General features: G+C 40.2%; 1 protein-coding gene across 1 annotated transcript; it reads right to left on the minus strand.

Moving 5' to 3' along the window:
• Positions 1-10,633: 10,633 nt before the first annotated feature.
• Positions 10,634-223,901, minus strand: RTN1 (reticulon 1). Its single transcript, XM_019800002.2, is given in 10 exon segments — positions 10,634-11,430; positions 15,098-15,156; positions 15,242-15,288; positions 15,799-15,868; positions 17,311-17,449; positions 20,136-20,343; positions 97,980-98,203; positions 98,205-98,730; positions 107,334-108,107; positions 223,508-223,901. Coding segments are annotated over 10 exon segments (2,331 nt in total). The 5' UTR covers positions 223,749-223,901; the 3' UTR covers positions 10,634-11,387.
• Positions 223,902-248,975: the final 25,074 nt, after the last annotated feature.

Genomic DNA, 248,975 nt, shown 5'->3' on the forward strand with positions numbered 1-248,975 from the left:
ACCTTGGTCTTCTCTTCATGCTCTCTAAATTCCTCCCTCGACAGAATTGAATCTATGTGAATAATTCTGCGTGTTTCTCTTGCCCCACCTCTCCTCTAAGTATTAATTAGTTTTGTAGTCTAAACATTCTCATCCAGCTGTGCTGCAGCGGGTCCAATCCAACCTGTTCAGAATCAAAGTCTGCATTGCAGGTGGTTTCTCTGCCTCCTGAAATCACACTAATGTTGCCAGCGCAGCTCAAAGGCGGTCTCATCCATAAGTTCTTCCTTGATCCCAATAATCTCAGAGTCTCCAAAGCACTTTGTTCAAACTTTTCATGGGTGGCAATTATCCTACGGTCTTACAGTTTTCTGTGTAATATCTTATTACTCAACAGCTTTGTAACCTTTCTGCCTCAATGTTCTCAACCATAAAATCGGGCCTTCGTCGTAAGGTACTCATTGGAATTAAATAAATTAATATAAAGTGTTTAAAACAATGCCTGGAACACTCCATAAACTTAGTTGTTATTATCTCTATACTACAAACTCCTTAAAAGTGGGGACTGTGTTTTACTCATTTTTGAATCTCTTTTAGCACCCAGCACAGCAACTTGCACATAACAGATGCTTAAGATGTTGTTGAAATGGATAATAGGAAAGATTCATGTGTTCAGAATTTTTAACAATATAGAATTCGAAATCTTCTGCCGTTCAGGATTTATTAGAAAAAAAATGCTAGAGGAAAAAGGCAACTTCCTGAGGGTCTCACACCACTTTTATATATAGGCCCCTGCGCCAAGAACTGACATTCATGTTGGCCTTAACAATCATTCCTATTGCAAGACCTTGAAGGCCATTTTTTTTTTTTAAAGATTTTATTTATTTATTCGACAAAGGTAGAGACAGCCAGCGAGAGAGGGAACACAAGCAGGGGGAGTGGGAGAGGAAGAAGCAGGCTCATAGTGGAGGAGCCTGATGTGGGGCTCGATCCCATAACGCCAGGATCACGCCCTGAGCCGAAGGCAGGCGCTTAACCGCTGTGCCACCCAGGCGCCCCCTTGAAGGCCATTTTGAATCACAGATTAAATTGTGCATAGTTAAAAGTTTGGTTCTAAGCGAATTTTATTATACCAGAAATTATCATTTAAGAAGTGGTAACTCTTACTTAATCATGATTTCAAAGTTAATGAGAACTCTGAATTCTCAGTTCTGCCAGATGAATGAGCTTCCTTAGTTGAAGAATTAATTGTCACCATGGCCCCAACTGTAACGATTTCTTTTTCTGTTGCAATGTGGATGCGAGTTCTGGTTCAGGACGAATGTGTATGTAAAATTAAGCCATGGTAGAGAGCTCTTTAAGATTTGTGCACTTTCTTTTTTGCTTCTATTGATGGCAGGGTTGTTAGGTAATGCCTTAATTTAAGTACTTCCATCTTCAACCACCAAGATCAAAGCTGCAAAATTGTGTGTTTGGGAAAATACTCCATCCTCTGCAGTTAAGCCCTTAGACTTCCTATGTTCTTCCAATAAAAGCCTACTTATGGTTCATACACTTCAGTGCTTTTTTACGTTACTAGCAGCCAAACAGTCTTGCTGAGGCAGCACCGTTCCTGGGCTAGAGATTGTAGGGAGGGGCAGAGAAACACAGGAAAAGCAGTAGCACTCAGTGGTAAGAGCCCAGGCCTTAAAATCAGACAAAAATGTTCTGGGGCGCCTGGGTGGCTCAGTCAGTTAGGTGTCTGCCTTCTGCTCAAGTCATGGTCCCAGGGTCCTGGGATCAAGTTCTGCATCAGGCTCCCTCCTCAGCAGGGAGCCTGCTTCTTCCTCTGCCACTCTCCCCACTTGTGCTCTCTCTCTCTCTGTCAAATAAATAAATAAAATCTTAAAAAAAAAGGGTTCCAAATCCTTGCTTTATCACTTACCAGTTGTGTAAACTTGTGCCGGTTATTTAAACATCTTTAGTTTCAGTTTCTTCATTTGGACAATAAGTATAAAAATATTAATCACGTAGGATTTTCAAATTCTAAGGATTAGAAATAATGTTTGTAAAGAGTCCAGCATAGGGTCTGGCTCAAAGATGTTATATTATTGCTAAAAGGTTTCATTTTAATAGCCTTAAAATAATTGGCTTAAAATAATCTATTAACTAATAAATCAGATAACTAAATGATATATATTAGTCAATTAGCTAAATACATTTAATATAAACCAATTTAGAAATTAAAGAAAATTAAAAATAAGGAAAATGTTTGTAAAAATGAAAAAAAGTAAACGCACTTTACCTAGTAAGAAACCCTGTAAGACCAGGAGGAAATGCTCTTAGTTCAGCACTGTTCTTCCCAGTGAAGGTTAAAGATCCTACCATTATCTAGTCACACACATGGGTTCACACAGATAACCTAACAGAATATACTAGAGTCCCTGAAGAAAGATCCATTTATTCTGTTGGGAATATATTCTGTGGTAGCCAGCATCTGGGTGTTCTCTTCCACTTAGGGGAAACAAAAAGCCATGGCTACATTCTATTAAGCAAAAAGGAAAGCAGGATCAATTTGCCACCAAGAGATTATAGTGGGGTAGATTCCCTTGTAATCAGAGCACTTTCAAAAAATGTATTAAGCTGAGCAAGTACTGCAGGATTTCTGGATAGTTTGATGGATGCCATATGAAAAATCATAATATTGCCTATTTCAATTTATAGTTATCTCAGACTAGATGCATCATACTCCTTGGACAATTTGTCCATTTAAGAATTTATACAACAAAGAGCTATTTTGCACTGAACCATTAATATGTGAGTATCAGAAAGAAAATACAGGTAACTAAAAGTTAATGACAAGTGTACAAGCCCTGGCGTGTGTGTGTGTGTGTGTGTGTGTGTGTGTGTGTGTGTTGGGGAAAGCCTCATCAAACTCACTGGAAACATTTAATTTTTAATTTTCAAAGTCACCTTTTGAATATAGAGTCTAGAATAATTTTCTGTGGTAGTTAAAAGAACAGCAAAAAGGTACTTCATTACCTGGGCTTTCTCCCTGACAGTCTTGGAGGGTTGGCTGCCTCCTTCCTCTGAAAGCCTCGGTCTTGTCAGAAGGCCCTCTCCACATGATGCTACTTCCTCTGTTCCAGTGACAATGGAGAGGGGACCGAGAAGGCCTGGACTGGGCTCTTTCTCTCTGTCAGCCTGGCCCGCCTCTCAGACTCACACCTGTTCTGCTTCCCCGTGTTGAGAGCTCTGCCCATGGCAGGAGTAAGGTGAGCTCGCCATTCAAACATTTTTTTCCCCAGTCCATACGCTGCCCTTTCATTTTGTGGATCATTTTCTTTGCTGTGCAGAAACTTTTTAGTTTGATGTAGTCCCACTTGTTTATTTTTGCTTTTGTTGCCTGAGCTTTAAGTGTCATATCCAAAAAATCATTGCCAAGGCCAATGTCAAGGAGCTTTCCCCCTATGTTTTCTTTTATGAGTTTTATGGTTTCAGGTCTTATGTTTAAGTCTTTAGTCCATTTTGAATTGAATAGTCTATTTTTGTATATGGTGTAAGGTAAGGGTCTGATTTCATTGTTTTCCGTGTGGATATCATTTCACAGCACCATTTATTAAAGAGACTCTCCTTTCCGTATTCTTGGTGCATTTGTCGATAATTAGTTAACCATATGCTTGGGTTTACTTCTGAGCTTTCTATTCTGTTCCATTGGTCTATGTGTCTGTTTTTACGCCAGTACTATCCAATTTGGATTACCATAGCTTTGTTGGTATCAGGAAGTATAATTCCTTCAGCTCTGTTCCTTCTTTCTCAAGATTGCTTTGGCTGATCAGGATCCTTTGTGGTTCCATGAATTTTAGAATTACTTTTTCTATTTCTGTGAAAAATGCCATTGGCACTTTCACGGGGATTGCAATGAATTTGTAGATCATTTTGGGTAGTATGGACATTTAAGAATATTAATTCTTCCAATCCATGAACATAGGATATCTTTCTATTTGTGTCTTCTTCAATTTCTTTCATCAATGTCTTACAGTTTTCAGTGTATAGATCTATTACCTCCTTGGTTAAATTTATTTTAGGTATTTTATTTCTTTCAATGCCATTATAAGTGGGATTTTTTTTCTTGATTTCTTTTTTGGGTAGATGAATATTGGTGTAAAGAAATGCAACTGATTTTTGTATGTTGGTTTTGTGTCCTGTGACTTTACTGTTCTAACAGTTTTTTAATGTGTGTGGAGTCTTTAGAGTTTTCTACATGTAGGATCATGTCATCTGCAAATAGAGACACTTTTACTTCTTCCTTTCTGATTTGGTTGCCTTGCATATCTTTTTCTTGTCTGAGTGCTCTTGCTAGTACTTCCAGTATTATGTGGAGTAGAAGTGGTTAGAAAGTGCATCCTTTCCTTGTATCATATCTTAGAGGAAAAGCTCTCAGTTTTCCCCATTGATGATAATGTTAGCTGTGGGCTTTTCATAAGTGGCCTTTATTAAAATGAGAAAATTTCCTTTTATACCTATTTTTTGAGCATATTTATCATGAACGGGTGTTGATCTTTATCAAATGTTTTTCTGCCTCTAAGAAGATCAGATGATTTTTTACGTTTCATTCTGTTAATATAGTATATATCACATTGATTGATTTGTGTATGTTAAACCAAACTTGTATCCCAGGAATAAATCCCACTTGGCCATGAATATGATCTTTTTTTTTTTAAAAAAAGATTTATTTATTTGAGAGACAGTGGGGTGGGGAGGAGCAGAGGGAGAAAGAGAATCTTAAGCAGACTCTGTGCAGAGCACAGAGCCCAATGCAGGACTCAATCTCACAACCCTCAGGTCAGGGCCTGAGCTGAAACCAAGAGTATGATGCGTAACCAACTGAGCCACTCAGACACCCCAGAATATAATCTTTTTTTTTTTTTAAAGATTTTATTTATTTATTCGACAGAGATAGAGACAGCCAGCGAGCGAGGGAACACAAGCAGGGAGTGGGAGAGGAAGAGGGCAGGCTCATAGCAGAGGAGCCTGATGTGGGGCTCGATCCCGTAACACCGGGATCACGCCCTGAGCCGAAGGCAGAAGCTTAACTGATGTGCCACCCAGGCACCCCAGAATATAATCTTTTTGATGCTGTTGTTGAATTCAGTTTGCTAGTATTTTAAATTAAGGATTTTTACCTCTATGTTCATCAGAGACTTTGGCCTATAGTTTTCTTGTGGTGTCTGTCTGGCTGTGGTATCAGGAAACTGCTGGCCTCATAAAATGAATTTGGAAGTATTCTCCTCATTTCTTGGAAGAATTTCAGAATTGGTATTTATTCTTTGAATGTTTGGTAGAATTCACTGTAAAGCCACATGGTCCTGGGCTTTTCTTTGTTAGGAGGTTTTGGTTACTATATTGGTCTCCTTATTTGTTATTGATCTGTTCAGGCTTTTTATTTCTTCTTGATTCAGTGTTGGTAGGTTGCATGTTTCTAGGCATTTATCCATTTTTTCTAGGTTATCCAATTTGTTTGCTTATAATCATCCATAATAGTCCTTTATGATCCTGGGGCACCTGGGTGGCTCAGTCAGTTAAGAGACTCTTGATTTTGGCTCAGGTCATGATCTCATGGTCCTGGGATCCAGCCCAGTGTTGGGCTCCGTGCTCAGTGGGGAGTCTGCTTGAGGATTCTCTCTCCCTCTCCCTTTGCCTCTCCCCCTGCTCATGCTCTCTTTCTCTCTCTCTCAAATAAATAAATAAATCTTAAAAAGAATAGTCCTTTATGATCCTTTTTATTTCTGGAGCATCTGTTATAATGTATCTTTGTTCATTTCTGATTTTTATTTGAGTTTTCTTTTCCTCTTAGTCTAGGTAAAGGTTTGTCAATTTTGTGTGTTTTTTTCAAATAACAAACTCATAGTTTTGTTGTTTTTTTCTATTGCTTTTCTATTTTCTATTTGATTTATTTCTGCCCTGATCTTTATTGTTTCCTTCCCTCTGGAACTTTGGGTTTAGTTTAATTATTCTTTTGTAGTTCTTAAAGGTACGATGTTCGGTTGCTTATTTGAGATCTTTCTTCTTTTTTAACGTAGGCATCTATCTCTATAAACTTCCCTTAATACTGCTTTTGCTGTATTTGGTAATTTGTGTGTGTGTGTGTGTTTAAAGATTTTATTTATTTATGCGACAGAGATAGAGACAGCCAGCGAGAGAGGGAACACAAGCAGGGGGAGTGGGAGAGGAAGAAGCAGGCTCATAGCGGAGGAGCCTGATATGGGGCTCGATCCCACAACGCTGGGATCACGCCCTGAGCCGAAGGCAGACGCCCAACCACTGTGCCACCCAGGCGCCCCTGGTAATTTGTGTTTTTGTTTTCACTTGTCTCAAATATCTTTAAACTCCCCTTTGATTTCCTCTTTGACTTAGTGATTGTTCAAGAGTGTATTATTTAGTTTCCACATATTTGTGAATTTTCCCATTTTCTTGCTTTTAGTGATTTCTAGTTTCATTCCACTATGGTCAGAAATGATACATGGTATAACTTTTATCTTCTTAAATTTGTTAAGACTTGTTTTGTCAGCTAACGTGATCTATCATGGAGAATGTTCTGTGTGCACTTGAGAAGATTGTGTATTCTTCTGCTGTTGGATGAAAAGTTCTGAGTAAGTCTGTTAGGTCTGTTTGGTCTATAGTGTTGCTCAAGTCCCTTGTTTCTTTCGATCTTTCTGTCTGGATGTTCTGTCCATTGTTGACTGTGGGGTGTTAAAGTCTACAATTACTGTTTGCTGTCAATTTCCACTTTCAGATCTGTCAATATTTGTCTTACATACTTAGGTATGCTGATGTTGGATGCATATATTTTTACAACTGATATATGTCCCTGTTGAATTGACCCTTTCATCATTATATAATGACCTTCTTTGTCTTTAAATACAGTTAATTGACTTTGACTTAAAATCCACTTTACCAACGAGTTTCATACTTTAGCCTCTTGTGTTGCTGTGTACTGTCCTTTAATTTCTACTTGAAAAACCCTGGTTAACAACCAGGAAGAGCTAATTCCGGCAGAATTCCTTTAGAAGGAATCGTGTGGCCCAGGATATAAAAGAATTCACTTCAATTTATTTGTAAAGAAAAAGTGGCCAGCCAAACTAATTCTGTAATATTGAATATATTGAACTAAAGAAAAATCAAAAAGAAAAAAAATCATTTCTAGGAGCTTGAAGATGGTCCCAATATAAAACAGTAGAGAGGCAGGCTGGAGTCTGAAGGCAAATGGCCTTTCCGCCTGGTTTAGCAGAGCACTAAGCCAACCACTAGACTGGCCAACACCAACACACCGATGGTGGCTCTTTTCTGTCCCCCACCTGCTTCTCTATACTCTGATGAGAGTGCTAAAGTTTGGGTGTCGGGAGCTGCTCCATTCGAGGACAGTGTGGTGACTGCTGGAACCCCATAGTAGTGAAGTGAGGCCCAGTACTCGGCCATACTCAAGCACCTCTGAGTAAGGGATGAGCCATTCCACTTCTTCTCAGCAGTAATTCCCGAGTGGGAAACAGATGGAGAAACAGGCCCAGGCTCTGCCCAGGAGGAAAAGTCTACACAATGGCATAAAGGCTTGTATGGGGCCTGGGGTGGTGGTATGGGTTGAATTGTGTCTTGCCAAAAAGATATGCTGAAGTCCCAAACCCCGGTATATCAGAATGTGACCTTATTTGGAAATCGGGTCTTTTATAAAGATCATCAAATTAAGTGAGGTCATGAGGTTGGGCCCTAATCCAATATGACTGCTATCCTTGTAAAAAGAGGAAATCTGGATACAGAGGGAAGGCCATGTGAAGACACACAGGGAGGAGATGGCCCTGTGCCTGGAGTGAGGCGGCATCTACTAGGCAAGGAGCACCAAGCATTGCTGGCAACCACCAGAAGCTAGAAGAGGTAAGGAAGCGTTCTCTCCCATGGCCTTGCCAACACCTTCATTTCAGACTTCTAGGCTCTAGAACTGGGAGCGAGTAAATTTTTGGTGTGTTAAGTCATCCAGTTTTTGGCATTTTGCTAGGGCAACCCCAGGAAACTAACAGAGGTGGGGAAAGAGCCAAGGCTGTATCAACTATTCTACTTATTTATTCCTGAAATGATCCAGAAAGCACACCACAGCTTCTGTACCTACCTACCCTCTGATGGGTTAGCTTGTCCATAGGCTGTAGGAATTTCGTACAGCTCACAGCTCTCAGGATAACCTCACTCACTCTGGGTCCCTGGGAGGTTCTGTTCTTGGTCCTCTTCTTACCTGTTCATTGAGTCCTCACGTTGTATCCATCACCTCGAATATTATCTTGACTGATACTCTGTGCCCCATGTTCCACTTGGTAAAATTCTATGTCCACACCTATCATTTTGTAAAGGCAGGCGTCTCCTCAGGAAACGTTCTCCACCACTGCCAGCAAATGGAATTCCTCCTAATGAGCAGCTGCTTTTGAAAGGAATTCTGGGCCAAGAGGAGGGAGGAACCTGCTGCAAATGCAGATAAGGAGGAAGGTTAGTTCTACACAATGAAGCCATTTACAGGAAGTGTGATCACAAAGGTTGGAGACTGGAAAGCACACATGGAATAAAGGACGCTCTTCTGTACCTAGTAACCATAAAAAATGGCAGGTGCACCCAACCCAGCTTATTATCTTCCTTCCCCACACCAGGTCTTCTGGGCTCGCTCTCCCGAAAAATGGTGCTGCAATCTCCTGAACAGCTAGTCTGGGGCTAGGGCGAGGCGAGCCAGCTGCCAGGGTGTGAAAATTGAGGAGGCACCAACTCAGGGTCAGCTTTGGTCTTGAAACCCCACATCTAGTCAATCACCAACTCCGGTCCCCTCTCCCTCCATAGCATCTCCTAGTGGCTCCTCTGGGCACAGGGGGTCTCGGCATGTTGGGCTGAGAGAAAGGATGAAGGACAGGTGAATGTCCCCTTATATTCTCACTGTAGCCGCTTTAGCAGAGGCCTACTCATTTGTCACCCGTGTGGTGTTAGTTATGCTACAATCCTCTTCTACTCTCTCCAGCATCCGGCACCCTCAGTGTGTTCACGTGACGCTCTGAGTTCTAAAAAACAAAGCTAAAACCCCTTAGCATTCAAGTTTCTTCCTAGGTGTCTCGACCCAGCTTTCAGCCTCACATGGCACTACTACAACCCCAAGCACCTCACACCCCAATTCAGCTTGTTACGCACTGTTCCCTGCATATGCCATGCACTTCCGTGCCTCAGCATCTTAGGTCACGTTCTTTCTCCATACTGGGATGAACCACCTTCTCCGTCTGGAAAAAACCATACCAGGACCCAGCCGCAAAGTTCACCTCCTCTGGAGAATCCTTCTCTGTTGCTCTGATCTTGGAAGACAGCTCTTCTCTCATGCTGCTTTTATTTAGTTCGCATTTCCCCATAGCCGCCTCCCACCTCCCTCCATCTTGGCTGTTGGCACAGCAACCAGTTGCCCCTGTGGTCGTCACACCACTTTGTGCAGAAGGGAACCTCCATGAGTGCTTACTGAGCCCAAGTGTGAAACGGGTCAAAGGAAGCTTTCTGTAAGTTACTGTTCCTTTTTTCTCCTGCTACTTTTATTCCTCCCACTGTTACTATTTTCATCCACTTCATCTTTGACTTTTGACCCTAACAGTGAAATGGAATAGGCAATTGGATTTTTATGAAAAGCAGCAAGCAATCCTTAGAAGATCTGTCTTGGTGATGGGAGGAAGTGTCCTCTCTCTTATTCCCAGCCCTATTCTCAGTGCTTGGCACACAGTAGGTGCTCAAGAAATAATTACCAAAAGATTGACTTCATAGCATATAAATTGTTGCATATTATTGTAAGAAGTTTATAGCAGCAATGCCCACAATAGCCAAACTATGGAAAGAGCCCAGATGTCCATCAACAGATAAATGGATAAAGAAGATGTGGTTTACATACACAGTGGAATATTACACAGCCATCAAAAATGAAATCTTGCCATTTGCAATGATGTGGATGGAACTAGAGGGTATTACGCTAAAAGAAATAAGTCCATCAGAGAAAGACAATTATCATATGATCTCACTGATATGTGGAATTTGAGAAACAAGGCAGAGGATCAAAGCGGAAGAGAGGAAAAAATGAAACAAGGTGAAATCAGAGAGGGAGACAAAGCATAAGAGACTCTTAATCTTAGGAAACAAACTGAGGGTTGCTGGGGGGTGGACGAGGTGGCTGGGTGATGGACATTGGGGAGGGTATGTGTTGTGGTGAGCACTGGGTGTTGTGTAAGACTGATGAATCACAGACCTGTACCCCTGAAACAAATAATACATTATATGTTAACTTAAAAAATAATTAAAAAATAAATAAAATATTTAGAAAATTAAAAAAGAAGTTTATAGAAGGATTTATATCACTTGCAAGTTTTTAAAAAATGACTTAAAATATCTGCATCAACCCCGCAGAGTACAACATGAAGCATGCTTCCCAGTTTTACTCCTTTTCCATGACTTCCATCAATAACCTAAGGGAGCATATACCAAGTTGGGGTTGGACCCTATGGTCCTAGAGACAGGAGCAAAGTGAGCTTTTGGTCTCAGTCTTCCCAGACTGCCCTCGGAAGACTCTGTCTCTTAGAAATTCTGCATTTTCTGGTCATAGCACAAGAAGAGAGGGAGAAGGTTTTACATTTAGTAACATTTATTTATGCATTCAGTATCAAGTACATAAGTGCAAATATCCAGAGTCCATAATTAGGTCCATTAGGAACTACAGAGAAAGTAATACAAATTGTAATAAAGTTAACATGCTGGTACTTTTTACCATACATGTAAATCAGCCTGTCAGTCCCACACAACAAAAGTACTGCATGTTTTTTTTTGGGGGGGGGGTTATTCATTTATTTAATTATTTTAAGTTATACAAAACTGATTACCAGAAGTATGGTCGACTGTTTTTATTTTTATGTTGTGTGTTGGAAAACACTAAAACATCAGTCTACAATTCTATATATTGTTATTAAAGATGAATCCAACCAGCAACCCAAGGACATATAAGCGGTTTCCACTACTGCATCGGGGCACTTGGCGGGAAAGGCCTAGCCACAGGGGACATTAGAAGCTACAGAAGCATTGCAGAGAGGAGGAGAACACCGAAGAAGAAAAATAAGTTGGGCTCTCACCATCATGCACTTTTTTTTTTAGCAACACAAAATTAAAACCACATCTAATACACTTTTCTCTATACTTTAGTGCTTGACACAAGTGACTCAAATATCCTAAGAGTACAGGAACAGCGTGAAAACAGCTGTTGAAAGTTTGTCTCTAAGATGATGGTATTGGGGGGAGAAACAATCAATTTGCAGTAACATGTAAGAACAGAGCTGTTACCACTCCAGACATTCTGGTTCGTGTCCAGTCCCCAGTGGGAAATCGATTTACTCAGCATGCCTTTTAGCGCCTGGGATTTTAGCCTGAATCCTAAAAAGACAATATCAAAAAATGGTCAGTCATAAGTGTCATTAATGAAATCATTCTGTGACTTCATTACGTGTTCTTGCTTAAACTAGCTAGCTGACCAAATAGCTTAATATTCCAAAAGATAAGATAGCAAAGTATGAGTGTCTGAGAACATATTTCTATGCAGAAGTAGAGACACGTTTCTGTGCATCAAACTGAGACCCAGAAGTGACCGGGACAGGTTCCATCCATGTCCTCTGCTTAGAGAAGGTAGTGGCACTGAGGTCTTCCTGACCTGGTCTGGGACCTCCACACTCCTCTTCATCCGATCTCTAGGCAGTAATAGCACGATGATGAGGCTGAGGATGATGGTGTCTACTATTTATTGTGTCTTCTGTCCAAGTCAGAGTACTTTACAGACATTATCTCATTTAATCCCCAACAACCTTAAGAGTTAGGTATTAACATTCCCAGTATGCAGATAAGGACACAGGTTCACAGATGAACTCGTATAGCTGAGAATGCCAGAAATGGACTCAAACTAGCCTGATTCTGAAGATCCTGTTCTTAAGTGTTTCACTAAAATGATGTGAGTTCCTGTGCTGGGACTTATTCTAATGTGGAGTCAGAATTTCAGAGGTGAAGGAGCCTTAGAGGTAAGAGCCCACCAAGAAATTTCCTTCAAAATTTAGTGTCAGGCAAAACAGGTTCTCTTGAAGAACTTCTGTTCCCTCCTTTCTGATAACAAGAGCTATGTAACTTGCCTAGTTTCTCTTTTTGCTCTAGCTACCAAGAAGTTCAGAGCCAAGTCTGAATAAAGCTCAAATACAGAAACCATGGTAGTTCTCATGGGTAATGTTTTCCTTCTTTTCCTTTTCACAGCCCTGATTGCCAATTTTAACAATTGGATTATACATGTATGTTCATACACTGTATGTTCTCTGTCTTCTCTCCTTTCTCTCCATTTTAACAGGCCTAGACCCCTATCACTTTCTGTGAATTGTGATCACTTCTTAGCCAATCTGATCACCACATCTCCACTCTCCGGTGCAACTCTCCTCCCACTAGATTGTCATCGTGATCTGTGCAAAACCCAGCTCTGATTACATCACCCCGGCATAAAAACAGCAGGGGCTGGCCATTTCCCGTTGGGGTAGAGTCACTCCTTAGAGCATTCAACACTTGACCTCAGCATCTCTTTCTAGACTCTTTCAGTTGATCTTCCTTCTCATTTAAGCTTTAGACACACTGGTTGACTCATTGTTTCCTAAATGACCTACGTTTCCACGCATCTGCCTCTACTTACATTATTTCTTTTTCCTGCAATGTCTTTCCCCTTACCACCCACCTGGCGAGTGTTCCCCCATCCTTCAGGGATGCTACAGGTGGAATGTTTGTGTCCTCCCATCCCAAATTCATATGTTGAAACTTAGCCCCCAATGCGTTGGTATTAGGTGAGGCCTTTCGGAGGTGATTAGGTCATGAGAGTGGAGCCTTCATGAATAGGATTAATGTCCCTAACAGAGACCCCAGAGAGCGCCCTTCCACTTCTACCATGTGAGGACACAGCGAGAAGTCTGTAAGCTGGACGAAGGCCCTGACCAGAGCCTGACCATGCGGGCACTCTGATCTTCGACCTCCGGCCTCCAGAACTGGGAGAAATAAATTGGTGTTGCTTGTAAGCCACCCAGTCTGTGGTACTGTGTTACAGTGGCCTGAGCTAAGACAAAGGCCTTCATTTTTGTGAGGATTTAGTGTCATTTCCATTATCTCTCCAGGTAGGAACAGTTATTTCCTTATCTCTCTGTCCTTCACATTTTATATAATTTCATTGCGGTTCTTACACTGTCTTATACTTATTTCTTTACAGTTTTGTCTGCACCGAGAGCCTGAGAGCTGCACTAGGGTGGGGACCATCTCTTTCATCTTTATACCCTCCGTGCCCGTTGCATGCAGTACCTGGGAAATCACAGGTATGGCTCTTTTTGGAACCAACCGACCAATCAATGAAATAAAAAATTAATAGATGTGATTTGTGCAAGATCCCCAAACTAAGTATTGGACAACTTAGGACTAGAACTTCTATCTTCTAGTTTCTAAGCTCCTGTTCTGGTGTTGCTATAGTTCCCCAAAACACAGCTCTAATTGCCAAAAAGTCACCTGGGGAGTTCATTAAAGTATAGATTCTAGGTTCCCAACCCTAGCAATTCTAATTCTATAGGTCTGTTTTAAGAATCTGGGAACTGGGGTCTTTACCAGCTTCCCCAGGTTCTGGCACCACCAACAGTCATACTATACCAAGCTGCCATTTCTTAATACAAAACAATGACTACTTTGGCTTCAATCTATTGATTTTCATCAGATATTAGTTGCATTTGGGTCCCAGGTGATAATTTCAGGCATTCTGAAATGTGCTGTAGATCTGATCCAGATCCAAGCTCACCATGAATTTAAGAGGAAGAATATGAAGAGTACACAGTAAAAACCAAAAATCTTCATATACTGTAGGAAAGAACCTAACGGATGATATGCAAATCAAATAGCAGAAGAACTTTAAAGTGGTTGTTTTGTTTGTTTTGTTTTATATATCTTTGGCTGTCTAAAATATTTCCCTTTAATTCTGATCACCACCTACGTCCAGCCATGTGATTCTAAGATTATGAGAGGGAGTTTGTGTCAACAAAGTCTAGCCCTTTTATGGCATGTATTTCCAGTGGGAGCCTAGGTCAGCTTTTGATGAAAACAAAATCGTTAATAAAATGACAACATATGGGGCGCCTGAGTGGCTCAGTCCGTTAAGCACCAGCCTTTGCTTTCGGCTCAGGTCATGATCCCACGGTCCTGAGATCAAGCCCCGCATTGGGCTCCCTGCTCAGTGGGGTACCACGCTGCTTCTCCCTCTCCCTCTGTCCCCCAGCTTGTGCTCTCTCTCTCTCACTCTCTATCTCAAATAAATAAATAAAATCTTTAAAAAAAAAAAAAAGGAAAGTTAAAAAAAAATAAAATGACAACACAAAAACTATCATTTTAGATGGAGGTATATTTACAAACACTAATTTAAGAGTTATGGAAAACTAAGATTAATGTCCATTTAGCTGTGGCTACTTACAACTGAATACTATACAAGACTCAGGTTTAAAAAGCAATGGTGTTAATTAAATAAGCAAATAAACACACACACTTGTTGAGTCAAAATGATGTACTAGAAAACATAACACCTGTTACAGATTTTTAAAATTCCTCAAGTTTTATAAACAATTTCAGTGGCTTATAAAATTAGTGGTATTTATTGCTGAAAATGTTTGTTAACTTGATTGTTTTTACTTCAGTTAAAATGTTATAAATTAATTTTAGTTTTCTGAATCAAGCTTCCTTCTTTCCTCCAACCCATCTTGTTCTTGGACATAAGCCAGTCCCCAGATAGAGCTTAATGTCATTCACTCATTAAAACTCATTCATCATGATACCTGAAGTAAACCACTGGAAGCTTTATTTAATTGAGAGTTTTAAAATGTATACTTATTTTCTGAAGTAATATGATTGGGAAAGGTGTGAATACATGACATGAATGAGTGAGTGATCATAAATCAACTTACTATTTTACTATCCCTTTATCACTCCTCTCTAATCCCCACAAAGCCTGCCTAAGGCAGTCTCTCCTTCTTCGGAATTGCACAATGTGACTTACTTTGCCACAACAGCGTTTATGTGAGTCCTCACAAGTCCCAGATATTGGTCAACCTGTGCCTACGAAGAGGAAGAAATCATGAGCACACCCAAAGGTCACAAGGTCAAAATTTAAGGTGAATATTTGACATCACACAGGACTTACCTGGTGCTTAACATACACTACAGGTACAGTAAACACTGAAACCACGGCTGGGGTGAAAAACAAATACGGTATTAAAATTCTGAGGGTTATCAGCAGGAGAAGCTTTTACATACATTTGTATATAATTATGTGATGTTAGAGCATTATTTTATAGCAGCTAGCATTTTAGCTAAAAGACGGCAGGGCAGTCCATAAGGAAAATAAAGGGGCACCAAGCCTTCTATAAATATTAAGCCATTATTCCTGGAATGAGGATGGACCGTAGCCTCCCACGATGAAAATGAATTTCTGTCCATAACCGCCTGTTGCAAACAGGTATTGACTGGGAACCAAACGAAACTAGCCGTGCTTGAAGAGAAAAAAAACACTTCAGTCTAAGAAATTCAGTGTTAATAAATATTATACCCCCTAACTGAATGATGATGGTCAGGAAACGCCCTGCACCACGTGGCGTTTGTTCCTAGGAATCTATGACAACCAGCTCACAGCTAACGGCCTAGGAAGTCTATGCTCACGGAGCGGGTGAAGTAAGACATGACATGCTCTTCTGTCCTTACCCATGAGCAGCAGGGTCAGCCCGTTGAAGAGAGCGCCGACGTAAGTCAGGAGCCACATCAGGACCGCAAACTGAAGAACAAAAAGATTATCAGAGCTCTTAAAACCATTTGTGACAGATGAGAGTTTTATTTCAGTGACTTTTTTGGATTAAAACTGGGGAAAATCCACCATGGTTTCAATAGGAAATGTAAGCATTTAAAGCTCATCACAGAATTACTGAAAGGGGATCTAGTCTTCACTTCTCTCAGAACCCTTTGTTATAAGATTCGAAGGACTCAATGAAATAATAAGACAAGGGTCAGCAAACTATGGCTCTTGGCCTGTTTTTTATGGGCCCGTGAGTTAAGAATGAATTTTATATTTTTAAATGGTTGAATAAAATCAAAGCAAGAATAACATTTTGTGATATGTAAAAATGATATGAAATGCAATTTTCAGTGTTCATAAATAAAGTTTTATTGGCTCACAGCCACAGTCATTCCTTTATGCATTGGGTTAGGCTGCTTTCCTGCTGTGATGGCAAAGCTGAGTAGCTGGGACAGAGATTTAGGCATGCGAAGCCTGAAGTACTTACTATACGGCCCTTAACAAATAAGGATTGCTGACCTCTGTTCTGGCCCATTATTTTTACATCACACATACAAATAGAAACATCACTGAAAAGCGCTAGGGTAAGTAATTACAATCTCCCCCGGTATCTCTCTCTACTCATTACTTGGAAGGATGTTATTCCAGGAAAGTGTCTTGAGGGTCCAGGGCACGTTACTCACTTTTCCTTCTGCCTTTCCTCCAACAGCTGCTGGGCAGCCCCTGCTATAAGACCCCTGCCCCGCATGCACAAAGCGCTCTGGGAGCATGGGGAACCCATAACAACCTCGCTCAGGCCCTGCTGCAGCCTGACTCACTGACTTCTGGTTTATACATACACTGCAGGGTGGGAAAAGCAGTGTGTTCAAAGCACCCTGGTAAGTTCAGTGAGAGTGCCAGGAGGAACGCCCAGGTGCCTGAGGTCCACTGCCTCAGAGGCTCTGTCTCACAGCCCCCACTACATAAGGACACTTGCACGTCTCACCATTAGCAGAGTCCAGGGTTTCTTTCAGTGAAAAAAGCATAGACGTTTTTCACATTCCCCAAATGAGATTTTTTAAAACATTAATTTTAGGAAATCGGCTGAGGAATTGAAAGTGGTAAGGACGGACAACCTGGTGTATTGTAAAAAGTTCAGAATTAGAAGCTGTGTGACCCTCCGTTGGATGCCGGCTCTGCCAGTGACTCACTGGGCAACCTCGGGCAAGTGTCTTAGCCTCTCTGGGCCGTAGTTTTGGCATGTGTAAGATGAGGGGGAGGGGCTGGGGCTGGCTGAGCTCCACGGGACTGCACAGCTGCAGGTTTTCTCGCTCTAGAGTGTAATCAGCGCTTGCTTCTTACTCTTTAGTTTGTGGTGGTTTACAGGATGCCCTTAGGGAAAACGACACTCGAGATTGTCGAGTGCACGGCGTAAGCAATCGTACTTTTAGGGAGTCCACCAGGTCCTGGACGAGGAAGAGCCGCCTCAGCTCCTTGAGCGTGTTGTTCACGTAGAACTGCAGGCAGTCCGTGTACTTCTGCATCTGCTCCTGAGAGAGGGTGATCTCGAGCTCCAGGTAGGTCCTGTCAACACACCATCCCCACACACAGCTCCCTCAGACGCAAGCTCGGAACAGCTCTGAGGACAGCCGGCTCCCCTCTGGGGGCTGCAGGGCACCGCACACACCCACCGCCACTGCCCGGGGAACCTGGGAATCGCGGCTGTTAGCGGTGCACTGTGACTATTTCTGCATCCCCGAGACCGCGGGACAGTGGGCGCTGACAGTTCAGAGCAACTGGAGGGAAGCCGAGGGAAGTCAGCCCCAAATGCGCTCATTCTCCAGACATCCCTGGCCCACTAGGTAGCTATGAAAGTCCTCGTTTCCCCTTGGCAGCAGGGAGAGGGATCGCCTTTTTAAATAACTGAGGTATCTGAAAATCCTAGCTGCCAATTATTGTTCATTATCAAAACTTTAATATTTCATAATTAAATTTTGGACAATACTTCCAGGTTTTATGCAGAGAGTTCTGAACACTCAAGGGAGCTGGGCTGTATTCAAAAGCTCGCTGTTTCTACTAAGAGCAATATTTTTAGTGACTACAATTTTCAGTTTTTCAAATGATGACATGTGATTATGGGTGGATAAACCAGGCTCCTCAAAAAGTCCATCGTCCTGTTTGGCGAAGCTCCCCACAGAGGGCCCATCCTCCCTTCCTCCTTCTCTCTCTCTATTCTAAGACAGAACCATGTTGTCTACCTAGAGGATATTTCTAGAGTTCTTATAGGGCTTACCTAACTCTGTGAATTGAGATGAAAAAAAGGAAAGTAGCATTTGGTTTGAATTTTAGAGAGTTTACACTAAAACCTTATGGCTTTCCTACTCTTTAGAAAAAAATAGAAAAATGATGATTTGTCCAGATAGTAAGGTTTTTTGTTGTTGTTGTTGTTGTTTTTAAAAGATTTTATTTATTTATTTGACAGAGACAGCCAGAGAGAGAGGGAACACAGGCAGGGGGAGTGGGAGAGGAAGAAGCAGGCTCCCAGCAGAAGAGCCTGATGTGGGGCTCGATCCCAGAATGCTGGGATCACATCCTGAGCCGAAGGCAGACGCTTAACGACTGCGTCACCCAGGCACCCCCAGATAGTAAGTTTTGATCCAAAATGTACTCTGAGTCAGATATTCCTTTTACTGATTAAAAACAACTCAACCAAAGGAAGTTTTTTATTTTAAATTTGTCTCCTAAAGGAAGGAAAAGTAGTTGAGCTAATTGAACGTGACAGTTTTAGGGGTCAAGAATGTGAAAGAAACTAGCCTTCCTTGGATGGCTGGGGGCAGAGGCTGGGGCAGAGCAGGACTGAAGACAGGCACCCTGGTCACAGGCTGGGGCCACTGAAGGAGGCATGATATAACTCTGGTATGAAGACACTCCACTTCTCTCCGCTTCTCACACCTTCGGGGTGGGAACTTGGACAGCCAAGTTATAGCCCAGAAGACCCATGAACTGCATTAGGAGAAGGCCAAATACATCCCATGGGCAAGAATGCTTGGAGTGTAACTGTTTAACATTGAGGTCAGGAGCCAGAGGCTGGGAAGGGAGGTCTGATACGCAGCCTTTTCCCCTTCTGTCAATAAGTCCCCACGACACAGGCATCTTTTCCGCTTTTGAGAGCATAGTGCCCTAAGGCCTTCATTCAGCTGACTGGTGAGGGTGAGCCAGGAAGGCATCCTGGTCCAGCAGCCATCCGCCGCAGCGTCTACAAGGCTCACCTAGGACTCAGAACTGTCCCTCTGCTGCAGGGGCCGAGGCCACCTGGACTGAAGCCTCACTCTGGGGCCACTCCGGGGAGAGGGTGACTCTGAGAGTCAGCGCTGAAAGGCCCCGGGCTCACGAGCCAGAGTCAGGAGATAATCTGGGGCAGAGCGGATCGGCATGCAGCTGCCGGGGGAGCTATGACCTCCCTCTGCCCCGTTTCATTCGTCCTCTTACTATATTGCCTGAAAAACAGTTCCTCCTCGCAACTGATGAATCACTAAACTCTACCTCTGAAACTGACAATATACTATATGTTAGTTGAATTTAAATAAAATTTAAAAAAAGAAACAAAACAAAACAAAAAATCCTTCCTCCTCAATGTTCATTCTAGTCAGACTTCCCCAGTACAAAAATGCAGAGAAGGGTACATTATAAGACTGTTCATAACCTTGCACCCCTCAGAAAGTTGGCCCTTTGGTAGTAAGCTTCCAGAGACCATAGAAATAAAAATCCAAACACCCTAGTCCTGACTCTATGCTAGTCACTGGCCATGTGACTTTGGGCAAGTCACTTAACTTCTTAGACTTTGTTTTCCCACCTGTAAATAGAGATTGCACTGCCCTGCCTTCTTCACAGGGCTGGGAGGATTCATTGTTGACCACTCCTTAAATGATAAAACACTGTACACATATGATGGATTATGATTACTATTAGTAATAATTAAATATAAACTATTAATATTATATGTAAATTTATGTTAAATACACATATTAATTCATTTGTGATAATGAAAATATAAAAAGTCAATACAGCAATAAGTGTTACAATAGGGATAACGGAGTTTTAGAAATTAATTAGAAATATTAGCTATTAAAAGTCAGGGCATTCAAAAGACTCTGCGAGGTCTGTCCGTTCCCTGAGATGCATCACCCAAATGCCCGGGGGCTGAAGCAGAGTCAGAGAGCAGGGGGTCCAGGAGGGGCTGGGCAAGGGCTGGCCTGGCTGGGACACTCACTTGAAAGGGTGGCCCTCGTCGGTTTTCTGCACAGCTTGTAAAACAGACTTGTAGATGCGGAAGCTGATGGTGGCCGAGAGCGCGGCCAGGGCCAGGTAGGCCACGACGCTCACCACGCTGAACTGGGTCAGGGAGAAGAGCAGCAGCAGGAAACTCCCGAACACAATGCTGGTCTGCTTGATGTCCCGCCAGTACAGCAGGTCAATAGCTGCGGAGGAGACAAAACCCACACACACACACACTTAACACTGGCGGTACTGTTGGGGGGCTGCCGCGGGGCTCAACCGCAAAGCTGTGGTCGCTGCACGTCCTCACCTGGCCTTTGCGTTCTCAAGCACGAGTGAGTAGACCTAGGGCTTTGGCCAGGGCACTGACTGTCACTGTATTTTGCTTTGAAGGGCTCGTTTCCATCCCTGAGGATGGTTCATAAATTCACAGAGAAGAGCAGGCCATTGCATCTCCTGCCACCCACACCTCTATGACTGTCTCACTGGGCTGCACCATCAGTGCCTTGGAAACAGAACGGAAAGTACAGAGGGCTCGGGGTACCTGTCCTGTTCCTCTGGATGGCACTGACTGAGTGCATCCTGATGCCCTACTGACAAATGTCATGCCTCAGTGGTGGCCTAGAGGTAGACTGGAGTTATATCATGCCTCCTCCTCATACACATGTCCCTGCTGCTGAGAAGGGGCAGCAACGATGGAAACAGAGGTTCTGGAGAAGTGGTACCTTCAGAAACATGGCAGTGGGGCCAGAGACCCAGCCAATGTCAGAGGTTTCTGAATAAAGACATAGCCCGCCTCCCAAACAAGCAGAACTGAAAAGTTTGTAGCTGTCTCATGAGCCCCTGGAGCTGACATTTGGATTAAACCATTCTGTACAGCATAATCTTTTTGCTCACCTTTTGTGAGTTAAAAATCTGGAATACAGCTTTAAAATCGACAGCACATTTCTCATTTAGTTATTTCCCTCTTTCACTTAGAAACAAAAAATTAAGTTCAAAAGAACAAAGCCATGGTGCTTCAAATTTGATACAAAATGTAAGTATTTTCAAAATTCCTGCCACCAGATTATGAAACAGGCGTAGAAGCCTTGCTAAAGAATGTATGCAAATTTATTCTCTAATTAGGCAAGTCACAAATTTTTTAAAAAATTATGATATAATTGACATCTAACATGGTATAAGTTTAAGGTGTATGACATGTTGATTGGATATATTCATATATTGTAATATGATTGCCATCAGAGCATTAAACTAACACCTCTGTCATAGCACATAATTATCATTTCTTTCCTGGTGAGAACATTTAGGATCAAGTCTCTTAGCAGCTTTGAAGTTTATAATACAGTATTGTTGGCCATAATCATGACGCTGTGCATTAGGTCTCCAGAATTTATTCGCCTTCTAGTCACAAATTTATAACCTTTGACCAATATCTCCCCAGTTCCCCCACCCTCTAATGCCGGCTACCACCATTCTCGTAGGCGCCTGGGTGGCTTAGTTGGTTAAGCGTCTGCCTTCAGCTCAGGTAATGATCCCAAGATCCTGGGATTGAGTCTTGCATCGGGCTCCCTGCTCAGTGGGAAGTCTGCTTCTCCCTCTGCTCCTCTCTCCCTACGCCCAACTTGTTCTTCTTCTCTCACAAAAATAAATAAAATCTTAAAAAAAACCCCACCATTCTCCTGTTTCTGCGAGTTTGGCTCTTTTAGATTCCACCGATTAACGTGATCATACCTTGTCTTTCTCTAACTTTTTTCACTTAGCGTAATGGCCTCAAGATCCATCCATGTTGTTGCAACAAATGGTCTTTATAGAATGTTATGTCAATAAATCTTCAGAAAGAAAAGGCACAAAATTCCCATCTCACAACCGAATGAAAATGGCAGTTGCTTACACTGCCAGCTTCATGTACAGTGTACCTGGAGGCACCTGGTTTATAGAATTAGATCCAGTCATTTGCTCAGAGGAAAACAAAGGTGACCAGGTTGAAGAGAGCGGGGGGGGCTGCTCCCATCATACACAGGAACAGTATTGAAAAGGCCACAAAGCCCGTGACAGCCCTCTGATGCTGTGGAGGGAGTACAAGGAGTGCTGCAGAGCAAAGTATTAACCCTCGGCAGCAGTCTTGCCTCAGGCTGGCTGGAGAGTAAATCAGGGACTGAAGGGGTGGGCTTCTTTTAAAAACTGGCTGAGGATATCTCAACAATCTGAAGCTGGAGAGGGAATTTACTTTTGAGCTGATCTGTCATCCATCCCCACCTACACCTCACCTACCTGGTCCACCACTGACATTAACGCACAAGCTCGCAGTAGTCTGCCGTTTTGTTGGCAAAAATTTGTTCTTTTTCTCTTACGACACTTTTGCGTAGGAAGTAGAGGACAGAATCACAAGCATGTTTTGGTGTGAAATGAAGATTTTTTTTTTTTGTCTTTTGAGTGGGGCTGGTTCTACAAGTAGGTTTCCAGGGGCAAAGGAAAAGCACTCTTGCTCTAAAGCCTCTCTCTTCTCCCCACCCCAATCACCAGTCACACTGACTGACATTCTACTATTAGAAATTCAGTCCTTTAGATTAATCCTTTTTATCTTTATATTTATCCTTTTTATCATTTTTTTTTTTTGCAAAGATCCCAGAAGGGGATAATGCACTAAAGATTAGCTTGTCAGTAACAACAAAATACAAATGAGTTCACCAAATGATTTTTGTTTTAGAAGAGTTTGTTGAGAACAGAGCACCAAGGTAATAATCCTTTTCAGGGGGAGAAGAGGGATCTTTTAGAAGACATGACACAAGAAACCCCTGGGCCTCTGAGGGTAGGTGATAGAAGTGGGAGGAGAAAGGTTCTCCACAGAAGCTTAGTGCTCCCTGTGGTTGAGTGGGTTTGGAGCACCGAATTGAAGTAAGCCCAGGCTTATGTCCAGACCAGCAGGGCTAGAGGTCCCTGGGGAACTGGAGCCTCCTAGCATTTATTCTGTTTTATGTGGGGGAGCGGGGGTGGAGAATAAAAAGACTAAAACATCACCATTATCTGCAATGTTGCCTCCCCCCCATTTTGTTCATGTAGTCAGTGTTTTTTGAGCAAGAACTTTTTTTAAGTGCCAGGCTTTGTGCTAGGTGCCAAGGATATCAAAATCAATGAATTGTTTTAAAAAAAACTCTACACACAATTAAGTTGTAATCTGTTTTATGATACCCACAGATTCACATGGCAGATGCATTTAGAAACAAATACATTATAGGGGCACCTGGGTGGCACAGTGGTTAAGCATCTGCCTTTGGCTCAGGGCATGATCCTGGCGTTATGGGATCGAGCCCCACATCAGGCTCTTCCACTATGAGCCTGCTTCTTCCTCTCCCACTCCCCCTGCTTGTGTTCCCTCTCTCCCTGGCTGTCTCTATCTCTGTCAAACAAATAAATAAAATCTTTTTTAAAAAAAGAAACAAATACATTATAAGACAGCATGATTTGTGCTAAAGGGGACACTCGTTAATGCTAAGGTAGGCTTATCCACCTCTGAGATGATGTGAAGGACATGGGAGATCCTACAGGAAATTTTCAGGCATAGAAAACATAAAATCTGCTACTACCAAGTGAACCCCCACTTAAACTGCTTAACACTTGTTAAAAATGGTGTACCCATCTAGAAAAGCCTTCTGAATCTCTGGATACCTGTTCAAACAGCCTGAGAATGGCGGGACTTTATGAATAGAAACTATGGGCAGAGAGTGTGGACCATTAGCTAAACAACTGTAGTTCGGTGTAGTCATTACACAACAGGTGTTTCGATCCACGTTAAGATTGCTGGAGGTTTCTGATGAGGAGGTTAACAGAAGATTCATCTTACAACATCAATAAGACATTTATTCTGGGTACTGTGACATGGTAATCTATTTACATAGATTCTGACATGTTCAAAGCACTTTCAGACATTACCTCATTTAAACTTCACAATCAACTCAACTGGATAGGTATATAACAGGTGAAGAAGCTAAAGTTAAGAAATCTGTCTACTTACTAGTTAACGGGAGAAGCAAGATCAAACCCTAAGTTTGATGCTTCTTCTAAAAAAATATAAGTTGCCTCTCTCACATTACGCGGTTATAGTTTGAATGGTCCCTGAAGCATGTAAAATTAATTTGGGTAACCTGCTTTTATTTAAATCTGCTTCCAGAGCTCGATATTTATAGTGAAAGTTTGTACGTGAAAATGAGCCATTATCAACAGTAAACAGTCATTGGTCATCTATTCATCTAGTAAAACCAGGAATGAAGAGATCATGAAATTCTGTGTCCTGCTTCTAAGGCACTTAAGATCTAGCTGGGAGGACTGACATTCATTTTACAAATACTGAATGATTGCTAATATATTTTGTGTCATTGGAGGTGGCAAAGTTGAGTTCAAGGAAGGGATAGTGCTGGAATTGATGAAAGAGGACGTGGGATGGTTTGTGAATGTAGAGAACAATTTGCTAAGGAAATGGAGTGGATAAAGGGAAATATTATGAAGGATTAGTCAACAAGAATGGTGACTAATTAGCCGTGGGAGAAAAGAGGAAGAGCTAATTAAGGGTGAAGGCAACATTTCAAAGCTGGGTGACTGAGTGATCAGTATCATTGACAAAAACAGGAAATCGGAGGGGTTGCTGGTTGGGGATAGAGTGAACACTTGTTTTTAAACCTCCAGGTTCTAACATGATGACATCAAAGCAGGTCATTTTAACACAGTCTAGTGCAGAGATGGGATAGGGATTACCAGTGAGATGAAGCTGACAATGACAATGCTTCCTAAAAGCTTAGAAATCAAATTATTTGTTTTTTTAGGCTTTGTCATAGTAGCCCTGAGTTAAATGGCCAGTAATATCATAGTCCAATGATATTGAGATGAATATGTACAGTAGGAAACTGGAAGTGCAAGACTGAGATTTAGGAAAGAGGGCTGAATATTTACATTTGGGTATATTCTGAGTAGAAAGGATGATTGAGGCCATGAGAGTGGAGGAAACCTCCAAGACAGGAGAGACTAAGAAATGCAACTGAGGATGAAACCATAGTTCAACATTCAAAGGATTAAGTGGAGCTTATCAAAAGAGTCCCATCTGAGTGTCAGCATGGGGACCCCAACAGTGTAGGTTACAACAGTCAAGAAGAAGGAAATCTTCCAGGGCAAAGAGGTAGATTACAGCGAGGGATGCTGAAGACATAACAAGGGAAATGATAACTGAGAAAGGACTCTGGATTTGGAGACTGGAAGGTCACTCATAACTCAGCAGAGAGTATTACCAGTAGTGAGGGTGGAAGCCATATTGTAAATGGCTGGGTAAACGGCGGAATGTTCAAAGTTATAAGAAAGATGGCAAATACAATGATAGTCTGGGCAAGTAGCAGCAAAACAAACCCTTAGATTGAGCAAAGCCTGGGAATATTAATGGAAAGGGAGGAGTGAGGATTCAGGAAAGAGAGAGATTTGATTGAGCTAAGTCTCAGAGAAGGGGAGAAAGGATAGGATTCATCATTGCTCTTTCTTTTCAAGGGGAGAAGGATGAAAAGAATGGGTAAAGAGGGAGAGACAGTTTGGGAACATAGGGGTGTGACTGCAGATATGTGTTTCCGAGGTAGAAAAGGAACAACGTAAAGTGGCTGAAAGTGGCTTGAGGTAGATTTACTCAAATCCTGGAAAACGAGTTAGGAGGCCTTCCTGAGACTGAGGACGATAAGGGTAGGACTTGAAGAGATTAGGAAGGGCCCACACCTACCTTGTTCAGTATAGTAGTGATGAGCCACGTGTGGCTACTGAGCACTGGTCCCAAATGAGACATGCTGTAGTGTAAGCGACCTAGTCCAAAAAAAGGATGTAGAGTACCTCATTAATACTTTTTTATATTGATATTTGTTGTTGAAAGGTTAATGATCTGCGCGTGTTGGATTAAATGTATTATCAAAATTAATTTTACCAGTTTCTTTTTACTTTTAATGAGGAAGCTACTAAAAATTTTAAAATTTCTAATTAGTGGCTCACATTTTATTTCTATGGACAGTGCTGATCTAGGAAAATACAGTATGTCAAAAAGGAATCAATAAAAGAACTGCCAGAAAGTAAAGAGGGTTTGGTTAAAGTCAGGGATCGCTAGTGGATCCAGTCAACAGCGTTAGAGGCTGGGTGTTCCAAGCAGTAGATGGCGGAGCTGAGTGAGCCAGGGCTGTGAACTTGCATAAGCAGCATGTTTAGGGGAGTCGAAAATCCAAGAGGACAGAATTGAAATGAACCACTCGGGCTAGGAATGACAGTCAGCCAAGACTACTGGGGACTCATGGGCTGGGAGAATGGCAATGGCTGCGTGTGGTCAAAGTGACAGTAAATGGCCTGTGATGATTCAGTGGGAAGGGTAGGAAGTGATGATGTGTGATCAGAGAAGAGATTTTCTGTGTTCCAATCTGCTGTGTAAATGATGACTTTTCACATTTTAATTTTGCTTAGAGTGATGTAAACTTGTGTAGGAAGCTTTATAGTCGCTGATCCAGAAAAATGGATATTTGGATAAAATTTCCTTAAAACCCAAGTAGAAAAAAAAAAAAAGTAACTCTGTAACTGTGACAAATTACCCCCAGGAGTCTTTGGGTACAACAAAGTACAGATAGCTTACTTTTCCTTTAATAATCCCCCTAATGCAGAAAGGTCATACGAGAGTTTAAACACCTGAGCCACATTCATTAAGCGTACTCACGAAGGCAGGTAAATAAAAGGCCAAGTGAGAAAATTCTGTTTATAAGACCAGCATTTCATCAACCCGATTGTTAAAAAATGATATGCTATTGACTCTAATTTGCTTTTCAGCAAGCTTCCTATAATCGACTACAATACTTGACTACCTTCTGAAAAGAATTAAAGGCTTGAAAACCTCAGTTCATTACAACCCAGTGTCCAAAGCAGTGATAGCCAGTTTCTCTGATTTTCATGAGGCCAACAAAATATCACCACAAAAAGTTAAGAGGAAACAGTAGTAACTTTCCCTACTTTAACTTTCCGTCATTTTGCCATCGAACTGGAGAAACGTAATGGAAATCGATGTAATAAAAAAGCTTGAAACATGCACAGAGACCTTCAAAGATGACATCTACTCAATGACTCTATGAGCTTCCTTGCCATGAAACAGTCTCATACATATGTTTAAACTTTAAATGGTAATCCAGGGACCCTGAACTTGGGGCCAGGGGGAGAGGAGGGTGGCGGTGGGGAACTGCTGGGAGGGACTTTAAGACATCTGCAGTGATTCCATTTTCCAGGCCCTTCCTTCTCACTGCTTAAATGCAACCAGTATGACTGTCAAGAGAAAAATGCCAGCACTCTTATTTCTAGATGTTTAAATAATTCTGCGGATATTTTGAAAGAGGAGATACATGACAGCTGGCATTCTGTGTGGACAGTAAAAGAGCACAGCATTTATTCCACATGCTGGTTCTAACCCCAGGGACCACATTTCTCCCTGTGCTATGAAATTAACGCAATGATGCTTAGACCCGTCGTCACCTTTATGGGGTGGAGCTGGCCAGGGAATGAAACAGCAGGGCCCAGTATTTAAGACAGTGTGGCCAGCTCCTCCTGCTAATTCTTTTAGCAAATGGGCTCATTTGGAAGGGTCTACACAGGGCAACTGGCATCAAAGGAAGAGATGGCCATATGGAGAGAGAGATAGGCTTTGGGCACATGGTAACTGAGGGAAGCACACAGAAAGATCTGCGAGGTATTAAATAATGGATGTCCTTGTGTGATTTTTCTTTTTTAAGCTTCCTGACTTGATCAATAAAACTGCCACACCTTAAAATCCATCATTGTATTGGAATAGAAAAGAACCATGGAGATAGACAGCTATTACTTATTTGTAAAGACTGAATATATTGAAAATTTTTGACCAAGACCATAATGGCAAAATGTTTCTTGAACTAAAGGATAAGGAAAAGGAACAATCTCTCATTGTACCTCTGTTCCATTCAATAAATTATTATGTCCTTCTTGATCCTTATTACCACTATATTGGATCTGCAGTTTGGTAAAATGTTTCTGAAAGCAACGCATACTCATTGTTTATTGGATAGAACTGCAATAAATTCTAAAAATTAAAACCTGTTACATTTATGCTTTTCATCTGTTCAAAATCAACATCAGTTTCAGCAAAGAGCTTCTAAGTAATGCTTGAATTACAAGACAACTTTACTCAGATTTAACTTAAAAATATATTTGGAGGACATAGACCTCTATACTTCAAAGTTCTAAAACTTCTAACAAATTTCTTTTAATTTTATAAAGATTTTATTTATTTGTTTTAGAGAGAGAGGGAAAGAGGGAGCCTGGACGAGCAGGGGGAGGGGCAGAGGGTGAGAGAAAATCGCAAGCAGACTCCACACCAAGTGTGGAGCCCTACACAGGGCTAAATCTCATCACCCTGAGATCATGACCTGAGCTGAAATCAAGAGTCAGATGGTCAGTTGACTGAGCCACCCAGATGTCCCACAAATTTTTTATCTTATTTGAAATATATGCTACAAATTTGGAATACATTTACAATGACCAGGGTTTTAATGTAATTATTATTATTAATTGTCATCTAGGCAGAAGATGGATTTTAAAGAATTATTAATGTCAAATTCTTCGCTTTCAAACTGTGAGCTTAATTATAAGGCAATCATGTTTCTTTGAATGGTTCTGTGTACTTTCGTAAGAACTGGAAAGGTGACAATATGTAAATATTAATACATGGCCAAATGTAAATATTAATACACGACCACAACTTAGGAGATCAGGTTGAGAAGGATGGGAAATTTTGTGGTGATGTACATTTAATTATTTCCAAAAAGAGAGGTGATATTCTGGAAGTTATCCACCCACATTAGCTTTTATTTGCTGGATTTAGTGAATTTTAACATTTAATTCTACTATAAGGTAATTTAAAATATATCAATTACTTCACAGATTCTGTTCCCAAATGTATTAACTAAAGATTAAAGAGAACTGAATAAAGAATATAATTTCAAATATAAGGAGGAAATGGGAGAGAAGGAGACAGGGAGAGGGAAGGAAATAGAGCAAAAGGGGAGGAGAGTGAAGAGGGGGAGAAGGAGAAAGGGGGAGGAGAAAGAGGGAGAGAGAGAAACCTTTTCAAAATACTGACGAAGGAGGGGCCTGCTCATTCGGATGGAATAGGGATCTGCAATCATAATCCTAATGCTTTAGAAATACACTATCAGGTATAGATTGGGCTTTTAAATGAAATAAAAATTAATGCATGGAAATCTGAGAGAAATCATAGATTTGAAGATGTGGATTTAGATCAGCATTTTTTCAACCTTTCTCACCCATGATGGATCTTCCTTTACAAAAAAAAAAAGTTAGACCCCGCAGAGAGTCCATTTGTACATCTAAAACCAAAACATGAAAGTAAAAAATTATTCTATTTATCATAGACTTTTTCTTAACTTTAGGAAGAATAGCTCATACAGTAAAGAAACATATATCTTAAGTTCAGCAATTCTCTCAGTTTCATGTCAGTTTCTTCCATTAAATTACTTCAAATACTTTTTGAGACAAATATAATCTTGTTTTATAAAAGCTGTTTTTGTTGCCAAACGAGTCTCTAGCTTCATCTTACACGGTATGGAGATACTGGACAATATTCAGCAAATATTAATGCTGATTAATTCTAGGTGGTAGAGCTTTGGGCGATTTATGGATTTCATTTGAACCTCTCTTTAAAGAACTGGAAAATTTCATAATGTGTATGTATCACTTTTAGAAAAAGAATAAAGCCATTATTCTCTCCCCAAACTTTGGAATATTTCCTTTTAAAGATTCTCATGAAAATAATCATACACTGTGAAAAAGCAGAGTTTTGTTTTTTAATGGAGTAATAACTACCCATATTTGGTATATTATCTGTATAATGAGAGTTTTTTTCATTAAAAAAAAAAATCCCCAGGGGCACCTCGGTGGCTCAGTTGGTTAAATGCCCGACTTTTGATTTTAGCTCAGGTCATGATTTCAGGGTCCTGGGATGGAGCCCCACCTCAGGCTCTGTGCTCAGCATGGAGCCTGCTTACGATTCTCTCTCTCTCCTCTCCTTCTGTCCCTCCCCGCCCCCCACACCTCTCCTCTCCACTCATATTCACACATTCATGCTCTCTCTCTCTCCTCAGAAAAAAAAAAAAATCCCCAGATACTCTGCTAAGCAACTTTCCCCATTGGATCTCATTAAATCTGCAGAAAGGGAGTTTGCAAGTGTAATACTTATGTTGTAATATTTGTACAGCATTCTAATGAGATTGAGTCCAAATAAAAGGTGTTTGATAAAAGGTTGTATTGGTCTGCCTTTTTGTAAGTATTATCTTGACCAAATGCCATCTTCAAAATACAAGCATTTCTTTCAATTTCTGTCGTTAAAACACATTTTTTTTTCTGTGTATTCTGGGATGCTTGGCTGTTTTCAACTAGTACCTTTCAGAATGGACCACCATGAACAGTTTTTCCACAGAGCACTGTAGACCAGCGTAAAATATTTTATTTTGTAAAAAACCAGAAATACTTTTAAGTTATATTCTCTGGAAAGTGTTTCACCCTTCATTAATATTTTATACGCTGGGAAAGCTTTAAGTACAGAATGCTGCCACAGAGTCAAGTGGGAGTTGACCAGTAGCCCCAAACAGGTGACAAGTAACAACCCAGTGTATTACCAAGCATACCGCCAGGTAAATTTGTCGAGCACAGTGGTATCTGGAAAAACCACCTCTGAGCACAAATAGAATAATATGGATGAATGATTTTGCTCAAACTTTATTCCTCTGCCATAGTACTATTTGGATTTAGGCAGTATGATTGAGTCATTAAAAGCAAAGGTTTCAGAATCAGCCTGCCTTATGTTTGGGACCCAGTTAAGTCCTAGGGTAAATTCCTGGCCCTCTCTGCCTCAAACCCTTCAGTTTCCTCCTCTGTAAAATGGGAGTAGGATAATCATCATCTCAGGAAGGCTTAATTAAAGACATGTAGCAAGAGTTTAGGATAGCTACCAGGACATAGCGAATATTTACAGAGAATTTGGGATAATGAATTGATGATGGTGGTGAGGATGACAACAATGGCATAAATTGATTGAGGTCACTGACTTGCTGATAAATTTTGTGGTCTGTAAGGGGAGAAACTATGTGAGAAATATCTTGGCAGAGGTGAGGGGAAGTTCACTCTGTAACTCAGCATGAGTAAAGGAAATGGAGTGCTATCGTGGGAAGAGCTCTGGATTTGAAGCAGGCACCTTCCCACTACTCCACCACTTATCAAAAAACCTTGGATAAGTCACTTAACCTCTTTGAGCCTCATGATGTCCAAGAGTAAACTGAAAAGCTCCAATGAGAAGACATTTGGCAAAATGAAAACTATGTAAATGTGAGGGATTATTAGGCCCACACAATCACCATTATCTACATAATTCGTATTCTTAGAAACACCATTGAGGGAAAAGTTATCTGCCACTGAGGCAGAGGGCAGAGCAGTGAGAAGTGAGAGGTTCTGTGGTCAGACAGCCTAGGCTTGAATCTAGCCTCTTCTGGCATTACTAGCCACGTGCCTTGGTGGAGGCCTCAGCTTATCACTTTTAAAATAAGGTAATAATAAAATTTACACAGTACAGGATTTGTGATGCAATGATGCAAGTAAAGCATTCAGCAAAAGTGCCCCCAACAAATTAGTATTATTGTGATCTATAACACCTAACATATATAGGTGTTTTATTAGGTTACCGTTTTATTCTGCTTTCACTTTCACGGAGTTGGGTGGGCTTTGGTTTATTAACCAATATTGGTAGTGGTACCTTTTTTTTATATTGGAAGCAGAATCTTTGTAATGTATACATTGATGTATTAATATACTGTAATGTAATGTATTACAGAATCTTTGTACTAGTATAATGTGGATTTTAGACTCTCTTTAAATGCTCCTGTCTCTGGCTGAAATCTTATATGTTAATAAAGTAAATATAAGGTCCCTTTTGCGTGGGTACTACAGTTCTTATGACAATTATATTAGTTCCAGTAGAGTCTTCATGAAATAGTCAATGGGCTACAATTTCTCCATGGAATGTTTAATAATATGGAGAAAACCTAAGCTCGCTTTCTTTATTCTCTTTTACAAACAAAACTTTCACCTGTCATACTTCTGGAGGACATTCTCAACGATGTTACACTGCATCCTGCAACCACATTCACAGCTGCTCCTAGATCACACCCATTTCATCATTTGTACACCCGACCCTGCTCTCCTGGGCTATGGACTGGGCTAAGAATCATCACACACCACTGGTGGCTTCAACCCCAATTATGTATTAAACTCACTTGAGGATCTTTTAAAAAAATATTGATACTTGACCCAATTGAATCAGAACCTCTAGGGGTGGGGCCCAGGCATCCTTTGTGTTCGTAAAAGCTCCCCAGGTAATACTAATGTGTAGCCAGGGTTAAGAACAGCTGTTTTTGATAATGAGGGAACTAAAGTGAAGAAGATACATTGAAAATGCTAAACAAAAATCTTATTATGATTTAAATGAAAAGTTCTCTTAGTGGAAAGAAAAAGGAATTATGTACTTCTTATTATTTCTCTTTCATGCCTATAAACCCACCCACCCAGTTATTAGTCAATTTTCAAGATGATGGTTTTGTTCTATCTGACAAAAGGAAATCAATGGTACTGAAGACGACCAAAGGTCACAGAGTGTAAAAGACCTTCAACGATCTTGCATTAATCTTCACAAGTAGTTGTATATTGAAAATGAAAATGATTGTTTTCAATAGACAAATGATGACATTTGTGTTATTTTCTGATTACGAACAGCCATGCACTTTTTTAAGCCCTGCAGTGAGAAGGCTGCTTGAGGCAAAACACATAGGAATATAACGAAATAGTGTCTTACATCTTACACAAATAAAACAGAAAATCTGCCATGTTTTGGCATCTACTCTGGGTAAAAATAGAAGAAACCCATAATCATAGTCTAAAAACCAACTTTTTTTTAATGTCTTTGCGTCCAACTAAACTTGATATTATATCAAGCCATAGCTGTCTGTTAAGTGTGTATATCAAAATAAACTGGATGAGTCTAATACATAAGAATAAAACGCCACCAAGCATTTCCCCAGCTGCCTTCTATAAAATATGCGATTTCACGTCACTGTCATCATTCTCTAAAATTATGTCCCCGAATTGCCATAGATTACCTATTGCCTAGCTCTTAAATGTATTAGGGCAATTTATTTACTTTTGACAGTTGTATTTCCAATAGACCCACATAATTTGAACTCAACTGTTCTATTTTATGGCATCACCACCCAAACCAACGAGTAAGAGACAGAGAGAATGTGCTCTTAATTCTGAGGTTCATGTTCACTTTTTCTTTGCTTAAAAAATTTACTGAAGAAAAATCCTACAGGGGCATTAAAGAGGAAAAGCTGTTCTATTCTTTCTGTGATATAAAAGGACAAGGGGAAGATGCCAGATTAAAAAAAAAAAAATCAGCTTCGGCTCCAGAGTATTTTTGGTCCCCTGAGGAACACTGCAACCCTTCAGGTTAAGTCAAATGCGCCTTCTTCAGAACCTTATTTGTTAAATATTAAAAGACACTTCATCTTACAAAAACCCAAGTTCACCACACATAATTCATTCTTCCAAATTCTCTCCGTCTCCTCATCATTTCAAACTGAGCAAGGTGAAGGAGAGAATCTTAATGTAACAAAGGAGAGATGGATGTGTGAAGTATGAGGCTGAATAAAAATGGCTGAAAAGCCATCCAAGCGAGGCTGGAGGGTGGCCACACCCAGTGCTAATACGGACTGTTTTAAAATAAATCTGTTATACCAGAGGGCACTTCACACTGCTTTTTATTTCCCCTGTATTTGTTCCACAGATGCCCATTATTAACAAATAGTAGTTACAGGTTACCCCAATGACAGACAAAAACCCTGAAATATTTCAAAGTGAACCATCCTAATATGTGGCTACGCCATCATATTTTCAGGATTTCGAGAGCTAGTCTGCATTTCCAGGCTCCTTTGTGTGACCACAAATAACAACCCTGAAATGGGTGTGTCCCTCTTAAAAGGATGCACTATAGAGCGCTCTCACTTAATGGTTCCACCAGGAGATTTCAACCTTTCGGCGGAAATTAAATGGCCTGGGATGCATGGAACAATAAGAAAGCATTTTAACTCCAAGGATGAGAAGAGATTAAACAAGTACTGAACAATCAACGGATCCCAAAAGAGCTCCCGGAGAAGGCAATTGATGCATTATTTAAATTTCTAGCATTACAACAAGAAAACAAAGGGGTGGGGGTGGGGGGTTAAAAAAAAAAAAAAGGAAAAGAATCCAAACACCATCCATTTTGATTTTTGACATGACAAGTTTACTCCCCCCAACAGAAAGCTCTTGGGTATGAAGCATGCATAGGTCCCACAGGTGAAATGATGCACAATGGCCGAGTCCGGGTCCCGGGGTTCCCGTGCACCGCAGGCATGCACTACCGAAATAAAGAGAATACCCTGACTTTTCCAGTTGCTCCATACACAGTCCATCTTGGTGGAATCGGCAGTGGCCTGCATCGTGCGGGCTTTGGGGGCTCGCCGCTTCTCTCCTCGGGGGCGCGGAGCTGGCACTCAGGGTCGGCGCCCCGGCTGCAGCGGCAGGGCTCGCGGTGGCCGCGCGGCTGCAGACTGACTGAGGCTGCACCAGCCGGCGCGGCGAGGGGCGGGCGCGTCGCGGGCGCCGCAGTCTCCGCGGGCAGCGAATCAGCGCGGCGCGGCCCCGGGGTTGCCAGCGCGCACCGGGATGCGGCCGCCGCTCGACGCGAGAGCGCTGGCTCGGCCGTCAGTCCTGGGGGGCTGCCCTGGAGACCGCTGAGCGGGTTCTGACCGCGGAGGCACAAAAATGGGCAAGGTGTGTGTGTGGGGGGAGTGTGGGAGGAGTGTGGGAGAAAAGGAGGGGCGTGGGAGAAAAGGAGGGGCCAAGGGCCAAGGGTGGGGATCAGAGTGCGGCAATTGGACTGCTCCTGGGAGTTCTTGACACAGGGTGCATATTCTAGAAATTTCTTGGACACCTAAGAAACCTGTTGGGTAGGACACAGGTGACGGCAGTACAGCTGTCCGGCTTTCAGCAGAATGCCCCCCATAATTGTCCCCATTGCTCACTCGCCTCTCTCTTCCTCATTTCTTTACATTCTGGCCACGATTTATTTTAATTGCCTGGCATCTTCCAAGCAATTGCCAGATCTCTTCCTCTTTCTGGAATGTTCTATGGCTATCCAAGACCTTTGGTGGCAAGCCAAAATCACTGTATAAAGAAATCCTGCTGCTCAGTAGGTCTTGTGTGTTTCTCCTGAGGCCCCTCTTCTCCAGTTCAGTTTGTGGTTTGAATGAATAAATACCTATCAGAATGTGATGCTTGTAGGCTCTGGTTCAAAGCCCCTGGACTCTCGCACGCAGAGTTATTGGTCACTGCACTGACACTCCAGGAGGTCAGTTGTGGGGACATCCAAACAGAACTCAGGGAAGCAAAGGATATTCTGCCTCGACATCATCATCTTTGGGATTGAATGCTGGGGGCAGATGGAGGTGGGGCTGTGTGTATCATTTGGGAGCTATAAAGTAGGTTTCCAAACCCAGTGAGTCAAGAGATTCAAGTCCCCAGTTACAATGCAGATGTCAATGGGAGGAGGAGAACAGTGGGTGGTGACCTACTATTTAAATCTCACCATGAAATACTTTATCAGTTTATACACCAAGAACTTGAGAGAATGGACGGGGGATAGGTACATTTTGATGAGGAAAAGGCAGAGATAGCACAGAGAAAGGACTCGAATTTGGGCATTGTCTGGGGAAGGCAGTTCTGGCGACAGGAACCCTTGGGGAAACAAAATATAACATGGGGCCAGAGGATACCTTTGGAACTACAGAGGCATGCAGAAGGAAGAGTTCCCATTTTACTTGTTGTGGCAGGACATCATCTTTTACACAGTATTTCTCTCTCTCCCTCAAAGAGAAATGGAGCCTTCATGATTCTTCCACAGTTCACAGAGAGGTTCCTTGCCAGACCCAAATCGACATTTGCACATCCTGCACTGGCAAGGACTTAAAGACAGTAGTCTCAAGGTTATACTTGTAGCTATGATTTATCTTTCATTTTATGAAGAGTATACACATTAAAGTGTGATCTTTGGGATCATGCATATATTTTTTTTTAGGATGTGAGCTTCCAGAGAACCCGAGCTTCTCTCTGTAGCTCTGCAACCTAACTGAAATTACTAAGGAAGCTTAATAAGAATGAGAAAGCAGGAGGATGATTTGGCACTTCCGGGCAGCTGACTTCTCCTACAAGAGGAAGGGGTGTCAGAGCTACCATGGGGCTGACGGGAAGGAAAAGAGTTATTACAAAGCACTTTTCAAACTGACTTGCTCCAGTGATTGCAGTGACCTTTTTATACTTCTATTTCCAACCCCACTCCAATTTTTTTTTCATCATCATGGTCATGTTTGGGAATTCAGTCACAAAATACCGAAAAGACAGGTACTTGATGATCTGACCAGTACTGAATTCTCACTGCATGAAATATGGCTGGACAAACTAAAAACAGGTGGGACAAGGCTCAGAAGGAAGGGGTTGCCAAGTGGGCTGCCTATACTGGCTCCTTGTCAATGGAAAACCTTTGGAGCCTTGGCCACTAGGAGGCACTGCCAGTCCAATGATAGCCCCAGTCATCAGCCAGAAGTCCAGCCGGTGCCCCCCAGTTACCTTTAGTGGTGAGTATGAAGTGTTCACCATGTTACCAGAACCACCGTTCATGGCTAATCTGATGGGCAGTCCTGTGCAGCAAGCTGAGGGCAGCACATCCCTGGGTGGGGAGAGCAGGCAGAGGCTAACTCTCCCTCAAGTGGAGGAGAGCTGTGTCAGACTTCCTGGGCCACACATTTTCATGGGCCACCAAGTTGACCTTGGAATGTCAGCTCAGCTGAAAGACCACATTCTGTTTAGTCATGCTGAATCTGAAGACAGAGCTTGATGACGCCCCAGAAGTCAAGATAGCAATTTGATAGTCGAAGGTTGAGGTAAGGCACCTGATGCCACAGAGATACACACCAGTGATATAAGAATTGAGGGGCTTTAGGTTAAGGCGTAGGTTTTAGGAGAAACATAAATGAATTTATTTAAGAAAAATCAGGCAGACAGAATGGCAAAGATAGACAAGGCAAGAAACAACAATTGTTGGAGAGGATGTGGAGAAAGGGGATCCCTCCTACATTTGGTGGGAATGCAAGTTGGTACAGCCACTCTGGAAAACAGTGTGGAGGTCCCTTAAAAAGTTAAAAATTGAACTACCCTATGACCCAGCCATTGCACTACTGGGTGTTTACCCCAAAGATACAGACGTAGTAAAGAGAAGGGCCATATGCACCCCAATGTTCATAGCTGCATTGTCCACAATAGCCAAATCATGGAAGGAGCCGAGATGCCCTTCAACAGATGACTGGATTAAGAAGCTGTGGTCCATATATACAATGGAATATTACTCAGCTATCAGAAAGAACGAATTCTCAACATTTGCTGCAACATGGACGGCACTGGAGGAGATAATGCTAAGTGAAATAAGTCAAGCAGAGAAAGACAATTATCATATGATTTCTCTCATCTATGGAACATAAGAACTAGGATGATCGGTAGGGGAAGAAAGGGATAAAGAAAAGGGGGGTAATCAGAAGGGGGAATGAAACATGAGAGACTATGGACTATGAGAAACAAACTGAAGACTTCAGAGGGGAGGGGGTGGGGGAATGGGATAGACTGGTGATGGGTAGTAAGGAGGGCACGTATTGCATGGTGCACTGGGTGTTATACGCAACTAATGAAGCATCAAACTTTACATCGGAATCTGGGGATGTACTGTATGGTGATTAACATAATATAATAAAATAAAAAAAAGAAAAGAAAAATCAGGCAGAAAAGTGTGAAGAACTTGACTGAGAATTGGGGGGTGTGGGCGTGAGACCCACTTAGGTGGCAGAAGTTAGTTATGTGGCCTTCAGCAAGGATTTATCACCTTTGGACCTTTCTCTCGTAATGAGAAATGAATTATACAAATGAATTACAGCTTTAGATGTTTGTTTCTATGAAATAATAAGAACTTATTTCTTGTAGACATTTTAAGTGGGTACTTTCTTTGCACAAGTGCCCACACAGTATTAATTGAAAGCTCTTGCCAAGACCAAGATGATAAAATGGGTAGAAAAGATATGTAAATTGTCCTTGAGTGGTGAAAGAAAACAGAAAGCAAAATAAAGCTTGCTAAAAGCGGGCAGGAACTGCCACTGTCTTTAAACCAGGAGAGAACAGACGGGCTTTGTACACAGCCAGCTCAGAACTTGGTTTAGGTGCCTGCCAGGAGAGGAAGTGATGTCTTTAGTTTTCAGGATGAAATCATGCTGTAGGCATTCGGTTCAAGGAAAAACAAAATTGTTAAGTTTTGAAATCTCATCCCAGATCAAGACAAATGTTGAAGACTACCATGCCCAGAGTGGCTGTATGGCGTCTGTGCTTTTGTAGCCCCAGGATTTTACTTATGAGAACCAGTGGCACCTATATTGATACATTTATTCAATACATATTTACTGAGTACCTACTGTTTCTAGATACTGCTCTAGGATAAAGCAAAATTGCTACTTTTAAGAAGTTTACATGCTAGTAGGATGGGCAGATAATAATAAAAGACATAAATGCATATTTCACTTATGGACGGGTGTACAGGGGGAAATAAAGCAGGTAAAGGGGATAGAGAATGGGAGTGGGGTGGAAGTTTTCTATTTTATGAGAAGGGTCAGCAAAGGCCTATCTAAAGAATAAGGTAAAATTAAAGCAGACACCAAACGAAAGAGGAGGAGAAAGCCATTAAGTTACATGGGGAAGAGTATTTACAAATGCACTGAGTTTCAGGACAGAATGTAATAGCTGGTAAACTATATCCAGCTCATAGAACTCCATGTTTGGCGTGTGTGTGTGTGTACTGCTCTGAGAAGTATAGCAATTGGAAGAAAAGGCACAAAACCAAAAAAGTACTTCATTATGATCAAAGAACACTCAGAACTTTGCTTTATGCCATATGGAATAAGGAAATTTAAAGTAACAACCAATTTGGCACATAAGCCACTGCACCAAAATAATGCATGAATTGCCTTTAATTCAAACGACAGATTAGCACTTGTTACTTGCCAGGTGCTTTTTCATATGGTATATATTTAGTTGTTACATATCCGTATGAGGTAGATAGTGCTTACCTTCATTTTCTTGATTCATTCATCCACTCAATCTGCAAACATTTATAGAGCCCAAACTAAGTGCCTGATTCTGTAAATACAAAAGGAGCTGTCCACTGGAAACTTGAGTTTAGTGGGGGAGAGTTACACACAAGTAGATAAATGCAATCAACTGTTAGGTGTATGAGCAGAAGAGTGGATACACAGTGATTAAGGGGAAGAAGAGGTTTCAGGAAAGGCTTCGGAAAATAGATGATTACGAAGCTGAGTTACAAACAAAAAAATGGGCTCGCCAGTTTGAGTGATGGGGCTTTCCTGGCATATGGACATGGAAACTTAATCACAGACAGGTGCAGGGGACAGTGAGACAGATCCAAGTAATAATACTATCAGTAAATGAAGGAAACCCTGCGAAGTTTCAAGGGGAGGAATAACATCTTGAGAAGTAGAATAATTTATCCAGATTTGGCTTGGGATTTTCCAGAATTGTTAAAAGAAATACATTATAGCCCTGAGCAAGACAAGAGGAAATCAATACCTTGACCCACATCATAGTGAACCTACAGGGCATCAAAGACAAGAGGAAATCTTAAAAGTAAGCATAAGTGAATGACACATTGCCTCAGAGAAACTGTTGGACCAGCCAGAGTCTTTTCATTAACCGAAGCCAGAAGACAATGGAATAATGTCCTCAAAGTAGTAAGGGAAAATAACTGTCATTTAGAATTCTGTATCCAGCGAGACTAATATAGATATTTTCAAATGTAAGAAATGAGAAAACTTCTTAACTACAAACCCTACAGAAAAAGCAACCAAGGTTGGTACATCTGGAAGAAGAAAACTGAATTTGGAAGAAGGGAAATGCATGAAAGAGTGCTAAGTGTAAAAATTGGTAATGGCTAATTTGGGGGGTTGCAAAAGAAAGGTGAGATTAAAGAAGTAGACAAAAATAGAATATAAAGTAGGAAGGAGTGATAAAAGTAAGAGCATCCTAATGTCCTAGTACTATTCAGGAGAAGAGTAGAGATCTTTATTTCATTTTTTTGAGATCTTAATTTTATTTATTTTTTAATAATACTTTTTATTATGATATGTTAGTCACCATACAGTACATCCCTAGTTTTTGATGTAAAGTTCCATGATTCATTACTTGCGTATAACACCCTGTGCACCATGCAATACATGCCCTCCTTAATACCCATCACCAGTCTATCCCATTCCCCCACCCCCCTCCCCTCTGAAGCACTCAGTTTGTTTCCCAGAGTCCATAGTTTCTCATGGTTCATTCCCCTTCTGAGATCTTAATTTTAGACAATGAAAAGTCAAATATGTGTGTTAAACATTTAAGGGGCACCACTAGAAATAACTAGAACATATATCTTCTAAATGAATAAAATGTAAAAACAAGGTAATTAATAAATTAAATTGGAATCAGGAAAGAAAAAAATGAGAAGCAAAGAACTAGTAAATAGAAAGCATAAAATAAAGCATTCAGAAAACATCAAAATATATCCAAATAATGCCAACCAGAAAGGTGGAAACTCTCTGACTGGATGAAAAAAATTTAGCTAAAGGATGTTATAAAAGAAAATCCTAAAGCATACTGACACAGTAAAGTTAAAAGTAAAGATGTAAAAAACTATACCAGGTTGAGATTTTTGGATAGTGATCTTGCTAATAAACTTACTTCTTAATTCTAGCTGTGGATTCTTTCGAATTTTCTATGTACACAATCATATATTCTCTGAATAAATATGGTGTTATTTCTTCCTTTCCAATCTTTATACTTTTATTTCTTTACTTTGACTTAACTGCACTGGCTAGTACTGTTATATAATATTGAGTTTCAGAAGTGGTAAAGGGTGTGTATTCTTTGTCTTACTCTTGAATTTAGGGGAAAACTGTGCTCAAAATTTTACCATTAAATATGATGTTGGCTGTGAATGTTAGTGGTCTTTTATCAGATTAAGGCAAGTTCCTTCTATCCCTAGTTTTTTGAGAGTTTTTGTCATGAACAGGTATTGAATTCTATCAAATGCTTCTACTGAAGCTATTGAAATGATCACAGGGATTTTATCCTTAATTCAGGTAATACATAAATTACATGGATTGAATTTTTAATGTTAAAGCAACCTTGCACATTCCTCGGATATACCCCATATGGCCCTAATGTGATATTCTTTTTATATATGAGCACTCAATTTCAAGTCATTTTGCTAATAATTTGTGTAAACTTTTTCTATTTTTATGCAGGAGATCTGTCCCTTCCTTTCTTTTCTTGTAATATCTTAAGTTTTTGTATCAGGGTTATGCTGGCCTCACAAAACAGGCAGAAGAGTGTTACTCCCTCCTATCTTTTCTGAAAGAGTTTATATAAGGTGGTATTCTTTCTTTTTGGAATGTTTGGAAGAATTCACCAGCGAACCCATCTAGACCTAGTTTTCTTGTGAGATGTTTTTTAATTATAGATTTCTTTAACAGATATAGGATTATTCTGATTTTTAACTTCTGCTTATGTCAATTTTAGCAAGTCTTATTTTCCTCAAATTCATTCATTTTAAATGTTGTCAAATTTATTGGTATAAATTATTCATAACATCATAATTTTATGTTTTTAATAATCTGAAGGAGCTGTAGCCATGTCTACTTTTTCATTTGTGATATTGGTAAGTTTTATTTTTCTCTCTTCATTTCTTGATCATCTGATTAATATTATGAATTAATTTCAAAGAATAAAATTTTTCTTTTTTTTCTCTTTTGTGTATCTTTTTATATGCTCTCTATTTCATTCCATTACTATTATTTTCTTCTTTTATTTTCGTTTTTCTTTCATTAGCTCCACAAAATAGAGGCTTAGATTATTTTCAGCCTTTCTTCTTTTCTAACATATTCATATTCATTTAAAAGTATAATATTTCCTCTAAGCACTGGTTTAGTGGCAACCTACAAGTTTTGTTACATTACGTTCATGTTATTGTCCAGTTCAAAATATTTTCTAATAGTCATTGTGATTTTTTTCCTTTGGTCCATTGATTATATAGAATTATAAACTTCTGAGGCATGTTCTAACGATCCTATTGTTTATTTTCAGTTTAATTCACCTGTAGTTAGACAACAAACTCTGTACAATTTTAATCCATTGAAGCTTGTCAAGCCTTGCTTTAGAGTCTGGAATATGATCTGTTTCTTTTTAAAAGATTTATTTATTAATTTGAGAGAAAGTAAGCAGGGGGAGGGGCAGGGAGAGAGGGAGAGAAGTGGACTCAGCACTGATCGTGGAGCCCAACATGGGGCTTGATCTCACAGCCCTGAGAGATCCTGATCTGAGCTGAAATCAAGAATCAGAGGCTTAACTGGCTGAGCCACCCAGGTGTCTCAAATATGACCTATTTTGATACATGTGTCAATTGGTCATGAAAGTATATTCTAAAGTTTTAAGGGTGTTCTATAAATGTCAATTAGGTCACAGTGGTTGGTAGCATTATTGAAATAATCTATTTCCCTACTAATTCTTTGTCTGTATGTCTGCCAGATATTGAAATGAGTATACAACATCTAACTTTCATGTTGATTAATCCATTTTCCTTTCAATTCTGTCAACTTATAAAACTTTACGTATATTGGGCTCTTACAAATTTAGAATTATCATGTCTTACTGTTGAGTTAACCCATTTATCTTTATGAAATGTTCCTCCCTATCTCTAGTAACACTCCTTGACATAAAGTTTAGTTTGGCTGATGTGGATATATACACAACAGCTTTCTTTTGGTTGGTGTTTGAATGATATGTCTTTCTCCATCCTTTACTTTCAAACTATCTGTATCTTTTTTTGTTCTTAAAAACAGTATTTTCTTGGGTCTTGTTTTTAATTCAGGCTAGTAATCTTTGTTTTTTTAAGGTTGAGTGTTAAAGTCAATTTACATTTAATGTAATCACTGATATAGTTGGATTTAAGTGCATCATCCTGCTAGTTATTTCTTACTCATCACATCTCTTCTTTGCTCATTTGTTCCACATTTCTTGACTTCTTTCAAAATAATCAAGCATTTTTTTAAATTAATCCATTTATTTCCCACAACAATTTTCTAGTTACACCATTTTAAATATTCTGGTAATTACCTTTCAATGATAATGTTCATCCTTAACTTACTGGAGTCTATCTTATATAGTACTTTTACAATTTCCTATTAAAGAATCAAAGAATCTTACAACTGTAAACTCCACTTACTGCCTGCCACTTTTAAGCTACGTTTGTTATGTTATAAACACCAAACAATATAATAATTTTTGTTTTAAAAGGTTGATAGTATTTTACATCTTTTCACATATATACTTTTTCCAATGTTCTTCATCTCATCCTGGATTACCATATTTCCATCTGGGATCATTTTCTTTCAACCCAAAGAATTTTCTTTACTATTTCTTTCAGTTCTGGTCATGGCAACCAATTCTCTCAGTTTTCGTTTGTCTTAAAATACCTTTATTTCACTTTCTTTTCTGAATGATAGTTTCACTGGGCAAAGAGCTCTAATTTAGCAGGTTTTTTTCTTTCAGCAATTTAAGCGTTTTTTCCCATTGACTACTGATCATCCTAGTTTTGGTTGAAAAGTCAGCAGTTGACCTCGTTTCTTTGAAAGTAATGTTTCTTATTTTTATGGCTGTTTTTAAGATTTTCCTCTTTTGCTTTGGTTTTATGCAGTTTGATTACAATAAGGTTATATGTCCTTTGGTGTCTATTGAGCTTCTCAAATTTGTATATTGACTGATGCCTTTTATCAATTTTGAAAAAAAATCTCAGCCATATTTCTTCAAATATTCCTCTGACCCATTTTCTCTCTCCTTTCCCATAAATCCAATTATTCATAGGTTCAGGCTTCTGACAACTTTTTTATACTCTGTTCTTTTCATATTTTTATTTAGTTTTTTCACCACTTTGGATATTTCTTATTGAGGTATCTCTGAATTCACTAATTTTATCTTCTTCTGTGTCCAAAGAGCTATTACATGTAGCTAAGTAAATTTTAATTTCAGAAATTTTATTTTTCAGTTCTAGAAAATTCACTTGATTTTCTTTTCATAAATACCCTTTCTCTGCTAAAATTCTCAATCTTTTTATCCATCTTCTTTCAAATATTTATAATAGTTATTTAAAAGACTTCATCTAACTTCAATATCCAGCTTATCTATGGGTCAGCTTCTATTGTCTCTTTCTGAATTCTAGCATAGTTAACATACAATGTTATATTAGTTTCAGGTGTACAATTAGTGATTTAGCAATTCTATGTTACTCAGTGCTCATCATGATTAAGTGTATTCTTAATCTCCTTAACCTTTATCATCCATCCCCCTGCCTATCTCCCCTCTGGTCCCATCAGTTTGTTCTCTATAGTCAAGAGTCTGTTTTTAGGTCTGTCTCTTTTTTTGTTTTGTTTTGTTTTTTATATTGCACATAAGAGTGAAATCACATGGTATTTGTCTTTCTCTGATGGACTTATTTCACATAGCGTTATACCCTCTAGATCCATCCCTATTGTCATTTTTTGTTGTTGTTTATCAGTCACATGTTCTTGCCTCTCTTACATGCCCAGTAATGTTTTATAGTATGATAGATATTGTGTATTCAAGAACCATACAGATAGGCAGTTGATGCTATTTTCCCACAGAAAGGGTTCACCTCTTCCTCTGTTAAGCAGATATGGTAAGGGGTTGATCACATCCCTTCAATTATATGATAGATTACAAAACAAGACTCAATACATTTTAACAGTATGGAAATCATACAAAATGTGTTCTCCAACCGCTTGGAATAAAATTAGAAATTGATAACGAGGAAATTTGTAAATTCACTAATATGTGAAACTTAATCAATACCCTTCTAAACAAGCAATGGGTCAAAGAAGAAATCACAAGGGAAATTTTAAAATATTTCAAAATGAATGAAAATGAAACAAATGTTCAGAAGGTACAGCCAAAGTAATACTTGGAGGGAAATGTATAGCTGTAAACACTCATGATAGAAAAAAAGAAATCAACAAACTAAACTTCTGCCTTAAGAGACTAGAAAAGGAGCACAACTTAAACCCAAAGCAAGCAGATGGAAGAAGTAATAGAGATTAGAGTGGAAATTAATGAAATAGGAAAAACGATACAGAAAATCAATGAAACCAAAAGTTGGTTCTTTAAAAGGATCAATAAAGTTGACAAACCTTTAGCTAGAATGACTGAGAAGGAACAGATAAAGACTCAAATTACTTAAAGTCAGTGATGAAAGAGAGGGACATTGCTACCAACCTTACAGAATTAAAAGGATTATAGGGAAATACTATGAACAACTACAGAGAGACAAATTCGATAACGTAGATGAAAATGAACAAATCTTTAGAAAGACATAAACTACCAAAACTGACTCAAGGGGAGATAGAAAATAAGAATAGACTGAGATGAATAGACACTAAATTAGTAATTTTAAAACTTCGCACTAAGATAAGCCCAGGTCCAGATGGTTTCACTGGTGAATTCTACCAAACATTTAAAGAATACTTAACACCAATCCTTCACAACTCTTCCAAAAAGAAGGAGTGGGAAAACTTTCCATCACACTCTATAAGGTCGCCATCACCCTGATAAAAACCCCTGATAAAAACCAGACAATGGCGAGAATTACAGATCAATATTTCTTATGACTATAGATGCAAAACTTCTCAACAAAATACTGCCAAACTGAATCCAGCAACATATAAATAGGATACATCATGACTAAGTGGGATTTATGCCAGTGATAAAATAGCCAATGTAATATACCATCTTAAAGAATAAAGGACAAGACCCACATAATCATCTCAATGCAGGAAAAAGCCATTTGAGAAATTGATCACCCTTTCACAATAAAAAATGCTCAACAAACTAGGAATAGAAGGAAACTTCCTTACCCTGATAAAAAGGAATCTCAAAAAAAAAAAAAAAATCTCACAGCTAACACGAAACTTAATGGCAAGAGATTGAAAGCTTTCCCCATAAGATCTGGAGCAAGACAACGATGTTTGCTCTGGCAATTTCTATTCAGTATCGCACTGGAGATTCTAGCCAGGGCAATGTAACAAGAAAAAGAAATAAAACTGATCCAGATTGGAAACGAAAAAGTAAAACTATCTCAGACAAAATGAGCTTGTATACAGAAAATCATAAGGAATCAAAAAAATATTTAGAGGCAATAAAATAAGTCCAGCAGTTTGCAGGATGTAAGATCAGTGTACAAAAACCAACTGTATTTCTACACACAAGCAGTGAACAATCCAAAAATGAAGTTAATAAAACAGTTTCATTCATAATAACATAAAGAAGAATAAAACAGGGGCACCTGGGTGACTCAGTCAGTTAAGCATTTGCCTTCAGCTCAGGCCATGATCCCGGGGTCCTGGGATTGAGCCCCACATCAGGCTCCCTGCTCAGCAGGGAGTCTGCTTCTCCCTCTCCCTCCCCTGCTTGTGCTCTCACTCTCTCTTTCTCTCTCTCTCAAAAAAAATAAATAAATTTTAAAAAAAGAATAAAATACTTAGGGAGTAAATCTAACAGAGAAAGTGTAAAGCTTATACTTTGAAAACTATAAAATGATGAATGAAATTAAGACTTAATTAAATGGAAAGACATTTTTGTTCATAGATCAAAAGACTTAATATTGTTAAGATGGCAATATTCCCCAAATTAATCTACAGATTCAACACAATCCCTGTCAAAATCCAAGCTGTTTTTTTTTCTTTCAAGAATCAAATGATTAATCCTAAAATTCATATGGAAATGCAAGGGACCCATAACAGACAAGATGATCTTGAAACAGAACAAAGTTGTAGGTCTCACACTTCCTGATTTCAAAACCTACTATAAATCTACACTAATCAAGACAGTGTGGTACTGGGATAAGGCTAAACACAAAGGTCAATAGAATAAAATTGAAAGTCCCGAAATAAACCCTAATATATATGGTCAACTGATTATCAACAATGGTGCCAAGACCATTCAATGGGGATAAGAACAATATTTTCAACAATGGTGCTGGGACAACTTGCTATACAAAAGAACAAAGTTGGATCCCTACCTTACACCAAATACAGAAATTAACTCCTAATAGATCAAAGACTTAATGTAAGAGATAAAACTAGAAATCTCTTAGAAGAAAACAGGCATAAATCATCATGACCTTGGATTAGGCAGAGGCTTCTTAGATAAGAGACCAAAAGCACACAGAATGAAAGAAAACACAGGCAAATTGGACTTCAATTTTGATCTTTTTTTGACTTCCAAAAGAAACCAAACCACTTTTGTACATCAAAGGATACTATCAAGAAAGTGAAAAAATGGAGACAATACCTCATACCTGTCAGAATAGTTAATATCAAAAACATAAGAAACCGGAGAACCTGGCTGCCTTAGTCAGAAGAGCATGTGACTCTTGATCTCAGGGTTGTGAGTCTGAGCCCCACATTGAGTGTAGAGATTATTTAAAAATAAATAAATAAAACAAAACCACACAAGAAACAAGTGCTGGCAAGGGTATGGAGAAAAAGTCATACAGTGCTGGTGGGAATACAAACTCTTAACAGCCACTGTGGAAACAGTATGGAGGTTCCTCAAAAAATTAAAAATAGAATTTCCATTTGATCTAGTAATTCCAGTACTGGGTATTTACCCAAAGAATATGAAAACAGTAATTCAAAAAGATATATGCACCCCTATATTTACGCAGTATTATTTACAATAGCCAAGATATGGAAGAAACCCAAGTGTCTGCTGATAGATGAATGGATAGAGAAGATGTGGTGTATATACATAACGGAATATTACTCAGCCATAAAAAAGAATGAAAGCTTGCCATTTGCAATGACATGGATGGATCTAGAGAGTATAATGCTAAGTGAAATAAGTCAGTCAGAGAAGGACAAACACCATATGATTTCATCCATTTGTGGAATTTAAGAAACAAAACAAATGAGTAAAGAGAAAAGAGACAAACCAAAAAATAGAATCTTAACTATAGAGAACAAACTGGTAGTGTGACCAGAGGGGAGGTGAATGGGGGGATGGGTGAAATAGATGATGGGGATTAAGAGTACCATTATCATAATGAGCACTGCATAATGTATAGAATTGTTGAATCACTATATTGTACACCAGAAACTAATATAACACTGTATGTTAAACATACTAGAGTAAAAAAAAAAAAAAGATTACATGCAGTTAAAAAAAAAAGGTTCCTCCTCCAGATGGCTGCAATGCTGCATCTCGGCATGAGGCTTGGTAAACGGAGTGGGAGCTGGAATGAAGCCTCATTTGTTATGTTGGCCAGGCAATCTTACAAAGGGCACAACCTGGCAACTTTGCATTGGCAGCTTGGATTGCTACTTAGCCCACCCTCCAAGCCAGCCTTGTTCTCTGTCTCAGCCTCTACTGACAGCACAACTCTGGCTCCAGCCAAAATTGCTCTCCAGAGCTCCTTGACAACCTGAGTTTATTGCTGTCCCTTTCCTGGTCCTCCCTTCCCATCACATTTCTCAGAATTTCTATTGCTGGATGTAATTTGAATTGGTTTCTGCATCTGCACATTTCCACTAGACCAGGGGCATGACTCTATTTGCAGACTTTTTTCCTTATTAGGGATTCAGTTCTTCAGACTTGCTTTTCATATATCCCTGCCCTCTCACTTATGGGTGGCTCCAGCTTTCTGTTTCTTTTGTTACTACCTGTTGATCAGTGGCTAATTGTATATATAATAATGTTCTCTCTCTCTCTCTCTCTCTCTCTCACACACACATACACACACACACACACACACACACACAAGCTCTTCCAGAATGCCTTGCACGTAGTAGTGGCAATAAGGCCAGGTTTTAGCCAATAACATACAAAGGAAAGTCTGCTGGAGGGCTTCTGGGAAAGATTGTTTTCCTGGTTAAAAAGCAGGGAGAGCTCGTTTCTCACCCTTACTGCCCCCAGCTTTCTTTGAGGACATGATGCTTGGAACTGCTGCAGCCACCCTGTCATCATGGGGAGAAGGCCATGATAACTGTGAAGAGTACAGCGCCCTAATACTGTGGCTGTGTTGAGCCATCAGTGTCTCTGGTATCTCCTACTTCTAATTTTTTTTTTAAGATTTTATTTATTTGAGAGAGAGAGAGTGAGAGAGAGAGAGCACGAATGGGGGGAGGGGCAGAGGGATAGGGAGAAGCAGGCTCCCTGCTGAGCAGGGAGCCCCACTCGGGGCTTGATCCCAGGACCCTGGGATCATGACCTAAGCTGAAGGCAGACGTTTAACCAACTGAACCACCCAGGTGCCCCTCTCCTTCTTCTAAACTTATTTTTTTTAAGATTTTATTTATTTATTTGACAGAGAGAGACAGCCAGTGAGAGAGGGAACACAAGCAGGGGGAGTGGGAGAGGAAGAAGCAGGCTTCCAGCGGAGGAGCCTGATGTGGGGCTCGATCCCAGAACGCTGGGATCACGCCCTGAGCCCAAGGCCGACGCTTAACGACTGTGCCACCCAGGCGCCCCCCTACTTCTAAACTTCTTATTAAGTGCATACTCAATGTCCTTTTGGTTCACACTGATACTAGTTTGGATTTTTCTGTCACTTGCAGCCAGAAGCATTCCTACTGACAAGTCACAGACTGAGGTTCTATACATAGCAGGCTTAACACTGGTGTATTTTTTCTGATCCCTCGTTTATTATATAGACTCCTTGTTCCAGTGAAAAGCAACAACACCTTCTGACTCCATTGCCTGCACATGCCTCTCACTGTGAATGAGTTAGACATTTTCTTTCCTTTTTTTTTTTTTTTAAGATTTTATTTATTTATTTGACAAAGAGAGATAGCAAGAGAGAGAGCACAAGCATGGGGAGTGGCAGGCAGAGGGAGAGGGAGAAGCAGGCTCCCTGCTGAGCAAGAAGCCAGACACAGGGCTCAATCCCAGGACCCTGGGATCACAACCTGAGCTGAAGGCAGACGCTTAAACTACTGAGCCACCCAGGCGTCCCGAGTTAGACATTTTCAACCATTTTCTTTGAAGAGTCATCACTGACCACTTTGACAGAAAGTTATAGCAATCAGAATAGCTAAAGAAATGGGTTGTTATTGCAAAAATTTGCCTTGTACATCAATGCAAAAGAAACATTTTCAATAAATCATACAACATATAAGGGAGATACTGATGATTTCGCAGTAGTGCCTTACTAGTACAAAGTCAACACACACACACACACAATTTTCCTCTGCTGAACATGCACTAATGAACAAGGACCAGGAACTGGATTAAAAATAATGATCTCATGGAACATTTACAGTGCAGCAGTAAATTTTGCAAACAGTTACAATTTTGCAAACTACCCCTAACAGATCTATAAGGAAATTTTTTTAAAAATGCTAATGTGAGAGGCCAGGAAGCCATTGAAGCAGCACAGAAATGTTTTCTCAACAAGAGAATCTGAATACATGAAACCAGAGTCTCACTATTTAAGGTCTGGAATTTCAGAGGAGGGCTTTGTGTTAGGGAAAAAAATAAAGTAAACAGACAAAGGACAAGAATAGTCAATTATTGTGGGTAATAGGTACTAGAAAAACCTCCTGCAAACACAGCCATACTGGAATAAAGGAAGAAAAGAAGAAAAACACAAAGGAATAAAAACAAGGAATAAAACACTAAGATTGAATCAATATGCTTCCTAAACTATGAACATCTATCTCTTCACCCTTAGCTAACCTAACAATCATGGAACCTCTCTCTCTCTCTTCTTTTTTTAATGTGTTGGGTGGTATCTGTTGTAGTGAGTCTAAAAGTTTTAGGGACCAGAGAGGTATTCTTTCTTTCAGAGTAATGGCCACAGTCAATCCCAGGCAAAAACACTCATGTGAGGTGAATTTTAAAAGATGCTTATAATGCCTCTGTTCTTGTCCAGTGACCTTGCAGGAATGCTTTTGAAGTCGCTAACTGAAGATCTACACAGATGAGTCTTCTCATCGGGCTACTGATCTCAGAAATACACTTAGGGCCACTTCTTGCCTCAGCTACAGTGTTTTTAGCATAGATTTACTCTTGCGGTATAAAATATAGAGCTGTGCTCCAATTCTATTCTTATTTTTCCTTTAATCTAAGTGATGATGGCTTTTAAGAGCCTTGAAAGTTAGAGACACTGACGTAAAAGTAATTTAGCAAAACTGACATCTGACGTTATACTTGAAGTTAAAAGAGATCATGCGTGTTTTGACCATTCTCCTTCAACCACGTGTTTCAGCAGCTTCACGGGCATACAGCAGTCTCTCAGCCCATTCATGTGCTTGAAAATGAAACCTATGTGCTGGTATAAGCTGAATAAGTGTGTGTATACTAAATCACTATGCTCAAAGAAGGTAAATGACATCCAATTATCATAACGTCTAGTATATTTTTGCAATGTACTTTGGGCCATGTTGGAAGGCGTTTACTATAATCAAGAAGTAGTCTCCTTGGAATGCTCCTAAATATCAATATGGTTATTAATCAAGTCTTCTTTAAAAAACAAACATTTAATTAATTAATTTGAGAGAGAGAGAGAGCAAGTGTGGGGGCCGGAGAGTGGGAGAAGGAGAGAGAGAATGCCAAGTAGGCTCCATGCCCAGTGCAGAGCCCAACATGGGGCTACATCTCACAACCCTGAGATCATGATCTGAGTTGAAATCTAGAGTCAGACGCTTAACTGACTGAGCCACCCAGGCGCCCCAACCAAGTCTTCTTAAGTAATTCCCATTAAAATACAAGCCAACTGGGCAGTTATGTTTGCGCAATCTTCTTTGAGGACTTTGCCACCTAAGCCACCACACAGTCAACCGCAGTGCTGTCACAGTGAGTGCCCACCCCTCCATCCTACCATGCTCTAAGCAGTGGATTCTGCAGCAATACATCCTGGCTCAGTCTGTGTTGGGTATATACGAAGTGTGCATGGGGAGGAGAAAAGGCTGTGATTTTAAGTTTTCAAAGAGATGTTTTTCTTGCAAAGATACATGTCAAAGAGTTAGTTTTGTGAAAGAGGAAAATGTCCAGTGTTGAAGTTGTCCGTCTTTGAACACCCTTCTTTATATAGTCTAACCAGATGTGTAGAAGATTCTCACTTCCTATTTTTAACCTGCGTTAAAGACAAACCATCAGGAGTTTGTAGGGAAAAAAAGCCCTTCTTATTCCTCCTTTTCCAACTGTCAGATAACATGGAATGAAGATTATATATAACGCATACATAAATCAAAGAGCAGAGAAAAACATTCCACTCTCAAAAGAATAAGAGTGATACCAATAATAGCACACATTCATTAATATTTACCAAGTGACAAACACTGGTCTAAGTATTTCACGTGGATTCTCTCCTTTACTACAATGAGATGATAAGAGAGGGCTGTTAATACTCCCATTTTACGGGGCTGGGGGGCTGCAGAGGGAGGAGAACTTGAGGCTCAGATTAGATAACTTGATCCCACCCCCAAATCCCCTTAGTGGCAGAGTCAGGTTCAGACCCAGGTTTCCTAGGCTTCAGAACTCCGGCTATGATCCAGGATACTTTACTGCCTCCTGACATTTCCTAACAACCACCCTCTGTCTGTACCAGAGAAGCCAGGGGCTGCGTAAACAAAGGGTCTAAAGCTTCTGAACCTGAAAAGGCCAATCCCGAGGTAGCGGACAGCTTCAAGCCTCTATGGAGCTGGACTTGGGCTCAGAATTCAATGAAGGGAGAGGATATGGTGTGTTCAGTGTTTTGTTTTGTTTAGTCACTGGCTAACGCCCACAAAATGAAAACAAGACAGCTCAGATATTACATTTCTGACTTCTAGTTCCTGCCTTTTTCTTTCTCGAAATGGACACCATACGACTTGATGCCACAGTGATTAGGAAGTGATCGGCTGGACACACAAATGCTGGGAGTCTCTGAAGTCAGCCTTGCTTTGTCTCTGCTTAAGCTGCAGCAATGGCAGAAGAAAGAGTTCTGGCTCAGCCATGCTGGTCTCATCCTTCATGTAGTTTGACTTCCCTGCGTTCGGGTTCATCAGCAGGAGAAAGAAGATGATGCTGGCCACACACAGGTACATAGGCCAGGTGTTCAGTATATAGCAGCGTGCTGCCAGTTCAGAAGAGGGTAAGATCAGCACACCTCAACATAAAACGCCATTCCACAGTAGTGAGTAAAGCACTATTAAGTAACCTCAGGACCCTGAAGGATGTTACTTTAAAACACTGTTACATTCCGAGGAGAATCACTATTTTTCTACCATGGTGTTTCGAGTTGCATATGATCCACACAAAAGATCCACCATGTGGCAAATTATTTTCCAAATTAATATCAAAGGAGGTAGTACCTTTATAAAATTAATTATGTTTTATTAGAAAATGAGAATTATTTAACAAATAACTTGGTGTTGAATAAATGAATGAATACAAAGCATTATTTTTTTTAACCTTGACTTTTTTTGTTCAACCAGGAAGCTCAAAGTCAAATGTAATATAAAATCAGAGAAATCACATTAACATTTATCATTGCACATTTACTTCACTCATTTTTCATTATGGACTTGGTTTCCTATTTCTTTTTTTACTTTCATTTAAAAATTTTTAAAATATTTATTTATTTATTTATTTATTTATTTATTTATTTATCTATTTATCTATTTATTTTTAAGTAAGCTCTACACCCAATGTGGGACTTGAACTCACAACCTGAGATCAAGAGTTGTGTGCTCTACGGACTGATCCAGCCAGGAGCCCCAACTTTCATTTTTTTTAAATTGAAAGTTTTAACAACACACTTGCAGATTCATTTGCAGAGAAATAATACATAGATATCCTTGTACACCTCGTGTAGTGTCTTCCAATGGTAACATTTGCAAAACTGTAATACAGTAGCATAATCAGGGTGTGGCCATTGATTCAACCTCCCACCGTTCTTTAGACTTCTCCTCCTGCTTGTACTGGTGTGTGTGTGTGTGTGTGTGTGTGTATTTAGCTCCCTACAGTGTTATCATTTGCTCAGGTTTGTTTTGTCTATCATCACACTAAAGACACGGAACAGTTCCAACACCACAAAACTCTCTCCTGTTGCCCTCTTTTAACCACACTCCCCTCGCAGAATCCTCCCACATTTAATTCTATTTTTAACAGGCCTATTTCCTACATGTCTTGAAAGTCCACAGGAGATAAGCAGGAATGAATAAATATTTTAAAAACAAGGTTAAGCCTCATCACAGCCTTGTTGGTGATGTTGGCTAACCTGGCCAGAAAGCAAGGTGATGATGTCTCTGCATGTTACCAGTATGGCATCTTTCCTGGCAGTGAGGAAACACACTTGTCACAGGCACTTTGCCACATTTTAATTCAACAAGTATTTGTTGAGTGCCCAGTGTTTCAGGCATGTCCTAGGTGCTGAAGAAATAAAGATGAATGAAGTATAAGTGTAACTTAACTGGGAGGCAGAAATGTAAAGCAGTAATTGCAATGCTGGTGATATTACAATTTCTTTCAAATAGCTGGTTTCCAGTACAGCTTAAGGAGCAGAAAGTTGGAGAAATAGAGCTATTTTAATGATAGCTAAAAATTACCAATTACTAAAAATGTTTTGAACAATGACTTTACTTAAAGCTAGGGGGGTTACTTCCAAAGGGAATTATTTAACAAATGTCATTCCAAAAAAGCCCCAACAAAAAGACTGTGTGTGTGTGTAGTATTCAACATACTGAAAGATCTTCATCTTTTATACTGAAAGTTCTTTTCATACTGAGAGTAGTTCAGACCTTCATACTTGAAAAGGAAGCAACTGAACAGGAATAATTCTAAATTGCAGGATGCAAACAGCAGAGCACACTTGGGCAAGGAGGAGGCAGCAGCAAAAGAGGTAAATAAGTACTTTAAAAATTGCAAGTGGCAAAGAGTGAAAAGACAAGTGATTTGTAAAAATATTACAGTAAGAAGCCAAATAAGGCTATTGAATATGAACTAAATACCTTCTTCACCTAAAATTAGGGGGAAAGTGATACATTTATTCATTCATCCATTCAAAAATACTTATTGTAAGCCTATTAAAGCCCAGGCTTCCTTCTAGGTGCTGGACATAAAAAGGAGAGCAGGTCACAAAGAGGCCCCACACATGGGGGGGTGGTATGCAGACAAGCACACACAATTGTCGTACAGCGTGAGAGGCGCCGTTAAGGGCAAGGACGGTGCGTTACAGTGCTCGTGAGAGGGGTGGCTAACCACGACGTGGTGAAGAGGGTCAGGAAGGGTTTCCAGGAGGTTGTGGTGTCTAAGCAGAGTCTTGAATGAGGAGTAAACTAAGTACACAAGGAATGTGTGCATATGGGGCAAGAGGTGGGGTAGAGAGGAAAGAGAAAAATGCGAGTGCACATGCAAAGTCCTTGAGGCCAGGGAATCTGGAGGCAAAAGTCGGAGTGCTCAGGAGGCAGCCAGCATGTTAATTTGGGGGTCAAGAGACTAATTAAAGTACAAAATGTAATTGCTTGAGAATGACAGCAGTTGGGGAGAGAAAAACATTAAAATTTATTGAGCATTTACTACGTTCCAGACACTGCCCTGGGTGCTTTTCATGTGTCACCTCATATTAATTCTCACAACAACCCTTTGATTTAGGGATGGTTAATTTTGCTTTACAGATGAGGAGCCCAAGATTTAGAAAGACTAAGTAACTTGTCCAAAGTCACACCATGTATAAGTGATAGAGCTTGGATTTAAACTCAGAGGGGTCCAATTCCAACCAAGGGTCCTCAGTTAACTGGGTTATTTTCTATTATCTCTTCTCTCTTGCAATTTCATAATTAATATAAAAATTACAAGAAAATAGATTCTGGAATTTTGTTTTAAATGAAACCAATCATCAAGGACATGATCTGGGTCAACATATTCAGTCCCCTATCAGACCTCTATTCCTACTTAACTTTCAGTCTTTCAAGACACCTCCCTGACAGTCCCACCCCCTCTAATACTGGCTCAGGTGCCACCGTGTATGTGTTCATAGTTCCCCTTGGCTTCTTGTCTGCTCCCCAAACAGACCGTAGGCTTTTATGAGGGTAGGCTCATCCCTGTGTCATTGGCACCTAGTACAGTGCCTGACATATGGCAGTTAGTTTCAAACACCCAGTAGACAAATTTTCTAAATCAAGATTAATAGGAAAAAGTTAACACTGGAACGGACGCTTACGACCAACTGTCTTCAGTTGGCAAGTGGAAAAAGTGATGTGAGCTAGTTTTTGCACAGAGACTGTACAGGTTAATGAGTCAATGTCTTCTGTGCACAGGTTTCTCTCTCTGTCTCAAAGCTTGCTTTATGCCACTTTGCTTTTATGAAAGACCTACGCTAGTACCTGTTTTTGTTAACCGAAAGAAATCCAAAGAGAATTTTCACGTTTATGAAATAGTAATTGCTTCTTCACTTTGTGCCACATCAGCTCTCGGAAGGTTTCATAAGAACGCGCTACTTTCAGACGGTGGGAGACACCTATATACCTCAGGTCCTCAAAAGGTTCTGTGTATATAGCAAATGCTGTTTGTTTTCTGTAGTATATAAATGACCTTGAGAATATCATCATCATTTGTAACTGCAGTGGCAGCAATTTGGGAACAGGTCCAATTAATTACCAGGAGTTTTATGGCCTGAGAGAGAAGTCAGAGGTTGATGCAAAGAAAAAAATGAAGGAAATTCTGTGAGAGGTCCAAGAGATAGGCTAAAGCTTCAGTGGGTACCTAGCTGAACTGATGACTGGAAAAGACTTCTGAGGGCAAAGCGCACATACACAAACATGGTGTGTGTTGGAAGAATGCCAAAAAGGAGGCAGGACAGCATGAAAGATGGAGGAAAAAGGAAGCAAAGAGTCAGGCAGTGTTCTGTTAACTATCAGCTTTAAAAATCACCTGGTATATTCATTAAAAATGAATCGATTTCTCTATCCATCCTTGATTAACCAAATCAGAACCACTGGGGATGAAGCCCTAGAACTTGCATTTTAATAGGTTTTTTTGTTTTATTTCGTTTTTTTGCTTATTATTAAGAACTGAAAAAACAGCGACCCATTTGTTCTTAAATCCATGAAATATGACAAATAACAAAAGCAGAGAGAGCGATGAGGTTCAGAAATGCTTATTCCCTAAAAGGTAAGACGCACAGCCTAGAGAGATTTTTTGGAAAGGCATTACGAACTCAGCTGATGAGAACAGATTCATCATATGCACCACACCCTACCTAAGAAGCGGACCTCACCACAAATCCACTTGTGCGCCTGCTCCATGGCCTCTGTCCACGTTTCCCCAAGTGAGAGGCTCTGGGTGTCACCTCAAAGTTGTCTGCAGACCCTGCTCCTTCTTCCTTCTGATGTGCCTTCTGAATCCCTTCCTTCAGAATCCCAGTCTTTGAGTCCTTCTATAAGGAGCATACCCGTAGGTGTTGGTTTTAAGCTAGGCTGATTTGATGTATTCATGCATTCTGAATTTAAAAAGCAACACCCATTCGATTTTTCTCAGATTTTGAGCTTCTAACTGGCAAGGGNTTTTTTTTTTTTTTTTAAAGATTTTATTTATTTATTCGACAGAGATAGATAGCCAGCGAGAGAGGGAACACAAGCAGGGGGAGTGGGAGAGGAAGAAGCAGGCTCATAGNAACTGGCAAGGGCTCTCTTCATTTGATTTTCATCATAGGTTATTCAGGATATCTTTTTCCAGGGATGATGGGACCTCACTGCTCCGGTCAATGAGGAAACAGTGATAAAAGTAATACATAAAGACACAAGAAAAGTCCTTCTTTTTTTAGGAGGCATAAGGAGAGATTTACAATTTGATATGTAGCTCAAAAGGTCAAATACTGCATTAAGTGGNGAGCTTCTAACTGGCAAGGGCTCTCTCCATTTGATTTTCATCATAGGTTATTCAGGATATCTTTTTCCAGGGATGATGGGACCTCACTGCTCCGGTCAATGAGGAAACAGTGATAAAAGTAATACATAAAGACACAAGAAAAGTCCTTCTTTTTTTAGGAGGCATAAGGAGAGATTTACAATTTGATATGTAGCTCAAAAGGTCAAATACTGCATTAAGTGGGTAGAATATGATGTATAAGGAAATGAAACGAGATTGATATTAATACTGGAGATATTTATTTTATTATCTCAGGGGGGCAGGGGGAGGGGCAAAGGGAGAGGGAGAATCCTAAGCAGGCTCCATGTGCAGTGAGGAGACTGATGCAGGGCTTAATCTCACAACACTGAGATCATGACCTGAGCTGAAATCAAGAGTCAGACACTTAGCCAGCTGAGCCACCCAGATGCCCCAATACTGGATATTTTTACTCACCTAAACAAAAGTATAGAACAAAACAAAATCTGGCCCTGGGGAGGGAGATGATACAGGTGGTCATAATTGCTTGGCCAAAGGAAGATAAGGGCCTGGCTTCCACAGGTAGATGGAAATCAATGAAGACTATGTTGGCTTTCTCTTAAGTCAATTCAAAGCACTTGACCATACTCGTGCATTCTTCTAGCTTTGAGAGGTGACCACAACTCAGGAATCGTGACCTCATTTAAGAGAAAGTGGGGAAGTGACTAGCTACCCCACTCATTGTAAGGCAGTAACATGGGTTTTAGTTTTGCAAGTAAATTTCTTAACAAACCATTTGGCCCATTTCTGTCTTTTAATGTTAGAACAATCCCCTAAAATAGTATTTCTTACAAAAATAACATTCTTTTCCCACTCCAAGTATCTTGGCATCTAAATGCTATTCTAAGCATTTCAGAAAGATAAATTAGTCAAAGCTATTTACAACAATGACTACCACGGCTGTGGCCAGATAGAGAGAGAGAGCTTCACTTTGATTGCCAAGAAGGGAACAAGGGCATCATATAAGCCTGGAAAACAAGCCAAGGGGACAAGTCCTGCTCGGGGCTCTGAGAGGTTTGGAAGGCTGACAAAGCTTAGGCAGTTGGGGGGGGGGTTGTGGGGAATGAGAAAAGGGCCTTTCTCCAAAGTTCTGTCTAAGGATTGCATGGTAACACTTAAGTGGCCCGGCTCAATTATTGTAGCTATTCCGGCTAGCCCTTCCTATCGGCAAGTTTGAAGCCAGCAGCAAGTCACAAAACCTTCCATTTCTCTAAAAGCTGGGGCCTGGTCTTTGTTTCATGTATGTTCTGGCTTCCACTATCTGGGAGGAAAAAATTGACTTAAACACTTAAGTAATTGCTGATGACTCTCACTGAGTCAGATTACAGATCACTGCATTCCTGTTTCTGTTTTACCTTGTGCCTCTTTCTCTGTAAATACTGAAGGCTTGTTGTTTTTTCACACACACACAGATCCGGTCTGGATCACACCACATGCTGGGACCTCAGGGCAGAAGGCTCCTTGCTGGGTTCCCAGGCGCAGAGGCACAAGCCTCCCTTCTCACTAGCACCACCTCCCCAAACTCCCCACTATCCCCATTAAGCTTAGGACCACGGGCATGGATGAGGCTCTAACAGACTGAGAAGCCACTTCTCAGTGTTTGAAAGTAAGACCCACAGACCACTTGCTTCAGAAGCATCACAAGAGCTTGTAAAAATGCAGCTTCCTGGACCCACCGCAGGCCTCCTGAGTCAAAATGGGGAGGAGGAATCTGCATTTTTAACATGTTCTCCAGGTAATTCTTTTGTTTGTTTGTTTGTTTGTTTGTTTTAGAGAGGGAGAGGGGGTAGGTACAGAAGGAGAGGGAGAGGGAGAGACCCCCAAGCAGGCTCTACGCCCAGTGCAGAGCCTGAAGCAGGGCTTGATCTCACAACCCCACAATCATGACCTGAGCCAAAATCAGTGTTGGGTGCTTAACTGACTGAGCATCCCCAGGTAATTCTAAGCCTAGATCCGTTTAAGAATCATGACGAAAGGTGCAAAGTCTTAGTCTCTAATCTGCTTGGTTCTTGAGTTCAACAGTGAATTCAAAAGCGAGGGACAGTATCAGTGTCTTGCTTGTTCCTGGGATTTGGAAAGTAAGAGATTGGATCACAAGGGATAATGGTATTGGGGAAGAACTGGGTACAGGTAGGAATCAAGTAAAAAAGATCAGCGTAATCCCTGACTTACCGCATATCATGTGTTAGTTGTAACTGTCAGTGTGGCTTGGGTATGAATTGGGGAATATTCTGCATTTCCCTCTTCAGTGTTGAGAGTCACAGAGATGCTCACAAATGAATCAATTTAGCAATTTAGCATTATCTGCTAAACTGCATTATCTATTCATCAGAGCCACATCCTCTGACTTAGGTTTCATTTCTGCCATTGTATCAATATTCATAAAATAAGGCTGGGACTCAGGGCTCTCATCTTTATCAATTCAAACTCCAGCCATCTCAGCTGAGACCGTGAGGTCTTTATTTCTTCTCTATATCTTAATTTCCCCCATTATGGGATGGCCATGCTTCTCGTACGAGTCATATGCACCTTTTTAGGGTTGTTAAAGAGGGCTGACAAGTGAAAAAAGCAAGGCACAAAATAGGTATTAATACCAGTAACCATTGCTAATAATTTCACATTGTCACTATAAAAATTAACAATGAGGAGAAGCTGAACTGCTTAGCTGAAGTCTGGGATTATTTATGGATTTCAATTATTTACATTGTGCCTATCACCATCTGCAAGAGACACTTCAAAGTTCACAGTTCTTTGGAATACCGTATAATTTCCTGCAGCTTCCACACAGATCTGTTTATTCTCTTAAAAGATGGCTGTGAGCCTTGCAAATTGCTTTCATTTCATTTTAGGTCTCATAGGTTAAATTTGTTTTTGTTAATTTTTTTTTAAAGAAGCTTTCTTTTTAATCTAGGTCAGACCTATCAAGAGAATCTAAATAAGCTTTGGTATGTTGTACAACCTCTACAATACAGCAATAATAAAATGTTTGCAGCAATTGCTGCCCTCATGCTGAAAAGCACTTACAATACATCTGACAAAGTGTGTCTATTTCCATGGTTCCTATCACCATGGTAGCTGAGCAGCACTCCTGGAACAATCAGGAATATAGCCCTTCCCTACTGCCTCCTAAAAGCTTTGTTCTTGAATAAATAAATGGGACACTGTCTGTCTGTCTGTTTTTAAGAAGCCATAAAACCCCTCCAAAATTGTTGCTAAATACTGCTTAATTTTACTAAAAACAACAAACCCTCTTCCCCTGGATACCAGTTAGAGAAACATTTCTTCTTTCTTTCATTTAGAGAAACATTTCCAAGCTTCTTGACCATACAAAATGTATAGAATGTATTGTGCTTTGAACTACATTTTTAAGACTGTTTTGGATGAAGGTTGGCAAAGAAAAGAGACAGTAGTAATTGTTTAAAATAAATTGTTAAATAAATTGTTAAAATAAATTGTTAAAAACCTTTACATTAATTTGAACTGATCAGTGTATTCGTGATTAAATCAATAAAGTACAAGGATAGTGCCAATTCCCAATTTCCCAATGCCGAAATACAGGCTGCATAGTATGCTTCGTGGCATTGCCATATAAAACTGACAGAAGTGTAAACTGGAACTATCTTTTTAAAAAGCTATTTGGCACTAGGAACCTGAAAATGTTCATATCTTGTAGCTTAGTCCTTTTGGGCCACTGTTACAAAATATCACAGCCTGGGTAGCTCATAAACAACAGACATTTATTTCTCACAGTCTGGAGGCTGGGAATCCAAGATCAAGGCACCAGCGTGGTCATGTTCTGGTGAGGGCCCTCTTCCTGGTTCACGCCTGAGCCTTCTTGCTGTGTCCTCACATGGTGAAAGGGGTGAAGATCTCTATGCGCTCTCTTTAATGAGAACATTAAGCCCATTCACGAGGGCTCTACCCTTGAGACTAAGCACCTCTCAAGGTCTGCCTTCATAATAACACATCCAGCAAGAGGATTTCAATATATGAAGTGGGGGGGGAACGGAACACAAAAATTCAGACCATAACACCTGTTAATATAGTAATCCTGTTTTGAGGAACTTATGCAAAGAAAATTGTTTTAAATAGACACAGTGCTTTATAACAAAGATGCTCATTGGAGTATTTAAAATAGAAAAAACAAAAACCTAATTGTTGAACAATAAAGAACATGTAAGAAAATAATTACAAGGTGACGGGCATCTTATGCTGTCACTAAAAATCATGCTTAAGAAAAGTTCTTGATAATTTAGGAAAATGATTGTAAGTTAAAAAAAGAAGCACACAAAATTATATAGAGAGCATGATATATATAAAGTATGTAAAATATGTAAAAAAAATACTGGAAAATGTTGAAATTGGTGATAGTTGCCCTATGTGGTTGCATTGTGGATGAGGATTATTTTTGTTCTCTGTATATTTCTGAGCTAATAATATTGGTGTGTCTATCACTATCTTCCTCATTCTTCTTTTCTTTGCCTCTTTCCTTTCATTCTAAGTGTCCGTAAAATAAAACTAAAATTATTTTATTATCTACAAATTTACTGTATACAATTTAGAATTCTATATGCACCCATCCATCAAATACCTATGAAGCATTATTATAGGAACAATTATTAATTTGGACATATACACAGATATTTTCTCTAACAAAAAATCAGTTACTTTGTTTTTAAATGACTTGGTTCTCAATTGATTTTTCCCCTACAATTTACTATCCTTCAATAGAAAGAACTCTAAACCTTAAAAAATGGTAATTTGATAATACCAAAATTTTCACCATCCTACTTGTTTCCAAACCCTTTTTCTAGCTCCAGTGATGATTATAGACAATGAGAGTCAGAGCAATTCCATCTCTCAATGCTGAACATACAGTGCAGTGGGCACTGGGAAATAATGAATCCGGGTTATTCATTCTGTATTTTCCCCCTGGACTATCTCAGTCATGTTCATGGTTACCACCAGACACAGGTACCATGTCTGTAACTCTAGCCTGGATCTTACTCCTGAGTTCCAGACTCAGGTCACTAACTGCTCACTAAACAGATCTCCCTAAATGTCTCACCAGCATCTATGAACTCATCCCACCTGCACTGCCTTCTCCTTAGACTGTGATCTGGTAACTAGCACTCCTGTTCACAGTCAGTCAAACAGAACACAAGTCATCAAATATTTTGTGTCATTAGACTTTTAAAATATTAATCAAGAACCAACATGTAAAACCTACTGAATGCGAGATTTTTGCAAATAACATATCTGATGAAGGGTTAGTATCCAAAATATATAAAGAACTGATACAACTCAACACCAAAAAACCCAAATGATCCAATTTAAAAATAGGCAGAAGACGTGAACAGCTATTTCTCCAAAGAAGACATAAAGATGGCCAACAGACACTTGAAAAGATGCTCAACATCACTCCTTGGAAGGGAAATACAAATCAAAGCCATAATGAGATATCACCTCACAATTATCAGAATGGTTAGAATCAAAAAGACAAGAAATAACCAGTACTGGTGACGATGTGGGAAAAAAGGAGCCCTCGTGCACTGTTGGTGGGAATGCAAACTGGTACAGTCACTGTGGAAAACAGTATGGAGTTTCCTCAAAAAGTTAAAAATAGAACTACCCTAAATTTCAGTAATTGACTACTGAGTATTTACCCCAAAAACACTAATTCAAAAGGATACATGGACCCCTGTGTTTATAGCAGCATTATTTATAATAGCCAAAGTATGGAAGCAGCCCAAGTGTCAGTTGATAGATGAATGAATAAAGAAGTGGTATATACATATATATGTATATATATATATATATATATGAATATTATTCAGCTATAAAAAAGAATTAAATCTTACTATTTGCAACAACATGGATGGAGCTACAGAATGTAATGCTAAGTGAAATAAGTCAGTCAGAAAAAGATAAATACCATACGACTTCACTCACATGTGGAATTTAAGAAACAAAATAAATGAACAAAGGGGAAAAAAAGAGACAAACCAAGAAACAGACTCAACTATAGAGAACAAACTGATGGTTACCAGAGGGGAGGTGGTGGTGGGGGGCTGGGTGAAATAGGTGATGGGGATTAAAGAGTACACTTATTATGACGAGCATTGAGTAATATTTAAAGAAATAAATGTAACTCAGTGGAACACCCCCCCCAACAAAAATGTACAAAGGTGCTATTAATTTCCAGGGATTAACACCACGACTTATTTATCTAAATATTTCCAAATCATCCTAGGATCAGGGAAGAGAAAACTGCACATTTCCAATATGGTTGAGATGGAAAATATATTTTGCATATTTAAAATGATATGCATTCAATATTAATCTTTATCAACTTACTAAGCATTTAAAGACTAGGATTTTTTCTTTTTTTCTTTTTTAATTTTCTTTTAGAAAATTAAAAGAATCTTGGTTAGAATATGTCTTTGGTCCCAGGACACCTTATCGCACTTTCCTAAGATCCATTCATCGTAGAATTGAATGTCACAAATGATAGGTTTTGCCACAACTTCTGAAAACTTTCTTTGTTCCTCAAACCAGGTGAGCCAAGTTACAAATCTGTTTATTCATTCTATTTCCTGAAAGATTAGATACTCTAGCTCAATAGCAGGTCCCTTGAAGGGCTCCTTTCTTTTGCTTTAGAATTACTCTTTATTTCCTCTTTGGTTTCAGGTAGTTGACCTTATTAGTCAGGAAAGTGTTTTTGGCTTTTGTCTGCCATGAAAAAAACTGATGATCCATCTAATTTGCTCTCCTTTGGTTTTGTTCTTGTCAAAGCCAACTCCTTTCACTATGAATAGTACCCTAGTGTTTTGATAGTCTTTGTGTCATTCTTATCATGTATTATGCTTTGAGTCAGTTTCTTAAAAGTAATTTTAGTGATTGACTTTCATAGGCCCAGAAAGCTTCTGCATTTAGAATTTTGTAATGAATCAAGCAAACTATATAGAGTGCATATTTAGTTTGCAATGGTGTAATAATATAACTGCGAAAGGCTCTGTGAATTTTAATTAGAATAGGCTTTTTTTTGAAGTCTTCCTCACTCCACCCCATTCTTCTTACTTAGTTTCTGTTTTTTATGTATGATAGTTACTATGATTTATTTAAATGAATCTATTTTGCAACCATTTCTTGATATACTGATTTTAGGCAGTATCTGTTTTATAAAAATTAAAAAAAAACTTAGTACACTTTCAATTATTCACTTCCTTTCCTATTACTGATTTTTCACTTTTAGTGCCAAGATTTATAAAATTTACATTTAAAAAAAAGACTTAATTTGTTTATTTAAGAGAGAAAGAGAGAGAGCATGAGTGAGGGGAGGGGCAAAGGGAGAAGCAGACTCCCCACTGAACAGGGAGCCCAATGAGGGGCACAAGCCCAGGACCCTGCAGTCACGAGCTGAGCCAAAGGCAGGTGCTTAACCAACTGAACTACGCAGGCGCCCCTAAATTTTACATTCTTTTAAGAAGCTGTAATTAGGACTTCTCTGCCTTGTCCACGGAGGTGATTCTAAAATTTATGGTATGTATAGTTACAGCACTACAACTACTTAAATATTATTTACTACAAAAATAGGTAGTGAGTTTTGAATCAAAAAAAGGGGAAATAATAATCTACCACTAAGGCTGCCACTGCTCAAAAGAAAAAAGCCTTAAACATCAAGATCCAAAACAGGGCCTACCTGGGTGGCTCAGTCTGTTAAGCATCTGACTCTTCGTTTGGGCTCAAGTCATGATCTCAGAGTCATGAGGAGGGACTCTGTGCTCAGTGGGACGTCTGCTTGAGGGCCTTTCACAGTTATATTATTGTTATTCTCCTTTCATTCTCCCCATGTTTTTTCACTAGGTGCCCTCCCCGGGAGGAAAGACGGCTGTCTTTGGAAAGGGTTCCCTACCTTTAGCTGGGGGGCTCAAGTCCCATTGTCAGCCATAGTAAAGGAGGGGAGCGAACCCTGTTGTGTCATCTATTCAAACGCACACACAGAGGTCCCCTAGCCTGCCTGGCCATGGTATTTGTTAAGCTGGGAGCTTCTCTGGTTCTCTTGAGATGAACTGTACCAGGAGCTGATGTCTGGACTACGATTTCCTCTGCAACTCCTCTCCAATCCAACCCTATCTGCTTTCTGTTTTTTTCAGAAAAATCTTCAAAACTTCTTGCCCACTGATTTCATTAGTTCATATTTTCTAGTGCCTATATATAAATCTACTATTTTAAGGATATTTTCTGTCATTTCAATGGGAAAGTGGGAGGGAGGAGTGGTGGGTGCAATTGCTTGATTTGTCATCTTGAACTGCAAGCCCCTCGAGCCATCCTGGATATCTTCTAAAGACTGGTAAAAGTTTAACTCTGTTGACAAATTTTGCTCTGAATATGTAATCATTATTTTATTAATACACACCTGTTCCTGACTTTGCTATAAGCCAATTGTAATTATTGGGCAAGTCACTGAACATCCTGGTGTCAGTTTCCCTCATTTTTAAAGTGAAGAAGGCTAATAAGGACATATTCTGGAGGCTGAGAATGGAATAACAAGCTAGAAATAGCCACAGAAAAGTCAGAAAGGAGAGAATGAGGGGCAAAGAGAATGGCTAGTGCAAATGCCCTGAGGCAGAAACGAACTACAGAAGAAGCTACAGAAACATGAAGAGGGTCAGTGCATGAGAAGAAAGTGGTAGAATGTTAAGGTCAGAGAGTGAGGCAGGAATCAGATTTTGCAGGGCCTTTTAAATCACATTAAGGAGCTCAGATTTCATTCTAAGAACATAGGGAAGACAATCAATGGTTTTTAACTAGTAGTTGACATCCTCTGATTCAAGCTTCTGGCATTGCCAAGTGGAGAATAGCCAGTGGGGTGTGGGGGGCAGAGTGGAAGCAGAGGACCAATAAGAAATAATGGGTGAACTTGAAGATCAATTTTTTTGCACAATTCATCTTTTGTAGCATTTACTAGAATATTAATGAACATCTGTATGTTCATCTCATTGAACATGGCTCCTGGTTTTGACTCTTTGTACAGTTTGGTTTAACTCTAGTAGTCCAAATCAATACGGATACTGCTGTTCAAAGTTGTTTTTCTCTTTGAGCCTTATTTTTCCTATAATGCACTCAGACATGCACATGCAATAAATGAGACCCAGAGGACCCACACAAAGGCTGGTCTATACCACAACAGGTATGAGAGTTCAGCCAAAAAAGGAAGTGGGCTTGCTCCATGGCAACACGTCTAAAGATGATTTCTGCCAGACTCAACATGCTCAGAACCAGACTGACTTTTTCAGCTCCCTTCACCTTCATCCATATGTCAATTTGGTTTAATGGAGATGCATCTCAAAGCAAATGGCCCATTTGGGTTCTGAAATCTTACTTTAATTCTAAATAGCACCTTTCAGCATAGGGTCTTCGTTGTGTTTCCCTTCCTCAGTCAGGTGTTTTGTTATCCAGCTCTTATTCCTCAGTTGCAGTCACCATTTTGTTTTTTAAATCAGGATTTTTTAACTCCAATAAAATATCGATCACAGTCAATTCTCAATAAAAGTAATGCCAGCATGACAATTAATTGCAGCAGATTATCTATCTAGAAACAAGGAGAGCCACAGTTTAGGACAGGGGGGAGAGAGGGAGGGGAAAATCACTCCCAATGGGCAGAAATGATTGACAAACGCTGCAAGAATGGAAGGAAGAAATAGCATATGTGAATGTGTGCGCACTCTTCTTTTGAGAGTCAGAATCTCATCAAAATATATTTCATTTGACAAGGATAATTAAATATCTTTTTAAAGAAATGTTAATTACAAGTTTCTGAAAATAATTCTGAAAATTTGCACAGTGCAAAAACATCAAACTACATCAATTACAAAAATGAGAAAATGCCATATGGTGTCTTAGAACCTCAAAGATTCAGGTTGAAAAGGGAATTTCTGTTGTATTCTTATACCTAATAGGATATTCAAAATTCATTGCCAACCTCCCAACATTATGGATCAATTTATAGTTAGAATATGCAAATTACTGGTCACAACACAAAGTAGCCTGGAAAGATTGTGAAGGTACACTAGCTGCTTCTTCCTTCCCCCAGCCTAACCCTGGAGATGCCACAGAAAGGAAAATGAGGCTGACACATCTCAGAAACTCATATATAAACAGGAAAACTCTCAGGGGAGAGTAGTGGTTGGGTTCCAGTGTGGACGGGAGACAGCATCCAGAGTGGGAGAAGGTGGGCCTTCACAGAGATAAGACTGGAGCTTCTTAGGTTTTTTTCCCTTTTATTACTCTGGCATAGGTCACTGGAGGCAGAAAAACAGCAATACCAGCTTCTCAGAGTGGCAGAGCATTCCCTCCTCCTCCCAGGGGAAGATACAGATAGGTTCCAGAGAGATAAGGTCTCTTGGTGGTGTTACAGGTGAGTGATGTGGTGGGGGTGGTAAGTAGTGAGGAGGCAGGCCAGGAGGCAGAGCCAAACCAAGATTGTAACAGAAGAGGCTTTCTACTCTGAAGACCATTCCCTTTGCCACTCCTTAAGCTTATCATGAAGGGCTCAGCTAGAATCTCAAAATATATGAAGCATAATTGATCAAACTATGGGGTGAAATAGATTCATCACAAATTGAAATTGGAAAGTTTAACAAACCCTGCATAGAAACTCACAGATCAAGAACACAGAAATTAGCAAAGACACATACGATTTACATATCATAATTAATAAACTCAAATTAATAAAGATCTTTACATTCAACAGAAAATATATATTTTGCTTTCTTTATGAATATAAGAAATATTCACAAAAATCAACTACTTGCTAGGGAATGATCAAAACCTTAGTAAATCTAGAAAATCAACATTAGACATTCAAAACTAACCAAAATGTAATAAAATTAAAAATCATAGGGGAAATTACAAAAACTTGATTGGAATGGCAGTGAAAACTCATGTCAAAATTTATGAGTTTTAAATATATTAGTCAGAAAGTAAGAAGATAAAAGCAAACAAGCTATATTTTTGTCTCAAGTGTTAGAAGAACAACAAACTAAATCCAAAGACACAAGAAAGAAGGAATTACATCAGTATGAAAAGAAATCAATGAAATAGACACAAAAACAACAAAAATGGAGATTAAAAAGAAAAAGCTGCTCCTTTGAAAAGCTTAATGATGGACAAGACTGACCAAGAAAAGGAGAAAGAAGCTGCAAATGAAATACAACTTGATCAAGAAGAAATAGCTAACGACACAATAAAGATCACAAAATAATATTGTGCGTAACTATATATCAATAATCTGAAAACTGGAATAAAACAGATATGTTTCAGGAAAATTTTGTGCAAATTAGTACAAAGAAGCATAGACATCTCACACTAAACAATATTCAGAGAAACGGAAATGGTCATCAAAGACTTCCTCCCCACCCATAGATTCCAGATGATTCTACATTTCAATTCCACCACACTTTCAAAGACTCGATGATGCCTATTTTCTACAAGATGCCCTAGAAAGAAACAAAGAGGGAAAGCTATCCACATAATTTTATGTTGCAAGTATAATCTTGACTCCAGAGTGGGATGAGGGCAGTAAGAGCAACAGTGCGTTACAAGCTCCATCCATTGATGAGAGGCGGTAAAGCACAGCACAGAGGAACACGGAAGCCAGAGCCAGGCTCTCTGAGTCGAAATGGCAGCCCCACCACTGACTAGCTGTGTGATCTTGGCAGTGTTACTTCTTCGTGCCTCAGTTTCCTCATCAGTAAAATGAGAATGGTAAATATCAGTAGATATGTCATAGACTGTTGGGAGGACTAAATGAGTTAATATATGTAGAGTCCTGGGCCCGTGTCTGGTATGGAGTGAATGTTCTGTAAGTGTTAGTAATTATTAATACTGATATGAACATCAAAGTTCTAAATAAATATTAGCTAACCAACAGATATTAAAATGCTACATAAAACAGCAGCTAATCAAACCAGAGTTTATTCTAGGAACATAAGACTGTCTAGCTTTAGAAAATCTATCAGTTTAATTCGCTACATTAATTGACCAAAAGAGAAAAATCGCATGATTATCATAATAGATACAGATAAAGTATTTAAAGTTAAATTCCTATTTTGTGACTGAAAAATATTAGAGAATTAGAAATCTAAGGAAGCTTCCTTCACAAAGGTTATATGTTAAAATCAAATTACAGACATCATACGTAGTGCATTCCTTTATGATCAGGCATAAGACAAGTATGTTCATCTATATAGAAACCCCAAAAGGTTCAGCAGACAGTGATACGGAACTAATATACAAGCTTGGCAAACTTGTCAGATATAGAATATATACGTATATATGTGTACACCCACACACAGAGTACTTTTCTATATCAGTAACAACTAAAATATGTTGCCTTTACAATAGCAGCAGAAGCTATTGGAATTAACCTAAAAAGGTAGAAGACCTTCATGTAGAGAAAATTTAAATTCTACTGAATCATCACACAAATAAATAAATAACTGACTCCAGTATATATTGCTTGCATGAACGAAAAGGTTAACATTATAAAAATGCTAATTTTCTCCTAGTTAAATATACAAATGCAATTCAAATTTCAGTATGATTTTTTTGAGACTTCGAAAAATGTTTTCTAAAACTTATATGGAATAAGGAACCAGACAAAATAAGTCAATTTTGGGGGAAAAAAAAGACAGAGAGAGAGAGAGAGTAGATTCACTGTAGCAAATACGAAGAAAAACAAAGTATGATGGATGTGGAGAAAGGAGAACCCTCTTACACTGTTGATGGGAATGCAAGCTGGTACAGCCACTCTGGAAAACAGTATGGAGGCTCCTCAAGATGTTAAGAATAGAGTTACCCTATGACCCAGCAACTGCACTACTAGGTATTTACCCCAAAGATACAGATGTAGTGAAAAGAAGGGGCATGTGCACCCCAATGTTCATAGCAGCGAGGTTCATAATAGCCAAGCTGTGGAAGGAGTCAAGATGCCCTTCAACAGAAGAATGGATAAAGAAGATGTGGTCCATACATACAATGGAATATTATTCAGCCATCAGAAAGGATGAATACCCACCATTTGCATCGACATGGATGGAAGTGGAGGGGTTTATGCTAAGTGAAATAAGTGAAGCAGAGAAAGACAATTATCATATGGTTTCACTTACATGTGGAACATAAGGAATAGCATGGAGGACATTAAAAGAAGGAAGGGAAAAATGAAGGGGGGCGGGGAATCAGAGGGAGAGACAGACCATGAGAGACTACGGACTCCTCCGGGAAACAAACTAAGGGTTTCAGAGGGGAGCAGGACGGAGGGATGGGTTAGCCCAGCGATGGGTATTAAGGAGGGCACGTACTGCATGAAGCACTGGGTGCTATACACAAACAATGAATCACGGAACAACACATCAAAAACTAATGATGTACTGTATGGTGACTAACATAATATAATAAAAACAAATGTGGCTCTGACCCAGGAACACACATCTCCCCAATGTACATTGAACGAAAAGGTTTTTATTTTCAGTTAGGTCATTCTCAATATGGAACATCACTTTTTATGGCAACGTAGCTGGATGCCAGAAAGTTCAGGGGCACCTGGGTGGCACAGCGGTTGAGTGTCTGCCTTCGGCTCAGGACGTGATCTGGCGTTATGGGATCGAGCCCCACATCAGGCTCCTCCGCTATGAGCCTGCTTCTTCCTCTCCCACTCCCCCTGCTTGTGTTCCCTCTCTCGCTGGCTGTCTCTATCTCTGTAGAATAAATAAATAAAAATCTTTAAAAAAATAAATAAAAGAAAGTTCAAGAAGACTACAGTTCTGATGCTGATGCTATGCTGTGTAATTATTTGTTTACATGACTTTTCCCCTCCTTTCTTTTAACTTGCTTACCCATCCATTGACGTTGGGCTTGGCTCTGTGGCACACTTCAGCTAATGGGGTGTGAGGGAACACGACACTTCCCACATCTGAGTAGAAACTTAAGTGACTGTGCGGCTTGGTTGGTGCCGTCCTGCTCCATTGTTGCACCAGGAGAACAACACGTCCTAGATAGGGGCTGCTCCTTCAGCCCAGCTTCCAAAATGAACAAAACAAAACAAAACAAAACACCATATGGAGAAGAGCCCAAAAGAGTTTAGCAGAGTCAAACCCTGAGGTAAGGTGTGGAAGAAAAACGATTTCTTGTTGCAAGCCACGGAGATCTGGGGCTTCTTTGTTGTAAACTAGAAAAAGCTGAGGAACTCACTGACTTACAGGGTGACAGAGGATTTACCATCCGTTTTAGCCATACGAATTAAAGATATTCTTCATTTTTCCCTCTGAGGAATATTATCTAACTTTGACTATTGATCCCTAAGAATACCTTTGATTATTTCAGCACTATTTTGATACATCCTGATGTTATCTATCTCAGAAAAATGCTAGCACCTTGCTGAGTCTATAGAAAAATATTCAAATGCTATGTTTACTTGGCCCCAAATCTTACAGTATATATACTGACCATGTATTAGAATGATGGGGGGGATGGTAATCTTAAGCAGGCTTTTATGCAGAAGAGCCAAAGGCAGCAAACTAGCGGGACAGCAGCTCCTACAAGTACCTGTAGGCATATGTCATCACGTACACCTCCTTCAAGCAAATCCTCCCAGTCACCCTGGTCAACCTGCTACTGTGATATCCACCGATACACTATCCCTCCAGCCTTGTAGGGAACCACCAGAGGGAAATGCTGGTATGATTTTCATATTTTCATTTATTCTTTATTTCCACGTGGTGTTTAATATAGGGCTTGTAGATAATGGGCAGATAGTAATGTTTACTGACTGAGTGAAAGAATATATGTATACACGGTGGACTTCCCTATCGATGGTTTAAATGACAGGCAAAAAAGAGGTTGAGAGAAAATACATGTGAGTTACATTCACTATTTCTCATCCCAGATACATGTTTCTAAGTGCTGTTTCCACTTTTGCTTTTGACCAGAGTAAAGAGATTGGCAAGGAAGATCCTTCCCTGGTACTCACTTTTCCTTAAGAACCTTCACCAGTGGAACTATTCTCTAGAAACGTTCAGCTCTAGGCTGATATGTACAAAACCATGAAGAAGTCAGGCTGTGGTCTCAAGCGGCAGAGGGAGGAGCAACTAGTAATTGTCACTTTTCTTCCACTGAACTCTGAGTTGCTTCACACCAAAAAAGATACTGTGTCAGGCAGTCAGCATTTAAACAATGACAAATAAAACACAGCGTGCCCTCCTAGAACTTACGCTCTAGTGGGAATACAATCATTAATGAAAGAATACAGGGATAGATCTGCAACTAAAACCCATTATAAAAGCTACAAAAAATAGCAAACTATCAGAGGTTTAACATAGTTTTTAAAATTTTACTTTTTAGGGCCCTCATATTATTCTTGGCTTCCCTGGAGATTTAGACAGATTAAGCAGGTGACTTTGTTGAAGTCAGAGCAACTATTTAGCTATGTTTCCAACAATCCAGCTAAGTTTTAAACTTCTCCACTTACCTACTGTCAACAGCAATTTAATACCTGTATTTACCTGCCTGGAAGAGGATGAGGTCATGCGCCTTTACGCTGAGGCAGCAGCTAGAATGACTTTGCTTTTAAAAGCTGCAAGATCTTTGCTAAATGGCATGGGCAGTTCTGACTTTGCTAAATAGCATGGGCAGTTCTGACTAAATGAATGACTTGGCCCGCAGCAGAATTACTTTGGTCTTGAGACGGCTTTCTGCCCAAGTCACTCATCATTCCCAGGGCCAAGACATCACTTAAAAGGTCAGCAGCATAACTTAATAAAATGACAAGTACTTTTATATTACGGGTCTTGTGAAAGGAGAGAGGCAGTTTTAATTTTGTTTCAGTTTTTAAAGGAGAAAATCTCTTGCCAAATTGATTGTCCTTGTAGAGATACTAAATGGAAAATGCTATTCACTACAGCTACACAAGCCGGTCCTGGCTTCAGGGCTGGCAGGGCTGGTGAGTAATCCATTTATTGTCAGCAACAAATTTCTGAATTTCTGTGAAGGTGTGGAGTCCACTGTGAGTCTAAGGGGTCCCAAACACTGATCGAAGAGGCTGGAAGATACTATAACCTAGCTGGTGGAGGATCTAATCTGGGTTAAGAGTTGTTCCTCCAAGACGGAGGAGTCTGTCACAAAGGTGAGTTTTGGGTCAATAAAGATAAGCCATCAAGAAACAGTTTTTCAGGATTTCTTATTCTTGGCTCCTAGAACCTAAATCTAAGGAACATTAGTAAGAGTTTCCTAACCACCCTCAAGAGGCAAAAAACAGGAAAACACATGATCTAGAAAATTTTAAAATGGAATCTTCCATTCTGAAAGCATGTGATTGCTGTTATCATTGTGCAGTAACCACAGGATACTCTGGAGTTTAGGTTAGGTTGGCGAACATTATCTATAATGATAGAGTCTCAACTTTTTGATCTACTTGCTCCTCGAGGGAAGAACTCTCAGGAAAATAACACTTTGTTTTCCTATGAATAAATGCTGATTAATGAATGACAATCAGACTTTCTTTTCCTCTCACAAATACATCCTCCTCTTTCAAGACTTGGCTCAAATATCACCTTGTCTTTGTACACATCATTAACCACCCCAGGTAATTACTGACCTCTCCTCTGTGTTCCTTGTTCACATTTTTGTTATTGTACTCCTCATTGTATACTCTGTTTATTTGTTTGGATGTTTTCCTCTCTATATAGACTAGTGATTTACTTGAGACTACCATCTTATCTTGTTTGTCACTGAATTCCCAACTCTTACCAAGTACGTGCTGAATAAATGTTTATGGAATTAAATGTAAATATGGAGAGAAGTTTCTAATAGCCAATCACAGGATCTAGGCTCTCAAACCTTTCATCAGTGATATGTAAAAGGCAAGTGATCATGCCTATAAATGATGCAAAAGTTGGCAGAGTTAGCAAATGTATTGAGTGACAGGATTCTCTTAAATCTTGGCAAGACTAGGAAAATGGAGTTAACCTAACAAGATTAAGTTTAGCAGATATAAAATGTAAGGTCTAGTACTTCCTTCCACAGTGCCAACCATAATAATGTGAGCTATAAGAAATATAGCTTATTGCTAAGCACATATAAATAAAATCTTAAGGATATTAGGTGATGTAAACTCAACACAAGTCAACGATGTGATGCAGCTGACAAACAGGTAATATGCCCATAGGCTGGACTGGCAGAAATTGGGTGTCCACAGTGAGGGAAGCCAGGGTCTTGCTGTGGAATGCACTAACCAGCTCACACACTACTCAGAAAGATGTTCTTCTTGGGGCATAACACTCAGAAAAGGAATTTGGAGGGACTAGAGGGCATACAAAAGAGGACAAATGGTACATGGATTTGAAACCAATCTGTGTTGGTTGATAGCAAGGGAAATTTAGACTCTGGAAAAGCAAAAATGCAAGGTTAGTATGACAGTTATCTTTTTATTTTATGGCCCTACATGATACAATAGGATTAGTGGGTAAGTAGCACCAATATCTGAAATAAATTTCAGAAGTAGTCAAGAATGGAAAGCCAATTTGAAAGGCAATGGGTTCCCCATCACTGCGAATGTTCATAAGATCTTTTGTAATGGTTCCTTCCAACCCAGAAATTATCTGATTCTGAGCTCTTTGATCAGTCAGGTTTAAAAAAATAATTATCTCAACATTTGATCATTTCTAATATTATGTCCCACTGGGAAGAATGAGTAGTCATAACAGTCTGCTTTTTATCAACAGATTAAACAGCTAACTTTTCATAAGGCATTATCAAGCTAAAAAAAATATTGTGACTGAGTAAGACCTCGTCTTTCTCTGGGAAGGTTTGCTTCCCAGATAACTGTAGGATTATACTTCTGAATTCTTATGAAACTTTTAGTTGTGACTAGTAGTCTGAATTTTATGTGTACAACTTGAGTTGTTGAGTAATATTTTAATCTGTTTTGGTACAGTCAACATTCTTCTGGAGCAGGTTCAAAAAAAGGAGTTAGTGGAAACCCATTTGAACCTGTTCCAGCTGGAAGTCTGTTGTCATCTATACCAACAAAATAGATACTTCAGGAGATGTGCTTTTGGTGGCTGAAACTGCTACATTTTCCATTTCATTACATCTATATGTTTATGAGCCAAACCAGACACCATTACTAAAAAATGGAGGTAACATCTTTTCCTTAAGGGGACAGCTACACAAAACAAAACTTGCTTCAATATCACCTAATACTGAGTAACCAACATATTTTTCTGCACTTAAATTTTTATAAATAAATAATTAATAAAGGCACAACTAGGGGGCTGATATTAAGAATTTAGTGTGGGAAGTAGGGAAGGAGCAACTTTTAAATTATATCTCTCAGTCAGAGATTTAACTTCTAAGTCATGGTCATGGAAATGAAGATGGACAAAAAGGTAGAAGTTCTGGAATTCTGGGCCAACTTCTTGACGTTGGCTCTTGCATATGACATTAACAAATCACTTTCTTCCCTCATAAGAAAAGGATACTAAAATTTCAAGGAAGAGAAACAGAATATCAGAGAGATCAAATAGAAAATGTGAGGCCCAGGATTTGAACCCAGATCTCACTAACTCCAAAACTCATCCTCTGCAATATTATTTGTATTTCTCACCATCAAATAAAATTATTCTGATTCCTCTTCCATCTTACCACACAGAATCTCTGATGGAGGAAAAGAAAAGAATCAGTATTTTCTGAGAACAAAGTATGGTGATTAGCAAATGTTTTCTGTGAAGGGCCAGATAGTCAATATTTTAGGCTTTGTGGACCATAGAGTCTCAGTTGTAACTACTCAACTCTGCCCTTGCAGCACAAAAGCCAAAGACAATATATAACAATCAGTGTGGCTGTGTTCCAATAAAATTGTATTTTAAAAAATAGGTGGTGGTATGATAGCATCAAAAAGAAAAAGGTAATTAGGAATAAATTTAATAGAAGTGCAAGACTTGTACAATGAGAACTACAAAACATTGTTGAAATAAATTAAATATGACCTAAATAAGTGGAAAAATATGCCATGCTCATGGATTGGAAAACTTAATATTGTTAAGACAGCAATATTCCACAAACCATAGATTCACTGCAATCCTTAACAATGGATCTCTATCAAAGCTTAAGCAATCCCTATCAATTTCTGTCTTTCAGAAATTAATAAGTTGATTCTAAAATTCATATGGAAGTACAAGGGACCCAGAATAGCCAAAACAATATTGAAAAAGAAGAACAAGTTTGGAGGACTTATACTTCTAGATTTCACTTACTCCAGAGTTGCACTAATCAAAACAATGTGTCATTAGCATAAGGCTAGACATACAGATTAATGGAATAGGACTGAGAGTCTAGAAAATCCTTACATTTAGTCAATTGTTTTTTGAGCAGGATGACAAGATGCTTTGATGGGAAATAAACAATCTTTTTAACAAATGATTCCAGGGCATGCTTGAGTGGCTCAGTTGGTTAAGTGTCCCACTCTTGGTTTTGGCTCAGGTCATGATTGCAGGGTCATGAGATTGAGCCCTGTCAAGGCTCCACGCTGATAGTGGAGACTGCTTAAGATTTTCTCTCTCTCGGGCACATATTGCATGGAGCACTGGGTGTTATATGCAAATAATGAATCATGGAACACTACATCAAAAACTAAGGATGTACTGTATGGTGACTAACATAACATAATTAAAAATTATTATTAAAAAAAAAGATTTCTCTCTCTCCCTCTACCCACCCTCCCCCTGCCCTCCACGTGCACATACTCTCTCAAAAAAAAGAAAAAGAAAAAATTCCAGAACAACTAGACACCCACGTACATATTAAAGAATGAAGTTGAACTCCTATCTCACACTAAGTATAAATTAACTCAAAATGGACCAAAGACCTAAGTATAAGAGCTAAAACCATAAAACTCTTAGAAAAAAACATAGGAGTGAATCACTGTGACCTTGGACTAGGCAATGTTTTTTAAAGCATGTTCTAAAGACCCCACCTTTTAATACCAACATCTTTGGGGAGTAGGATTTCAACATATGAACTTAGGGGACACAAATAGTCAGACCAGAGTAGGGGTCCAACATAAGAATCCCTGAATTCTAATCCCTTTAGGAAGGCCCTCAACATAGTCAAATCCCTGTCAGCTTCAAAGATCTACTTAGAAGATTATTTAGCGTTGCTCAGAAATCCCATCCAATATTTAACAATGTTCCCTCTCAGCAAACTACTCCTTATGTCTCTGTGAGGATGGAATGAAAGAGCAGTGAGTACAATATGGTCTGCCATCGGGAAAAGGAGAAACAGAAATAGGCAGAGCTTTGAAAATCTGCTGGTACCTAAAGAGTCAGCTTTCAGAGTTCCAAAGGCAGAGAGGGAGTCACTGGAGTCTGCACACTAGTCCTTGTTTGCATTGACGGGGTGTCCCTGCCATAGAGTGAAGTGATGGCTAGCTTGCTCTTTTTTGAATTCAGCATTGTCCTGTGTAGAGAGTACAGAAGTGAAGGAATTTGGAGAAATCATCAAACTGCCAGCTACTGAGAGAGAGGAGAGAAGATAATAGAAATGTCAGTCAAAGTGTCGGGGGTGGGTGGGTTGGGGAGCCTTTCTTGGTCCTGGAGTTTGACTTGCTGCCACCGCCACCACCGATCTTCCCCAACACTGTGATCAGGAGGGAAATCCACCTCTTGTAAAGGCTGCGCCAGAGAGCAGAGAAACAGCATCTCGATGCCACCCAAGCATACTGGACTGGGGGAAAAGAGGAGAAGTGGGTAATCAGAGCGCTGGATCATCAATATAAACACGCAGCACAAAGCCGTATTTACAGCTTTAGTTAGCCCAACAGATATTTTCCTGGCTTTGAAAAGTGGTACTCAACTGGATAGGAATTTTATATACAGTAAGGGTAATATGGTGGACTTAAATCTCTCCTTTATGCCCAGAAAAGCCACATTAAAAGCACACCAGAGTGTAGGAAATAAATAAGACATTTAACAGTCTCCTCCTATTCCCAAACTCAATTCTACTCTTGCTTCTGTGCAGCTATCCCAGGCTCCCGGGCACAGGGCAGGGGAAGACTGCATACCCAGGAGGGAGGATGGCACCCCCCCGCCCCCCCCGCCCCCCCAGTCTGCAGCTGCCCTGCAATCAGCCTCTACCGAGGTGAGCACTGACATTTAACAGTACAGAGGGCTAATGAGTCTCTAAAGTTATCCAATAATTCCATGTATATTGTATAAACAGGAAAACAGGGAAGTAATACATTCTTACCATTTGTTTCTCTCCCACTGGGGTGCTATCACCAGCATCTGATAATGCTACTCCAGCTATTAAAACAAGGATTCTCTTTATGTGGCTTATTTCCCGTAAGCCAAAACTAATATTCTCACCACTTTGGGACAATCCAACCTTCCTTCAAGAAAGGGATAGGAATCATTATTCTGCTAACACTTCTCTCTGCCCCAGATTTTTTTAAGAAATGGGAAAATAGGCACAGAAAGGTCGGAACACTCATACAGCATCTCAGCCAATGCAGCATAAATCAATAACACAGACAGGGCTGGGACAAATATAGCTTCATTGCTCCTCTAACACTTTATTGCACTAATTTGTCTATATTCTTGTCCTTACAAATGCCTGTGGGCATTATTCATCCTAGTTTCCTCAGCCACAGCCCAGTCACTGACATGCAATAGGTGCCTGAGACTTGATTCTTGAATGAACGAATGAATGAATGGATGGATGAGCATGTACTCAAGTGAGTGCAAGCACATACAGAGAAATCAAAATGGGTTGCTCATAACGCTAATTTCCTCAGAATCTCCTTAGTTTCTCATTACAGAAATATTAGTAGTTTCCATGGGGCTCAATGTTCAGCTCAAACTGACATTTCAAGAGGGTAGGTAGAGAGAAATGCACTGGACATTTCTACACTTCTCCCTTCTCTGAAATCCAACATGACTGCACTTAAGATTGGTAGCATTTTTATGAGAGTTAATTGCAACAGTACCTGGTATTTTTACATAAATGTCCCATATACATTTATTCTATATGGGTTGAGGGTTGGTGAAGTATTCTGTGAAAAGCAACTCCTGGAAAGGGTTGAGGGTTGGTGAAGTATTCTGTGAAAAGCAACTCCTGGAAAGCAGGTTTTGACTTAAAATCCTCTGGTGCTCCCCCATGGGACCCAGCAAAGAACTAGACACACACAGAAGTTATAACCAGGTGCTGAATTAAAGAACTGTCAAACCAAGTCAAGTCCAAGGTCTACCCAGTTCCACAGCAATACCAGAAACTGACAGCTTCAAAGAACAGACTTGTTTTTTTTATCTGTGTAGTGTTGCTGGTTAATGTTGAAAGATAACTTACAATGAGTATCTGTATTGAACAAGAGCTTCAAGGCACAGGGTTGAAGGACACGTCTGTTCTCCTTGCTGGCGATTTTAATACATGAGAGATGTTCATTGCAATATTTTAATCCCATCATCCATCTTTAACCATCCTATTGAAAATAGCTTTGCCTGCTTTAGTTTTTAATTCACAGTGCTTCCCACCACATGTGTGTTTACTTGTGTCCTGTCAGTCTCCCCTGTAACGGAACTCCATGGAAGCGGGGTGTTTGCTTTATTCTCCACTCTCCCCACCGCCCACCATGCCTAGGAAAGAGCCTGGCATGTAACAGCTTTTCCATAATTATTTATTTAGTGATGCTGCTGAATTTACAAATGTTCACTCACGAAGAGTCAGGCTTTCATTGCAGATAAAGCAGAGAGGTCTAGGAATGTGTTAACTGCTCGACAAGTACCACACGCACGCATGCGCACATCCACTAAGCTGAAGCTGGAGTCTTCAGGAAATGGACACCTAGAGCCAGGGGAATGTATTTTTCTGACAAAAGCCTCATCCAGTGACCAGGAGGAAGAAACAGGGCCAATCAGTATAAAAGATTTGGAAAGAGACTGGCTGCGTTCTACTAAGGCTAAAAAAGAAAGGGGCGGTGGGGGGTGGGGGGNCCAGATGGCACTAAAATATTAAACTAACATTTCCTTATGCTCCAAGCTGAGCTCTATGTTAATGCTGATTAGGAGAGTTGGTCTATTTTAAAACATTCAAATGAAAAACGAATCCTGTACTGTTAAATCACTCTGCTAAAAACAACTCCAAGCATTAGCATCTAATGTGCTTTCACACAAGTGATATGTTAATATTATTCAGGCAAGGTTACGTCTAACAAAACCACCCAGAATGGGAGAGGGAGAAAAAAAGCCCACAGTCTCATGAATCTGTTCAAAAACAAGCACAGTGTGGTAAAGCCATGAAAATCTGCTTCTCTGATCTCCATAGCAACAGCAGCAACCCTCAGACGGACACTTTAGAAACCAGATGTGTTTTTCTCTTTTCCAAGTACCGTTGCATGATATTTTTGGATAATGTTGAAATACGACTGACATTGCATAAGGTGTAAACACACTGCCTGTTCCAAATGCTTCGGTATTAGGGTAGCTTCTCATTTCTCACTTAACCCACAGTGTGATGCCACCGTCACAGTGCGGCACCTGGTTCTCCAGGGATACCCCACAGAAATGCTGTCAACTGAACGTCAGGCTTAATAATGTTTGTAGGCTGGCATGAGCTATACAGTTGGAGAAGAAGATACTCTCAAGATTTATAAACTATGCAAAGTAATAAGCACACTATCTATCTGCTTTGCAAATATTTTAGGCTTCCACCTAAAAAGAAGCCATAGAACATTCATTTTCTCACTGAATCTGAGGTATGGAGACCATCCAATCCCAGCCAGCTCAGCAAGTCAGAGAAATAATTAAAAATAGAACCATATAAACAGGGGTGCACTGAAGAACTCTTTCAACTATTCTGTATGGTTTGAAAATTTTTATAACAAAATATTGGGAAAAAAGGGAAACACATCTGATCATCATATAATACAAAAATCAAAGGAACTTTCCATTGTTCCATGTTCTTATTACAGTCAATGTAGTGGAAAAACAAAAGCTGAAAGATATTTGCTCACTGGCTAATTAAAAGTGACCAACTGAAGGGATGTCTGGATGGTTCAGTTGGTAGAGTGTGAGAATCTTGATCTTGGAATGGTGGATGTGAGCCCCACACTGGAGGTAGAGATTAAAAATATTAAAATATAAAATATAAAAAAGTGACCAACTGAAAAAAACTGGAGGGTTCTTGAGAGAATTTGAATATGAACTGGGCAATAGATGATGGGAAATATTTGTTTTATTAGACATAATAATGGTCCCACAGTCACATAAGTAAATATTTTTAGAGATGTACACTTAAGCATTTAGGGGTAAAATATCTTGATGGCTATGACTTAATTTTGAAATGCTCCCCTCAAAAGTAAATGAAACAAATCTGGAAAAAATGGTAATTACTGAAATTTTTTGATCTATATGTGGGAGTTCATAATAGTATTTTCTCCAATCTATAGTTTCTTTTGAAAAAGAACCATAAGTATTCATTTTCAAATCATAGATAAGAGTTCAGTGTTTGAAGAGCTGACCATAACCTTGTTTTTGTCAGTATCTATGAAATATCCTGTATGGATTTTTGGAGTTCATTGATGCATAATTATTTTTAAAAGAACGAAAATGGTGGAGGGGCGCCTGGGCGGCTCAGTTGGTTGACCGTCTAACTCTCGGTTTTGGCTCAGGTCATGAACTCAGGGTTGTGGGATCGAGACCTTCATCAGGCTCTGTGCTCAATGTGGAGTCTGCTTCAGATTCTCTCTCCCTCTTCCCATTCCACTCCCCCGCCCCCGCTCACGTGTGCGCATGCTCTCTCCCTCTAAAATAAACTAATAAATCTTTTAAAAAACGGAAAAAGGAAGATGAAGCAAAATGCACTAAGTGAACAAGATATTCCAAGAAACCACAGAAAGAAAGACATCGTCAAAACTATCTTATCTTCCATCTTACTCTCTTAAGGCTTATTTATCTTGCCTAAAATTCATTTTCTCTCTCCTAAGTGGCCTTTGACCCTCTACTCTCCCTGTTAAGATGGTATTCCACCGGACAGTCACATCCTTTCTGTGATGCCCCGTGAAGGTAAAATTAAATATTAATAAATTTGTCAAAAAAAAAAAGAAAGAAAGAAAAGAAACCTCCATAGATGGAGATAGAAATTCTGCATAAATCCTGCCCCCTGCCTGCCAGTCTGCCTGCTTGTAAGGGACCACACGACGAGACTTCCCTGAACTGGAAGCACACGAAAGCTGACTTCCCACTTGGGATTACTGAACACATATAACAAAAGTGGAAGAGCTTTTTGAGAGAAATGGCAGTCACCTGACACATTTGATGTAAGAAACAAATCCTCAAGGACATGTTTATCCATTTTAAAGAGGTTATTCCACGTGTATCATTGGGAGAATGTAGCTAAATCTTTTCCCCAAACATTATTTCAAATATTCCTAAAGAATCTGATTGTTCAGAAGGTAGCTTTCCATAAAAATAAATCATAGGGCTGAACTTTCTTTGTGTGTTGAGTGACGCTTTGGGAAATGGGAAAGAAGAATGTGCAATTCTAAGCTTGCCGTGAATTCAGTCCCTTTTACAGGAAAGTAGCCTTAATGGGTCTGCTAAAGCTGTTGGTCATTCTTCTGTGTTGGGAGAAAACCATCCTGCTTGCCTGAGACCAGCATTGGGGGCTTGAGCTAAATGTTGGTGAGGGGCAATAATGTCCCTGAGATGGGCTGTGACAGGTGAGCATCGATGGTAATGAAGCAGCCCACTCAGATCCTCCCCATCCCGGGGAGCAGTAACGCTCAGTGCACAGAAGGAAGATGGGCTGCTGATGGAGCTCAGGCGCGTGGCTGGGCTGCTGCCGCGGTGCCACACACACCTGCCATTCTGCCAGCCTCCGAGGCCAGGGGGCTGATCCACTGAGGAGAGCCCACCCCTGCTGCCTCACATTTTCTCGTAGCCTTGGCAACTGCCATTACTGACTATAATCTGGGTGTATGCCTGATGTAGTACAGGAAACACGATCCAACCATACCTGGTAATAACTGCTGCCATTTACACTGTGCCAGGTCTTCTACTAACCTAAGCCCCTTAAGACATTATTTAATGAATTCAGTTTAAATCTCATTACAATGCTGAGGAATAGGAATTATTATTTTACAGATGAGGCTTACGGACATTTTAGGCCAGCAACTGGTGGACTGGGGTTCAAACCCGTATCTGTCTATTCCAGAGCTCATGCCTTCATCACTACGTACTACTGCCTGTCTCCATATCAACCTTAATAACAAGCCTTGTTTTAAATTGGGTTCTACTGTGTTCAAAATAACAAGAAGCATTCACTGCAGAAAGTTTTTCCATCTTATAGGGGTCATACAGTTTCAATAGACTGGAGTTGTACAAATTCCATAGGCTCAGCAAAGAAAGGCTGAACACAGGCCTACAGTGATGTCATCTTCTGCTTTGTCAACTCAAGTCCATTATTGGCTATGTCAGCTGAACCTCAGAAAAGCACCTTTCTCTGCTGACTGCATTGGCCCTTTCCTGGGATGCTCACTCCAGGAGTGTACAGTCAAGAGGTAAATGCTCTTCATGAATAACAGTAGGGGATCCACACACAATATGCTCTTCTTAATTGGCCTATTATTCTTTAAACTTCCACTGGACGCAGTAACATTTAAATGAACTCTTGGGAAAGAGCACAGCTATAAAGCACTCTGACATACAACAGAATCCCATAATACACTTCAGTGTCTTCACCTACGTGTCTGGAGTCACTATTATTCACTTATTCATCAAATGTTCATTGTGTCCTTACTACTTACCAGGCCCCACTGTAGGCCCTGGAGACACAGCAGCAAATCAAGGTGTGGGATGTTAAAGACGTTTGAATCTACGTGGTAGGACAAGCAACACACGAATAAACAAACGCACATATAATAGAGTGGGTCATGATAAGTGCTACGAAATTCTAAAACAAGACAGAATTGTGCAAGAGGTCTGTGATAAGGACTTAATCCTCACCGAATATCTAGTGCCCCATGCGCCAGCGGAGTCATGTTACTAATTCTGGCCAATGGGCCATAAGCAAAATGGCATGTGTCATTTCTAGGAGGCGGCTTTGAAGAACTAGCGAGCCCCTCCAGCTTTCTCTTCTCCTGGCAAGACAACCTGGGGAACCATATGTCGATGTTCAGTGGCAGAGGCGAGAAGGAGCTTGGATGCCTTTGCAACTGCACAAAAAAGAGCCCCCACCAACTACCATCAGATTTTGTATGAGCCAGAAATAAATATTTGTTGAGTCAAGCCATTGAGATTTGGGGGTTTGTTACTCCAGCATGGGCTAAGAGAGTCACAAAACTACAAAATGCCAGAGCCTGGGGAGAAACAACAAATGGGATGAAAGATTTAGGGAACTGTATACCACAGTTGGGGGTAACTCAGTGGCTGCAAACCTTGCACAGACATTTTAGATCACCCCAGAGGATTCTAAAAAATTCTGATGTAGGGACATTACACCCAAAGATTATACTCTGGGATATTTAGGGTGGAGCCTAAGCATATATATTTTGGATAAAAAACCAATACTCAATGGAAGAAGATAAATTGGGCCAGCTGGCTTTAGGAGGCCTTCCCAGAAGCAACCTGTCCCACGATATGTTTGGGCAGGAGCTTATTAGTGAGATCAAGTCAACCTCCTATAAATCACTGGAAAGCAGCCAATCAAACTATGACATATGAGGGAAACCTATAAACTTACTAATTGAAATTTTATGAAAGATGTTGCAGAAAGAATTCTTGCATTAAATCAGTAACTGGGCTAGATTGTTCCAAAGTCCCTTCTCGTTGTATAATTATTATTAACATAAATATTTAAATAGTAATAAAATGAGAGGGTAATTACTTAACCTAAATGATCTCAATTAATCCTCATAAGAACCCCGTATGCAGGTACTATTCTCCCCTTTGAACAGATGAAAAAATTGAAGCGCAGACAGGTTAACTTGCCCAAAATTACACGGCTAGTAGTAAGTGGTAGAACTAGGACCCAAACCCAGCTGGCACCTGAGTCCTTGTCCCAGTGAAGAGAAGGATATACAATCAACATCATATAGAATCCAGAGAAGGGGAATCTACACAAGGGGCCGCTAGAGAGGGAAGGACCTCAGGCATGACTCAGGGATTCTGCTCTGAATCTAGCTGAGGATCCCAGTCCTTAGAGGACAGTTCACAGGTTGTGAGAGTGAGATGGAAATTTCCAGTGAAGCCATCCACTCTTCTTGCTCTAATTCTGTACCAGGCAACAATGAACTGATCTCCACACTAGAATGGCATTCCCCTGGTACATGTCCAGTGTAAGCTTAGAAAGGGCACTCCGGTTTAAACCAGATTCTAATATGTTTGTGTTTCAGAACACATACTGCTGAGAATGGAGTCTTGGACTCAGGAAACTACTCCCTAAAACTGTGGACTCGTCTTACTCTAAGGTGGCTCATTCTGAAGATCTGTTGCAATGGAGGAATCACACACTAGCTCACTAACACATGGAAAAGAATTGGTTTATCAAATTGTGCCTGTACGGTACACCCTAAGAAACGGGAAGCATGAAGGACTCCAAGGATCCAGGATACAGGGAATGCATGTTTCGAAAGGGAAGCCAGGAGAGTTCAGGAGCATTGGGAGCCTCAAGTAGCTGAGGGACAGTGTTGAGGCGAGGGATACAAGGGTGGTGGGAGGGAGGGAACCCCAAGATACTGTGCCTATTTCCCAATTTTGCCTGGGGCTAGCCCTAGACAGAGGGATGTCTCTAGTTCTCTCAGCAGTTTATCACACAAAAACTCCATATGCTTCTGCCCTGGTGAACCCGATGGTCACCACAAGGGCTACTTCTTACTTTGCACAACTCCAGAAGGCACCAGCTACTCACCTTGTGGTTATTAAAGATCTGTTCGGTTTTGATGACAATATTTCGCTAAGTAGCAATACAATGTCTTGAGGACAGGATTGTCTTTTTCTAATAGGTTCAGAATTATGCCACAGTAATTCTGGCAGTAGGACTGATTAGCATCAGCAAAGGAGAGTACAAAGTAAAAAGGTATAGAGGAGAAGCAAGACATAAAATCATGCAACTATGGGACATATGTTCCAACATACATAACAACAGGTCTTTCTCGACCTCATGTTACATCATGGGTTAGCATATTAATCAGGATGAGGCTAGCTATAGTAACACACCCAAAATTTCAGTGGCTTTAACATGGGAGAAATTTATTTTAAGCTAACTTAATAGATCAACGTGGTGTTCATTAGCAAGGAGCTTTTGATAAGAATTAGGCTCCTAGCTTCACCTAGATACAAGGAGGTCTGTGAAATGCAGTGCTGACCTGAACAGCTACTTTCCAGAAATGACTCTATACTATGGAAGTGAAACTATCAACTTGGTGGAAAGTTACCTATCTTTACCTGTTACAAAATAGGCATCAGATAAATTATAAGGACAAACATTATATACAGGTGGAGAGATAAAACTTATACTTCAAGTAAATGATCTGTATCTCATCCTAGAGGCTTATCAGTTCAGATATGACAGATGAACAGTAGGTCTGAATTCCGAAAAGTGTCTCTTCACTAGGACTTTGCCCTCAGCCTTTAGGGCTTGGGCCAGGGACTTCTCAAGCAAGGAGTCCTCTAGTGTTTTTAGCCACACTAATGGGATCTGAGGGAAAGGTATGGTATTCACAGGAATGAGAATGGAAACCATGAGAGGCTTTAGAAATCAAAGTCCGAGCCAAGATTTTTGGCTTTGGAATTACAGCACATCTTCGCAGAATATATAAAATCTACCCCAGATTTCAAGATTCTGTTCAGAGAAATAAAAGAGGGCTTAAAAATGTGGACCCTAACAAAGGGAAGAGAAAGAAAATAAAAGGGACAAATTGACAACGAGGCCATTTTAGTTGGATCAAAATTATGTGGAATCAAATTACTTGTGACTTTTTTAATTTATTGCCAACACTGGAGAAAACTATGACTTTATGTAAAATTGATTCACCATCAGTTGACTAATCTAAAATTAAAGAAAAATTAAATCCTCTCAGGGTAGCTGGAAAATTTCCAGCTGACAATCGCTAACACTTGACCCAGCTGCACGTTGTGCTTGCTATTGTGAAAGTCCTATTTATGTCAATATACACTAACGATAGTAAATCTTACATTTTCAAATTCTAAAGTAACTTGACATAGAAAACTTTCAGATTTTCTTATAAATAAGTCAACTATTTGGAAATCAATTTAGTTGGAAAAGGGTTCTGGATGAGAGTCAGATCTTATATTTCAGATCCTGGTTTTTCTAACCCTGAAATATCACCTGGAACAACTGCCTATACAACAATCTTTGACTTTCATTTAAAATAGGGCACTGATCCGAAAACCCCAATTAGTAGGAAACTATGGTTCGCAAATTCTACATGGATTATATTTCATGGTTTGGTACAGGCCAAATGGTATATAGCTTAAAATTAATTCTGGTAAAAACTAAGTTACCCATTGGGGAATATTTTTTGAATCTCTGTCCACGTGCTTGTTCCAAGGAAAATATGGATGACAGCTTAACTGATCAACCACCACATAAATGGTCCAGCCATTTAGTCATTTGGTGGACACTGTAAAATCATTCAAAGACATATTTTCTTACATCATAACCCAAGAGATCTGTAAATGTCAAATCTGGTGGTTTGAGATGAGGTTAAAAAGTAACAGTTGGATATTTTCATCACAACCACTGGATGGCAACAGACATTACCACTGAGTTGAGATAATCAATACGAAAACCACTCTTCTGCTTTACTTGATTTCCTCTGCACTTTAAGATGTAGAGTCAAATCTCCTTGAGCTACTGGGGGAGACATAAAAAAAAAAAAGTGAGTTTGGAAGTAAAAGAATTAGTTTGGGGACACATCATCTGCTTTTGCAAGTGATTTGTGTGTAGAAAAATCCCCCATGATTTCAGTGCTCAGCCAAGAGTTGTAAGAAAATGAGGTAACTGCCAGAAGGGAAGATGTAAGCCAGAATGCTGTATTTACCATAATGTGCAGCTTTCAACTGAATTATTTATCAGTGGCGTGAAATCTTTTATCGTGTGTAAGATCAAGCTTGTAACTCCTCTCTTGTGCCTGGTACAACCTGTGCCTGGGGCTCAACCCCACCCTCAGGCCCTTTCTTCTGAGAATTTTCCAAGCTATAAACAGAGGCCATCTGGAGGACTCTTCTGACTCAGGGAGCCCTAACCTACTGGGAATGTGTGTGCTTAGCTATCTGTGTTCCCACCATGTCCTTCTGGGGTCTTTGTTCTGGAGGCTTTGTGAGGAGCATCCTCCAGAGTGGCCTGGCAAGACTCCCACAACCTCCGCTCTATGTCTCCCACGAGGAGGTGGAAGTCTCAGAGTTAACAGTATAAATTTCATTCTAAACCCCTCACATGAACCATTTTAACTAATATCTAAGCCCAAACAGAAAATCCAACGGAATGGAACAGAAAAAAGGAAAGGAAAGGAAAAGGAAAAGGGAAAGGAATGGAATTCTGGTTTTCAGGATTCTGGTTCAGGCCTGGAAGAAGCTGGGGCACTACAGGAAAAAATTGCCAAAGATTACTCTGAGTATTCTGAAAATTCAGCCTCAAACAATAATTCTCAAATTCTCAAATTCTGTTGTGCCTAGAAATCACTCAAAATTCAGCCTCAACACAGCCCCTCAAACAATAATTCTCAAATTCTGTTGTGTCTAGGAATCACTTGGACCTACTTAATGAAGCAGTTTCCTTGGTCCCTCCCTAGGAGATTGTGAGGTGAGTCTAGGAATTTGTATTCTAACAAACAGCTTCTGATATAAATGGTCCAACAACACCACTTTGAGGAACACTGTCAAGAAAAACCAAACAGTTCCACCGAGCACCTAATCCTCTCTCCCTACCAATTGACCCAAATCTCCACAGGAGAGAGAAAATTCCTGGATTAACACTTCACCTGGCAGAAGAGGCCTACTGCCTCAGCCTAGGTCATTTCAAACCCAAAAGGAGCATGACAGAAATAGTGTTGACTCAGAAAGTCCTGAGCAATCACAGATAAAGACCATGGTCAGCTGTAGCCTTGAGATGAAGTAACCAGGCCCAGTGGTGTGCTTGTCTCTACTTCAGACCCCAGTTTGAGTGTTTGCCTTAAAGCCACCTTTTTCTCTCATTTTAACCTCTGCTCTCTGGCAGGCTGCTATTTTGTCTTCACCGGTTAGTATAATTTTTCCATATTTGAGACTGTACTTTAGGCTTTCTGAAGTTTTTATAAGTTCCTGGCCCTAGCCAAACTTGTACCTAATTCTATTTATATAATCGACTTGCTTGTCCACAATCCCTGCCCACCTTACTACATGCCTTATTTAATCTCCACAAGTACCATATTTGACCCTCATTCCGGCTCCAGTCTCAGCCACCCATACATCACGGTCATCTAAACACATTGATGACCATTAGACCCCCAGCAGCTTGGCCATGGAAATATACTAGATACACAGGTCAAACTGTGAGAGAGTATTTCAGTGATGTCATCACTCAAGTGGATGGTTTTCTAACAGCAGACACAAAAAATGGGTTCAATGACTCATGCACTAAGTTTAGGGTTATTTTTTCTGATTGTAAATGTTTTTGCATCTACTTGTAATCATTATGGTGACCAAAAACTAAAGCATAACTTGAGAGATGTTGGGAATAAAATCACCCCAACCACCCATCCAATGCCTCAATAAGTCCTATGATGTCATTCTGCAAATTCTACCACAAATCCATCCATTCCTCTCTATGTGCATGGCTACCACCCTGTCTGAGTCACCATCATCCCATGCCCACACTACAGTCATAGCTTCCTCATCAGTTTTCCCACTTCCACACTCATCCTCCTCCGACCCCTTTCCTCGACAGCAGCCAATGTGACCTTAAAAAAATGGAGAGCAGGTCATGTTACTTCCTAGTTTAAAACTCTTTTGGTGGCTTCTTGCAATGGTTGGATAAAGACCAAACTCTGCACCCTGGGCTGGGTAAGAAAGGGCACTGCCAACCTTCCAATCTCATTTCTTGCCATTGTCAACTTTGCCTACCATACTCCAGCTATGCAGCCCCCCCTTTTTTTTTTTAATTTTTCAGTTTCTAGAATGACCCCAGAACTTTCCTGCCTCTGATCTTAGTATTTTCTATTGTTTGGAATTTTCTTTAATCATCTCTTGCCATAGTTGGCCACGCAGTTTCCTCCTTCCCTGAGCTTCCTACCTAAGTGTCCCTACCACCAGATACTCTCTCATTCTCTCATACATCACTTTATTGATTTCCTTTTTAATGAAAACCTCCCCATCTTCACCAATGTAAGCCTAACGAGGGGTGGATTCATGGCTGCCTTGGTCACCATTATGCTGATAGCATCAGGCATGTAGTATAGCTTATTGGTTGAATCAAAAGAAGGATGAATGAATCAGTAAGGTCTTGCTTTTGCAAGGCTGGCATAACATTAGTTAAAATTTATTTCATTCTGTATTAGACTATTTTGTGGGATTGCAAAGATAGAATCCGGAAGTACAGAGACTGTACCTGTGAGTATCCCACCAAGGCTGCAGTGGAAGGTCAGGTTAGCATTTAAAAGGGATGGAGAATCCTCTGGAGTCAGTCTTGGCTCTGAGAATTAGAAGTACATGAATTATATCCTCCAAGCTGCATGATTACATCAGCAAGAAAGGATGATTTATGTGAGGGGTAAAGGGGCTGGATAGTGAATCAGGATCACCATCTATTAGGGTCATTATTTCTCAGAGGCACCATAATGTTTACCATCTGTGAACTCTCTCTCTACAGGCAAGTTCAAGGTTGACTTGAATCCATCTTAGGAGCTAATCTATGCCCCATTCTGTGTCCAGGCAAAATTTACTAGGGAGTTGGGATTTACCATGTCCCAAAAAATGACAATGAAGTATTACAGAGGTATAATAACCACTTCAGATCTATATACACACCCTGTGGAAATACCAAGAATATCTGTCCCTCGAAACAAGCAGCTCTGGGGCCACCAAGATCTGGAGCAACTCTATCCAAGTCTGGGAAGAAAATCTCCCCAGTGTTTTAAAGTCACCAGTTAAAAAACATAGATCAATACACAATCTGGGACAACGCTAACCTTGTGACTACTTCAGAAGGAAAAACCAGGGAGGTGAGCTGCTTACCGGCAGCTCATTTGGGGTGCCTAGGCCAGGACAGAGCCTTCTATCAATGGGCTAAGTCTCACAAAAGCAGCTTAATTGTTTTGAATAGTCTAAGATGGAAGGCTCAATGTCTCCATCAAAGTAGCACATTGCGTATGTCCTCATAGAAACCAAGCTTTATCCAGCAGTTACTGGTCCATCTTGCTGAAAGCTGGCTCAGGGGGAAGAAGGGGTAGCAGCTGCAATGGAAGGGGCCTAAGTCCTCAGGCTGATTCTGAAATCTGCACTGTGAAGGAGACTTTCCAAGAATCTTTACAGCCTGATTTATGAATTCAGTCTTGTGAAAGCATATAAATATGGGACTAGAAGTTGATGACTTGTTTTTAGAATTATAGGAAAAAAGTAAATGGGTCACACTTATTTTGGTTCCTTCAAATATTTTAGGACAGGAGCAATATCTGGCATAATAATGAGAAACAATGATAAACATCATAAATGTTAAGTCTATTTAGAAGACCTCCATCTGGTAGCCTCCCAGCAAATTACTCCCCCATGGAGGAGATGAGATTTTCCTGCCATGAGGGGCTGAGCCCTGCAAGCTCAGGCTGCTGCAGCTGGTGTCCACAAAGGGAAGCTACAGAGGGCTGCTTCCCAGGGCACCGGAAGGGATGGAAACAGCTGAGTGCCCTCTCAGTCTATCTAATTAAAAACCAACATATGCCTCAGGCATGCTCACCAAGGTGGTTTTTACTACACGTCTGGGCTGCCCAGCTCATCTGCTTACAACCCAAATTCTCTTCAGCATGCTTATTAAAAGTACAGGTTTGGGCCCTGATGCATTCTGACTCTGCAGGCCTGGTGCAGGAGAAGAGTGGGAACCTGCATTTTTCATCAGTACTCCGGAGGTTCTGAGGAACCTGGTGCTCAGGCAATATTTTGGGGACCACTGGCTTAAACCAACATTTCTCAAAATGGTGTCACTGGATGCATTCTTGAGAGCACTGCAAGGAGAATTTTCTCATTTTGTCTTTTTATTTTAATAATCTTTCTAATGTTAAGAACATTCTGGGCCTTGCTGGCTCAGTCAGCTAAGCGTCTCAGCTCAGGTCATGATCCTGGGGTCCTAGGATGGAGCCCAGCATGGGGTTCTCTGTTCAGTGGGGAGTCTGCTTCTCCCTCTCCCTCTGCCTGCCCCCACCTTGCTTGTGCTCTCTCTTTCTCAAATAAATAAAATCTTAAAAAAAAAAAAAGAACATTCTGGATCATTTGGATGATAATTTTATAACCAAACACTGCCACAAGACTTCCACTGAGTGTTTACATTTGTGTTGTGCTTTTAACCATGTCTCAGACTAGTGAATTTTTATTTAGATCCAGACCTGATTTGAATGTTCAAGCCAAAGCGAAGCCCAGATGATATCCAGACATTAGCTCAGGAAGGGCACGGAGGAAGGAAAGGAGCTGATTTTGACAAATAACATCAACAAATTGCGTTTGGAGGGTCTACAGTATGTCCAAACATACTGGGGAAATAGGCTTGCAGCTCAGGAGAAGAATTCTCCAAAGTCAGAGATCTGGGATGTGTTACCCATAAGGCAGTGGCTGAAAACCTGTGTGGGTGACAGCAAGGAAATGAGGGACAAAGAAAGACAGGGACAGAACTCAGAGGCAAGACAGAGGAACTGGAAGAAAGGTTGCAAAAAAGATAGGCAAAGAGGTCAGAGAGTAAGGGGTGGAGCAGGAAGGGGAAACACCAGGGAGATAAGGGAGGAAAAAGTTCTAAGGAGAGAACAGTGTTCATGTGAGTGGGTACTGTCCCTGATTTTACTGTCACAGGGAGCAAGTTATGAAACAGTCTGTCCAGTATGATATCACTTGTGCAGTCACAACTTATATATGCCTGAATACTTGAAGAAAATTTCTGAAAGGCACCAGAACAACAAAACCAAAACAAAAGCCTGCGAGTATCTCCAAGAATTAGATCAGGAGGGGGAGCAGGGGAACTGTAACTTCTATTTGGCTCCATTTTGTTCAGTTTATATTTATTATTATGAATGTACACTACTTTCTCCCTAATGTTTTAAGGACCGGCCAGCACTATGATCTTAAATTACCAGACAGGATAAGAAAGATGAGACTCAAAAGAGGGCATTTTAGGGGCAAAAATGTGTCACTGGTGATGGTTATCAGGATGGTTACAGGTAGGAATGTGAAAGCTGACTGCCATAGTCTAAAACACTGCTCCTCAGGCTTCGCCAGGCATGCGAATGACGAGGGGATCTTGTTAGAATGCAGATTCTGACTTCATAGGTCTGGGATGGAGTGAGATTTCTAATAGGCTCCCACATATGACCCACATAACCGTACTTTTGAGTTGCAAGGTAAAGAAATCAGGATGTAGGGAGTGGATGTGAGTATGAAGAGACCACTATTTCCCAAAAAGTGTTCCCTAGAGGAGGAACTCCAAGGAACACGCCAATAAAAAAAATTCTGCAATTAAACAGGTTTGGTGAATTCCACACAGCCATCCTGATGGGTCACACTGGGTGTCAGTGCTTTATTGAGAATCCCTTGCTTGGCTTTTCACTCGGATGTCCCTGACAGTCAGGGTCAACCTTGCAGCAAGGGGAACTTCTCTACGCTCTCAGAGTCTGATGCTCCTAACAGGCCTTCCCAGAAGGTGTGCAGGAGCAGGATGACAGGGTAGTGAGAGTTCAGGAGCACGCAGAGGAGGGCAACTGGAACATGACAAACTGCATTTTGTCTCCAGTCCAATAACACCAGAGGCCTCTGAAAGCGAAAAAGCTCCAAAAATAGACTTGATGTGGCCATATGCACCAGGATACCCTGAAGCTCCTTGACAGTCCATACTATGATGCCATCAGATATTTCCACTCCTTATTCCAAATATTTCTGGACCTTTCCGCAACTCAGCCTCAGCCACATGGCTCCAAACCCAGGGAGATAAGCATACTGTGAAAACTTGAACTTGAATGCATTTACACTGCCAGAGGCTTCAGTGGGCAAGAGCAGGCGACCACAGAAGCCAACCTGACTTCACTGCTGACAGCCCTGCTTGACCGGAGCACAATCCTACTGTCCACTGACAGTGATTAAGAGCAGCCTGGGGGAGGCTGGGCAGCACTGATCCTCTCACCTGCTGAGACAGAGCAGGTGAGACCAGGAGGAACCTCGGAGCTCAAAATACCATGCTGGCAGCGCTGAGTCATCCTCCCAAGACCTCTGGTGCTTGGCTGCTCCAGAACAGTCGTTCAGACTCTCTTTATAGATAATGCAGCTGAGCAGTCAGTTCTGGCGGGAGAATGGAATTCAAAGGACCCCTCAGTGCAGAGAGCAGAGGTTATTCACCCTGGCATGCCTGAATTTGAAAAGACTGCCACTCTCTCCTCTCTCATGTCTAAACTTGGCAGCAGAGGGTCCAAGCCATATGGACAACTCACACAGAGATTAGAATGGACCAGAATTGGCCGGAAAAGATGCTCTGAAGACTTTGCGTTCACAGCTGCGGTTTTCCTTCGCCTTAGCCCTTCACCAGACGTCTGGTCACTCTGTCAGTCCCAGCTGTCGCACCTGTCTCTCAGATTTACTGTGGAGAGAAATGGGCCTGCACAATTCTGTTTTCTCCTTATTAGCCTTCCGACGTATTTGCTTCCGAGAATAAACATATTTGAAAAGCACTGCACACACGGTGACTCTTTCAGGGACATTATTTAGGGGATAAAATGGAAACACATGTCCATTCAAGTACAGTGATATGAACTTGTGCTCAGCAAGACACACACTCCACTGCTTCAGGACCAAAAGGGATGGAAGATTGTTCATGCTTATGCCATTTCCCGCAGCTCCCTGCAAGTTGCAGGGTCCTTCCCCATCACAGTCAGAGTAGAAGGAAAAGAATCCAAAATTGGTTTTAACCTTCACCTAACAAACACACATTCCCACTGTTAAATCTGTAATCAAATATCCCCACTATTGCACTCACTAAATACACTTTAAACTCTCAGGGAAGAGTTATTTGGGAAATCAAGGGTCAAGTCTACAGGATGCTACATGTCACGTGTCTAAGCCACCAAGCAACCATGCAGCAGGATTATCTTTTTATCACATCCCTCTTGGTTCCCGTTTTCCATGTGTTAAAGAATTTAGAAGCTAGCTTCTAATCTACAATGGGAAAGATCTGCATTCCATTTTTATGTGAAACACTTTAATTGCTACCAATATCACTGAAGTTATTAGCATATACAAAAGAAGGAGGGTGAAATCATTTATCTCCCAAAGGCAAAATACTTTGAAAGAAGCAGCAAGCAGAGGAGATGGGTGGGAGGGGACTTTGAATAAAGTTGTGCTTTGGGGGTTTGTTTTAAAGTTCTACCTGGGTGTTCTCCACCCAGGAGCTGGAGAGACATTCCCTTCCTTCTCTCAATGTAGCCTGTGACGAGACTGCACGGGGCCTAATTTATTCACTGACTCTGCTTCCTTTCCTGAAGTCCATAATACAGTTGCAGTCAGGCTTGGGAAAGAAGAATGCTACCTATTCTTCACATAAAATGTCTGTAAGATAAAATAACACCTTCCATTTCTTGTGCATTTGAAGACTTCGACTCAAGATTTTTGTAGGAAAAATATAATGGCCAAATTAAAATTCTTAAATTATACAAGACTTTAAAAATTAACTTACGTCTTGCTGAAGAACAAGAAAAATTCTGGAATTAACTTTGGTCCCTGTCTTTCCTGACTGGCCAGGACACAAAAAAATTTGGACCTTTTTTCACCCTTGTTCCTTGGGTAGGAGAAGAAGGTGCTGAGATCCCCGACGCCCAGGTAAGTACCAGCTTGGCTGGTGAAATGGATGTGCTGACTAAGGTGAGTTCCAGCCCCTACAGGGATGGAGCCACGCCCCATCGCTGAGGGGTGGGAAGACGGAAATGAGCAACCATCCCTTCCCAGGTGAGGAAATCCAACCCAGGAGGAAAGGAAGGCCGCGTTCACCCCATACAGGAGATCTCTGCGTGTACACAGAAGTGCTCATTATTGGGGACACAGGGACTCTGCCAGCCCAGCACTGCCGCTTGGAGCACGAGGCTCTGCTGCCGAAGTCCCAGCTGCGAATCTGACTGTCCCCATCATCTCCTCCCCATCCTCCCCTGGTTGTTCTCTGGTCAACTGTTGGACCAGCCAGGACAGGGCAACAGGGCTGGGCCCGAACCGCCCCTCTGCGCAACACTCGAGAGCGCCCAGGGAAAGAACTCTACTAAGCAGACAAGTTCCTTCCATGAGGTAAGCTGTCACTTTACCTTGTTGCTTACTGAGGAACAGCGGAGGGGGCGCGACGCCGGGACCTCGCGGCTCCGGGCCCTGCGTGGCCGCTGGGCTTTGGCTGGAACTCGCCGCTTCCGCAGGTTTCTGCTGGGCGGTGGGCCCCTCGGGCGGCGCCAGGGCTCTGTCCCCAGAGGGCAGCTCGGGGCCGGTGTCGGGGGCGGCCGCGGGGAAGGTGAGGAAGGGGCCCGGGTCGGCCAGGGCGGCGGCTGGCTGCGCCCTCCTCGGCCCGGGCGCCCGGCTCCTCCCGGATGGCGTCCAGGGCGCCCGGCTTCATCGGAGGCGAGTCCTGCTCCCGCTTGGGGCTCTCCTCCGAGGCGGAGGACGCGTCGCACGACTCGATGATGAGCTCGCTGTCCAGCTCGGCCTCGCGCTCCTCCCTCAGGATGCTGTACTGGATGGACGGCGAGGCGGGCGACGGCGGCGGGGCGCCCCCGTGGCTGAACGTCACGTAGCCCGAGGGCAGCGCGTCCTCGGCGGCCAGCGGGTCCTCGGACACCAGCTCGATCTCCGAGTCCCCCGACTCCGCGCTGCTGGCCTCGTGGTCCAGGGGGCTGGGGATGGTCGGCAGCCCGGACCTAGCCTTGGCCTCGGGCCTGTTGGCCACGTGGCCCGCCGGCCGCGGGCTCTCCGTTGTTTCATAGGATAACCCCTTTGCTTCTTTAATGGCAGTGATCAGCTCATCCTCGGAGATGCTGCACTTCCCCTGGGATTCTGCAGCAGATGGTTCTGTCGTCCCACAAAGCGAAAAAGAGCCAGAGAGGCACACACACAGACAGACAGATGGACACAGAGAGAAGAAATAAAACAAAATTCCATTAGGGGAGATGTTTTCTTGTTGCTTGAGAAACACGTATTTCATTAGCACAAAAATAGTCTGTTTCCAGGGCTATGCTGAAAAGGCAGGCCACCTGAAGGAAAGGGCTAATTACTATTATGGCCCAATTAATCAGTGTTTTACATACCTATCTATCTTCATCTAGCTACTTTAAAAAATGACAAAGCAATTTCTTAGCAACAGTCCCTCGGTTGGTTTTCCTATTTCAATGTGGCGAAGATTCTAGAAGTCATGGTTTTAATTTCTGAATCATTCTCTCAGGGAAGTTTTCCAGGTTCACAGATTTCATCAGGTAATCTGATGTATAGAACTCTATTTTGGCCCGCAAATAACAAATCTGAAAAATCATTCATTACTCCTTACCCATTGCTTTTCACATCCCCTCCTTCAGTAGGACAAAGAAAGCTTAGTCTGGATCCTTATATACAATTTGACTTCTGAGCTTAACATTTCCCATAAAAATCAATACCTTTACTACTCTTTTTTAGTGAAAAGTGTAACGAAGTAGGGGCGCCTGGGTGGCACAGCGGTTAAGCGTCTGCCTTCAGCTCACGGCGTGATCCCAGTGTTCTGGGTTCGAATCCCACATCAGGCTTCTCCACTAAGATCCTGCTTCTTCCTCTCCCACTCCCCCTGCTTGTGTTCCCTCTCTCACTGGCTGTATCTCTCTGTCAAATAAATAAATAAAATCTTTTTAAAAAAAAAGTGTAACAAAGTAGAACAATATAAGAGAAAGATTTTGCCAGTTCTACTGAGGAGGCTGTGAAGATGGCCATAATGCACAATGCCCCTGGGCTTCTAACAATGGAGCCCACTATCGTTCATTTTCCTCTGTTCCCCTCCTCTAGAGAAGAACAAAACCGAGAGTCCCCTGGGTGAATGCCTGCCTTCTGCCTGATGTTTATCCAGATGGCCAGAAAACTTCACCAGCAATTTTGCTGATAGTTCTCTCCCTTAGATGAGACTACCTGGGATCCCCATGACAACAGTTTTTGGGAGCTTGGTTTTTCCCTTGCCATACAGCAGGGCCTTATTTCAGAATATCCCAGACAGTGGTTTCTGGCCCTTTTATAAGCAAGGAATAGTTGTCATCTCTCCAAAGCTTTGAGGTCACTGATTTGAGGGGGTGAGGGGAGCAAACTATAACTAGGTAATCTGTTGCTTTAGAATTGTGGGAGAACACCGATGGACAAAACATTTCAAATTTGTCTAATTCTTTATAAAGTAGAACTGATTTTATCCTTTATCCATACAGCATTCATTCATCTATTATTTATTGAGAACCTACTATGTGTTAGGCTTTCTTCTAGGCATTTGGGACATATTAGTGAATGAAATAGGTAACAAAATCTCTGCTTATATTCTAGTGGGAGGAGAACACAATATATAATTATATATAGTAAATGAGTAAATAGTAATCTGTTGCTTTAGAATTGGTAAATCTGTTTAGAATTGTGGGAGAACACCGATGGACAAAACATTTCAAATTTGTCTAATTCTTTATAAAGTAGAACTGATTTTATCCTTTATCCATACAGCATTCATTCATCTATTATTTATTGAGAACCTACTATGTGTTAGGCTTTCTTCTAGGCATTTGGGACATATTAGTGAATGAAATAGGTAACAAAATCTCTGCTTATATTCTAGTGGGAGGAGAACACAATATATAATTATATATAGTAAATGAGTAAATAGTAATCTGTTGCTTTAGAATTGGTAAATCTGTTTAGAATTGTGGGAGAACACCGATGGACAAAACATTTCAAATTTGTCTAATTCTTTATAAAGTAGAACTGATTTTATCCTTTATCCATACAGCATTCATTCATCTATTATTTATTGAGAACCTACTATGTGTTAGGCTTTCTTCTAGGCATTTGGGACATTATTAGTGAATGAAATAGGTAACAAAATCTCTGCTTATATTCTAGTGGGAGGAGAACACAATATATAATTATATATAGTAAATGAGTAAATAGTAGGTTAGATGTTAAGTGCTGTGAAAAAAAGTAGAGTAGGGTGAAGGGATCAGGAGAGCTGGGAGAAGGTGGGGATGAATCTGTAATTTAATTTTTTTTAAAGATTTTATTTATTTATTTTAGAGAGAGAGCGAGAGGACAAGCAGGGGGAGCAGCAGGCAGAGGGAGAGGGAGAAGCAGACTCCCCACCAAGCAGGGAACCTGACCCAGGGCTTGATCCCAGGAGCCTGGGATCAAGACCTGAGCTGAAGGCAGATGCTTAACTGACTGAGCCACCCAGGAGTCCCTGAATCTGTAATTTTAAATAGGGTAGCCAAGATAGACCTCACTGAGAATGTAACCTATATTCAACACTTGGGTAGTCAAGAGAGTGACTCATGATGATAATCAGAGGAAAAAGCATGCCAAACAAAGGGAACCCATAGTGCAAAGGCCTGGAGGTGGGAGCCACATTGATTCCTAGGTATCACAAACATGCCCAATGGGTCTGACCGAAGTCCTGCCTGTACAACATTCCTAGAAGACCAGGAAGCAGGGAGGCAGGACCTGGGGCTCAGAGGGCTACAGTTGACCCCACAAGGCAGCCTGCCCTGTGTGCAAGCTGGCCTAGTGCTATGTGGACCAGGAGGCTGGCTGGTGTCCACTCATGTTCTACAAGTAGGAGCCCTGAGAGGCTTTGTATCTGTTTATGTGATGATATGATTAACATCTGTCTCTTCATCCTTCCCCACTTTCTCTGACCCCACACTGGAAGCCCCAGGAGGGCAAAGGGCAGCCAGCATCATTTTGTTCAGTGTCATATCTCCAGCATTTAGTGCAGGGTCTGGCTGAGTGAAGACTAGCTCAAATCTTTAGAACAGTGGTTCTTAATCATGTGTATGGCTCATAACTACCCTCAGAAATTCTGCCTTCATTGAAGTAAGTCTGAAGGGGCCTAGCCATCTGTATTTTGTAACTCCAAGGGTAATTCTTTTTTTTTTTTTTTTTAAGATTTTATTCATTTATTTGAGAGAGAAAGAGAGAAAGAGTGAGCAGAAGCAGGGGGAATGGCAGGCAGAGGGAGAGGGAGAAGCAGGCTCCCCATGGAGCAGGGAGCTGGTTGAGGGGCTCAACTCCAGGACCCTGGGATCATGACCTGAGCCAAAGGCAGATGCTTAACCAACTGAACCACCTAGGCACTCCTCCAAGGGTAATTCCAATAGTCACCTGTAGTTAGGGTTGGCAGACTTGGCAAATAAAAATAGAGGACATCCAGTTACCTTTGAATCTCTGCTAAACTATGAATTTTTTTAAGTGTAAGTATGTCCCATGAAACACTAGTATTTTGGCAACACTACCTCCAGTTGAAAACCACTGAGGTAGAGCACTCAGAAAAGGCTCCAAGATCTTGCTTCATTTACTTAAGAATAAGGATGGTGTCAGACAGCTGTGGGAAGTGGGATGGAAGGGCCTGATGTATTTTCTCTTGGGCAGGTGAACGTAGTACCCTGAAAAAAATCCATCCGTATTATGAGTTAAAAGCTTCTCAGTAGAAATTAATAGATGTTGTCCTTCGTTCTTAATGGGAACCAAAAGTTTAACAAAGTGCTAAGAGGAATTGGGGAAAAACCTGGAACAAAACAGAAGTTTTTGTACACTCAGTTTTAAAATTTATGGGCCTCTGATTAAGATTTTGGTTTTTCTGTGTCATGACTGACACAGCAAAGCTAGAAACAGTCAACAAAAATACTTGAACAGATTATAAAAACTGAGAAGGTTAGAACTGCCCTGCCTGGGGAGATGTGTTTGCTGCTGCTACTAATTAGAATGATAAAAAGAAAGGCCAACATGGGCCAGTTTGCCAAGTCCCAGATGCCACCGTCCAGCTGTGAATGATGCTGCCATTCAGGTCTCCCACTCATCATCCAGATGGATCATTTTTTTTTTTTAAAGATTTTATTTGTTCATTTGACAGAGATAGAGACAGCCAGCGAGAGAGGGAACACAAGCAGGGGGAGTGGGAGAGGAAGAGGCAGGCTCCCAGCAGAGGAGCCTGATGTGGGGCTCCATCCCAGAACGCCGGGATCACACCCTGAGCCGAAGGCAGACGCTTAATGACTGAGCCACCCAGGCGCCCCCAGAGGGATCATTTTAAAACACACATCTGATCTTGCCATGCTTCCCTTCTTTCTCCCCACTCTGGCCACATTGGCCTTGCAGCTGCTCCTAAACACCCAGGACATTCCCAGCTCTGGGCCTCTGCACTGACTGTCCCCCAGAATGCCCCTCTTCCTTGGGTATCTACATGGCTTGCTGCTTCCCCTTCTCCCCCGTGCAGGTCTCTGCTCAGAGCCCTCACCAGGGAAAACCTTTCCTCACAACCACCCGAATCACTCTCTTACACTGTGTCTTGCTTTATTTTTCTTCATTACCATTATAGATACCTGATATTATATTATATATTCATTTATTTGTATGTAAGTCTTCCCAATAAGAATGCAAGCTCCATGCAGATAGAAATCTTGTTAGGTTTCAGCAATGTATCCCCTGTGGTGATGGGACAACACCTGACATGGAGAAAATGGTCAACACATACTTGTTAAGTGAAGGGATGAATGAATGAATGTCAATTCCCAGATTAAAACCCTCCAGTGGTTTCCTGTTGCATGTGGAACAAAATCCAAATTCTTCATCCTAGTATGCGAATCCCTGAACAACCTGGGTCCTGCCTACCTCTGCAACTCTGTTCTATGCCATATTTATCCTTTGCTCCTATAAAAATTAATAAAGGGAAACCTCACTAATGTAGAGTCAGGAGGCTAAAAGGGGGCACTATACCACTCAATGCCAATTACTGGAAGGCCAATTATAGACCCCATCAGAAGAATCATCAACAGGGAAGAATGATCATTTACAGGCCCAACAGAAAAAGATATACATGAACCTTCTAGGAGAAACTGATTACCTCTGCAACTCAGCCAATGAGGAACCATCATTAGCCTGAACTATTACTTTTCTCCAATGGACTTCCATCCAAAACAACCCCTCCCAACTTCCTTGGTCTTATCCATAAAACAATGTTCCTCTCCTTTGTTGGACTTGCCTATGGTTTTACCATGGACAGCATGTCCTGAATTGTAATGCTCTGCTATTCCTGAATAAACCAATGTTTGTTGGCAAAATAACTATTTTTAAACTTAACACTTCGTTGCACCATCTTTCAGTTCCCAGATAACACGGCTTGGGGCCTGTGCACATGCTTTCGTCTGTACCCGGGGGTCCTCTTTTTATCCCTTCCTTTGAATTGTGAGCTCCTTCTCCTCATTCAGGTCTCAGATCACCTGTCACCTCCTCGGAGAGGCCATCCTTGACCCCTTCACACCCAACACTCTATCACTCCTTATAACAATCTGAATGTGAAATTTTAGATGTGATGAAATTGATTTACTTCTTACTGCTTATTTCTTACTAAGGGAAGCTGGAGTGGTTTAATAATGACCTCTCTGAGGCTACCACCTTGAAGAACATCCATGACCACCATAACATAGTCCTAGGCGCTGTGTCAGAAACAACATGGTGCCAATGGTCTGGCACGTGTCAAGAGACTGAGCATGTGTTCCTAGTGCTTCACTTGTATTCATGACTGATCTTTGCTGAGAAGAAACTTCCAATATGTAAGCTGTAAGAATTTTTGCCTCTGTACCTCAGATATATTAATTAACATCATGAAAATAGTTCACTACTTTAGAGAAAATCACAAAATGGAATAATCTATTGGAATTGAAGGAAATACATTAGACTCCTTGCTTAAGCTTCAGGGTCTGTGGCTAAAATTGTTCTAAATGAGAATTTCTCCTGATTCATAATTCACGTAATTAGAATTACTAGAATTAGATAGATAATTAGAATCATTATTATTATTACTATTATCAGAGTGTCACATGCCCAGAGTGCCAGGGGCTCACAAGATGGGGAGGGAGCTAGGGTAACCTCTTTGGATAGAAAGAACAAGGAGAAAGGCCTCAGTGACAACCTAATTCCCCCATCTTTCCTGTTAATTTTATTCTTATCTGTTGTCATTTGACTCAGGTGTTATGATGTGAGGTGTGTGTGGAGAGAGGAGCTAAACATGGGAGAGAACTATGTACTGGGTCTGGGGACTTTCTCTTTCTTGAATAAACTTTACTTAGCATGTTATTTGGACCAACTGCAGGAAAAAAAACATTGCCCTAATCCAATGCTGTCAAGTGCACAACCCAAGGTCATAAAACCCCAAGATCATGTCAGCCAGATTTGTCTTTGTATTATCTTGAAGCTGCTCCAAAACCCTAATGGGCTATGGCTACTGAAAAAAAGGGAAATTTCTTAATAATTCCTAAGCCCTATATCATATCAAGTCTTTCTCATCAGGTCTACAAACTAATTTTTACATGAGGCATGTGCCATATAAATGGACCTATATGTGCTGGGGCATTTCACTCTTCCTGAAGACTGCCTGAAGTTCTTCTAAACTGACCACCAGACAACCCCGTAGCTTGAGAAAACACAGCTGATAATATAGCTTACATCTTCAGAGCACCAATATCTTTAGGTTGTTGAATAACAGAAGGGTTTTACGATGCATTATCACAAAGACCACAAGGAGGCTTCGAGACTCAGATATGTTGCTACAACATGTTGTAATGTGGGACAAGTCACATCTAATTCACTTGGAGCCTCAGTTTCCTTATTTGTTGTCACTACCCAAATCTCAATTTACATCTCATGGAAATTCACTGTGGCCTCACACCTCCATGTCCTTGAACCTCCTCGGACTAGAAGGCCACCCTCCCCTTCACCTGGTTACCCTCTCTTGCTCCATTCACCTGGGAGCGGCTGGACTATACTCTCCAGCACCTATGTTTCCCTCTCAGAACACAAATCACACCGGAGTGTGACTATTTCCTTGGTCATCTGTTCCACTGGAAGACAGAAACTGTTTTTGTTTGTTTTTTTCAGTTCCAGACTCACCAGTACCTAGTAGAGCGCCTGACCAAAAGAATGTATGTAGAACGTGTTTGTTGAGCAAATGAATGAATTTGAAAATCAGGGATATGGTGCAGTGGCTCTTTAAGACCCTTGGATCCTTATAGTTGAATAAGTCTGAGATCAGGTTGGGAAGGGGAGGAGTTGATACTAAAATCTTTAGGGAAACAGGACGGGAGGCACATTAAGTTCTCTCCAACACCTGGATTTACTTCATTGTCAGGATTGAAAGCAATCACTCATAATAGGCTTTGGATCTGTTTTAAGACTTCAGTAAAAGGGGGCATCTGAGTGGCTCAGTCTTTAAGCGTCTGCCTTTAGCTCAGGGCATGATCCCAACATTCTGGGATCAAGCCCTGCATCAGGCTCCCTGCTCTGCTGGGAATCTGCTTCTTCCTTTCCCACTCCCCCTGCTCGTGTTCCCTCCCTTGCTGGCTGTCTCTCTCTCTGTCAAATAAATAAATAAAATCTTAAAAAAAAAAAAAAAAGACTTCAGTAAAAGCTCTTGCACCTGACTTCTGAAAATCATTTTTTTTTTTAATCAGAAAGGTTTGTAAATCACTTTTGGGTAGGATAAGAATGCCAGCCACTGGAGGCAGGGGAAGATCCAAGGACCTCTCATTGTCCTCTCCATCCTGATGCCTCGTGAACACTGAAGAGAGGTTGACATGCAAAGGTCTCACTTTTGCCACCTGGAGTGGAGTGGTACAAAAGGGGTGGGGACACTCCTGCTACCATTCAGGCCCTTCACCTGGATACAGGAGACCCCTTTGAGTTTAAGAGGATATACTGAGTGTGGTTTAACACTCTGCTTTGGGTCACAGTAGGAGAATATTCAAGTTGACAAAGATCAGAGCTTAGTGAATTCTGAACTTTTTAATTCTAATCAAATAAATCCTCTAAGTTTAAAAAATAAAACTTCAACAAAATAAAAAGACAAAAATGACCCTGCTGAGGTTGATGAAGAGGAAGATTATCCTTTTTTTAGGTTTCCTCTCATTGCCCATGTCCCCCTAAAGACCCTGAAGTGCACCCTGGCCCCCCTTCCTTGTACAGACTTGGAGCTGGGACGAGGAATGTGCAGTTTCCTGTCCCCGATGGCCCAGCTGGTCTGGAACCGGCATGGTGCTCTCTCTGTGATGCGTCCAGGAGACCCAGAAGTCCGTGTGGGAAGCTAACTAGAAGCAGACTGCATCTCCCTCTCTTCTCTGAATGATGGAGCCACGTGAGGATTTTCCTGCTCCAGTGTATCGTCCTTACCTCCTCCCTCAAATGAAAAAAGAAACACTTTACGAGACAAATCTGATAGGACTTCCACGGAAATCCCAGATCTCAACATTTGTACCATGGGCACAGGACTGAAAAAGTTGTATGTTAATTAAATCCAGTTAAACTGAAACTTAAAGGGACCCTATAGTAAAATATTTTGAATACAGATTCACATTCTTTTAATATTCAGATCTCTACACCCTGCATTTTCCCAAGGCAGGGAATACCAGTTCCCTTACCTGTCCCGGAAGACGGGGGCGTGACGGATCCCGGGCTGTCATCTTCAGGCTCTGAGACGGTGACGGTGGGGACTGTGTCGGGACTTGGTTTCAGACAGATATCTTGCTTCTCAGGGGTCTTCTCTTGGGTCGCAGTTTCAACAGAAGGTTCGATTTCAGTCAGGGTGATTTTGACAGGGGCCGTGATCAGAGGAGCACTGTGCTGTTCTTCAGAGAGATCATCTATGTAAGGTGCAAACGTTGATTCTTCAAATAAATGGTCCTTGAGGATTTTTCCCTCCACAGGAACTGGTTTCTCTGGTTCACGGGCCTCTTCAGGTTTTGTTGAGATATCAGTGTCCTTATTCTTAAAGTCCAAGCCTTTCTCTTCCATCATGGGGTGACACTGCTCCCGACATTTCACTTCCTCTGGCCTGGTTATGTCAATGTATTTATAGGCTTCCGCTTTCATCTGGTCCAGGGGGTCTGCTAAGATCTTGTTCACTTCCGTGGACTCTGCAGGAGTCATCTCAATTCCAGAATCAGAGCTAAATAAGCCACGAGGCTCCGTCCCAGGCACATCTGGGAAGGAGGGCCCGGGGGTACTCAACTCCTCAGGGCTCTCGGAAGTGGTGACTTGGCCGTTTTCCTTCTGAAGAATTCCCGTGAAATATGTAGAATCCTCCCGAGGTGGGGAGCAGATGTTGGAAATCAGAGACGTGTAACACGATCCTTCCCCATCTTTTGATGCTGTTGAAAAGGTATGATCCATGGCCCTGGAGACATCTGCCGCACCTATAAATCAAAACAGCAGCAGACAGTGAGGGGGCGTCTGGCTTCAGTTCTCTCTCCTGCCTAACCCCCCACCCACCCCGTCCTATGGAGACACGGCGGCCTTTCCCCTGACGCCCTCGGAGTTCCCTCGGAGCACACTCATGTTTTGCTTGTCTCCCTCCCGGCCCACAGCACTGGTGTCTTCCTGGTGGCAGAGCACACACGTCCACATGAGCTGCCACACCATAGAAGTTGGGGACAGATCCCAGAGGAGTGGAAAGCTGATGTTTCAAAATCTACTATCTTGACATAGAGTGACTTGGTCCTTCTTGGAATTGATCAGCAGACGCCCTCTTTATATCTCAAGTATTAATGACTCTTTAAATACAGCTGGAAATGTAGGCTACTTCGGGTTTGTAGATGCAGCAGTGGGGGAGAGGGGCTGCGAGACTCAGAGCTGGGAGAGGCCTCAAGAGACCCTCTTGCCTGGCCCTTTCAGTCAGGGACACCTGCTTCACCTGGACGGATGCTGTTCCTTCTCTTTTTAAAGGTCCTCAGAGAGGGGCACCTGGGTGGCACAGCGGTTAAGCGTCTGCCTTCGGCTCAGGGCGTGATCCCGGCGTTATGGGATCGAGCCCCACATTAGGCTCCTCTGCTGGGAGCCTGCTTCTTCCTCTCCCACTCCCCCTGCTTGTGTTCCCTCTCTCACTGGCTGTCTCTATCTTTGTTGAATAAATAAATAAAATCTTTAAAAAAAAAAAACTAAAGAATTTCTTTATAAAAAAAAAAAAGGTCCTCAGAGAAAGGGACTCCTAGTTTTCCAATGGCCTAATCCCAAAATGGTACCACCTTAATAAGTACTTCCCTATTTCTTCAGTTTTCTCCTTATTTTGTTTCCCTCCTCACTCACCCACCTACTGCCCATTTTCTACCTTCCAGTCATGTTCAAAATGATCCAATGGGAATTTCTTGGTTCCACCGGTGGTGCTAAGGGCAAAACAAGTTTATAAATTTTGAGTCTATGCAGTGTTTTCACCTGGCCTTTATTCTACTCATAAACCAGCCAAAAAATTCACAAATAGCAAGCAGAAGAGGGGGACCCTCTGTAATTCTTCTTTGCTATAAAATGCTGCCAGAGGGGAAGAAAACTAACATTTATTGAGGCCTTATCATGTGTTAAGCAGTGGGATTTTACCTAATTCTCATAACTCTTTTTTTTTTATTTATTCGACAGAGATAGAGACAGCCAGCGAGAGAGGGAACACAAGCAGGGGGAATGGGAGGAAGAAGCAGGCTCACAGCAGAAGAGCCTGGATGTGGGGCTCAATCCCACAACGCCGGGACCACGCCCTGAGCCGAAGGCAGACGCTTAACCGCTGTGCCACCCAGGTGCCCCCATAACTCTTTTATAAACTAAGCCCCATGCTCTCAACACGTCATACACATACACGAACACAAACACACACAAAGCCCTTAGGACACACTCAAAGAATATTCCAGGGCATTAATCCATACAAGCAAAAAAAAAAAAAAAGTAGTAGCAGTAATCTAATAATATTAATAGCTAATATCTGCATGTTTGCCATGCATCAGAGATAGTTCTGAGCTTTTAATTAATATTGACTCATTTAATCATCAAAGCAATCCTAGAAGATGGAATGGGTACTATCATTAGCCACATTTTACAGACAAGGAAATCCCAGCCAGGATTCAAACCCAAGACGTCTCAAAGTCAGGAAACATTCCCTAACACCCTCTGTAGCTCCTTAAATCAGTTTGTGAAGTCTTCTTTAAAGTAATTTTGAGTCAGTTTTATTACAAATAAACTTGGCTTTTGTCTTCACCAAGCCCTTCATAATCTCACACTCACTTGGCCAGCTTTTCTAGACCTGCCTTCCACGTGCCAATTCAAACTCTCTTTTTGGTGGCTCAAGCCACTGGTCATCTACAGGGAATGGAAAAGCACACGGCCTCTAGCCCCTCCCACCCTGGCACCTGCTGTTTTCCTTCCTTGGAGCTCTCTTCCCCCAGATACGTGCCTACCTCACCCCTTCACCACCAAGTCTGCTCAAATGTCACCTTTTAAAGAAGATGACCCTGACCACTCTCTCTCCAATTGCAACCAGCCCTCCCCTCCCTATTCCCTGGCAATCCTGTGTCCTCCTACCCTTCTCTCTACCTTTTCTTTTCCCCAAAAACACTTGTCTCCTTCTAAAATACCACTTAATTAACCTATTTATTTATTACCTATTTATTGGTTATTGAGGTTATGTTCTATGAGGGCAGGAATCTTTGAACATTTTGTTCACTAAGTCAGCCCAACACCTAGAACGGGACCTGGCACATAGTAAGTGTTCAAATACTTGCCAAATGGAAGAAGGTATTTTCGAGTTTAGAACCAAACACAGATAATTGGATTGTGTAGGAAGACAGATGGGAAGTATTTTAAAGCTTCTTTCAAGCTATAGGCTCAGTCCACATGTAGACCTCACTGCAGGCAGGGGAATCAATCCTGAGGTGTTTTACTACAGTCATCTGGCCCTGGGGATTCTCTAGCACAATTCTCTGGAAGCACTTGCGTGTGTTAGTAAGTATTCGCCATAAAGTAAGGAGGGTCCTGCCCATGGCTATGAACGGCCTGAGGTGTGGGGGTGGGGAAGAGGACGCTCTCCTGGAGACCATACAGTAGGTAGTTTCAGGCCTGTGGCAGAGCCATTATCATTCAGCTCCCACTTGACGCTTCCACTGCAGGGGCCACCTCAGGGCTCCTGGCCCGTACCACCTCTACCTGGCACATCGCCGGCAGTCTCCTGCCATTAGTTATCATACTACACACAACTGTCCACTACTCAGCCACTGGCCATAGGGCTCTGCCTTGTCTCACCAGAAAATCCTTCAATTCTGCAGCCTAGCATTTGAGACGATGTGAAGGCCACACGGCCTCACTCACAGCCCCGTCTCTGCTGCTCCTCTCACTAACCCTCCACTCCAGGCACTCGAAGCCCTTCATAATCTCACACTCACTCGGCTGGCTCTTCTAGACCTGCCTTCCACGTGCCAATTCAAACTCTCAGCTCTGGTTAATATAAACTACCCATTGCATCTCCAACACTTTATTCTTCCAATCTTCACATCTAAATATCTTGGGCATTCAGATAGAGAGGGGCCCAGCATTGGTCTAGGCAGGAACAAGCATTGGGTAGGAGATTGGCTGAGACAACTGCAGAGGTCCCTTTCAAATTTCTGTGATTTTGACACTGACTGGCTGCCCCCACAGTCAGACAAAACCTCCTTTACTTTTTGACACTGACTGGCTGCCCCCACAGTCAGACAAAACCTGTAAAAGAGAATCAATATCATTTTCCCTGAGGTGATGCCACAAAGAATAGGGGCTTCCCAGATGAATAGGGATAACTAAGGGAATAAAATCTAGGGTACATTTACATTATTTGTGAATCTATAAATAGAATCAATAGTTAGGAAGAACTCCCACTCCTGAAATTCTTATCCTACCAGCTCTGATCTTGCTCAAAGAGCCCAGTACAAAATTAGAAGGACCCTTTTGCCATACTCTACAAATACCACCAACTAGAGGAAGAAGAACAAAGTCGTGGGACACCTGGGTGGCTCAGTTGGTTATGAGTCTTTTGATTTTGGCTCAGGTCATGATCTCAGGGTCGTGAGATCAAGCCCCGCGACTGGCTCTGTGCACTCTGTACGGAGTCTGCTTGAGATTCTCTCTCTCTCTTCCCCCCACCCCATGCTCATGCTTACTCTTTAAATAAATTAACTCTTAAAAAGAAGAAAAAGGAGGAGAAGGAGGAGGACCAGAAGGAGAAGGAGAAGGAGAGGAGGAGGAGGAAAAGGTCATTTGTATAAACCACACATTTTAGACGGGAGCATGTCATGACTCTTGTAAAAGCAACAAATAATGTCCCATTTTCTTAAACTGAGCTAAATATCCTGAAAGTTTCTCTAGGTTCTAGCTTACTGAAATGTGTATACATTATATAGTGCCTATGGGATAGAACTTGTGGAAACAGAAAGTCCTTCTAGACAGTAAATTATGTGAGAGCAGAGTCCTGTGGGACTGTAAGAACAGAGAAACCAAGCTGAGCCTCAAGGCTCAGAAAGGCCAATTAATTCTTGTCAGTGCTTCCTGCAGGCTGGCAGATGTGAGAACTGAGGCAGGGAGCAAAAGCCAGTTGGCCCAGGTTGGAACCAATATTGTTACACTGTTAAATACAAATCCACCAAATATAAGCGCTTTCCTTGTCTGGGCTAGAAATGACTACTTTCTTTATATAACCAAAGATTCCTTGGAACGTCTGACTTCCTCATTCTCTCTGGCTATTTCCTTGGTCATCTAAAGTCCGACTGGTACGGAGGCAGACGTACACCAAGAGTCAATGTGTGGACCCACAGATGCTCTCTCTGGGGGCCGCTGGACCAGAGGGCACAGCAAATTCAGTTACCTGGATGCATTTAAAATGGGATTGGACTTTAAATTTTCAATTTGCAACTAACTTTTCAGGAATGTACTTATAATAAAATACTGAAGGATTCACAGGCATCTATTTCTAGCCAAAAGCTAAACGGAAGAAGAATGAAACCAAGCTAAAATTATTGTCATTGGAGCACATGTGTGGATAAAATCAGGCTTTTGTATCCACCCATGTCCTAGGTCAGAAATACTAACCATGAGCTAGACAAATTCAGTAATTTCATGAAGGGTGGGTGTTTTGTTTAATTTTATTTTATATCTTTGATTCTCTGGCAGTACCAAGGAATGAGATGGTAAAGATAACTTGCAGAAGACGGTCTTACATTCCCCAAGGAAAGTTTCAATCCTCAAATCCTTTAGCTCTTAAACTCTGACTCACCCTCACAGAATTGAGTTCCTTGGATTGGTGGCCTAGAGCTTAGTTTTGTATTCTGGCTGTACCACTATCAGTTGGGAGATGTGGACGCCTCTCTGTGCATCAGTTTATTCATTTTGAAAATGGGGGCAGGAATGTCTCCTCTCGTATTGGGCTGTTATGAGGATTAAATGACAATATGCACTTAGCTCTTCACCTGGCCCATAGTACACCCTCAATAAATGAGAGCTGTACATTTTATTATTACCTCTATTTTCCAAAGAAGATACTAGCCATTGGCAACACATTTGCACCTGTCTATTAGTTTGGTATTTTATCTTTAATGAGGTGTGATCGAGGTCTTTTGGGCCAAGGTTAAATCTAGCCAAACCACACATGTGTTGCACTGTGGGGTCTGACTTAGATGTTAAAGTCCTCAGAGTCCAAGGCCATGGCTGTCTGCACAGCATCATGAGCAGGTGGTCGTTACTTAAGTACTTTCTAGTGAGGCAACGGACATAGATCCTGTCATGCACGTGGTGATGATGACTGGAATGTTTAAAGCTGAAACTTACCAAGACAATAGACAGAAAAGGAACAGAAGTATTTGGTGTCCATGGATGAGCTTTCCCCCTTGTGGACAGAGCTCATTCTGACCTCTCAGGGTGAGAAGAGGTCTAGGGTTTAAGATGATATTTATAACTCAATAAAGCCCCTCTTCCTGCTTTGAAATGGAAACAGAGAATGCCAGAAACAAAGACTGATTATACCAAAAGGCTTTCTCAGCACAGAGGTAGATATGTTCCATTAGAGAAATCTGGTTTACCTTTCTCCCTGGATTAAAAAAACAAAACAGAAAACACCAATTATTGTTTGAATAGAGCCAATACTTACAGATATAAGGGACATTAGTCCCATTGAATTGAGAAATATATTTTTAAAAGGGGGCTGTAATTTAAAAAAAAACTGGACTGACAGTAGGGGTGGGGAGAGAGATACACATTAAAATTCAAGAATTAGAGGCTAGAAGCAGTGACCCGGAATGAATCTGCATTCATGTTCCCCACAATCGTTTGCCCTTAGACTGCCCGCGTGATGGATGGCTGTAGCCTGCACAGAGTTTAGTCTGTAAGGCTTTTTCCCTGAAACTCCCACTCATCGTTTCTGAGTGCTGAGATATCAGCAGGCCCACAGTATGGAGGCTGTGACACATTTGACAACAGAGCCATTTATGAGGGATGAATATACCAGGAAGGCTCCAGGAGCCTCGATGTCACCTAGAAAACATTCTCCTTTTGAAATTAAGTGGTCTGTGATTTAACATGAAAAATGGGTGTTGAAAAATCCAGGTATACCCATTCTTTAAAATTTTATCTATGTGATTAGTCAATAAAGTTAAAAAAAGAAAGAAAAAGAAAGAAAAATGAGCCTGTGTTCTCCAGAAAAAGACTTTAAGCCAAAACTGATGGCAAGTTTGGGGGTTTAAGAATATGAGTAACTACTCTTTCTTTCCCCAGTTTCCTGCCTTATTTAAAGCTTGCCTGTCAGGATAATAGATTTAGCTGTTGAGATTGCAAAATTAATGTCTAATGAAAAATGATTCAGCAAGTTTTTGTTTTTTTGTGTGGGCGTTCTTCCCCCATATGAAAAGCTAGGACTTCCACTGCCTGTGGAGTTTTCACTTTAGAAGAAAATTCTGTAGAGGAAAAAACCTGGCCTGGCAGACAAACCACTGTCTAAGTTTCTCTGACAGTTCTCAGCAGTGCCTTGGAAAGCACAAAGCCGCAGAGCACCGAGATGGAATGGGAGTGGAAATTCTGATGAGCTTGGAAGAGTGGGATATAGTTTGACTTCTGTCCAAAGGTGAAAATGTGATTCTATGACCTTCTTTGGGGGACAATCATTTTTGGGAGGACAGAGGAGGTAAATATTTGTAATTTACTTATATCTTAAGAAAAAGTCCTAAAAACCCTATATAGACTTCCTGTTGTCTTTTTAAACAGCTTTATTGATTTATAATTCATAAAATTCGCTAGTAAAGTGTAGAGTTCACCAGTTTTTGTATATTCACAGTTATACAGCCATCATCATTATCTAATCTACCACCTAATTCAGATGCATTCTATCTGATGCTTCCAATACACAGAAAGCTCTCAGTTACCCCTGACACACAGAGAATTGCCTTTGGGACATAAACAAGAGCAATCCCATCCTAGTTATCATTTGTTGATAGAATATTGCTCTCTGATTTCCAAAGAGGAAAATAATTGGTTTTGGTCACATGACTTCAATGCTATGTATACACGGAGAGTAGAAAAAAAGGTATATTATAAATTTGTTTGTTCATTAATGGTCCGTTTCCTCCCTTCCCCCTCATAGAATCATCTAGCTAATCCCCATAGTTCCTACATGATCTTTCTCCCTTACTTCCCATTTCATGGTTACCTCCTCAGCTGACTCTCACCGCCTTCCCCTTGAATGACTGATAGGTTCCTAAGCGTCTGGCTTCCGGCCTTACCTCTTCTTCTGTGTGCCACTCTGCACACAGCTACCGTATTCCTCTCCCTAAAACACTACTTTCACATATCACTTTACTACTCCAAAGTCTTTGGTGGCTGTCTCTGCCCATCCTTTTGCTTAGAATTCAGGATCCTCTTCAACGAGGTCCCAGTCTGCCTTTATGGTTTTATTTTTGAGCCTGCTCAGGAAACACACTTGATCAAGCCCACAAACATGAGATTTTCACCTTCTATAGCCTTTACTCAAGCTTTCCCTTCAACTGAAAGGCTGTTTTACTCTTCCCCAAATCCAAATAAAGTCATGGATGATGTCTCATCTCCTCTAGGAGGTCTCCCCCTACCTCCCTAACCCTCAGTGCTTTCTCCCTCATCCCTGTTCCAAGGGCCATGACCATTTATTTAGGGCTCATTGGCTTTTCTGCCTCTGTTGTCAGCTATCTTTTTCTGCATACTTGTGGAAAACCATGTCTATACTTTTCCATATCCCTGAGTTCCTAGCACTGTGCTTTGCACAGAGTACACACTCAGTAATTACTGACTGGATGACTACCTCCATATTACCATCTGATTGAGTCACGTTCAAGAGCTTTTAGAATGAGCTTTACCATCAATCATGTATTAATCCAATTTAAAAAATCTACTCAATACTTAACCTTGGTGAAGCACCAAAATGAAGGACATTCCTATGCTTATGTAGGTTTAGTAACCTGCTGAGTCACAAACATTTACCATGAAGCCATTGTTTGTAAATAGAAGTTCGGGTCCCCCTGGCTGCTTATGGCAGTGATGCCGGGGGATCATTACTGGAGCAAGGAGGTCCCATATGGGGCCAGGACATTTAATACAACCTGATTGATCCTTCTGGTCAGACATGGTGTTATCAGAAAAAAATAAAGAAGGATCAAAATGGTTCTTTGAGGGGGCCTGGGTGGTTCAGTCAATTAAGCAACTGACTCCTGATTTCAGCTCAGGTCTTGATTTCGGGGTCACGAGATCAAGTGACACCCCCCCCACCTTTGGGCTCCACGCTCAGCAGGGAGTCTGCTTAAGAGTCTCTCTCCCCTTCTCCCTCTGCCCCTCCCCACCTCGAGAGTGCGCTCTCTCTAAAAAAAAAAAAAAAAGCGGGGGCTTCTTTAAAGTCCTCTAATCCCAGGATCTCATCCACAAGATTAAGACCATTTCCCAACTTTAGTTTGTTATCTGCATTGACGGCATCTCACTGCTTGTTACGCAAACCAAATTACTAGTAAGTGTTGTAGTTAAGAGCCTATGCCCCGGGTGAAGTGCAGGACTTTGAATACTGACTCCACCATTTATTGGCTGTGTGAACAGGGGCAGCTTTCCTAATGCCTTTGTGCTTCAGTTTCGTCTATTAATAATAATTACCACCTCCTAGGATTTTTGCAAAGACCAAACGAGATATTGGAATCAAAGCATAAGTATCATGCTGATACATATGAAGGACTCATTATTGTTTTTAAAATGTAACTTAAATATACCTCCCTATTGCTTTCAGCCTTTAGTCCCAGGTTTGTCTTCATATTCTATTAGTGGAAATAGACACCTCAAATAATTAGTAAACAATATGGCATATAAAGAGCTAATCCCCCCAAAATATAGTGAGTTCCAAGGAACCAAGAAGAAAAAGCCCTCAGTCCATTTACTTAATAATAGACAAAGGACAAGAATAAACACTTTGCATGGAAAAGTCAATATAAATGACTCCAGAACATAAAAATGCAAGTTAAAACAACCCTTAAAATGACATTTCTCCATTTTCAGAGTGGGTAAGACTCAAAAAATGTTTGGCTATCCACTCTTCGGTGCCTAGGGGGAAACAGGCACCGTCATACTAAAGCGCAGGCTGGTAGGATTGGAATATGATATACCCCAAGGGAGGGCAATTTGGCAGTGTCTATCCACATTATAAATTCATCTACTCTTTGAACCAGTACTCTTACAGGAATTATTCTATAGACATACTTGTACATGTTTAAAAGTGAATATGAACAAAGCCATTTATCACAGCATAGTTTGAAAAAACAAAAACCAGAATCAACTCAAATATCCACAATCAGGGCCTGGTCAAACTATGTACTTGTACACAAAGAATACTGTGTGGTTGTATGAAGGAATGGAGACAACATCCATGTATTGATACGGAAAGATTTCCAGGTAAATATTGTTAAGTGAAAAGTAAGACGCAGAAAATATTTTCTGGATATAAATACAGATATACAGAATGCAAACTTTCTTGTAAGAAAAGGGGAAAATAAGAATATATTTGTATTTGTTTATATCTGCATAAAGAAACACTGGAAGAACACATGAGAAATTATTTATTAACCATGGGGGTGCGAGAGGATAGAGAGTAACAGAAGTAGAAAGGAGACCTTTCATTGTGTCCTTTTTAAAAACGATTTTCCTTTTTCAACAAAAAGAATGCATACTACTTAAAATTTTAATTTCATTTTGAAAAAAAAAAAGAAAACAATGTAGGAGGATAGTAATAGTGTTGCACAAGCTCTGATGGGAACCCCCCAACCCAGCTTCCTTCTTCCACATGACAGACACTCAAAGATGTGAAGACAGAGGTCCTCTCTTTGGTTCTGGTGGCTCAGGCTAAAACCTTCATTCTCTCTTTCACATGTGGTGTTCTCTTCACACCCAGTTCTGAGGGGACGCAGACAACATCTTGCACTCACTGCTCCCCTCATGTTATTCACACTTGCTGGCAAATAGATTTTGTTTGGTAAATACGTATGGAATGAATAAATACGTTTCCAGGCTCATCATACCGCTTTCTATTGAGGGATAGATACACTGTAGTTTGTCCTCTTCCCTCTAAAATCTGAGCTGGATCTGACTACAAGCCAATGAGTACAGTGGGACAGTGAGACAGTGAGACAATTTCTCCTGCCAGTTTTGATTCCCTTGACTTAAATTTCCTAATTTTATTTACAAACTTTTTAATTTAACTTAATTTAATTTAAATTCCAGTATCATTAACATACAGTGTTATATTAGTCTCAGGTCTATAATATAGTGATTCAGCACTTCCTTACATCACCTGTTGCTCATCAGGACAAGTGCACTCCTTAACCCCATGCCCCCCCACCTCCCCTCTGGTCACCATCAGTTTGTTCTCTAGAGTTAAGAGTCTGTTTCTTGATTCAGAAACTTTTATACCTGCCACCCTGCACTATTAGCTCATGTTGCATTTGTAGCTAACCAAAACGTGGGTACATAAGTTGTTTTTTTCCCTCTAAATGACTGCAAAATTTCAAAATGTACTTTTAGCCATAGTACTGGATATTTTTCATAAGCTTGAAAGACATTAAAGTCAGAGGCAAAGAATATTCATGATAACTGCCTATGACCTGCATCTATCACTTAGAACACATTGAAGAAGACCCTAGAAAGGGGATTTACCTCAGTTTAGAATAATCCACAGAATCAAGCTAATGCTGATGCTGGAGTTAGTGTCTTCTCATTAGAATGTGTCTTATAAAGGGAAATGTATGGCCACAAAGCCTGGGGCCAACCTTGTAGGGCTGCCACCAGTCCACACTGTGCCTTGACCAAAAAAAAAGAAAAAAATTCTTCTTCAGGTGGACACAGACCTGTGCCACAGGCTTGCATCCTCTGCTGAAGGTCTTGGATTTTGTGCCAGTACTGGGAATTGAACATAGGTCACAAAGGTCACTGGGATCTAAAACAATGTCATGTAAAGCTGTGAGAGGTACATAGGAAGGACAAACGAGGATGACAACCGAGGGATAATACTGTTAGAAAGATAACATGGCGCGTGATGGGGCGTGGTGTGTGGTGCGGTGCCATGTGCTCTGCCGTGGTGGTGCGACACCACATGGCGCATGGTGTGCTGTGCTTCCGGCTATGGCATTTTGGGACAGAAAAATCACAGGTGTGAAGAGGACTTGGAGTTCCATCTCCAACAAGTTACTGACCTTTAATGTCATTAAATTCTTAGGAAAAGAGAAAGATAACAACAATAGCTAACATTTAAGTTATATGCTTACTATGCTCCAAACAAGATAATTACATGGATTGTCTCATTTTAAGTTTCAACGGCTTATGAAACTTTTTTTTTAACCACACTCATGCTATTGATGAAGATACTGAAGCTTCGAGAGGTCAAGGAATTTGCTTTGAGGAACACAACCATAAATGACAGGACCAGAACTTGGATTTAGGGCAATCGGACTGCAAGCAGATGCTATTAGCACCATTCTCAGAATTGCTGGGGGATTAAAGGAAACTAAATGGTTTGTGGCTGGCTTCTTAAGCAAGGCAAGGCAGATCTGATTTGGAGTCACGTCATAGCTAACAATGCAGTCAAGGAGCAAGAAACTGGCTCCGCACGATCTCTGCACAACGCAGACCCAATGGCTGATCGATGATCACTTCTTACACAAATCATTAAGTGGTTGGGGCAAGAAAGCGTGTGTTCCAGGACTTATGATTTAACTGAGAGTATATCAAAGTAGATTTTAAAAACTCTTACACTGACCGCCTTTTTGAGGTACGGTGGTAGAAGAGAAGGCTTTGATTTTGAAATGCAATTATCATTAGCTACTATTTTTCCTTTATACAGCATTTCTTCTTCCTCAAGTTTTCAAAATCTAACTCCTATGTTTTCCTACTCCTGGAATATCTGAAATTTAATTTGGGGCTTTCAGCATTCCTAATTTCAAACATTATCTCCTATGGGAACATATAAAACAGAAATAGGTGAATGACATCCTGGGACAAATTAGCTTAAACCTGGAATTTGGGGCATACCAGTTGGCAGATACTTGACTTTCACACACACACACACACACTCACACACACATACATACACGGAGTCAAGATCAAAATAATATGTAGAAAATTTATTCTACTAGGTATATAGAAAATAGCCTCAGAGGTAGCCATACTAACCAAGGAAAGTGACAAAAAAGATTAATGTCCTTTATCAACAGAGCATTCACTTTGTTCCTGTGAGCTCTCTGATCTATGGGTTGAGGTAAACTGTGTGCTTCAAGCAAGACAATAACTCAGCCATTGAAGTGCCAGAGTTTGGGAGTATTGATCCAAGTGGCTCTCAGTGCTAAGTCAGGAAACTATAGCAAGATTTTTCTTCCCACTTTCTTTCCTTTTATCCCCAGGCAGAAAAAGGACAATAAACAACAAGCAATAAATTCAAAACATACACAATTTCTGAAATTCAAGCAAAATTTCAATCACCGGCACATTCGAAGGGGGTAACTGAAACATTTCATTTTTCTAGTGTAACCTACCTAAGTGATCAATAAAAATACATTGTAGGGTTTTCCTTTAAATTTTTTTAAGTAGCCTCCATGATGGGCTTGAACTCACGACCCTGAAAGCAAGACCTGAGCTGAGATCCAGAGTCATACGCTTAACCGACTAAGCCACCCAGGCGCCCCTACATTGTGTTTTTAGGAATCTGGAGAAGGGCTGCTATTGAGAGAATAGTGAGACTTGCCTGGGGGCTTTGAAAATAGGTATGATTTCAGAGAGGCAAAGGGAAGTAGTTGGAAGTTACTTTAGGGGCAGAAATAACAGCAAAGTCAAGGGCAAAATAATGAGTAAGAAAGAATTCCAACTCCAACAAGAGAGTTTGGGAAGCAGAGGAAACTCAGGCCAGAAGGAGTGTCTGGGATTATGGAGCCAGCATGGGGGCTTTATAAAGGTGGTGGGACATAAGGATCCAGTGATTGTTTTAGAGCGATTAGACCAAAAATAGCTCCAACAATGGTAGCATATAGGTTTGGGGGTCATGTCAAATAAATTTGTGATTTTTAAAAAAATTATAAAAGTAATAATACATGATCACTATAATTTTTTTAAAAAAAAATATAGATATACACAAGTTAAAAAGTTACAGTTCCTATCCCTACTTTCAGGTCTCTGAGAGAGAGAAAGAGATGTACTTTATATTTGAGAAGTCAGTATTCCATAGAATGAATGCTCTAAAATTCGTTTAAGCATTCCCCTTCTGTTGGACATTTATGATGTCACCATTCTTTTGCTGTTATAATTATGGCAATGAATGTCCTTTGAGTACATGACTTTTTGATAGGACCACTGAGGCTCAAGAATGTAAATATTTTTAAAAATTTTAAGATAGTAAAACATTCTTCTTTGTGTCAAAATGGAAGAATTAGAAGAAAACAGAGCAAAGAAGGAGCAGGATTCAACAGTACGGGAGCTAAGAAAAAGAGGGGTTCCAGCAGATGCTATAAAAAACCAGAAAACATACACCAGGACTTGCACTGAAGTATAGCCTGGAATTCCAGACCCCAGACCCAATAGCTCTCGAAGAGACTGGAGAAGGCGGGTTCAGAAGAAAGACTTTACTCTTAGAGCAGTGCTGATTAGGAAAGTGTCACAGAATTGAAGGGGTTGAAGCCCAGCTTTGAAGAATGTGGAGAATTCATAGAGGCTAAAAAACAGGTAAAGAACTTCTAAGGACGGAAGTGTTGATGCTTTGATGTTCAGTCAAACACATTCACAAAGTTATGTGAATTTCTAGATATTCCATCTGAAGTTTGGCCACTGTCTCACAGTCATCTTTTTTGAATAGTCTGAAATGAATCTGTCATGTTTGAGGTGAAAAAGTTGACTCCCTAAACAAGCTAGTATGTGAACAGTTAAAATTGTCTGAGTAACACCACAAATAGATAAGAGCTTGCAGAGGTTACTGCATTTCTTTGTTCTGTAAGATCTCATAAAATGAGAGCAGAAGCCTCCACCAAATGTGTCCTGGAAGAGGAACCAGCAACCAATTACTATGTCAATAATTCAATACAAGCATTAAATTTTCATGGTTTTTAAAAACTCTTTAAGATAATCTGCAGGGCATCATCTCCTGCATCTGGTGTTTGGAGCCCTCAAATCATGACTCCTACGAATTGTACTTTGTTCCAGTTAAGGACTGAATTAACAGATTGAGCCACAAACAAAAGTCAATTCTATTTAAGTGTATGTTTTTTAAAAATTGGTTAACAATTAGCTGGAATTTTAATCTGTCCCTCAACAAAAAGTAGTTTTTCAAAATGCTTCTTGAAGAGAGCAGTTGGAAAGAAAACAGAGAATCAAGTTCCTCTTTCCTGAAGTGTGTAGAAACACGCCAGAGTCGATGTATACCTTCTGTTCTACCTCTGTTTTGTTATCTTTGCTCCAAACTCATGTGTATTATTCAAACCTATTACAGCTGAAGCTTGAACAAAGTGAGGGTTAGGGGCACTGACTCCCTGCACAGTCAAAAATCCACATATCACTTTTGAGTCCCCCAAAACTTAACTACTAATAGCCCACTGTTGACTAGAAGCCTCACCAGTAACATAAACAATTAACACATATTTTGTATGCTATATGGGTTATATTCTGTATTCTTATGACTAAGTAAGCTAGAGAAAAGAAAATAGTAAGTTAAGAAAATCGTAAGAGAAAATACATTTACAGTACTGTACTACATTTATCCAAAAATTCTCATATAAGTGGACCCTTGAAGTTCAAACCTAGGTTGTTCAAGGGTCAACTTAATTTTTTATTCACCTGGAAGTTTGTAAGGCAGACGCTCTTATATTTTGAAAAGAAACTGCAGGTTAAAACAGCTATACAATCACCTGTTAGCTGCTGCTAATTTGTCAGAAGATCTCAGAGAGACCCTTGAAAATGATACTCATTAAGGGAATTCTTTTTTTTCTTCTAAGATTTTTTTTTTTTTAATTTCAGAAAGAGAGAGAGAATGCTCATGATAACCAGGGAGGGGCAGGGAGAGGGACAAGCAGACTCCGTCCTGAGCTCAGAGCCTGGGGCGGCTGATTCTCCGGACCCTGAGACCATGACCTGAACTGAAATCAAGAGTCTGTCCCTTAACTGACTGAGCCACCCAGGCGCCCCTAAGGGAATTTTTAATTCAATTCTTTAATACTTAGATTTCTTCTGTGAATTGCAAAATTAACAGTTTCAATATTATTTCTTAATCTATCTTTATATCCTATACATAAATCTTTTCTTCTTGACTGAAGGAAATGGAAGGAAATTTACCATTTGTTGATTACTTGCTATATGCCTGCCAGTCACCCTGCTAATGCTTAGTTTCCATCATATCAGTAAATATTCTAAAGTCAAAACTAATAATGATACAACAAACCTGATTTTTATTCAAAAATCAGTGTTTATTTTTCATTGTTTTTAAGCTTCATTCATGCAATATATACTGAGTGCCTACTACGTGCTTGGCACTTCTCCCAGTTTCTGGGGGAAGAACAGTGAATGAGATAGTCCCTGGCCCCACAGAAGACAGAAAAAACCACAAACAAACAAAAACACAACTATGTAGGCATGGCAGGGACTGCTAATTGTCCCCCAGTGTCTATTCTGTCCTTCTCTCCTTTAGCAATAGACAACTTCCACCCCCCACGAATTTACCATATGGTCACCCAGCGAAAAACTCCACTCCTCAACCTCCCTTTAGTATGGCCACATGACAGGGATGTGAAAGAAAGCCATGGGTGTTGCTTCTGGATCCCATCTTTAAAGAAGAAGCTGGTTACCCTCCACCCTTTCTTTGCCCTTTCCATGGGCTAGCCCACCAACAGGGTCCCACTGAGCCAGCTTTAGCAATACAGATGGAGACGACATTCGAGGGGGTGATGGACAACAAGACAGAAGGGATCAAGTCCTGGATGACCTCCTGAGACAGACCCTCACCCACTTCTGGCCTGTTACATAAGAGAGAAGTAAAATCCTAGCTCGTTTGAGCCACTCTATTTTTGTATCTCTTTGTTATAGCAGCTTAGGTTGTCCTCTAATAATACGGCAGATGAATCAAGTAACTTATAGTTATAAGTGCTTTGAAGGAAATGGATGAGAAAAAATAAAAGGCTATCAGTGGGGAGGGGTGGATTACTTTAGAGGAGAGCGCAGGCCACTCTGAGGAGATGACATTTGAGCTGAGACCAAAGGATGAGAAGAGGCAATCAGGAGCTTTTAAATTTCTCTATGGTGCCTTCAGTTCTTTGTCCTTCCCTGCATTTTGACCGCATTGTTTCTCTTACTCCTGCCCACATGTCAAGGTGCAATTCCTATACACCTTTGTAAAGTCCTGGGGTACGCCTGTTACGGGAGTTCCTGATCTCTTTGCGTGTGCCGCTGTTACCACCTTTATGTGAAAGGTCACATACATCAGTTAACCAGCCAGTTACAGACTGTATGAATGGTTGTCTGCCTTGTCTTATAGTCACACTAGACTGGGAGATGCTTGAGGGCAAGCACGGTCCTATCATCTCTGTATCCCTAGCACAGTACTTAGCACTTAATATAAGTTCAATGAGTTTTATTGAATGACTAAGTTTACAAAGTAGCATTCACCAAACGTTTGAGAAATTCCCTCTTCTTTGACAACAAAAAGATCAGATTTCAAAATGGCTCTACCTTTTAAGACAGCTTTTCCAAAGGTCTGGTTAATGGTCCAATGATTAAAATCAGGATTTAGATCATCTGTGCTGCCCTCAGTTGGGCTGGATAACCAGACGTAACTGAGGGGTGGCCGTACCTCAGCATGGTGGTTGCATCATGGCTCTTGATCTGGTCTGCTTTGAGCATTTTTGCCCACATGCCACATGGCTCTGGGCTATGCTTACAGGACTGAACACGTCCTGCCCACTCACTCCTCCATTCTGGTCTCTACTATCAATGACACAAGGATGGGGGAGAGGAGCCTTAGCCATGAAATGACTATTCTGGGGGCCTTGAGCTTCGTCACTGACATGTTCATCTAGTCCTGCTTCCCTCTTTTCATTTAATTCCATGTGGTTCTCCATTAAACAAAATTATACTGACTAATAATGACAACAGCCCATTTATTTAACTTCTCTATGTGCTAGCACTGTGCTGACAGCCATCAACACATTAACTCATTTAAACTCTATAACAACCCTGAGGCAGGTGACATTATTGCCCCCATTTTATAGATGAAGAAACTGAGAATTAGAGAAAGTAAGTGACTTGAACAAGGCACCACACTATTCTAAGGTGAGCAGTCATCTTGGTTTGCTCAGGACCAAGGGATTTTCCAGGTCATAGGACTTTCAGTGTTAAAAGAGGGAGTGTCTTGGACAAACCGAGACAAGTGGGTTACCTTGTAGGTAGCTGAAGACTCTGACCCTGGGTAGTTGCATTCTAAAGCAATTGCTTTTTTTTTTTTTTTTTTTTAAAGATTTTATTTATATTCGACAGAGATAGAGACAGCCAGCGAGAGAGGGAACACAAGCAGGGGCAGTGGGAGAGGAAGAAGCAGGCTCACAGCAGAAGAGCCCTGATGTGGGGCTCGATCCCATAACGCCGGGATCACACCCTGAGCCGAAGGCAGACGCCCAACCGCTGTGCCACCCAGGCACCCCTAAAGCAATTGCTTTTAACTACAATGTCAAACTGCTTGATTTTTTGTGTGTGTTCATTACTGTTATAGACTGAATGGCTCCATCTCATGACCCTGAGATCATGACCTGAGCCGAAATCAAGAGTCAGTTGCTTAACCAACTGAGCCACCCAGGCACCCCTAAGAAGGACACTTTTTGAATTGGCACCTGAATAAAGTCAGTATCAATACACAACAAGCATTTCTTAGGCTATATATTGTGAACATGACTATGAAGATTCACTATTAAACCTCACTAAAAATGAAAGACATTTTTTGGAACACTTTCCCCAGCAATGAGTTGTTTTGCCTCTAGAATTCCAGAATAGCTGACGAGAACTGTGTTGGGAAGCCTGAGGAGCAAGGCCTGCTCCTCGCAGAAGCCATCCCATGGGGCAAGAGGCTGAGAAGGCAGAGGCGGAAATGCAGTCTCCTAAGATGGGCCATGCAGATCTTGTTTTGTATTAAGAGTATACTTAAACAGAAGTAAGATAAAAGGAGTTACTTCTCTTTGCCTTTATCACACAATAGTCTTATGCAATCCCTGTAAACATCAAAGGCCTAGGCACCTCTTGGCTGGTTCAGGGGGAAAGAATCCACCTTGATTGATCATGTGGTCACTGGGAGCCCATCTGGGAAAGACACGCATCGCATCGACAAGCACTTCTCATGATACCAAGGGCAGAGGTAGTCTGCTGCCCTCCAGGAGCTCATGGTACATTGGCTACAGCTGGGATGAAAGATAATGACCAGAAGATACAGGAAGGGGGCACCTGAGTGGCTCAGTCAGTTAAGTGTCTGCCTTCAGCTCAGGTCATGATCCTGGGGTCCTGGGATGGAGCCCTGCATCAGGCTCCCTGCTCAGTGGGGAATCTTCTCCTTCTTCTACCCCGGTTCCCGCTCATGCTCTCTCTCTCCCAAATAAATAAAGTCTTAAAAAAAAATTGTGCAATGACATGAGCTCTTCTTCTTCTATCAAAGTCACCAACCATCAGCAGACTCTGTATTTTGAATTATTTCTCTAAAAACTGTGATGGACTCATGATGACCCTTTTACATTCTCATTCCCCCACTGATATTTTGGTCCCATATTTGAAAAATGGCAGAGTAGGAGCAGGGAGCCACCCGTAGCCATAGAATCCATCAAAGTCAGAATAACCAAGAGTTGCTGATAGACCCGTCAGTCTGAACTACACTCAAGGGGTGCAGGCTCTGCTCTTTAAGGTGCCAAGTTGGCTCCAGTTTAACTTTTACAAAATTAAAACCCAAATGCATCTGTGAGCACCATGGAGGTGTGTGAATCATAAGCACTCATAAAATGTCATGCCTAAATTAAGTCTTATCATCAAATACTATTTATTAAACACCCACATACCGCATAGGCATGGCAGTGTTCGAGGCACATTAGCAAAAGAATGCTGTATCTTCAGCCATGAAAATACTTCATAATAAAATGCCAAACTGCTGCTGGAGGCCATAAAGATTATTCTTTTACTGTGCCTATTCTCACCATAAATTTCAAATAAACAGTGGAATGGGGTAGCTTCTCCCATATGGTGTAATCTTCACTGGAGCGCTTCATGCTCAATTATCCTTATCAGTAAATAAAGGGCTTATATGCAAGTCCAATTATGTTTCTTGTGGATATGAGAGGACATTCTCAGCAGAATTACTCATGTATGGATTCACGTCATTTTGCACTGTGCTTTTTAAAATTATGAGAACACAAAAAATGCAGTGAGAAGGAATGTCTACATTTAAATTGTCAAAGAACCATTTTATTTTAGACTTGAGTATACTATTCATTATTTATTGTTATTGCCTTTTATAATCACCTCTGAGAATACAAAGATGAAAAAATTTCATAAAGCTGAACAAATAGAACATCTGAAGACAACAGCACTGAAATTACTTTTTATATCTGGAGGCTTAGAACACACATAATTACTGGGAAAATAAAATTTTTAGTCAGTCAACTGATGCTTCATCTACAGAACATTAAAAAAGATCTGTTCTTACATCATGTAATTGTTTTTTAAAAAACAAACTGTATTAATCAACGTGTTGTTTCCACATTTTTAGAACAATCCTGAGGTAGTTTTAAATTGGAATGAGTTATGTTAACCCTCAGGGATTTCTTTTTCTTTTCTTTTCTTTTTTTTTTTTTTACTCCTTAGTTACTTTCATTTACAAATGTGTTCACTACAAGTCATTTCCATTGTTCAACTTATCAACAATTACCTTTAACTGTCTTCAATGTGTTCAGCATTCTATTTGGAAATTTAGGTGCCAAAGAAGAAAAAGAAGGTCAAAATAATAGCTTACGCCTTTCCAAATTAAGTTCCATGACAGCCTAATTCCTTCCTCTCCTTCCACAAGATTTCAGGAAAAAAAAAAAAAAAGGTGCAATAAGAGGAAATCTTCGCTTCTAGCTGATTCCTTTGCTAACATGATGCTAAATCAGGCAACTATGACTAGGCATCTTTTAGGTTCTTGCCTTTCTGTTCAAGGAAGCTCGTAGGCTGTGAAAAACACTCATCCCCTAAGTGAATGAGACTGAGACACAGCTCTTGTCCTTCATTATTTAATATCTCAGGTTCTCAAAAATGTAGGAAACCCACTAATAAAATCCTTATTGGTCAATAAGGGACTCTTTTTGCCATTTTAAGATATGGCGAAATTTAGAGCTTAGAAAAAAATTAAAAGATGTGTTATTTATGAAACCCTGCGGTCATGTCTCTGGGGTCCCTGTGACTGAACTCCAGGTAAATGGTGATGGAGCTCTTTGGTACACCAGTCATTGCGCTCCTTTGGATGAGGGTCAAGTCATGCCCACTTCACACTGCATTCTGTCTCTAATGAATACTGACTGGTGCAGAAAAATTCCAGAGCAATGAATTTCAGATGGCTTGCTATAAATTAGTATGATAGTAAATTTGTTAGTTAAGGGATATAGTTCCTTACCTTAACATAGTTCATAAATTAGGTCTTAACCGCATTATCCTTTCCTGAAATATTTGAAGTGGCTTCACAGGTAAAAAAGAGCCCGAAGACAGTTAAGTTCAAAGCTGTGAGATATATTTCAAGGGCATTCTATCTCATTAGCTATAAAATGATTACCATGCCTAGTTAGTTATATTAAAAAAAAATCCTCCCCATTTATTTCTTGTTAAAACAATACCATATTAGGGGCGCCTGGGTGGCACAGTGGTTTAAGCGTCTGCCTTCGGTTCAGGGCGTGATCCCGGCATTATGGGATCGAGCCCCACATCAGGCTCCTCCGCTATGAGCCTGCTTCTTCCTCTCCCACCCCCCCTGCTTGTGTTCCCTCTCTTGCTGGCTGTCTCTATCTCTGTCAAATAAATAAATAAAATCTTAAAAAAAAAATACCATATTAAACCTGACTAAGAAAAAAAAAAAACTAAAGAGGGTATTAAGTCCTGTAATTTACTGCTGTGGTTCCAAGAGTAAATGAGGAAGGATTCTATACCTATTATGTATATCCTGATGCCAAAAGCTAATTCCTGAAAAATAACCCAGCACAGAAAAGAGAACTCACTTCAAAGGAATAACAATATTCATTGACAGGGGATAAATATTCTCATTTTGGATTAAACCTTTAAAGGCTTAATTAAAGCTAAATGTTCCATAATTGAGTATCGAAAATAGTTTTCTATCACGTGAAGAGTCTTCTGAAGACACCACCGTGTCCCCACCTGAGCTACCGACTCATCCATCTATGTCTAAGAATCAATAGGGACAAGGGCATGGCAAGGGCTCCCACAAGTAGGTGGGAGAATTGTCATCTCTCAGGTATGCAGGGGATGATTTATCTTGGCTTTTCAATTATTGTCTTTCTTCTCCTTTCTACCCTGCTTTTTGACAATCTCATTAATTTTCAGACATTTCAGAGAAGATGAAAGAAAAGGACAAAACAAGATAAGAAAAGAATATTCAGCTCACCCTCTGGCACTTCATTTTTGGCATATTGAGAAAGTGATATCATAATAGGATGATGGAATATAGTGACTGAAATAAGGATTTTAGATGATCTGAAGGGTCTTTTTTTTTTTTTTAAGATTTTATTTATTTGAGAGAGAGAGAGCACGAGCAGGGGGAGCGGCAGGCAGAGGGAGAAGAAGTCCGCTCCCCGCCGAGCAGGGAGCCTGACGTGGGACTCGATCCCAAGACCCTGGGATCATGACTTGAGCTGGAGGCAGACACTGAACTGATTGAGCTACCCAGGTACCCCGGATTAGAAGGTTTTATCCACCTCCACCTTTCTTTCTTTTGTGCTAATAACGGAGAGTTACTGTTATTTTTCCATTGTTGTAAGATTGGGATAAACCTGCATACATGTTTGCTACCTAGAATGTCAGGTTTACAAATCTTGGGCTAGTATCCACACTATGGTAAAAGAATATCTATAGGGAACTGCTAGTATCACTTGAATGAAAGGAGAACTTTAAATGCCTTGAGTAGCAGAATTAAAACATAATGCGACTGCTGAGTTAATGACAGCATTATTCCTTACTGTTCTATGACAAAAAAATGTGTATGGCTTACTAAATTGATTTTAAAAGTTGCTGAATTCCCCCCCAAAGCATTCTGCATCCCACCAGGTAGAACGTGGCATCAACTCTGAGTACAAAAGTGACGTATAATCTATACAGCGCTATAGAGATTATTGTAATTTGGCTCCAAGGGGCTGGTTTCTTTCCACCTCTGCAGTTTTAGCTGTGTCTCCTGCTGTGTTAGCTGTGTCGACATGGGCAAAATTGAGAGCTGAAGTAATTAGGCAAATAATTCAGGCCAAATATGACTGAGAAATAAACTATTTGGCAGTCTCTCTCTACACTGATAAATTCAGTTCGTAATAGTCTGATTCTCTACTTTTTTCTCCCAAAAAAGCCTCATATAAAAACATGTGAAGTCAATGAAATTCAAGTAATTTTCACTCAGAATCCAATATTTACATATGTATTCTTTAAAAAAAAAGATTTATTTATTTGTTTGTTTTGTGAAAGAGAGCACAAGCGGGAGAGGCAGAGGGAGAAGAAGAGAGAACCCCAGGTGGACTCCACACTGAGCATAGAGTCAGACCCAGGACTCCATCTCATGACCCTGGGATCATGACCTAAGTGAAAACTAAGAGCCGGACGCTTAACCGACTGCACCACCCAGGTGCCCCTACATATGTGTTCTTAATGTTCCCTTCTGAACAAACCATGAACCATGTGGATAAATCTGGTCACAGTATTTCACTACTACCAAAGTTGAGCTTTGAGGAGTGGTATGGTAAAACCAGCCAACAGCCAACTCACAAAACATCCACAAATATCCCCAAAGGGAGGTAGCATGAGTGGAAGTCACTCCTCTAAAAAATCTTCCTGGTAATTAAAATATCATCTTTTTCTCATTAATCAAGGGGGCAAAGATGGCAAAGTAACCACTTCAATATTGCTTTACTGAATTAACATTTCAGGGGGAAACTGTTGCAATAATAAATAGACATAGGCTGTAATCTTTGACATTGGTCTTAGCAACATTTTTCTAGATATGTCCTCTCAAGCAATGGAAACAAAACTGAAAATAAACTATAGGGACTATACTGAAATAAGAAGCTTTTGCACAGGAAAGGAAACCATCAACAAAACACAAAGGCAACCTACTGAATGGGAGAAGATATTTGCAAATGAAGAATACACAACTCAACACCAAAAATCAATTATTCAATTAAGAAATGGGCAGAGGACCTGAATAGACATTTTTCCAAAGAAGACATACAGATGGCCAACAGACACATGAAAAGATGCTTAACATCACTTATCAGGGAAATGCAAATCAAAACCACAGTGAGATATCACATTACATCTGTCAGAAATGGCTAAAATAAAAAACACAAGAAACAGCAAATATTGGTGAGAATGTGGAGAAAGAGGGACCCTGGTGCACTGTTGGTGGGAATGTAAGTTGGTGCAGCCACTGTGGAAAACAGTATGGAGTTTCCTCAAAAAAATTAAAAATAGAAATACCATACAATTTAGTATTTCCACTACTGAGTATTTATCCCCGAAAATGAAAACACAAATTTGGAAAGATTATGTACCCCTACATTTATTTACAATATTAAAGAATTTTTTACAAAAATAAAACATTATTTACAATAGCCAAGATATGAAAGTAACCTAAGAGTCCATCAATAGATGAATGGATAAAGAAGATGTGGAATATTATTCAGCCATAAAAAAGAATGAGATCTTGTCATTTGTGACAATGTGGAGGGACCTAGAGGGCATTATGTTACACGCAATAAGACAAAGAGAAAAACGCAAATATTGTATGATTTCACTTATATGTGGAATCTAACAAACAAAACACAGGAATAAACAAAAAATGCAGAGAACAAACTGATGGTGGCCAGTGGGGAGTGGGATGGGTAAGATGGGTGAAGGGGAGGGGGAGGTACAGGTTTCCGGTTAGGGAAGAGCATAGGGAATACAGTCAATGGTATCATATGATGACAGATGATACTTGTGGTATCATATGGTGACAGATGCTACACTTGTGGTGAGCAAAGCATAAATTACAGAGCTGCCAAATCACTCTGTTGTACACCTGAGACTAATGTAACTTTGTGTGTCAACTATACTTTGATAAAAATAATAAACAGAAACCCCCTTCAACAGTATGGCAAAGACAGCCGCCTAGGTGAAACCATGGGACTAGTTCTTGCCAATAGGATGTCAGCAGAAGTCATGTGTGTCACCCCTGAGCTGAGGTGGTTAAAAAGGGAGTATCTCAGCTCCTCTTTTCTGTCTACTGGCTGAATGTCTCTGTCCCACATAACCTTATATTAAAGAGGGTAGAACCAAGATATGGAAGAAGCCTGGGTCCTTGAATCATCATTTGAGGGCCATCTGCATGCTACTTAGGAACACACATCTTAGAGTTTATGTGAGTGAGAAATAAACCTCTATTGTGTTCGAGCAATTAAACATTGTTTAAAAAAAAATAGCAACTAGCATTACTGTGACTTAGAGGAAGCCTATCACAGCATTTTGAACATGATGCAGCTTGATGATGATGATGATATCTAACACTTCTGAATTGTTAACTGTGTGTCACACACATTCTAAATCCTCTACAGGTATCAACTGGATCCTTACAACAGCTTCACGAGGTATGTCCTATTCATTATTCCTATTTTACAGATGAGAAAACTGAGGCACAGTGCAGTTAAGAATACACAGTAACAGAAATTGAACGGAAATGCCAGATGAAGCATCTTCAGAACAAAAGTAGGACATTTTGTACTCTATATTGTATATGACAAATACCAAAGTCCTCTGTTTTAATATATATTGTAAAACACCTCTAAATAGGCAATACAAATTGTGGACTTGTAGCCTGGTTTATTAAAAAGACCATTTAGGGATGCCCAGGTGGCTCAGCTGATTAAGCGTCTGACTCTTGGTTTCATCTCAGGTCATGATCTCAGGGTCATGAGATCAAGCCCGGTGTTGGTCTCCATGCTCAGCCTGGAGTCTGCTTGAGATTCTCTCTCCCTCTCCCTCTGCCCCCCCCCCGCTTGCTCACTCTCTCTCTCTTTCTCTCTAAATAAATAAAATCTCCAAAAATTAAAAAAAAACACCATTCATTCATTCATGGAACAGCAAGTTGTCTCTAATAACTGAAATAAACAGGGAAAAGCCATTTGAAGGCTGAACTGTTACTCTTATAATCAGGAATAAAAAGTTTTAAATTAAGGGTAGCAGAAATCAGTTAATATACATAATATCCAATAATAAAAATTAAAGAAAATGTGATTCAATAAGATGCCGTATTATAATTGAGTTTAGCCCCTTTCTATCGCTTTCCTTTTTATTCTGCAGTCAAAAGCCTATGGTATCTTGGAGAATAAATACTTAGTGCCAACACTTGTGAGAAAAACACCAGCTCCCAGCCATTGTTCTTCTTTCTCCTGGTTTCTGACAAAGGTCCATAAAGTAGGAATTTCCTTTGTCTTGGAAGTGTTGGGGGGGGGCGGAGAAACTATTCAGTCCTGCTCTCTGCCTCATTTGCACCTGCCCAAAAGAAGAGGCTGGGCTTCCCTCTGCTGGGTGGAGCTAAAGAGCTTCAATCTGTCTCCCCAAGCCTGCCTCTCACCCTCTCTGACTCTCCTTTGGAGCTGCACACCCCTCCTTTCTGTTATCAGTAGGAGTCTCTGTTGGGGACCCAATGGGAAATTCATTTCAGGAGGAGTAAGAAGTCCATTTCACCACCACAGCTCCAAGCTGTGCCCTCCAACCCAGGTTTACCAGAAAGAAAGCAATCATGTAAGGCTTGACTCCAACTGGATTGGTTCAGAACTCAGAGGGGAAGGTGTGAGATTGATTGACACCGAACCTCCCACTGATATCTAAATTATTTATTGAGTTATAGCTCCCAAACTAAAAATAATTCACCTGCCATCACTGACAGGCAACAATGTGTGACTGTTCATCGGGGGGCCACAAGCCTCTCACCTAAGAAGACTAAATGTGTCAGCACGAACAACCATGGTCCCTGGCCGTGGGAACCTCGGTATGGGGATTCTGCCCACATCGCAGAAGAGCGTGCAGCCCCTCCAGTTTGCGTTCTCCTTTGTCCGATGTCATATTACTGGAAGAGAGCAAATGCTACCCATCATTGTCGTGGGCAGGATGGACCATCCATCGTCCCTTGGTGTAGAGGCATACCCTAAAATCCTGGGGAGTCTGCTTTTTCTGTTTGTCTTTCATCATGGCCCAGAGACTTTTCACCTCAACACTTCCTTTTCTCGCTTAATAGTTACTGGTCAGTTGGAAGCAGAGCACATTATACTTGGTGAAGCTGCAGGAATGAGACCACATCCCATCTTAGCAATATCTCCTTTTAAACTTAAACCAGTGACTTCGTTGTCTAAATGCCCTTCTATTATGACTGGTACCTACTGCTGGCTCTTTCTTCGCTTTGGTCATTAACTTGGGGAGCACTTCTTCCCAATAATCTCTTTGTGGAGTAAAATGGAAGTCAGTGATGGCTTCTTTGGCTCAGCTAAGGACGTTTCAATGCTGGACTCTGAATCCCAACCCTTTTGACCCTTTTCAGGACCACTCTTAGGACCAAAGCGTTGTCCTAGGTTTTCTGGGGAACAAGTACGTGTCTAATGAGATTGATGCTACATTTTCAGCAAAACAGAATGATATTTTTTCCTAAGTCTTTAGAACTCAAGGATGAGGAAAACTCAAGGCAGGGAAAACTACATGTCTTTCCTCTGCCAAGTCAAGGGACAAAGCACAATGTAGCCTCCAGCTGCCTCTGTTTCTCGTTCCATGTTCACCCCTTGCCCTCTGCATCTCAGGGACATAGATTTTCTCTCAGTCCCTTGGATGTGCTGTGCTCTGATATCTCCTGCTTGGAAAATACTTTTCTCCCTCTTTATTTAACAGCTCCTCCTCATCCCTCATATCTCTGCTCACCCAATTCCTCCAGAAAGGCTTCCCTGACTTCTCTGATTAGGTCAGTACTTCTGACATAGACTCTGCAGGTCCCATGTGGTTCTGTCTTGCAGTACTGGTTACAGTTGTAATTTTACATTTATTTTTGTGACTATTTTATTTCTCTAACAAGACTGCACGCTCCATGGCAATAGGGCCCAGGTATGCTTTTGTTCATCATGGCATTTTAAGCCATGTTTTGAATTAATGAATAAGTGGCTTTAATAAATTCCTAGAAAATCCTGTGCTATAGATACTTTAAATTCAATTTTTTAAGATAAAGGAGCACTGTTTTCTAGACTAAATGATTTGTCCAAGTCACTGTAAGTGATGGAGCCTGAGACCATATTTATTCATGCATTCATCCAATATTTATTGAGTGCTCACTGCTTGCTTTGCTCTATGCCAGAGAGTGGAATAAAACAACAAATAAGCCACAATTCTTTAAGGAGGTCCTAGTCTTTTTAGTGAGAGAGGTTTGCAAACCAGTAAGTCTAATAAAATATTATACAGGTTAAGATGTTTGCCTAGCTAGCATACAGCAGGCATACACAGGAGAAGGTGACTGGTCTACCAGAAGAGCAATGAATCCTGAAATATAAGCAAGTGCTTACCAAACAGACAATAATAAGGGCTTTAGGATGGAGGGAGCCCTAGAAGCAAAGGCATGGAAGACTATGACAGCAAGGCCCCCTGAGACTGAGCAACAATTGGAGGTGTCAGAACACATGTTATAAGACTAGAATGAGTGGGCAGGATCAGGTCAGGAAGGGCTTCATATGCCATATAAAGACCTTGGGCATTATGCTATAGCTATGGGAAGTCACTGAAGGGCCTTAAGCAAGGAGTTCTAACCAGATTTCAGAAAAGTCACTCTGGAAGTGGGGAGGGTAGACAGATTAGGGGAAGGTGAGTTTGGAAACTGTAAGATCAGAATAGAGGATCAAGCAATGGTCCGGGACAGCAGTAATGACGATCAGAACTAGGGCAGTTGCAGTAGAGATGGATACAGGAGATGCTAGAAGAAGAGACAAGATGGTAATTTAACTTTCCCACACGTGAAGGGCAGAGAGAGGTTTGGGAAGACAGAAAACAAATTCTATTTGGGTTCCCTGGAGTTTAAACTTGAGAAACATGTGAGTGAGCTGCCTCTGGGCTAAAGAGAAGATTAACACAAAGATGATAAACGATTTAGCAAGGATTACATCGCTAGTCAATAATTAGGCAAGAGATGAAACCCAGAATCATCCAGTTTCTCTTCCTACACTTAAGTTCTACCAGGACTAGGAAGAAAAATCCATAAATAACCCACTACTTGGCATTTCCTGCACCTTCTGACCTCAGTCCTTCATTCACCACTCTTGTGCCAGGCATCATGATCCTTGTCCTCAAGGAGATCCCAGACTTCTCAGAGGCTGGACTCATTGAAAGAAAACACTGTGATTCATGCTGTGAAAGAGGTCTTTGCAGGTGGAGAGAGGGTGCTGAATTCAATCTGAAGACCTGGGGAGGAGAGTCAATGCTTGTACTGAGACCTGACTTTCTTGTAAATACCACCATAAAAGCAAAGAAATTCAAATAAATTAAAGAGAATCTATGTCCAATATTAACAACAATTAACATCATCTTGGATTTAGATCCAACTGTCATAAAGCCGAGAGGAAGCTTGGAAGAAGAAAAACCATAACAAGCAATTGTTACTCCATAGTGCCAACCATCCAAGAGGTAATCAAAGCCGATGGTAGTCAAACTGGAGAGAAAATATGGAACAGACTCACTTTAACTGAATGAAGAAGCTATTGAAAGTAGGGAGCTGATGTCTAGTGCAAATCTCAGATCTCATACAATTCACCAGTTTTTCTTTTCTCTCTCTTGCTCTCTCTCTTCCTCTCTCTTTCTCTCTCTCAACTATTTAAGGGCAATTCCATTTCCATTTGTTTCTTCTCATTGCTTCTTACAAATAAAGGACCAAAAATACTGTGAATTACCATGACATAAGCTCATTTTGGCAGCAATGAATCCAATTATATCATAGAAAGCAAGGTAAATACAAAAAGGTGCTGCAAAGTTATTAGCTCCACAAATATTTATTCAATTCAATTGCAACTTGTAACAACAATAGATATCATGTTAGAGGTGGAAGTATTTGCCTTAGAAACAACACACACGCACACACACACACATACACACATATATATGATGGAAATTTTAAAATAATAAAAGTATGTTATAAAAATGAAAAAAAAAGAAATAGAATGAAAGCCTCTACTTCCAGGCACCTGCATGGGAGGCATATCTATTAGTATATAATAATATGTACTAATTACATCATAATAATGAGCAGACCATGCAAAGCATCTTTTACTTCTATCACCTCATTTAGTCTCCCCAACAACTCTATGGAACTAGTGTCTTATCCCCACTATGCAGATAAGGAAATGTAAGTGTTTGGACCAAGGTCACATGGACAGGATGGGGCTGGGATCTGAATCCAGGAAAGCCCAGGCTCTCCATCACTCAACCATCTCCTTGCTACTTGTTCAGAGCAGACCAGAACAAAGATCAGAGAAGACCTTGTGGATGATTTTCTTTCTTTTTTAATGACTTTGCTATAGACTTTACCACCTTTATAGAAACAAAAATCTCCAAAATTTCAGTTATCAACTGTTTATGTACCTGCTCCTGTCCTATTCTAGTTGTTGTTGCTATATACGCTAATGTTTTATTCAGTGGCAATCAGGATATAATTTTGAGTCTCTTTTTTTTCTACTTAATATTATTTGGAAATTTGGCCCCATCTTCTGATATGGTTCATACCACTTGTCATTTTTAAGGCTATAAAATATTTTATTCTGGCCATTATCTGGTTTCCTTTCAAATAATCATAGGCAGATTTCATGTACCCTTTCCCCCCATTCCTATTATTATTAATTGCCATTGACGTGTTTATAAATTATAAAAATTTCTAAAGTGCCTATCATTTAAACCTTACTTTTCTTGTACACTAAGTTCCTTGGACACATGACTTGATTAAAAATGCAAAAATGTTGGAGAAGGTTGGATAAGAATTAGATTAAAAAAAAATAACAGATAGCTTTTAAAATACCTCTGGGATGAAAGACAGACATTTCTTGAAGATATGATGAAAGAGTACATAGACTCCACACAGGAAGGTGGGTCGTGTGGGCACTGTTATTGGAAGACAGCTACCCAGCAAATCTATCCCTCAAAATCTATTCACAGGAAGGAGAAAATATATTCTCATTTTAATCCCCTGGCTTTGGGCTCTTCTCTTACAATGAAAGTAGCTGGGAATAAGGATGCAAGTTGAAAAGGCTAAATAACTCTCAATCAATTTAGCTAGTGCAATTTTCCCATGGGTTGGCAGAACTAGAACCATCTTAAAGGACCAATAAAACTTCACTGCACACAGTTGCAGAAATGGAAAGAAGTCAAGTCAGCCTTTTATCCCAAGTCTCTTACCTAAATTAATTATTAAGAGCCTAGAAAGAGGCAAAATGTAACCAAATGGATGAGGTAGAATAATATGTGATCATTACCTTCTATAATGGTTTCCCCCCACCCCCCACGTCAGGGCCCTAATTTATAGCTGCCCTAGACAAGGCATGCACTTCACCAACACATTTCTCAAGTAACTGCTATGTAATGTTGCTTATTTGCAGCAGTTATTCCTTGGTGCAATTTTTCTTCTTTCTTGTCTCAGTCATGAGTTTCCCTTTCTTCTTGAGCAGAATGATTGTTTGATCATCACCCACAGAGGGGTGGTGGATATGGTGAAAGCCAAGTTTACCCAGCAGACTGTGTTGAGTGACAGTTTGGTGATGGCTGCAGTGGCCCTGCTTCCCATGACCCTTAGCTCTGTGCTAAGCACTTGGCACATTTTGCATACATCATCTCAATTACACCCTACAACTGCATAAGTAAAGCTCTGTTGATCCGACTGTAGAGATGAAGACAACAAGACGAAAAGTTTAAGAAAGTTGTCCAAGAACACACAGTCCAGACCTATTCCTTGAATCTTATGCTGTGTTACCTCCCTACATGCCTGTGTATATGTGGCTTTGGTAAATCACAAAGCTCTCCAAATTTCTACTCTACGTGCCATAAGATGGAGAAAAATAGAGCCACCAAAATTCCGCATGAGGTGAGGTATAGAGAAGGAACCAGGCAAGAAAATTACCCTGGTGGGGCCAACAACCCACAGGAGTGGGGCCTGGATTACATTCCCAGGACACTGGATGAACTAAGGAATACTTTCACCTGAATTTTGGAAGGGGAGGAGGGTGACAGGAACGGTAGGTGGGGTAGTCAAAGCTGTGTGATGTGGGATAGGATTCCTCCCCCAAAGTCTTCTGATTTTTAGCAGAGACTAAACTTACAAAAGCTCTGGGTGTTGGGATTCCTTCCTGAGAGCAGTGAAGAACAGCCTCCAGACTCAAAATCACACATGTAATGAAAACAGTGAAACCAAATCTTCCACTTTCCCCACAGCAAAGAGGGGGAAGGGAGTGGGGCCAGTGACATATGAGTAACATGGGGGTATCACTGAAGGTCATTGCCAAGGCATCGAGGATATCGTTCCTTCTTTTGGGAAACACACAAAGGAAAAAACAATGAAGAGGCATTTTCTTCACCAGCTAGCAAAATGCAGTATATACCTCGAGTAATTAAAACAGTGTGCAGATGCCTGGCCTGAAGGAGAGGGCAATCAAAACACAATGGCAGAGCACACACAACACGCACCAGAGACACTCCCTGAAGCACCAGGCCCTGGATACTACATGACCTCTTCTACATAAAACCATTACTTTCAGGAGCACGAGACATAACTGGCTTTTCTAACACAGAAAAGAAGGCAGAGTCTTAGACAAAATGCCAAGATGGAGGAATTTATCCCAAATGAAACAGTGAGATAAGGTCATGGCCAGAGATTTAAGCAAAATAGATATAAGTAACCTGCCTGATGAAGAATTTAGAGCAACAATCAAAAGGATACTCACTGGACTTGAGAAAAGAGTAGACGACTTTGGTGAGACCTTTACCAGAGAGATAAAAGAGTTAAAAGGGAATCAATTAGAAATGAAGAATCAATAAACAAGATTGGAAACAGGCTTGATGTAATGAACAGCAGGCTGGAGGAAACAGGAACAAATCAGTGGCCCAGAAGACAAAATAATGGAATATACTGAAGACTGAAGATGAACAAAAGAGAGGAAAAAGAATTATGCAACATGAGGATAGACTTCAAGAACTCAGTGAGTCCATCAAATGTAATAACATTCATATTAGAGGAGTCCCAGAAGAAAAGAGAGAAGAGGGGACAGAAAATTTAGTTGAGGAAATCATAGAAGAAAACTTCCCTAATCTGGGGAAGGAAACAGACATCCAAATCCAGGAGGCACAGAGAACTCCCATCAAAATCAACAAAAGCAGGCCAACACCAAGACATATTGTAATTAAATTTGTAAAATATAGTGATAATGGAAAGATCTTAAAAGCAGCAAGACAAAAGAAGTCCTTAACTTATAAGGGAAGACCCATAAGGCTAGCTGGAGATTTCTCAACAGAAACTTGGCAAGCTAGAAGAAAGTGGCATGATATATTCAAAGTGCTGAATGGGAAAAATCTGCAGCCAAGAATACTCTATCCAACAAGGCTGTCATTCAGAATAGAAGGAGAGGTAAAGAGTTTCCTGGGCAAACAGAAACTAAAGGAGTTCACAACCCCTAAACCAGCCCTGCGAGAAATATTAAAGGGGACTCTGAGTTCAAAGGAGAGAGTAAAGGTGACAAAGACAAGAAAGGACAGAGAATAACTCCAGAAACAACAAAATAAGTAATAAAATGACAATAAATACATACCTATCAATAATTACTTTGAATGTAAATGAACTAAACACTCCAATCAAAAGATATAGGGTGTCAGAATGGATAAAAAAACAAGATCCATTTATATGCTGCCTATGAGAGATGGACTGATTTCGAGGATGTTCCCTCTATTCCATTATTTGTAATATTTTGATAAAGATTATCATTAATTATATTTTTAAATGTTCGGTAGAATTCACCAATGAAACCATGTAGTCTTGGGCTTTTCTGTCCTGGGAGATTTTTTATTCTGAATTCAACTTTCACTCTTATTATTGGTCTAAGAAGATTTCCTGTTTCTTGGATTCAAGATTCATGACTCAATCATGGTAACTTGTGCATTTTTAGGAATTATCTGTGGGTTTTTTTTTTCTAAGTTATCTGATTTGTTAGCATTTAATTGTTTATAGTAACCTTTTATCACACTATGTATGTCTGTGGTTTTCTGTTGTATCATTTTCTCTTCCATTTCTCATTTTGGTTTTTGAGTCTTCTCCTTTTTTTCTTAGTTAAAACATTGCCAATTTTGTTGTTGTTGTTGTTGTTTTTTAAACTGATCATTACTTTCAGTGTTATGTTATTGTTTATTCTGGTCTCTATTTATTTCTGATTTTTCTTTGTTATTTCCTTCCACTACTAAGTGTTGGCTAAGTTTCTTCTTTTTCTAGCTCCTTGTGGTATAATATTGTTTATTTGAGCTTTTTTTTTCTTTTATACAAGCATTTATAGCATAAATTTCACACTATCATCTGCTTTTGCTGCATCCCATAAGTTTTGGAATATTATGTTTTCTTTTTCTTTTGTTTTGAGACATATTTTGATTTGCCATGTGATTTCTTATTTGGCCCATTGCTTGTGCAGTAGGGTGTTAATTTTTACATATTAAATGTTGAATATGTATATTGTAGATTTTCCAGCTTTGTTTTATTGTTGATCTTTAGGTTTATACCACTGTGGTTGGAAAATATATTTGGTATGAATTCAGTCTTAAAACACACACACACACACACACACACACACACACACACACATGAAAACAGTGTAGTATAAACAAATAGATAAAAAAAAAGTAGGTAATAAAGTCTTATCTTATAATTTTCTAATCTGGCGGTCAAAAAATATTGTGTTTCATGATTTAAATTTGCATTTTCCTGGTTTCCAGAAAGGGTATGAATCTTTACAAGTGCTTATTGGATATTTATCATTTCTTTCTCTGTGCACTAACTCTTCATATCCTTTGCATATTTTCTATCAGGTCATTTGTCTTTGTTATGCTACTTTGTTGGGACTCTTTATATTTTATGATTATTGATCTTGTTCTTTATATATTAAAAAAAATCTCTGGGGCGCCTGGGTGGCTCAGTTGTTAGGCGTCTGCCTTCGGCTCAGGGCGTGACCCCAGTGTTCTGGGATCAAGCCCCACATCAGGCTCCTCTGCTGGAAGCCTGCTTCTTCTTCTCTCACTCCCCCTGCTTGTGTTCCTCTCTCGCTGGCTGCCTCTGTCAACTGCATAAAAAATCTTTTAAAAAAAAATCTCTATCACACTATTTTCAACTTTAATTGTGGTATCTTTGGCTGTACAGAAGTTTGGGTTTCTTTGTGGTCAAATCTGTGTCTCTTTGTTGATATGACTCTTGGGTTTTGTGTATTGTGCAGAAAATACTCCTGGAGTACACTTGGGAGTATGCTTTGGTACAGCCTTTCAGAAAGGTGATCAGAAGTTTCTTTTTCATATGACAATTCACTTTTGTGAAACATTATTCCGTTTTTCTTAATTTGAACATTTTGCTAGAAAGAAACTGCATGCCACATGCAAATTCATACTGCTGGGATAGCTAAGTGACTCTTAGTGCCTGAGAAGTAAGTAATGATAACTATTGGGGCATATATTTCAGGGGAAATAAGATTGAAAATGAGAGTGGGAACTGGTAAACTTTTGGACATATAGTGCTATCTTTTAATTGATACATTTTAATAACAGAAAACCTTCCTGAATCTCCTAATACATTGAAATATATTTCCAACTGTCACTTTTTAAAAAAAGATTTTATTTATTTATTTGTCAGACTCAGAGACAGAGAGCACAAGCAGGGGGAGTGGCAGACAGAGGGAGAGGCAGGCTTCCCACCTAGCATGGAGCCCGATGAGGGGAGTCGATCCCAGGACCCTGGGATCAAGACCTGAGCCAAAGGCAGATGCTTAACCGACTGAGCCACCCAGGCATCCCCCAACTGTCGCTTTTTGTTTCTAACTTGACCTGTTTTCACAGATCTTACAACATTGCAAAACTTAATCCAGAGTTTACCTTACAGAATAAATCCTGCATTAACTGCTTCAAACACAGCCGTGTCTGTGTCGTGCAACATTAAATATCAGCTCATGTTCTAAATGGCTGAGTTTTATAAACCCTGATGTATCAGGCTGTGCTTTGACACTTTCCACTTACAAAATAATGTGTTTTCCAATCATTATGTTAATCAAATTAATAAAACTTATCAATGCCCAAACTGTTTCATCTTAATTTTTCTTGCAACACTGATTTCATTTTTTTTCTTCTTAAAACAGTCTCATTTCACATGATGTGAGTTAATTTTAGTGCCTAATGATACAAGTACATTGCTAAAATCCGTATGAAAAATTATAACAAAAGTAAAACACATAAGATCTGAGTGCCAAGACAGATTTGTCATCTGGTGCTTTGTCTCTACCTAAGTACATTTGTTTCTCTCCCATCTGTTTGGAAACTTATTTAAGCAAATTAACATTTGTCCCAGAATTAATCTGACTTCTGTATCAAATGGCAAATATCTTTATTTGAAGAAACTTTTCATACTTTATTATTTAGTCCCCATTACACTTTGTGTTATAACTATTATCTCCGTTATACATACAAAGAAACTCAGTATGAAAAAGGTAAAAGTGACTTGCCTGAAGTCATACTGTTCTTAAGTGACATAACTGAAATGTGAACTTGTCTTATCTAGCTTGTCCCTTTTTCCAATACATGACACTTCTACGCTTCCATTCATCCATGAAGGTCAGGATGGCGTTTTGGTGACTCCAGGGTTGGGGCTCTCGACAGTATCTCTTAGGAAAAGGTATATTTGAGGGAGGTTTTAAGGGCTGAAACCCCAGCAGTGGATAACACTGGGCCACCCACAGAGACAGACGTTTCCTCTTTCTTCCATAAGTCTTCCCTGTGCTTCCTCTTATTGGCCACAAAGGCTCAGAAAATGTCCCCTCCCATCAGCAAACAGAAGGGTATAGAAAGTTCTCTGCCTCACCACTTAGAAGGTAAAAGATACCACCAATAACCCACAGAAGTAAATGGTCCAATGAAGACCACAGGAAACCTAGAGAAGAAAAGGGGACAAGCACCTTGCTAGATGTTACTAAACTTACCTGTGTGTCTAAGATGGCTCACTGGAAATCCTATTTCGAACAGAAGTCCATAGACAAAAACAAAGGATTTGAAGTCAGATAGGCGTAGGTTTGAATTACAGTGGCCCTATTTACTACTCTGTGACTTTGGGTACAACTTTTTACAGCCTATATTTAACTGTAAAATGGAGTGACTAAAGCCACCTCACAGCACTCCATACATGGCAGTTACATTTAGGATTATTAGTAGCAGAAGTGTAGGTCTGAGCTTCTCTATCTCTCTTTCTCCTACGCAGAGAAATACATGATACTCAATATAAAGTATCTCTAATGATACATGGCTTATCATGGGCACCCAATCAGTAATAGTTTTATTATTATTATTATTACTACTGTTACTACTCTCCTACTAGTAGGGAAGATAACAACTGGCCTTGTCAAGGTGGCTTTCGGCTTCTGGATTTTAGGGAAGGGCAGTAAGAGTTATGAGAAATGGTAAGAGTATAGGATTAAGAGGGAGGGTCAGATTAAAGAAGGAAGAACACGAAAAGGCAAAATTTTATAACCTAAGGAAAATTCCCCTTTAATTTCTGTTCAAAGAGTCTCATGACTATGTAGGCTAAAACCATCATGCTGGGCCAATTTTTCACCTTTGTTGTCAGAGCAACATAGCCATCGAGAGAGAAAAATAGTGACTTTCCTGAAACGATGTTTAGCCGTAAGAGGCATCGTGTCGGAACTTAGTAAATGAACTGAAGCAAATAGTGTAATTCCAAAAATATACCTTTGAAGTACCAAAAATAGTCCTGACGGCTGTAAAATGGAGCTATCAGAAATTATTTGGTGAAAGCAATCAAGGGACAGTAAGGTACTTACAGAACTCTGGCTGTACATGTATTACTAAAGGGAAAAGAACATTAAGTTGAGATGGTTCTCAGCTTATAAAGGACTTACATTTCCCCAAGTCCATTTGAGTCTGCATTTGGAACCTGAAACACATATCCCCATCGAGAAAAACAAATCATAAGGGTGGTTTGCCTGGGCCTAGGGAACACTATTTTATTTCCCCTGGGGCTGAGCTGTTCTCTGAAGAGGAAAATGGCAGCGCCGTGATAGTATCAAAAGCTCTAGCTGGGGTTAGGCACATGGGGGTTTGAAGTCTTGACCTGCCTTTTATTCAATATGTAGGGACCTGGGTAAGTACTTATACCTGTATAATCCTCAGTCTACGTTCTCCCCACCTCAACCCCAGCTTTTTTTTTGTTGTTTTTTTTTTAAGATTTTATGTATTTATTTGACAGAAAGAGACAGCCAGCGAGAGAGGGAACACAAGCAGGGGGAGTGGGAGAGGAAGAAGCAGGCTCCCAGTGAAGGAGCCCTATGTGGAGCTCGATCCCAGGACTCTGGGAACACGCCCTGAGCCGAAGGCAGACGCTTAACAACTGAGCCACCCAGGCGCCCCTCACCCCCAGCTTATTGACATATGATTGGTATAGAAAAAAACTGCACATAGTTAATGTGTACAACTTGATGAGTTTGCAAATATGTATACAATTGTGTGACCATAACCACAATCCAGGTCATGAACCTATCCATCACCTCCAAAAGTTTCCTTATGTCCCTTTTTTATTTGTTTTGGTCTTTTGTGGCAAGAACGCTTTACATGAAATCTACCCTCCTAACAAATTTGAAGTCCACAATACCTTACTGTTAATTCCAGGCACTGTGTTCTAGCAGATCTCTGGAACATACTCATCTTGTATAACCCTCGCTTTATAGGCATTGAACAATTCCCATACCCCACCCCCACCCCTGGTAATCATCACTCTACTGTGTACTTCTATGACTTTGACTCTTTTAGATACCTCATGTAAGAGGAACCATACAGCACTTGTCCTTCTGTGACTGACTCATTTCACTTAGCATCACGTCTTCTAGATCCGTCTATATTGTCCTCAATGGTAACATTCTTTGGTTAAATGGACATGAAAGCAGTACCAGTCTCATGAGCCCCTGTGAGCAGGAACTGAAACCTTGCCTGGGAAGCACTCGACACAATCAGCCCTCAGTAAACATCAGTGATCATTAGTCCTGGTAGCAGAAATGCAGGCCTGATATTCTCCATCTTCCTTATGCAGGTTTACCTACCAGTATGAAGTCAGCACTAAAGAAAAACCCTGACTGTGCTAGACGTGCCCTCCCCTAACAGGGAGAAAGGCAAGAGGCTGACAGCAGGATGGCTGTGGCTGGGGTCCCATGGAGGCTGGGTGTTAGGGATAACCTTCATACACACACGTGGTTAAAATGCAAACTGGACAAAAGGATTAAAAGAAACATGCTTCCTCATCTTCTGATAACTAGTGTTGTGTATTTCTTTGTGTCCCTCAGGAAATCTTATATGCCTATTAGCCTATGTTGATCTCTATACTCTTTCTAGCACTAACACCTGCGTCAAAACCACCTCCTCTCTATTTACACAAAGGAGCCATGGACATGTGATCTTCCCCACCTGTTTCCTTTTTTCATTAAATAATACATCTCAGACCTCATTCCATATGTGCAATTATACATCTGTCTCGTTCTCAGTAATGATTCAGAGATTCCATTGTATGAACGTGCCTTAATTTTTTAAATCTGACCCCTACCAGTGGCCATGTCATTTTTTTCTCAGCATTTTATAATAACAACACTTCAATAGACATCCTTATACACATAAATTTACACATTTTTGCAAAATTTGTCCAGAGGGTAAATTTCCAGCAACAGAGCTGCTAAATTAAAGGGTATGTGGTTTTTTTTTTCTGTTGAGAAATACTGCCAAATAGTTTCCCTTAAAAATAATGCATTAATTTGCCCTCCTACCCACAGCATGAGAGCTCCTGCCTCCACTCAACCTGGCCAACACTGAGTGTTACAAATGCTGAAAACATTGCCATCAGATACACGAAAAATAACATACAATTTTCTGTGGCTTTTCTTTGGTTATAAATGATATAATTATCATATTTGTTTTTCATGTTCGTTTGCCATTTGTATTTATTTTTCTATGAAATTCCTGTTCACACTCCTTGTCCAGTTTTCTATTTTGAAAGGTTTTGTTCTTCCTTTTTGTCGGCTAAATTAATTTGGCCATGTATCCTTTTTTTTCTTATATTAATTTGAAATGCTTCATTTTTAAATACCAAGTGTTTATATGAATTTTAGTTTGCTTCTAGAATATTTATTCTTTTCCACCGATCAATTTCTTTTTCAGTTCTAAGCAGTTTTGGCTATTGGAGCTTCATAATTTATTTTCATGTCTTGACTGGTTATTGTTCTCTCCCTGTAATCTTCTGGCTGCTCTGGCAGGTTTATTTTTCCAGATGGTCTTGATTGCCACTCTATCAAATTCCAAAAAGGATACCTTGACTTCTAGTTGATATTTATTCAGAGATTAATTTAGGGGAAAACAACATCTTTTAGAATTTTCCTATTCAAGAGTAAGGTACAAATTTACTTAAGTCTTCTTTGTATGTCCTTTGGTGGATTTTTAATGTTAATTTTACATTGGCCTTTTCTGTATTGTGTAATATTGTTAAATTTTTCCCATACATTTTTACAATTTGGTTATTATTATAATAGGATCTCTTCTTCCTTTGTATTTCCTATTATTTATTTCCTTAACTGATTATGTAATGAGCCACCTTACCACGTTCTGTTAACATTTTGAACACAATTTCCAGTTTGATTCTTCCAGCTTTTCTTGATACATTGTATTTTGCCTCCTTTCTAGCGGCATTTCTTTCTTTCTTTGGTCTAAGTTCATTTGCCAAAACAAAAAATGCTAAATAATAAAGATAGATGGCATTTGTTAATTATTTTATTGGGAAAAAATTAAATGTTGTATGATTGATTTTTTGACTTTTTTTTAAAGATTTATTAATCGGAGAGAGAAAACGCGTGTGTGCACGCGCGCATGAGTGGAGGAAGGGCAGAGGGAGAGGGAGAAGTAGACTCCCTGCTGAGCAGGGTGCCCCAGCGCAGGGCTCCATGCAGGGCTCGATCCCAGGACACCGGGATCATGACCTGAGTCGGAGGCAGATGCTCAACTGACTGAGCCACTCAGGCTCCCTTGACTAACGTTTAAGAAAACTTTCATCTAGGGGCGCCTGGGTGGCACAGAGGTTAAGCGTCTGCCTTCGGCTCAGGGCGTGATCCCGACGTTATGGGATCGAGCCCCACATCAGTCTCCAGCTATGAGCCTGCTTCTTCCTCTCCCACTCCCCCTGCTTGTGTTCCCTCTCTCGCTGGCTGTCTCTATCTCTGTCAAATAAATAAATAAAATCTTAAAAAAAAAAAAAAAAAACAAACTTTCATCCATTCCTGTTTTGCTAGAAGGTATTCCTTATTTTCAGGATTGAATTTAATCAAGTGCCTATCTGGCATCTCATACAATGATCATGCTTTTTATACTTTACAAAAATTTGACAAAGAAAAACAAAATGACTTTTAAGATCATATTTTGCAAACTTTTATGCAAATAAATTTGAAAGCCTAGTTAAAATAATGCTTCTCTAGGAATACTATGCCTGACGGTCTTGCATGTTTGAAATATCCTGCTGTCCTTAGACATCAACAACAATTTGGCTGGGCATAACAGTTGGGGACGAACTAAAAAATGCACAAAACCTGCAACTTAAAAATTCGAACATTCACATTTGTGCAAAAATACTTAAGGATGTCCTTTGCAGCTTTATTTGTAAAACTAACAAAATTAGAACGAATCTAAATATCTATATACAATATAACAAAGTACATAAGTTAAAAAGAATAAGGAACATTAAATGGATATTAACGAGGACAGATATAAACATTTTTGTTAAAAAATTAACCAAGTTGCAAAATGATGCATACAGCATGATACCTTTTATATACATTAAAGAAAACGCATAAACATATTGTATGGTTTTTATAGGTACATATCAAATAAAAGTATAGCATGAAGATTGGAATGATAAATATACTCAATTTACAGTCTGAGTATGTGTCTTGGGACATTTAACTTATCTGTAATCATGTAACTTTTTAAATGGTAACAATGTAGTCATTCACTATGTCTGATACACACATACACATTCACACACTTAGGAAAATGTGGCAGAAATGTAACAAACCATTAATAGTAATTACTTCTGAATGGTAGCCATCATTGTTTTGTTTAGTAAGCAATAGGGATTTGTATTGTTTTTGCATGTTTATATTTAAATTTTAAACTAATACTTATATGAAATTATTAAGTGATTCTTTTTCTTTAGAATTCTGTACACTTCACCCCATTGTTTTCTGGCTGTGAGTATTGTTTTAGAGAATTCTAAGGTGAGCCTGATTTTTCCTACTGGTAAGGTGATTTGTTTTTATGTGTGAAGAAGTTGCCTGAAGAATTAATTTTCTAGCTTCAAAGTTTAACCAAAGAATATATATCCTGGCATTGAGGCTTCTGTATCAATTTTTCCTAGGACATAGTATGTTCTTTTGATCTAGAGAATCAGCGATTTCAGAATAAGGGTTGTCATTTCTTTCAATATTTTTCTAACCCATTTGTTCTATCTTCTAACTCAGACATACCAATTTTCCTTTTGCTGTGACCACCTTTGAATTCCATAACTATTATCTTCTAATGGTTAAATCTCTATCTTTCCCTTTTACAGTCACTGATTCTTTCAAAACTTTCTTCTATGTCATTATTTCAGGTTTTATCCATGTCTATCCTCTTCTTCCTATTTCTAATTATTTATAACTGGAGTAATAATATTGTTTGGGCCCTCCATTATTTCCTTGACTCTGGCATTTCCTTTTTTTTTTTTTTTTAATCTCATTCTATAGCTGTCATCTTGTCTCTGGTGCCCTTTTCCTGGAATTCATGGTCTTTTAAAGTTCTTTATAGCAGAAAGCAACATTTAGATAATATGTTTCTATTTCATAGCTAGTATTCTTCCAGAACAAATTCTTTCTCTCTCATTGACATTCAATCCTCCTCTCTCTTATTTTTCCTCTTTGCTCCTTTACTCTTGCCAGGTTTCCATGTGTTTTCTTTGTTCCCTTGCTCATGTTGAACCCAAACAGCTCTGTCAAGACCATGTAATTGCTTCTTGGCTGTCCCCCATATTATCTGACCTCTTCATTCTCACCTTCATGTGTTAGTCTGGGAGTTGGGAATTTCAGGTTCTATCGTGGGTGAGTTCAGCTGGGACTACAGGCAGCTCTGGTTAGCAGACCTGCCTGCTGCTCTTGCACCTCGGCTTCTAATAAATAGAGATCCTGCATCTCCGTGCACACCTTCTAATTCTCCCCATGCCGAGGGATGTTATCCTCATTTTCCCAATATCCCAGAGGCCGAGCCAAGGAAAATTGATGCAGACAGACCCGGTGTCATCTTTCTCTGCATCACCGTCCTCTACCAGCAGTGGATCTCACTCTCTCTCAGCCAGCAGAGACCAAAGTAAAGCATTTTGGCTGTAGTCACATCCTGCTATGGTCTAACAACTGGCCCCTCCAACAATCTCTTCCTCTAGGCTCCTACCTTTCTCCTTCACTTTCCCCTTCATCCTCCATTCAGCTAAATCCCCAGTTAGTGCTGGAGATCATTCAGCCAGGGTAATTATAGTCACTCCCAAATCTCTCTCAGCTTTCTTTCCACCCGGTCAGTTTCATAAAGGTTAGTCATGATGCTTCTCCTCCTCTGATGAGACACTGAGGGCATAGGAAGGGCTTTTCAAATTCTTCCCTAGGGCTGCCTACCAATTCCATGGATTGCTTCTATCTAAATTGAGGATACTGTGGAGACTTAGGATGTTTTCCACTCACATCCTATTCCCTTAATGGCCTCAGGGGAGCAGGATGAAAGGGAAGGGAATTCAGACCCAAGAAGGTTCCTGGAGTCATGCTCCTTTCTTTCTGTGGCTATTACATTGCATGCAGCTGCACCTCTGCCTTTATCTCACGGCTGCCAACTTGGTTTTTGCTGGTTTTTACATTTACTCGATCTCTGGGCACACCACATGTGGACTGTGGGGGGAGGGGATTCTGCGATTAGGCTTCATCCTCCCATCTTACCCGGGAAGTACAGTTAAGGTTATACACATACATTGGGGCTCTCCTCCCAAAAGTAACTCTAAGTAAATTTTACTCTTCAACAGTAAAAACATAAAATATATCAATTCAACATAAGAAATAAAGGTTCTGAGATAACATATCTATTGAAATACATTCACGTATGTGTGTGCATGTGTAAGTAAATATGAAAGCCAAATAGAGAACTCAACATACTTTACTGGATAAAATTTAGGTATTTATAAAAAGTGATAAGGTAACAACTGCCTTAGTATCACCAGGGAATTTAAACCAGGATCAACAGTACTCTTTATGGATCAGTTCTGAAAAGGCAGTCAAAATCCTCTATTTCATGCTTCCTTTGTATTTACTATCATTCCAATTTCACCAGAAGTGCCAAGGTGTAGTCAACATATTTTCCACCCAATCATACTTAATGCATATTCTAAAAACCTTAAAAACAGAATTTAAAAGCAGAATCCTTCAAATACTACTCGTAGGAAGAAAGAAAGAGTCAATAATACTTTCCCAGATTTCCTGGGAGTTCTAGCAAATATTTTCCTATCAGTGAAGAGAATTATGAAGTGGAATTTTCTTTTGTGGCCCCCAGAATGAAATAAAAGTCCCTTTTACATTCTGTCATGCTGAGTTGAGATGATCTATATTATTTCATGAGCCAATAGCAACATAATAAGACAATGAAAACCTACCTGAAATCATATGACAATCTTAGCCTGATTTTTTTTTAACTCTTAAAAATACCGTTTAAAGCAATTGATCCACTCTGGCCCCAAGGTCAAGCCATGACGACCCTAAGTAGAAATTACTGCAACTGGCAAAATCTGAAGAACATACATCACAGTAGTTCTTCTGAGAAACAAAGACTTCCCTTTAACAGAGCTGCCTTTAATAATTAACACAGAGTGCACCTTTTAAAACAAATATGTAGTATTTCACTTTGTTCTAGATAAAACTAAGATTTTTTTTTTCTACAGAGACTTGATTTCCCAGTTTTATTCCTCCCAGTAAGTGACAGAAGCAGAGCTCTCTGCTGGGCACAGCCAGGTGAGGCACGCTGTGTAAACTACAGTGGCCACCTTTACTTTCAGCCACTCAGAAGATGAAAGGTGGTGCTAAATTGAAAGTGCAACAGAAGCAGCACCAGACTCCGTTCCAAGTCTGTTTAACCGAGGCAAAGTAGATGGTTGTGTCAATTATCTGGATAATTTAGGCAAAATACAAACAAGAGAAACAACAACAAATGCCCAACTCATAACCTTAGAAATGTAGTAAGAGACTGATAACCATATGTAAGCATGTGGGTGTGCTTTTAATCATAGATATTCATTCCCTGTGCCCAGGGCCTTTTAACAAAGAATTCACCAAAATTCCATTAGCTTCACAGGATTGCATACACACACAGAGTCATAAGGTCAAAAAGCTATCCATACATATACTCTCTTAGACTCTCTTAGGGGTTATTATACTAATTACACTTGCTGTTGTGCTACTAGCAAAAATCACCTTCAAGGGTACCTGGCTGGCTCAGTCAGTTAGGGGTCCGACCCTGATTTCAGCTCAGGGTCCAGATCTCAGGGTTGTGAGGTCAAGCCCCCTGTTGGGCTCACTCTCAACGTGGAGTCTGCTTGTTCCTCTCCCTGTGTTCCTCCCACCTCCCTCAAATAAATAACTAAATCTTTTTAAAAAATCACCTTCATTGAGTCCTGCTCCTGCCTTAGCCCAAATGCCCGACTTATATACAAAATCCTGATTATAACTTTCAAACGCTCTCTATAGCAGCCCCACCCAATCTTATACAGATTGCCTCTATACCCCAGCATATACACCCTACTTCTGAACCACAGAAGCCCCATGCTTTCTCCTTCAGTCTGCTCACCTTTGGTAGTGGATACTGTCTAAATGCCTCCCCAGCAGCCATCACACTCCTCTCCCACTGAATAGCAGCCATGAAACTTGAGTTACACTAACCCTTCCTCCAGGCCCAGGGATGCTTACTGGCTTAAGCTATTCAGAATGGTACATCCCCTTTACTACAATTATTGATAAGCTAGAGATAAGCAAGTAAGTATACGGCATTATCTTGGCCATAGTGACTAATTCAGGTGTAGACATGAGACCTAAACTTCTTGCATTCAAAATGAAACTCATTTTTTTTTCTTCATGGGTGGAGGAACAAGAACCCTCACCCTTATGATGTGCCCTCAGAGTGTTAACAAAAATGCATGTAGACCTAGGAGTTTCCAGCAGTATCTTTTTGACTGGCAGAGGAAGACAAATGGAAAGAATTATGGACAAAAAGCACTTGAAGGTACTGTAAACTACTGAATTGAATCCCCCCTGAAGCCTGTCTGCCTCTAGCATTTCCATTCATCAGCCAATAGATTCCCTTATTGTTTTGATCAGTCTGGATTGAGTTTCTGTTATTTGCAGCACAACAGCTTTCTCCTCCTTCCTACCTGTATTAGAATAAAGTTTTGGTTGTCCAAAATATTTGTTATCCAAAATAACAATGACTTAGTCCAAGGCCAATATGGCCGCTTTATGGTATGGTATTGGGGCCAGGTTCTTAATAGCTTATTGCCCTGTCACACTTTGGATATGCTGTAATCTGTATGGTTGAAGGAGGCTTCTCACCGAGTCTGTGTTCCTGCCTCAAGGATGAGGAAGAGAAGAGAAAGGAAAGGGCCTATCCTTTTCTTTTAAGGGCACAATTCAGAAGTAGCACATAGCACTTGTAGTCAGTCTGTTGACCAGAGGATGGTTGTATGGCCACCTTTAGCTGTAAGGGAGGCTTAGATATGTGATCATTATCTGGGCAGCCATATGTCCAGCTAAAAAGTCTTTCATTGTGGGAGAAGACAAGAATGGATGCTGGAGGAAAACTACTAATTCTGCACCTTGACTTTTACCCAGATTGTCACATATGGTGAAATTATCTATCTCTTATGATCTACCGATTCATTTCTATTTGTTCTTTTAAACCTGTTAAATATTCACTCCAATTCTGCAGAATTTCAATTCCATCTGCTGAGTTCTACACGAAAATAATTCCATATTGTGTGTATGTTTGTGTGCATACCAACTAAAGTTCAAACTGGCTAATTTCAATATTCTGTGACTAATTTTAATCTTTGATAGGACAAACTGGAATTAGCCCAAATTGTTTTCACTTGATGACGTTAAAGATTTTTAAAGAATGGTAGTAAAACAAGTGTGAGCACTTACTCTCTAAGGTCAGTTAAGAAGAGAATGGTTTAGGGAAGCCTGGGTAGTTCAATCAGTGGGGGATCTGACTCTTACGCTCAGCTCAGGTCTCGATCTCACGGCTGTGAGTTCGAGTCCAGCATAGAGCCTACTTTAAAAAAAAAAGAAAAGAAGAAGAGAATGGTTTGTTTTTTAACCATTTCAAAATAACAAGATTAATGTTAAATGTTGTGGATAACGGCAATCTTAGTCAGAATTCTGAACTTGTTCTAATACATAAAATGCACCTGTTTGTATTATCTGTTAGTGTTCATAGTTTATTATAATTAACTTCCCAGCGCCTCGGAAGTTACATTCACTTCCAGAGTTTTAAAACAAACATCTCATTAAGGTATTCACCGAAAGACAAAGGCCACAACTTGACACTAAAATTTGGTACCTAAGGAGCACATTGGTACACCTGGACTGACAGACTCAGATGTATATACATGTAATTGTTGCTGATTAATGTCAAAGAACATGAGTTTGCTCTCATCCCAGGAATCTAACAGGACCTTGGTTATAATAGGAACGTGGGATGAGGAAAAGACCAGAATTGGGCTTTATAATAAATATGATCATTAAAATAATCTACATCAATCCAAAAATCATGTATTAATCACCAACTATGTCCCAAGTACTGTGTGATGTACTGGGGCAGATAAAAAATGAGACAAAGTCCCTGCTCCCATCATGCATTCAGTCTCCAAATATAGCCAACATGTATCAATAAAGCACTGCTCATATCATTTTTGTTGGTGGTGTTTAAAACCTTCAATGTCCCCATTGCTTACAGGAAAATACCCTTACTTCTTGGCAAGATATACAGGAATTTAATAATGTATTGGCTCTTGTTTACTTAGCGCTTCCCTGTACCATTCTACATCCTTTCCTTACATCAGTAGCTGCAGGACCATTCTATCCTGTCTCACACCTCCAAGCCTTTGCATAAACACCAACCTCAGCCTATTTAGACACCACCTCTCCTTACTTGCTATTTATTCTTTAGATTCAGCTCAGGTTTCATTCTCTTTGTAAAGAAAGTTTTCCCTAACCACTGTAAACAGTATTAGGTACTCTTTCTATACAAACAAATCATTCTCTCTGATTGCATACATTGCATTATTTCTAACTGTTAATTTACTGACCTCTTTCACTCACTAGACTGTGGGTTCCTGTGGGGGCGGGGGGCAGTGATTTTATCCTATCTTTATATTTTCTGTGCCCAGCATAGTGCCTCATACAATGAAAAAAAGATATGGTGTGTTAAGTTTGTAAATGAGCTCAATGCAAATTACTGTAATTCATGAATAACTTCTTCAAATTCTAAAGGAATTACCTGAATTCTCTGAACCTCTCCCCTCATCATTGTTTGGAATAACACAAGCTTTTGGCTTTCAAGGAGGGTTCTTTTGAAAGATTCATTATTTATTAGGCATGAAGCAGTTTGAACTTCTTTTTCTTTGTAACAGCCTATTGCTAAACACTAAATAAGTCTTCATCACCACCGTTTTGCACCACGTTCTGAGCAACTTCTACAAGCACAGAGAGTATGAGACAGTGATACACTGTTCCCTTGTCCAACAACCATGTTGGATTCTCTAGTTCGAATAGGCTAATTGTATTGGTAATGCAACCTACTGCACCATTTAAAAATCAAAACTGGAATGAGTCAAAGTCGGAAATGGTGAATTCTGATTCAGGAAAGGCAGTGCAATATCCAGCAGTTTTCCTTCCTGTAAAGCTGTAGAGAGATCTTTCTTTTTAGTTATTCAAAAGTCCACTGTGCAAGGAGAGTCTCTGCAGATGCCTGGCCTGAAGGAGAGGGCAGCCAAAACACAACAGCAGAGCACACACAACACACACCAGAGACACTGCCTAAAGCACCAGGCCCTGGATACTACATGACCTCTTCTGCATAAAGCCATTACTTTCAGGAGCAGGAGACATAACTGGCTTTTCTAACACACAAAAGAAGGCAGAGTTTTAGACAAAATGCCAAGATGGAGGAATTTATCCCAAATGAAACAATAAGATAAGGCCATGGCCAGAGAGCCATGTGAAACAGATATAAGTAACCTGCCTGATGGAAAATGTAAAGCAACAATCAGAAGGATACTCACTGGACTTGAGAAAAGAGTGGAAGACTTCAGTGAGACCCTTACCACAGAGATAAAAGAGTTTAAAAAGAATCAATAAGACATGAAGGATGCAGGGGTGCTGGGTGGCTCAGTCGGTTAAGCATCTGCCTTCAGCTCAGCTCATGATCCCAAGGTCCTGGGATCGAGCCCCACATCAGGCTCCTTGCTCAGCGGGGAGCCTGTTTCTTTCTCTGCCTGCTGCTCCCCCTGCTTGTGCATGTGCACTGTCTCTCTCTAACAAATAAGTAAAATGTTAAAAAAAAAAGACATATTATAATTAATTTTGCAAAATATAGTGATAAAGGAAAGATCTTAAAAGCAGCAAGACAAAAGAAGTCCTTAACTTACAAGGGAAAACCCATAAGGCTAACTGGAGATTATTCAATAAAAACTTGGCAAGTCAGAAAGGAATGGCATGATATATTCAAAGTGCTGACTGGAAAAATCTAGAGCCAAGAATGCCCTATCCAGCAAGGCTATCATTCAGAAGAGAAGGAGAGGTAAAAAGTTTCCCAGACAAACAAAAACTAAGGGAGTTCATGACCCCTAAACCAGCCCTGCAAGAAATATTAAAGGGGACTCCTTGAGTGAAAGGAGAGACCAAAAGTAACAAAGACAAGAAAGGATCAGAGAAGCACCCGGCTGGCTCAGTCGGAACAGCATATGACTCTTGATCTCGAGGTTGTAAGTTTGAGCCCCACGTTGGATGTAGAGATTACTTAAATAAATATTAAAAAAAAAAGTATCAGAGAAAATCTCCAGAACAATGGCAATAAATATATATCTATCAATAATTACTTTGAATGCAAATGGACTAAATACTACAATCAAAAGATATACAGTGTCAGAATGGATAAAAAAACAAGACCAATCTATATGCTACAAGAGATTCGTTTTAGACCTAAAGACACCTGCAGACTGAAAGTGAGGAAACAGAGAAACACTGATCACACAAATGGATGTCAAAAGAAAACTGGAGTAGCAATACTTATATTGCACAAACTAGACTTTAAAACAGACTGCAACAAGAGACAAAGAAGGGCAACTATATCATAATAAAAGGGACAATCCAACAAGATACGACAACTGTAAATATTTATGCACCCAACATGGAAGCACCAAAATATATAAAACATTTATTAACAAACATGAAGGAACTAATTGATAATAACACAATAATAGTAGGCGACTTTAGTACCTCACTTACATCAATGGACAGATCATCTAAACAGAAAATAAACAAGGAAACAATGGCTATTAATGACACACTGGACCAGATAAACCTTACAGATATATTCAGAACATCCCACTCTAAAACAGCAGAATACACATTCCTTTCCAGTGCATGGGACATTCTCCAGAATAGATCACATGTTATGTCACAAATCAGGCCTCAACAAATACAAAAAGATTGAGATCATACCATGCACCTTTTCTGACCACAACACTATGAAACTAGAAGTCAACCACAAGGAAAACTTTGAAAAGACCACAAATACATAGAGGTTAAATAACATGCTACTAAACAATGAATGGGTTACCCAGGAAATCAAAGAAGGGAAAAAAAAAAAAAAAGAAAGAAAAAAGAAAAAAAAAGAAATAAAAAAAAAATACATGGGAACAAATGAAAATGAAAACACAATTGTCCAAAACCTTTGGGATGCAGCAAAAGCAGTCCTAAGAGGGAAGTACTTAGCCATAGAGGCCTACCCCAAGAAGCAAGAAAAATCTCAAACTACCTAACCTTACACCTAAAAGAGCGAGAAAAAGAATAACAAATGAAGCCTAAAGCCAGGAGAAAGAAGGAAATAATAAAGATTAGAGCTGAAATAAATGGTACGGAAACTAAAAAAACAATAGAACATAGAACACATCAATGAAACCAGGAGATGGTTCTCCGAAAAAATTAATAAAATTGATAAACTTCCAGCCAGACTAATCAGAAAGAAAAGAGAAAGGACACAAATAAATAAAATCACAAATGAGAGAGGAGAAATAACAATCAACACCAGAGGAATACAAACCATTTTAAGAGAATATTATGAGCAATTATATGCCAATAAATTGGACAACCTGGAAGAAATGGATAAATTCCACCAAAATATAAACTACCAAAACTAAAACAGGAAGAAATGGAAAATTTGAATAGACCGATAACCAGCAAAGAAATTAATCAGCAATCAAAATACAGGTCCCAACAAAGTCCAGGGCCAGATGGCTACACAGGCAAATTCTACCAAATACTTAAAGAAGAGTTAATACCTATTCTTCTTAAACTATTCCAAAAAATAGAAAAGGAAGGAAAACTTCCACACTCGTTCTAGAGGACAACATTACCCTGATACCGAAACCAGATAAAGACTCCATTAAAAAAAGAAAATATAAGGGCATCTGGTTGGCTCAGTCAGTAAAGCATCTGACTCTTGATCTTGTGGTTGTGAGTTCAAGCCCCATTATGGGTATAGAGATCACTTAAATAAATAAAACTTAAAAAAAAAGAAGAAGAAGAATGACACGCCAATATCCCTGATGAACATGAATGCAAAAATTCTCAATAAAATACTAGCACACTTCATCCAACAATACATTTAAAAAAAAATCATTCACCACAATCAAGTGAGATTTATTCCTGGGTCACAAGGGTAGTTCAACATTAGCAAATCAACCAATATGATACACTGTATTAATAAAAGAAAGGGTAAGAAAGAACCATATGATGATTTCAATAGATGCAGAAAAAGCATTTGACAAAGTACAACATCCATTCATGATAAAATCCTCAACAAAGCAGGTGTACAGGGAACACAGCTCAACATAATAAAGGCCATCTATGAAAAACCCACACGTAATATTATCCTCGAAGGGGAAAAACTGGGAGCTTTTCCTCTACAGGCAAGAACAAGACAGGGATGTCCACTTTCACCACTGCTATTTAACACAATACTGCAAGTCCTGGCCACAGCAATCAGATAACGAAAAGAAGTAAAAGTCATCCAAATCAGCAACGAAAAAGTAAAACTGTCACTATTTGCAGATGACAGATACTCTATACAGAAAACTTAAAAGACTCCACCAAAAAGTTGCTAGAGCTGATAACATGAATTCAGTAAAGTCACAGGATACAAAATCAACACACAGAAATCTGTTGCATTTCTATACACCAATAATGAAGCAGCAGAAAGAGAAATCAAGCAATTGATTCCATTTACAACTGCACCAGAAACAATAAGATACCTAGGAATAAACCTAATCACAGAAGTGAAAGACCTGTACTCTGAAAACTATAAAAACTCTGGTGAAAGAAATTGAAGAGGACCAAAGAAATGGAAAGACAGTCCAAACTCCTGGATTGGAAGAACAAATATTGTTAAAATGTCTATACTACTCAAAGCAATCTGCACATTTAATACAATCCCCATCAAAATACCACCAGCATTTTTCACAGAGCTAGAACAAACAATCCTAAAATGTGTGTGGAACCACAAAGGACCCCGAATAGCCAAAGCAACCTTGAAAAAGAACAGCATAGCTAGAGGCATCACAATGCCAGACTTCAAGTTATATCACAAAGCTGTAGTGATGAGGACAGTATGGTACTGCCACAAAAATAGAGAAATCTCTAGAACTGAATAGAAAATCCAGAAATGAACCCACAACTATATGGTCAATTAATCTTCAACAAAGCAGGAAAGAATGGGAAAAAGACTGTCTCTTCAACAAATGGTATTAGGAAAACCAGACAGGAACATACAAAACAATGACACTAGACCACTTTCTTACACCATTCACAAAAATAAATTCAAAATTGATGAAAGACCTAAATGTGAGACATGAAACCATAAAAATCCTAGAGAAGAACACAGGCAGTAACCTCTTTGACATCAGCCATAGCAACTTCTTTCTAGATATGTCTCCTGAGGCAAGGGAAACAGAGCAAAAATAAACTATTGGGATTTCATAAAAAAAAAAAAAAAGACTTCTGCACAGCAAAGGAAACAATCAACAAAACTAAAAGGCAGGCTACAGAATGGGAGAAGATATTTGCAAATGACATATCTGATAAAGGGTTAGTATCCAAAATATATACAAAGAACTTATAAAACTCAACACCCCAAAAAATGAATAATCCAGGTAAAAAATGGGCAGAAGATGTGAACTGACATTTTTCCAAAGAAGACATACAGATGGCTAACAGATATGTGAAAAGATGCTTAACACCACTCATCATCAGGTAAATACAAATCAAAACTACAATGAGATATCACCTCACACCTGTCAGAATGGCTAAAATCAACAACACAAGAAACAACAGATGTTGGCAAGGATATGGAGAAAGGGGAAACCTCTTACATTGTTGGTGGGAATGCAAACTGGTGCAACTACTGTGGAAAGTATGGAGGTTCCTCAAAAAGTTAAAAAAGGAACAACCCTATGATCCAGCAATTGTACTACTAGGTATTTACCAAAGGAATACAAAAATACTAATTCAAAGGGATACATGCACCCCGTTGTTTATAGCAGCATTACATAGAATAGTCAAATTATGGAAACAGTCCACCTACTAATGAATCATAAGGAAGATGTGGTACACACACACACATACACACACACACACACACACACACACACAATATTACTCAGCCATAAAAAAGAATGAAATCTTGCCATTTGCAACAGCATGGATGGAACTAGAAGGTATTATGCTAAGTGAGATAATTTAGAGAAAGACAAATACCATATGATTTCACTCATGGGTGGAATTTAAGAAACAAAACAAATGAGCAAAGGGAAAAAATAGAGGCAAACCAAGAAACAGAGTCTTAACTATAGAGAACAAACTCATGGTGACCAGAGGGATGTGGGTGGGGGGATGGGTGAAACAAGGTGATGAGGATTAAGGAGTGCACCTGTGATGAGCACCAGGTGTTGTATGGCAGTGCTGAATAACTACATGGCACACCTGAAAGCAATATTACACTGTATGTTAACTACTTGAAATTTAAATAACAACTTTTAGAAAAATTCCTTTATCCAACCAGTAACCAGAATCTATTACTTAGTAAGCAGAACCCAGGGATTAGCAGTAGCAACCTACAGGGCATAACATTAAAGATATAATAAAAGGTCTGAACACTGCCAACTCTGCCTGTAATTAGAGTCATTCCCTTGGTTTAAGGCATTAGGTCTCCTTCTTCCTTACACAAAAGTAGAGGGACTCAAGTCATGTTAAAGATAAGAATCTACCTTTTTATTACTTTTGCCTAGTGCCATCTATGTTAGCAGTACTGAGGAGTAGTGTTTTATTATAGCAATGAGGACCATAGGATTTGGAGACATAGGTCTCTTAGTACAAATCCAGCTCTTCCAGTGACTAGCTGTATGACTTTGGGCAAGTTACATCAACTTTCTGAGCTTTAATTACTATAAAATAGTGAAAAGAATACTTATTTCTGTAACTATGAGAATTATATGGGATAAATGTTAAGTGCCCAGCATAAGATTCACAGTAAATGGAAATTTATTATTGTTGTTGTTGTTACTGCTACAAATAATAATGGCTCAGCTAATTCATCATGGCCACAAATTCTATAGTGAAGAGACAATAGATATATATCAAGCCAGGAAAAAAAAAAACAAAACAGGAAAAACACTCCCGATTATAAGGATAGGTTGTTGTCCATTATTATCCATGTTCAACAGGACAACATAGTAAATCTCTGGAATAAAGGGTATAATATCTGCTTTCCCAGGATAAGAGGCCACTAAAAATCATGACTCTTCTCCTTCATTAACATGAATCATTTATCATGAATTTATATCTGCTAAAATCATAGGATGGAATCCACTAAGCAGCTCAAATGACAGTATAAGGACCCATTTTAGGATTAACAACTAAATGCTCACTTGACTGAGTGTTCTTTGAAATGGTCACACCCACTGCATAATTCCTTTTCTTTTGCTATGAAGGCATAAGAAACAGGATTTTAGCCTTTCAAAGTTTATGTTAATTTCCTATTGCTGTTTTAACAAATTGCCACAAACCTAGTGACTTAAACAACACAAATTTATTACCCTACAGCTATGGAGGTCAGAAGTCCTAAGATCAAGGTGTTGGTAGGCATGGGTTCTTTCTCAAGGCTCTAGGAGAGAATCGGTTTCCCTCCCTTCATCCTCTTCAAGTGGCTGCCGACATTCCTCAGCTCACGGCCCATTCCCATCTTCATAGCCAGCAGTGCAGCATCTCCTGATCTCTCTCTCTAATTATGACCCTTGCTTTGATCATCTTATCCTTCTTGACTCTGACCCTCTTGCCTCTCTCTTATTAGGACTTGTGATAACATTAGGCCCACCTAGATAATCTCTCCATTTTAATGTCCATAATGTAACTTAATCACATCTGCAAAGTCTCTTTTGTCATATAAGGTAACATATTCCAGGGTTAGGACATGGACATCTTTGGAGGGGTGCATTATTCTGTCTACAATGTATTGAGATTAATAAATTTATAGATAAAACATTTCAATTACTGATGACTTAAAAAGTGACTCAAACTACTAATATGAGAATAAGCAAAGGATTTTCAGATCCCCAGTAACAGTCAGTGATTTGCCAAGGTCACTCAAAAAACAATTCCCAGACTTTGTAAAAATGTAATGGGGTCAGGTGAATTATGACTTGACTGCACAAACAAATGTATTACTCTAAATGTGTGGCTTACCTTATACAACTTAGGGTATTACCTCACAATTTGAGATTTAAAAAAAGTATTTAAAATTCTTTCAAAATGGCACTTGGAGAAGAGCCCAACAACAACACTCTGAATAAAAACAAAATATCTATGGAATGAGAATAAGCTACTGAGCCAACTTATCATTTTTCACTCACCATAATAATCATGAAAGAAGGAATTCTTCTCCTTCTTCAGAAGAAGAAAACTTCAAGAGAACATCACTCCCATTCTAACATGGAGGAAAATTTGGATAATCTACAAAATTATCAATTTTCTCAAGCTCATCAGAGAGCTGAGGTTATAAGGCAACCATTAAACTAAATTTCAAAGAGAGACATCTTCCTCAAGAAGGTATGGGACACAAAAACTCCCTCATCTTTACCAGAGCATGGAGGGAAGAAATAGCCACCATAAGAGATCAGCTAGAGTTTTAACGAATTTGTAGAGACTGAATGTGGGCTGGTGCAGAAGTTTAGAATAACTAAGAGTCCCAAATACAGAGTCCACATTCTTCTCCATGGACCTTCTAGGGTGCTCACAAGAAAGATTTGTAAAGGGCAAGAGACCAGGAAAGTCCCACTTGAGTGGCACAGGTTTTCAGTTGGTAATCAGCTGCCAGTTGGGAACAGACATGAAATAACACTCACTTCAACAGATTCTTCTCTCCTACAAAACAAATACCCTGAGCCACTGGGGGAAGGGATAAGAAACCTTCCCACTGCCAAGACTCAAGCACGAATCTACTGCTTCTAGAAGGGTAGATATAAGAGCCCTCTATCCCTGGGGGAAGGGCAGGAAAACCTTTTGGGGCCAGGGTAGGGTGTGGTTGGGGTGAAGAATCTATACTTCCCAGAGATACAAGACAGAGTCTGAGAGCCAAAGCAGGAAAGGGACAAGATCACTGAGAGAAAGTCTTACCTTCAAGCTCTAAGCACAGAAGAGCTGCCTAAAACTAAAGCTGGACCAGCAGAACTCCCACCTCCACAAGCCTTGCACCAAATAAGAAGCAAAAGAAGTCTACAGGTGGGGGAGAAACAAAAGCAAAGAGAGAAAGAATCCCTCTGTGGAATAAATATGGAGGGCCTGCTGCAAGCTGAGAGTGAGGCAGGAAAACTAAGAAGAACCCTTTGGTACTACATGACCACAGTAAGCACAAAATAATAGTAACCCACTGTGAGAGGAATTTGAAGACAGTGTGAGACAATGAAAGTAACTATAGAAACGACAAAACCCAAGATTAATTCAACCACACTCTTCTTCAAGTCTTACAGAAGAAGGGTATACCCACTTCCAGGCATAAATGCTCATTCTCTCATTGTTATTCTACACATGTTTGGCATTTATTCAAAATTTGTAAGAAACACAAAAATATAACTTTATATATACATATATATATTATACATATATACATATATGGAGATTTATTTATTTATTTATTTATTTTGAGAAAGAGAGAATGAGAGCACAAGTGGGTGGGGCTCAGGAAAGGGGCAGAGGGAGAGGGAGAGAGAATCCCAAGCAGAGTCTGTGCTGAGTGCAGATCCCCAACATAGGGCTCAATTCCACAACTCTGAGATCATGACCTGAGCAAAACCAAGAGTCGGATGCTCAACAAACTGTGCCACCCAGGTGCCCTTAAAATATCTTTTTTAATTGTCAAGAGATAAAGCAATCAACAGAATCAACTCAGCTGACACAGATGTCAAAAATACCATTCAGTGACTTTAAAATAACTGATTCACATGATAAAAGACCCAGTAGAAAAGGTTAAAAAAATGAACAAAGAAATAGAAGAAATAAAAGAGATGGAAAAATTAAATAAGATTCTAATGTGAATGCTAGAAATAAAGCATGTAAAAAAAAATTCCTTCAACAAGCTTATCCAGTTACTGAACACAGCTGTGAAAAGAACGAAAACTACAGATAAGTAAAGAGAAATTTATTTTTTTAATTATAAAAATAGACATAAAAAATAGAAATTATAGGAACACACAACGAAAAAGAGTGGAGGGAGAAAAGGACAGAGCATCCAAGATCTGTGGGACCACATCAAATAATTAACATACATGTAATTAGAATCTTAGAAGGGGAAGAAAGAGAGAGTAAGGCAGAAAAATATTTGAAAAGATAATGGCTGAGAATTGGCATCTGAAAAACTGCTGAATTTCTAGAAGGAAATTCACCTCCCACCCAGTTTTGCCAGGGGATGGCTTTTTAGTTCTTGTGTGCTTTCGTAATAATTCTGATGACCTCCACTCATATCAAACATTTATCCAAATACTTTCAGAACCTGGGATGTGAATAATCTTTTACGCCTACAGTGACTTCTTCAGACTCTAGAATTCATTGGACAGATGAGTGTTCTATAATTCTTTTTAAAATAAATTACTTTAAGGGGAAGTATTTTTAAAATATACTTTTACTTAGATATAAATAAATATAGATTTATAATCAGTGTGACATTAACAGTTTCTATCAGTATGTTTATAGTACAGAAGCCTGGCAAACACCACCTCTGGTAATCAAGATTAACATGGCCAATGATAAGTCATGTCAATATCTTATACTCCTGATTGATGTACTGAGAATGGCACCGTACTCTATGGCATTCATCCCAGAAACCCACAACCCCAGCAAAATCATGAGAAAAACATCAGACAAACTCCAACTGAGTGTATTCTAAAAAATATCTGACTAGTACTCCCTGAAATTGTCAAGGTCATCAGAAACAAGGAAAGTCTGACAGCCAAGAGGAGTCTAAGGAGATGTGACAAGTAAATGTAATGTGATATCCTAGATGGGACCCTGAAACAAACAAAGGACACTAGGGAAAAACTAAGGAAATATGAATGACTTTAGCTAATAATAGTATATCAATGTAAATTCATTAATTGTAACAACTGTACCATACTAAGATAAGATATTAATAATAGAGGAAACTGGATTTGGGGCATATAGAAATTCTGTGCTATCTTCACACCTTTTCTTTTTTTTTTTTTTAAGATTTTATTTATTCGACAGAGATAGAGACAGACAGTGAGAGAGGGGGGGACAGAAGCAGGGGGAGTGGGAGAGGAAGAAGCAGGCTCACAGCGGAGGAGCCTGATGTGGGGCTCGATCCCATAACGCCGGGATCATGCCCTGAGCCGAAGGCAGATGCTTAACCGCTGTGCCACCCAGTCGCCCCCATCTTCACACCTTTTCTGCAAACCCAAAATTATTCTAGATAATGTTTAAATAAATAACTATTAAAATAAATAATAAAATTCTCAGCATAAAAAGAGAGTCTGTATCACATACAGACAAGAGAGCATAGAATACTGGAGCTTCAGGTTTCTAAAATTTCAAGGCAAGAGTCCCAAACCACCCACCTGCTTACTGCCTCATTTGCTACTTACTACTGTTTCTCCCTCAGGTCACAGGTGTAGTACAGCTTGGGAAAGGAAAATGCTGTTTAGAATGGAAAGCAAAGTGTCATGTATCCAGGCAAAAAAGAGCAGAGGACAGAGGTAAGTGGGTTACATGAATACTCTTACCTCTCTTGGCTGAGGAAGAAAATGATGCCAATTTCGCAAGTAAGAAAATGCTGGAGGATTTCAATCCCCCTGAATTATATGAGGGACAAGATCCTGCAAAGAAGGTTGTTTTTTCACTTGAATAATTCAGGCCATCGTAGATTTGGGTGGCCTGAATTATCTGGATAGTTGCCCTAATTCTTTGCTTTGACTGTGGAGACTTGGCCTTTGAGGGAAATAGGCCATCCATTCCCTGAGATACTCGTTCCCTTCCTGGAGGATGAAAACTTACTGACAGGTCTGGAAACTTTTCACATCTGGATTGAATTATGAGCTTGTGAAGGCTTTTACTCAATTGTACACTCCTTGAGAGTAGAAGCAAGTCACAGACAGCTCAGTGTCTTGTACAGAATCGAATCTGCTCTCCCCTCCTCAGACAGTCAGGCGAGCCAGTCAGAATCACAGCTCCAGGGGATTCTGATTACAGGTGTCCTCGCTCCAGCTGTTTCTGGGCAAATGAGAAAGGAGGCATCCTGTCCTTGTGATTTCATGTAGACAGACAGCTATTTTCTGCCTGGCCTGTGTGCTTATCCCAGAGTAAATGACAGGTTGTTGTCTTTATCAGTTTCACCAAAGGGGTGGTGGATTGTTGGGTAAATTCTTTTTCTTTAAGTGGTGAAAGCCGAGAGAATTAAATGTCACCTGTCAATTCCCAACTCCCTTTCTCCTCTTTGTAAAAGCCATCTTTTATAAAGGGCTATTTCCATTTCATTGTTACTTTGAGGCAAGCAAAAAGACGGCACCTGGCCTGCCTCTGGCTTAGCAAGATGGTGACAGCCTTCTGGAGAAAGACCAAAGATTTGGTAACGCAGTTAAAATCAGTTGCCATTTTAGCAAGTGAGATTTTAGTTTAGATTATGGTCAGAGAGCGGGAGGTCAAAACCTGTGAGGCTTCCCCAGGGATGAAATTCGGGGATAATCCAGAAGTATCCTTCTTGGCTATGGCTGCTTAAATATTGAAAATGGTAACTAAAGAAAACCTCAAACGTTCAAGACATACACTTGAAGTGCATTATTGAATTTCAAATGCTTATTTCATCTGAAATTACATAGGAACGTTATGTGTAAAGAGTGTGTATTAACAACCAGAATTTGAATTAAGGGTTTTTTCTACCAGTCACTGAAGCAAAGGCAAACTCTGATCTCCTACAGCTCAGATTCAGGTAGATTTAAATCATATCCCCAGAGGGAAGTCATATTCCACTCCATTGCAGCCCACGGCCATGCATTGTTCTAGGCCGGTCTGGACTGGGATTCAGGAGGTCTTTGGCTTAGCCTGAAATTCTGCATTTCAAACAACCCCCCAGGTAATGCTAGGCTATGGACCACACTTTGACTGTCAATGTTCTAGCCCCTTCCTCTGAAAAGATCACAATTCTGTTTATTTGGGTTTTAATTAATCAATCCTTAAATTTTCCACGACTTTTTTTACTAGTCAGTAAATGGAGCCAATGAGAAAAATAGCACCCCCCCTTTTTTTTTTTTTGCAGATTTCACTCAACATTAGTAACTTTACCAGTTGCTACAAAAACTTCAACTGTCCATGATGTGCTATGGTCCAGGCACCATCACCCAACTGCATCTCTTGGGACACAACTGAGTTCTGAGATGTTTCCATACTCACAGACACTTAGAAAATGCTGCACCAGATAGAACAGCATGTTAACAGGTCTCAGAAATTTGTTAAACACTGTGTGACTCCAAACCTATGTGATTATGGGATACTTTTTTTCATGGGTTATCCATGAATTAATGAGCTATCCCATAGAATGATGTGGGAAGAAGTGAAAACAGTGTGATTTTCTCTAACTATAGAAGACTTTAGCTTATCACAATCTATCTTCATGGATAGTATCATCTGTCCAAAGGTCTTCCACAGGGAGGTCTTTCCTAACCACCTCATCTAAAACGACACCCCCAAGCCCTAGTCTCTCTCTTCTTATTCTGGTCATTTTTCTTGGTGATACCTACACACTCTGACATTATGTGTTTATTTTATTCCCCCACCTCCACTAGAATGTAAATTCCATAATAACAGGGACTTTTCTTTGTTCACTGCTTTACCGCCAAATTCCAAAACAGTTTCTGGCACACAGACTTACAGGCTTAAGCAATGTAGAGGAAGAGAGGGAGGTCACCGGCCCAGAGCACCTAAGAACCTAGTTATGTCTGGTCAAGTCTCTGCTCTGAACATCCTGATTGGGACTGAACCACTGACATGGCCACCCACCTGCCTCCCAATAAGGCCTGATTTATATCAAAGGATGAAACATTAGGACCATATAACAGCTTAGAACCAAAACCGCTGATGCTCAAATGAATTACACCCACAAATGAGCCTTTCCTAGAAGGCCTGCAGAATGTCATAAACCGGGATTACGACAAAACAAAAAAGTTTGACTTAAAAATACTGTCAAAAAAGTTTTTTCCATCACTCATCATCAGGAAAATGTGAATCAAAACCACAATGAGATATTACCTCACACCTGTCAGAATGACTATCATCAAAAAGATGATCAGACAAGAGATAAGAGTTGGCGAGGACATGGAGAAAGGAGAACATTTGTGCACTGTTGGTGGGAATGTATATTGGTGCAGCCATTATGGAAAACAGTATGGAGGTGCCTCAAAAAATTAAAAATAGAACTATCATATAACAATTCCACTTCTGGGTATTTATCTAAAGAAAACTAATTCAAAAAGATGTATGTATTCCCACATTCATTGCAACTTTATTTACAATAACCAAGATATGGAAAAAATCTAAGGGTCCATAGACAGATGAAGAGATGAAGAAAATGTCATACACACACACACACACACACACACACAATGACTATTATTCAGCTGTAAAAAAGAATGAAATCATTGCCATTTGCAACAACATGGATAGACCTTAAAGGCATTATGCTAAGTGAAATAAGTCAGATAGCGAAAGATCAGTACTGTATGTGGAATGCTTATATGTGAAATACAAATACTTATATGTGAAATCTAAAAAACGAAAAACCAAGTTCATAGATACAGAGAACAGACTGGTGGCTCCCAGAGGTTGGGGGGCAGGGGGTAGGCCAAATCGATGAAAGGAGTCAAAAGGTACAAACTTCCAGTTATAAAATAAATAAATCATAGGGATGTAATATACAGCATGGTGACTCTGGTTAATAATACTGTATTCCATCTTTGAAAGTTGCTAAGAAAGTGGATCTTTAAAGTTCTCATCATAAGAAAAAATTCTGTAACTAAGTGTAGGGATAAACGTTAACTAGATTTATTGTGGTGATCACTTCACAATATATACAAATAATGAATCATTATGTTGTATACCTGAAACTAATACGATGTTATACGTCAATTATACCTCAATTAACAAAAAAGTTTCTCCTACAAAACACTTCATTTTTCAGCAGTTAGGTTTCCTAGATGATACCTCCTGATTTTACAATTAAAGGGAATATTATGAATTCTATGTTATTTGGTACTTTCCCAAATTACATCAAGAAGACTCAGAAAAGAAAGAGCACAAAACAAAGACAAACAATGCATAATGCCTTTCATTTTGTTTATTGAATCAATCCTACTTGAGAGGCATCCATAAAATTGGGACCAGAAGATGCCTACTACGGTTTATATTACTTACATACGTAAGTAATTATATATGTTTGATTTAAAAAAATTATAAATCACAGCCCATAAAATTGTATTTCTTTCCCATTATACATCTTTCTTCTCAATGTTGATCTGTGAAGATATAATTTTTTTCTAAGTCTGACCAAAATCCAGCAGAAAAAATTGAATTAACAAACATAAATTGCAACATATTTTTATGTTTTACCTTTCAAAGCTAAATTTTTTAAATGGGATTCTTTATCTCAGATTTGGCTGAGGCCACAAAAGGCTGAGAACAAAAAACTAGGTGGCTAGTACTCCTATATTCCAAAGGAAATGGGAAAATTAAATTTGTAACTCTTTGTCCCTGACTCATTCGCTGTGATTAAAGTGTCAAAGTTGGGCTGGCTGAGAGTTAACAACTGAAAGGAGTATTTCGGTGAAGGAAGGGGTCCATGTGCCTTCAAGTCAAATGACAGTGCCTTCCAGGAGAACCTACTGAAGCTTGGTATATAATCTAGTGGCTGGAAGCACTGTGGCCCAGAAGAACAGATGTGGTTGCAGACTGGAGAGCTGAGCTGGGAAGTAAATGCATTCTACTTATCACAGCCAAAGGAGAGTTGACCTGCATTGTCTTAGATCCACTCCAGCAGAATGAGGCCCGAGTTGGTCCTCAGGATGTGAAAGTCCACTAGAGATGCAAAGGAATTGCAGATGAGACATTTTTAGGGAGGGGACAATCTACAAAGAATCCCTAATACCCCATAACGGCTTTCAACACCTACCACAGTCAGAGGAAGCCAACAGCCCTTTGAGTCAGTGTCTTTCAAGTGAAACCTTTCCTGATGCTTTCTCTCCCCACCACGACCTTAACCCTGGAAAGTCACAGGCTGCACTAGGATGTGAGAGAGTTCATAGAAAAGCTTCTGTCCCCTCTTTTCCACTGCGACCTCCCACATGGAGTAGACCTGCAGGTGGTGGGAGAGGAAAGCTTTGACTTTCAAGGAACTGGCATGAAGTTTACAAGCACATGACATTTGTCACATTTACAAAGACATGCAAAATGTGACAGCTTTTCACTATTCAACGTGGCTGAGGATGTTTTGTTTTCCAATAGTGACCAGACAAATGATGGAACAACTTCACCATTCATCAAAAAAGCAAGGAAGAATCCGCCCCCACAAAGCAGACAGAAAAAGTGGCAAGGGGTAAGAGTAAAGTTTTTGTTTGAGCTCCATGAGCCCGATTACTTCAATACACCCTAAAGTACATTATTAATTGGTTCTTACTTGTAATAAATAAAAGTGTGTTTTCATTCCTATAAGCATTTTGGAATTTCCCAACATTTTACACCAGGAGTCAGATTCAGCAAACACTTTCTTATGCTAGTATTACTGAGCCAAAGAAAAAGGCCAAAATTATACAAATTAATGATTTAGTGTGATAGAAGGGTAAACAGAAGCTTAGCTAATGAGTCCGTTAATTGTCCTTCCTGGTAGTAGGCATCAGCATCAGCATCTAGCTTGAACATATCCATTGGACAGGAAATAACAGAGTTCCCCAGGCTGCCTAGAAGTGTAGTCAGAGGTTTTTCTCTGAAGGTCTCCCACCCTGGGCCCACTCCCACAAAGCAGCTGAATGAAGGCTGAGCACTTCCTAAGTGTAGAGGGCACAACAGAGCACTCCGATGTGCCTAGTAAGGTAGACAGTATTGCAGGATGATTTTGATACTTAAAAGAAATTTATCTGTGTTCAAAGATTTTTGAAGGGAAACCTTCTGAAATAGGCCCTTTTTAATTTCCTTCCTCCCTCCCCCAGTTTTTTTTCAATTTCCAGCTGCTTTCAATCAACCTTCAACAAATATTTACTGAGTATCCATTATGTTCCCAACCCTGTGCAAGCTGCCAGAAAGAACAAAGATTAATGTCGGGGGATAATTCTCCATGGGTCTCTTGCACTTTTGCATGTCTTATGGTGAGGTGTTGACAGCTTTGTTGACAGTCCTTTCAAGAATGTTTGTATAGCAAACAGTCTTGGAAGATGGGGAGAGTATCTCCCTCCTAGTCAGAGGGCAGGTTTGTTTCCCAACCAGGATATGATGTCTCTTCTGGGGGCAAAGGTGGGACAGGTTTGCTAGCAGCCCCTTAGGCTGGAGGTTTTCCTAAGCTCAGAGTTCCTTGGCGGTGACACATGCCCTCTGTGTGCACAGCAGCTAGCTGGGGTTCCCTGCGTCACCCTCAGGGAATCGGAGGATGGGGAACTGAGGCAAACATGAGGTCCGTGCTGCCTGCCATGCTGTAATAGAGTTCTAAGTCTCTGATCCAGATTCCCTATCAGCGTCCCTGAAACTATGGTTTGCAATCATGGTAAAATCTCCAACCATTTATATTCTTCACATTCCATTCCTGACATCTAGGAACTCATGGTCTCTTAGGGGAAATGAAAACAAAAAAAAAAAAATTCTAAAATAGTGCATCTATGGTGTGATAGAAACATGCTTCAGGTGTTATGTGTCCAATGGAAAATCAAGGAGGAGGGACAGTCAAGAAAGGTTTCTAGGAGGTGATCATACTTCAAACAGAATCCTCAAGTATTCATTGGAGTCAACCAAGTGAAGAAGACGGAAAGCATACACAAAGACCTGATCGCAGAGCAGCCTGGTGTATGCAGGGGACTGAACCATTCACTGACGCTGCAGCATGAAGTGTGAACTCAGGATTGAACCAGACTACGGCTGCAACATTAGGGAGAAGCCCTCATATCTCTACCCAGGAGCCTAATTTTAGTTGTGGTCCTGTGGTCCCCAAAGAAAGGCATACAAGCCAATCCACTGTAGCACTTGAAAAAATAGATTGGAATATATTTATGCATCTATCTTTTATTGAAAAATAATTAATTTTATTAATATTGAATAGATAGACATTGACTCCCTCCCTTGATGATCTGTATTTTTGATCTTGTGGGTTACCCAGATCTTTTATATAGATCTATATAAGGGATTCCCGAGCATGTGAAGCTCCTTTTTGCATGTTGTGACGCTGCAGTCTATGAACACCGAGGGAAGAATACGTGAAGATTAGACTACACAGTGTGAAGCTAACCCTCACAACATGGACAAATGGCTTAAAAAGATTCCAGTAAAGAAGCCACAGACTGACAATAGCAGTAATTATGCGAACACAAAAAAAATGCCCTGAAAATGGGTTGTCACTTCTAGTCCAATTTCTTCGTCAGCCATATTACAAGTGATAATCGATGACAATTTAATCAGATCTGACCACAGGAATTTGTTTTCTTGTTAATTGAAACATGGATCTATATTCACGATGGATAAAGATGAACTGCACTGTGTCTGTTGATTCTTGATATATTAGCTAATGTCTGTGTCAAGTCATCACAATTAGCAAGACAGTTAAAAACCGAGCATCCTAAACGTAGAGTCAACAATTACAAGTTTTTCAGTGTTGCTTAATATGATGTGTGCTTCAACCCAGAAAATATTGTTGGAAGGTGCATTAAAAATATTGCTGCATATTTGAAGAGACTTGTATTAGTACAAATTACACAATGTGGGAGGTTTGCTACACTGGGGTTTCAACATGTCTCAGCTTATGGTATTTGGACTCCGTTTTAATGATAAAATACACAAAGAGTTACTTCTGATGAAGAACTGAGGCAGTGATTCTCAACCTTAACTACACATTAGAATTAACTAGGTACATTTTAAAAATGCCTATGTTCAGGTCCCTTCCCAGACCATTAAATCAGAATCACTGTAAATACTTCTTGCATTAGGAAGGAAAAAAGGAAGGATGGTTGCAGTGATAGCATCTCACCATGAAACCCATTCTTGAATCATTCACAAGCAAACCATTGTACAAAGCAGTTAAAGCCAGGATTGTACAAACTGCTACTGGAGGTCATCAGTGTATGGTCAGTTCTGCTGTAACATGACCTATATATTCCTACAAATCACAACACCACATGATGCAAAATTGCAAGAAAAATCACAGGGCTTATTCAGAAAAAAGCCAAAAACTCTCAAAAACCCAACAGTGACAGATTTTTTTAAAAAAAGGATGAAAATATAATAAAAACAGAAGCACAGAAGTTTTGCATGTGTTAGATGGCTAAGAAATACATAAACATATACTAAATTTGGTGCACTGTCGTTTGAAAAAGGCCTGAGGGTTTGTGGAAATGGGTGATGGGAGGGTTGCAGTTGTGAATTACTGTAGAGTGGCAAAGAAGGTTTATCTGAAATTGGATGGGAAGTTATGACACCAGATGAGAACAAGTATGGCTCATAACACATGTAACATGGAACATAAAGTGGTAAACTGAGGCAGCTGGTAGATAGCAGAGGGGTGTGTGTTTGTGTGTGTGTGTCTTGATTCAGGTATTTTCTGCATTCACCTAGGTTCACATACGGTTGGTTTCTTCATGGAGGAAACCATACATAAGCAAACACAAAATTTGTGTTATGCACAAAGTATTCCTTAATATATGAACTGCATTGGAACAAACTCACATTTCCAAGTAAGCTTTATAGCAGAACTGACTGTGTTTTAGATTACAGAAACCATACACTGAAATACAGTGTAATCTTTCAATAATTTGCAATGAGATGGACAGTGACCAAGAAAATATTTTCCAGACATCAAAGTTTGCTGGTTATCTCACTGTAAAGAAAACAAAAGAATTCTAACTTTAAATTGTGTTACTCACACACAAAAAAAGTAATCTAAATTTGCCAACCTCTCTTGGTATAACAAATGCCTTCTGTGATATGGTACCAAGCAGAAATTTAATAAAAATACACACACACAGTCTCCTTTCATTGTAAAGGTGGCAATGAACCATGACAAGAAATTGCAGTTTTTCAAAAGAGACCTGGGCTCTGGAGGGAGCATTTTGAAAATGAGTAATTGGAAATGATTCCATTGTTAGGTAGTGTTTTGTTTTGTTTTGTTTTTTGCTGAAAATGATGTGTGTCATATATAAAAACGCTCATATCTACACACATTAAATTGGAAACTGAATTTCCCAATCCATCTAAAAATCTTCCACTTGAGAAATATCCGTCTGTGGGTTTTGAAGCCAATTGCTAAAAGTATGAAAAGCATCCTCCCAATTAGTCTGCATTGAGAGTCATCAGGGAAGAGTGAGGTTTACTGGCCAAATTTAATAATCAAAAAAACAACTTTGCATTATTGACAGATGGGGTTGAACAACGAGTATCCATATTTAATAAGTTCAACTAATGCCCTACTTATGCCTCTTGAAAATATGTATCTTTGTGAGACATCTTTCTCAGATTGGACAGTCAATAAGGTCTGAAGACAGACCTTCAGAGCATTCCATTACAACAGTGCTAGGTTAAGATTTTCAAGAAATTTGAAAAAAAAATTAAAAGCATCTTAATCATAATCACACCGCTCCCTGTTTTGCTCAGTACTGACAATAAAAAAGATTTTGTATCATTAATAAACAGAATGGAATATGAAGTTATTTTTAATTTTTTATTTTTGCCTTCAACTCTTTTTCTCTATGTCTAATATACTAATACATGTGGGTGGTTAATAGATAAGAACGCACATAAATTTGTAGAAATCCATTTTCAATTTTTTTTTACTGCTAGACATCATGATCAAAAAAGCGAGAGACCACAGGGAGGTGAAGCAGTTGAGACTGCATTCAAGGGGCTCCTGTGTGGCTCAGTCGGTTAAGCATGCAACTTGATTTTGGCTCAGGTCATGAGACCTGATGAGATCTAGCCCCATATCAGGCTCTGCACTGGGTGTGGAGGCTGCTTAAGGGTCTGTCTCTCTCTCTCCCTCTCCCCCTCCCCTGCTCACACGCATGCTCGCTCTCTCTTAAAGAAAAAAAAAAAAAGACTGCATTCAACCCCATGTTATCAAAAATCCTACTTCAGAGGTTTAATCTTCTCACAAAAAGAAGACCAGGTGCAGGCAGTCCTAGGCTGAGACTCCTGAAAGGTCCAAATCCCTGTCTTTTCACAAAGCCTTATTTAATGTAGGGATTTGCCCTCGTGAACATGGGCTGTCTGCTGCACTCTTAAACACCGTGTCCACCTTACAGGCAGGAAGAGGAGGGAAAGGTGAAGGAAAAAAAGACAGAATACACACAGGGCTAGGCAGCCAAAGGGAAAAAAAACCAGGAGGTCAACTAAACCTCTTTCTGTACTGTATCTCTATCAAGGCCGACAACAGAGCCAGAGGCTGAAACTTAGGCTCAACAAGGGTTACTGTAGAGAAGCGAGCAGAAAGCAAGACTGCTAGGGGCTGCACGTGGGCAGTGAGGGGCCCAGGAAAGTCGTGTCCTAGAGTGGGGCCAGGGCATGGGGTCCTCGCTGGCAACAGCCTGCAGCTGCCTCTACATCTGAAAGTGCAGGATCTGAAGACACCAAGTCATCACTTCTCTGGAAAGAGTCATCAGCTCAATGTAGAGGAAGACTATTGGAAGGGAAACCAAACGAACCTCTCTCGGTCCTGCTCCCTCTCACACTTTTTCACCCATTAACTTCTTTCTTTTTTTTTTTTTAAGATTTTATTTATTTATTAGACACAGAGAGAGACAGCCAGCGAGAGAGGGAACACAAGCAGGGGGAGTGGGAGAGGAAGAAGAACGCTCACAGCGGAGGAGCCTGATGTGGGGCTCGATCCCATAACGCCGGGATCACGCCCTGAGCTGAAGGCAGACGCTTAACCGCTGTGCCACCCAGGCGCCCCCCATTAACTTATTTCTGCAAACAATAGCGCATCCAAGCATCTATGGCTTTAACAAAGCAAACTGGTACCAACTTCAAAATATTCTTTGGGAAAACCTGATTGGAAATGGCTGACAATTCACTTATGAATGGTCTCATTCATTCGCCCATGTAAAGCAACCTCAGTGATGTTAGGCTATGACAGGCAGCCCAAACAAAGAAATAAATACAAGAATGTCCACAGCTTAGAATGGCAGCCAAGTTCTCACTGGGATACTTTTATCCTGATAAGGAAAAGTTGTCCTGATTTATGTTCTGCCTGATTTTCTCGTATATAGTATTTTGGAGATTTTTGCTCAGTAATAGAATCAGTGACTCTGCTCAAACAGCAGAAATAGTAATATTTAAGGCCAAGATTATACATCGCTTGCTCAGTATGTCCAGGCTATTTTATGTTGCTCAAGACTCAAAAGTCTTGTGCATTATTCACTTACTCCAAACAAGGCATGTAATACATTACTGCTGATATCTACCACTTAAAGCAAGACAGTTCATATTTACTCTGCAAAGTGCTTTCTTCTCAAAGAGTTTTCTCTTTAAGGTACCATCACGGGCATTGACAACCCTCCTAGTAATGTTTGTTCTTTACCCTCCTGCACATTGCACTGTGTAAAGCTCCATCCTGTAACCTGAAACAAACAGAATTTTGGATTTCACACTCTGAGGGAAACAGCTCTGGAAGAACTAGAGTTTGGGGCCCCCCAATACAGAGTCCAAGTCTCCCTCCAGCCCATAGGAGCCCTTCCTGCAGCTTGCTTGGAGACATCACCCCCTTGCTCATTGCCTACCTCTCTTGTCCTGAACTCTCCCTCCTGACTTTAAGAATCCCCTCCCAAACCCTACATGCCCCTGCAGTTGCCAGGGTATCCCTATCTCATCCCTTCATGTCAGTCCTAGACGGTAGGTAATCTACACTGCCTTCACCTCTCAACTCCCATTCTCTCAACTCATCGCAAGCTCCTGGTCCATCAACCAGTGTCTACTGAGCCACACAGGAACTTCTGCAGAAGGCATCTATGGACCCCGACCTTCTCTGTGCCCTTGGAGGGACACAAAGGTGCTCCCTGGTGGGCTCTCCTTCCTCATCCCTGCTCTCCCCATCCTTCAGCCCTTCTCCCATCCCACGCCAATTTCACACTCCTCCCTTCCCACCCCCAGTCCTGGGGTCAGCCTGTTCAATACCCTACCTTCCTTCTTAGAGCCCTCCTTTCTTCCTCATTTTCTTAATTCTGATTCCCAGGACTTGAAGCCCCCCCTTGTCCCCACGTGGGACCCTTTGGTATCTGCATCCTTTTGCGGTAGCCCAGTTAATCTGCTATTTCCTGTGATGTTTACCAACTCCTCACACCTTTACTCAGAGTTCCACTTCTATTAGCAGGGCTTCTCCCTACCACTGTGAAGTCATTTGTGCCACCTGTTCTTAGAGATATTAACTACACCGTGTGCCCCCCCCCGATTAATCCTCATACCACTTATTTTACTCAACATCCCCTATTACAAAGAAGCACAATTTCTCCCGATGCTTGAGTGTAGGATCCTTGTCTCCTACTTCTTTTATGATTATCTTTAATACTACATGCATAATTTTAGAGACTAAGATATGTAAATATATACACATACCCACACACGTAAACATAAATAAAAACACAATAGGGACTCAAGTGATTCAGTCATGCTGAGTCAGATCTTTTGAAAAGAATAAAGTAGCCATTCCCCGGGAAGCCACTATCCACCCTCACGCATCTCCACTAGCACCTTGTCCATTTCTCTATCACTACAGAGCTGACCACAGGGCAATGTGGTGTGCAGTCTGCCTTCTCTGATCTCCAAGTAGCTCCTAGGAAACCAGAACTGAATCAGATTTAGCTCTGTATCTCCAGCCCTCACACCGTGCCAGAGACAGAATAGGGGCTTAAGGAATATTTACTGCCTGTATAAATGAGTTTTGAGATGGAGGACACAAACCAGGTTGTGACCAGCATCCAGCATAAAATTAAGACCTGGCTGGGGGAGGGGAGCACAGTGAAGAGCTGTGAAAAAATAATATTGTGAAGGATCAAGTTATAAAATGCCCAGTACTAATAAGGGTTGTTTCATATATGTTTTAAAGGCAAATCTCAGAGTGACGAACAGTATATGGTGAACTCACAAGAACACAGGAGAGAACACATCTTAAGAAATATTTCTGTTTTGAAGGCAGTAGTCAAACATAGAGCTCAGGTTCTAATATATATGCACGCACTTATTCAGGAAATTATTACTAACTGCCTGTGTGTGACAGGCATCAAGCCAAACCCTAGCATTACAAGAGTGATGGTCCCTGTCCTTAGGGGACCTCTTATAGTCCAGTGGGGGAAATTGATATTTATGAACTAGTGGTAAAGAAAATAAAAATGTAATTATAAATGGTGACAAGTGCTCTGAAGAAAAAAATAAAGAAGGCTATGAGCCTGTATACGGAACCAAGATGATGCTTCACAGGCAGAAAACTGCATTTTTCAAACAAGAGGAGGTGGCGGGCGGGGTGGGGGGGGTCGGGGAGCATATCTGATGCAGTTTCTTAAAAAGCCAACAAGTTACCTTATAATCTCCTTCAACTGTCTGTGAAAATAAGCCCCCGTTCCAAGATCCTGACAAAGAGGGTATCCTGAAGAAGGTAATCTTCATGTTTCTTGTTTGTAGAGACTGACAGGGGCCCTTTGAATAAACACTCCACAGTTCTCTTCACCACTTGCTTGTTAATGGGCCACTGCGAACCCACTAAAACATCTCTCTACTGCATATTTACTCTCCCTCTGATTTACTTTTCCTCAGGAACAGTTCTGAAGAGTGGGAGTGCTGGTGAACACTCCAGGCACTTGCACGCCTCCCGGAATGCCCCGCCAGCCCAGGACGCCGGCTGGCGCACAACGGCCGAGGGCACGCCACTGCCCACAGCTCTGTCAGCAGCCCGTTTCAACAGCTTCTCTGTTTTTGCTGGTTGAATAGATAAAAACCAATGCCCACCTCTTGCTTCTTTGCTATGAGGTCAGTTTTCACAAACTGATTAACTGGGTTTTTTTTTTTTCTTTTATGTCATTTGAACAAATTTTTTACCTTCTTTAAGCTTAACCTTCTTCATATCTCAAATTGGGGTAGGAGTGGCTATCCCTGCGGTGTTGTATAGGATCAAATGAAATAATGTTCCTGAGACGCTCAACCCAATAATCTAGGATGTAGCAAACCGTCAATAGATCACTATTGTGCCTGTTATCAATTTAATGGTGTTCTTTTGCCTTTGTTAGTACTCATTATATTTTCTGCAATAAACATCACCTGGCAAAATGACTGAAAATATTTTCTCCCATTCTACCATTTTCTTTATTTAGTGTTCCTTATTCTTATTGTACAGAGAAGCCTTTGTAAAATAAATCCATTTTGAAGGAGCGCCCATGAACCTCGGCTAGGTATTCATTTTTATTTTCTGGATGCTGTGACACCTATATGGGGGGTTTAAGTTTATGGGGGGTAGGGGTAGGGTAGAGAGTTCACACTTTGGTTCCCAATCATTTCCTAAAATTTCCCTAAATGTGATCTCTAGAAAAGTAAGATATCGTATAGTATTTACCATGCAAATGTTTGTATTTGTGGTACCTTTTTAAATCTGTTGTTCAAATACCCCCCTTGCTGTCCTGAAGGAAAATGTGGTAAGACCTCCCATGCTGAAGTCCTTCTCTTTTATCTAAGAGGAAGCTAACTAATTTTTTCAAAATGCAGTTCGAGGAACTCTAGCATCAAAAAGTATTGCCCAGCAGCTAGCTGAAAAAGCTATTGTGCCACATTTTAGTTTATAATTTTTTATTCACCAACTGAGAAGTCTAGATCCTCAACTTCAAGGCATCACTAAAAGTAATGTTGTCAGAAAACGTGAAATTCCTAATTTCATTAATGAGATCTGTTCAATGAAAGATGACAAAATTCTCCCAAATCCCTATCTGCTGAAATCTGAGCACAAACCACACACCCCTTCACTGACAACTTCCTTCCCGTCTTTCAACTTTGATGGAGGAGGCTCTGAAGAACTGCCCCCATCCTAAGCCCCTGCCTCACCTGCTCTGGCCACATGATCTGACTCTGACCTCTACCCTTTCCAGTCAAAGAAGTTCAAAACTCGGGCTCTGAAGACTCCGTTACTTATTTACTGGGTCACATGTGGCAATCACTTAGCCCCTCACAGCCTCAGAAGGCCCAGCAGTAAAACGGAAATGATAAGGGCCATATGCATCTCCTGGGCCATACCCAAACAGCTGTAGGGCTAGAAGTATGCCTATTTCTTGATGCCAGACTTAAGCCGAGGCAAGAGACTAGCATCAGCAAGGTCCTGAAAAAAAAAAAAAAAGAGACTGCTACTTCAGAAAGCAGACGGCACATTAGAAGTTTCATGCTGCTGCTGGTCTGTGCCTCTTTCCAGATGTCTGGACTAAATCCTAATCCTTAGCTTGGTTCCTGAAAGTTTTGGACCAAACTTCCTACCTCGCACTGACTGCCCTCCTGTTATTCAGCTTGCTTATTACCTCGTTCCTGATCTCTGATCTCAGATTTTTCTAGATGGGACGCTTTGTGTGATTCCCCCCACCATAGTTTAGGGTTTCTTAATCCTGGCACTATCGACGTTTGGGGCCAGATAAGTCTTTGTTGTGGACAGCTGTTGAATGCACTGCAGAACGTTTTGCAACAGCCCTGGTCTCTACCCACGAGATGCCAATGGCACTCCTGAGTCATGTCAATCAAACTTCTCTGCAGACATTGCCAATGTCCCTTGGGGGGACAAAATCTCTCCCTCTATTGAGAAAGTGAGGTAACCCTCTTGAACTCGAGCTCTGAGCTACCTGAACTCTGGCCCTCGCTTGCCAATTCTAAAATGCTTTAGGCAAACACTGTCCTTGTTCTTCTAGCTTCCCTCACTGTCAGAAACCTGGGGTATCCAGGAAAATGCTTTACCTCCGCTTAAGTTGCTGTAAAATAATAATAAAATCGTTAAAATGTGTTTTCTGATTTTTCAAAGTTTGATCAGCCTGAAAGGGAGCTGTCTACTCTGCAGCCTGCAGTGTGAGAAGAATACCGCAGTGTCACATCTGGGCCTTGGGGCCTCCAGCCGCACCAGCACCAGCGGAACATGGAGTCCACACACAGCACAAGAGGCCGTGGGACAAAGTTACCATGCGTTCTTAAAGATACATAGACGTTTAAGCTTACCTGTCTCAGGGTCCCATCTTACCCTCAGTTTTAGAGAAGACAAAACAGAGGCTGTACAGGCTACATGGCATATATTACATCACAAAGCTATGCAGCAAAATTCAGACCAGACCACACGCCCCTCATTCCAGGCATGGTGGAATTAGGCACCCAACAGTTTGTGGCACCCATCCCCAGTATCCTAATGCACACATCTCATTCTTAAGCACTGGGTTTCCTACGCGCACCTGCGCCTTCTGAACTACAAAACATAGAGCATACTTCTACTTTCCCACCAGACAGATAAAAAAGAGAAGTTGATAGAAAAGCATTAAACCACAATATCAAGGCATCAGAAAAGGACCAACAAGAAGAGAGAAAGAGAAAAAGAAAGAGAGAGGAGGGAGGAAGAAAACACACATTTAGGAGCACAAACCACACTTTTAAGTAATCCTCTCAGTTCTCAACATGATTCTATGACGTACATTTGAATATTGGCTCCACCATTGAAAACTTGGTGACCTGTACTAAGTTACTTAAACTCTCTGTGCCTCAGCTTCCTTGTCTATAAAATGGGTACAACCACAGAACTTAGCCCTTTATACAGTTGTGAAGATTAAGTGACACAGTGTATATAAAGTACTCAGCACAATAGCTGGCACATAGTAAGCACTTCATAACTATTAGTGATATTGTCCTGTATTCCAGCAAGCTGTGTCTGTTTCCCGTCCATATTCAGACTGCCATGTTCTCAATCCCACTCTGGCCGTATAACCATAACTCTGAGCAGCTCATTGGAAGCCCTGAGTTCCTTCCATACTTTGCATCAGCTAATGGCTCCTGGGCGCAAGGGACAAGGTCACAGGAATAATCTCCCTGCTTCACAGTAGCCTACATTTGCTCAGTAAATGTTTTGGAGCCAGAAATTTAAAACTCAAAGATAAATAATACAGGGTTTCCCCACAAGCAGTACACAGCTTTGCATCGAGCAAATGTTTCCTGAGCTCCTACTCTGTGCTGGGATCTATGCAAGGCTCTGACGATAGATATGGAGGAGGGACAAGCGCCTGATTTCATGGTTATTACATTCTAGCAACAATAAACAAATAAGCAGAAACACAACATAAGCTAATGGTGAGTACAAAGAAGAAAATTAACAGACTTGACTGGCAGGGAGTGATGGGACATGCAGCATGGTATTTAGAGGGGATAGTCAAGGAGGGCCCCTCTGAGGAAGGAGCCTCCCAGCTGGAGTCTGGATGGCAAGAAGCACCCAACCAGATGAAGGTCTGGGGAAACTAAATACATCTATAGCCAACAAGGACCTGTTTGATTCTTATTGCACTTCTCTTCTTTGCATCAGTTGGGTTCATTTTCTTACTGGACTTGCCCTCCCGTTGGCTGCCATGGCAACCTGGGCAGACCATTTTGTTTTGCCCACCCAGTCACTCACCAGCCCACACTCAGTGCATACCCAAACCTAGCAACTAGTCATGGAAACATTATTGAGAAAACAATAGATTCCATAACTCTTTACATCAGCTCCAAGGACTATTCGGCTGTAACTGAAAATAAATCAAGCAGCCTTACCCCAGGAGAAAGCCTCAGTCATTGCCTATCCTTCACAAATAATAAGCCCAGACTTCTCAAACCAGTGTCTATCTTGCTTTCAACAAAAGCCTGGGGTCAGCCAACCCAAGTGACCCGTAACAGCCCTGTCTGATACCCACAATGTTCTTCTCTCCCTCGCCCTGTAGTCAAACTTCCTTATAGCCTTTCCTCTGGATGTATTTTCATTTGAGACAAGAGTTTTGATTTCAGATACTCCATGAAGACGTACTCCCCACAGTTGCGGCCTATGTATGATTTGTTCCTACTCATCCATGTTACCTACTTTTAAGTTCTCCCATATGAGCAAATGGACAGGGCACTTCCATGTTTAATGAGCCATGCCGGACCACAATAAGTTATCACCCTATTTATCTCCTAGGAAATGAGTTCAGGGGAGGCCTGTTTACTTTGGTTCGCCTCACGTTGGAACGTAGCTTGGCAAATGCAACATTACATCTTCAATGACCATTCAGAATCATCTCTCCTGACACGGACATTTTTTCTGTGTGTCTTTGCCATCATTATTTCCCGAAGACCTTCAAACATTTGTCCTTAGTTTTCATTCTAAAAGGAGAGCTAAGGAATTAAACACATGTGATCAAGTCTACACCACGAGGGAATCATTTTCTCAGTACTGAAGTATTGGGTTAAGTATATCCTTAGAATGGAGGAGGGGGTGGGGGGGAGGGACAGGGGGAGAGGGAGAGAGAGAGGGAGGGAAGGAGAGAGAGGCTGGCTGTAATACCTAAACAGAAGCCAGGGATTATGTTCCGACTAGCCTGACTCTCCCTGGAGAGCTGTGCTCATTTCTGGGCTGGACAAAGCCCACCTTAAGAGGATTGCAGAAGACACGAGATAGGAGCACAGAGGGAAGATGACAGAGGCCTGAACGAAGAGACTGGTGAGGATGAGCGGGTATTATGTGGCCCGGAGGGAAGGCTGCAGACCATCCATTTGCATACCAGCAGCACAGGAACTGCAAACTGCCTTAAAACCAGACACCCGTGGTCCAAATATGTCCCAGTTTCTGTCTCAGGCAATGGCTTGCTACCGATGCAGCTACAGAAGGGTCCTCTGTCGTGTGACACCCGGTCAGCTCCTCCTGCTATGTCCCCTGCTCAGGGGGAAAAGCACCGCTGGCCTCAACTGACAGTGCAATTTTTTGCTCCCCATAGCACAAAGGTAGATGGTTAAAAAAAAAACCAAATAGTGGGGGAGGGGGAGGTATCATGATTTCAGTATGAAAATCCTGACTATAAAAAGACATACATTCACAGATAAAGTTTCTAAAGCACTTAAAAAGCTATAGGCAATAAGGAACCAAGGCAGCCTATAAATGGTGCAAGGCAGAATTCCATGCCTAATGAAGTAAAGCTGTATGGTAAGTGCCTTCTCCACCAGCCCCACTTCTGCCAAATAGTGTATTATGCAACGTCCTGGGCTTTCACCCCACCTCCGGTTGATCTCATAGCTCAATACTAAAGCAGTTGGATAATGATGAATTTCAGGGTATTTAGCACCTTTTTAGGTCCCCAGATGAGCTTCTTATTTCCCATCCTTTCTACCTAAGCAGCTCACACCTACACAGCAATCCAGCATTCATTCACTAGTAAACATTTTTGAGTGCACAACACACACTACCATATTGGGACAGATCCAAAGACTAATCAGATGTGCTCTCTTAGGGAGCTTGTGATCTGACAGAAAGAGAGCAAAAATATACATGAGTGACTACACTACGGGGGCAAAAAACATTCTGTTTGATTAAAGGGGGGAATCAAAATATGATAAGTCTGAAAGAGTTTCATGTCCCTGCAATTAAAGTACATATTTGGAAAAAGGAAAACATTTCTATTAATCAAAATAGAATAGCTAATGCTGAGGTAACCTACAAATCCCAGTGACTTAAAGTAGCATTTTATACTTATGTAAGATAGAACCCTTGGGGAAAACTGGGTGAATGATACAAGGGACCTCTCTGTACTATTTTTGCAATTTCTTATAAATCTATAATTACTGCAAGATGAAAAGTCCAAATAAACAGGCAAGTGACGGAGCAAAGAGCAACGTTTCAGGTCTTGCTCCTGTGGCTTGTGCAGGCAGGTTGTCTGGGGCACCACGCTCTGCAGTCCTCACACCCCAACCGGTGCGAGGGAGGCTCCCCCTCTGCACCCAGTGGGGTAAAGCCAGTGTAGTGGAGCTCACGAGGCTCTCGAAGCTTTCACTTGGAAGAAGCATGACACTGCCACTCATATTCCATCAGCCAAAGCAGATCACACAGCCATTCCTCACTTCCAGGGAATGGGGCTGTGCCCACAGGAGAACCAAAAATATCTGGCAAATAGCACTAAGGATTGCAGTACCCAAGGACACAAACTGTATATAATCGGACACTGGTTCTTTAAGAGTTTTCGATGAAAAATAGTGTTTTTGGCATGTGTTTGCTCTTAAGTATGATTTCCTTGTGACAGCAGAGTAGACTCTGGAACGAATTCCACTGGAACACAGTCATGCAGACAAGCCAGCCACAGGAGCGGCTGGGAGGGCCTCTCCGCAGGCTCAGCTGTTTTGCCCACCAGTGGCCCACAGCTGTTACAGTACCTTCCTTGAAGGCAGGGTAGAGGATCTGGATCGATGCAGTAATGCCTGCCGGAAAGCAATCCCAGCTCCATTCAATAGGAGTCTAATTGTGACAGTAGCCAAACTTCTTCAGTGCCAGCATTAAAGATGCCCTGTGCTGACTCTTCAAGTGCATGCTGTAAGAAATTGATCCAACAGCAAGCCACGAGACACCCCGACCCTCTCGCCCACAAAGCCTGCAACACCAGCACTGCTCACTGAAGCCGGTAGCTCAGGGAGTTCTCCAGCCCAGGCAGGGAGAAGGGGAAGTGCTCGGTGGGGGGAAAGGAGACTAGTCAGGCATCGAGGGTAGGAGGGGCAGCACTGTGGAAAAGCACCCTGGAGGGGGTGACAGGTACCCAAGGACAACTCCCAGCTCTGCCTCCTAGAGGTGAAGTGCCTCTGAGCAAATCAGTTACCCTCTTTCTGTCCCCTCTTCCTTTAGAATCAGAGAATAGCACCCCTTCTTTATTAAGAAACAGATCACTTGTGTTTAATTAACAGCTCTGTCCCTAACTAGCAGTGAGACTTCGGCAAGTGCTTCACCTCTCTGTACCTCAATTTTCTGTAAAATAAGGATAGAAATAGATGGCACCCACAGGGTGGTTGTAATGAATAAATGAGTTAACGTATGTAAGTCCCTTAGAACAGTGCCTGGCGTGTAGTAAGGGCTAAATAAGTACTACCTACTATTGTCATTGTTATTACTATTAGTAAATTAAAGTCGAAGACACAGAAGCAACACTTAGAGCTCTCAGCTCTGTGTCCTGGACAAGTTCGCAAGAAGATACAAGTGTATTTTAGATCAGTTTCCCAGTGAATATGGGTTTAGAGATAAAAGTTAAAATTACAGGTTACAAATCAAAAGAAAAAATGTTAAATTATTACTTTGCTAGCCTCTTGAGATTAGAAAGAAAAAAAAAAAAAAACAACTGCCTTCCACCCACCTTGAAAGGAGGGCCACAGTGCCAACACTCTGCCTGCTCCCCTCTCACCCTCTAGTCGAAGCCTTTTGAGGCAGCATTTCCCTGGCCTCACACTGACGATCTCCCTGCACGCTGGCAAATCTGACTTAGACTCAAGACCTTGGGCTTCCGAGAGTCACAGTTCATGCCAAGCACCTGAAGAGCAGAGGCAGGAAAAATTATAATCTGAAATTAGGGTTGTAAAGATCAGAAAAGGGTCACTATATTTACCTATAAATATAAGTAATGATATTTTATAAAGATATAAAAATAGTTATATTTCCTCTTCACTTTATAATTATTTATAGTTAACTATAACACTATAATGTATTTTTTTCGCTTCTCATTTACCTAGGAATAGTCATTGGATCCATTTTGTCACTTTCCCCCCACCTTCCCCTAAGAGCACAGGTAGTCAAAAAAAAAACAAAAACAACAAAAACTCCCCCTAAAAACTATGCAAAGCAAGTCAAGACTGCACTCTAAAAAGATTACACATCAGGAAGCATCTTTATAAATGAGGTACACAGAGCATGTCTGGAAGGGAATATGACAAAGGGCCTCAGGAGAAAAATAAATGACAAGACACATCTGGGTAACTGCCAAACTGAAGCTTGAACAAATATTTTCCAAGATGCAGGGCTTACAAACCTAGAGAAATGGCTCATAACGCAGAGATTTATCTGAAAATGAGACATTTATATCCACATGGATTCATATGGGAGATATAAATCTAAGGGGTACAGAAAGAATGAAAAAGAATAGAGTAAATATTGACTATCTCATGATTAGCAAATATTCAAAGTAGTAATGTAAAATTTTTAACTGTAGGAAAACATTAAATAATAGTTAAAAAGTTAATGACATGAATTATACATCAGCTTTAGAGACTACACATGTTCTAGTAAAGTTCTCTAAACTTCCATTTTTCTCAGAGCACAAACATTAGGAAAGGTCACATAGACACGTTTGCTCCCCAAAGCAAATACTAGTTCTGAAACATTGCAAGATTATTCTAAATAATACTTCAGAATTTTCCTTTTGATTTAAAAATCAATTCTTTATGAAGACCCAAGTTGGAGGACAAACACTACCTAAATTCAAAACATAGTAGAAAGCCATAATAACCAAGAGAGAGTAGTATTCGCTTAAAGATAAATAGACAAATAGAACAGAATAGAGTCCAGAAATAGACCCCACACCTACATGGAACACTTCTTTTTTTCAATTTTTAATTTTAATTCCAGCTAGCTATAACATACAGTGTTCTATCAGTTTCAGGTGTACAATACAGTGATTCAACACTTCCACACATCACCTGGGGCTCATCACAAGTACACTCTTATGCAACCCATCCCCTATCTCCATCCCCTCTGGTAACAGCAGCTTGTTCTCTATAGTTAAGAGTCTGTTTCTTGGTCTCTCTCTCTCTCTCTCTCTTTTTCCCTTTGCTTGTTTATTTTGTTTCTTAAATTCCACATGAGTGGAATCATATGGTATTTGTCTTTCTCTGACTGGCTTATTTCACTTAGCATAATACTCTCTAGCTCCATCCATGTCATTGCAAATGGCAATCTTTTATTCTTTTTTTATGGCTGAATAATATTCCAGTGTGTATGTGTGTATATACACCACATCTTCTTTATCCATTCATCGATCAATGGACACTTAGGCTGCGTCCATAATTTGGCTATTGTAGCCAGTGCTACTATAAACACTGGGGTGCATGTATCCTTTTGAAATAGTATTTTTGCATTCTTTGGGTAAATACCCAGTAGTGTGATTGCTGGATTACAGGACAGTTCTATTTTAACTTTCCGGGGAAGGTCCATACTGTGTTCCACAGTGGCTGTACTGGTTTGCATTTCCAGCAACGGTGCAACAAAGGCAATTCAGAGAAAGGAAAGTCTTTCCACAAATGGTGCCCAAAAAAAACCTGGATATCTACTTCCAGAAGGAAGGAAGTTAGGAAGTTGGAAGGAAGGAAGGAAGGAAGGAAGGAAGGAAGGAAGGAAGGAAGGAAGGAATTTTTATTCATATTTCATACCATATACAAAATTAACTCAAAACAGACCTTAGACCAAAGAGCAAAATCTGAAATTACAAAAGTTCCAGGAAAAAAAAATACAAGAAAACCTTTGCAACCTTGAGTTAGGCAAAAATTTCTTACATATAAGATGAAAATCCATAAAAGACAGTAATCTAAAACAGAGCAAATCTATTAATTGGACCTAATAAAAAAAATGTCTTCTGCTCTTCAAAAAGACTGTTAAGAGAATGAAAAGACAAGTCACAGACTGAGAGAAAACATTTGTAAATCATACCTGATAAAGGATTTGTGTGCAGAATATATGTACATTCAAAATTCAATAAGGTAAAAATCTAATAACATGGGCAAAAGATTTGAACAGATACTCCGCCAAAAAAAGGTGTATGGATGGCAAATATGAACAGAAAAGATGCTCAACATCATGAGTCACTAAGGAAATTCAAGTTAAAAGTGCAACAAAATATGACTACACATCTATTAGAATGGCCAAAACTGAAAAGACTGACAATAGCAAATGTCAGTGAGGATATAAAGGAACTGGAACTCTCATATACCGGTGGTGGGAAGGGAAAATAGGACAAGCCCTTTTTTTTTTTTTAACTTTTTTTTTTTTTAAAGATTTTTTTTTATTTATTTGACAGAGATAGAGACAGCCAGCAAGAGAGGGAACACAAGCAGGGGGAGTGGGAGAGGAAGAAGCAGGCTCATAGCAGAAGAGCCTGATGTGGGGCTCGATCCCATAACGCTGGGATCACGCCCTGAGCCGAAGGCAGACGCTTAACCGCTGTGCCACCCAGGCGCCCCTTTTTTTTTAACTTTTTAAAAAAAGATTTTATTTATTTGTTTGAGAGATAGAGAGAGAAAGAGAGGGAGCACAAGCAGGGGGAGAAGCAGAGGGAGAAGCAGACTGCCTGCTGTGCAGGGAGCCCAATGCAGGGCTTGATCCCAGGACCCCAGGATCATGACCTGAGCCGGAGGCAGACGCTAAACCGACTGAGCCACCTAAGCCCCATACAAGCACTTTCAAAAAAAGTTTGGCAGTTTCTTACAAACTGAAAACTCTGCCTACCTTATGATGCAGACATTCCACTCCCAGGTTATTTACCCAAGAGAAATGAAAGCATATGTCCATAGGAAGACTTGTACATAATATTCACAGCAGCTTTATTTGTAGCAGCCAAAAACTGGAAACAATTCAAATGCTTCTCAAAAGATAAAATGGATAAACACATTCTGGTGCATCCATAATGGACTCAGCAATAAAAAGGAGTGAAATATTGATACAACAATACAGATGAATTTTTTTTTAAAGATTTTATTTATTTATTCGACAGAGATAGAGACAGCCAGCGAGAGAGGGAACACAAGCAGGGGGAGTGGGAGAGGAAGAAGCAGGCTCATAGCGGAGGAGCCTGATGTGGGGCTCGATCCCAGAATGCCGGGATCACGCCCTGAGCCGAAGGCAGACGCTTAACCGCTGTGCCACCCAGGCGCCCCACAGATGAATTTTTAATAATTATACTGAATAAAAGAAGCTAGACAAAGAGTACATATCGTACACTTGAATTTATATGAAGTCCTTGAAAAATGCAAGCTTGTATATTAACAGAAAGCTGACTGGGGGGTAGGAGTGGGAGGGTGGGTTACAAAGGGGCACCAAAAAACTTTTTGGGTGTGGGAATATTCATTGATTGGTGTGGTAGTTACACAGATTTATATATATGTTATACTCAATATACCCTTTAAGTATGTGCAGTTTATTACATGCTAATTATACCTCAATAAAACTGTTTTTCTAATAAAGAATGTAATAATTTTATAGATTTACTCACCAAAAATGTGTTGAGCACCCACTGTGTGCCAGGAACCACTACAGACATAGAATATAACAGTGAACAAACTAGACAAAAATCCGTTCTGTGGTCCTCTCTAAGCAAGGATATTATCTTCATTTTTATTTTTTTAAAAATTACTTGTTTAAGTCCAGGAAAAAAGTTAGAAACAAACAGAGTCAGGAGCAGGTCCTCCCCTAACATATGTTGGGCCTGATGCAAGAGTGCAAATAGAGGCTCACAGCACAAATTTGATATATAAAAGCAATAACTCAAACCATGCCTCTCCCCAGCCCACATTCTCTCCTGGGCCTCAAAAGCTAGAGGGGAAGCAGCTGCTCTTCCCAAGTCAGCCCTGCTCCTTGCAAGCCTGAACCAGGGCATGAAAATCCGGGGGGGTGGGGGGGGCAGGGCGGGATAGAAGCTGGGCCTCCCTGAACCCTGAGAGGACGCCCAGAACCAAGCTTCTCCTGTAAGCCTCAATTTCCAGACTCGGGATTTCCAGGTGCCTCCCAAAAGGACACTCTCTGAGCTGAGCAGAGAGCAGGAATGTGGGTACCTGGGGCACTCTGTCTACCCAAGCACCCTCTGGAGTCTAGGACAGAAGCTCTCGCTTTCTCCTTCTTCCTTGTGGACTTCCCGCAATCTCACCTCCGAGTCCTTGCCTGGGCCAAAGGCTCAAGCATTCCCCTCATTTGCTCAACTGGTTTCCGAACTTGGAAAAAAAATAAATTTTACAAGATGGAAGACGGTTTTGTTTTTTTTAAGTCTTTAAATCTTTGTGTCTTGGTGTTTGTGACACACAGAGCCCTCTTAAGAGCAAGATTCAGGTTAGGGTTCCCTCTGGCCTGGGTTTCAAGTTGGTACAGATCAAGAATAGAATTCAAGTTTCTAGGAGACCATGTGGATTTAAAAAATCCTATAGGCAAATCATATAAAAGATAAGTGGAAAGCATTCAGTAACAGGAAACCCACAAACTTAGGGTCTTAAAACAATGCTAATTATCATACAGTTTTTAAGGCAGAGAAAAAGGCATTCCTTGCAACAGGTATTACCCACATATCCTGGGTTTCATGACCTCATTAAAATAAAAATTTGAATCAACCTTAAAATAACTGCAGAAATAGTCTCTAATTCCATAAACCAATTCAAAGGAAGATGAATGAAAATTTGGATATTTTACACATTTGAATTGTGATGAATTTACTCTTTCCTTCAACATATTTTTGGTGAGTTCAAGAAACCATGCCAAGCCACGTGTAAATTACCAAGTTGTGCAAGACATTGCCCAGGTCCTCGAGAGTCCTGGAATCTAAATATTTAACATAAGGTCCTATGTGATAAATACCATGGAAGTGGGACATCCGAGAGTACTGGGAATAAAGCAGAGAGTGAGACTGTGCATAAGCGATTCCTTGTGTTGGCATGACAGTGAAAACGCACTAAAGGGAAAGGCATGCAAACTAGCTAGGTTCAAAGACAGAAACTTCGTCTGACTCTACAGGAAGCACGCACAACTTACTCTGTAAGAGGTTATCCGGTGGCTGCTTCAACTACTCCATTATAGCAGGAATTTACTTTTACTGTACTTTCAGGAAGTCATTTTTTTTAATCACCTCAAAATGTCTTTCTTTGTAACTTCCAAGCATTGACCTTGGGTCTGCCCCCTGGACCACGCAGAATCACTCTTTCATACGAAAATTCATTAATTGTGTTAACAGCATGATCATATCCTAAGGCTTCTTTTTTCCAGGTTTAATAATTATTATAATGATGATGATAAAATTAATTATAGCATTATATTCATTTCCTACTAATGCAATAACAAATTACCACAAGCTTAAGGGGCTTAAAACAACATGCCCCTCCCCGCCGCTTGTTTATTAGCCTACATTTATGTATGCAGATCAGAAGTCTGGGCTAAAATCGAGTTGTCACCAGGGTTGTGTTCCTTCTGGAGGTTCTGGGGGAGAATCAGAATCACTTCCTTGCCTCCTTCCCTTCCTCCCATCACTTGCTCTGCTGCTGTAATCACATCTCCTTCTCTGACTCTGACCCTCCTGTCCCTCTCTTATGAGGCCCCTTGTGATTACACTGGCCCATCTGGATAATCCAGGATAATCTCCCCTATCTCAAGGTCTTAATCAAATCTGCAAAGTCCTTCTTGCCCTGTAAGGTAACATTTCCAGGGGGAATGGAGTCCTACTCTTGTCCCCATTCTACAGAGTGATTAATTAAGGCTGAGGGGCATTAAGGGCCTTCCCAGGTCTTACACCTAATTTTGTCAGTTCTCACAACTCTTCTTCACAACTCATGGTTTCCAGAGGTTGTAGTCTCTTTTTCTCATCTGTGGACCTGCTACAACTTGTGGCTATTAGAAAAAACAGAAGAGATGACAGCCCACATAAAGAAAATTATGTGAACAAAGGAGTGGAGGCAGGAAGGATAAAATTCTTCACTAAGGAAAGGCAAGAAGGCCAGATCATCCAGGCAGAAGACATGTGTTGGGGAGGAAAAGGAGATAAAATTGGAAGCTGGATTGTAAAGGGAAAAAGATTTGGACTTAGTTGGTAAAGGTGAACCCAAATGTTTATTACCAAAGCTTTAATAAGGAGACAGCATTAGACAAAAATAAACAGAAGCATTCTCCAGACTATTTACTAGCAAAACCTTCCAGATTTCTCATTGAGATTCCTCATTATGAATCAAAGAGAAAGACTGAAAATGATCAATAAAAGTGGATTATCAAGTGAATTCATTTGAATGGATAATAGATTTTTTTTTGCTTCCTACTATTTTTTTCATGTTCCTAACAAACATATGCAGATATAACTCAGTTTATACTAGAAATCAAAGTTTAATATATTTATTATACAAAAATATTTTCTGGGGGTGCCTGGGTGGCTCAGTTAGTAAAGCATCTGCCTTCGGCTTAGGTCATGATCTCAGAGTCCTAGAATCGAGCCCCTTGTAGGGCTCCCTGGTCAGCGGGGAGTCTGCTTCTCCCTCTCCCTCTGCCCCACCCCCTGCTTGTGCTCACGTGCTCTCTCTCTCTCTCAAATAAATAAATAAAATCTTTTAAAAAAAAAAACTTTCTGATCACAGGAACACCATGCTTCCTCTCAGAAGCTCAAAATGCACATTAGCTTGTCTTCAGCTTTAACTCATAAAATATGTTATGATTTCCTTTCATTATTATTGTAATTATTGCTATTTCAAAGTAATGCCTGCTTATTGTAACCTGTCAAACAACTCGGAGAAATACAAAGAGATGGAAATCTTCCTTCCTCCACTAACTCCATTCTACAGAGGAACCAAGGTTAACTGTTGGGCTGTTGTCCTTTGGCACTCTCTAAAATGCTCATTTTACTTTGGTTTCGTAGGTTTAAAAACAAAAAGTTCAGGCCATTAGCAAAATGCATTGTGGTTTTGCAAAGGATGAATCTATATACTTACAAAGAAATTAATGGAAATATATCAAAAGTGATTCAAAACCTTTACTAACTTCAATTGTGAAGGAAATTTTTTCTATAAATTAAGGCTAAAAATTCAACAAATTCAGTTTCACCCACAGGGAAAACTTAGCTTTTTCTCTGTCTAATACATATAATTAGTTTTAGACGTGAATTTCCTTTGCAAAATTCTCATTCATATAGAGAATAATTGAAAATCTGTTTTTGGTGTTAAACATGTAGGAACAAAAATTTTAATTAGTTCTCCTCTGCATTGTAAACTTAGCCTTTCCTAGGTACTGAGATTACCTGATTTCTTTCTGTTCTATAATTAAACTTTCTTTCCACCTTTTGCCTTTTTTTCTTGTTGTTCTACCAAAGTTTTCCAGGTATCCTGAATCATTTTCAACCTCTTCCATGTTTAGCCTTTGGACCCCACTGCATGCTCTGCACTTCATTTGATATGGTCCTGCCTCTTTTGCTTCTACTCCACCCCAGCATAGAACCACCCCGATGACTGGGAGGAGTCTTGGACTCAGCAGGTGGGCAATACTTCATGTTGGTGAGCTCACTGAACCCCCGTCTCCATTTTCCCATCATTAAAATAATAACTGCATTTATCGACTTCAGAATGTTGTTGTAAGGCTTACATAAAATAGAGTCCAGAAGATCTGTAGACCAAAAACCACCTCTCTTGTCTACCTTCAACTTATATAGTGGTTAAGAACATAGACTTTCAAGGTGACCTGACTAGTTCTATCTTTCTCCAGGTGCGTGATCTTGGGCACATCATATCCTTTCTGTGCCTTAATTTCTTCATCTGCAAACTACAGATAAAAACATACCCACCACATATGGTTGTTATAAGGATTAAATGTGATAATATTTGGATCCAGCAGTCCCACTTCCAGGTACATATCCAAAGAAAATATCTCAAAGACACATCTGTACTTCCATACTCATTATAGCATTATTTACATAAGTCGAGATATGTAAATGAGAGGGGTGTCTGTCAACAAATAAATGAATAAATATATCACATGTATCATGGAATATATATATATATAAAATGGAATATACATGTAGATAATGGATTATTACTCAGCCTTAAAAAAGGAAGAAAATCCTGCCATTCGTGACAACATGAATGAACCTGGAGGACATTATGCTAAGTGAAATAGGCCAGATGCAGAAAGATAAATACTTCATGATCTCACTTCTCTGTGCAATCTAAAAAAGATGAACTCACAGAAACAAAGAGTAGAAAGGTAGTTACAGGGAGGTGGGGGAGGAGAAAAAGGAAGAGGTTGATCAACACATGCAAAGAAATAAAGAGAAAAAAATGTGATGGTATTCGAAAAGCCCTTAATACATAGTATATGATCAATACATGCTGGCTACCTTAATTTTTATATCATTTCAGCCTTTCATTATCATAATAAATCCAAAACTAAAATATTCTTCCATCCCCAAACTTCAAAACATTCACTATTTTCCTGCTGTTATTCCTCTTCCATGGTCCTGCTTTCTTGAGGAAACTTATCAATAATATTTCTATGTGATTAAAGAAATTTTTCAATGAGAAAGCAGCCAATCTTGTAGCCTCAAGATGTCAATTTCTTTCATGAGAAGCATTTGATGACAAATGAAGGAGAACTTTCACTAAGTCCTTAGCACAAATATTTGTTTGATGCTATTCATAAAGGTAATTTTCATAAGCAATGACTATATGGAGAGAACCATTGAACTAAATATCATCAGAGCCATTTAAGCACCTCACATTCTTTAGATGCTGTCTTTCTTCCACCTCTTCCCATACATCACTTTAAACAACCTACATACCCTCTTTGGGCATGTTTCCTCATCTGTCTAGAAAAGTTTGGATAATAATACACACTTCATAGAGCAGATATGAAGATTAAGTGGTTAAAAATGCTAAACTTCCATTCCAAGTAGAATTTGATAAATTAAGGATATTAGCTGTATAGCAACCATTAAAAATAATAGCTAAAAAAGACAATAGAAGAAATACAATGGATAGTAATAAATTTTTGATTAACTCAAAAGAAGAAAGAAACAAAGTAACAAGAACAAAAACCAGATGAGACCAGTAAAAAACAATAAAAAAGACAGATTTAAGCCCAGTCATATCAATCAATATCAATATCAAAAATAACAAATGTAAGTATCTAAACACTCCACCTATAAAGAATTGTCAGTAACAGCATTGTATGGGGCAGGTGGTAGCTACTCTTGTGGTAAGCATACTATAACATATAAACTTGTCAACTATGTTGTAAACTAAACTAATGTAACATTGTATGTCAACTATACTTCAATTAAAAATTCATTAATTAATTTAAAAAATAAAAATAGGGGCACCTGGGTGGCTCAATTGGTTAAGCATCTGCCTTCATCTCAGGTAATGATCCCAGGGTCCTGGGATTGAGCCCCACATCAGGTTTCCTGCTCAGCGGGGAGTCTGCTTCTCCTCTCTCTCTCTCCCTCTGCCCCTCCCCACTGCTCATTATCTCTCAAATAAGTAAATAAAATCTTTAAAAAATAAATAAATAAATAAAACTGGAGGGGAAAAAGAAGAGATTGTTAGACTAATAAAACAGCAAGACTCAAACGTATGCTGTCTACAAAAGACATGCTTTATAAGGATTTAGGTAGACAAAGATGAGGAGTAGACAAAGATAAACATGCAAATAATAAGCATAAGAAAGCAAGATGAGGTACACTAAAAAATAAGGGGTATTAGCATAGTTTTATAATTATTTGAGGAACAATTATCAGGAAGACATAACATTCATAAACATGTATGCGACTAATAACAGAGCTTCAATTATATGAAGCAAAGACTGAAAAAACTAAAGGGATAAATAGAAAATTCCACTATCATAATTGGAGACTTAAAAAAATCCCTCTTTCAGAAATGGTTAGAATAAGCAGACAAAAAATAGTAAGCATATAGAACAGCCTCCCTGAGCTAGAGTTGTACAAAAAAACTTAAGCACTTAAGAAATGATTTGGAAAACTATTTTTTTCAAGTTTTCCGAAGATGGCATATAACTAGCACCATTCCAGATCCTTACAATGGATGCATTAGGTATTATGACTTCTCTGCAGAACCCCAGTTACAAAGAGTTGATACAGAAGATGTGAAAAACATCATTTATTAACTTGACCTAATAGGCAATTATAGATGGAACATTTATACCTGAGAATGGATTGGGGTGGTAGTTACACAGTTTTATACATTTTGGGAACTCATCAACCTATACACTTAAAATAAGTACATTTTATTATATGTAAATTACATCTTGATACATTTCAGTGGGGAAAAAAACCATAAGGAGATTCTATGACCCATCCACCAGAATGTCTGAAATGAAGGAGTCTGACAATAACAAGTAATGGTGAGAACGTGGAACAACTTCAACTTCCATATACCGCTGAAAGGAATACAAAAATACAACTACTTTGGAAAACTGTTCAGGAGCTTCTAGTAAAACTAAGAGAGGACTTCCCTATGCCTTTCCATTATACTTCTGGGCACATAATTAAGAGAGATGTTTCCATAGGTCCACAAAATAATATGTTCAAGAATGTGCATAGCAGCTTTATTCACCATAGCCAAATAATAAGGGCAGAACCCAAATGTTCATCAACAAGTAAATGGATAAACAAATGGATACAATACAAAAAATAACAAACTCTCAATATACATAATAACATTGAATCTCAAAAGCATCTTATTAGGGGGGAAAAAGCCAAACACATGAAAAGATGCTCATCATCACTCATCATCAGGGAAATGCAAATCACAACCACAATGAGCAATCACCTCACACCTGTCAGAATTTCTAAAATAAAAAACACCAAGAAAACAGCATGTGCTGTCCAGGATGTAGAGAAAAAGGAATCCTCTTGCACTGTTGGTGGGAAAGCAAACTGGTGCAGCCACTGTGGAAACCAGTATGGGGGTTCCTCAAAAAGTTAAAAAGAGAACTGCCCTATCACCCAGCAATTGCACTACTGGGTATTTACCCCAAAAATACAAAAACACTAATTCAAAAGGACACCTTTATGTTTATAGCAGCATTATTTACAATAGCCAAGATATGGAAGCAGCCCAAGTGTTCATCAATTAATAAATGGATAAAGAAGATGTGGTGTATACACACATACACACACACACACACACACACACACACACACACACACACTAGAATATTACTCAGCCATAAAAACGAATGAAAGCTTGCCATTTGCAACAACATGGATGGAGCTACAGAGTATCATGCTAAACAGAATTAGTCAGAGAAAGACCAATACCGTACGATCTCACTCACATGTGGAATTTAAGAAACAAAGCAAATGAGCAAAGGGAAAAAAGAGAGAGAGAGAAAGACAAACCAAGAAATGGACTCAACTACAGAGAACAAACTGATGGTGACCAGAGGGGAGGCGGGTGGGGGATGTCGGAAACAGGTGAAGGGGATTAAGGAGGGCACTTGTCATGAGCACTGGGTGATGTACGGAATTGCTGAATCACTGTACTGTGCACCTGAAACTACTTAACACTATGTTCACTGGAATTAAAGAAGAGAAGGAAAAAAAGTCAGATACAAGTTTCCCCTTCATATATGTTCAAAGACAGGGAGAACTATTACGTGGTAATGGAAGCCAGAATAATGGCTGCCTCTGGGAATGGAGGATTGACTGAAAGAAGTGGTACGAATGAGCCTTCCTAGATGACGGAAATGTTCTTTCTTGATCTGGGTAACGGTTACCTGGATGTGCACCCACCTACCAGTACAAATAAGATGTGTTTACTATTCTATATGTAAATTGCATCTCACTATTTTTAAAAGATTAAATGGTATAATTAAGTTAAATCGTGAAAACAGCCTGACATGTGCATGCTGTTTAATAGATTATACCTATTACTGTTATTCTAACTTAAATACCTGCTACTAACATCTGCTCAGCAAGTGTAACTATACACACTTGGAAAGGTAAGCTAAAACAAAGTGAAAAAGGAAGGCACATGTGATTTAAGAAAGGAAATTGTTAAGGGCAATTTCACAAAAGTGTGACACTGGAAAAAATGCAAAAGTTATAGAGCCCATGCCCTATAAATGGCTAGATGAACTTCATAAAATGTTCATAAATTACTTAGCCATTGGAGTTTTCAAAGTCTTCCACTTAGAAAGCAACAATTACAGCACAGTGCTTTTTTACAAACATTTTAAAGGCACTAGAAAAAAAGAGATTTATTTTAAGAAAATAAATGGGTTAAGATTTAGGTCAAAATCCCATAATGATTTGTGTTTGTCCTTAATTTGCTCCATGAAAAAAGCTGCTTTGAGAATCTCAACATCCTCTTGGGATGCCCTTACTCCCAGCCTCTCTGCAGGAATACAGGCTGGTTTAGCAATGGAGGACTGAGTCCTGTCTGGGCAAAAGAACAAGGAAAGCTTGCGGGTGTTCTCGAGGGCACAAGTACACAGGTCTTATAAACACAACTTCAGGATGGGAGAGGGATAAAAAACAGTTTATAATAGTAGCCTTTTTACTACATAAGAAGAAAAAGAAGAGTTTGTGATTATTATGTTTTAAAAAGTCTTTAAGATGAAAAAATACAAAAGTAAAATAGGCAAGGTGCAGTAAGAAGCACATGACACCTTCTCAATAGGGAAGGACTAAATGGAGAGCCTGCAAATTTTAGGGCTTAGGCTTTTTTGCTTTTGTATGTCTCCCCATAATCTCCTCCAGTTCTCCACCAGAGAAAACAAGCCATTCATTGATTTACGTACGCTTTCGTTCAATAAATGTATTGAACACCCTTTTGTGCCGAGCATTGTTATGGGCCATAGAGATGTAACAGCGAGAATCAGACTTCAGGGAACATAAAGTTTTCAAACAAGAAAAATGAACCAGGTATTCACAAGCGAGTTGCTATCACCAGGTTTCTGAATACAGAGTTGCTGATATGATCCTTACTTGCCTCACCACGTCAATTAGCAGATACTGTGAATAAGTGACGGTCAAAACCTCTATCCTTGGAGAAGGAACAACCCTGTTTTAGCCTGTGAATGTGGAATGGGAAAGAAACTATGGAATAATAGGGTGGGATGGGGGGAAACTCTCGAGTTTTCAACTAGAGCAATCCATTGCTTCCATGAAGACCTGGGGGAGGGGGGGAAGGAGGAAAGTCCCTACCTGGGGCCACAGTCTACCTCATGGCCAGATTCTTGTGATACAGAGGATCCTGGGCAATCCTTCTAGTATGTGATGCTCTGCTTCACAATCTTTTTGAATAATGTACAGTGTATTCAGGGGTGTGAGTCACCCCACTAAGGCCTTCTTAATTTTCACACTTCATTTTTCCATTCTCAAAACTGTAGAAACACATATCAGACCCAGAGCAGAACCCTATAAACTTTACTAACCATGACCATATTTTACACTTCCAGTTCTAGCTGATTTCAAACACACTGCAGCAATGTCTTAAAATATTCTATAACCATGGTTCAGTCGTGCTCCCTGGTCAGCTCAGACTGGCAATACAAGGCATTGGGAATAACAGCTCACCTGAGAAATAACAGTATTTAACACTGATTAAATGTTTATGGTAAGCCAGCCTCTGTTTTAACTGCTTTCATGGAGAATAACAAATTGAAGCCTCGCGACAACACTGTAAGGAAGGTTCTACTGATTTACAGGTGAAGAAACTGAGACTCTCGAAGTTCAATCAACTGGCCCAACATTGCACAATTAGGAAATGGTAGCCCACAATTTGAACCGAAAGCAACTCCAGATACTATGCTCTCAGGAGACTGCTGGTTAGCCCCTGATCTGAACTGGGCAGCATCTGAAGGACCTGTCTGAGGATCACTAATGTGCTACTTTCCTGCCCAGCCCACTGCTGCTTTAAAATCTTCCAAACGTTATTCTTACGATGAGTCAGTTACATGGGAGCCAACGCAGAGAACCAATTAGAGGTTATAGGAAAACTATATTGTTTTCTCTTGCTGAGAAAGTAATGAGTCCTCTAGAGTACTCAGATTTATAGACAGAAAATAGAACGGTGGTTGCCAGGGACTGGGGGTGGGGAGAGTGGGGAGCTATTGTTAAATGGATTGAGTGAGTTCTCGAGATGGATGGCAGTGATGGCTGCACAATAATGTGAGAATATACTTCATATCATTACACTGTACATTTTAAAATAGTTAAAAATGATAAGTATTACATAATGTGCATTTTGCCACAGCTTAAAATGATATTTTAAAGAGATAATCATGGGGAAAAGTTAAATAAGTAATGAATCCTCCCGTTGCTTTAGTAAACAGGAGGCACCTGGGTGGCTCAGTTGGTTAAGTGGCTGACTTCGGCTCAAATCATGATCCCAGTGTCCTGGGATTGAGCCCCACATCGGGCTCTCTGCTCAATGGGGAGCCTGCTTTACCCTCTCCCTCTCCCCACTGCTCGTGCTCTCTCTCTCTCTCTCTCTCAAATAAATAAATAAAATCTTGTAAAAAATAATAATAAATTACCAAACAGGTTAATATATAATCAAGGATCTTTCTGATACATCTTATTAGAATTTGTCAAGCTTTATTTTGTTTTCGAAGACTTAACAAGTTCAGTTAATATTTATGGATGCTAAACAAGAATATTATAAGGATGCAGTTGTGCAATCAACCCATATTCAATCAGAACTGGTTAGTGTTTCTCTATATCATAAATTGCTACTACAGTAAGAAATAAAACCAAAGTAAAATTTAATCACCTTATACATGAACTTGACATTGTAGATTCCCTGCATCAATTAAAAATTAAAAGGGCTTATAGTTTGCATTTTTTGGTATGGTGTTTATAAAAGCACTAGCTTTGTGATTCCTAATGGTTTCTCTACGTCTGTGTAATCAATACTGTGGATGACCATTACCTTAAAGACAAGTTCAGTGAAATATGATTTTAATATTAATACATTACATTTGCAATGGAGTGCTATTATCTCTGAAAGTGTTTTACATTGATTCCCTCTTTCTGTATCTGCATTTCACTTAACAGCATCACCATGCACCCACGTGTTCAAGCAAGGACCAGAAATAATTTTTAAGTCTTTCTCATCTCCAAGTTCTATCCACTGTACTTCATGAAATCTCTCCATCCCAAACTCTCTTGCTATTCACTGCCACAGTTCTGGCCTCACCATGTCTCCTGGGACTGCCCTGGAAGCCCCCTAACGCACTTCCCACCCCCACCCCCGCACCTTCCACATTTGCCAGAGTGCCTGCTTAACGCCAATCGGAAAGAGCTCCTATCTCGATGAGAAACCTCAAATGATTCTCCACTATCAACAGAGAATAAAACTTGAAGTTCTTAGTGTGGCATCAAGTGTTTCACAGCCTGGTCCCTCTCCACCCTTCCCTCATCCCTCCCCTTTGCCCAGGAGGGTCTCAGCACACATAGAACCACTTGTCCCTATCCCCTTGCACCAGCTTTACAGGTCAATTCATTTGCACTCACTGAACCCTCTCCCTAGGAAGTCTTCCCCCACCATTTTCCAGCATGTGACATTCTTCTAGATCCAGAGAAAGAAGCTAGCTCAGGCAGGTGCCACGGACAATTCTATAGAGCACATGCTAGAAGAGAAAAATTCCCCGAAGCCCAGCATTATACATGCAGGACTGTCGTAGATTAGGGACAGCAGTCGTTGGAATGATACACATAGAGGTGATGAAGGCTCTTTATATAAAAATCTGAACTTGGAACAATTGCAAAAAACCTGAGAACTCTCTATAATAGTAACCTTGATGTCCGTATGCCATCAGTCAGGGGCGGGCCATTCAGGGCCATGAACCAGGTTGGGATACAAGAGAAGTCAGCGACATGGCAGCACAAGGAACCTGGAAGAAAGAATCAGGACCAGAACTTTGACATCTCTCATACCCCTCCTGGCTACAGGATCACTGGTGCTTTTCTGAGGAAGGAGAAATAGAGTGACCCAATGGATAAATCCTGGCCCAGCTTTGCTTCTCTCCCTTCTCGTTTTCACATATGGCAGACATCATTCATCAAGGCCGCATTCTTTTCCATGGCATTCTGCTCATCTCAGCACCCACGTATGAGTTGGGGCATGCACACGTCCACACACACACACACACGCATCTGCCACCTTGTTCTTGAGGTGCTCAGTCCTCATCCCAGAGCACCTACTCAGACACCTTTCTGCCTAGTGTTCCTCAAATATTTCCAAACAAGCAAGCATCACAAAAAAGTAAGAGAAGTGTGTATCCCAAGGGCCTGTGAATGCAACCTAGATGCATGATGCAGGAAGTTTAAAGTCTCACATTTGTCAACTGCATGTGAATTTCCTCCCTAATGCATCCATTTATTTTGTAATAAAAACCAAGGTTTAAAAGGCTTACTACTGGAGAAAATTGACTTTGTCTAGTCTGGCTTTGAGTGCCCTTGGTACTTAGCCAGGTGTCTGCACACCTGCTTGTGATAGTCTGTCCAATTCTGAAAACCATACGTGCTCTCACAGAACCAGTCACTTTAAGGAGGCTGATTTTGCTGTGAACCAGGAATAATCCAGAGGCTTAAAGACAAATGGAAATAAACAGCTCTGTACCCTTTCATCACTATTCTAGAAACCTAGAGTCTGAGAGACTCTAAAAAAAAAGAGGGGATTCCTTTTTGAAAAAATCAAGAAGGGAGAAATGTGGTTTTAAATAGCGCTGTTCTTCTGAATGGTCTTCCCCATGCCTTATCTTGCTAATTTCTCATCCTTCAAAAGTCAGTTTCAGAACAACTTGCAGTAAAAAGCTTTTTCCAACCTTCTTTTCTGTTAAGATGCTTGACATGGCATTCTGTACATAACTTCTATCATATTTCTCACAATAAAATATAATTGTTGCCTTATTTATCTCTTTCATTAGACTATCAGTTTCTTGAGAAAGAGTTTTTTAAAAACATTCTTAAATTTTTAAAAACATGGGGCGCCTGGGTGGCACAGCGGTTAAGCGTCTGCCTTCGGCTCAGGGCGTGATCCCGGCGTTATGGGATCGAGCCCCACATCAGGCTCCTCCGCTATGAGCCTGCTTCTTCCTCTCCCACTCCCCCTGCTTGTGTTCCCTCTCTTGCTGGCTGTCTCTATCTCTATCAAATAAATAAATAAAATCTTTAAAACAAAAAAACAGCACTTAGCATAATACCTGGCATGTAAGTGTATAATAATGAATATTTAGTGCCCATCTTTCATCATGGTCCCTCATGAGCACTACTTTATAAAATACTTTTGTCTACCAACAGCATTGTAAAGAACATAATGATTAACCAATGTTTCCATTTTACTAATCAAAGACATTTTTTCTGACCATGCCATAGAAATAACAAGTAGAAAATGTTTTTCAGTATTAAAATGTCCTGTTCACTTAGATTGTTGGTGTTTTGGTTTGCTCTTAGCTAAAGATACAAAGCCCCAATATTAAAAATCTATGTGTCCATTTAAAGTCATTCACACGTGCATAACAAATCCCCATTTTTATTGCAAAATCCTGGAATCCTGAGACAAAAGGAATACAAAGAAAATTTGAAGTAATTTAGTTCAACTTCCCACTTGAAAATAAGCCTCCTTGTAAATATCCCTGAAAAGAGATCATGCAGTCTCCTCTCGAACCTTCCATACGGAGAATGCCCTACTTCATGCTACATTTACTTCTGAGCAGGTCTAGGTGCTGAACCCACAGACTGTTCTGCCACCTGAAGAGACAGCATCATACACATGCAGGCCCGAGGAGAGCTGGAGGAAGCCGGTACACATTGCCCAAGCTGGCAGTCAGGACGTGGGCCCAGGACCTGAATTTATTCACAAATCCCATATGAAGACTTTTAGCCAGGCCATCTCTGCCGGGCTACCTGAGATAATTTTTTCACCAGGCCCAGACCTGTTTTCAAGCCCATGTCTGTGGAGCCTCTTTCATCTCAAGTAAATGCCCAGATTTCAAAGGGCAAGAATTGAATTGAAAAGGCGGTAATGTCTTGCTACCCACAAACTAGTGAAAGATTAACTCACCGTTGTTATTCCTATTATTAATAGAAAATGAGGATCTGACCTGTAATGGTCTGCACCTCAATGCCACATCCGCTTTCTGAAGGCTGAGCAGCCAGGTGAGCCGCCAGGTGCTAAGAAGGAACTGTTAATGACAATTGTGTCAAACTCATCTCGGTGCAAACTACTGCATTTTATTATGTGAATTCCCAGGATAACTGAACACCTTATCAAGGGCATCCACTCAATTAATTTAAAAACGTTAACAGAATTCATTTATCATCATTTTTAATCATAACTGCCAAGAATTTTTTTTTTCTTTTTTAAGTTAGCGCTGTAGAGTTTTTAAAGAAATTCAAAGTGGTAGGACATAGGACATTTTTTTGCTGATTATTCTTGTAACTCATATAAACAGGAATAATAATTTACATTGTAATTGATCTAATAGTCGTCACATGAGTTATACATAAAAGATCCAAGTCCTACTTCTAAATTTGAATTGTCATTGATTCTGTGAACATGGAAAGCTTATGAAAATGTGCTATGGCCCCAATATGGTATTAAGATCTTTTTACGTAAGCAAAGAATGAAATAAATCATCAAATGATGAAATTCTGACTGCTGTGTTTGATCCTCTGCTAGGGTTTATAGACTATTGGAGACTTGACACCCGCCTCGAGGGGCTTTCATCTAGACAAGGAGAAAAAAACATTCATGTACTTGGTGCAGTATGAACGAGTACACATACTTAAATCATCATTGACGAAAGGATAGGGAGGACCCCAAATCCTTAGCTGGCTATTTCAGCAGACCCCCCCAAAAGAATGTGGTTTAAATAAACATTCCTGAAAATGCATATGTGTCACCAGCTATGACTTGAACCCCAACATCTGGTCCCCTCTCCTAATCAGCCTTGTGGGATCTCACTGGAAGACTCCTGTTCTATGTCTAATTTCTGGCCCTGGCTGGAAGCAAATACAGGGACTTACGAAAATTAGTGATCACGGCTGCTTAGATCAACCAAATGACAGTGCAGTTTTCTGCTAGCTATTCAATAGGCCACTGATACGAAAGCTAACCTAAGAAGGTACAGAAAACGTGTGTCACACGCTGCCTGTGTCGCCCCATGAGCTAAATACATGTTAACTTTCTTCACTTTGTTCTGTTTCCTCTCTTTTTCTTAACTACCCCCATTTCTCAATCAAGGTATAGAATACATTTTTATACTTGAGCGTGGTAAGGGAAAACCAGTTAATTCTCTGAATTGCTTTCCAAACCATTGCATTTGTGAACCTCAGGGCCGGTTGTGCAGAGAAAAGTTTACAAATAATCCCTTATTTCTGAGAGAAAACTCTGAGCTAATTTTTTCTCCATTTACATAAAGCTAATGTAAAGCCTTCGGAAAATCCCCAGATGGAAGAAGGAACACTTTGGCCCCCAGGCCTGATTCAGCCCACTACTTGATTTCATTCGGCCTGCACGTGAGAAAGCTCTGAGCAGCCCAGCACAGAACACCCCAACCTTCTACCCCTGAGCCCCAGGGGCCTGCTGAGGTCACTCCACTTAGGAAAAGTTTCTAAACAATAAAAAAGATGCAAATTATAATTTCAGAGGAAAGTAAGGCCAAGAACCCCAATTCTAGAATTTAAGAAAGCTTTGCTACCTAACTCTCTTTTCCTCTATTTTTTAACAAATCCATATATATATTCCCCCACCTTTCCTCCCCATTAGTCTATTTGTGTCCGTTCCAAGGGTCAAGCTTTCTTCCTCCATCACCATCCGCCTCCTTCTCCCCCTCCTTCTCCACACCTCATCAGAGATGTGGCTTTGGCCTTTCTCAGAGTTGACATTTGTAAAATAAGGATCACTAGATAAACGACATCAGTGCTTCATCCATTCTAAAGCACTTAAGGAAGGTTAGTGATTATTATTCAAATGAAAAAAATTAATAGGGAATTAAAAACAATAATAAGAATGGCAAACATTTATAAGGTCCTCATTAAGTGTCAAGCATTACAAATATTTCATTGACCCCTCAAACCACTCACTATACAAGGTTGGCACTAAGAATTGTGCAAAGAAGATGAGATGGTAAGTTTTTTCTCTTGCAAACACTGTTTTTATACATTTTTTGAAGATTTATTACTTGAGAGTGCACAGACACGCAGGGTGGGAGGGGCAAAGGGAGAGGAGAGAGAGAGAATTTCAAGCAGATTCCCTACTGAGCCCAGAGACCGGCTTGATCCCACAACCCTGAGATCATGACCTGAGCCTAAATCAAGAGTCAGACACTTAACTGAGACACCCAGGTGCCCCTGTTTTTATAATTTTTTTTTAAAGATTTTATTTATTTATTTATTTGACAGAGAGAGAGAGCCAGCGAGAGAGGGAACACAAGCAGGGGGAGTGGGAGAGGAAGAAGCAGGCTCCTAGAGGAGGGGCCTGATGTGCGGCTCCATCCCAGAACGCCAGGATCACACCCTAAGCCGAAGGCAGATGCTTAACACTGCGCCACCCAGGCACCCCCCTGTTTTTATAATTTTAAAACAAGGCTGAGGAATTAAATATTTCCATATGACTAAGAAAATCAACTGAATTAAGTTCCATTTAACTCATACACAGTCCTCTGCTGATTTCTTTTTTCCCCCGGCGAGACAGGGCCCTTCATAGAAGAAAATGAGTTCTAGGCTCTTGTTTTCAACCTATGTGTCAATTATCCCTTTTATGAACTGAAAACTGACACTTCACAAGATTCATTATACAAGGTGGCATTTCAATATCAAATCAATATCTAGAAGACATTTTCACACAAACGATCACAGGGGAAACCAATCATTACTTGTTAACTGACACAGTTAAAGGTTGACCTTGATGTCCCCAGTCTGACAGAATGGCAGAGCTTTTTTGTTAACAAATTGGTGGAGATTTCATTTAGGAACCAATGTTCCTGGAAATTAGTATAATGGTTAAATAAGTAGTGAGCACAAAGCAGAGTACTATACTTACAAAGAAAAAAAAAAAGGTAACACAAATAAATGGCCTGACAGCCCACCACAAACTGTTTCCTACTCCTAACACATGTTTACCTTCAAGACAGGATATTTCTGGGGCTTGTTTCTCTAGAAAGTACATTTCCTCTCTTTAAAACAAATTTTTAAAAACTGTTCCACATTTATAGAAACGAAACGGATTCTTCTGAGACTTCTGATATGCAAACATCCAAATTATAAGCTACCAGGCCTTTAAAAGATTATGCAATTTCTAGGAAAAGGTACTGGGAGTTTGTTCTTTCTCACATTTCTGGTGAAATAAAACAGAAAGACTTCTCTAACATTGTGGATTTGATTAAAAAAATAAACTCACTCAAGTTCAATTCTGGACATGCAAACATGCTGGGTTGCAATTTACCCTTGCGTTATCAATAACAAAAGGTTTGATTAACAAATTAATAGTAGGGGCCACTCCAATATTTCCTAGATTATAGTGCTTAGGGGCCACAGGCTGGCTGGAGGCAGAGCCAGGTGACTTATTTTGAAGCTGCCCTTGAGCAGGAATCACCCTGATTATACTTTGATGATGTATTCAGACACAAATTAAAGTAGTACAGAATTTTTAAAAATCCCATGCACACTTCACATAAAACTGAGAAAACATCACTGTCCACATCAGAGAGTATCTGTTTGTTTGTTTGCTTATTTACTGTAGCATTAGATGGCTGGTGGGGATACTAGGGGGAGAAGTAACATCTTCTCTTGCCCCTTCCCCAAACATCTCCTGATCATAACAGTAAAGGGATGTTGCCTTAAGTAACAACTGGTTCCAAAACCTTTAGCAATGACGAAAGCGTACACAGAAGTTACAGCATCCACAAAAGCAGCAGATGAACAAATGATACCTCATTTTTCTGGAGACTGAAGATTTACCTAGAGCTACCATTTAGCCGTCCCCACAGAGGTTGTGACTTGCTACTGGCCACTGGAAGAGCGGAGACTGGAATCTGGTATGACGTCTCCAAATCCACACTCTCTCCCACTTCGCCATAGCCGGTTTAGAAAGAGCATGGCTTGGTAACCCTTCGAGAGACACAAATGCAGTTCTAGCATATTCTTGAAACTAACGAAACAGCCTTTATGGAATGCAGGCTTTTTCCTCAATACAGACTGTTCTTCCTCATAATCTGGCTACATTGTTATTCTATTGCATTTATTTTTATATTCTGGTTTTGCATTTAGGTGTCACCTACTCATACCTAGTATATACCTTGTACACACATACATCTAGAGAGTGCTTAATAAATATTTGTTGAATAAGTAAACGGATGATTCACTGAGACTTTACTGAATTGTAAAACTAGTGCCCTTGTATAAACAGTGATCTCTAAGAGGTCATCCAGAATTATCAATTTCTAAGAGTTGTAAAGTTATTTAATTCCTCCATCCATAAAAGGCCTCTGAAAAAATCCCAGAATTGGTGTGCAAACTGGTGTTTATAAATGCATTTTCCTGGGCAGAAATCACAAAGCTCTCATCAGTCTCTATCGGGGGGGGGGGGTCTATGAACTTGAAAATATAAAAAATTACTTACCCAATGTATCCCCTCTATTATATCCCCTCTATTGTATAAATGACCAGACCGGCTATGCTTACATACCTCCGTGACTAGAAACTCATCACCATATGGGGCGGTCCTGGCTATTTTCATATTTCATAGCGTAACTTCCGATTGACCACAACTCCACCTCCAGAGTCACACAGAATGTATCCAGTGCCTGTGCCACTGGACTGTTCTTCATGTATTTTTAGAGAGCTGTCATAACCCATCCTATCTTCCCTTATGCAGGCTGCAAATCCTCAGTTCTTTCAGAGTCAAGGTTTCTGCTACCCTCTGCACCATCTCCATTCCAGCACTCTCAGTGCACTCAGGACACCACCTAGCCACATGGGTGGCCACCACCTCCCAGCAGCCCCCTACCCCCATTCCAGCTGAAACTGCATACCTCTGCTAAACAGAGACCAGTCATCACCTTGGGGACAGCTGATTGACCTCACTGACTTGGGGTTAACTTCTAGTTAACTAAGACTCCTCTATTTTTTTCTTTATATGTGTCGCAGTTTCCCCATAACCCTCCCGTCCTGTTTTTTAGTCATTAGTTTGAGGATCCCATTGCAACATTTTACAACTGTCCCATCAAACCTCCACTGTTTCTTTAGTGAGGTTCCTATGGACTCTGAAGTTCTATCAATCCACATTTTAGCTACCTTCTCCCTCACCTAGCCTCTCTCTTTCACTCTAGTTCAGATAGGCTTTCACACAGGGTGATGCCTTATGAGCATGCAAATTGTACTAGAGAGATCATAAAATAGATGTTGCATGAGAAAAGCCCAAAATAGGCAAGGGTGGGCTAATTAAGAGCACAGACTCTAGAGCCAAATCTCATGGCTGCCACTTACTAGTGCATTACTTGAGGCAAGACACTTAACCTCTATCTCCACTTACTCATCTGTAAAATGGGATAGATAACTACACCTGCTTCACTGAGTAGTTGTAACAATGAAATGTAAGGGGCCCAGAACACATTGTAGGTGCTACATAAGTGCTTGTTAAATAAATACTTTAGCTAATATGTGCATATATTTAGTTACCTAAGTATGAGAGGGTCAGAAACCAGTGGGTACTGTAAATGCAGAAAATAGCTCAAGGACTTAAAATAGTGCTCTTGGGTTCTTCTCCCTACAGCCCACATCTAGACCAACACAGCTTAGACTTGATCTACTTAGCAAAGCCGAGGCACACAGCTCTCAGTCTGTTTTCACTGTGGTCTGTCTGTTCACATGAACACCCAGGGAACATTGGAGAAAGGGAACAAGGCCCGGTAAACATGCCTGAGCTACAGAGATGGAAGGGTTTCATTATTCATTCACTTTTATTTTCAGTCTATTTTCTCTCTGTTGTTCAGATTGGTCATTTCTGTTGTTTATCTGCAAGTTCACCCATTCCTCCCTCTATCCCTTCCATCCTACTGTTCAGCTCACCCATTGAATTGTTGTGTTTTTTTCTCTTCTAAGTCTTTCAGTGATTGTATTTGTCAGTTCTAAAATTTCCCTTTGGTTCTTCATTATATCTTCTATTTTTTTTTAAGATTTTATTTATTTATTCGACAGAGATAGAGACAGCCAGCGAGAGAGGGAACACAAGCAGGGGGAGTGGGAGAGGAAGAAGCAGGCTCATAGGGGAGGAGCCTGATGTGGGGCTCGATCCCACAACACAGGGATCATGCCCTGAGCCGAAAGCAGATGCTTAACCGCTGTGCCACCCAGGTGCCCCTATATCTTCTATTTTTTTCACTGAAACTTTCTATTTCCTCACTGGGACTTTCCATTTTATTACTTGTTTCAAGTGTGTTCATAATTGCTTATGGAAGCATTCTTGCGATGGCTGCTTTAAAATTCTCGTCGGGTAACTCCAACATCTGTGTCATCTTGGTCTTGATCAGCCCTTGTCATTTACATTCAGATCTTCCCGGGGTTTGGTATGACAAGTGATTTTCAATTACAATCTGGACACTTGGGTATTTTGTTATGAGATTACAGATCTTATGTAATGCCACACTAAGGGAAGAAGAGTGCTGCCTTATTACCCCTGGGGCAGGGAGGGGGGTGGAGTTTAGGTTCTCCACTCAGTCTCATTACCAGTGAGCAGTGTTAAAACGCCTGCCTCTCCACTCAGTTTCCTCTGAGACCACACTAGCTGGCAGGCCTATTAGGTCCGAAGCCTTGCCATGCTGGGTGGAAGTCCTGGCTTCCCACATGGTGTCCACTGGCACTAAGATTGTGGTGGGGGAGTTGTTGGGGTGCCTCTTAAAGCTTCACAGGGGTGGAAGTCTAGGCTCCCTGCTTGGCTTTTGCTGGTGGGATAAGGATTGGGGCCAGCAGTTTATTTTGTGGTGTTTGGCTGGAGCAGAGAAGTCAGTGTCAAAAAGGTCTCAGCCTTGCTAGGCTGCTCCTTTCCTGGTCATCTGGCTGGAGAGAACAGGCTTTCTTGTGGGTGTTTTTTGTCTGTGCACATTGGCCTTTCCCAGTTGCTGGCTTCTACCATACCCAGTCTGAACTAGATGAGGGCAAAAGAAAACCCAGAGAACTCACTGTACGTCCTTTCTCAGGTCCCAAGTTCCCTAGTAAGTCTGCCTTCTTCTCTCCACCTTTCAGAGTCTTTTTATGTTTATTTTATATACAATGTTCAGGCATTTTGGCTATACTTAGTAGGAGGATAAAGAAAAGTGTCTTGGCTCCATCTTTCCAGAGGCATTAGTCTATCTATAAATGACTTTAACATACAGAGCTGTAAGACTATCCGGCAGATACCCAAGAGCCCACAGGACCAGTTGATTTAGTCTTGTGGGGGCGGGGGGGGGGATAGGTAGTGGCAGGAGCTGACTTTCACTGTCAAACCCTCTTTGGTGACAGAAGCAGCCTCTTCCAGACCAACTCCCACGTATACCTACAACAGCTTCCTACATTGCCCTTCTGGCTGCTGTCTGCACTCACTTCAGCTGGCCCCCATGAGCACACCTCAGCCCTGCTCCAGTCACTGACCACTCATTAGGACCTGAGGAATGAGGCAGGTCCCCACTCCAACTGCACTCCCCAGAGCCAAAATGTCTTCCAAAGTGCTTCACCAGAACGGACTTCTCCCCGCCCCGCCCCCATTCTTCCCTGCTCTCCTGCCACTCCCTGCTGAGATTTGGCTGAGGTCCAGGTAAGCACAGCAAGCATTTTCTATTAAAAAGCCTAAGACGAAGGTAGCATGACTTTTTCTCCGTCTTTGTTCTCCTAGACCGCTCTTCTGCACCTGACAGTGTGCTGACCAGGCTTCCTGTTATAGCACCTTCCAGATAATTAGTTACTTGCAATTTGCATTTACCTCCCCATGTTACTTCATTTTATCTTCATGATACACCTCCTTAAGATAGCCAGGACAATAGTATCAGGCCCATTTTATATATGAAGAAACTGAGACGTAAAGCAGATTTGCCCACATTGACATTATATTAGGTGCCAAAGCCAAGACAAGATAAACCTCTCAGGGGCAACTAGGTGGCTCAGTGGGTTAAGGGTCCAACTCTTGATTTTGACTCAGGTCTTGATCTCAGGGTCCTGAGACTGAACCCCACGTTGGACTTCCCGCTCAGTGGGCAGTCTGTCTCCCTCTCCCCTGCTCATGTGCTCTCTTTCTGAAAAAAAAATAAATAAATCTTTAAAAAAAGAAATGTGCTTTCTCAGTCAGAGCTCATTCTCTACCATGCCGTCTTGGCTTCCATGATACTCTAATAATAAGAGTAATTGCCATTTGAGCCGCTCCCCTACTTGTGCACATTCTCTCTCTCTCTCTCTCAAGTAAATAAATAAAATCTTAAAAAAAAAAACCACAGTAATTACCATTTGATTGCCAGACCCTCTACAAGACCCAGTACAATATATACTACTATGGAATCTGAGGCTCAGGGAAGTTCAAAAACTTGCCTAATGCCACTCAGCTAGTAAGAGGCAAGGAGCCGTGCTCCGTTCTTGGCCCTTTGGTCTCCCCACACCACATACTCTCTTTCAAAAATCTAATTTATTCTATGAATTCTCTTCTAAATCTATATCAACAATCCTACTTTCATCTCTAAAATCCATTCCTTTATCTTCAGTGCCAAGGGGAGATTTCCAGTCAAGGGGCTCATCATCCTTTCAAGCCCCACATGACTAAAAATTAATCTGTGATCCTCCTTCTTTAACCAGTTCCCCCTGCCTACCTCCCTAGAACATCAACATCCTCCCAGCCACAGGACATGGAACTTTAGAGTTGACTTATTCCTTTCCTCACACCCCATATCTTGTCAGTCACAAAGTCCTATTAAATATTACCAGGAAGCTGCTCATCCTTTTTTCCTCTTTCTTCCCATGGCTATTTATTCAAGGCCCTGACGCTGCCAGTGGGTCAGCCTTCCCCACTAAGTTCATCCTCTATGCCACCGTCTGACCAATCCTCCTTAACACAGTTTTATAATATTACCTCCCCCACCCATAAACCTGCAAAGGTCCCAGAATCCATACACAAGGAGTCTAGAGTCCCGTGAGTAGCTTTCAAACCCCCCAGAATCTTTTTTTTTTAAAGATTTTATTTATTTATGTGACAGAGACACAGAGACAGTCAGCGAGAGAGGGAACACAGCAGGGGAGTGGGAGAGGAAGAAGCAGGCTCCCAGCGGAGGAGCCCGATGTGGGACTCAATCCCGGAACGCCGGGATCACGCCCTGAGCCGAAGGCAGACGCTTAACAACTGCGCTACCCAGGCGCCCCTAAACCCCCCAGAATCTGTCTCCCTTCACCCAGCTGGACAGGTTAAACCAGCCTAGTCACTGGTCATCCCCAAGTCATCACCCATGTTTCTCCCCTCACCCAAACTGTCTTTCAGGTCACTTCTGCTCATTCCTGTTCTACCTCTCCTTTAGGTATGTCACACTCCACCTCTTTCAAAAGACCAGGAACTCTGGGACCCATAAAACCATGAAATGTGCATAGCACTCAGAGCTTGTACCATCGTCTAACCAGCAGGCTGTATTCTGACTTATTGACCTTTGTGTTGTGTGAGTTAGTCTTATCTCCCAACTAGACAGTAACCTCAGAAGAATGGGGAAAGGGAACATAGCTCATGTTCTCAATTCCCCACAGCTCCTAGCAAAATACCAAGCTTAAGGAGGAGAGTCAATACATTGGTGCTTCCTGAAGTTTTAATAAGCATCTGGCAGGCTTGTTTCCCTAGTCTGAAGTCTGTGGATTACCTCATGTGATCCTGAAGCAGACAGTCTACAGACCACATTTTCAGAAGTCCTGATTTTTCAGGATCAGTTGCAAAATTCATGCCAAAGATAGACGTGACATTGGTTTTTATTCTTATGCTCATCAACTAGATCAGCAATAACTTGAACACACACAATTTTTTGTTATTCAAGAGTTGTTTTTTGAAAACGCATAAAGATTTGCTATGCCTAAAACAAAATTCTAGGTCTAGATATTTTTTAAAGATATGATATATTCAACAAGTTCCCCACATTCAAGAAGCAAGAATTTGGTCTACAACCGGTTTTATAATAATCTCATGCAGTAGATGAATTAGAAAATCCATTTGGGGATTGGAGATGGAAGTTAGAATGCAGAACTGTTCTAGCTAGAAAGGTAATTCATTGGGAAACCCAGGAAACATGGTTTTACAATGAATAATCTCACATAAATGTACAGGGAGTGAAGCAGAGGACTACAGAGAGAGTCAAATGATGCTTTCAGCACTACAGGATTATTTAATAAATTCCCCCAAACATTTTAGAATATGTTGAATATCTTTGGAATTCGACATGTTAGCCAAAAATGAAAAAGACAGCTCAGGAAAAAGAATAAATAAAAGAGAGACTTGCAAATAATGTGCTTCACATTTAGGTTAATGACCCCAAATTGGATAAAACTGGGTAGTTCTTAAGCAAGTATGTTACATTAAGGAGTGTTTCTCGACAATGGAGAACTAGAGAATTTCAAGGAAGCCACAATTTTGTGGAGAGTGCATTTTAGGTAGTCAATTTGGAGTTAACTATGGGTTTTGTGACGGACTCTTTCTGGTTTCATTAGGATGCTGTTCGCTTTTAAGAAATACGTCCATGTTAACAACCACAACTTTAAGTTAGGCACATTGTTTTCTTTTAGGAAAGTATAAAGATCTTGGTATAACTAATAACTTCCTTTCAAAGTTTCCTCCAATAAACAACCACCTCATTTTTGCTTGAATATCAGTAACTGACAGGCAACCTATCTCTTTTCCAGGTAGTTCTAGTTAGTAGAACTTTCTCCTTCACTAAGTAGGAATCTGCTTCTCCAATTTGCCCACCCTCCCAATTCTGCCCTGTGAAATCGTCTGGGTCACATCTCTGATTCAGAGAAGTGCTTCTGGTATTTGAATTTAACATTGAAATCTCCATTCATTCTTCTTTCTTGTGACAAAAAAATTAATTCCTTCAGCCATTTCTCAAATGGCATTTTTTCTAGAAGCCTCACCAGTCTGGTCACCCTTCTCTCAACATTCTGTAGTTCATGAATGTCTCTCACAGCATGGTATCCACTGTTTAGTACAAGGCTCCAAATCTGCCTAGAGCAAAATCTAGAGGAATTATTACCTCATATAATGTGTACCCAAGACTTTCTATTAATACTATCTAAAATTACATAAGAGATTTTAGTAATTTCACCATACCACTAGCTCATATTTAGTTAATTACAACCCTCAAAGTTCCCATCCCCCACAATGCACTATTTTAAGTTGCATCTCCTACGTTCTGTACATATTAAATAGTTTGCAGAACCTACAGTCAGGACTTTACATTTATCATTTTACAGGACACTGTTCTTCTCTCCCCCCCAAGAAACCCTTAGCTTTGAAGCCCAGGTCACTATGTCCTTTCCTAAAGATATCAGCACCAAGTTCACGTCTCTCTCCGATCTCTGCCATTGTTCTTCATGATTTCAGTAATCATACAGGGCATTATTTTACTCCTGCCCTTGCCATTCTTCTGGACTCCACTCCTCCAATGACCTTGTCTTCCACTCCAACCCAGTCTCCTACTCAATAACTGTGCTCCCTCCTTAATCTCTGTCGCCAACACCCACTCTGGAAGCACCACCTCTTATCCTTTCAGTTCCCGTATCCAGGAATCCCCGTCCCATCTGTTCTTCCACCCTACCAGCACATATGAACCATTTATATCATCTTCTCACTAAGCATCAGCCCCTTCTTGTCCTCCTTCCCTCCTCCCCAGATTCCATAACCCATCAGTATCCTCACTGCCTTACACACAATTCACGTCCATGGCCCCTCTCTTCCTGTCATGCTCACTGAAAAGCAAAAACAAAGCCAATTCAACCATCCACTGACTCCAAACCAATGCTCAGGCAGCTGAACATGGTTGAAAAAAAGACAGCATATATGGTAACTGGTCTCCCGTCAAGCTCATGACCACAAACTCCAAGTGAGCCCTAGGACTGCTCAGAATTCCCAGTTTCCACTAATCCTTTCGTTCTGCCGTTCTAGCAACAATTTTCTACTTTCTCCCCTCCTCTCAAACTTCCAACTCCACTCCTGCTTTCACTCTGCTCTTGACCTTGTTTCCTAGTTCATGGAAAATAGAAACAGTTGGAAAAGAACCTCTAGCTGTTCTCGGCCCCACCCCTGTGCCCCACTCATCTGTCTTTGCTCCAGTTCTATCCACAAGCTGTCCTTAGGTCCACCTAACATCAGCCCTCCACCATGCCCTGGATCCATTCCCCTCACCTACTCAGTTACAGGAAATGCACTCTCTCTCCTACACTATCCATCTTTGCATCCCAACTGAATCATTTATATCACTTTACAAATATGCCTTAAAATCCCCCAGAATAAGAAAATAAATAAAATGTTCCCTTCTCTTGATCCCAATCCCATAGACTGATAGATACCTAGATAGATTTTGTTTTTCCACAGCTGCGTAGTCTGAGCAAGTTGTGCTCATGTTTGTTTATCCCATGGTGACCTCCGAAAACTAACTCATGCCCTTGTGCCTGTGGGGTTAGATTATTATAATGCCCTTCTAGTCAAGCTTCCAGTGATGACCTGGGAATAAGGAAAGTGAAAAATGACACCAAAGGAACTGTTTCATTAAACTAAATACTAATGTGAAACAGAAAGATGCACCTATTCCAGGAAACCACGACCTGTGTTTAGCACAGGTACTTCCAAAAAGGAGGCATTCAATGAATGTTTACTAAATTGAATTGAACTGCAATGATTTCTCACTTTACAGATAATAAAAACTTTCTGGAACCCGTGCTATTCAGGATACAATATAATGAGCAAGAAAATCCACAACTTGTCTCCAAACCTGCAGAACTGGAAGTAAATGAACACCCTAGGAAAGAGACAGGCAAGAAGGCCTATGGTAGATCTGAGGGGCACCGACCAGGATGGGTTTCCAGGAAGAGTGAGTTCATGAAGAGGAAGTGATGCTGGAAGCCTCCATAAAATTTATTATCCATGTGTTTTTAGGGTATGTAAGTGTTTCTAAATTTTAATTCACCCTAACTTGAATTTCCTATATGAAAGGACATATACCATACTTTTCTGCCAGAAATGTTATTGATTGTAACCAGAGGCTATGTCCGAGAAATAAATTACATTAGAAACTCTTTTATTCTTCTTATATGTTCTGTAAAATATTGTAAGTGTAATGTTCCTTCTCATTTCCACATTAACTGTAGCTTTCTCAAAAGATGAAAGAAAACAGAAAATTGAAATTTACACCTTCTGAAGGGGATTACTGGGAATGACTCCAAATAAAAAAATGTACACACATCTATCAAACACACCCACAAGTTAAGAGAGTCAATCCAGCCTCCATGTGAATTTTAGAAGATATCAGTGATATTTACAGTACAACTTATTATACTAAACAATAAACACAGGATATATAAATATTCTGAAGTTATTTAAATCATGAGAGATAATTATAATTTTTCCAATAGAGTATCACATTCAGCATTTGAAAAATACGAATCTATGAGCACTGTGGTCCAAATAAAATAAAAATCTCTCTCACTCTCACCAATCATCTAGAAACTTAAGTCAAATTATCTATAAGTCAATATTACAGAAGCAAATCATATTGATTTCTCTGGACCATTCACCATTCTGTTCATTTTGCCTTCATGCATAAAGCAGTCAATGAGTTAATTTCCAAAGCAACCATGAGTTAACTTCTCACCACAGCATTTTGTTCAAATGTTCTATTTTAAATTATTCCTTTAAACAAAGGGCCCTTCTTCTATCCTTGTGTTATTGTATGCTCCCTTTGAATAGTTTCCAGGGATAAAATAACTGATCATGAAAAAACAAAACAGTTGTTCTTACCACCCTTTGTATAAAGTTATTAGATGATGGTGCTGATTCATGATTTAACAACTCTAACATGTTGTAGCCTACACATGGTGTATTAAATGTTCCCTTGGCAATAGACATCATTTTGCATGCCCATTATCAATTTTCGACATGAAAAACTGTAGCTTTAAAAGAAAGTGTTATTACTTTTTATTAAAAACATTTCCAATCCACAAAAGGGACAGGAGCAAAAAGAATACCTGAAAATATAGCACAGTTTTAATGATGTTTAAACATATATTCATTGCAGGACATTATTAAGAAATAGTTCTGGAAATGTTTCTTTCGGAACTTTAATTACCATCAATGTATAAAAATAAATAACAGAATTTCCGTCCAGATGGCATGACTAGTGCTGTTTTTCAGGAAAAAAAAAAAAGCTTTTAAAATATCAATATCTGTCTTACACTTTATAATCCTATCTGAAAAAGAAACAAAATCTGTTTATAGGGCATCACGCTCAAAGTCTAAGTTACTTCTTAGTTTGAGTCCCAAAGAGCACCATTCTTTTTTTAAAAAGTAGATCAGTGTGTTTAACAGGCTCCCTCTGGATTTTGTCTCTGATAAAGTTAAAGATGCACCTACTGACATTGCTTATAGCAAAAAAAAAAAAAAACAAAAAAAAAAACAAACTGTCGCAATAACAGACAAGGAAGATGGCCCAGATTTTGTTTGGATTTTCAAGACCTAGCTACTTATTTAGATATCATTTCCAGCATCTAGGTCTCTTATATCAGCCTCTCCAGTATAAGAAATATGAAACATGTACATTTAAAACACTAAACAATCAACAACTATATGAGACATTCCTTCAAGCAGCAATAATAAACTAAAAATGTTCTATATAGATATGCAAAATATGTGCTCCTTTCCCATCCCTTCATCCCCCTCCCATCCAAACTCAGCTCATCATGTTCATTTTATTAGTGTATTTGTTGTCTAGAACAGGAAACCCCCAACATATTAAAAAAAGTAAAATATTTCTATAATTTTCTATAAAAAAAAGCCAATAATGTTAAAATTGCAAATGGCTACTTTGTGACAGGAGTTGTTCTAAACATTTTATACATAGCAACTCATTTTAGTGTATAGTGTGTTACTGAACACAGGGCACTAGCTTCCTTTCCCAGGTTCCCCTAACCTTGGTGACACTAGTGGGAGGTGGGAAATATTTATAAAGAAATAATTTACTTTGATGATGGTGGGTAAAGGTTCTGAACTATGAGCTACAAAGAATAGTAATGGAAAACCAACAAAAGTGCCTCCCTTTGTTTTTTCTCTTTTTCCATCTTCCTTTGCCATTACAAGGAGTTTTGTTTTCATTTAGATGAAGAAGTTGAAAGAGAAGCTAGGCAGCCTTTCTTAGTCTTAAAACCTTTCCACCCCCACACCGTCATATAATAATTAATATATGACAAATGGGGTTTTCTTCCTTGCAGTTTTCTTTTTCTTTCTTTCTTTTTTTTTTCTTCTGATCATGGTCCCAAATTTTTCCCTTCCCATCAGAGTGTTGATATGTTTTAATTATCGCATTCCCCAAACCTTTTTTTCCTCAGCTCAAATCTTTTGTACTATACCAGAGTTAAGACTACCTACCGCACTCCATAAGAGAGGCGGTGTCTTAAGAAAGGGATTTCCCTAAATCAGCTGCCAAGAACACGCAAGCAGTCCCACCCCCTTTCCCTCTTCCGGAAGCACCCACCACCCCATATCCTCGAGGACTACATATCCAAATCTACACAACTCCCATTCCACTACAACAAAGCTTTTTCGGAGAACAACACTGCACGGACCCCTCTAACCCCCTGCCCGGAAACACAGGGCTACCCAGGCCGGCAGCCCCTCCCCAAAGCTTCGCCTCCCGCATCCTTTGGTCGGGATGCTCCAAGGCCCTGGTCCCAGCTGGGCACCCGCGCGCTCCGGCTCGAAAGGGGGAGTCAGGCTAAGGGTGACCGAACCCAAGGCAATTTCCAAATACCCAGCGGGTCCAGACTGCTGGTAAACTGTGCCTCGTTCGCTCACCATCACCACTCAAGCCCTCTCACACCGCAGCCAGGCCGGCCGCTCTTACGGGTTCCAAGTTTCAATGCTCCCTGCAAGACAGGGACATCTGGGCAGTTGCGGGCAGGGACAGTCACAACTCCTAACCCTCTTGCAAAGCTGCCCCTCCTGAATGAGACATGCACTCCTTGGGATTTCTGTTTTCTGCGGCAGGGAGGGGGAGGTGGAGAACTGCAGGGGGAACTGGGAGGGAGTAGGGTGTGGCGATTTGTGGAGGGAAGGGGTAAGGAACACTTCCAGCCACATCTCTGCCCCGGACCCAGCCGTATCTAGCGGCAGCCGGCCTGCCCGTCGCTTTGTTGTCAGCGTCCCCTGTAGCCGGCGCGCACGCCGAGTGCAAACACGCCCCAAAAAATCATCGCAACTGGCCAAGCGGGCCCTACAGCCTCCAACCTCTTGGCGGAAGGAAAAAACTTGTACGCGGGCGCGCCAGCAGCCAGGATGCTGCGGTTCGCCTCCGAGGACAATTTTTAAAGCCGAGATAACAATGATAATGAAATAAAATGAATCGATAGTATTTTGTCTTCTTCCGAGCCTTTGAGGGAAAAAAATTCCTGTTTTCTAACAGTCCGCCAATATTTACAGTCGCCCGTGGCGAAGCGGGCTGAGGTTGGTGCTCAAGGTAGAGAGCGCGAGCGAGGTGCAGAGCCGAGATGCGGAGAAGGGGACCGGCTGGGGGACCCGGTCCCCGACGCCATTTGCGGGGCAGCGGCGCTCGCCGCCCGCCTTACCTGTGGATGCAGTTTCCATGGCAACGGGCGGCGGCCGGGCGGGGCCCGAGTCCAGTTCCCGCGGCGCCGCTTCTCCGGCCCCGGCGCCCAGCCCCCGGCCGGGCTCCCCCGCCTGCGGCGCCGGCTTGGCCCCTGTAGGCGTCACCGCTTCGTTCTCCCCCTCCCCCCGGTCCCCGAACCACTGGGACCCGGAGCCTGCCCGCGGCAGCAGCTCGTCTTGGGGATCCGGCGGCGTGGCCATGGCTGGCGGTCCCCCCGGCGCGACGACGGCGATTTGGCTGGGCCGAGGTGCGGTGCCTGGGCGGCCGGGCGCTCCCTGCTGCTGCCCCCGCCTGGACTCGGGGCTTGGGGAGGTTGCGGTGTCAGCGCCGCTGCCGCCGCTGCTGCAACTCCGGCCGAGCTGCTGGCTGCCGCTCTCCCCGCTTCAGCTCCTCCTCCTCCCCCTCCTCTTCCTCCCGGCCCCGCCGCGGCCGCTGCTTGCGCTCCTCCTCCTACTCCAGCCGCCGCCGCCGCTTCGCTACTCCCAAGCCTGTTATTACGCAGGTGAAAATGGCCTGCTTCGTCCTAGTCTCCCTCGGCCCACATCAGCCCCCGGCCTGCTAGTGGCAGGCCCCGATTAGGGGAGGGGCCAAATCCACTTGAATCTTCCTCTCTTTGGGGTAAGAATCTAAGGAGAGGAGCAGGTAGAAGCAGTCACCAGCTGAAGCATGACGGATGAGGCGAGCCGCCCTTCAACTCCTAAAGTTGAGCCCGGACTGGTGTCTCAGGACTCGGGGAAAAGGAAGGAAGCTTAAAGACCTCAAGGCCACGGTTCTGAAAGCGACCAATATCAGCTCTGGAGGGGACGTGGGTCTGCGCGGGGAAGGGTGAAGAGGAGAAAGGGAGCTGCAACCCTGAGGTTAGATGCTGCGTCCTTAAAAACTGTTGTTTCCAGAACAGGGCTGAAAATAGTGGAGTACGGGAAAGAACTACAAGGAGAGCCTCTGAAAAAAAGCTTACCAGACCTCATCCGTACCAGCACTGAAAGCAAGTAGGATGTCACTAGGCAGGACAAAAAAGCAGCTATGCTTCCTTTCAGAAACAGAGCCAAAGCCATACAAATGATAAGCTGTCTGTGCAGTTTATTTGATCTGAGAATGTGGACATCTCAGGAACCTTGCTGCTGCTTTTTTTTTTTTTCCTTTACAGCTGTCTCTGACAAAGTGGAAGATACTTGAAAGATAAACCGAACTCAGAGAAGTTGGCTTATAATGTATTATTGCCACATTTGGACCCATCTTTTCAAACAAAACTTGTGCGTTATTTGTTCCTGAATTGTCTATAAAATGATGTGGTTCGGGAAAAAAAATATCAGGCCAACACACAGGGTAGAACAACAGGCTTATCCATTGCTCTTTCTCTAGAAAAGGTGGGTCATGGAGTAGAAGTACTTGGGGCACTGTGACACGGCTAAGCTACCATAGGTCTATCAAGGGTTTCATACCTGTTGATTTTTTTGAAGATTTTATTTACTTTTGCGAGAAAGAGAGAGAGATCATGGGCACAAGAGATCGTGAGAGGCAGAGGGAGAAGCAGACTCCCCACTGAGCAGGGAGCCAGATGCAAGACTCAATCCCAGGTCCCCAGGATGGTGACCTGAGCTGAACACAGATGCTTAACCCACTGAGCCATCCAGGCACCCATACCTGTTGATTTTTATATTCCAAGGCCAACTTCAGCACTATTCAGCTGCTCCTCAAAAATGCTGAAACTGAAAAGCCTAAATTCTGTCCAACCCTTTGTTCTTCTAGTACACTAATGTTCAAAGGATGTCCAGTGATAATAAATTAGAGAAGATGTATTCACTCAGTAGACAATAAATATGGCCTACTAGTGCCGGATGTCCCTGGAGATAGGATCATCACCAAAATTTTACATTACTGGTATCTTTAAAAATTATCATGGACATGTTCATTATTTTGATTATGGTGATAGCTTCACAGGTGTATACATATGTCAGAACTAATCAAATTGTTCACTATAAATATGTGCAATTTAATGTATATCTATTTTACCTCAATAAAGCTATAAAAAAATTCCCCCTCCAACAACAACCCCAAAAAAATTCTTGGTTATCATGAATCATCATGGTTTTTGAAATCTTTCCATGGGAAAAACAACCTTGTTTAAGACATCTATAAGATGAAAAGCTATTCCATTGCTGTCTTTCCGTGGAGCTTAATCCTGTGTGTAATCAGGGGGAACTTGTGAGACTTTTTCAAATCTGTTGTTTAGAACTCCTTGGAGCATCAGAAATACCAGATGGGAATTTCTCAGTTTCATTATCGATAACATGCCAAGAACACAGTCAACTCTAAGGATACAATATTAAGCAGTTATGGATGTGTACTGGACGTGTGAGAATTGTATGGTAAAGGAGTTACATACACAATTACACAGTGTATGTTACTTTGTTTCCCTGGGAAACACTAATGAAAGTCATCATTGAAAAACTGGAATAACAATGCAAGCCTCTTAACTTCCTTATGCCTAAGTAGATAAGGAATTTGGGAATAGGATTCTAATTATTTTCCATATTTCATCAGATGCTGATCAATTACCTAATTGAGAATGTGAGGAGGAAATACCCAGTTAAATGTATTTAGATTTTATTAAAGGAAATTGAAAATTTCCATTTCCATTTCCAATTTAATTGAAATTCCATTTTGATAAATGATTCTGTTTTGCTCTGCGGAAAAGAGATGTGTTCACTGTTTCAGATTTAGCAATCTTCACAACCATCTTTACTTTTTTAGATTCCACCTCTGAATATATACAAATAATTGTTTATTTGGGTGAAGATATTTTCAGGTTTGTGCTTTGGTTTGAAATTATCAATGCTTATCCACATTATTTTATATTTGCATCCCTGTGTACTGACAAAGCTTGACTAATTTGGAAATTTATGGGCATAACACACAGTCAGCTGTGGAATTCCAGGGCTTGCATAGTTGCTCTAAGTTATGGATTGCTCTAACATGCTTTGGAGATTAAAAATAATAATAATAAGGTTGGCACTTTTAAAGAATTCTTAGCAAGAAGAGTTGAGACAAAAGAACTGTCAGGTTTTGTCTTCAAAGACAAAGCTATTGTTTTTTTTGGAAAAGAAGTTTTGTTCATCATTTCAAAAGAAGGAATCCGATGAGGAGCATTTATTTAACACTAGCTTCTTAACTTAGACCAAACCTCATATCATGGGGAAAGGGGGTATAGGACAGGTAAAAAGAGTACCACAAGTAACAAACTTTAACCAAGACGAAATCCTTTCCAACTGCAATATTAAAGTTACATAAGAGCTCTGTGCCTCAGTTTCCTCAACTGTAACCTGGATATTTTAATAGTATCTTCTGTACAGGGTTTGAGGGAGACCAAATGGGCTGATATAAGTAGGTATGTTATTAACATAGAAAAGCACACACCAGATTATTTCCAGAAAATGGCTTATAATGGTAAAAGCTCTGCCGGCGTTTTTGTATTTGCAAAGATTGAAGAATCAAAGAATTCATTTAAAACAAATTTGAAGGCATTTAAAACAAATTAGATGAGAAATGTTCCCCTATATTGAGTGACTATTGGTCTGTTTTCACTTGAAAATCCTATAATTCTGAAAGGCAAACTTTACATAAAGACAAATATACTTCAAAGGTTCTTTGAAGTAGCTGGGTCACACACACACACACACACACACACACACCTCAAACTGGAATAGCCTGTATCGGGAATGGCAAATAGAATTCATTGATTGTATAGTACTGAATGTGTGGAGCACTGTACTGAGAGTCTTGGGCTATGTTCAGATTCAGTAGGAAAAAGTTCCTGGAAGGATAAGCACTAGCTACATGCAGGCAAGTGACGGAGATGTGGCAACATATGCCAAGTATTTGCCTTCTCTGGGTTATATGTTTATCAGCACCCAAACCTAGTTTCTACTTTTGGAACTTTTTGGGAAAGAATGCAACTGTGAAACCACTCCCATTGACTTAGTAAGATAAAGTGTTTGACTCAAAATGAGACTCATTCTGCAACCTCAAATTTTTCTGAAATCGTTGTGTGTGGCATTGGTTCAAAGCTTATTGTGTCTATAGCATCCACCCATTTTGCAACATGGTTTTTACTCTGCTACAATGTGTGGTAGCTCTTGAATTTTATATGGAAAAGTGTCCTCCATTTCTTACTGCAGTGAAAAAATATTTAGATTGAAACTAATTTATAGAGACCCCAGGCTGGTGCACAAGACAGCTGTGTTTTCTCCAGGAGCCCACTACAACACTCACAAATGTCTCACAACACGTTTGGAACACACCAGGCTCCTTCTGTTCATAGGGAGTGGCTGCTGTTACTGACTCTGCCATCAAAGGGGACAAAACATAGATGCTTCTAATGTCCTCCAGTAGGGAAGGAAAAGAAGAGAATTGATCACTTTTCAGTAACCCAGTTTTGGTTTTCTCATAGAATTTGTGCATTTGAGCAAAACTGCAAAGATTTGTGACTTCTTTGGGCAAAAACATGAATTAGGAGATCTGTAACATGAATTTTCCATGCTGTGGACTCAAAAAAACACCTTTTAAGATATTCTGAGCTTGAGGAGCAAACCAAAATATATATGATGGAGGTAAATTGCCTTTGAACAGTTCTTTGCATTTTACAAATAGATTTCATTGAATACACACACATGCCGACTTTTAATTTCCAAAATCTGATGAGAGATATGGTATCTCACAGTCAGCTTTTTATTTATTTGATGGCCAAGGAATTAGCAGATTTCAAATGTGCTTCCTGGTAATTGTATTTATTTGTTTTAATAACAGCTTGAGATGTAATTTCCATACAATATAATTTAAAGTGTGTAATTCAATGATTTTAAGTATAGTCACATAATTGTGCAACCATCAACACAATCAACTGTACAACATTCTCATCTCTCCAAAAAGAAACTTCATGCCCAGTAGCAGTCACTCTCCACCCCTACAACCCAAATCCAGTCCTAGGCACTCACTAATCTACTTTCTGACTACATAACTTTACCTACTCTGGATATTCCATATGAATGGAATCATACAATATGTGCCCTTTTGTGACTGGCTTCTTTTCCTTAGCATGATGTTTTCAAGGTCCACCTATGTTATAGCATATATCACTATTTCATTCCTTTTTCTTGTGTGGATTCTCCATTGTATGGATATGCTATAACTTGTTTAACCACTCATCAGTTAATAGACATTTAGGTTGTTTCTTCTTTTGGGCTATGATAAATAAAGCTGTTATAATTGTTTGTGTACAAGATTTTTGGGAGCACATTTTCTTTTATCTTGCATATATACCTAGGCTTAGAATTGCTGGGTCGTATAGAGTCTGTGTTTCATTGTTTGAGGAACTGTCAAATTTTTAGAGGATTTTGTTTTCCAAACTAACTGCACCATTTAAAAATCCTGTTGGCAGCGTGTAAGGGTTCCAATTTGTCCACCTTCTTGTCAGCACTTGTCATTATCTGCCTTTTTCTACTACAGCCATCCTAGTGGGTGTGAAGCAATGTCACATTTTAGTTTTGATTTGCAGTTCCCTGATAGGTAATGATGTTCAGCATCTTTTCATGTGCTTATTGACCATTTGTATATCTTCTGTGGAGAAATGTCTATTAAATCCCATGCCTACTCTTAAATTGGGTTGTCTTCTATTACTTTGTTGTAGAAGTTCTTTATAATTCTGGATACAAATTTTTATCAGATATATGATTTGCAAATTATTTCTCTCATTCTATGGATTGTCTTTTTACTTTCTTGATAGCAGCCTTTGCAGCACAAATGTGTTTAATTTTTATGAAGTCCAATTCATCCACTTTACCTTTCATTGCTTGTGGTTCTGGTGTTGTATCTAAGAAGCCATTGCTTAATTCCAGGTCCAAAGATTTACAACTAAATTTTCTTCTAAGAGTTTCATAGTTTTACATCTTATGTTTAGGTCTTTGGTCCATTTTGAGTTAATTTTTATATATCATGTGGATAATTTATCTTTCTTATTTTGTGAATTGCCTTTTGTGTCCAGTCCAATTGTTTTTTCCAATCAGGTATTTTTTTTCATAAGTATTTTTAAATGCTCTTTGTATTGTATTTTTGTCATTTATGTTGCAGATATTTGTCACATTTTATTGTTCAGGCATGATGAGAAAACCAAGGTTCTGAAAAACGTTCAGAGATTTCTTCAAAGTCACATGGCTAAAGCAGCTGTCACTAAAATCTAAGTCTTCTGACTCTAGGACTTAAATTCTCCAAATTTAAAGTCCTGACATAGTACAATCAATTTTTCAGTTTGTATATACTATGCCATTGACAAGAGCCTGGCCCAGCGGAGCTCAATAGAGACCACAGAGGTATTCAAGTTTAAGAATCACAGACTACATCCAAAATATTCCAAGTTCAAAGCAAAATCATCAGCATCAAGACCAAGGATAAGGAAGGTAGTCTTGGCCTGTGTGGAAGTCAGAACCCTGGACAGCTCAGTAGGAGCCCTAGAAAACTGGAGTTTTCTTCTAACTTTAGACTGTAATTACTGAAACTGTAAAAGTGCTCAGAGCCAGGGCATATTTATGATTCCATATATACCACAACACAAGTTCGACCACTGGTGTCATGGAGCAGATGGGACAAGACAAAATTCTATGGCTTGGAATCACTAAATTCTACACCCGAAACTAATATTACACCGTATGTTAATTAACTGGAATTTAAATAAAACTTGAAAAAGGGAAAAAAAAACACCTCTGTGGCTTGTATGCACTTATGAGCTGTTCTGAGACATTGGTCATCTATCTCACTGCAGCTGTATTTGGTTACAGGTGTAAGACAGTAATAAACCAGGATAAGCCTGTAATAACTGGGAAATCAACCTAAATGAAAGTCCTGATGATAGTAGAAGGTTCCAAACAAAACTCCTGAGCATGAAGATAGTCCAGGAGACCTAGCACATAATCAAGAGAAAGAAATACTTTGGGTCTGTTTCATGAATTCTTGAAGAAATAAGAGAAAAAGAGAATCTTGCACTATGTCTCTTGGTAATAGGTATAGTACATTGCAACATCAGTCATGAGGTTAGCTTTCTGTTTTATAAGCAATAGGTCAACTATCTTAGATAGACAACTGCTCTGCAGAAGCAACAAGGTGTTACTCTGAAATAACGTTACTCTTCAACAGAAGTATGGTTTCCTGGGCAGCTTAATTGTGGAGAGTTTAGAAAGATCTTTTTGCCAAATGTTGCTCCTACTCTAGCCTGTAATTGGTATTGTAAATACAACATTTTGACTTTATAAATTTGTTAGGTCAGTACTGTTGTAAATGGCAGCATCCCAAGAAATGGTAACTTGGCATTCATAATATTGATATCTCATAGTGAATTACCAGATAAGTTTACTAAGCTGAGCTTCGATTGTGACAAGGAGAGAAGGCTAGAGCCAAAGTATTCCACATTGCCCAGGGAAGACAGCCCACAGGATTGCAATTGCAGCCCTTTGAGAATCAGAGGAAGATGCTTAACTTCCCCAGGGCTGAATTTATTTCAACAAACTATAAAACTGCTTACCAATCCTTGCAGATCATAATTTTGTAACAGAAATTATCTCCAGGATAGTGAAAACATCTATTTTCTTCTTAAATGTTTTTCATCTTTTCTCAATTCTATAAGAAAAAAAGCAGTTATTTTAAAAGTCTCAAAGGTAAATAGCCAGCATTTTTTGGATACTAGTAAGTTCTGCTTATAAATTTTTCATGTAAGTTCATTTTAAGCATCAAGAATCAACTTATGAAAGGAGCACAACAGGCTGTCAGTAAGCCAGAGGAAGGTAAGGATTATGCATTGGACTGCATCAAGAAAACCTCAGGTATATCTTTCAATAAGCAATGCATCTCTAATACCTAACTTCAAATTTTGCTACCACCAAGAAAACACCCCATGAAAATACATACACAGTAAACTACCAAATGACTTTTTGAAAGCAAAAAGTTTGTAAGATATTTGTAAGAATAATGATATCAAATGGTAGACTATTTATAATCTGATATTGTCCTTTTGTGCAGATACCTATGAAACTGCAATATCCTACAGACTGTGGACCAAGCTTCTTGAATAATTTCACCAACACAATTAATTTGATAGATACCCTCTTCATTTATTCATTCAGAAATGTACTGAATCCTTCCCCTATTTGTCAGGTTAGGATAGACTATGCTGCAGTAAAATATTAATTCTGAAATTTCAGTGGTTTAGCACAACAGAATTCCTTACTTAGACTCACATCTAGTATGGTTCAGGGGGAGCCCTGACCCACATGATCAGAGACTCAGACATAGAAACTCCACCAAGTTGCAGCTGGACCACATGGCCTTGTAGACTGCCACAGAAGAAGAAGAAGGAACAAAGAGTGGAGAACTCTCATCTGTTCCAAAATACTTCAAACCAAAAGTGTTACACGTAACTCCTTACAGCATATTTGCCAGAAATAGTCATATGCCCCAAGTCTAATGGCAAAGGATACTGGAAAATATAAAGAAGTATATGGAATATTTGGTAAGTGCAATCAAATTTGTTCAAATATTTATACCAGGCACTTTGGGACTACAAAGATGAATCAATTTTTCAATATGTATATAATCAAATCATGGAGATAATAAAATATGCATGTGAATAATCAGAATCCAGGGTAGAGGGTGATAAGCACTAGGAAAAAGGTACAGAAAAAGTGCTATGGTAAATCAAAAGATATAAAGATTACTGCTATCTGGAGAAATCAAGAAAAGCTTCATGGGATGAGAAGTATTTGAGCTAGGCTTTGAAAGTTGTCAGATTTGTACATGAAGAGCTGAAGAATAGAGATCATTCTGGTCTCAGAAACATTAAAGGACACGGGAGAGAGAAATCATAGGGCACTTACAGAGAAGAAAAAGTCTGTTTTTTCTAGACCAAAGGTCCAGCAAAGTCAGAAATAAAAAATAAAAAAATTTGTTGGGCTCAGCTTGTGAAGGAACTAGAATGTTAGGTTAAGATGTCAGGATTTTTTTTTTTTTATAGGTAAAAGTCTCAATGAGAGGTATGACAGATGCTATTCAGAAAAAGATAGTAGCAACAAAAATGATTCAGAGTGGAAGAAAATTAATGGTAGGGAAGCCAACTATCAGGCTCTTAAAGTTGTTTTGATGAAGAGCACTGGGAAAGAGGAAATAATAATAGAATAGGGGGACATATATTAAAAATATTTAAGTCAACATAATTTGATACCTGATTAAACATGGGAAGAGTAAAGATTGACCCAGAGGTCTAGAATTTGAGGGATGGAGAGTTCATAAGTGTCATTAACAGGAATGTTTTAAAAAACACAGGAAGAGAAGCTGATTGTGAAAGAATAATTAGTTAATGTTTGGCCATGCAGAATTTAATGTGCAGATGAGACACAGGTGAAGGTATCTAGCTGGATCCTAGAAATGTGAAAAGGAGGTCAAGGTCAAAGCTGGTGATTCAGACTGAGGCATCACCTGGGTAGAGAGGATAATCCAAGTCATAAGGTTAAATAGGTATACTGAGGGAGACAGTAGAGGGCTATGAAGTAGGCCAAGAACATATCCTTAAGAAATGCATATTAAAGAGTCCAAAGAAGAAGAAAGAACATCCAGGGAGGTAGGCAAAGAACAACCAAGGGAGGAGTTTCAAGTGTGGGCGCCTTCAACAACATTTAATGCCACAGAGAGCCTGATGGTGAGGCTAAGTCAGTTGGTCACTGAATTTGGCCATTTAATTTGGCTCCTGGAAGGGAAGACAGGAAAAGATGAAACTTGCTTAAAGAAATAAAGGGATTAACAGAAAGTGTAGCCTTTTGGAAAGGTAGAGGAAAAATATATAGGCTAAGGGGGAATATAAAATGGGGAAGAAACACTGTAGATTCAAGAAAAAGAAGAGGTATTGATGAAGCCAGTGGAGAAGGATGGAATCAGCACCTGGTTCTCCTCACCTGTTATTTCATCACCCAAAAGAAGCAACTTATCACTCGCTCCCTTTGTTCTTGCCTATGTCCTCAACCATTTCATTGGACCCTCCAGAACTCCACTTTCTGTTCTGTTCCTGCCTCTCTTGGATCCTGACTGCTTCCTCGTAGCCTTGAAGGCTCTCCTTGAAGTGGATGCTTGGTATTTACCTCCAATACTGATGTTGGCCTTTCTCTTGGTCCACAGCTCACACTCACCCCTAGAATTTAGCCAGCTCCCATCCAGTGCAGGAAAACATCCTGCCTAATCTAGTCTCCCCATATGACCCCCCAACTGGTGCCGGCCCTTGAGGATAAGGATTAAATTTAGAATGTAGGAAATCTACTTCTTTTTCAGAAATAGAAAAGAAAACACAAAGGAGATGGATATGGAGAAAAAGTTTGAGCTGCAGATAAGGGAGGTTCATGTCAAATGGCCTATAACTTTTCAGTGAAGTATAAGGCAGAGTTATTATCAAAGAATGAAGGTGGCAATAGCAGGGTTTCACAATAGGAAAGGCTGCACGTAATCCTAATACTTGTAATTTGTGTTGCTTTTCCAATTGAGCACTCTTATAATTTTACAGTACATTCTTACTCAGATCCGCTAGACTGTAATTCTTCAAACGGAGAATTCCAACATCATCAAAGAGCTTTCTGACTGCTCTTTATCAAAGGCATTCTAATATGCTCTCTCTGGAAAGCAATATAGTCAAACGAATAATCAACTTAAACTTTCATACATAAAGCATTTTAAGACATTCTATTTCTCAAAGTTCTTCAATAATTCTAGTGGAGTTAAATGGCTGCAGTACTTATCCCACTGCTTCTAAGACTTAGTACAAATCATTAACCAAAACAAACAAACAAACACAAAGAGAACTGCGTGTGATTGACTGATATTGAATTGGTTAGGGGCTCTGAAGTCAGGCAGGACTTGAATTCCAATTGTACCACGTCCTGGCAGTATAGTCTAGCAAGAAAGAGCAGAAGGGCATTGTGGCATCAGACTTCCTCAGTCCAAATTATGACTATCCTACCCACTTAATGAGGGCAAATAAGTCCCCTAAAGCCTCAGTTTCTAATAACCATAATAATGATATTATAACCTGGAAACAGCAGTCATAATGTAGACCTCATAGGATTATTGTGAACATTGCATGAGGTGGATCATAAATTTAGGGTTAAGAGCATGAGCTCTGCAATCAGGCTGCTTGAGTTTGGATACCGGCTCTGACAGAGTCTAGCTGTGAGACCCTAGGTGAGCAACTCCCTATGCCTCAGTTTTCTCAACTCAAAATTGGAATAAGAGGACATTCTTCACAGGACTGTTGTGAAGATTGAGTGACATGATAATATAAAGCACTAAACAGAGTATCTGACATATAAAGAGTTCTTAATAAACACTATTATTATGATATGTTCTGCACAGTGCCTGACATATGGTCAGCACTCAATAAGTGGTATCAAATTATTCGAAAGGGGATGTTCTTAATGTCTCTTTAAGATGATTCTGATACAGTAATAAACACTGATTTACCTAAAGTCTAACCAACAATGCCAGCATTCCAACTACTGTTACTGGAATCTGTTTTTACAGAGTTGTAGAAAGTTGGAAAACTAAATTATGTTAGAGATAAGGGTGCATTTAACACTGCACCTAAGCAGACATATATAAAGCATGAGTGCTCTCAAGATTTTACGTAGCTGCTCTGACATGAACAAACAAGTGAAATAACTTTAAGCTGAAGAAACACCATAAAAATCAATGAACGTGGAGCCACAGGCAGTGATGCCCCTGCTTGGTAAAGAAATGCTAGGAAACAGCAGTGTTGGACCGACCAGCTGGGCCTGCTGCCAGGAGAGGGATTGTGAAAGAGCATTGTGAAGATGGATTCATGCTGACTAAGAGTTATTTTGGTCCTGCAAAGATGAACTTTTTCATATATTGTGTTGAACAGGGTAGCACTGAGTTCTTGGATGTCTTTTTTCTGATTTATATGCACATTGTATAGCAGTGACTAGCATATAGTAGATACTTAATAAATGATGGCTGAATAAATGAGTGAAGTGTGGAGTCCTACCTGGAAGACACACTGGGGATCCTTTAGACTAAGCAGGGTCACCTCCTTCAAGGGATGCTGCTCCTCCATCCCAACTCTGAGACGTCTCCCCTAGGCACCTCCAGGTCTTGTGATATCGTGGGTCCTGGCTTTGACCAATATTGTCCTTCTGGAGATGAACTGGCTTAGATTTCAGCTTTCGATCCCTGCTTGTCCTGGTTTCTTCCTTGGGTATGGCTTCACTTCTGGTGACTTGCCCTTCCCTAGTTTCATTTCAGCCTCTTTTTACCTTGCAAGTCTCCACCCACTTTCCAGTGAAACCCACGTCATTGGCTCTCCACTCCTTGGCTTTCTGCTCTCTACATCTGTCACCCATGGAGTAGAGGCTTCTGTGCAGCTCTGGTACTTGCAGGATCTGAAGTCAACCTCTTGGGTTCTGTCAATCGTGCCTATGCTGCCCATTAACCTCAAATAATGCATAGAGGAATACCACCCCCAGCTCAAGGCCACGTAGAAGGTCATAGCACTTCTAAATATTTTTAAAACTGAAGTCCCTCACCTAATTTTCTTGTTTCTCAGGTAATTTTTCCCCTTAGCCTTCCAAATACATTTGAAAGAAACATAAGACTCTGTCCAACCTCTTGGCATGGCTTTAGTTCTAGCTAAAATCTTTGACCTATAGACCAGCACAGGTGCCTTATGTTTGGACTTCCTCATAAACCACCACTCCAGGAGGATGAGAGATAAAAGAAAAAAGGAACCTCCAGTGGTAATAAATACAGTTTCCCGCTCTGCTGTTTTGGGTAATCCAGAGCTTAGTTGTGGATTTTAAAGGACGCCGAGAGGTGCTGACTAGGTCTGGAAGTGTCAGTGCTAATAGCAAAGCTATAGCTTAGACTTGGCCTGGATTGCTAATTTCATTGAACTTATTCAGTTTGGACTGGAATAAAGCCACTCTATGAGCTTCAGGAAGTTCTCAATAGTCAGTGGGCCTCTCAAGTGGAAATAGTAATGCTTCTGTCCAGATTACTGTGCCTACTGATTGAAGCTGATTCAAGGCCCCCTTAAATACCAGCTCAGGTGTCCTCATTATGCTCCAACTTTGCCTCCATAGGGGTTACCTTAAACTGATGTACTTAAGCTAAATTGGTTCCAACATTTCTCTTCTTCTTTGAGCTTGGGCTGGTGAGGCACTATGCCATTTACAAGCCCCCAGTGGAGAAAGAGAGTGGGAAAAAAAATCAGTTCTGGTGTAAATGAGGCCCCTATCAAACAAAGGATGAATCTCACCATGGAACAACCCTAGCACCTCCATCTATCAAGCTACATCCTCCAAAAGTTCTACCAACCTAAGTAGTTTCAGGAACTATACACTTTGCCCAATAACTAGAGACCACATCTCTTTTTATACAACGTTGTCCCCAATATTACTATATTACAGATACAAATATTACATGGAGCTCCATGCCCATTGGATTCTATGTGGATGATGTACTCAGAAGCCAAATGCTGCAGCAGCCTTTGTTGCCCCACTGAAATTGAGACCATTGGTGGCCAACTTGACAAACCAGCTACTCATAATTATTCAGTTTTAGAAAAGACTCTAACCCTTAGTGTAATATATATCTCACTTTTCCCTATAGGTGCCAGAATTTGTGGTCTAAGGTAGACCTGGCACTTTGTTCCCCTAAAGAGGTCGGTGGTTTTCTTGGACTCTGTCCAGAAACTAGCAGCCAAGCAAAGCCTTCCTGAGATATGTGGAAGTGTCAAGACTTCCAGAACACTTGTAGTACCGTGGAAGCTACCGTGTTGGTGCTAGGAGCCCCAGTTCTAATGGGCCATGTTCATCCCTCCCAGAATACAGATGCAGGTAGTCTAAGACTTCCTTTCAACCAACCTGTGAAGGTGCCTCAAACAGGGAACACCTTCTTTTGGTACATATTGGATTGGGGTGCAATTATATTCTGGATGATTTTCTCACAACGCCAGAGACATGGCCCACTCTCTCCTATGACCTTGAATTGCTGCCAGTAATTCTGGCTCTTTGCTGAGCTGAATCAATCAGAATATGATACTCTAAAGGCCAATTCTGTAGAATCATCTCCCCTCAAGACATTCAATGATATACATGGATTAGGCAGGCCATCAAGCTCCAACAGTCTCTGGTAAATTTGGGTTTGGTGGAATATTATGGCATAGTTGTGGGAGATATATATATATAGCCATATTTCTCCATCCTAACTTCCCAGCTTACCAAACTGCTTGAGGAAAACAAGCCAAGCATCATAAAAGACCCAAAAGGATTTTGAAATCACAAAGATGATCCACCCTGCAGCTATTCCAGTACACCAGACTATCAGGGTCTTTCCTCCCCCAAGCACATGTTCTGAGCACACCATGGAGGAATAATTCCCAAAGTATGCTCCAGAGACTAACTACATCAGAATCACTTGATATTCTTGCTTAACATGCTTAGTCCTAGGCCCTACCCCAGACCTACTGAGTCAGATTCACTGGAAACAGGCTCAGAAATATGCAATTTAAATAAGCCCCTCAAGTTATTCTTATATCCACTAAAATCTGAAAACTATAGCTGTTAGCAGCATCCTTCTTAACTCAGCCCTGACTCATCATTTTCACAAATCTATTCTGCAAATTTACCACTCTCCATCCCCTGCCCTACCCAACCACCCAGTCAAAGTTATATAATATGGGAGAGGAAGTTCTTGACCACTAAAGCAGCATAAAGCCTGAAAGAATTACTTTTCTTTCAGGCTTTAAAGATTAAGTTTAAAGATTAAGTCAAAGTTCCATTCATTCATTCATCCATCCATCCAAGATCAGGGAAGGCCAGGCTAAGCAGAGACTAGAGCAAGTAACCATGGCCAAGTTATAGTCAAGTAGGTCAAGGAGAAGTGTTTATAGCTAGGAATGCAGAAAGACTGGTGGGGCTGAGAGCATTAAATCCTAGCAAGTAGCTGGAAGAAATGTGGTTGGATATTTAAAGCAAGGTATAGTGCTAGAAGAGCTAAGACAGAGGGGGTGAGGAGATAGTGAGGACAGTTACTGCAGGGAGACATCACTGACAATACCTAGCATAATTCAAGAAACAGGCTAATCGAGTAAAGGCCATATTACCAGGCACATCAAGTCAATGTAAGACAGTCAATCATAGGACATTGGTCAAGGCAGAGCAATTTATAGTTTAGAAGTCCCATATTACAGCTGTTAACCCAGTCAGCTCTAATTTCTCACAAAGTGAGAAAGGTTTCTCATAGCTAAGTATATGCCATGATTTATAAGCTGCCTTCTGTTCAAGGTACCCACTATATTAAGCCAGGCTAGAAGCCAAATCCAAACTTACGCAGAAGAAAGAATTTATAAGTTCATGTCACTGAAAGTTCCCTCTTGCTTCAGGCTCAGCTGGATCGAAATGATCATCAGGGATCAGGATTTATCTTTATCTCTCAGACAGAAATTCTCCCTGTAGTGGTTGAATTGACCTTTGGCAGATCCTGACATCCATTCCACTAACTTAGTTTAGCCAGGAGCCATAGAAATGTCTTTACTGATAGCTCTGAAAAGAATGTCCCAGGGAAGGCTTCCATCAGCCTCACTTGTGATCTGTGCATTGCTTTAGGGTGGGGGTTGGTTGTACTATGGGACAGGGTGACCAACATGTTCCAGTTTACCTGGAATTCTTCCAGGTTTTTTGTTTGTTTGTTTGTTTGTTTGTTTTTGTTTTTTAGCGAGAGGGAGGGAGAGAATTTTCTTTAGGGAGAATTCTCTCTTTAGGGAGAGAGAATCTTAAGCAGGCTCCACACCCAGCGCTTAAGAGCCACATAGGGCTTGATCTCACAACCTCACAACCCTGAGCTGAAATCAAGAGTTGGACACTTAACCGACTGAGCCACCCATGTGCCCCAGGAATTTTACCTGTTTTAAAGCTGAAAGTCTATGTCCTGGGAAATCCCCTCAGTTCCGGGCAAACAGGGAAAACTGGTCACCTTACTTGTTCCATGTGGCATGAGTTCCCCACAGGAACAAGCACTTCTGTTACAAGATGGAGAAGGAAGAAGGGCTGCAGTAGCAGGAACATTTACTTCACCCAGGCTGGATCCATCTGGTGCCTGGGCAGAAGCATGGTGAAAGCTCCTACCCCTTCTTTATGGCCACACTGGGAAAGGTTGTCTTTTCGATCAGGCTGGGCCTGTATGACTGGCCCAGGACACCACCTCAAAGGATTTCCCTCCATAAACTCAACCAGGCCCTGAAATTCCTCTCTCAAGGTTCTTTGCACCCTCTTCGGATCCTTAATTGTTCCTAATTCCTGGCCTTGATCTGACTCCTCTCTGGTGACCTGGCGGCTTGCTCTTTGGCTTTCATTCTCGGGTTTGTGCTGGCTTCCGTGTCTCTGTACCTCATGGCAACTCTGACCCGCACACTCGTCTGATGCCACTGCTGCATCTTGCTGGGATCAGCCTGATGTGCTTTCAGTAGGGTCTCTGTGGTGGATCTGCCACTAAGGTTTGCCAAAGCCTTCCTACTCGCACAGTTCACCACTGCCCCCACCTGTTTCCAGGTGGAATTCAGCATGGCTGTCCATCAAAATCCACACTAAATTGTGAGGTGGAGGCTTCATCTTCTTAGTCACAGCTATTAGCGCTCTAACTCCACCCTCCACACGCACACCCTCTAGTCCTGACAGTTTTGCAATGCAGGCGCTTTTATTCCCATTTCACAAATGGGGACACTGAGGCTTAGAGGAGTGAAGTCACTTGCCTATTCACGAAGCCAGTCAATTCTGAAGTTAGAATTCAAAATCTTGAGCCGTTTCTACTGCACCATGCTGACTTTGTTAGGCAATATGACGGTGGTAACTACTTAAAATAGTAAGATCACAAATGACAACTTCTGAAGACATTTTTTAAAGTTCTGCTCAATGTGTATATATATGCTTATATTATGTCAAAAAGCCAACACACTCAATAATGTCAAGCACGTATGTGGAACTTTTCAGAATTTTGAAACTGTCCTTGACCTCTACAAGCTAAATAGTGAGGAAATTATTTTAAAATGGATTTAAAACTTATGTCCTGGGGTGCCTGGGTGGCTCAGTCTTTAAGTGTCTGCCTTCGGCTCAGGGCGTGATCCCAGAGTCCTGGGATCGAGCCCCACATCAGGCTCCTCTGCTGGGAGCCTGCTTCTTCCTCTCCCACTCCCCGTGCCTGTGTTCCCTCTCTTTCTGGCTCTCTCTCTGTCAAATAAATAAACAAAATCTTTAAAAAAAAAAAAAGAAACTTATGTCCCAATAACTAATGGAGTAGCTTCTAGGCCTAGAATTCTAAACTCCTTTACTTTCAATTTTGAATATTATGCCCTTTTTCTTCATGGACCAAATGTCGTTCAAGACCAGTAGTTCTCAACATGTGGTGGATGACTCTCATGGTCTCTGAGGTCAAAACCGATTTCATAACAATATGAGGATGTAATTTGCCTTTTACTCTCATTCTCTTGTGAGTGTATGAAGCTACGTGAACTGAGATTTTGCAACCAAAAGCTTGAGAATACTTGTTCTAATCAAGAGATTTTTGTAATGAAGTTCTAAATTTAAAGCTCTCTCTAGTAAATACTCTTTAATAGTCTAGAAAACTGGGAAAGATAGGGTTATTCTGCAAATTAGGACAGTGTGTTATTATTACAAAAAAACCCACAACACAATAAACTTGTAATTTGAAGTACCTGTCAGTCACTCATTACAGCTGTTCATCAATGTCTAGGGCTGCTCTCTTATGAGTCCCTGTATTTATGGCTCAAATAACACTCCTAATGCTTAGGAACTCATTTAAATTGAACTTAGAAATAACTTAGAAATAAAACCAAAGAAAATTAGTGACAAAAATCTAAGAATGTTTTGAAAAGCCTTGAAGAAATGAACGTTTTCCTTTCTTCCGATGGAATTTCCAGTTGGAAAATTCTTAATGGCAATCTAAAGAATTGAGGCATTCAAAACAATGATTGCAGATGAATTAAATAATCACTTCAATTGAATAAGAAGAAGTAAAGATGATAAGTGACAAATTCAAAACGTAAAGTGCATCCGAGGGAATGAGAAACATCTACAGCTGAAAAACACAAAGATCTCATCTGCAAGTATCTCATTTGTTCTCTTGTCTCCATTCTCTGATCTACACCTTTAGAAGGGACTTCAATATTTTCTTGTTTCTTTTCCTTCTTTGAACCCAGTTGAGAGGCTGCTGAAATCGTTCTAAATGAGAATTACAACCATGATTAAACGTATTAAAAAGAATTTGGTGTGGAAAGGGCAAGCACTTTCTTTAAAATCATCATTTTTACTCGAGTATCTTTTTTAAAAAAAAGATTTTATTTATTTGATAGAGAGAGAGTATAAGCAGGGGGAGTGTCAGGCAGAGGGAGAGGGAGAAGCAGGCTTCCCACTGAGCAGGGAGCCTGATGCGGAGCTCCATTCCAGGACTCTGGGATCATGACCTGAGCTGAAGGCAGACGCTTAACAAACTGAGCCACGCACGTGTCCCACTCAAGTATCTTTTTAACTTGATCAACTTTAGTTAGTAAAAAGAAATTGGCAGTATTTCAGCCGATATTTCCTGGGTCACTGTAATGAGGAAGAATACTCCATCATTTCACAATGCACACTTGCCCACTAATCGCTATGTGAAAAGTGCACTTCTCAGACCTGACGACAGAGACTGAGAGAGGGACCCCATTCCCTAAGGGTTGCCCAGTCTAGTACAGAAAACAGCAGTGAGGCTCAAAAGCACATAGTGAATCTCTCCCATTTATTTGACTGGATGACATTTTACTTCCCTTCATTGGTTCCTCTCTCCTTGCCTTTCTCAAACAAACCCAAGCCGTCAATTAGTGCATTCATTTACTAAATTAAATAAAAATGAATTCATTTTTAAGAATTTTGCTGTATCTGTTTAGATTACTGAAGTCACTGTAATAAACTTGCACTGGAAACTCATTTACTTATCACCAGGCTTCAAGTCGCCACACAATTTAAATAATTTTCTGGAACAGTGATGTTTTGTGTAGGATCAGAAGTCAAGAATATTGATTGAGGGAAGGAAGAATGAGAGAATTTTGATTTCAACTTTAGAGATATATCTTGAGAAAGTAGACAGTCTTTGAATAAAAGCAGGAAGAATATGGCTTTGAGTGTTTCATACTATCTGTAACCCTGATCCTTGGGTATTTACACTAGATTTCATAGCTTTAAAGGAGCAGTGCATTTAACTAAAAATACCAAATATCTGTTTACTTAAATACTAAAGTTGTGTGTGGGAAACACAAAAGCAATAATATATAGGCCCTTGCCTTCTGCTTATTTATAGATATTTAGGCAGAAAAAAAAGATAACTACCAAGATGGTTAAAAACCTAACAAACTACCTGCCAAAAGGGGGGAAGTGGAGCTACCCTCCATTTAACCCATTTTCTCTCCAGAAAATAGCTCCACATTCAAAGAAATTCTTGATTTAATACATATCTTATACACATGACAACCCAAATTTAACAACTAGGCAATTAAACATCTGCATGTACGAATATAAGACTGGGTCATATCAAATGATCTGGCTAAAAGCTAAGACTGAGGGCACCTTTCTATTATGGCAGAAACTTCTCTGAATGTTTGTTACCCAAGCATAGTTCTCTGCACTGCTAGAGTGCTAAGGTCGCATAACCTGTTGGAATCTCTACCTTACAGAATGCTGAATATCAGTAGGTTTGCTAGTAAACTAAGAAATCTGTGGGTTAATTCTACTAAAGAAGGCATAACCCTAAATAGGTCTGTTTCACTTCCAGCGACGGGTCTATTTAAGACAATCTTTTTGAAAACCTATTGAGTTTTCAAAGACCCTCTTGAAATAAAGATTACTGGTTTACCCTCCTTATCCATTTCTTTTTCTTCTGTAGTGCAAAACCTCCAATTTTAAGCTGTACATAGGGCTACCTTATATTAACATTAAATATGCTGCTTCTCTTGCAGCTCTCTGTGGACCTGTCACTAAGTTCTGGCTGATGGCATATGATTATTATATAAAACTTCCTCCTTCTCCTTCCTCCTATCTGCTGGCTGGCAGGCAGATGTGATGACTGGAGAAGGAGCAAGCATCTTAGACCATGAGGTGACCCTGCTAATAAAGGCCATACACAGCAGAGAAAAAAGGTAAGAAAGCTGGGTCCTGACACCTTATCAAACCCAGACCACTATCTCCCAACTTTATATAAGAGAGAAATAAATTTCTATCTTTATAAAGCTATGATTATTTCTGTGTTTTCTTTCAGCGCAGCCAAACCTAAGCCTAATATTCATCTAAATTCTAAATGGAAAAAACTGAAGCCAATCATTGGGAACTATACAATTGAATATGGTAGCCATGATTCACAGTTATCTATTAGCACTTAAAATGTGGCTGGTCTGAATTCAGATGTGCTGTAAGGATAAAATACACCCCGGATTTTGAAAACTTCATATGAAACAAAGAATGGAAAATAGCTCATTAATGACTTTTATATTGAGTACATGTTGAAATGAAATATTTTGGTACGTTGGGTTGAAAATATTAAAATTGATTTCACCTGCACAGGAAAGGAAGCCACCAACAAAATAAGTCAAGTTACTGAATGTGAGAAACCATTTGCAAACCATATATCTGATAAGGAGCTGATATACAAAATATATAAAGACTCCTACAACTGAATAGAGGAAAAAAACCCAAACAATCTAATTAAAAAACTGGTGGAGGATTTGAATAGACATTCTTCCAAAAAGGACATATTGATGGCCAACAAGCACATGAAAAGATACTCAACATCACTAATCATCACAAAAATGCAAATCAAAACCACAAGATGTATCACCTCACACCTGTCAGAAAGACATCAAAATGATGAGAAATAACAAGTGATGGCGAGGATGTGGAGAAAAAGGAACCTTCGTGCACTGTTGGTAGAAATGTAAATTGGAGGAGCCACCGTGGAAAACAGCATGGAGTTTCATAAAAAATTTTTTAAAAAAAACCTACCATATGATCCACCAATTCCACCTCTGGGTATTTATTCGAAGAAAATGAAAACACTAAGGTGAACCATTATTTACAGTAGCCAAGATATGAAAACACTCCAAGTGCCCATTGACATATGAATGGATAAAGACATTGTGGTATATATATATTCAGCCATAAAAAAAGAATGAAATCTTGCCATTTGTGGCCATATGGATGGACTTTGAGGGCATTATGCTAAGTGAAATAAATCAGAGGCAGATAAATGCTGTATGATCTCACTTATATGCAGAATACAAAACTGAAACAAAACAAAACAAAAAACCCAAACAAGGTCATGAATATAGAAAACAGATTGGAGGTTGTGATAGGTGGGGGTTGGCGGTTGGGCAAAATAGGTAAAGGGAGTCAAAGGTACAATTTTCAGTTATAAACTAAGAAAGTCGTGAGGATGCAATATACAACATCATAACTATAGTTAATAATACTCTAGTGCATATTTGAAAATGGCTAAGAGACTACATCTTAAAAGTCCTCCCCATGAGAAAAAAAAATTCTATAACTACCTATGATAATGGATATTAACGAGATTTATTATGGTGATCATTTTGTGATATATACAAATATCAAATTTGTACACCTGAAACTAATATAATGTTGTATGTCAATTATACCTCAATTAAAAAAAAAAGACTTTTCTGATGATAATGTGATTTTTAAAAATTTTATAAAAAATTTTCACCTGTTTCTTTTTACTTTTTTAATATGGCTAATAGAACATTTAAAATGATATATATGGTCCACATTTTATTTCTGTTGAACAGAACTGATTAGAACATGGACTTTTAAATACAGTGATAAGTAGGTATCTTCACTGAAGATCGAAAAAGACAAAGATGACAGTGTCTATAGCATTTCAGATTTAGATTAGGCATGGGGTACATGTCCTGCCAACAGGGGGTTTTAAAATAAAAATGGACGACTGCTAAAATATCTTTCAAAGAAAGAATATCTGGGATGATTTTAAATGTGATTCTGTACTAAGACAAAAGGTGAATTAAATGCTTAAAGTCTCCTAAGCACAATCATTTAAAAACCTGATAACTGATACAAAACTTACGATCATAGGTAAAATTCTTCTATGTATCAATAAATATATATACAAATGGAAATACATATAAGACTTTCACATTATATATGTATCAGCGTTTATTCTATGTTACTATGTTTTCGAGGGCACAAATGCCTTTCTTATTTTTGATGTACTGGATGTGATTTAAGAGGGTCATTTGAAGTAACTAATTACAGTCTAACGTTCTGTTTGGTGGTGTTCATCTTGTGTTTGCACAATTAAAATTCTGCTTCTACTCAGGTGTTGGATTTGCAGGTTGGCTCACACAATGATCCTTCTGCCAGAGCTAGCAAGACAGCACTGGCTACAAACAGTAATTGTCTTAGAGTTCCCTGTATTTGATAACAGTGCTGCATCTCTTTCCCAAGACCTCTTGTCAAGTACACAGATGTGCACATTAGCCATGGTTTATAAAGCAAATCAAGTGTTTCTGTGTAGGCTGGCTCTAAATTCTACAGATACTATCATCTTTATGTACATGCAGCTAGGGCATAGATCTATAGTAACAGCATAGCACACTTTCACTTTCCTAAAACAGAAAAAGAGTTCTTCATTCTGACTTACAGAATATTGTCTTTTTCAGTATCAACATGCATTTTAAATTTCAAACATTTGGATTATACAAAAATACACTTAACCCAAACTATAGAATCAGGTTTTGGAAGGCAAATAAATAATACCCCTTTTATCCCTTCCAAGCTTCGAATCAACTGGGAAATAGTCATGAGACATATAAATGGAGCTTAAAATATCAACTTTAATACTGGAACGGTCATTGGGAAAATGGCTGTATACCTGTAGAGAAAAGGGCTCAATAACATTCCCTCTTCCAACTAGATCATGCAACTGTCCGCCTGAGGGAAAGTTTGGTTCAAAGAAGACTCACTTAGGCAAAATTGCTGCCTCCCACTAGTTGGGGCACAGACAGATGAAAACAGGAGCAAATCCCCAGTATTTTTAATCCTGTTGTAGATTAGCTTCACCAAATCAAGGAACGTAAGCCAATGATGTGGGGTGGGGGAGAGGTGTCTTGCATTTGATCTGTTAACTTCTCAAGTATTTTATTGTAAAATACTAGAGATGAAAAAAAATGTGGATAAATCTCTACAGAGTCAAAGCAGCACTGGTTTGGGATATGTAAGGTAATACTCAACTATACACTGTGATGTATAAATTTTAAGGACATCTTCTTAATCTATTCATCTATCGGTAGACACTTGGGGTGCTTCATATCTTGGCTGTTATACATAATGCTGCAATAAATATAGGGGTGCATATATCTTTTTGAATTAGTGTTTTCGTTTCCTTAGGGTAAATACCCAGTAGAGAAATTACTGGGTTATATTCCTATTTTTAATTTTTTGAGGAACCTCCATACTGTTTTTCACAGTAGCCGCACCAATTTACATTCCAACCAACTGTGCATAAGAGTTCCCTTTTATCCATGTCCTTACTCACACTTGTTGTTTCTTGTCTTTTTTTTCTGACTGCTATAAGGTGATATCTCATTGTGGTTTTGATTTGCATTTCCCCAGTGATTCCACTTCTAGGTATCTACCTGAGAAAGCAAAAACACTAATTCAAAAAGATATATGCACCACTATATTTATTGCAAAAGCTCAACGATGTGGTCAGTCAGCAATTGAGTCAGAGTTCTCGTGTAGCCACAGGCTAATAACCATTGGTGATTTATCAAACTAAAGCCTCTTCCTGAGTAATTCTCAAAGGAAGTATTGCCTGTTGTTAACATATTCTAGATGGTATTTGGAACAAAAGGTGATTACAGTTAAAAGCCATGGGAAGAATACAAAACCTAGAAATAAGTCTTAAAATTACTTGTTTATATAATATAAAGAAAACTGTGTATTAGCTCTCTCCTAGTCTTCTACTGGTTAGGAGAGTCATAACAGATTTCTAACCATATACTTTAATAATCTCTATACTTTATTCAAAAGAGCTGCATCCCCCCAAATGAGAAGCTTGATGTATAAAATTCTCTTTATTGATTTCTGACCAAATTCTTAATCTAAAAGTTGAGATTTCTAAACTATCTAGTCTTTATACCCCAAGATGAATATTTGCTTAGACAGGTCTTGTTCAGCTAGGTTTTCAAATAATATTAAAAATACAAATACGAATCAGATTTCTCTGGTACTTGTTTTAAACCCCTAAGCCACAAATATGTCAATTAATTTATTCTTAACTAATTAATTAATGAGAGGGGAACAAATTCTTGTGAAATAAAAAATGTAGAGAGAAAATTAATTTACTTCTTAAAATATGTTTATGCACTTACAGTCAACATTATAGAAAAATAACTGAATCATGACAAATGTTTACTTGTTATTAGATAAATGTAAATAATTTTTTTTAAGTAGGCTCCCCACCAAATGTGGGGCTTGAACTTATACCCTGAGATCAAGAGTAGGATACTTTACCCACTGAGCTACCCAGGCGTCCCTGGCAAGAAATATTTTTAAAAACTACTTCTATTTCTTGTGAGAAAGTAGTTTAAAACTATAGTCTATTGAATGAGGCGGCCATCTGGTGACGGAAAAGGGCACTACAGGCACTATTTTGCATGAACTGAATGTCGTTAAGTATTCTACGCAAACCAACTGCACCACAAAAATTTCAGCAGCGCTGTCCAACAGAAACATAATAGAAGTCACATATGTAATTTTAAAATTTCTAATCACTTCTTTTAAAAAGTAAAATTTTAATATCACACTTTTATTTAACCCGATATATCAAAAATATTATTTCAGCATATAATCAATACAAAAAGTTAATTTTTTTCATATTAAGACTTCAAAATACAAGGCGTATTTTATGGTACAACTCAATTCGGACTAGCCACAGTTCGTGTTCAAGAGCCACGCGTGGCTGTGGCTAGTGGTTCCCATATTGGATAGGCAGATCTAGAAACGGTAGAGCTACAGTTATTTTGATTTGCCTTTTACTAAGTTCATTCATTTCTCGCCCCTTGTACCCACTCTTTTTAAAAGTTCCTCCCTTTCCCTCTTTAAGTTCTACTTTATTTTGTAAATATGTTTAGCCTCCTGAATATTTTGGAATACTTAAACGACCCTCAAGAGCCGGCCCAAGAACAGTAAGAAGACCCTAGGGGCGTCCATCTCTTCTCCAGAGGGCACTGGGGCGTTCATTTGCCAGCGCCG

The sequence above is a fragment of the Ailuropoda melanoleuca genome, chromosome 14 (assembly GCF_002007445.2).
Source record: "Ailuropoda melanoleuca isolate Jingjing chromosome 14, ASM200744v2, whole genome shotgun sequence".
Taxonomy (NCBI): Eukaryota; Metazoa; Chordata; class Mammalia; order Carnivora; family Ursidae; genus Ailuropoda; species Ailuropoda melanoleuca.